At 35.8% G+C, this 227,500-nt stretch overlaps 7 protein-coding genes and 1 long non-coding RNA gene across 13 annotated transcripts in view; 5 read left to right on the top strand and 3 right to left on the bottom strand.

Annotated features, from left to right (window-relative positions):
* The window catches only part of LOC106883942 (cytoplasmic dynein 1 heavy chain 1), a 117,823-nt gene extending 65,988 nt beyond the window's left edge, over positions 1-51,835 (bottom strand). Inside the window, 42 exon segments of the mRNA XM_089348556.1 lie at positions 437-649; positions 2,169-2,352; positions 4,192-4,432; positions 4,923-5,082; positions 5,797-5,897; positions 7,425-7,707; positions 7,811-8,011; positions 8,615-8,800; positions 9,888-10,053; positions 10,257-10,430; positions 12,066-12,232; positions 12,458-12,604; positions 15,348-15,557; positions 16,004-16,114; positions 17,663-17,808; positions 17,957-18,080; positions 19,162-19,401; positions 20,766-20,885; positions 21,788-21,898; positions 22,926-22,998; positions 23,684-23,787; positions 24,904-25,041; positions 25,752-25,898; positions 27,744-27,896; positions 29,284-29,463; positions 29,595-29,678; positions 30,339-30,410; positions 31,768-31,902; positions 32,804-32,938; positions 33,698-33,853; positions 34,146-34,232; positions 34,574-34,790; positions 34,881-34,972; positions 36,601-36,754; positions 37,629-37,798; positions 37,914-37,964; positions 38,080-38,300; positions 38,889-39,075; positions 39,297-39,552; positions 40,835-41,008; positions 42,170-42,278; positions 51,357-51,835. Of these exon segments, the coding sequence (XP_089204682.1) occupies positions 437-649; positions 2,169-2,352; positions 4,192-4,432; positions 4,923-5,082; positions 5,797-5,897; positions 7,425-7,707; positions 7,811-8,011; positions 8,615-8,800; positions 9,888-10,053; positions 10,257-10,430; positions 12,066-12,232; positions 12,458-12,604; positions 15,348-15,557; positions 16,004-16,114; positions 17,663-17,808; positions 17,957-18,080; positions 19,162-19,401; positions 20,766-20,885; positions 21,788-21,898; positions 22,926-22,998; positions 23,684-23,787; positions 24,904-25,041; positions 25,752-25,898; positions 27,744-27,896; positions 29,284-29,463; positions 29,595-29,678; positions 30,339-30,410; positions 31,768-31,902; positions 32,804-32,938; positions 33,698-33,853; positions 34,146-34,232; positions 34,574-34,790; positions 34,881-34,972; positions 36,601-36,754; positions 37,629-37,798; positions 37,914-37,964; positions 38,080-38,300; positions 38,889-39,075; positions 39,297-39,552; positions 40,835-41,008; positions 42,170-42,278; positions 51,357-51,615 (6,639 nt within the window). The 5' untranslated portion in view covers positions 51,616-51,835.
* A 6,849-nt stretch (positions 51,836-58,684) lies between these two features.
* On the top strand, positions 58,685-64,513 carry LOC106883943 (serine/threonine-protein kinase TNNI3K). 3 transcript variants are annotated; one of them, XM_014935094.3, is made up of 2 exons: positions 58,685-61,796; positions 64,361-64,513. In XM_014935094.3, exons 1-2 carry the CDS (start codon positions 59,257-59,259, stop codon positions 64,386-64,388), a joined length of 2,568 nt encoding a protein of 855 aa, XP_014790580.2. In that variant the 5' UTR covers positions 58,685-59,256; the 3' UTR covers positions 64,389-64,513. The 3 variants fall into 3 exon arrangements, with proteins under 3 accessions (XP_014790580.2, XP_014790581.2, XP_052822598.2); XM_014935095.3 differs by having other exon boundaries at positions 58,735-61,796; positions 64,364-64,513; XM_052966638.2 differs by lacking the exon at positions 64,361-64,513 and adding an exon at positions 62,984-63,436 and having other exon boundaries at positions 59,007-61,796.
* A 12,768-nt stretch (positions 64,514-77,281) lies between these two features.
* On the top strand, positions 77,282-116,103 carry LOC106883944 (transcription factor E2F3). 2 transcript variants are annotated; one of them, XM_089348558.1, is made up of 9 exons: positions 77,282-77,686; positions 100,891-100,996; positions 102,139-102,230; positions 102,837-102,961; positions 104,101-104,174; positions 107,279-107,376; positions 108,244-108,360; positions 109,768-109,930; positions 111,963-116,103. In XM_089348558.1, the coding sequence occupies exons 1-9, from the start codon at positions 77,414-77,416 to the stop codon at positions 112,160-112,162; spliced, it is 1,248 nt and encodes a 415-aa protein (XP_089204684.1). In that variant the 5' UTR covers positions 77,282-77,413; the 3' UTR covers positions 112,163-116,103. The 2 variants fall into 2 exon arrangements, with proteins under 2 accessions (XP_089204684.1, XP_089204685.1); XM_089348559.1 differs by lacking the exon at positions 77,282-77,686 and adding an exon at positions 97,914-98,022.
* A 5,223-nt stretch (positions 116,104-121,326) lies between these two features.
* On the top strand, positions 121,327-139,558 carry LOC106883945 (rabenosyn-5). Its single transcript, XM_014935099.3, has 9 exons — positions 121,327-121,552; positions 130,746-130,893; positions 131,185-131,325; positions 132,502-132,645; positions 135,111-135,272; positions 135,633-135,838; positions 137,469-137,539; positions 137,662-137,748; positions 138,986-139,558. The coding sequence occupies exons 2-9, from the start codon at positions 130,758-130,760 to the stop codon at positions 139,515-139,517; spliced, it is 1,479 nt and encodes a 492-aa protein (XP_014790585.2). The 5' UTR covers positions 121,327-121,552; positions 130,746-130,757; the 3' UTR covers positions 139,518-139,558.
* A 3,969-nt stretch (positions 139,559-143,527) lies between these two features.
* LOC106883946 (armadillo repeat-containing protein 10) lies at positions 143,528-155,497 on the bottom strand. Of its 2 annotated transcripts, none has more exons than XM_014935100.3 (5): positions 155,359-155,497; positions 152,108-152,745; positions 151,637-151,801; positions 145,754-146,002; positions 143,528-144,806 (listed from the first exon to the last, which is right to left on the bottom strand). In XM_014935100.3, exons 1-5 carry the CDS (start codon positions 155,480-155,482, stop codon positions 144,519-144,521), a joined length of 1,464 nt encoding a protein of 487 aa, XP_014790586.2. In that variant the 5' UTR covers positions 155,483-155,497; the 3' UTR covers positions 143,528-144,518. The 2 variants fall into 2 exon arrangements, with proteins under 2 accessions (XP_014790586.2, XP_014790587.2); XM_014935101.3 differs by lacking the exon at positions 155,359-155,497 and adding an exon at positions 154,233-154,479.
* On the top strand, positions 154,677-168,124 carry LOC106883947 (small ribosomal subunit protein mS25). The gene is made up of 4 exons (XM_014935102.3): positions 154,677-155,876; positions 159,091-159,197; positions 160,851-160,938; positions 167,796-168,124. Exons 1-4 carry the CDS (start codon positions 155,740-155,742, stop codon positions 167,989-167,991), a joined length of 528 nt encoding a protein of 175 aa, XP_014790588.1. The 5' UTR covers positions 154,677-155,739; the 3' UTR covers positions 167,992-168,124.
* Positions 168,125-174,647: 6,523 nt separating this feature from the next.
* LOC106883949 (DNA repair protein Ku80) lies at positions 174,648-215,913 on the top strand. 2 transcript variants are annotated; one of them, XM_014935103.3, is made up of 19 exons: positions 174,648-174,942; positions 179,326-179,439; positions 180,244-180,427; positions 184,622-184,670; positions 188,334-188,459; positions 191,151-191,279; positions 191,455-191,566; positions 193,811-193,946; positions 196,950-197,050; positions 199,473-199,535; positions 201,502-201,639; positions 205,398-205,503; positions 205,806-205,854; positions 208,912-208,981; positions 209,809-209,984; positions 210,914-210,959; positions 213,268-213,331; positions 215,175-215,290; positions 215,803-215,913. In XM_014935103.3, exons 1-19 carry the CDS (start codon positions 174,928-174,930, stop codon positions 215,815-215,817), a joined length of 1,809 nt encoding a protein of 602 aa, XP_014790589.1. In that variant the 5' UTR covers positions 174,648-174,927; the 3' UTR covers positions 215,818-215,913. The 2 variants fall into 2 exon arrangements, with proteins under 2 accessions (XP_014790589.1, XP_089204687.1); XM_089348561.1 differs by lacking the exon at positions 174,648-174,942 and adding an exon at positions 176,727-176,839.
* A 6,174-nt stretch (positions 215,914-222,087) lies between these two features.
* LOC149136451 (uncharacterized) overlaps positions 222,088-227,500 on the bottom strand; it is a 102,390-nt gene continuing 96,977 nt past the window's right edge. Inside the window, exon 3 of the long non-coding RNA XR_016240975.1 lies at positions 222,088-222,223. This is a non-coding gene — a long non-coding RNA (uncharacterized LOC149136451). The remainder of the gene's footprint in view (positions 222,224-227,500) is intronic.

The raw sequence follows: 227,500 nt of genomic DNA on the forward strand, positions 1-227,500 counted from the left end.
CTTAATGATTTTGTTGGGTTTTCAGCATGCTCATTTTTAGTCATATTTACTTCAGGAATTTTGAATCAAACCTCTGTCCTCTCTTCCAGATATAAAAGGACTTTGAAATAGCTTCTAGATGTTTCATTGGGAAGCAAAATATAGAAGATCCTATTAATAAATGCGCCTTAATTCAACCATTAGAAGTTCAAGCAAAGATGAAGCTGAGGACGACACACTAGTTGTACTCTACTGAAACTAATCTTTTGTAGAAAAAAATGTATGCCTTCAAGTGAAATAAAATGAATCAACAGCAGAAGCTACCAGGTTTAAAGTATATAGCTTGAGCATAGTTTCCATACAGATTCAATACACTGCTCAATTTCTTATATTAAGCACAATACAAAGAATAAAAGAAAGGTTGTAGAGTTTTTAATTTTATGAATTATTGCTGTACCTTTTCTACCCACTGCACACCTTGCTCATCACCCTCTCCATAAGTTAGGAACATTTCTTGACAAACTTTGCGCACTTCTGCTCTTAGCGCTTTCATTTCAGCAGGAGTATAAGAAACTCCTGGGAAAACATCAGACAGTAAGCTGTAGAGCAAAGGAATATCTTCAGCAACTAATTTTGGTACCATGGTTTCCATCACACTTTGAATTAATATCTGGGGGAAAAAAAGAAAAAACATTACAAAGTATGAAACAATAATTGAATATTATGTTATTGTCATCAATTAATGTTCATATTCCATGCTGGCATGGATTGGACAATTTGACAGAATCCAGCAGGCCCAACAACCACATCATGCTCCACTGTCTACTTTGGTAGACTTTTTATGGCTGGATGCCCTTCCTAATGCCAACCATAGTGGTGCACAGCTCCTCATAATAGCACTTCAATACCACTTTGTCTTCCAAATCAATGGCAAACATGTCATCGTCATCTTGAATACACTTATCACCAATGACATCTTGGTTCCCTCTCATGCTGTCTTGCAATCCTGAACTCTCAATAATTGTGATTCTGACATTGTAGAGCATATGCAAATCTCTTCTGCCTCACTCTTAGCCATACATACCTGTCACTTAGCAGGCCTTTTAGCTATTTGATAATGCTCCCTATTATCACCTTCTTTCCAGGTTTTCCAAACCTGCCTCTTAGCTTTTACAGCCCTTATCAGCCATATCTTCCCACCGCAATTTTGGCTTGGCTACGACTGTGCCCCAGCCACATCAAATCTGTAACACTAAGCAGGTTATTTTGTAGAAATTCTCAGTTGTCATCTATGCCACAGCTAGCTAAATCTTTCTCCCTATAGTCATATGCATAAATTATAATTTTGCTTAAATCTATTCCTAATCACAGGATCCTTTAGTTTCCATATTTTCTTTCTCCATATTGTCATTCATATCTGCTTAACTGTGACTGAAGTGATTAGCCACTAATCTATGTTACATAGTGCATTCTTCAACAGGAAGGGTTTTAATATCTACAACAGCCCTTCTGCCTTGCTTCCTGGTGAGAATGTAATCAGACTTGCATATTCATCAGATCTGTAGGTGAAGAGGTGGTTGGCTGGTTTTCTAAAGTGCAGTTTGCAAACTATTAGACCAGTTGCATCACAGAGCTGAATGAGCCTTACATCATCCTGATAACTAAGAAGCCATCAATGCGTTTATCAGAATGTTGAAGTTGCCAGCCATGATGAGACCACTCTCAAATTGTCATTAAGATAGTCTACAAAAGGTTCTTCAGCTGTTCTGTTAATCCTACCTGTGTGGCATATGTGGAGATAACCATCTCTGCTGAGTTGCCTATAACTAGTCTCCTCTTAGTTATCCTATTGCACATCCTAACCACCTCAATTACTTTGACCATTTCTTACTAACAGTATGTTTACTCCACCCCAGCTGTCATTATTCCTCACCCAGAAGAGCTGTGAATATATGACAGAAAACAGAAAACGTACCCAAAATAGAGCTCAGGATTTCTTTCAACTGTAATTTGTAATATTTCATTTATCCAGTGAAAGAAGATTATTAATGATTGTAGCATTGTAAGAGATGATAAAACCAGGAACCCTTTAACGATAATATCTTTGAAAAATACATACAGAATTTGAACTATCTGTATAAAAATATTACTTGTATGGCAATATAAAATATCAATTCAAAGAACTCTACCTCTTGTTCTGGAAGATTTTCACCAATTGTTCCTTCATCAACTGCCTCTCCTCTACTCTTGAGATCATCTTTCACTTTCATGATACGTTCTCGTTTCACATTTCCTGCACTGACCAACACACTTTTCAGGGCACGTAGGCCAAAATCATAATGTGATTGTGGAGAGAGTTGTTCTTTACAAAGTCTAAAGGAAAAGCATTAGAAAATCTATGCTAAACATTTCAGACAAGGTAAATTTTAATTTATGGCTGCATATGTATAAGTCATTCAATTTTACATTAACCCAAGAAAGAGACAGCTTCACAAGTGCTGTAATCCAATTTTAGAATAGGTACATCATATTGTCATGAGTGAGATCAAAAAGGACTTTGGAGGGGTGGAGGAGGACATTACAAGAAAGGCATCTGGCCATAAAACACTGCCTCAGTAAAACCATTCAACCCATACCAGCATGGAAAAGCAGATGTAAAATACTGATGAACACTGATGCTGATTGAACTAAGAAAGAGGTGAGCTTCATAAGTGTTGCAAACTTATTCAAGACTAATAGGGTTCAAAAAAGAAAAGTTCTCTTTTTCAATTAAAGAAGCAAAAAGTCTTCTCTATGTTAGCCCTTTGATTTCCATTAAAGAGGAGAAGCCGAACGGACGATTGTTACTAAGTAACTCAATCGGCAACTTTGTATTTTTCCAAATGGGTTTCTCACTTTATATACATGCATACATATCCTGTTTGGCACAGATGTGTTTTGATATGGATGGTAATGCTAGAAATACTTGCAGGACTTTAAAAGAGTGGCAAATAGTCATCATGAATTTGATGTAAGGATAATAGGTGCTATCTTTGCAATAGCTATTATTGCACACAATAGGAAAGTTGTCAATACTGGCTTTGACAACCCTAATTTGTTAAAACTTTCAAATATTTGTCATCCACCTTTATTTAGCAATACCTACTGATGATACTGTTTGCTAGTCTCTTGAGCACTTCATTTTAGATTGTACCATGATTGTACTCTTTAGTATTAAAACCAGGGATATCAGGCCCAAGTATTCTCCCATTTTTATGTTCAAACCAGCCAGATTTGGCCTCTTACACTTACCCTAATATGCCAGGTGAAAATCACATGTGAAAACATAAAAAGATTGTCTTGTTTAACAAGCTGTGCACTGTGTGGGGAATGATATGAATACTCATTACTAATGTCCCGGTGGCCTATTTTCATGCAGAAAATAAATATGTTGAAACAAGACTCCCCTTTCTGTAATTCCTTGTTTCATGATGAGCTTCATTAAGTAAGGTTTTAAGAAATAGCAAATATATCCATTGTCATAATCGTTTTAACACCCACTTTTCCTTGCTTGCATGGGTCAGATGGAATTAGTTGAGGCAGATTTATCCCTCAGCTGTTTCCCCATGGTTGGATATGTTGTCATGGAAGATTGGAAATGAATGCCATGACAGTAACACTTATTCACAACAAAATTTTACAACTATTGCGTAACGTTAAGACAGAAACACAAATACACCCATGCACACACACATGGGCTTTTTTCAGCTACTATCAACCAAATCCACTCACAAGGCTTTGGTTGGCCCAGGGCTATAATAGAAGACTTGCCCAAGGTACCATACAATGGGACTGGTCCTGAAACCATGAGGTTGGGTAAAACAATTTGGTAATATAAATGCTTAGAAATAGCCATAATGTTGCATGAATAGTAAAGCACTAAGTTCTGATAACATGAACATGTAACTACAGAAACATGGCAGATAAGCATGAAGGAATAAGGAGTTCATTGCCAAACAAACTTTTAAATAGGCAATCCTATTTGCAGACACCAGACCTACAATCCCCTTTCTGTAATTCCTACTTTGTTAGACAAACATCAATTCACAAAAATTCAAGCTTAACACAAACTGCACTGACTTCCACAAGATAAAGAAGGCCAGCAAACACTAGGGACAACTAAATTTTTCTTTTTAATTCAATAAGACATAAGTAAAAATAAAACCAACTTACATGAAAAAGGGAACTATTTTGCTTGCCAATTTTTCTGCCATTCGGAACCCTTGGGAATAGAGCATGACCTGGGCAATGAGTTGTCTGTCAGGTTTGGTCATAGCCAAACTTCGGAAGAGCTTCTTCAAATTATCAGGTAAGTTAGATCTTCCTGCATAATCAGGATTCATAGTAATAAATATAGCCATATCAGGATTGACATGTACCTGCTTACCAATAAGCTCAACACAAAGTTGTGTGTCTGAAATAAAATTGAAAGAAGAATTGTAAGACCTTTAGTAAAGTTTAATTCTAAATATATATATCTATATTTTTTTAAATAGTGCCTGAAGCCAAGAAGCTGAGAACACAATACAAATATTCTTCATGATTGTCTTTATCAAACTAAACCACTAAGAAGAAGCTAACAACTGCCAGGACTGCCTTCATTGGCCTGCTAGTAACAGCATAAGACAAAGCTATGTCAACCTGGAGAAGCAGTAGTACATATTAATGATCATATCTAAAACAATATAAAAGAACCCTAGAATAGTTTTAAGTGAACCTTAAGAAAATTGTAATCTTTTGCTTTACATTTTTTTCTATTCATATTCAACTTCACTGAAGGTAAATAAAACATTTTAATTTGACAAAAGTTAAGTTGCCTGACAATTTTTTCCTTACAATGAATTGGAAAGCATTATCAATTAAATAAAAAGTTCTTGAGGTTCAAAAAGTTTAGGTATTCATACTTTTCCCTTTTGAGACTATAGAATGTTCCTTGAGGGCTTCTTGAATTGTTTGTATTTGTTGGGATACAGCAGACAACATTCTTTCTTCAAGACGATTGAATTCATCAAAACATCCCCAAGCACCAACTTGACACAATCCAACAAAAATACGACCCATGGCCTATTGAAAAAGAAAATTATTATTAAAAAGAATTCAAATACATTAACCTTTTAATATTAACTTCAAATTAATATACATATATATAGTAATTAGCACATCCAACTAATACCGACATGTATATATATATATAAATTAGGTTTAAGTTCACACCATGGCTTACTATCAATGAAGGAAACTTTACACTATACTAAAATACAATTCCAATTTCTATAAAAGAAAAGGTCAACCTCAGACAAACTGTTCTTGAGATAGTGTCCTCCTTTGAAATTGTAGCAGGGGGATAAAAATGATGAAATGTCGTTATAGACAAGAGTTTTGCTCCTGATAAGAATACTCAAGATCAAAAATGGGAAATTTTTAAATAGCAATATTTGAAATTTCAATTTAGCTGTCAATAAGATACAAGCGATATAAAGCAATTAAAACATGTGAACATTTTTGCTAAAATTAGCTTCAAGTTATTTTTTAAGCAAAACTCAAAGTTTACACCTTTAAAAAGTGCTCAAATACTTTTTTAAAATGTCTCACAAGCTAATTTTTTTTTATCAGTTTCCTAACTAAAATAATAGCTTAATCACAAGAAAAACTCATTTAAAAATTGCAAATTAGACTAAATTTAAAATGGAATTGTGTGAGATATTTAGATTTCTCAAAAAAAAAGAGAAAAAAAAGAGAAAAAAAATGAGAAAAAAAAATCAAATGATAGTGACTTACTTGGAAATCAAATGTTTCATCACAATTAAAGACAAGTACAAAACGTCCTAACTGGTGTCCCAAAGCTTTAACCGATTCTGTTTTACCAGTACCAGCAGGTCCTATAATGTAAAAGGCAGTATGAATTAGTTTAAGAGAGATTTGGTTGCTAGTTCTATCAAGTCAATTAACAGAGAAGAGGTTTCTTGTTTGAATTCATCCTTAACGTCAACCCACACATTTTTCTTTCCTATAGAAAACATGAATCCAAACGCCATATAACTCAACCTCACACAAAGAATAAATAGCAACTTCAGCAAAATATTTCAACATACACCAACTTATAAACAGTAAAAATGTTGACTATTTCTTGCTATTCACAAAATACTAGCAGACAAACTATTTTCCAGACCACAAAGCCTACACAGCAGAATGGCATATCTAGAATCTGTGACTTCCCAAACAGAAAATTACATTTCTAAAGTACCACAAGGATCCATCTACATCAACTACAATGCTCCTATAACCTTTTAAATCACATTTCACATTTCAGTAATTTAACATTGATGGATCAAATGCATCAGTAGTAAAACTACTGCAGGAAAGTTAACACAAAAGATAACTGGGTTTGAGACGCCATTTTGTTTGTATTAAGATATGGAGGCTTCATAATAATTACTCAACTGCTGTCTGGTTGAGAATCATAACTACTTTGCTTTCCTGGATACAAAGAAAGCCTTTTGATATCCCACCATCGTGCTCAATAAACTGGTTAACATTAAGAAAGCTAAATGTCTTACAGAACAGTTCAAACAATCTACCACAGTGAAAAATGCAGTCAGCAGCAAGAGTGCATTGCATTGAGAAGTTTAAGATACAAGTTAATGTCTTCCAAGTATTTTTCACCTTATTCCATGAGGGAAGCATTATTGTAGGGGAAAAAAGCATGACCACAAGCAGAGTAAATACTGGAAGCAGGAAAAGATAAGGCAGAAGTCTGACAATGAACCTGAACAATGGCTGTACCAATTATACAAAAATGGTACAATAAAACACCACAGACAAAAGACTAAAGAATGCATTGATGGCTCAATAGAAGAGGTACTGAAGTGTTGCTATGTTATATCAAGCAGAGCATGAAGGGAGGGAGAGAGCTGAAGATTTAAAGACAAGAGCATAAAGACTACTGATGTTGAAAGAGTCACTGTTTTTCTCTGCATTCATTCCTCTTTCATACGTTATTCATATAGCCATGAGGAATGTATGAAAGTATGATGCTGTATAGTAGTAAACTTGGTCAGTGAATGAGACATTTATTTATGATCCATTTGATAGTGTGCACTTTTTGTTATGTATTTTAAGTATCTATAGACTAAGGCATCCATCTGTGCACTGAACAAGAAATATACTGTTGGCTAGGTTTAGTATTGGAAAATTATCAATTACAATGCAACATTCAACTCTTTCAGGTCTCCTATTTTTAACATCTGTAGCATTAAGTTTGACTATTTTATGTTCTTAAAATATTTAAGCAGTAATACAATTATAAAGCCAGTTCAATTAATTATTGAAACTAGATAGAAATTTCCTTAAAGTCTAACACAAAATAAAACAAACCTACTAAAGAACAGTGTCAAAAATTCTCTTACCAAATGGAGATCCTCCAAGACGTGCTTCTAAGGCCTGAGTCATTGTTAAATAACAACGATCAGTGAGTGGAGTTTGAACAAGCTTATCTTGGACACCTAAATATTCAAAGCCATAGTTGAATTTAGCATTAGCCATTTGAATGGAAAGTTGTTGCAACACTTCGGTGTTTTTGGGGTCAAAATAGAAACGCATTTGGCATAACCAGCTAAAGCACTTTGGCCCATTGATTTGGTTTTGGATTAGGTTTCTGATGATATCACGTTGATGAACTAATTCTGTAATCTTCAAATAAAAAAATAAAAAATGTTAAATGTAAGAACAAAACTGTCTGCATTTTCTAAAATAGCAGAATGAATAACTAAGACAGAAACAGAAAAAAACTTACCAAATGTTCCAGTTTTTTTCGTCGAACAGGAGGTTGTTCCAATAATACTGAGTCAGCAAGAACATTTAATGTCGACTGCACAGTCTCCAGTACATTTTTCAAAGGACTCATGTCATTTTTCCCATTGTTGGATATAGCATGAAGTGCTGTCTCAACACTTTCAGACCAAGTAATTTGAGATGCTAAAACAACTAGCTGGGCCTGCATAAAAAAATATAAATTTTAAAAATTGCTTAGATTTAAATAACTTTTGATTGAATAGTTGTAATTTATACATTTAACAAAATTATGATTTTATTCAAGGGGGAAAAAATGATTAGTGCCCACTAACTTTTCAAGTCCTCTCTGCAACTGATTGCAGAGAAATATTTTGTGTAAACACTTAAGAAATATAAGCTTGTTTCTTAACCATATCGTTTTCGGTTCAGTCCCTTTGTAAAACATCTCAAGGAATTGTCTTTACTACAGACCTGAGCCAACCAAAGGCTTGCAAAAGGATTTGATACACAGAAACTGTGTGTGTGTGTGTGTGTGTGTGTGTGTGTGTGTGTGTGTGTGTGTGTGTGTGTGTGTGTGTGTGTGCACGTGCATGCATGCATGTGTGTATGTCTTTGTCTTAGTATCAAATGATGGTTGTAAATGAGCATCAGCATAATACAAGTGATGTCACTTGCTTCCAATCACACATGAAAAACATGTCTGGTCACAGGCAAGTATTACCTTGCTTGGTAGCAAGTGAGGATTGGCGATATGTAAGCATGGAAAAGTGGATATTATATGAAAATGATGATAAAATGATCTCACCTGATATTTATCGACCCACTCTAAGTATTTAGCAGAATCAATCTGTTCAGATCTTAAAGAATAAATGTGTTGGACAGCATTTGCTAGAAGATTAGCAAGAGTTACACGCATTTCTTTCTCAACCAAAGTGAGCCAGTCATTGATCTTGGGATGCTGAGCAATTGATACAGGATTTGAGAATATTATCTGCAAAATAAATTCATTTACTGATTAGTAATCTTGAATAATACATTTTGTAAAGAGAAAAAAAAAATCTATAGCAAAATGAGAAAACCTGGTATGATTTCAGCAAAAGAAAACGTTTATGCTCAAATAATACTCAATATATTTATATCTAAAATTTCAAATGCTCATTAAGTGGGGGGAGGGAAAAAAAAATATGGACAACCATAAAACGATACCGGAGGAAATGGAGTTGACAAAAATCTAAAGACTCAACGATTAGCAAGAGATGATTTTTAAAATGAGAATATCTGAAATAAACTCGACTGCTCTCACAAACAAGAGTACTAAAAATGAACCTGACCACTCTCAAAAATTGAATAAAACAAACTAGAAAAATAATCCATAATCCTTGTCCGGTACCTGATCGATCTCAATGGTAGTCATGGAATGTGAAGGTGGGTGTGCAGATCATGTTTGTAATGCTGCGTGTGTGTTGTCTGTAGTGGGAACAGGGACAGTTTTCTCTATGAAGGCCTTTTTTTTAGTCTATCCACTGATATAGTGTCTTTACAACCATTAAGGTCTATAGCGAAAAACTTAGCTGTGTGTGAAAGAAAACAGAAAGGACCTGCATACAGTGCTGTTCACAGAGGTTTAACAACACCGTAGCACACAAAAACATGAATCCAAGAAGTAAAGCTTTCTTCAGGCAGAGCTAGAAATGTAATTATCAAGTAAGAGGTTTTAAACAGGAGTGATATATTCATAATTGTTAAAACTAAAAATTGTCAAGGATAAATTTCCAGTACCAGATCAATCCCAAAATCTAATCAGTTCATGCCAGTCACAAGGTTAAACATCCCTGAAAGTTTCATCCAAATCCATCCAGCGGTTCTTGAGATATCTTGTCCATGGACAAACAAACAAACACTTAAATCCCCCAGAAAACTTACAAGTACCATATGCACTCTAAAGAACTGAACTTCATAATTAGCATTTCTATATACATTCCTAAATAACTTCAAAACTAAATAGAAGAATTCTTGATTCAAAAAGAAATATTAAGAAAACATGGCATTTAGAAATGAGTAAAAAAAAATAGCTTTACCTCTTCTCCTTCTTTTGAAGTAAGACCTGTTACAATTGTATTGTCATTATTGAGTATGATGCTAGCAACACCAGCAAACATTTTCTTGAAATGCTTTTGTAAGCGTGTAACATTTTTACTGTTGCCAATAATCTCCAATAAATCTTCATCTCCAACAAAATAGAAACTGAAAATTGAAATTTAAAATTTTACATTAACCCTTTCATTCCCATATTTTTAATGATGTACATGCAGTCTATTGTTTCAATTCATTTTGAAGGAATTTATGAAGAGGAAGACCAAGAATGACACGAGATGAAATCAACTTTTTACAAAATTCATGCGAGTCTTATATTTAATTTCAACAAAGAGTAAGCAAAATATAATTACCGTGGGAAAGAAGCTCTCTCTCGTTCCAGGTATTCACCTAATGCTTTCTGAATCTTTCCAAGTAAGTCGGCTAGCCTTTCTAATTGCCGTTGTACATTAGGGATATTGACAATATCCATCACCAATGGAGATTTGGTTACTTTTTTCATCAAACCAAGAAACTCTGTACTCACTCTGAAAAAATTATTTTTCTCAATTATATTTTACAAAGGAAAACAGACATTAAATAATGATGATTGTCATAGTACAAATACACAAAACAGTCTGGTTTACAAATAGTACAGCTAACACAAGCAGTAACATGATAGCAACAAGACTAAATTCTCTTTACATCCTAAATCCCATGCCAACACACACACACCTCACAACACAAACTACAATAATTCTTCCCCAGACATCACTTTCTGCTCCACACTTTCATTACAATTATTTGGTAAACAATCCTATAGCTTCCTCTGACCACCCAGCAATTTTATTACACACACACACACACACACACACACACACACACACACACACACACACACACACACACACACACACACACACACAAATGCCAATAAACAAAACAGTACAATATAGAAACAAAATTTACAAAATCTTAAAAGCTGTTTTAAAACTTAATTTCAATGGTATAACTAATATTACATTTAAGCCAATTTTGGTAATATATAAAAATTTAATTATTTCTATGAATATATTTGAAAAAAAAATCATTTTTCAAATCTAGAAAAAAAAATAATCAGAAAAAGAAAAGTAGGGAATAAGATATGGCTAACTAATAAAATTGAAAGAGCTTCACTAGTTAAAAAAAAAACATTTTTAATAGACAAAATATAGAGTTCAGTAAAATGTTTTCTAATGTTTTACATTTCCTGACGAAGTAACTTCTGATTTTGATACTGAAAAACTACTAATAATATACTTTGATTTCACCCTCTTCAACATGGACATAAGTAACAACTGTATCTTGATGCAAAATGTTGACATGAATGAATAGAACTATATTTTTTTCTACATCTACTTGTGCCTAAAGTGTAACATATGTAAGTATCTATAACTGTGTTACTTAAGACCTTGGTCGCAGACCATTCAAAAGAAACATCTCAAAATCTAGAATGGAAAATGAAAATTACAGTTAAAATTCTGTCCCCTCGTTATCTACAACTGATATAAATGTTTGGCATAAGAAAATAATGTCAACTATAGTATTGCCACGATGAACAAATAGAAAACTAATTACAAGTGATTAAAAGATATCTCTGATCAAAATGGTACTGTAACTAAATAGACATTTAAATTGCATCATTAATTTATTTACATAACTTAGCCCTTGATTATCAAATTTTATTTTTAAAAATATGTTGCTCAGCCAAACTTTCCAATAACTACATCCATACTTTCTTACTTGATGAGGACACAAATACTAATTCAGCATGACTGGAAAGGTCAGTTAAATAAATAATTGAATGATAGGATTTATTCAGCTGGTTTAAACATGAAATGATGAATCAGGATTTAAGTGCTGTATACAGACAAGCTAAAACAAAGCTGACATAATAACTCAAGTCCATTAAAACAAATATAAGAATATGTTCAAAATATTAATACATAAATTATACATGTCCAATTATATAGACTTCAAGAGTTTGTGGGTCAGCTTTTATTAATTGCTGTTTAAATCCTATGTTGCTTCATGGAACTTTAAGGTATGCACTATAGATTGGAAGATTTGAGGGTTAGGAAAATGAACATAACCTTAAATTAGATAACACAAATTACCTAAGATTATACCTAGATTATACTTACCCCTGAAATCTAGTAGTTTCCACAGGCAACAAATGTTTGATGTCAGCACTGCCAGTAAAAATACCTTCCAGATAAACCCAGCGCCTCTGGACATCAATCCATACATCAAAAAGGGCATTGATACGGTTTAGTTTATCTTCCCATGACAGTGCATCTTCTTCAAATTGCTGCATAAGTATATATATATATTTTTTTTTTAAATAAAATTTCAAGCAATAATAAAATATTTTAAAACAAAAATTAAACAAATGCAAATATCAATTTGAGTAATAAAAAATGGATTTCCCTAGATAAACCAAATAAAAAGCTGTATATAATTTCCTGAAAGATCAATGTCAAATTACTCAAGAAACATCTGAATAAAATTGAAAATTATAAGAAAGTCTACTTACTTTAAAGTAAGGGGAAAGCTTCATAGCAGTGACGCTATTAATATGCTCTTTTACTTTGGTAAACAAATCATCCCAGCCACGGATTAAGCGACATTTGTTTTGGTAGCTAATTAACTCCAGTTCATAGCTGCGCCAAATTTCACTCACCTAAAAAATAAAATTTTAATTTCAAACTTTGCTTATCACAATGTGATATTTCCATGTTTATCTAGCTCTGATAAAATAATCAACTAAATGATTATGGAGTGAAACTACAATCATGTTAGTTGACAGAGGTAAAAGAGATAGAAAACAAAAATATATGAAATACCAATAAAAACAAAATAATTAAGAAATTAAGATCTAATGGAGCAAATCTCACTTTGTGTCTAAGTAACTTTATTCTAAACTAATTCATTAATTCTGTATAATTAAAATAATTCAATGAGTGTGTGAGAGGGGCCAACTTGCACAAATCAACATGTAGGAAGTGAAAGTTGATTTTCTTTTGAAAAAAATCAAAAAAGGGAGGGAAGGAAATTACTTCACTGTTGTGAAGATATAGACTTAATAGTGTTGGGAATTGCAGGCAGAATAAAACATTTAGGGAAAAAATACAAGAGAGAGAAAAGGATGAGTAGTGGTAGAAAGGAAGAGATGTTAATTAAAAAAGAAGTTCTGGGAAGGAAAGCTAACAAAAATGTGGTAGTAGAGAGGAACAGGTTGAATGGCAATAAAAATATTTAAAATGAGAGAATGGTTGAGTAGAAGGCAAGAGTACCAAGATGAGAGGGAGGGAAAAGGAGAGGATTGTTTTCTTTTTAAATCATAATCTTAACTGGCTGTGTGCATATTACGAGTTTGTGGCTGCCTTTATCTGAGTAAGTATGCATAAGTTTTTAACAGTGTATTTATCTGAATCACTTCCCAATCACATGGATTAGAGTTCAGTCCCATTATGTAGCACCCTGAACAAGAATCTTCTATCACAGCCCTGACCCAACTAATGCTTTGTGAGTGGTTCTGGCAGACAGAAACTGAAATAATCTCATTTTATATGTATATTCAGATGTGCGTGTCTTGACATCATATGATGGTTGTAAACAAGCATCACTGTTATACAAGAAGTGTCCATTTCCAAATTTCCATGAAAACATGTTCAGTCATGGGGAAATATTACCTTGCTTGGAAACAGGTGAGGGTTGGTGACAGGAAGGACATCTAGCCTTACAAAATTTGTCTCAAGAAATTTCATCCAACCCATGTGAACATAGAAAAATAGATGTTAAAAGGAGGGGGGGGGGAATGCTTGTCATCTGTATGTAACAATTCATTTATCAGAGAATGCATGTTTTGTTGAAGTGTGCTTTCCTCAACATAATTTTATTTATACACACACTAAATACATAAGTTTACTTTTTACAACTTTTAAATCTATAGGGACAGGCATGGCTGTATGTTTGAGAAGTTTTGTTTTCTCTCTCACTACATGGTACCCAGAACAAATGTCTTCTACTATAGCTTCAGGTCAAACAATGCATTTTAGTAGAATCTGGTTAACAAATTGTATGGAAGCCCATCATGTTTATGTGTGCTTGGGTGCAGATGCACGAGTACGATTGCATGCATGCAAGTGTTCATTTATGTTAATCTTCACATATCCATAACGGTGTATGTGCTTACATCTATAAACAACTTTCTGATATTTTCTGTTTGGCTGCACCTATGGAAATTTTGAAGTTTAGTGAAAATTTTTTAATTTGGTATATTGATGTAATTTTCCATGCTGAATCTCAGGAGATATTCCTTTACTTGTTTCAGTCATTTGACTGTGGCCATGCTGGAGCACCACCTTTATTTAACTTTTTACAGAAAATTTTTAAAAAAAACGTTACAGAGATTTAAAGTTTGATAGTTTTTATCCAGTCAGAAAACAAAATTTGGAAGCTGTCATTTTGTGCATGACAGAATGTTGTCAAACAATCAAATGAAATACTGGTGGAATTCTGCTTTATGCATGCCATATTACACCTCTTAACTTTTTTAGTTTGGGGAATTTTTAGGAAACTTTTGCAAACTTGTATTCTACACATGTGAATTTATACAATTATGCAAAAACCAAAATGGAAAAAAGTTTTGGTGCATGATTTAAGGCCTATTTAGCTGTTATTTTTAGCAGATCTTACAATTAACTCATGCCTTGTGTTTTAAGCATTTAATAAGCGAAAATTGACCATGTGGGTAAGCAGTTTGGTAACAGCGATATGTCTATGGCTTTTGACTGGCTAAAATTACCCAAAATTTGCAAACTTTAAAAGCTATTGACTCTGATTTATGGCGAAAATGAATTTCATGTCAATGATTATCATACAAAACTACACCAATAGACCCAATATGAAATTAATTGGAACAAAAGTTAAAGAAACTGAAAAGTGGCAACCAAACAGAAAAGATCCCAACTTTTTCATAGCTTGATGGTTTAGCCGATTTCATGTGAAGACCGGAGAAATGAAAATACCTTTTTTCTGAAAAACAACCAAGAGCTGGCATTAAGGACAGCTGTGCATAAAATACTGCACAAATGTCTCATCCAACCTATATCAGGATGGAAAGTGAATGCAAAAACTCTTCCAAAAAGTGTCAAACTATACACAAATACAAACCATATACAATTCAAATATGATCGGTTTGTGTAAAATAACACTGAAGTAACTGCCCTTTATTCCACCAACTGTCACGACACACTAACAACCTCTATCAGGGCTTGATCTTTTCAAAAAACAAAATAATTGCTAAGCTTACACAACATTGCCAGCCCTTTCCAAGACAGAATATATTTATCAAACACTTTAACTGTGGTTTTAATGGTAATTTCTGTCTCTCAAAGACCAAAAATATATATAATACTCACTTGTTTCAAAAATTCTTCCAAAGCCATTTCACCTTGAGCTACACTAATAATATCACGTACAATAGCTTCATTTTTCATCAAATCAACATCCCAAACGTGGCCTAATGTTAGCTCAGATAACATCCAGCTGACCCCCAAACTACGTGTTAGTTGTTTCCAGTGGCGCTCTTTTAGAGCCTCAGATTTCAGTTCCACAACGAGTACGTTGACCTGAAAAAGAACAAAGATAGAAATTTTATTTGACTTTAACAATAAATTTTCAAAATATAAAAATTACTTCTAGCAAGCATAAAATGTTCCAGTGAATGTACAGTAAAGATCATTTGCTTGAAAGTGTAAGCTACAAATTGCAAACCAAGGAATCAACTACACTTCATCTTGAAATCCAGAGAGCAGAGTTAAAACTCTTGAGAATAATTTGGATTTTAGTTCCAAAAATCACCATCCTACTGTAAAGCTAAATATGTTTTAAGTGTATTTATATTTATTATGATCCCACATTATTAAACAAGAATCCATAAAGAAAGCTCCTAGTGGTAAAAAAAAAAGTCCACTTCCAATAATATTGACTATATGCAAGTGTAATTAGAATTCAAAAAAAAAAAAAAAAGTGCTTAAAAAAGAGGTTTTTAGGATAAAACAATATTCAAACTTACTTTAGCATAATTTTGCAACAATTTTTTCACATGTTCATATGATGCATAAGCCCGCAGACGTGCTGGCAGTTCTTTTAGTTGGTTTAAGAGTCCATCCAAACTTTGACGAAGCTGAAATAAAATATTTTATGAGCTTAATAGATAAAAAAAAAAAAAACATCTGTCAAAGCAAGTTACATAGATATTTTCCAATAACCATGATCATTGTGGTTTTAATCAAATTTACTTAAACTGAAGGAATAAATGCCAGAAAATAAATTCAGATGTCTTATATTTTAAATAATTATATTTAAATGTTTTTTGTGTTCAATGTGAATTCTATTCTGTGTGTAGTATACATAAATTACATATTCATTACTCCATGTGTCTAATCAACAATTTTAGTAAATGCTGCATTCTATGCTTTTAGACAACCTATCTATATTATAATAATCTGTATTTCTAAATGCTGTTTTCCATAAACATGTGATTGCCAATTCTATAAGCTTTATATTTCAAGCATTTTACCATTTATTTCAGTAATATCAATAGCTACCTTGAGTTAGAAAATTAAGGTGTCATTTGTATTTTTATTTGTGCAACATTTTGATCAACATATTTTCAACAGTGAATTGAAAGAACATACTGATCAAAATATTGTATAATTAAAAATACAAACGCTATCTTCATATTTTACCAATATATTTGTTTAATATCCATTTTCCATGACAGCCTGGGTTAAATAGGGTGTTGCTTGAAGCTGCATGTACCAACTGTTACCTGTCTAATCAAGTAAGGGGCTTTTATCCCAGAGGTTTTCCAAAGTGCAAAGCAACTGATCATAATGTCAGTAAAGAATGTAAATATCACTATTTCACTTCATCATCATCATCGTTTAACGTCCGCTTTCCATGCTAGCATGGGTTGGACGATTTGACTAAGGACTGGTGAAACCGGATGGCAACACCAGGCTCCAGTCTGATTTGGCAGAGTTTCTACAGCTGGATGCCCTTCCTAACGCCAACGACTCACTTGAACAATGATAAACATGGAATGTCAACATTCATACATAATACACTCACAATGAGGTTTCCTGCAGTTCCCATCTACCAAATCCATTCACAAACATTGGTCTACCCAAGGCTATAGAAGACACTTAAAGTGCTGCTCAGTGGGACCAAACCCAAAGCCATGTAGTCGCAAAGAGAACAACTATAGAGCCATGCACACATTTAAAATGACAATATATTAAAACATTCTGCAGTTTGTTTCTGTATTAGCAACACACTATCCTAGTATGAGGAAGATAATTTGATTGGGTTATTGAGTTTGTTATCACTGGTTTCATTTATGTATTCAAATAATGCACCCACATTCATTATTTCATTTGATAAAACGACTATTAAACCCCCCCAAAAAAACCCCCATTAAATTACGATCAAGGACATAAAATAGCATTTATAAATATAAACATCACATTTATTGCACCTGCCATCCCATCAGCAGATCCTAACTTTGGAGGAGGAGAGTAGCATTTTTCATATTCCTACCAATCTCACATCTATTTGTGACTTTCTCAAGTATTCGGCATAATTACAGTATATTAATTGCCTATATTTATATGTATATATAGGCAATTAATTGTAACAACTGAACATTAAAAATTAAAATTTCACTAACCTTCCTAGGAGCAACAGAAAGCCACGGTTTATCTTTGAGATCATCAATTTGCTCCCATATTTTTGATAGTTCTGTCCAGACACCTTTCAAATCTTGCATTTCTTCAAAAGCCACTCGCATTTTCTCATCACTCAAAGTTTCGTGGCCTTAAATTAGAAACCATTTCAATTAAAAATTCTCGTTACACTAATTTAGCATCAAATTGAATCTCAATATGCATCATTTGTTTGTATGCAATATACCAAAATAAATTCAAAATTTTAGAATGAAAAAGTATAAATTTAGATATACCACCTGGTTCTGCAAGTTCTAAGGCTTCTTTGGCACGAGAAACATTATCTCTTTCATCTTTCAAACGAGTGAATTTGCCTTCAAATATGGTGAGAGCTTTTAAGGCTTCATCTGGTCTCATATCACCCTAAAAATAATATAAAAATGACAGTCAAATTAAAATGATGCTTGCATTTACTTTTTCAAGAAAATTATGAAATACTTCAAAGTCCCAAGCTGAAAATTCGTATATTTGTTAGATGATTCCATATATAAATTTCCTATTGTTTGCTTTCATTCCCTCTCAATAGTAAAACACCCCATTCCTTGATACTGTAACAATTATCTCAGGTTAAGGTAATTGGCTCATGGTCAGTGTTCCATCTCTCACATTTCCTTTTGTCCTAAACTACATTACTTCATAATGTGGTTGCATTATATTCTGTTACTAATTGTTAATTTTGCCACCAATGAAAAACTGGCATTTCTTCACTGGAAGAGTTAACATCACCTTTTCAGACGACCTTCAAACTTATAAAAAACACAATAATTGAATTATCACACAGCACATTGTTCACTCATCTACTCACTAAGGTAAAAACTTTTGATTTATTATAATTACATATACACACAGACATTTACCAGACATTTAAATACACACATATATTTCTTATAGTTTTGCCATCTGATACCTAAAATTCTAATTGCTCTGTGAAAAGGTGAAAATGTCTAGAAATAGTGTCACTGATGTACCAGGACCCTGCCTTATATACCACATCTGATCAATCCAATGTAACAGAACCTTATTTTGGTATAGACTGGTATTCTGTGACATGCAGATTTTAGCATACCCATTACTTGCTGTACTCTTTTCTCTAAATTCATATTCAAGTTATCCATCATTCCTCATAAAAGCAACCTTATTCTCTGCTAATTAATTTGAAAGTAGTTTGCACTTTACTAGACTACTACAGCTAAATGTAAAAACATTTTCTCATACTGTTAGTAAAAATTTTTAACAGCCCACAAATATAAAGAATTATAAGCAGTAAGGTGAAAATAAGAAAACAAAGAAATCTGACCTTGTCAATCAATAGCTCCCATCTTATATGCCACACAAAACTCAAACTCATAAAAGCTAAACTAGTTGCATTGCTCAGAATTGTATTTTGTTTGAATTAATATTTTAAATGTAGCAATTCAAAAAATTACAAAGGAAAAGAACTTACTTCTACTGGCTTCTCCTTCTCCCAGTCAGTCATCAAATCAGAAGTTTTGTTTTCTACAACTTTGTCTTCTGATACAATCTTCATCTGCAGACTTGCAACTTGAGTTTGGATAGAAAAGTCTTTTCGTTTAATGATGTCAGTGAATGCACTCCATTCACCTTCAATGTTGTCACTATAAAGCCAGGCTTGAGGAAATTGGAAGCGTTGACGTTCAAGAATACGCTGTCCTTCTTTATACATCTAGTATAGAAAGAAGTTTTATTTGTGTGTGTGTATACATATATAATCTGTTACCTCTTCGTGAAACAGAAATTTTATATAAAATCTGTTTCACCAAGAGGCAATACATTGCAAAACTTGAACTCAATATATAAAAAAGTTATTTAATAAATTTTAAGTGAATGGCTCGAAAATATGTTTAAATGATAGGAAAGGGGATTCTGTAAAGATGAGAGGAATAGCTGTATCAGATTAGAAAAATGGAAATTGTAGAGGATTACATACTGGAGAAGTTGGATGATGGAGTGAAAGATGAGAGGAAAGAAATTGTTAGTGGTTATGCAGAAGAACAGAGGTGCACTCAATAGTTAAGGGTTGAAGACCGGTCCATGTCAGCAAGAAGTGGAGCATTTAGGACAGCCTCAAAATCAGTCTTGATTACAAAAGTACCAGAAATGGAGGAATTGTAGGGGATGGTTGACTTGGTTCGAGTAAAGAGAAAGTGAGGTAGGAGTAAATAGATTTGTAAAAAACAGATGCGTAAAAAATAAATGTGGATAAAAACAGATTTGTAAAAAACAGAAAATGTGTAAGATGGAGAAGTGAAATCCAAAGCAGAGTAGAAAGAGTTAATTAAAGAGAGAATGCAGGTGTGCTGCTTATAGGTAAAACAAGTTGCACCAATACAGTTGTCAATATAACAGTTTAACACTGAAGTAAGGCTAATGAAACAAGTGTCAATCTGCATTTCAAGCTAACCAACAGTGGCACAGTTGGAGTTCATCTGGCAACTCAGTAAAGTGCCTCTTCTACCTCAAAATTCCTAATAAACATGCACATTACAACCAACAACTTGTCTACTTCTGTACATCAAAACAATTCCTCCTTTTCCCCTCGCACATACACCAGCCTTATTCAAACACCACAAACCATCTACTTCCTACCCAAAATCTTAAATATAATATTGCTGGCCGCTTTATCTCTAAATACTTTAGACTCTTATCTTTGAAACCGTGCCTCTCACCCATAAACCACACCCACAACCTCTTTAACCCCTTCTTGCATACCAAGATTCCCTCAACTACTTTTTACCACCAATGTTCAATTTAAGTTGGCTTAAAACACTGACTTTACTATAATTTTGAATACATTTTTTAATTCCATTAGATTAGACTGATATAGACTCACAACTAGATTACTAAGATCTTGAATTTCATATTTTAAAATAAAACTAAAGCCATTTTTTACTCAACTTCAAATGTCAAAATATTTAAACCTTCTGACAAATCAAAATTACTATTTCATAATTACTAGAATATGAAATTATTCATTAATATTTTCATATTCTAATACCATGTATTAACAAATGATATATTAGTACTTACTGCAACTTGTTTTTCCCAAGACTTCATTTTCCTTTTCAGAGATTGTACATGAGTTATCAAACCAACAGCTTCAGAGGTATTGGCTGTATCAATGGATTGCTGTTCAAGTTCAGTTCGAGACTAAAATAATAATTCAAACAGTTTATTTATTAACAAGTCAAATCATTAAGCACACACTAAATATAAATAACAAGCATGCAACCACTTATAAAACCTGTCCAGAAATAGCTGTATTGCATGTGCATTTGAATTTACTAAGTTATATATTTAGGTTAAATTTTTCAAAGAATAAAAAAGTCAAGACTTCAACATAGAAGTTAAAATTTGTTACACGAGTCTTTATCTTCTCTTTCAACAAATGAAAATTAAATTTTGCATTAATGCTAGAAAAATATTTTTAAGAGTCAAACTTAGAATTTCTTTGTAGATGATCTGACATAAAATTCAGACTAAAAGTCAGTTCACATCTTCACAAATTGAATCAGGTGAAGAACTACTATAACTGACTTAAAGAGAAGAATGCTTTAAGCACAGAACTTTTTCAATATATTGCCAGTACATTAAATTTTTTACGAAGTTCAACGTCAGTTCTGATTCATATACAACTATGAGCAATTGTCTGAAATCATTCATCTATATTTAGTTTTCTTACTGACAAATATACAATCAAATGTGTAGCAATTAGCAACAGTATAGCTTTACTAGTTAAAAACAATACTTTCAAAATATGCAAGTAGCTATGAATGCCATCATATTCTCAGCATTTACTCCTACTTCCAATGTCTAGATCTTAAAATATTTTACTTCCTACATCTATCTAATCACAAAACACTTGAATTAACTTTTGACTCTTTCATTTTTATAACATTTAGTAATTTACATAATTTATTAGCAGTGGTTAATATTCATTCATTATGGCAGTATGGAAAACTAACATTAAATGACTATCTTCATTCTTTTGAAATATTTAGAATATACCAAAAAAGACAATTTAATAAATATGAATAAATTTATTGACTTACCTTGGATACTGAAGAATGGAAGTCCTTCATTTCATTACTGAGAAGTGTTCCAAACTTGCTAAGAACTTCTTTGTGCCAAGAATCGTATTTCAATGTCACTTTAGACTGAACCTAGAAAACAAGCAAACAATGCAAATCTTAAAATTACTAAAGGAATGTTTTTGAGAGTTTTGACAATACATTGTCATTGGCTCATAGACCATCTTTTAAATCACAGCCTGTGTTTGATAAAAGCAAGCAAGACAATATTGCACAACTATGTTTTGTACACAAATCTAGAATATGTTGTCAAAGATGCAGTTTTCTCAACTGCTTCCATCATGCATTTCCCTTCAAGTCATTGTCATTATGTAATCTATTCCTCATTCTATTTAGAGATACTTTTACTTCTAGCTAATCTTATGGTATAATAGTCTTCAACCCACTTCATTTCCTCTTTCATTCATTCAGATATCAGAGAATGTTTCTTTAATCATAATAAAGTCAACCAACTGGATTTCAGCAAAAACAAAAATGATGTTCAACGTAAAAACAACTGAAAATTTAAAGACCAGAATTGATATACTAATAGAGAGGACAAAGTAGCAGTAAAGTTTCTATTTTCTAGACATACAAATATGAATATAGCTATATTTGGTAAGTAACCCATCAGTTTTATTAACTGTTAATTTCATGAACAAATCCCTTGTAAACTTTTATATCAAAAATGACATATAAAAATATAATACTGATTATAATAAAATTAGTTTTGACAGATTTTGTTTCATTTGATTATGTATTCAATCAGTCTAATATTGGTTTTATATATATATATATATATATATATATATATATATATATCGTGGGAGGATTGGACCAATAAAGAGTTCCCTAAACCTTGTGTCATTGGAGTTAATGCCATCTTAGACAAGTTGCCAGTGTTGTAGCATACATTTCCTGTTTTAGTCATAATTCTACAGCTAGATATTCTTACCTGTCTTTCAAGTATTGAAATGGAAAAAGAAACTGTAAACATTTTATTTTTATATATTAGCACCCACATCCATCATTCTGCATCCTAATCATCAAAACAGAAAAGTTTTAAATATGACACTAAAATTTGAAACTGCCTATAAAACTGCAAAAATTGCAAACCTACCTTTCCAAATTGAACAATAATTGAGCCAATTTCTTTTTGTGTCTCAGTGGTGTCAAATGTTTTGCGAGAAGCTCTAAAAATTTTTTAAAGAAATGGTAATTTAGTTAAAAAAATTTACTTGAATATATCAAATTTATACAAATCTTTTAAGGTAAACTATTAAAAATTGAAAGAAAAAAAAAACATTGGAGGGGCAATGCATACCTTGCACACATAAACTTTTTCGCAAATTATAGTGTCTTACCCATGCTTTTTAATTGAACTGAATTTTTTTTTTTTTTGCTTGGTTTCAGTCACTAGTCATTGCCTCAGTGAGGCCTAATGTTCGAAGATCGTGCTTGTACATATTTATGTACGTATGCACACATGTTTACATGCATAGGTACCCCATGATCTATACACAGGCAGACAAGGGTCGATTCATATGAAAAAGAAAGTGAACAAAATATGACCACTTGTTTATTGGGAAATTTATAAGTTCAATTTAAAATTTTTTTTTAATTTTTTTTTTTTTTTAAAGATAATCAAACCAAATGTTCATTTCGAGCCATTCACCCAATGAGTATTTCTGCCAAATGTGATGAAAATCTGTTCAGCCATTTTCCAGTAATTTTGCAAACACACAAAGATGAATGATTACAATACTTTGCTTTCACTTACATGTGCAGGGTAATAATACAATATACGTTATATTATTATATATTATATTACGTATTATCTCAAAATAATTCAAATGAATTATTGGAAAATTAACTTACTTAATTTCTTCAAGGGTTGCCATCCATACATGAAGGTTATTTCCAAGCCGGCCATACAGTGTATCAGCATTTAGATCCCACAATGCTTGGTAACGCAACCAGACCTTATTTGAAAACAAGAATGATAAACACTTTAATCTATTCCACAAAAGATATTTAGAGCTGAATCTATATACAAACATACAACATCTATGCATGAGTAGATGGGTGGATAGACAGAGTCCTCGGTAAGACTTTAAACTGCATCTGGTAATGGGGCTTAAGGTTTTGAGGAGAGTGGAACCACCTCTTAACCACTACTGTTCCCAGGTCTACTTTGACCTGGAATAGTAGCACCTGTTAGGATCCCAGCTATGGGTTAACTAGCATGTGTACCAGCCACCTCAAACTCCGGCTACATCTGTGACCAAGTCACCTCCAATTATAATCGGCAGTAACTTGGTTAGCGAATCTTCTGCGATGGTTAACAATCAATGGCAAGATGAGCTGCTACAGATCACACTACCCCAAAAGTGTGTATGAAGGTGACCAGGAACTGCATGTGAATCTGTATTCCCACTGAAACTCGGTACATTAACTCAACACCTCAACAACAAATGACAACTATGGCATCTTGTGCTATGCAGCACAGTTGCTCTCCTAGTAGGACATTTGTCGAATTTGCAAGCTGGATTTTTGGGCTGCAGGCAGAAGCATTGCTTTGTCTGTTGGAATGTGAGGGCTGACTGTCAGAGCCAGCTTAACCCACACTGGGTGAATACTGCCCCAAGTATAAGTAGCAGACAGAGTTTCAGAACAAATGCACACAAGAAAGTAGAAAAAAAGGGAATTATCATCTTGAATGATTACATATATAAAATTTTATGGTTAAACCCATTTGATATCAAACTGTATCCAAACAAAAAGATCTGGAATTAAAAATTTACCACCAAAACGTATTGAATTTGTAGTAATATTAACCTTTATCATCTAGCAACATCTACCAAAAACAGAGCATCTTAATTGACACACTATAGAGATATCTTCACATTTCGAAGAACACTGCACTTTTAGTGGTATAAATAATACAAACAATCTACTTTTTTCTTTCTTCTCAGATATAAAGTTCTGCCTTTATTTTGATTACTGATAAAATATCTTTTGCAGGTCAAAATTAACCCAATCCCAAAATTCTTGCAATACATATTTGAACACAATATTTATAGACAATTTTAACTTACTTCCACATAGTCTTGGAATTCTTTCACTGTAACTTGTATTGCTTCATAAGCATCCTCTAATACAGATTTTCGCTGTGGCATTTTTGTCAAGAGACTACGATATGTTGTTTCTAGCTCTGATTCCACATCAAGCCCCACCTTACAAGAAAAGAAAGGTAAATTTGACACAGAATTTCAAACAAGTATAAAATTATCAATACACGTAGCATTATATGTATATGTACCTCAAATTCAAACTTCTGTTACATAATTTGTAACTTTAAATTACACTACTGGCACTCCGTCGCTTACGACGATGAGGGTTCCAGTTGATCCATCCGATCAACAGAACAGCTTGCTCATGGGATTAACATGCAAGTGGCTGAGCACTCCACAGACATGTACGTACCCCTTCACATACTTCTCAGGGAGATTCAGCATGACACAGTGTGACAAGGTTGGCCCCTTGAAATTCAGATACTATTCATTTTTGCCAGCTGAGTGGACTGGAGCAATGTGAAATAAAGTGTGTTGCTCAAGGACACGTGTCATCGGGAATTGAACTCGCAACCCTACAATCGTGAGCTGAATACCCTAACCACTAAGCCACGTGCCTTAATTACAAATACTCCAATATACTTCATATATATATATAGAAAATTATGCTTCAGCAAAACAATTCTAACAATATCACATAAGTACAAAAAATCCAGATCAACAGTTCAATGCCTAATTTCCATTTTCATAAGAAAAAACAAATATATATATATATATCTAAACTAAGAATATATCTATGATTTTCATAAAAAGTTTGTAACAATTTAATTTCTGAAATTATACATTTTTAAATAAAGAAATGAATGGCTTACCTGATACCGAGAATGTTGAATTCTAGGAAGACTTGTAACAATAGCTTCCCAAGCAAACAATTCTTGCATGATGTGATATCTGGCATCTTCTACTGGTGGGTTGACATAGATAAGTTGGTTTGTGATTCTCAATTCATGTACTAAAGCCTAAAAAAACAATTTTTTCATTTCAATATCCATTACAATGAATGAATAACTCAGAAGATCAAACTTCTTTAAATATAAATTTTCTCCTGCTAGTTATGAATTTTCTTTTTCTTTTTCATTTATAAATTATCATCATCGTCGTTTAATGTCTGCTTTCCATGCTGGCATGGGTTGGATGATTTGACTGAGGGCTGGTGAGCCAGAAGGCTGCACCAGGCTTCAATCTGATCTGGCTAAGTTTCTACAGCTGGATGCCCTTCCCAATGCCAACCACTCCGACTGTAGTAGGTGCTTTAACATGCCACCAACACGAGGGCCAGTGGTATCATCCACGTGGTGCTTTTTATGTGCCACCAGCACAAGAGCCAGTCAGGCGACACTGGCAACGACCATGCTCAAACGGTGCTCTTTACGTACCACCAGCACAGGCAACGATCACGCTCAAATAGTGCTCTTAACGTGCCACTGGCACGGGTGCCAGTCAGGCGGTACTGTCATCAGCCACAACAACGATTTCACTTGCCTCAATAGGTCTTCACAAGCGGAGATTATTGCCCAATGTTTGAAGGATACTCTTAAATGGGTTGGTTATGCAGCACTGGCATAGGCCACGGTTACGGTCTCACTTGGCTTGCCAGGTCTTCTCAAGCATAGCATATCTCCAAAGGTCTCAGTCAATAATCAGTTTTATTTATAGTCAATTCCAGTTTAGCTTTGAACAAATATATTAATAATAGCAACAACTAATGCTAGACACTAGGTCAATGAAATGATGAATAAGTTTTCAGTTAACTAAACAATGAGTTCATCAGATATTTAAAAGCGGATTAAATAGCCTTCAACTGCCAATCTTACACTGACATTTAAAATTTTTTCTACTCTAGACAAGGCCCGAAATTTTGGGGGAAAGGGCCAGCTGATTAGATCAACCCCAGTATGCAACTTGTACTTAATTTATCAACCCTGAAAGGATGAAAGGTAAAGTCGACCTCAACGGAATTTGAACTCAGAAAGTAAAGAGACAAAATAATGCTATGATCACATCTACAGACATGGACTCATGAATACTTTGTGAAGCAAGGAATAATGACTTGTAAGTGATTAACTGAATATTAATAAATACTACAGGTGCAGGAGTGGGTGTGTAGTAAGCAGCTTGCTTACCAACCACATGGTTCTGGTTCAGTCCTACTGCATAGCACCTCAGGCATGTGTTTTCTACTATCGCCTCGGAATGACCAAAACCTTGTGGGTAGATTTGGTAGACGGAAACTGAAAGAAGCCCGTCATATATATATATATGTGTGTGTGTGTGTGTGTGTGTGTGTGTTTGTTCCCCCACCATTACTTGACACCCGCTGTTGGTGTGTTTACATCTCTAACTTAGTGGTTCGTCAAAAGAGACTGATACAATAAGTACTAGGCTTACAAAGAATAAGTCCTGGGATCAATTCATTCGACTAAAGGCAGTACTCCAGCATGGCCGCAGTCAAATGACTGAAAAGAATAAAAGAAGACTTTGAAATCTGTTCCTCTTCATCCAGCTTTTTTATTGCCCATTAAATTATATTACTCATTATATACACTTATAGTAAATGTTAAAACGATATATCATTGTTTTAACACCCACTTTTCCATACTCACATGAGCTGGACAAATGTGAATTTTCTATGCTTCAGCAAGATACCTGTCTATGGTTTCCTGTCACTGAGTCTTCCACAGTATCCAATGTCTACTTCTATAATTCACTAATTTTAAGTGAATAACAAGTCTCAATATTTTTTTATGTGGAACAACTAAATTTTATTTCTTCCACTGAATATGTCAAAAGCATTTTAAACAAACCTTAATTTGTGGCTCGCCTCCAGGTTTATGACCTTGTTGTTGAGGAGCATCAGTGTCCATGGAACGATCTAGTTGATCTTCTTTCTTTCCTTTCAAACAATGAGTCCATGCTTTCAAACCAGCTTCCAAACGAGTTGCAAGACGTTTTTCAACCTATCGTAAAAACAAATTGACTTTCAATACAAAATGTCTGTTATGAATATTTTCAACAAAATTTTACTTTAAGAAAAAAAAAAAATAAAGACATATCACCAAAATTATTCAATGCTTAAAAAAAAAAAAAGTTGGACTTTATTTCATTAGTCAGTAGAGGAGGTGGATTGCATGATTTTTTTAAATGAAAGTGATGATTAATACTTGAATGCTACAATCCATCTTTGCTGAAAAAATTTAAGCAAGATAGAAATTCAAAGTTGAACAGGAAAAAAAAAAAATCAGAGAGAATCAAATGCTTATTGTGGGACCTGAGCAGGGAGACAGTATGCAAATGAAAAGTAGAAAAGACAAGTAGGGTTAAACCTAGTGGAAGTGAAGTAGTTTACAGAAGAGGCAAACAAAAGGAAAGGCACATCTGTAAGCTAGTGCTTGAAATGTGTTGCCAAGTGAATCCTTGCCAATTTAATCAAACTGTCTTTTTTTTGGATACAGTCTAAGACACTGATTCTTAAATGGTTTGCCATAGTACAATGTTCCACAAGTATTCAGATACAGCATAATTTTTTAAAAATATGATTTAAGGTGTTAGAAAATTCATAATAATAGGACATGCTACCATAATTTTGTTAAACATAAGTATGATTAATTAAACTAAGCAATAGTTTCCTAAATCCTTTTCTAAATTTTTAACTTTAAAAGTTTTTTTTTCTGTAATTTTCCATGTAAAGTGCACCAATAGTATTTTTTTTTTTCCAGTGCAATACAAAGTAAAAAAAAATTGAGAACCCTGATTGAGAGAGAATGTGTGCATAGCAGCTCCATCCATATATGTTGGCTGTACTCCAAGAGCAACATCTTATATGATCTAGCCTTTGTAATATCATTCTATGCTGTTCATGATTGCTTTCTTGATAAATGTAGCGAATGTGTCCTGTGTTGATGAATATGACAGTTTTTAAGTATCCATCAAAGAATTTTCTCAAAAATCATTGTTCATGGAAACAGTATGTGTTCTGTATAAGATATTGTGAAACAAAGACTGTGAGGAAGTTTCAGGCTGATATAGGTGATACCTGTATAGATGTTACATGCAAAAGCATATAGAATGTTAGTGTACAGACGGAAAAGTATGAGAGATGTTCCCAGAGCTGCAAACAGAGGGACCAGTTGGCACACACTACAATGCTGCAGTCTAATAGGAAGATGCTGGCTCAAGAATTCAGATAGATGTAAACCAAAGGCAAGTAACAATCGGGAGGTTCAGAGATTTTTTTTTTTTACATGAACTGGCAACATCTAAATATATTTAAATTTCCTTAACTTTCAAAATGTGCATAAACATTTATTCAAAGTTTTATTTCAAATGATGAAAGAAAATACATACTTCTTGATCAAGTTTTGCTACCCACTGAGGTAAATTGGAGTAGGAATGCAAACTCAGATTATCTACTGCTTTCTGTATTCTGCTTAAAATCTCTCTAAAAGTAGAGGTTTGATAGGCACAGGTTTCAAGAGACTTAACTTCCATTGAGATCTCCTCTTCAATAGCAAGCAAGTCATCAACCTACAAATAAGAAACATTGAGAATACTTCAAAAATTCTGAAAGACAAATAATACAACTTGTAAAGATAAGACTAAGAAATGTTGAATCAACTGGAGTAGCAATATAAATAAACTTGCTTGCATACACATACCTTTTCTTGGAAATTGAACACAGTTTCAGCAAGCTTTTGAACATAAGGATCCAATTTGTAGGATTCCCAAACTAAAGCAACTCCCTAAAATAAAAGTTAAAACATTAGATATATATATATATGCACAACTATGAATTAAAAACAAAAATAATTATTTACATAAACTTATAACCTAATTGATAGTTCCTTCCTAAGTATCATCAACTGAGTCAAAGATGTAGATGCAACTAGAGAAAAATGTGAACTGATGCAAATAAATGGCTAGGTGTTCTAATGTGGACTAATTCAAACAGTTTCTTCAAGAGATTGAAGAAAACGCCTAAACATGTTCTACAATAAGGATATAAAAAAAAAAAATCTACATTTTTTTGCTATCCATTTAATGACTCCTAGGATATTTGCGAACAATAGTGTAGTTGGTTATAACATCCAAATGGCTCAGTCAATCACTGACTCACTGTATTTCTGATGGCTAGAGGAACAAAGTGGTTTTGCAGTTACTCAACAAGGATTATATCCTTGGCTGATACACACTGGCAAAAGTTATAAGCAACATGCACATATAATACAGGATCCAAGACCAGTTTCCATGTACTGAATCCCACTTGCAATATGCATTGAATTATCAAAAAGAACTAAGACAGCTTCTACGTAATAAGTAGCAGTGTAAGAGAAGCCTTCCATTATCCAATGTTAAATTTGATGAGATTAAATGAAAATTTTATTCTAAAATTTATCACTTACCTCTGAAATCAGGTTTTGAACTTCTCTTCTCAATCCAGCTACCAACAATATGATAGAAGATCTTTCTTCAACCTATAAAGATATAACCAAGTGATGAAAACAATTTTTTTTTTTGTAACTAACTGAAAGATATAACAAAACCTAAAATACTTAATTTATCCAAAAAAAAACAACAAAAAAAAACAACATTTAATATATAATCAACTACATAAAGAAGTGCCAAGTACAATGAAGTTAGTGGAACCTGCAGAAGGAGGAAACCAAAAAAGATATGGGACAAAATAGTGAAGGCTAACTTGAAGACGCTGCATCCTATGGAGGAGAGAAAGAACCATATTGATTGATATGTAGTGCTGTAGAAGAGCTGTCCACTTAGTGATGCACATTCTAACTGAAGAGTAAGGTTCCGAAGTCGCAGTATTTTTATTCTGCCAGGCCTACACACACCTTCCACACGACCTTACATTTTTGCTTCCCCCACCCCACCCCACTACCTATTGCTCACCCCAACTTTTCATTATCTGTAACTTATCTCCTCCATCACCTATGCTGAGTACACCATCCACACTACTCTGCCCACTTGCTCTTCAGCAGACCCAGATATATATAGGACAACACGTTAGATCAACACTATCTCTAACTATATATACTAATTTCATTAGGGTGTGCTGCCAGCCTGCACTTACTCTCCCTGAACCACCTTTATTGCTACTCCTCCCCTACCCATGCCTTTATCACATCCTCTCCTCTATCTCTGTCTATTTCTGCCACTGCCAACCACTTCCCCTCCTTCAACCCAAATAGCCCGGACTCTTCCCATCATACTCTTCATCTATCATCCTTACCTTTGGCCACTTCTGTCATTAACTATCACTCTCCTCTCAACACCACCTCTACATAACCCTGCCTACTTCCCACCTCCCACTTATTCTGGTCTTTTTTCTTCTTTCACTCCAATTACTCTCGTCAGTCACCTTAGCAAATATACACACCCTCTTTTGAATACTCTACATTCGGTTAAACACTCCTATCACCCCTTTTCAAATACCCATGTCTAGCCTTTCTGTTACTCGTTTCCTCTCCAAATTTACATTTACTGTATACAAACACCACTCTCCTATACAACTGTTTACACTGTAAAGTGGGTGGCTAAAGGAGCAGAGGAATGAGGGTTATGAGGCCCTTTTCGTATAGTATCACTGAGGAATAATGTTGCCACAAGTACATAATTGGTAGGCATTAGGAAGGGCATCCCAGCTATATATAACAAGCCAAATGACATGTATGAATACCTTATCTTTAGAAATAGCTTTCTGTGAGTAGTGATGGACCATGATGACCCACCTAGTCCTCGCCAACTAGCAAAGCAGACATAAAACCTTTGATATAACCAGTATAAATTAATTTAAGAATATATTTTAGATCTTACTTTCTCAAGAGTCCTTTCGTAAGTACGAACACTTTCAATCAAAGAAATAGCAAATGGATAAAGTTGATTAGCTTGATGAGCTTTGTTCACAATAGCCAATGGTACTCTGTAACCCAGCCATCGTAAATTGCGAACCTGTAGAAGAAAAGATTTAAAAAAAAAAAAAAAAAGAAATAATTGAACAAATGTAGCACATAAAATATTCAATGAACTAGATCCACTTATTGCTTTTGATTTATGCTGAGAGAGGTTTTTTACATGACTTTAAATATAATTACTTAATAATGAGGATCTGCAATTGTTGGAGATCTATTGAATGAAGGACAATTTACTAAACAGGTTAAGTACAAATGACTTGAGAAAGTGATATGTGTAATTAAGACAATTGTGTTTACATGGACATACAAGATGCACATCATTGTATATATTCACCAAACTCACACCAGTGGTCACACAGTAAAAGTGATGCACGAGTTGGAAGTAGTTCAGACCTGCAGTAAAAGTATGACAAGAACTACATGAAGGCCTGTAATATTTCCTCAAAAAGGTTAGATCTCAACACATGATGACATAGCATAAAAATAACATATTACACAACTATCCAGATATCTTAATGGTAGCAGTGATGAAAATGATGATGATGACAATGTAACATCATGTCGAATGAGAGCACTAATTACTTAAGTGTTGCTAATCATGACAAATTGAACTTTAAAATCTAAAATATGAAAAAGGCCAAATAGAAAGCCAGAAAGAAATGGGTCAATAGCTTTATTTTTAGCAAAATAACTGACAAAATAGCTTTTAAAAAATCAGTTTTAAGTGTGTCAGCTAATTAAATAACTGCTATACTTGTAATATTTTAGAAGTAATAAAAGTAAATAATTTAAGAAACAAAAGATTTTAATAAGTATAATATTCAATTAATCAAAAGTGACATACTTTCCATAAACCTCTGACGTAAATCCATTAGAAAAGTATACTTCCATTTATTAAACTATATTGTTTATTCATGTTTCCATCAAGAATAACTTACCTCTTTGGAAAGAGTGATGATCTCTGGCTGAAAATTGACGACCAGCCTCAATACATTTCCTTTCCCCACTTGCCTTGATTTGGTACTCTGAATGCTAAAAATACGGCCAGAAACACTGAGCTGTCGTTGCTGAACCTGGAAAATTAGATATAAAAATTATAGATCAACAAAACTGCTTCAACACTCAATTCTGTGAAACAGCTTTGATACATTTTTAAAATATTATATTTTTCATTAGTTTCCTAGTAATTTAATGCTAAGTTAGATTTTTAGTCTGTAAAATTGTCCAATTAACTTTTTCATTAATTACGTGAATCACTTAACTAAATATTCTTGGGATTCCATAGTCTTAACCTTATTTCAAATTTCTGTATTAATCCAACCAATGTCCAGACCAGTTTCCTATATTGAGTCGAGTCATTCCGCCAGTTCATTAAAGTTCTTGTTTATTGAGTTAACCCAACCCTGGAACCATTTAATTGAAATTTAAAAGAAAGAGGTAGCAGATCCATAAAACATAATCTACAAGATCCTCATCCAGCTTGGAACAATGTACACATTGTCTTAAAAAACATAATATCCTGTCTGGACAAGTTAATAAGATTGCATAGAAGAAATTTTGTGTACCGATATATTCTTTTGTTTGCCAAGATAGAATTGGTACTGTGGAGTTAAGATTATTACATTTTCAGTGTATCAGAAAAGAAAACGTCACAAGTCGTATCTGAATTTGAATAATTTACAATAGATTTCAGCTGTAAATTATATTTGTTGTATTCCTATTGCGTCTCAGTTAAAACATATTTAGTAATTTATAGAGTCAAACAAAAGATAAACAAACAAATCACAATCATATCAAATCAATGAATAAAAATATTTCAAAATTATATTTACTTTTCTTCCCCATTCTTCAAACAGTTCTTGAGTATTCAACTTGGCTCTGAAGCTATCACCATCTCCCTTCAACTTTTGGCCTTCAACATGATTTTCCCATCCTTTGCCAAGAACATCTTCAACACGTCTCATATATGCACTTAACTGTCGTTCAATCTTCAAGCAGAAAGCATTTCAATCTAAATTTGCATTGTTTTATCTTAAAAAATAATCAACTTATAATTAAAAACTAAGAAATGGCTTCAAATAAATTAATGTATTTCATATTGCTTTTAAAAAATTTATTATATTCCAACCAATTGCTTTAATCTGATTGTGAATTACCAAAATTTAAATAAATCGCATCTAATTTTATAATTTAATCATATGTATATTTAAATATTTCAAATCAGGTTTGCAATTATTCAAGAAAAAAAATCTGTAAATTTTAATGAACTCAAATTTTTACCTGACGAGCCCATATGATGGATCCAGAAACAGGAGGTAAATCTCTTACTTTACTCATACGACAAGCTTTGCTTTGTGCATACTGGACCTATGTTTCAAAGATCGAGAAAGTAATTTTTATGAAATATGCCAGAATTAGATTTCACAGTAACAGTTCCAATAAATGTGAAATTAAAAGTTATTTTAGAAATGAAAGAAATCTCAAACACAGTAGAATAACTGTGAAACATTGTAAAGGAACAGGTAAAATAACCTTATAGACAGGAAAAAATGGCCAGCATGTCAACACAGAGAATCCAACTTTGTAGCTCTCAACTAAAAGTTATATCCAACATTTCAAATAAAAGATGCACGAGTTTTTTAAAATATTGAAAATAAAAAGCTTTCTTAACTGCTTCTCGCTACAGAAGAGTAAGAAAGTTTATTTACCTTGAATTTTTCATGCAATGCTTCAATGTCATCTTTAACTCTTTGAATGAGTTGTGTCTGGTATTCTCTGATGGCACCTCTGATGTGGGGCCGAATAAAAAGAGCATTGAATCTGGAGAATATGCGAAACATTTCATTCGCATTACGAGCTGTTCCCAATTGATCTCTTAATTTTGCTGTGATTCTGGTTTCAACCCGATCAATTCTTTCATCATATCTACAAATGAAAAGTTAATATTTACTGTGTATTCAATATAATTTTAGAAATCAAATAAAATCTTTTTTAAAAAAAAGAATAACCTTTTACCTTTTGATTGCAGCTTCCCAAGCATCAGTCCCATCTTTGGAAACATCAAGGCCATCAACTTCTTTCACGTTTTCATAAGCCAAGTTTACTTCCTAAAAATACATGAAACCATTTAAATCAAATACAAAAAGGAGACAAACTATCATTAGTTTTGTTTTAAATGTCTGTATGTAATGATCTCACGCTTAACACAATTCTACAGCCTTTCACAACATTAAAGCCAAATTCAAACTTAAATCACAACTATTTGAACATTGCTATGTTGGGAACATATATAACCATGTTCAAATGATTTGCAATTTTATAAAGTCTACATTTCACTCTGGGTAGCAAATACACTTAAGCAGTGAAATATCCAGTGATATAACAGTAATATAAACAAATAAATTCAGTTTGTCCAAATAAGCAGGAATAGTAAAGATAACTGAGGTGGTGAGGCAAGACCTTCGTACATTGGGCCTCACCGAGGCGATGACTACGGACCGAGACCTTTGGAAATGGGCTGTGCGTGAGAAGACCCGGCAAGCCAAGTAAGATCGTTGCCAGTGCCCCTGGACTGGTTCTTGTGCGGGTGGCACATGAGATGCACCATTTTGAGCGTGGCCGTTGCCAGTACCGCCTGACTGGCTCCTGTAGGATTTTCGAGCTAGATCGTTGCCAGTGCCCCTGGACTGGCTTGTGCGGGTGGCACATAAAAGACACCATTTCGAGCGTGGCCGTTTTCGTGCGGGTGACACGTAAAAGCACCCACTACACTCTCTGAGTGGTTGGCGTTAGGAAGGGCATCCAGCTGTAGAAACTCTGCCAAGTCGGACTGGAGCCTGGTGTTGCCATCCGGTTTCACCAGTCCTCAGTCAAATCGTCCAACCCATGCTAGCATGGAAAGCGGACGTTAAACGATGATGATGATGATGATGAACTGTATAGTAAACATTAATAGTCAAGTGGCTTCAATCAGCATTTAATAATTGCTGTTTAATTTCCACTCTGATCAAGCAGATCTCAAAGATGTTCCATTATCTTTTATCAGACATTACTAAATGCACCCTTTTCCTTTTAATTTTTTTTTTTTTTTTTTAAAGAAAATAGGATGTAATCTAAGAACATTTTCCTGTTATTTATAGTTGGTCAAGTGATCATGTAGAGTCTCCCTATTTGGCTTTTTCAGGAGTTGTTTCACTGAAAGAGTTAAAAGGTTTAACTGACACTCCGTTGATCATGACAACGATGGTTCCAGCTGATCTGATCAACAGAACAGCCGACTCATGAAATTAAAGTGCAAATGGCTGAGCACTCCAGACACATGTACCCTTTACATAGTTCTCAGAGGTTCAGTGTAACAGTGTAGCAAAGTTGGCCCTTTGAAATACAGGTGCAACTCATTTTTGCCAGCTGAGTGGACTGGAGCAATGTGAAATAAAGTGTCTTGCTCAAGGACACAACATGCTGCCAGGAATCAAACTCAACCTTATGATAATGAGCTGATTACCCTAACCACTAAGCCATGCACCTTCACTGATTAAAAGGTATGCTAAATTAATTTTCTAATGAAACTAATTTATACATAGTTCATGGTGGTAAAATAAACTACAATGAGGAGCCATCACATACTCACTGGGCAGCCCTATTCAACTTATCTAAAAATTTACTTTAAAGCTAAGACAACTTATTAAAATTACACAATTACTTCTAAAATAATTATATTGATTTTCTTTTTTACCTCAATAGCATTTGCATCAGCAGCTTCATCTACCATTGGTTCTATCTGGGGTTCAGGTTCTTCAGTTGAGGGTGTACCAGCACGAGCTTTACTGGGAGATGGCCGCAACACACGCAAAATCACTTGACGTAGTTGTTCATGTTGGCGGCGGAATCTGTAAAAATCAAAATTTGCTAGATTCAAAAACTTTAAAGAAAAAAATATAGAAATAAAAATTGATAAATCAAAAAGTTTTCCACATCAAATTAAAACTGCAATTTCTAAAATTTATCACTAGTGTACCTCATCTTAATTTAGCAATATTAAAATAAAGACATTCATTTCACAACGTCAATATCTTTACCAAAACAAAGGTTATATAATATTTAAAATGATTGTGTAAATATACTTCCTTAGCAAGATCGAAGAAGCAATTAAAGAAAAACAGTGGGATTCAGCATAGTTTGAATGTGAGATGGCTCAATACTAACAAGGAAAGGAACCATACTGCTTCATAATCATATAACTAGCATTATCTCTTGATTTATGAGGAATAGAAGATATTTTGTTTCACATCTAATTACAAAATTAAATTTTCTGTTGAGATTTTTGCAATTGAGAACATACTTAGATCTTACTTATTCATATACTAGTCCTTCAATAGTCTATCTCGGATCAAACAGTACTTTTATAAAGATATTACTATATTATAATTTCAAAATAACTACTATTACAGTAAAATTACAAAACAATTTTAAAGTTGCTCATAGGAACTATGATCAAGTCTCAGAGATTTCTAGAATACAAGCAACAATAAGCAATTGCAGGTTTGAAGTGTCTCAAAACTGTTTTTTATGCACATCATATCCATGGTAGATAAAATTTGACAATTTCTACAAAAAATTTAAATCTGCAAAACCACAACAAACTAGCTTAAATATTTCGTCCACTGCATTATCTTCTGCATTTAAAGAAATGCAATTATTTTTTTTTTATCTTAAAATCAACATTTTTCAAATTCACAAAATAAAATTAAAACCAAGTTAAACCTTCGCATCTGATCAAGACGACTTTGGAGACGTTTGTGAGCAGGATTTACTCTCCACACCATGCGAAGATGTTCTTCTCTCTTCTTTTTCACTTGGTCTCGCAGCAGACCTTGAAGTTTATCATATTCATCATCCCAAGTACTAAATACTTCAAAGCAAGCAGACATAACCTGAACAAAAAAAATATTTAAAATTTTACTTCAGTAACTCTGTTTGAAGGATTATTTCCAATTTAACAATAGCAACTGTATGTAACTCCAAATAAAAAAATTTTTAAAAACTCACCTTTTCAAAATCATCATAAGGAATATGCATGAGTCTTCGAGTTCCCAAAACCTAAAAGGGCAAATTATACAAAAATTAAGAAAAGAAAGACAAGCTACTGAAATTTTATGAGTATCACAAATACACAAAAAAAAAAAAATTGTGTAAAACAAAATCTTTCACCTACTTTCAACAACTGTGTACTGAGATCTCTTGAAATTGCTTCAACAAGTCTTAATGCTCTCTGGATTGGATATTTTGTTGGTCGAATTTTCTTTAAATGATTGAAAATAGCTTGTAAAGCAGCTCGAATTCTATCAAGCTCCGTTGCCGCCAACAAGTCATTCAATGGAAAATCTTTCATGAGTTGGTTATAGTCATTAACTGTGACCATGGCTGACCTCAAACCTAGTAAATAATTTTTAGACCATTAAAATACAATTTTAACTCGAGAAATTTAATTATTCTTAAATCAGAAATCAATTTAAATTGCACAAAAGATTTATAGAAAATTTTACAATTACAAATAATACTGCAAAGAATGTGCTGTGCGTGAGAAGACCTGGCAAGCCAACTAAGATCGTTGCCAGTGCCCCTGGACTGGCTCTTGTGCGGGTGGCACACAAGATGCACCATTTTGAGCGTGGCCGTTGCCAGTACCGCCTGACTGGCCTCCGTAGGATTTTCGAGCGAGATCGTTGCCAGTGCCCCTGGACTGGCTTGTGCGGGTGGCACATAAAAGACACCATTTCGAGCGTGGCCATTGCCAGTATCGCCTGACTGGCCTTCGTGCAGGTGACACGTAAAAGCACCCACTACACTCTGAGTGGTTGGCGTTAGGAAGGGCATCCAGCTGTAGAAACTCTGCCAAATTTAGATTGGAGCCTGGTGTTGCCATCCGGTTTCACCAGTCCTCATTCAAGCCGTCCAACACATGCTAGCATGGAAAGCGGACGTTAAACAATGATGATGATGATGATGATGTAAATAAATTACCTGTATCAGTATCAAAACTGACTGTTGCATGAAATCTCTTGCCATGTTTTAAGATTTCCAAAGTCAGGACCACTTCAACACTTTCTCTCTTTTCTTGAATACGAAGCAATGCTCTTTCAAGATTCAACCAAAAGCTAATTTCCTGTAATGCAGTTCCAGAAGCAGGATCTCGATCCAGTTTTGTCACCTATATTCCAAAGGTATCAAAAAAATAGATCAAACATGCAATAGAAATATTTCAAAAATAAATTTACAAAATTCAAATTACGACAAACATAAACAAACAAGCGAAGCTTGCTTTTAGAAGCGCTGAGATGTCTTTTTTATAGAAAGTTAAAGAAGTGATGTTTAAATTCTCAATCGCAGAATAATGCTGAGAAGGAAAAAAAGATCCTGAAATAAAATTACCTTTTGTATTTCCCTAATCCATCGGTTAACACCACTTTGCAAGGCATTGAGAAATTGAGGATCTTCAACTTTATTCCCAAAATCTTCTACTTTAGGCTTTCGGTTTTCTTCTGAACATTTTTTTATGACACTTTGAACAGCTTGGTGGACAGGAAGACTAACTTCTGGAATATCGATGTTTTGTTGCAAATGTAACAAGCCCATTTCAAGTTCAGCAATTTTTTTTTCCACAGTTGGAGCCATTTTGTCACCATCCCTTTATTGAAGTTTGAAAAATATTTTTAGGTTTAATTTTGTAGACAATTACAGCATATTGAATAAAATAAAACAAAAATTATCAACTGATATTTTATTTTGGAAATTTAGAAAGTAATAATCAATTAAACTGTGCAAAAAATTTTTAATTAGGGGCTTAAGAATATGATAGTATGATTAGTAACAACCTAGTAATAGTTTGAGATGAGAAGCAAATTTGATGTTCAATATTCATAATAGATACTTTGTCTTAAAATAAGTTCTTTAGTGTTATTTTTGTTAATGTATTATTCATTGCTACATTCTTTCGTATCATGCAAAATATTCTTTGAATACATATTAAAATATTACAAAAAGCATTTTTTATGCATGCTTTAATATTTTTGCATACATAATAAAATAGCATAGACACTCAGTCTATGAATAATTTTAACCTGTAATTTCCATGCAAGCAAATGGATCTTAAAAGTCATATACATAAATCCCATTATATAACTTACTTAACAATTAAACACTATCATTCCATAAAATTATCAGAAATTAGAAAAGTGTACATTTGTATAAGTGTAGAGACTGTGTAAATCTCATATCATAAACTTAGCAAAACAGTGAAAAGAGAGAATATTCAGGATTTAAAATGAAAATTTTAGAAGCTGAATGATTGTAATATATGACACAGGACCAGTTAAAATGCATTCACAAAACAAAAGTGCCTATCTTTAAAATAATCTTCATATTGCTGATTATTTTATTAGTTGTAGAAGCAGTGATTGAGGCTTTCATAAGCCCTCCCAGACTGATGCGGTTGGTGTTCATTCAACATGAAATTTGTTCCAGATGCTGAATGAGGTTAATGATGGCTGGATATGCCATTTAAGAAGACAAATGTTCCAGCTGATTCAATAAACAGAACAGTTTGCTCTTGAAATTAATGTGCAAGTGGAGCACTCAACTGACTCTTAATGTAGTTTTCAATTCTCAAGGACAGTGAATGTGACACACCAAATGTGACAAGGCTGACCCATTGAACTACAGGTTCATTTTTGCCAGCGGAGTGCACTGGAGCAATGTGAAATAAAATGTCTTGCTCAAGGACACAACACACAACCAAGAATCAAACTCTCAACCTTATAACCACTAAGCTATGCACCTTCAGGAAATAAGATTAACCTGGTTAGCAAAATGATAAGAAATAGAGGATATGTATCTCAGAGATAAAAATAGATTTTGTATTTTAATATGAAAAACTAGAGCTTAACCATGCAAATGTTTAACAGTTATACCTTTCAGCCTTTCCAGTTTCTTTGATGTAAGACTTGAAAAATGGTCCAACAGCATGACTGATGTATGAATGAAGAGTTTCATAAGGAGATCCTTCACTGAAGTTCATGATACGGAGCTGGGAAGGAAAACTTTTGTCCTGCTCAACAATTTGACCTCTCTTAATGAAAATAATGCTGCAATGGAAAAATTAGAAAAATATAGAACATTCCTGTTTACTTATGTTCTAAAATATGTCTAAATCAATCGATAAGCATTTATCTTTTATGTTAGAATTCTTCAAATTTATTGCTTAACCCTTTCGTTACTATATTTCTGACCAAAATACACCCCTCATGAGTTTCAATTAAATTCTAAAATAATCATGAATTTAGACTAGTCTCATTAAACACCTGTAACTTTTTTTTTTATCAACATATTAATGTGATATTTGGAACATAATTAAAGAAAGGGTCCTTAATCAATTCTATTGCATAATTTTTGTCTTAAAGTTCTCCACGTACTGGGGGGGGGGGGTGTACTGCTAGTGTCTCTCACATGTAAATATTGGTTCAGCTTCACGAATCGTACTCGTTCATAATACTGGAAATATATTCATCGCCAAAAGGTTCCTGATCGCTCCAGTAATTTGTTATTCTGGGTAACTGTCTAATACCCATAATAATATTTATGGCAAAAAATGCCCGTATTTCATCTACAGTTGCAGGAAACCACAAGCTATCTTTTTTTTCCGGTTTGTTTACTTTCTTCGTAACGGTTTGTTTCCGCAGTAATCATTTCAAACAAGCATGAAAAAGAAGTCTAAAGGTTTCGCTTCGTGAGAAAGACTATGGGTAGACCCTGTTTCCTCAGAAAAATTGTTAATAAAAATATTTTAAAAATCTTTTTCTGGTGTAAAATCATCCTCTCTATCGCCGTCGCTGCTTTCAGTTTCGGATACAGAAATGTAGCTCGCTCATTCTTTTCTTCGATATCTCCATATCTTCTGTTGAAAAACCTTCAAATTCGGAATCACTGCTTGATAGCATGAAACTCCTCTCCATCTTCAAAGTTGAAAAAAATTAACGCCGCAAAAAATGTGGAAAAAAATCTTCCAAAATTCACTGAGTTCAAATATCACGCCAAACAATATGGGAGACAATAACTCAACTGTTTGCAAAGTGAAATCAGGTGTTTTAACGAATGTACTAACGAGATTTGGGTCCAAATATACATTTAAATAACAATGGGTACGCTCGGCCGGGTTAGTCTTATGAACCAAAAAATTTTTCGGCCAGCTACGGCCGGGTTAGTAACGAAAGGGTTAATGATTTTCTTTCAATGAAAAATTAAGTTACCTGCTCATCTTTGAACTGGTATAATGCATTTCACAGGATATAAGGTAAGATACTGCTCCTTCAGGACCTTCTTCACTTTCTGATACACTTTCCACATCTTCAGAATCATCTAAAAGAAATTAATATATATATATGATATACATAGCTTAACCACAGGGTCATGCCAATGCACTCACAATCACATATTTATCCATTCTGTTTTTCCATACTAATGGAAGTTGGATAAATACTTATGGAGCCAAATGACCTTACTATTGTTAACCCTTATCAATTTTTCAAGGGATTTTCTTTTTTTTATTCCACTTGAAAAGCAGGTCTTGAAAAGCAGGTCTTGAAAAGCATGAGAGTTGATACGGAATGTCAATATGTCACCATTTATTGATTAACTTTCATACAAAAATACAGAATGTAAACATTCACACACACAAACAAAACGGGTTTTTATACAGTTTGTCAAACAAATTTACTCACAAGGTATTTGTTGGCCCATGGAGCCATGTGGTGAGATAGAACCACATTGTTTGAAATCAAAGTCCATATCCACACACCCACACCTGCACAATATACATCAAATACTAGCACAAACATGTTATTTTAAAGATTGCATATTCAGCAGTGACATGGTATTTAACAGTGAAAAATTGAATACATTTCTATTATATATGATGTATTTCTCAGTAAAATAGAGTGAATGAGAAACAAACAGATAGGTACAAAACAAGACTATATATATGTTGTGCATAGTAGTATTGTCTGCATTGGTTTTTCTTCATTTCATGCATATTTTTGTTGTGTATTCCTCCTGTGGTTTAGTTCCAGGTCATTCATTATGGAGCAAACTCATGATGAAAGTTATTCAACTCATGGGTATCCCCCATTTCAGTTGTGTACAAGGACTCTGGCAGACATTACTAAATATGTGCTCTTGATGATGGTTAGCTGTCATTTGAAGGAGATAAGGCTGCTATTTCTAGCATTTAGACATAAGATGGGCTGCAATTTGAGTTGTACTACTCTTTCTTAAAGATCTCCTAAGAGATCTAATGTATGATGCAATTGTATTTCCTAATATCAGCACAAGAGAAAATACATTAGCCTATAGAAAGGCAAACAACATTTGCAATGAGAGAGCTGATAAAGCGAAACTGGTGGTATATTTGGTGGAATTAGCAATCTAAAATATACCCTAGAATTGGTCTACCTACTATGGCACTAAAATGTCCCCAACACAATAGCTTCACACAAACATCAAAACACCATCTAAATGGAGTAGACTTTAGCGTAGTCATAAAAATACAGTGCAACACAAAAAGACAGGCAACAGGAGTGATACAATAGCATCACAACTAAACTTCCTTTGTGTTCTAATCAACACACCTCACCAAGCTAATTACAAATCCATACATGTAGCTATCACAACCAAACCTAATTATCGTAACACACATCAATGAATAAAATAAAAACAAGATTCAAATGGCTTGGTAGAATGTCTTACAGAAAAATAAAATTTAGGTTTGCAGAACTCAACAACATAAACACTGCAGTGAACACACATTCAACAAGATAATATAATGCCTAAAAAAGAAAAAAAACATAAGGCAGTATAAAAATAGACAAATCCTAATTACACTACTGAACTACTCAGCCTGATAAAAACTAACAATAGTCTAAAGCAAAGTTCAGCAACACCACAGAAAAATCAGTAATATTATTAATCAATAATCTATGGAAAAGCTGGTAACTGGCATGATCACATAGGACATCACAACAAGAACACTAAAAATGAAAGAGCACATTAATATGCAAGGGACATAATATTTTATTGCAGCTAAGTCTAAACTTCTTGCATCCCCTGCTACTACATACATCATCATCATCGTTTAACGTCCGCTTTCCATGCTAGCATGGGTTGGACGATTTGACTGAGGACTGGTGAAACCGGATGGCTACACCAGGCTCCAATCTGATTTGGCAGAGTTTCTACAGCTGGATGCCCTTCCTAACGCCAACCACTCAGAGAGTGTAGTGGGTGCTTTTACGTGTCACCCGCACGAAAACGGCCACGCTCGAAATGGTGTCTTTTATGTGCCACCCGCACAAGAGCCAGTCCTGGGGCACTGGCAACGAATACTTCAGAACAGGACATCTTAAGAATGCTGTAGCTCCTACTAAGACAAGCAAATGCACACACCCAAATAAAGTCACAACTTCAATAGCCTCATTAGACCCAAATACTCATATGCACCACACTAATGTTTAAATGCAAGGAAATGGCAACATACAGATCAAGTTCACCTTGCCCACCACCAGAGTCTAGACATGTAAAAAGATAGAGTGAAGTGAGTACAATATTCCCAGACTGCAATGCATACAATTAACTGAATTTGCTTCCAATTTCATTTATCCCTGGTTTTCAAAACATCTAGCAAACTATATAGAATGAGACTATCAAAATATTAAATGTCTTCTTCAGAGTGATTTGGTATGATACTAGGAATAACTAGAAAAGAACTTTTCTAGGTGGGAGAATAAAAACTATAGACAGCAAGGGGAAAATGCAAGTCACAAGAAGGAACGCAGAAACATTTTATTATTATAAAATTTCAAAAATGAAACATTGTCCTCAAAAAACACTTGCATAAAAAGCATCAACCCTTTTGATATCAACCCACTTGAGACTGTCCTTGGTTCTATGTTACAAACTTTAAGTGATCTAAATTTTAACCATCCATTAGAATTTCCTGTAAAAATTGTTCCTAACACCAGCTTCATTTATTTTACTAAATTCTTCATTTTAAAAATTTATTCAAACAGTGTATTTCCACAGAAATATGGTATCAAGCAACATTGGTAATTAGATTTCTGCTCATCACATCCAAAATAAGACTGATCAAGAGCAGACTTATGATCAGACACACCAGCCATAACTATCCAATCTTTTATCGTAAGAAATAGATCTAAGACTACATTACCTAATGTAGTTTATCTTATTCTAGTACAACAGGGTATCAGACGGAGACTTGACTGCTATTTATAACAGGTCATGTTACTATGTGTCATGATAACTGTTAATCAATAAAAATAAAAAAGCATAAATATTTCTAGTTAGCTTTTTAATGCTACCTGCATGAAATATGCTAACACTAATTCAAATATTTTTTTAGGCAGATGGTATCTCCGAATTATTTATTTTCTAAACATGAAAAACATGTGTTCATGGTAAAATTTATCAAGTGTTACATATAGCAATCACAATAACAATTACTTCACTATCCAACAAACTGCAACAAGTACCAACACACTGTGTCCTTTGTTTTCTGCAAATATTTAAACAATAAGCACTAAGAACACACAGGACTGAGACTCACTGAAATGGTCAGGAGGCTCTCTCGAGGTAGTAGATAGTCTGTTACCTAGGTGACCATATTAGCAATGGAGGTGGATGGTCTGAAAGTATTGTTTCTAGAATACGAATAGGATGGAGAAAGCACAGAGAGCTACTACTTCTGGACATCTGAGGATGGGGTAGTAAAAGTGAAAAAGACAAACACACTACAAATATCTATATATATATATATATATATATATATATATATATATTACAATTATTTTAGCGGAAGCAACAGAGTGATTTAAGGGTTTTGTGCACCACTGTTTCTTCTGCTACGTTAGAAAAAATAGAACTCAAAGCATGACATTTTTAATTGTTTGCATCATCAAACCTTTCTCTCTAAGCTCTCTCTCTCACACATATATATGTATATATGTATATATATATATATATAATTCTTCAGACATCGTAATAAAGTAAACTATTTCTAAGAAAGTAACTATTCTATAATGAAAGTAATTGCCAGCATCTGTCCATTTATGTTGACTGCTTATTAAAGGATAAAATACTTTTTAGTATTAACTGTAGTAAAGGCATATGTAGACTTGTTCTAATAAAGCATTAAAAAAAAAAAAGGATTAGTGCATGTGTGTGTCGGTTTGGCAAGGAAGTAATTTCGTTTTTCGCAAATAGAGTTACAATTTTTTAATGACTTAAGGTTATGATTTTTTTACATTTGATAGCCGTTACTTTTAGCTTACTTTTGAAACAAATTGCGCGTAATTTTGTTTACGGCTGTTAGTTCAGTGTCAATTTTAACATGGAGTGCAAAAACGAGCATTTGACACATTTTACTTTCTTATTTCCGTAAAGGCAAAAAAGCAGCTGAGACTCAAAAGGAGATCTGTGAAGTTTATGGCGTTGTCAGAAATGGTTTTAAAAATTCTGTTCTTGAGATTTTTTCACTTTTGTGTATTTTGAGCTGCTTCCAAGGAACCAAACAATTTGGATGTTTACCGTCAATAACTAATGCAACTCGAAGAAGCAATAAAAAAAAAAAACAGCCAGAATTGGTAAATCGTAAAGGAATCATATTCCACCATGACAACACTAGATTGCGCACGTCTGTTAACTCGCAAAAAATTACTGGAGCTTTGTTGGGAAGTGATGTCGCATCCATGTAGCCCCGACCCTGCACCATCAGATTACCATTTATCTCGAAGTTTTCAAAATTTTTTGAATGATTAAACTTTTAATAATAATGATGACCTGAAATCACACTTGCTTCAGTTTTGGGCAGATAAAGATTGGAAGTTCTATGAGCACAGAATCATGAAGTTGTCAGAAAGATGGCAAAAAGTCATTGAACAAAATGGAAAATATATAATTGATTAAAGTTCATTCTTTGTATGAAAACAAAATTCCATTTCACACTAAAAAACTGAAATTACTTTCTTACCAACCCAATATATATATACACACACACACACACACACACACGTATGTATGCATGCATGCATGCATGCATGCATGCATGAGAAATCTTTAAACTGTTTCCCTTTTGAATTGTTTCATTAAAATTCCTATGTACATGGAGGAAAATAGTAGAGTCAAGAAAGGACACTAGCAGCATTGCTTTGTACAATCATTTAGGAGGTTTTGTGTCTTTTCACCACTCCCCAATTGTCACAAGTTTTAAACTAAAAGGGAAACACCAGCCGTTTTAAAAGTAATTGAGATAATTAGTAGATAACACTGAATATTTAGTAATCTTTGTTCTGCCGATATAAAAAAAACAGAACCATTAGCTATTTATTAATCCATGGCAAAAATGAATTTTATTTTCATAATTAGCATACAAAACTAAATGTCTGGCAAAAATATCCACCACAGTGACATCTCAAAGTAGTGTCTTGCATTCCAATAACAATGATATCATCTGGTCTTTTGCCATCAAGAGAAGACAAGTTGAGAGCTTCCAGAACAAATGGAATATTTGATTGATGCAAAAGCCAGCTTAATCATCTCTTTAATCTGTATCTTAGAAATCTAAGACAGGGAAGTCCATAAACTCTCTGGAAAAACATTTGTATGGGAAACATATCTGCACCCACTCTCAATGCCACAATTATTCATAATTTCATGGCTACTTTAGTAAATTGCCTAGGTTTGCAATTACAAGGGTGTTGATCAACACAGCTACATATTTTTAGAATAAAAAAAAGCTTAGTGCAGTTCTACATCACCAATATTATTAAGCACAGAAATTTTGCATCTTTGTGAAATATTCATCGGAATGCAAAACTTTGTATAGTGGTACTCTGAGGAACAACCAGTTTTGAGATTGAAGAATTATGAATATCTACCTAATTTTTTCATCTAACCAAAAACTTCACATTTGATGTTATTCCTTCATAAATTCTTCAGCAGAGTTCGGTACCTGAACTGGATTACCGATGCCCCCAATTAAGAAGGTATCTGTTTCAGTCTGATATGAGATGGTCTTTAATATTGATGGAAAATTTGTGGAAATGGACTAAGTTAAAAGCATCTGAGATGTGAAGTTTGAAAACGAATTAAGGATTACATTCACAGTTTAGATAATGATGGACAGTGTGCACAGCTGTCTCACACCTACTTCAACTGGCAACAATTGAGCAAAGATCCTTTCCATGTGGCTTTAAATAGTCTTCAACTGAATGATGGCAACTACTGCAACAAGTAACCTTTTGATTTGACAAGATCAATTAAATTAGGTTTGAAGAAAACAGGTCTAAGATTAGGAGAAACACCTCAAGAGATAATTATGTTGATGAATGATGTAAGGACAAAAAATATCAATGCCTGCTTCATGTGCTGAAAAACAAAAATCTGATGAGACTATCAAGACCACCACCAAGCCATTAAGAAAAATTGTTTTATATTAACTAAAGAGAATGATGAAAGTTGATCAGAAAAATCTAACCATTCCATATTTGATGGCACAGAATTCTACTAGAGATTTGGTGCTTCGATTACTAACAGAAGCCTTTGAGCTACACACACACACTTTTTAGATAGTATTCATTCCTCTTCGAGATTACAGCTATTTCTATGTTAACTCAAGTGCTGCATGGTATGCTTTGCCTGCATAATGAAAGAAATTAAATCCATGGATATAAAAATTTCGAACCATTTCTTGAGGATTAGTCGAAGATCATCTCGCTTAGTAGAAAAGTTAAGTGCTGCTGTCAAACAGCGAATTTGAAGAGCAAGCACTGTGGACTCTGAATCCAGCGATCCGAGTTCGAGTCTCGGTAGAACCTGATACATATTTTGTTAATGAAATAAAGTAAGTTGGTAAGTAATCGAGCCCCTTCTGGAATTCAAAGGATTAGGCATTTGGTCTACTTCAAATATCGCTAAAAGTTGAAAAAGTTTTTCAATTACAAAGCAATTACTGATTCAGAATGGTTGGGAAGTGGTTGCTGATCTAGACAGAGAACGCAAACAAGTAAATTTTCGGAATAACTATCTTTACTTCAAAGGGAAACAAAAGGGCAAGGAATTGGGTGGGTTTATTACTATCATTTTTTTCTTTTATTCCTGTATTTCATACAGCATATGATAATGAAAGAATTTTTTGGAAAGACTTCTCCCCCCCCCTCCACCAAATTTTCTCGCAATTTGTTTTTGTTTTTTTTTTGCCAAAAAACCACTTTTCGGATACGGAGATTCCGGGAAATTGCAAAAAATCGGAATTTTGAGATTTTTTGCTTCCCCCCACACCATCACTTCATTTTTTCACATTTTTCAATTTTTTCCCTTAAAAATTTCCATGCATATTTTACTCCCAAATTCCGTGCCCTTTTCCTTCTCCAAGGGATAGTAATAGCCATTCTGAAACACCGTCCGCAAACCCATTTAAAACGTCGGCCTGCATTTTCGCAATTAGGTAGCAAGATCGAAAATTGGCATACCTAAACAAGTTCGACGTCACCACCTCCACTCGCCGACTGTTTGATCATAACTTTCAGAAAAATGGATATTTTCTACAAATACCTCTCAAGACAGTGCTGATTTATTCAAAATGTAATGTGAAAAAATATTGGCGAACGTACATACAAACTTCACAATCTTTTCCTAAGTTCAGGTTTTATTTTGTAGACACGTATGTGATGTGTCAGTATGTTATGTGCACCCGCCCATCGTTTTCCACAATAAATTCCGATATAAAAGTAATCGACACCGCTTGAAAGGTATTTGCAGAAACTTTTTCTGAAAGAGAAAACAGTCGACTCGTGTGAATTTGTGAAGCTACTGTTACCCACCCACACTCCGGAAAAAAAAAAAAAAAAAAAAAAGATTCCCATATAATCCGAATATACACAGTCTGGAACCTATTTGTAGAAAATGTCATTTGAAATTTTTTTTTCTTTTTTGAAAATTATGAGGAAAGAAAATCGGTGGGGAAGACTTGGGTACGTATGCCGAAGTCCTCATGAGCCGACTAACTGTGACTTTATTGGCTGACACTGTCACAAACTGTCGTTTTGTGCCGCTTTGTCGTCCGAATTGACTAATACTTTCAGAAATAAAATGATGATAACCAATTGGGCACAATTCGCATTCTACTGACGAAACGGCACTGATGTCATTCATTATAGCGATTCTGAAGAGCAGCAGTCATCTTTCGTTGATTGCGACAATCCTGTCATTTCAAATTACGTATTTTAAAAACACACACAAAACACAATTTTACTTTAATATTTTTCTCTCTTCATAAAACAAACAACTGGAAGCATTTTAAAAGAAATTCTTTTTGTTAAAACGTAATATTTTTTCTCTCATTTTACTTAATTTTTTGTAGAGTGGAATTAGTCATTCACACGAGCCCGCTGAGCTTTTGTCTTGTATTAAATTTTGTCTTTGTTAATATATTAACACAAAACATAACCCAACACGCCAGAAACAAACAAAAAAAAAGCATTGAATACACACAAAATAATTGCCACAAAATTAAAATATTTTACTGCACTTCTTAATAAGAAACCGTTCCCATAGCTGATTATGACAAACTTATCTGCGAATTCTCAACCCAAAAACAACTGCATGCTTTATATACATACATACATACACACATATACATGTATATATATACTCTGGTTATTATTATTTTTTGTCTACGTTTTGTTTGCAACGTCCTGTACCCAGATATGCACCTATATATACAGGTAGATGTAGGTATGCAGATATTTGTACGTATATATGCATATACTCATTTATTATTTGTTTTACATATATATATATATATATATATATATATATATATATATATATATATATATATATATATATATATATATCAGTTGCCACACTAGGTGCATATATGATTGACCCAATATATGCATATACGGTCTACTTCAATAAATACCGCATTGATAATCTAACTACGCACCTATAACTGAAGGAGTATGTCGATTTTGTTCAACTTTTTTTTTCTTTGAAAGATAGAAGATTAAACCAAAAGGTTACTTAGAATCTCCGTTTTACTGGATTTTCATGTGGAATAGATTCAATAATCTTTATTAGCACTAGATTGGAAAACTATTAGCATTCAACAATTATTGAAGTAACTGATATTTACGTTTTATTTATTTATTTTTGGGGTTGCAATGTCATATCCCTTCATTAAGTACAGAGATATTCAAAATAGTCCCATATATAAGATAAAACTTTAAATAATTTACATATTAAGAGTAAATTATAATTACTTTAGTAGGGACTAAATTATGGCTAAAAGTTACCTAAGTAGGCGTGACAAAAATTCTGCTGATTATATATAAAGAATCATTAAAAAAGCAAAACAAAACAAACCTTTTGGTGATGATCTCTGCACAAGCAAAATGGGGATTTGGGGATCTGACAAAAACTTCCGAATGCAGTCTGTATTCGTCTTATCGACCAACGCCCTTTTAAAAGCTTCGGTGATAGATGCTGTAGTATCTTCAAAAACAACAGAGACCATCCGTCCTAAAAATGCAGTAAACTCGCTTAATTCGGCCACAGCTTGAGCAGGTTGCTGATGCTGTTGACCACCTCCGCTATTCGGAGAATCATGTTCGGTGTCCGCCATCCTTCCCAAAGGGGAAAGGATACTGCGCAGACTAGTATCTCTTCAAGTTATTCAGCAATTGGACAGTCACAGGAATTTCTTCTTTTCAGAAGGAAAATGACTCTCCGACTGAATCCACTCACTGGTTCGATGGGGAGTGGCAAGTGTCTTTCTCAACAAGTAACCTGTTATCACCAGATTCGAAAGGACACCAGAAAATATTCTCTCATCATATCCGGTTAGTAAGTAGCTGAGTGCGCATGAGCGTTTTCTACAAAAGACGGTATTTCATTGGTTCAATATATGTGTCTGTGCAAACTAATTTATTCTTATACGGCGTATAAGGTAGTGAATGCAATTTGTGCATAGTACTAGTGGAGGCGCAATAGCCCAGTGGTTAGGGCAGCGGACTCGCGGTTTCGATTCCCAGACCGGGCGTTGTGACTGTTTATTTAGCGAAAACACCTAAAAGCTCCACGATGCTCCGGCAGGGGATGGTGGCGAATCCTGCTGTACTCTTTCACCACAACTTTCTCTCACTCTTTCTTCCTGTTTCTGTTGTACCTGTATTTCAAAGGGCCAGCCTTGTCACACTGTTTCACGCTGAATATCCCCGAGAACTACGTTAAGGGTACACGTGTCTGTGGAGTACTCAGCCACTTGCACGTTAATTTCACGAGCAGGCTGTTCCGTTGATCGGATCAACTGGAACCCTCGACGTCGTAAGCGACGGAGTGCCAACAACAACTATGCGCGAAGGGAAGGAAATATATAACTGAAGTTTCGAGCGGCAGGTTAAAAAAAAAAGAAAAGAAAATTAAATATATCAGATTGTCCAAAAATTCTGAGCGATTTCAGAATTTGTGTCTTTAAGCCCTTAATGCAACGATCATATAATCTTGGTATGACTTATTTCAGAATTGCTTGCAGTTCCACATTAAAAACCAGCCCTAATTGCCATTTGAAATAAATAACCCAAAATTGCATATGCGTCACATAATGCTTTTCTTCTTCTGTAAAAGGTGAAAATACTGCGAAAACGTATAAAATCGTTTGTTGAGGTTGTGTTGTAGGTGAATCAACTGTTCCAAGATGGTTTACAAAATTTAGAAGTGAGTTCAGCTTATAAGACAGTCGCTGTGGAAGACCCTAAACCATAGATGACGATATTTGAACGGTAACCATTGAAGAAAACTCGAATATTACGACTAGAGAAGTTAGAAGTTTCCAAAAGTACCGTACATGAACAATTAGTGAAAATTGGGTGTTTTTCGCTCTAATGTTTGGGTGCCTGACAAGGCAATTCCGAAAATAGTCTTCTTAACTAAAAAAAAACAAAAATTAATTCTCCTTTTGACAGTTTGAACACAGCCCTTCATAATAAACGGGGGAGGCCTCAATGTGGTCTTCCGCGTTGTAGAAATAGCAGCCAAATCTGCCTCGAATCACACCAAACCGTCTATAAAAATATAAAATGACACATTAGTTAATGTGATACTAAGATAGGCTATCGGTGGAGTGAGGAGACGGGATGTTTACGATTGGAATTTGGTCTGTCGGGTCAGAGTTGACCGAGGATAAACAATAAGAGAATAAAAGCTAGCAAAAGAAAATCTATTGCTAATAAAAAGGGCTGTTGAATTGTATATTGTCAATATTGTTTAGGCTATCATTTAACCTCTTCTACTATTCACCGCTACGTCCCACATATGTAGCAGACCTTAAAATTGTATCGATGCAGCCCTTATTCTTTACAAGCTAAAAATAAATTAAACATTGCTACATGTGTTCCACCCCACCCCCGATTTTTTTGGCTCATAACTGCCAGAAAAATTAATATTTTTTTAATGAAATTTTTTACAAATATGCTTTAGATGGTGTAGATTCTGATTGTATCGGGATATATGGCGAACAATTTTTTTCCGAGGGTGAAGGTGCAGATTTTCGGAAAATTCACACGAGTTGGCTTTGTTTACTTATAACTTTCTGAAAAATGGGTAAATCTTTTTTAAATGAATTTTTCTATAAATACCTTTCAGAATGTGTCAGGATTATATCGGAATTTAATATGAAAATAAAAAAATTGATGGGCCCTGCACACAAACTAACACACATTACATATATCAACAAAAAGAAACTTGAAATTTCGAAAAAAAATTGCGATGCTTGACAATGTGTGTTCACTATTTTTCTTTTCACACTAAATGCCGATATAGTTTGTAATGAAAGGCCTTTGTAGAAAATTTCATTAAAAAATACCCCATTTTTCTGAACGGTATGACGAAACAAAGCCAACTCGTGTGAATTTTCCGAAACTCATCTTTCCACCCAATGAAAAAGTTGGTTTTTTTGTTGTTTTTTTTTTTCTTTCTTTTCTCAATTTCCGATATATTACGTTCTAAGCTTGATTTTCCTTCTGCGAATGGTTTGCTAGCCGTGTCAGATTGTCATCCCATCCATTAATTTTTTCGAAAATTTTTTCAAATTACTGCATTTTCAACAACGAAAATTACAATTATGCCAACATAATCCCTTGTTTTAACTTTTTCCATTTTTTTCCCCTATAAGTATTAAAATATAATTACGATTGTGAAATTTTTTTTTTTTTTCAATTTTTTTGTTATTCACCTTCCCTCCCGGCTTTCTGTATACGGACATCCAACACCAACCTTCCAGAAGTTTTTGGACTCGTCCATTTCAATTGCGCATGCGTGGATGCATGCTAATCTACAACTAGCAGACGACACTTAGAGTTACCATGATAGGTCTCAGTCTCCCTCAAACCACATATCTCAAACAGTATGTATAAAGAAGAACACATTATACAATATAGTCAAAGGTGAACAAATAATACAGAAATTACGCCTCTAAAAGTTTTTTATTCCTTTCAAAATTCCAGTTTTTAATTAACTACTCCCTTGGCTTTTGGTATAATGGCACTCACCCAACAGAAATAAAGAATACCCAATACAGTTTTTATCGAACTTATAAATATCCCACCTCCTAACAAATATTAGGGAAATGTTTTTAATATCCTTCTTTATGAATGTGAAAACAAAATAGTTTGCATCCATATAATTCTTCTTCCTTCTCCATAGTGTTGGACAAGTCTGAAAAGTTTAAAACCATCTCAATTTTATTTAAAAAAGCAATTTATCAGCTCTTTTGCATCCCATCAAAAGAGGGGACTATCACTATGAGAAACACTGCATTAGCATAATAAACACTATTGCATCCATCAGCCAATTTTCCTCTCTGCCCACACACAAGCGTTCTAGTGGTTATTATGCAATTTCAACTTGTCTCTTTAAATTGAAGTGGCATAGCATTCTAATTATGTTTGGCTTTGTTTTAATTGTCTTGAACATAGGGATAGGTTATCTTTCAAGCTGTCTTCTACCACAGTTCTGCAAATAGTTTCTGGGAATAGTAACACCAAATGAAATAATAAAATAGAGAAAATTTGCCATTTGCTTCAAATGCTGTGTATTTTCTGTCAGACTCCAGCAGAAGTATTTGATGATATACTTTCTTAAGATTGAAGATTGAGAATAACAGGTGTTATTTTAGTGTGCAATCTATGACAGTATCCAAAGTTTTGCTGTGGAATGACCTGATCTGGGTTAGGATTTAGAGCTTATGCTAAGATGTAAACTGCCAGATAGACTACATGTTAAAGTGAAACCAAACAATCTGTATGCAGATAGCCTATTTATTTTATCTAAGCTAACTGTTTATTAGTAGTCCACACACAGGCGTTTCTTACATCAGTTAATCCCATCCATTATCACTACTATTTTTGCATGTCACGATGACATGCTGTTTTCAGTGGCACCTTCAGAAAATAACCTATTAGCCAAAGTGACTAAATTGTTGAGATTTTGTTGCAGTCATCATCATCATCATTGTTATTATATGTCTGTTTTCCATACTGACATGGATTAGATAAGTTGTCACAGTCTGAGTTGTCTCCTATTTGGAGCTACTGATCACAAATTCTAAGTGCTTATATGAATCATTTGGTTTGTTTTCTATGGCTAGATGCTTTCCTGATCTCGACTGCATTACAGTGTATTGAGTGCATTTTCTCATGAAACCAATGCTAGAAAGGTTAAATAACACTTACTGAGACAGAAGTAGAGGGACATCATAGCACTACACTTTCTATGCTCATTTAGCTAACTAAGTGTAAACAGTTGGGTGGGGGCTTGTAAACAGTCAATATAAATTTGGAAAGGGAACAATTACAAGAGAAAGGCTACAAATGGGTATTAGAGAGATGGACTGAAGATAAGTAAGTAGATGTAGGGATAGAGAGTACTCAATAAATAAGAACGAGATCGTTGCCAGTGCCCCTGGACTGGCTTGTGCGGGTGGCACATAAAAGACATCATTTCGAGCGTGGCCGTTTTCGTGCGGGTGACACGTAAAAGCACCTACTACACTCTCTGAGTGGTTGACGTTAGGAAGGGCATCCAGCTGTAGAAACTCTGCCAAATTAGACTGGAGCCTGGTGTTGCCATCCGGTTTCACCAGTCCTCAGTCAAATCGTCCAACCCATGCTAGCATGGAAAGCGGACGTTAAACGATGATGATGATGATGATGATGATGTACATTGCACTGGTGACCAGGCGGAGTGGGGAGTTGAAGAGAAAGAACAATGACATGAGAAGGACCAGAATGGGTAGGAGGGTGAAGAGAACAAGAATATGATGGGAAGAGGACAGGGGTATATATAGAGATGGTTGAGGAGAAAAGGAGTGATTGGCAATAAGCAAGTAGACAAAGGTAGAGGTGATATTAGAAATTTGGAAAGAGTATTAAAATTTCAGTTAGACACTGTTGCAACAGTGTAATGTCTTTGATTTTTCAATGATAAGAACTAGTGAATTATGAGTTGTTTATATAGCTTTTGAAAAGTTTACTGAGGACACCAAAATTGATAGATTAGTTATCTAAATGTCAGTGGCACAGTAACCGTTGTAATTTTAGTGTTCAGATCACACTGTACCATAAAGATCTGCATAATTAGTTGTATAGCAACAGAAAGTTTACTACCCACAGCAGCACTTTTAGATCTATCCAAACTAATACAATCATAAGCATAGATAAAACAATTGTGAATGGAGACCTCTTCTACAAAACTTTAACTTTGCAATTCTGTAACACTAATTGTACAAAAAATATGTAATAAGAAATAGAAACCGTAACCTGCCTTTTTCATAATCTTTGAATTATATTCTGGTGATCTGATACAGTTCCCTGCTACCACCAGACTTCCATGCCTATTTCTTTTCCCTAATGGCCCTGTCAACAACATTATTCCACCACCACGTTACCTTAGGTCAAGAGGGGATTTTGCACATGCCACAGATCCAGTCAGCAGCCTTCAACAGGTTGTCCCGTAGGAATCTCTAGTTGTCCACCACATTATGTGGTGCTATATCCTCCTCTTTTTCATCAAAAGCTTCAAGTAATACGTCTCTAAATCTCTGTCCATTCAGAAGATCCTTAAGCTTTCAGACCCTTCTTTTCCATGCTCGTTGTCTTCTGGGCAGCCATTTAGCCCTGATCCTAAATTCGCTAACTACTCACCTATGTTATGGAGTGCATTCTTCGCCTGAGAAAGTTTTGGCATTTATAAGTAGCCATCTTTCCCGTTTCCTGGTGAGAATGTAATCAATCTGACAAGTGTGCCCACCTGACTGGTAGGTGAACAGGTGACTGGCAGGTTTCCTGAAGTTAGTATTACAGATCATAAGATCATTTGCATCACATAACTCCAGCAGCCTGGTCCCCTCCTCATTGTGGGAACCAAATCCATTGCCACCATGTACACCATGGTAGCTCCTTGGATGTTGTCCAACATGCTCATTGAAGTCACCAACCACAAAGAGAAGGTCCCTGGATGAGGATAGCTGTGTGAAAAAGTGCCACACCCTAGCAGTTGAGGGAACCTGAGGAAGAGGTAGACCCAGGAAGACCAGGAATGAGGTGGTGAAGCACGACCTTCAAACATTAGACTTCACCAAAGCAATGACTTGTGACCGAGACCTTTGGAAATATGCTGTGCGTGAGAAGACCCAGTAAGCCAAGTGAGACCAAAATCCAAGGCCTCTGCCAGGGATGTAGCCAGCCCACTTATGTGTACCTTTCCTTCATTGGACACTAAACTCTGCTTGCGAAGACTTGTTGAGGCAAGTGAAATCTAAATTTGACGACTGGCCCCCATGCCAATGTCTCTTTCACTGGACACTAAACTCTGCTTGCGAAGACCTGTTGGGGCAAGTGAAAGCGAAATCGTGATGGCACCACCGCTTGAGCGTGATCGTTACCAGCGTCGCCTTCCTGGCACTTGTGCCGGTGGCACATGAAAAGTCATTGAGCGTGGCCGTTGCCAGTACCGCCTGACTGGCCTTCGTGCCAGTGGCACGTAAAAGCACCCACTATACTCTCGGAGTGGTTGGCGTTAGGAAGGGCATCCAGCTGTAGAAATTCTGCCAAATCAGATTGGAGCCTGGTGTAGCCATCTGGTTCACCAGTCCTTAGTCAAATCGTCCAACCCATACTAGCATGGAAAGCGGACGTTAAACGATGATGATGATATATTTATATATATATATATATATATATATATATATACGTTTCAACATTTTGGCAAGACCAAATACAATACCTCTTGAGAAACCTACATTGAGATCTCAATCCATGTCCGTCACCAAACGTAACCGCTAAGAAATTATACAGGAAGAATGCAATGAAGAATACAGTGGAATAATTTGTATTATATCAGAAGTGTCTTTCTTTTTTTTACTTTTTACTTAACTTTTACTTCAATTTCTTCATTTTACAGTGAAAGGAATGATGCAAACAAGTAATATAACTTTATAGTAGGTTGTAACACGAATAGGTTCTTGTGAAACAAAAAAATAATAACAGTATTATTTTAATAATATATAATTCTACATTCTTAATGTTTTCACAGTTGATTTAACGAATTACATAAATTAAGAACTTTGAAGCATCGAAATAGAAACTATGATATACATTTACAATATCTGTTTTTTTTTGGTTTTTTTTCATGTTGTTCTACTCAAAGTGAGGCTAAGGTAAATATTTTGATGCACTTTTAGACTTCCATACATTACTTATTATTTTTTTTTTTCACAGCAACAAATATCCGAAAGAAAATATTTATCGAAGTTGAAAGGTTTTTACTATTGATATTTGCATGCTATTCGATTTAGCACTTTCTTATTGCACTGGTGATATTTTGCGTTTGTTATACTTTGTGGCACTTTTCATTGCGACATATTCGTTTGAGGATGTTTTTAGGAAACCGTAATAATCCTTACGACCTTATTCAATGGTCTGCGAGGGCAACACATTTCATTTGATTGTTGGGCTTTGATGTTACCTAAAAGAAAAATTGTTTTAAATTCAATCAGTGGTGTACAAGAAAAGTTAATTTTATAATGTCGCTTGCTCTTATCGAGAAAATATTTACTCGCGTTAATGCCTACAAATTAATGTTTTTCCCACAGTATGTTGAAATTAGTCTATTTAAATCATCATACCATTACCTCGACTGTTATAATAAAATATTTCACTGAGCTTTAAAAGAATTCTTGAAAAACATTTTTTTTTTTTTTCTTTCTGAAATGGGTAATTATAAATCTCGGCCAACAATTTCATGTGCTGATGAACTTAAGAAAAAAATTAGTGAAAGCTATTCACTGTTTCGTTCTAAAGCTATAGAAGACCTTCGGCCTCGGGATTCCGAATGGTCAGAGTTACAGCTGGCATGCAGTCGCTCTGATGTTGCTGGAGTGAAAGAACTTTTAAATGAAGATAATGTCAATGAGAAGACTGACACTGGACATACTTTATTGCACATTTGTTGTATTAGTGGAGCAGGGACTGATTCAAAAGAACTTATAAACTATTTTTTACAACAAGGAATAAAAGCTATTTATCTCACCAAGAACCAGTTTTCGGCTCTTCATCTAGCTACTTATAAAGGTGACGTAGAAACAGTGGTCGCTTTATGTGAGGCAAACATTGATGTCAATGTAACTGGCAACAGTGGAATGACAGCTCTTCATATTACAGCTATGTGTGGGCATCTTGAAATTGCTCAGATATTACTGGAACATGGAGCTCGCATCAATTCCGGCGATGCTGTCAAATTTTCTCCTTTACATATTGCAAGTTTTTTTGGTCATGATAAAATGGTTGAAAGTCTTATTACAAATGGTGCTAACATAAATATCAGTGGAGGTGTTGGTGATCGCCCTCTTCACTTAGCTTGTGCGAAAGGTTACCTCAGAATTACACAGTTGCTCCTTCAAGGCACATCTGACCAAAAAGTAGATGTGAATGTAAAAGATGATGAAGAACATCGTCCTGTACATTTTTGCTGTAAAGCAGGAAACCTTCAGATTTTAAGTTTACTACTAGAACATAAAGCTGATACACATATCACTAATATTTATGGAGATACACCATTACATTTGGCTTGTTATTATTGTAAATTGGAAATCTGTAAGGCGTTGACGTTACACACTGGGTCTGCAAGTTTTAATATTGAGAACATCTTCAGTGAAACACCACTACATGCTGCTTGTACAACAGGAAAAAGCATAGAATTAATAAAATTTTTACTTGAACAACAAAATGTTGATATTAATTATCAAGGAAAAGATGGACATACTGCTTTACACAGTGCCTGTTACCATGGACATTTACGAGTTGTTCATTTTCTTTTAGAAAGTGGAGCTGATGTTAATTTGGTCGCATCAGTCAATGATCAAAATGGTGGTAGTGAAAAGAAAGAGGAACAAACAGCACTAATGTGGGCATATGAAAAAGGTCATGATTCAATTGTCACATTATTGAAACATCACAAACGACCTCAAGATGAATCTGCTTGTGGGGACTACACTCAACCTGGAGGTGATGGCAGTTATGTATCTGTCCCTTCACCTATAGGAAAACTCCGTAGTGTTACCAGAGAAAAAATTGATGTTCTCCAATTGAGAGCTACTCTACCACATTACTTCCATTTACAAATTACAGACCTTGAATCTCAAGAAACTATTGGAAGTGGTTCTTTTGGAAAAGTATTTAAGGGTAAGTGCCGAGGTAAAGTTGTTGCTATTAAAAGATATCGTGCAAGCTCATTTGGTTCAAAATCTGATGTAGACATGTTTTGTCGGGAAGTATCAATTTTGGCAAGATTAGATAGCCCATATGTTATACATTTTGTTGGTGCGTGTTTAGATGATCCTAGTCAATTTGCCATTGTTACACGATTTGTATCGGGTGGATCTCTTTTCAGTTTGTTACATGAACAAAAACGTCTAATAGATATGCACACTAAACTGACAATTGCAGTAGATGTTGCCAAAGGGATGGAGTATTTACATAATTTGCCACAACCCATTATCCATCGAGATCTTAATAGTCATAATATTCTCTTAGAAGAAGATTGCCATGCTGTTGTTGCTGATTTTGGAGAATCGCGTTTTTTAAGATCTGATGAAGAAGATAATATGACAAAGCAACCTGGAAATCTACGCTGGATGGCTCCTGAAATATTTACCCAGTGTACAAAGTATAGCATTAGAGCAGATATGTTTAGTTATTCTTTATGTCTCTGGGAATTATTAGCAGGTGAAATGCCATTTGCACATCTTAAACCAGCTGCCACTGCTGCCGAAATGGCATATCATCATACTAGGCCTCCTATTGCTATCACTTTTCCAAAACCTATTATTGGAATCTTACAAAAAGGATGGCATGCCAATGCCGAAGAGAGACCTGATTTCAAAAATATAGTTCCTATTTTAGAAGAATGTAGACAATCCCAAGCTGTGATGTTAATAAGTAATGGAAATACCATTACAAATGATCCTATCTCAGAATTTAATTCACTTTCTGAAGACTCTGAAAATGAAGGACGTTCAACTCCTCCACTAACTGGTCATGTAACTGCTATGAGAACTCGTTGGGAAATGGAAGCCTCAAGAAATAGTGGAGCTCAAACAGAAGAACTTCGAAGACGTTTTCCATTAACGCAAGTTGATAAAAATGGTTATGTTACTGACCCTTTGTGCACCATGAGAATGCCTATGCTGTTGCCATCAACTGATCTACTCTCCTCTGAAGATCTACCTTCTGAAAGATCTGACGTTGAATCGTAAGAACAATATTATTTATTTTCTATGTGTTTTATATACCTACATGCATATATATCATCATCATCATCATTGTGGTCTCAACATTCACTTTTCCATGCTTAGAATTTGTTGAGATGGATCTTCTACAGCCAAATGCACTTCCTGTCTCCAACCCTCACCTGAGCTATAGGAGAAAACGCTTGCCCAATGCACCATGCAGTAGGGCTGAACCTAGAACCATTGGTGATTATAGATACTCTCACTCATGCACACACACACACACACGCATATACACAATGTTATAATTGCTTGACTTTCATCTCTTCACCATTCATAGACCCTCCTCATCTCTCATCTCCCAACATCATCCACTTCACCACATTATGACACCTTCTTCCTTGCCTCAACCCACTTATAAGAGGTTGGGTTGGATTACCTTCTCACCCTCCAAGTACACTATTCTAGCTTTGCCTTGCTATACTATCAATCAACACACTCACTCGGGTCGCCTCTATTGTTGTCCTGCCAACCAACACATCCCACCCAACACCTACTCTTGCCTTTTCATATCTAGGATGCCCTCCACTCTCTCTTCCTCTCACTCCTTTTGCTGCATTCCCCCATTCTCTCACCACCATTTCTACACAGCCTTCCCATCTAGGATACTTTCTATGCATTCACATTCTGCTCTTCTCCTTACCGCTATGGTGCTCTTCAGCCTCTCTTTTCCTCATTGCTCTTGCTGCATTTGCCCACTGTTCTCCTATCTTCTGCTTTGCTTTCTCTTACTGTCCTCTTCTCACTGCTTCTCTGCCTCTTCAACATCCTTTTTCATCTCTCTCTCTCTCTGGCCTGTCTCCACATCACTCTTTCCTTCAATAACTCCTCAGATTTCCTACAATCTTCATCTATTTCTCCCTTTCATGTTCCCTTTCCTTTGTATCTTCTATCTATATTTGCCCTTATAATGTATGATAGCACTGGACCCCACCTACCAAAACATCTCATCATTTTTCCATTCTGTCTTTCCTTTTCTCACTAACCTCTGACACTAATCCCTTCTTTCCCCCTATCACTTCCATACTACACTATTACTCTCTCCACTACCACTTCTCACAACTATAAATATATTCCTCTCATGATAACATACCCTCTCTCATCATCATATCAAGAAACATTGCACCCTCTCTCTTCTGTTCCCTTTCAGTTATAAGAGCCATTTTGGGCCGTTAGTTTTGCAAATTACATGGAAACCTCACTAGTGCTGATACCACTTGAGAAAAATAGTCAGTACACACTGTAAAATGGTTGATGTCATGAAGGACATCCAGCTGTGGAAACCATGCCAAAGCAGACATTGATGCATGATGCAGTTCTCTGATTTGATGGATCCCATGAAACCATCCAGCTTCTACCAGTATGGAAGGCAAACATTAAATGATGATGATGACTTAAATACATTCTATTTTCCTCTATATCCTCAAGTATAAGATTGAAAAATAACTAACTACTTTAATATTAACATTATTTACATTATTTACATTTGTCCGGATATTTGTCCTCATCTTGTTTGTTGTTAACACAACGTTTTGGCTGATATACCCTCCAGCCTTCGTCAGGTGTCTTGGGGAAATTTCGAACCTGGGTTCTCATTCCTAACGATGTTACTATTATTATATTATTATTATTATTATTACTATTATTAATCAGGTCGCTGCCGTGAATCGAACTCAGAACCTTGGGGTTAGTAGCCCGCGCTCTTAACCACTACGCCATATGCCCAAGGTTCCGAGTTCGATTCACGGCAGCGACCTGATTAATAATAGTAATAATAATAATAATATAATAATAATAGTAACATAGTTAGGAATGAGAACCCAGGTTCGAAATTTCCCCAAGACACCTGACGAAGGCTGGAGGGTATATCAGCCAAAACGTTGTGTTAACAACAAACAAGATGAGGACAAATATCCGTCAAATGTAAATAATGTAAATAATGTTAATAATTCCTCATCTCTTAAATATAGAACTGTACTTTAATATTAGTTGATGTGTTAAGGGTGGCAGGCTGCCAGAATCGTTAGCATGCCGGGTGAAATGCTTAGCAGCATTTCATCTATCTTTACATTCTGAGTTCAAATTCTGCCAAGGTCGACTTTGCCTTTCATCCTTTAGGGGTTGATAAAATAAATACCAGTTGAGTACTGGGGTCGATGTAATCAACTTCACTCCTTCCCTGAAATTGCCACTAAGCATTTTGCATAGCCTGCTAGCAATTCTGCCAACTTGCAGCCTTAGTTGTTATTTTAATATTAAAAGTTTTTTTTTTTTAAATATTGATTTATGAAATCTGGAATAATTATTTTGTAAATAAACATTGGATTTTTGTATTTCTATGATTAAAATTTATTATTCCTGTAATTATTTGTTTAATTCATATAGATTTATCTTGAATCTTCTTTCATGCAAAAATATTTCGGTATAGTGCTAAATATTTTGATTAAGTTTGTATATTTTTGTAAATATGTTAAACTGGTAAATTTTCTGAAAAGAAAATTAATATTTATTTCATGTATCATTACAGCAGCAGTCATGTGGATCCTTTTTACTGAAGTTGAAGTAAATTTAACTTAAAACTTAACCAAATTGTGCCTTACAAACTACAGCTGTGAAACCTTTTTTCAGTGTTTGTTTCATCATCAATCAAAATAAATTTATAAATCATTCTAACTATAAACTTTTGTTTGTTAGTCTGATGTAGCAGGACAGTGCCCATAAACATTACTTACGCCCACTTCCTAGCTAAACATCTGGATCTATTTCAAAACGGGGGCACCAGTATTTTCTTAACGAAACACTTTGAAACTTGGGACACTGGTAGAATGTGTCATATAAAACATCTTTTACTCTTAGTCTTCTTAACAAAAAAACGTACATCGCAAGTTATTCCATGTTAAAGTTGTCGTATTTCTGTAATTTCAACCAATCACTGACGTCTATTCAGCTGAATAGAGTTACTGCTGGGCGGTCATAAAAATGTTATTCCCTGTGACATATTTCATCCGGTTTAATCGTAATTTATACGTATATATTGTTTATATAATAAATTACGCTGTGCGTATCTATGTGTGTAACAATTTTAGAGTTCGGATTCTAGAGTTAGGGTTAGGGTTAGGGTTAACAGTCTGGTTAGGGTTAGGGTTAGGGGATTAATACGATATACACCGTTACAGCGCTAACTGTTTTCAACTGAATAGACGTCAGTGATTAGTAGAAATTATCGAAATAAGACAATTTTTTACATGAAATAAATTCGAATACAAAAAATTTTTTCTGTTCTATAACACAAAATAGATAAGTATACAAAGTTTGAAAGTCTTTTGGTACCAAAAACACTACATAAAACATAAATGAAAACTGGTGCCCCCGTTTTGAAATAGATCCAAACATCTTGTATAACTAAATGAATTTAGTATGGTTGATGTCTGGATTGTTGCAAGCTGTTGATAAAAGAATATGAGGGTGGAAAGTGAGTTGCAGAGAAATCCATTTATAGATAAGAAAGATTGTAGAAAGTATTTAGAATGGTATCTGAGGTTTGAAATATTGGTGTGATATGAAGAGGAAAAGTGTATGCATAATCTTAAAGCAATATAGGCCCTTGAGCAAGACAATGCAACAGGGCTTCTATATACATAACTACATTATACATAGATTAACATTGAGCCTTCTGGACACAAGAAGCCCCTAGACAACCAGCCAATAAGCCCCTGCTTTAAGACAGCACTGTCTTAAGGTTTAACTGAACACATGTTCTAGTTTCAATAAAAGATAGGGGAGGATGTTGCTTGCTAGTTAACAAGTGGTTGAAAAGTATTAATGAGTATGAACTTGCCAAGTTGTATTCTAAAACAAATTTGTTTGCACATGTTCGTGCATAGCAAATTGAACCTTACAAAGGAAATTACAAAAGACTGTCATGATTATTGACATGCAGCACTAGAGAAAACCCATCTACCAGTACAAGTGTGACAAAGCAAATGTCAGATGGTGGTAGGGATGAAAGCTAGGAGAGATATGGTCTCTTCCAGATTTGTTGCTGTTGGCCTTCCGTCTGTTGCCCCTAACCTCCTTGATACCCTCTCTTTTGTCTATAATTCATATTTTCATCACTGATCTCTCTTACTATTGTTCATTCTTGTTGCACTCACCATCTCTTCTAATAATAGTATCATACTATCTATATAACAAAGGATAACAGTTGATCTCTCTTAGCCACTGTACCATTTTGCTAGTGTAAGTAGGGTTAGCACTGGACCTGTTTGACCCACCTTATAAATATACAGAAAGTAAGTATGTAGAAATTACATATGATATACCCAATGTAAAGTATGGACACATAAGAGGTGTTGTGAGCTTACTGACAGAGAAAGTAGATTTCATATGCAGCAGGTGCACCAGAGCAATAAGCAACAAGAGCACATGAGAAATAGATTTCCTAAAAGTAGCTGACAACTTTTGCCACTCAGCTGACCTAATTAACTTCAGGGATGGGTGTTCTGAAAGCATAATAACAAAAACAGGCTAGATAGATTTCAGGAAACTTAAACCTCCGCTAGCAACAAAGCTTTTCACTTAGAGTGAAGGCCAGATTGCATGGTGCTTGTGTACAAAAGTGTGCTGCTGTATGATAGTGCATCATGGGTCTTGAATTCAGAGGACTTAGAAAGATTAGAAAGAAATGAAGTGAGCATATTTCTCTAGATGTGTAATGTTAGTATATATGAAAGACAAAGTATAAATAAAATGGGAGAAAAGCTAGACATGAAAGGAATCAAATGTGAACAAAAGAGAATATTTTGCTGTTGTGAACATGTGTATGCAGAGTGACAGCCCTAGAAAGAACTACTGAGTGTTCAAAGTGTATGTAACTTTTGGAAGAGTGAGATCTAAGAAAACATGAGATGAAGTGATGAAGCCCATCCTCAGAATGCTAAGCTTCACAAAAGAATGTGAAGACTGCCTTTACATGATGATAGATAAAACCTGTCCTCCAGTGCAAGCATGGCAAATTGCACATTAAATGGTGGTAATGATGGAATCTAAGAGGTATGAGGGCTCCTGCTAAATATGTCGTTGTAAACTTTCTATCTGTTGTCTTCACCTAGCTTCTTTGGTAATATATCTTTTCTCTATAATTTATTCCCCCCATTACTCATATCTATCACTCACCCTCTCTCCTATTCATTATACTATGTTGTTCAGGTAAAAACAGATGGTACTGGATGTGTGTATATCCTACCAACTCCCTTATTACTTACCCTCTCTTCCATAAAGGTGCATGTATATGAAAAATAACTTTGGCCCTATGCATATTCTACCATCACCCACATCCATCTCTCTCTCTCTTTCTCTTACACACACATACATCAAGATGCCTGTGTATGAGGAATAGAATCAGATTTGCTGTTTAAACTCTACCACACCTTTTCTGTGCTGACATCTCTCTCTTCCATCAACATGCATATGTAAGAAGATCAGCTTTGGACTCGTGCACATTCTCCCATAACTCTTATCAGTCTATCTGTCTTACATCAAGACATTGATATATGAGGGATAGAATCTGATCTTTTGGTAACCAATACACTCAACCACACATTTTCTGTTTTGCCATGAATCACTCCCTTTCCCGCAGACTACTCATTAGTGACATCCACCATGCTTCCTTATCATCACTCTTCTCTATATTATCATCTACTGCTCAGTCTCTCGTTCTCTCAGCAGCAAATATATAGCTGCCATCATTGCCTCTCTTCCATAACTTCCTCTCACACTGTCACATTTCCATTACTCCTGTCTTTACTCTCCTTTCAACTAGATGACTGTCCCTCTCATTATTCTCTCACTCCTTTCATCCAATTGAATTGGAAATTCTAATTAATATCTGTGGCATTCAGTACATCATACTTAAAATTTATTATCCAAATACTTGCCATTGGCCCACTTGAATTATTCCCTTAGCTCATATTTCTTTTAGTTTTGCAAATTCTTTTAGCCAAAACTCATTCATATCTCTTTCTATAGTTCTTTTAGCAAGAACTATCAACTGACCTGAAAACTTGGTTTGACTTTGCTATGTTGATGAGGCCAAATATACTGAAATATGTTCACAGTTGTTCATTACCTGTAAACAAAGATTAGAGCAACCTTTTCTTAAGCTTGTAAGTTCACTGGAGAAATTAACATCGTAATAATTTCTTGAGATTATCTCTCCCTTTTCTTTGAGCATCACTGGTAAATGCAACTAGATTTTTAATATATTTCTTCAACTAAGAAGAAAATTTCAGTTAATTGTACAGCATTCAATGTATCACCCTTTTACTTAATTATTCAAATCCATGCCATTAGCCCAGTTGAGTTATTTCAAATAATCCATTAAAAATTATGTGTGTGTTTATATAATAAAATGACAGTTTATTGTGTTTCACTATTGGCTTATCATAACTTGAGATGACAGTCATTTGTTTAATAAAATAAGCGTATCTGTTCTCTCTATATCAGGTAATGTTTGAATTATGTATAATATATATAAAGAGAAAGAGTGTTACCCATCATATGATGGGTAACTTTAGAGGTATAATTTTTCCACCATGTTTCTGTGACTCTTTGTTTCTGACTGAATGCATGTGTGTAGCCTGCCACCAAGCCTAGTATGTGCACTTATCTTGCATCTCTTATGTTAATTTTCACAGTGAGTGGGGGAACTAACTTACATACGAACCAACATTTACATCAGCTATTATTAAGTAGATATATATATCATCATCATCATCATCATCGTTTAATGTCTGCTTTCCATGCTGGCATGGGTTGGATGGTTTGACTGAGGACTGGCAAGCCAAATGGCTGCACCAGGCTCCAATCTGATCTGGCAGAGTTTCTACAGCTGGATGCCTTTCCTAATGTCAACCACTCCGAGAGTGTAGTGGGTGCTTTTACATGCCACTGGCACAAGGGCCAGTCAGGCGGTACTGGCAACGGCCACACTCAAATGGTGTTTTTTACATGCTACCTGCACATGAGCCAATCCAGCAGCACTGGCAACGACCTTGCTCGAATGTTGTTTTTCACATGCCACCGGCACAAGTACCAGTAAGGCGACGTTGGCAACGATCACACTCGAATGATGCTTTTTACTTGCCACCGGCACGGGAGCCAGTCAGCAGCCCTGGCAACGATCACGCTTGGATGGTGCTCTTAGCACTTCACTAGCATGGATGCCAGTCATGTGGTGCTGTCATCGAATTTGATATCGATTTCACTTGCCTCAACAGGTCTTCGCAAGCAGAGTTTAGTGTCCAATGAAGGAAAGGTACGCATAAGTGGGCTAACACATTAAAGCATATATGATGATGAGAGCTGCTTACCAAACTTGTAGCTGGTGCAAGGTACAACCATACTGAGAGTATGAGAGTGGTGTTGTGTAGAATACTGAGGTAGACAAAACCATAAAAGCAAAGAGATATGCTTGAAAAGACTGGAAGAATGAGTCAGCAGAGAGTAATATCTAGGAACTAGAAAAAAGTTAGGTAGTAAGTATATTTAGTTAAGAGGGAAAGAGAAAATAAAAGGATCTTGCATATTCTGCAACATAGAGATCAAAGGATTGAAGTATTCTGAACTGCAAGACTGTGCAAGAGAAAATTGATTTGTATATGGAATAATAGCTGTGCATTTGCTCTTGGTGAAAAGGGAGAGGTATTGAAGTGCTACAAGAGTTTGTTAAGTGTACAGAATTCATGAGAAATATAAGGCCTACCAAGTAGATTCAATAGGGGATCCAGCTATACAAGTTGGCAGCAATACAGTTGATAAAGTAATTAAAAATGTGATGGCTGAGACATCAAGAATGGTTGCTGATATGATTAAAGCTTTTAACACATACAAATGAGTAGGACAGAGAAAAAGTTAGTCAGGTGGTATAGGAAAGATCATATCCAATGGCTAGAGTAACAATAACATCATCAACCGATACAAAACAAAGGAAATACATAAGATAGAGGAAATTACAGACATATCAAGTTGATAGATCTGGCTATGAAAATTACTGGAAGAATTAGAGCACTGCTGATTAGGTAGAAAATTATCCCGCATGATATTTCGTTCGGCTTTCTACCAGGAAAAGGTACACTGTGATGCATTTTTGTTTATGGAATAGCTGTAGGAAAAGTACTTAGTAAGCTGTTGTACTAGTATTTGTTGACCTGGAGAAGGCTTTTGACAGGATCCCCACACTGTAATCTAGTGACTGCTAAGAGTAGATGAATAGCTTGCGAGGGCTTTGCCACTCATGTATAGAGGTACAGTCAACAAGGTGAGAACAATGAGTACATTGATGAACTCAGCATGTAAGTAGAGGTTCATTAGGCTCAGCCTCTTCTATTTAGCATAATCCTCCAGGACATAACAAATGAGTTAAAACCAGCTATCCCTGGAGTTTTTTAAGCCATAATTAGGAAGACCCGAAACCAAAATCAAAAAGTGGGAGACCTTAAGGTAAACTAAGGCAAAGACTAAAGTATTAGCAGAAAAGAAAACAGGATCCTGCTATCATCAGGAAAATAACCATGCTTGATATGCAGGAAAGGAGTGAGTATAAATTCCATTTAGCATACCCAGTGTAAAAAATATGGACACTCAAAAGGTGCAATGGAATAAGAGAAGATAGACTTTATGGCAGATGCTCAGAAAGTGTAAGCACTCAAAAATGGTTTTTCTCAGATGTTTTGACAGTTCCCTAGAAGTAGTTTATCTGTTATCTAGGTGACCTGATTAGCAGTGGAGGTAGAAGCATAGCTAAAGTAAAAATGAGATGGAAGAAGTTTAAGGAGCTGGTAACAAAGTTCCATTCTCAAAGTGAAAGGCAAATTATTTGATGCCGGTGTACAAACTGTATAGTTGTGATGTATGGATACTGAATACAGATGACATATAAACACTAGAAAAAATATTGATGCATGCTTTGCTAGATGCATAATGTAAATGTGCATGAATGACTGAAAACAAAAGAGGTGAGAGAAAGGTAGTTTACAGACCTAACCTGTATTCCGAATCCTGTTAGACTCAAAGTCACCATAGAAACCAAACTAAGGGTGATTGATTTCCTTCATGTGACCTTAAACTTAGAAACTGGCATGTATAGGCCCTTTAGGAAACTGAACAAGAGGCTGACATATATTAATATGGCTTGTCATCCAGTCACAGTGTTCAAGAACCTGGTTAAGAGAGTCTTCTAGTTAAGAGATGATGCAATCCCAGACAACAACACAGCCCTGGTCACCAGCAGATTTAAGGATTGAATTAGTTACAAGAGAAAACACCACCAAAAAGTCTTTTGGTTCATACCCTGTTCTCCCAGAACATAAAGCTTGTATAGGTAAGATCTTTCTTATTTTAGTGGATAAACACTTACACCAAATACATAGGTTCATAAAAATATTTAATAGACACACTTGAATTTCCTTTAGCTGTGCACCTAGTATAAAGAAAAATTAGTAAGTTGCCTGTACTTGAAACAGACATCACATGTCCACTTAACAGCCAAATGTAGCTCAAAGACCATTGTATATGAAGCAGAAGTGATGTCAAAGGACTCCAGCAGGCAGACAGATGTGCTGAAATATGTTTGTGTTACAGAAGGTCCATTCAGGACTAGATTTAACAAACATAATATCCAGGAGAGTTGAAAAATCATAGCTCTAGCTAGGCATATATGGTTGTTGAAAGAAGACCAGATTAAAGCATGAAGTGGAGAGCACTAGAGAAGTGCAAACAGGCAGTAGGATATTCAGGCTGTACTTGGTGGAGAAAATTTTACTAAAGAACTCTCTTCACCCAGATCCCTACCTAAACAGTCAAAGCAAAATTTTCCAATCCTGCCCACATGAAAGGAAATATGTACTTGGATACTAGCAAATTGCACTATGATTATAAACATCAGGGCTTCCACCATCAGTACTTTCTACCACACTATCTGGAGGCTCAACACAAAGTTTGTCACACCCAGCTTATTACTACAAACACGTGTGTGTATGTATACATACGTATGTGCATTCAGACATACATAATTTTCAAATTAGCCACCTACCTCGTCCCCATTTTCTGTACACACATCAACACCACAGTGCAAGTAGTTACTCCTTACACCATGAAGACACTCTAGCCCTTATGCAAGGAAAATAACTCTAGATGACTTAATCCTCTGAGCTCTAATGGGTTTTCTTTCCAGTTATGCACAACACACATAAACCAGAGGTGATAGACCGCTAAGTAAGGGGAGGGGGTAAAAGTAAGGGAGTAGAGAAGTCTCTAGCTTCTATCACATGCCAGGGTGAGAAATTAGAAGTAGTTGACAGCTTCTGATACCTATGTGGCCAAGTCTTCAGTGGGAGTGGATGCTCAGAGAGCATTGCCACTAGAATAAGAATGGCCTGAGCAAAGTTCAGAAAGCTCCTACCTCTACTGGTGACAAAGGGCCTCTCACTCAGAGTGAAAGGGAGATTGTATGATGCATGTGTGCAAACTGCCATGCTACACAGCAGTGAAACATGGGCCGTGACTGCTGAAGACATGGGTAGGCTTGAAAGAAATCAAGCTAATATCATCCTCTGGATGTGTAATGTCAGTGTGCAAACACGACAGAGTGTAAGCACTCTGAGAGAAATGTTAGACATAAGAAGCATCAGATGTGGTGTGCAAGAGAGACAACTGCACTGGTATAGTCATGTGGTGTGTATGGATGAGGACAGCTGTGTGAAGAAGTATCACTTCCTAGCAGTGGAAGGAACCCGTGGAAGCAGGAAACCCAGGAAGACATGGGATGAGGTGGTGAAGCATGACCTTCGAACATTGGGCCTCATAGAGGCGATGATGAAAGACCGAGATTTCTAGACAAATGCTGTGATTGAGAAGACCCAGGAAGTAAAGTGAGATCACAGCCATAGCCTATACCAGTGTTTCATAACCAGCCCATTTAAAAAGTACTTTGAGCGACATGCCATGCTTGAGGAGCTCTATGAGTCAAGTAAAATCACAATCAAAAATCAAATTACAATCAAATGGAAATTGTAGTTGTGGCCAATGCCAGTGCTGCCTGACTGGTTCTCGTGCTGGTGGCACACGGTAAGCACCATTCATGTGTAGGTTGTTGCCAGTGCCGCCTGACTGTCTCCCCGTGCCGATGGCATGTAAAAAGCACCATCCGAACAATGTCGATAAATACAGTACATACATACATATAGTAGAATAGGAAATAGAAAGTCCTCGCTACAGTATTATATATTTGAAAAAATGAATAGAAATGGCTTTTCTGATAATTTTCTATTTGTAAACATCTAATTATTAAAGTGGAAAAATTATCAGAAAAGCTATTTCTGTTCATTTTTTCACACGCATATATAATATATAAATGCAAGTGTATGTGGTCATGTATGTATTTTTAGTCCAGAAGGGCTTTGAAATGGTGTGTCCTCAAGAAAAACGAACTTGATCTCAAAATCAAAGAACAGAAAAGTATAGTCCTCTACCACAAATAACTCAATTTTCAGATCGACAATTCTCCCACTCTCTATCTATCACCATAAATCTATCTCTCTCTGTAATTTGCCATACTCTTTGCCACTCACTTTCTTTTCGTATGTATTAACTCTCACGCATTACTTTCATTTTGTTTAAAACCTGGTCATCTCATGTTTACTTTCATTTTGTCATAGCTATCGCGTACAAAAATCCTGTTTTCTAATTGGGTAAAAAGTGATCACATGTGTGTGATCATTTCAACTTCAGGACAATCCAGAAAAGAAGGATTTGGAAGCTAAAGAACCCTTCACATGGCCAGATCAGAGATTTAGGGACATCCTCATTGAAAAATTTGATGAGAGGGTGGAAGAGCTACAAACTTCAGACATAGAGGTTAACTAGAAACTTGTTTACGTCCCCATAACATAGCGTTTCGGCTAAAGGGACCGATGGAATAAGCACCAGGCTTAAAATAAGTAGTGTGGTCGATTCGTTCGACTAAAAATCCTTCAAGGCGGTGCTCCAGTCTAATGACTGAAACAAGGCAAAAAATGTTTGTGTGCTGTGTGCGCCCCCCCCCCCGCGCGTGCGGTTGTGATGAGGCTTTCTGAATAAACCAATCATTTTCACTTTCTATTTGACTTGCCCCTATTTACTTCTTAATAAACTTTAAAATTGTTTTCTAACACACTTATTCTAAGAATATTAAAAGTAACTGTATTTGTAGGGGAAGTGATTAGAAAAATATTGTATCATTAGTTATATTGTTTAAATGCTATTTGTCTGTCCAAGGCCTACAACCAGTAAGTAATCGCTCGAAAAGTATCTAAATTTCTTTCAAATATCACCCTTCTGTCTTAGAAAAAGCGATGAAAAAGTGAGAGAGGAGTAAAGAAAAGGACAAAGGAATCGTTCAATTAGCCTTCTCTACGATTGAAAATATACAAGACTATCACATCCAGAATACTTTTGATTTTGGGACGTCTACTTGAAAAATAAGTCTTCGTTTTTCTGGTAATTGATTTTGCAATTAGAATTTGTGCTTAATAAAATAGTGTTTTGACCACAGAATGCTGTGTGAAAGCTAGAATTATGTCACATTTCATAACAAGGAAACGCTACCGTAATATAAAGAAAAATTACCAGGTGATATAATATAATACACACACACATATTTTTAGAAAACATAAATCCGGAGAAGCACACTCTAAGGAGTAGAGCAGTTAAAGTTTTTTACTGGGAGAGACCGGTTTATGCAGTTACCCTGGGTTTCCCGTCCACACACACACACATATATATATATATACATACATATATTTTATATATATGTTATGCCCCCCCCCCCCCCACCCAAATGATTCTGTAAACTACGAAACAAATGGTAGTCTGAAGGAGCAAGGTCGGGAGAATAAGGTGGACGAGGAATTTTTTCTCAACCAAGCTCTTCAATCTTCTGTAATGTGATCTTTGCAGTGTGGGGTCGTACATTGCCCTAAAGTGGGTCTTTTTTCTTCAAAGCTTGGTTCAAACGCTCTAATCGCTGACAGTAGACTTGAGCATTGATTGTTGCATTAGGTGGTAACAGTTCAAAGTGAATTACTCCTTTGCAATCCCACCAGATAGAGAGAAGAACCTTTTTCCCCATGGAGTTCCCTTCTCGGTTGTGGTTGAGCTTTTCCCTTTTACCAAACCACTGTTTACGACGTTTAACATTTCGATAGAAGATCCATTTTTCGTCACCAGCCACAAGTCTATCCAAAAAAGGGTGAAATGAGTTCGCGAGAATGGAGAGAAGAGCAGATTCAACTCGGGATTTGCAGTTGCTTTCGGATAATTCATGAAGCACCCATTTTCCAAGTTTAGGAACCATTCCAAGTTGTTGAAGATGACGATGAACATTTGTATGGTTTGAATTCAGCTGTATTGCCAATTCTTCAACAGATGATGCAGGATTTTCTTCAAGTAATGCCTCAAGGAGCTTATCATCAAACTCAACTGGATGTCCCGTTCGATCTTCATCTTCAAGGCTGGAATTTTGCAAACCATCTTCTACATTCATTCAAGCATTCTTTCCCATAAACTGAGTGTATGTTTCGAGTCGCTTCGGCTGCAGTTTCCTTTTTTGTACTCATAAAGCATTATGTGCCTCAAATGCTCTTTGGATACTTTCATGTTAGAAAGGATTTTAATCGAAAAAATTTTAATTCTATTATTCTGTAAAATAATATTTAAGTAGTTTAAATGTACACAAATGCATAAAAATAATTTAAAATTCCATTAGACATGCTAAAATACTATTAAATTTCATTTCAAAATAGGTAAAATCGGACAGAACTTATGGGATGACCTGATATATATATATATATCATTTTGCACTTATGTGCTTACTCGTGCGAGCCATATATATATGTGTGTGTGTAAGTATATATACATTGTTAGGCAATATATTATTGGTTATGGCAGTGATATAGCAGGTCAGAATGTTACCGTCGAGCAGTTGAGTTACTTTTGTGACTTTGGGCCGGTTATTTTATATACGACAATACTTTTATTCTCTTTCATAAGTTGAATCATCAGTCGAGACTAGTATTGTTCCAGTTAAAGCGAAAACTATTTTTATCGCACATCTAAATTTTAGTGATCTTGGTTTTTTAATTTTTTAATTTTATGTCCCAGTTGCTTGGCTAAAAATGAAAATAAATAGCATCAAAGTTACAACATCAAATACACATATGGAGTTAACTATAAGTATATATTATTGAGTAATCAACGATGCTAAGTAAATTTTTAAGAAACCGAATTCACATTTTGTTGTTGCTTGGATATTCCAAAATTTCAGCCTAAGTTAGCGTGGGAGACTTTCAAAGCCGTTTGACTTGCTAGAAATAGCAGTCAAACCACCCTACCGTCGTTTACAAGAAAAAAGGGATGGTGAACTCAATAAATCCTATAAAAAGTTTGTAAAAATGGGATGGTCATGACTGGAACTTCTTTGATCTTTTAGGGCTGATCTGAGGCTAAACAAGTCTTTTGTTTCCGTCCTTTGTTGTTCTTAGAACAATTATAACTTTGAATTTGTTATTTTCATGATATATAATATCCGAAAATGTTTGTAACTGTTCTGCTATGATAGTTTTCTGCTGTTATTATGAAAAGGATATGGCGGGCGAGAGGCGTCAGTTGTCTCATACAACACTTAGGGATAATGCTCCCAAATGATTAACGCATAGCAAATATGAATTAGGATGCTTGAATTTGAATAACATACAAAATTGATCTGTTAATTTCGTGTCTTTGTTGGGAACGTCAAATATACAGTAACGACAGAAAAAAAAAGACTAGGTTCAATTTGTCATTGCATATCATACATTAAAATGAGAAATAACAGTATAACTTCAGGAATAAAAAGACAATGAATAACGTTCAGAAAAAATCGAATGTGTTTTGAATGCATTTAATAAAACTTATTTTCATAAATTATATGATCCGAAATAAAATACTTTCATCAATATTCCGAAAATGACATTTCTGTACTTATTTGTTGATAATTTTTTTTAAAAAAAACAAAGAAAGACCGATTTGATTGGTAAATTTATGCAATTTCGATTTCAATTCCCAAACTTTTTGTCTGTAAACTTTCCGAATATAAACAAGCATAACAACACTCAAGATTTCCCATTGTTTCTGCTGGATATAGATATTACTTTATCCAGGTTCATAGCGTGTTCACGTGATGTCAAATCGCGGGAAATATGATTTCGCGCCATTTCAATTTATCTTTGTTGTCAGCTCTTTATTCTACTTGCTACCATTACGTTCCATTATTGACTGTGATAAGCTATCGTTAATCATCCTGTATCTAAATGCCATTTAACTGTTAAGAAATTGTTAAAATCAACAAATTATTTATTATCCCCATTAATTTGACTATATATTTTTAAATAGTACTATTTAAAAGTTTCCTAAACAACGATTCAAAAGTAATTAATTAAAGAGAGTATTTGTCCCAAATCTTCGGGAAGTTTTTTTTTAAAATTTATATATAAATATTTCTTTGAAAATGCCCCGTGGAGCGACCCTGACTAAAGGACGACAATATATAAGCAAAAGGGATCCAGTTTATATTAAGCAAGAATCACCTCAGATCATGAATTTAACCAGTATTTACAGTCAACCGAATCATACCAGCATTGGTAGCCAAAGCAATGACTTTTTTCATCAACATTTCGATCAGACTACTATACAGTTTGAGGGACACACGCCAAATAACAGTACAGCATCAACGTTCTTTACGGATTTTCAGGATGTTAAGCCAGTTTTAGGCAGACCACAGGTAACACCATTTTACGCCAAACAAATTGTCATTGTATCATTATGCAATCGCATAAGGCTAAAGCACTATTTGCATTTTCTTTCTGTTAGTAAGCTGTTTTCTTTTCCTTCTCGAGCAAACTGGATATATGAATACCTACTTGGTATTTTAATATTACATCCATGTGTGGTATGTATTGTGATATCCCTTTTTCTGAGGGTTATGAGAAAATAAAGTTGGGGGAGCACACTTATGTAGCTGTGCCATATATAGCGACATATTCATATGTATGTATGTGTGTGTATATATATATATATATATATATATATATATATATATATATGCTCTAATGTCACATAAGCAACTCTGGTCGAGAGTTTCGTGTATGACACCAAACCGGAGATCTATTTATGTTCATATCAACACAAACACATACACAGGTACACGCATACGTTGTAGAGGTCATATGCAAATGTTTCACCTACATTATGATTAATAAAAGCGAACCTTAACAGCTCCTTTATTCTAGTTTATAGTTTCCCATTGCGCTTATTGTAAACGGTGCACTGGGCTGTGTAACAACAGATATGCATAAAAAACTAAAAATGCTTGGCGTTTGCAGAAAGAACAAACGATACCCAATCGCAATCCCCTAATCCTTAAATATCACACCGAAGAATTAGGAAACATTTCAGACGCTTATGAGCTTCTTAGAATAACTTGTAGAAGTGTGACATAAAAGGTAACCATTCGTGAACTGAGACGTGTACATTCAAGATTCTCTGAAACTGAATTGATTCTTAACGACCTTTTGTTCGTGATCAGTTTCAATTTTGTATAGATCTTGAATATATCTCAATAAAAAACGATGTGTGTGTGTGTGTATGCACATAAATTCTTGCAAATATATATATGCACGTACCAGCATATGCACAAATAAGATGTGCAGGTACAATATTGTATGTTTGTATATGCATGTGTATGTATATATCTATATACTTTTTTTAATGTGCAGTAAAGTTTTGTACAGAAAATTTAGCTGCCCACAAAGTGACAAGGCTTTGTTGACTTCAAGACAGTTTCACGGATCCTTAAGAATGTGAATAAGTTTCATGAGTGGATATATGTAGATGTATGTATGAATACACGTGCAGTCTTGTGATGGGTGTACATCTCTCTCAACTAAGTTCCGCATAAGTCCATCATAATTTATATGATGCATTTGCCTACGCATTACAGCTGATCTCAAGAAAATGTGAACGCACGTACGTAATATGTATGTGTGCCTGTATGTTATAATGACCTCAAGTTCAGTAAGTGCTATCTATGCACGACACGATCAGGTTTTATAGCTTATAGCTAATAAATAAATGTGTGTGTGTGAATATATATATATATGGCGTACCTATACAACAGTCTTCTTTCGTGCGCCAAAAACCGTTGTTTGGAGGTGTGTTATAAATATCGTAGGCTACGATTACTTTAAATAGAAAAATGCAGGTCGGGAAAACATCTCTCTTTCCCGCAAATTTTCGATTTTGACTTTTTCGAAAAATTTTCACAGATTTTCACAAATTCACTTATTTGATGGAGTTTCAAAATTTTAGCTTTTCAGAAAATTTTTTTCTCCCTGCGACTTTTTTTTTTTTTTTTTCATCTTTCATTTTTACTTTTTTTGTGTTTTCAAAATTTCAAAAATATCTTAAAAATCGAAGCAAGTCGAAAATAAAAATGTTATGCATTTATGCATACTTTTTGAAAATCATAATCTCAAGTGAACATAAATCTGAGATAAACTGCGAAAAATGTCAATACCAAATTCCGGGAAATTGGGAGTGACAACCTTCCACTTCTTTCTCTATTTATTTTTTTCTTTTTTTGTGTGTGTGCATTATCGTTATTTACGTTTCTTAAAATAGACACATGCGAAGAAATCACAGTTTTTGGCGCAATAGATCATTTCTTGACTCTTCTGTAGGAATCATATATATTTGTTTCAGTCTTTCGACTGGCCAACCTGGGGCACCGATTTGAAGGGTTTAGTTGAACAAAGACACACATACGACGTGCTTCTTACAGTTTCCATCTATCACATTCACTCGCCCAAGGTACCACGCAGTAGGACTAAACCCGAGACCAAGTGGTTGGGAGGCAAGCATACCTGTACATATGTATCGGTTAATTTTTATGTGCACGAAGCCGACGTCCTGAAACAAAATCTAAACCAAAAAAAATAGACAGTACGATTCATTCTGGGTTTTGCGCATGTGTCAAACATGAGTCATGCGCGCAAATTTCAACACAGCTGTGGCTCTTCAGACGTAACCACCCTTTCTTTAGCTGCGAATCCTAATCCTGTCCAATATTAATTACGTGTCATAGATTGTACTAAATTTTGTAAAGTAGTACTGCATGCGCAAAAACAAAGATGAATCGGATTGTACAATCCAAGATTTTCATACATGTATGTGTGTGTATATCTTTTATATTTTACTTGTTTCTATCATTCGACTGCGGCCATGCAGGGGCACCGTCTTGAAAGCTCTAGACGAACAAAACGACCCCAATATTTATTTTTGAGACTAGTACTTATTGTGTGGGTTTCATTTACCGAATCGCCAATTTATGAGGACATATACCAATAAGATCCATCCATCCATCCATCCATCAATCAATCAATCATCGTTTTTACTTTTTAATGTGCTGTCACCCAATTAGTTCTTATTCGGAACAACTATCCGTCTGGACGACCAGGGACAGCACGTCTGGATCGTAGTTTAAATTTTGGCATAGTTTCTACGACTGGATGCTCTTCCTAATATCAATCACTTTACAGTGTATTTGGTGCATTTTATCGTGGCATCAGTGCTAGAGAGGTTGTCGTGTCCTCAACAGTAGGAACATAAGTACTTTTGATTTCAGTAAGAATAAAAGATATCAAAGGCCTGCTAAAAGGCAAAAGGAAACCTGTAAAAATTGTTCTAAGCCGGATACGAGCTACCATAAATAGCACTTGGCTGGTAAACTTTATGTCTAGATAGTTTTTAGTCATACTACATGGATCACCCATGGTTAGTTTTCTGAATATTTATGCGAATAAAATTTTAAAATATGGCCTGTTTCTGTGTTTTTTCACCTAAGATTTTAAAATTCTAGTTTGTTGTATGTATTTCATACTATTTTTTAAAAATAGCTTTCACTATTGCGTTACATTTTATTGAATGTAGAGCGTGGCACTATCATGCTATTAGCTGTCAGAAGTGAAAGTGCTCACTGCTAGTGAAGTATCTGTCTGTCTGCCTGCATGCCTGTTGCTGGTTTGAGTCGATTCTTTGGCTACTGACAGCTAATACCATGACTGGCCGGAGCGAGCTATATGTCTGTATGTCTGTGTCTCTCTCTATCTATCTATCTATTACTCGAAAGTTATTGGAACAAATTCGACACCTATATCCATGCGTTTGAAAACACAACACAGAGTAGAGCGTTATAAAAATATTTGGATAAAATTATTATTTATCTTGCAAGTATTTTTATTAATGAATGCGTAGCAGATTGCCTTGATAGATCGCTCACCATCTGTCTTGAACTGAATTCCTGTTTTAGTAATATTACTCTGCTTGGTAATGTTTGGCGCAACTAGTGATAGACCACCTACACAGTTCACTTACATGCTTCTTATTTAGTCACATTGTTTTCAATTCATCCTGCATTGTCTTGTAGCCTTGAGATTTAAATTATATGATTGTAAATTAAATTTTTTAGTCTAACATTGTAAGATGAGTATGAAAGTATGGATCTAGCCAGATTAAATGCTAAAGAGCTAATAGAGACATATTTCTTGTGACTCCCTGTGAAACAACTGATAGTATCAACTTTCTACATTTTTTCTCTAATAGAGACAGTTGTCCTGGCGTTCTAAATCAATAGTGTTTCATAAGATCTCTAATCTTATTTCTCTTGTATTTTCAACATGAAGAAACCAAGGTTTTCTTACACTGCTGTCTTCATCATCATATTTACCATTGCAACTATGTAAAGTTATAAAGTACAGCTATTTTTATATATTTACTTGTTATGCTCGCACAACTATTTTAAACATTCATCTTTTGCTGTGTAAATCTATCAAGCTGTTGTATTCGATAATCACTTGGTGTAATCAGTTTCAGAATGAATTAAATTGTTGAATTATGTGACAATTCTTTCTTTATTTTCCCTTTGTGGTATCTTTGGAACATATTTAACATACGAATTTTCTTCCATTTAATACAAAAATATCTTCAAGTACAAACATAAAAACAACTAATTCTGCCGTTCAGGCTTAGATGGTTTGCTATAAGAAATAAAAATCACAGGGCTTTGAGTTAAAGAATGTGTACATCTTATTTGTAATTTGTGCAACTGGAATTATATACATCCATTTCTGCAAAGGCACCAACATAGTATTAAAGTAGGCACAATCATCATCACCACTATTGTTTTAATGACCACTTTTGCCTGCTTGTTATGGGTCAAATGAAATTTCTTAAGGCAAGTTTTCTTTAGTCAGGCGCTCTTCGTGTTGCCAGCATTCATTTGTTTCCAAGCAAGGTAATATTTCTTCATGACCTGTGTTCTTGCAGAATACTGAAAGTGAATGCTACTGCTTGTATGACAGTAACAGTTATTTACAACTTTCAAGTAATTTCTAGGCAAGGAAAACACACACTCATAACAAACTTCTTTTAGTTTCCATCTACCAAATCCACTCATTAGGTTTTGGTCAGTCCAGGCTATAGTAGGAGATACTTGCCCAACCACAGCCATGCATCTGTGTGTGTGTAGATACAGATACATATTTACGTGTGTCTGTGTATAAATATATAGATATATGTATGTGTGTATAAAGATATCACTTTGCTGCATGGGACTATCAAAATCTGAACTAACTGCTACTTTTCTATTGCTTTTATGTATACGTATGATATTTATTCAGTATCGGACTTCCTTGCAATTTATGCATGGTTTTGTCAACCAGTCATTGGTTGTCTGAAACAGCTATAAAATATGATTTGATTATATCATGTATGTATATATCTGAATGAAAGTGTGTTTGAATATTTGGCTAACAATTACAACTTTCTTGCAATGGAATTGGACAGGACTACACATTTCTATGTGCACATTTTGAAGGGTTTAAAATCATATCTGGCCTATCATATTTAGTAGACATATTTGAATGAGGTTAAACATGATATAGACACAGAATGTAAGATTTGAAGTAATACTATCCAAAATAGAATAATATATATTTGTATTTACACTTCTGTGTTGAATCTTTCAAAGAATGGTTTTAAGATAATTTTTTGCTTTATACTCAATCTCCCAGGTGTAAGCCTCATATTATTTTCACATATAGGCACAGCGTGGCTGTGTAGTTATGAAGTTTGCTTTCCAACCGTGTGGTTTTGAGCTCAGTCTCACTGCATGGCACCTTGGGCAAGTGTCTTCTACTATAATCCCTGGCCAACCAAAATCTGAGTGGATTTTGTAGACAGAAACTGAAAGAAGCCCATCATTTTATATATATATATATATATATATATATATATATATATATATATATATATATATATATATATATATATATATATATATATATATATATATATATATATATATATATATAGGGGTGGGATGTATATTTGTGTCTTCTTGTCTTAACATCATGTGATGCTGTAAATGAATGTCATTAATTTCCAATATATTGCAACATGTCTGACCATGGTAGAAATATTACCTTGCTTGGGAATAAGTCTGTGTTGGTAACATGAAAGACATCCGCCTGTAGAAAATCTGCCTCAGTAAATTTTGTGTGACTCATGCAAGCATGGAAGAGTGAACAATATAAAATGACGAAGGTAATTAGCTTTAGCTGACCTTAGCCAAAGATGACAATATGCAGTTGTCAAAAATGACAGCAGGAAATCTTGGATGCTGAATGAATTATATGAATTCAATGGTTGTTCTCTGTATTGCCTTTTTTTCCTTCTGATTTTCATATCAGTCCTTCAAATAATGACATAAGTATATTTTTCTCATGATCCTCAGTCTATCTGCATATTGATGTTGTTCAGCAGTAGATTATGCCTGATTGAGCAAATCTGATTGTAGACATTCCAGTCATGATGATGTTCCATACATTTTGTTTTCCCCATTCACAGTATCTTAAATTCAATGATTACCTAATGTGAAAACAGCAGATGGTTGGATAAATGGGTTTTAGGCTATTAATGTCAATCAGAAATTTATAATCTTATAATCAATATAGTTCCTTGTCAAAAACCCAAACACTTAAATGACCCACTGTACTTCGCTGTACATTGAAGTAGAAAGAATATTAAACAAATTTCTTTGTTTAATACATTATATATCATGCATAGTTACTTACTATGTAGAAACTGTGTTGGTGATGGGAGAGAAAGTGAGAGTGAGTTTTGGAGTGACAGCTTGTCTTTTATACATAGTTATTTTTAAAACTGTTTACAGAAATTTATTTTCATTTATTTTTCATGTTACCAGGTACATATTTTGTTTTCCTAGCATCAGTTTTATTGATGTTTCCAGGTCATATAAATTGCTTAAGAGAAACGTTTTAACATTTAAAAAAATTTTTATTTGGTGTGTGTGTGTGTGTGTGCTAAAATATCAATTTATTGAATAGCAGTGGTGAATGTTTCAATGATTTTCTTTTCCAACTGATCGATATGTGCTATAATGCTGCCTCTTTGCATATCATTTTCATTTTGAAAGTTGCAGGCTGTGAAAACAGATGTTACAATAGTTAACACATGTTATCATGAGGGTTGCAGCTTGTTTAAATTAAAAGCAGTATCATGTTGACTATTTTCATTTGTTTTAGGCTTTTGTATTTGTTAATTATCATGCTGTTTCTTATAGTAGCGATTGTACCTGTGTGTGTTTATCTTTTATTTGTTTCAGTCTTTGGACTGTGGCCATGCTGGGGCACCACCTTGAAAGGTTTAATTGATCCCAGCACTTATTTGAAAGCCTGGTACTTATTCTGTTGGTCTTTTTTTTTGCTGTACCACTAAGTTACAGGCACATACAACAGGCTTCTTTCAGTTTCCCCTTAAAGTGTTGATCAGCTTGGGACTATAGTAGAAGATACTTGCCCAAGGTGCCACAATGGGACTGAACCCAAGACCACATGCTTAGGAAATAGTCTTCTTGCCATGCAACCATACCCATACATATATGTGTATATATAATTTTTACAGAGAAAACTTCAGTTACTTTGAAGTTTTAATTACATAACTTTCATTGGAATGTTACTCCACTGAAAAGTATTGAACAATCCTTCTGTGTTTCTTTTTACATATAATTATACATAAAATCAACTTCATGAATACACACACACACACAACAGAATTTAGTTCCTGTTCAGATTTCTCTTCTGCTCACATACATTTCAACACGTGTCCAAGTGAACTGATTTCATTTCCTTCCAAACTTACCACCTTCAAATATGTGTGCACACCATTTGAGATAAACACTCATAAATCAGCATACATTCTCTCTATCTATCTCTCTCTCTCTCACACACACACACATATGCATGAGTGTGTTGGAAAGTGCATATTTAGTTCTTTTATTATTTCTGATGTTGAAATATTAGTCTACAATCAAAAACATTTCATTAAACAAACCAATTTAAAAAAAAATTATCATAAAACTAAGATATCACCTTAACAGTTCAACAACCAAGAGTTACCTTGTGTTTCTGATATTTTTTTTTGTACTCTACCTTATTCAATACACATATATATAATTTATGGATTGTTTTCTTCCATTTACACATACTACTGTGTAACTTTATTGATTTAGCTATGTAAGCCACCATTATTTGATCAGTGATGCAATATTCTATTTATATAGATTGAAATAATTTTATTGCCCCCCTCTCCATATATATATATATATATATATATATATATATATATATATATATATATATATATATATATACTAGCAGAGATGCCCGGCATTATTTGAGATTAAAATGGGTTAGTTTTTTTTATTGTTTTCTTTGTTTCTGTCATGTAACTGCAGCCATGCTGGAGCACCGTTTTTAGTCGAAGAAATTGACTCCAGGACTTATTATATCGGTTTATCTTGACAAACAGCTAAGTTACGGGGACGTAAACAGCAAAATCGGTTGTCAAGCAATGGTGGGGGGGGGGGGGGTACAAACACACACACACACATTATACATATATGTGTGTGTGTGTATATATATATATATATATATGAAAGGTTGTCTGTATGATGCCATGCTGCACAGCATTGAAACACGGGCCATAACTGCTGAAGAAATGTGTAGGCTTGAAAGAAACGAAGCCGGATGTGTAACGTCAGTGTGCGTGCATGACAGAGAGAAAGTTGGAATCATCAAATGTGTTGTGCAGAAGAGACGACTGCGCTAGTATAGTCATGTGTTACGTATGAATGAAGACAGCTGTGTGAGGAAGTGCTAACCCTAACTGTGGAAGGAACTTGTGGAAGAGGTAGATCCAGGAAGACATGGGATGAGGTGGTGAAGCATGACTTTCGAACATTGATCTTCACAGAGAGAATGACAGGAGACCGAGACCTTTGGAGAGATGCTGTGAATGAGAAGACCTGGCAACTAAACTCTGAACGAACTGACAAAGCTTATAGCTTTATATATGAGCTTTGTCATTTCGTTCAGAGTTGCCCCTGTCAGGTACATCTGATCGACAAGAGTCAATAAACGATTTTTGCCAATTTGTTTGCAGATTCGTATTCTCCGTAGCCGAAAACGGGGATTTGTGTAGAAGACATAAAAAAAAAAAAGAATGAAAAAAAAGTGGTGCTGGGGGTACAAAAGGAGGTCTTGCCCTAAATCATTCAAGTCCCACAGTGGTATGTGTAAATGGAAGAAAACAATCCATTGTGCATCGAATGAGTTAGTGCACAAAAAAAACAAGAGAAGATAACTCCTGGTTGTTGAATTGTGAAGTTGATATCACAGTGTTATGATAATTAAAAAAAACTTAGTTTGTTAATGAAATGTTTTTGATTATTAACTAATATTTGAAAATCTATATAAATAGAATATTGTATCATTCAAGTTATACAGTGGTATGTGTAAATGGAACAAAACAATCCATAAATTATTCTATTTGTGCATCGAATGAGGTAGTGCACAAAAATTTTTTTTAAATATCAGAAAAACAAGAGAAGATAACTCTCGGTTGTTGAACTGTTAAGGTGATATCCTAGTTTTATGATAATTATTAAAAAGAAAAAAGGTTTGTTAATGAAATGTTCTTGGTTATTAACTAATATTTCAACATCAGAAATAGTAAAAGAACTAAATATGCACTTTCCAATGCACTCATGCGTATATATATATATATATATGTGTGTGTGTGTGTGTGTGAAGATGTATGCTGATTTATGTGTGTGTTCTATGTGTACATAAGCATGTAAAAACTAACACTTCCTTTTTCCAAGCTGAGATTCGAAAGTGAGTCTAAGGATTCTTGCTCGTCTGCACCACCACTGGCCAAACAGGTGCGAAAGAAATGACTTTGTCCTGTCAAAAAAATGATGGATGATTTTTCCCTTCAACCTACGACCTCAGCCATGTCATTTAAGGTTCAAGTAGACAGGAGGTGATCTACATAGGTACGAATTTCTCCTATGGTATGTCTGTCCTAGCTGTCACGACCATTATAAATACAACAATCTGTCAAGGGATGGCAGAGAGAGATGGCCAGCAAGTAACTTCGCCAGTTAAGCAAGCAACAGAGAATCAGATATTCAGCATGAACGACCCAACACAGTAGCTGACGCAGAACATTAACAGACACCACTGAATGACCAACGCACACACAGACACAAAACATGTCTTGTTCTACCTCATCATACCAACAGTATTTACCCTGTTAATTTTTTTCTTGGCCAGCTCAAAGTAAGTTGGTAATGTCATGTAGTGAGATTTTTGGTGTATACAACATGTAAATGCAAGTGTCATTTAAATAAATTATTTAAACTACAAGCCGATGTTTTCCCATTGTTTTACTTTGACGTCGTCCACATACCTATTTCATCTGCTACCTCAACATCTTTTGCTACACCTTTCCCACTACAAGTATATAGCATATATCTCAAATGGTGTGCACACATGCATTGAAATGCATGTGGACAGAAGAGAAATCTGAACAGGAACTAAATTCTGTTGTGTGTGTGTGTATTCATGAATTTGTTTTTATGCATAATTATATGTAAAAAGAAACACAGAAGGATTGTTCAATACTTTTCAGTGGAGTAACATTCCGATGAAAGTTATGTAATTAAAACTTCAAAGTAACTGAAGTTTTCTCTGTAAAAATTATATATACACATATATGTATGGGTATGGTTGCATGGCAAGAAGACTATTTCCTAAGCATGTGGTCTTGGGTTCAGTCCCATTGTGGCACCTTGGGCAAGTATCTTCTACTATAGTCCCAAGCTGATCAACACTTTAAGGGGAAACTGAAAGAAGCCTGTTGTATGTGCCTGTAACTTAGTGGTACAGCAAAAAAAAGACCAACAGAATAAGTACCAGGCTTTCAAATAAGTGCTGGGATCAATTAAACCTTTCAAGGTGGTGCCCCAGCATGGCCACAGTCCAAAGACTGAAACAAATAAAAGATAAACACACACAGGTACAATCGCTACTATAAGAAACAGCATGATAATTAACAAATACAAAAGCCTAAAACAAATGAAAATAGTCAACATGATACTGCTTTTAATTTAAACAAGCTGCAAACCTCATGATAACATGTGTTAACTATTGTAACATCTGTTTTCACAGCCTGCAACTTTCAAAATGAAAATGATATGCAAAGAGGCAGCATTATAGCACATATCGATCAGTTGGAAAAGAAAATCATTGAAACATTCACCACTGCTATTCAATAAATTGATATTTAACACACACACATATATATATATATACATATACATCTATATATACACACACACATATATATATACATATACATATATATACACATACATCTATATATGTATACATATAAATCTATACATATACACCTATATATATATATATATATATATATACATATATATATATATAGATGTACATACACATACATACATACATACTTACATACATACACACACACACACACATACTTTATTTAAATAAAGCATATTCTCTACTTCTGGTATTTGAGTACTCTTTTTTCCACATTGTTTCACATTTATGTGCTTACTCCGGTATATATATATGTATATATATGCATGTATATATGTCAAATAATATTGTTTCAGTATTAATAGTTTCACTGTGTATATATTATATACAAAGTGAAAGTATTAATAGTGAAACTATTAAACTGTAAGTATTATCTTACATTACAATAGCGATGTTATTGTTTCACTTTTGACATGTAATACTGAATTAGTGTAAGAGTATATTAAGAGATAAGAGTATATTAAGAGATAAGAGATTTCTCCAGGCTCGCATTAGGCAAGCAGTTCAAACTTTTTTTGGCCTATGACACTACATGGACCCTAAGTAAGGCATGTGTAAAATTTGAGTGGAATCGGTTGGGTAATTTTCAAGTTTCAGTAATACAGACTGACAGACATATTCTCAGTTCTTTATATATTGACCAGACAATCGGAGGTTGTTATGTATCACTGGTCACAATGCACTTCCTTGCAATGTTGCAGCTTTCCAACAATGCCAGCCCAGTGGATGAGTTGGCAGGCTAACATTTATTCTGAACAGGATGCTTTTTACAGCTGAGTGGACTGGAGCAACATAGAATGAAGTGCTTTGCACAAGAACACAATGCATTGCTGGTCTGGGAAGTGAAATCAAGATTGTAAGATTGTAAATGCAACAATACACACACACACCTCATTGTTGACCAAATAGTGGAGTGCAGCCAAAAAAATCAGTACAAGACTTGGTGCAAGATCACCCTGAGGTCATTCAAAATAAAACTTCAGCATAAGTATCAAGCTGAAACTTCTAAAAATCCTGGCCATCATCAAGAAACCAAAGGCATTTGAGATGGCACGCGACAAGTAAGTGCTATAGATCAGTTGGGTGGTCTGTAGAGATGAGAGCAGAATAAAGTTGGTGAGAATGGTCAGCTGGTGGAAACTGTAATATTTTGGTTATGTTATCAGATCCAGAATCTATGTGTCCACATTTTCAAGAGCAGAATGAACTAAATAAAAAGGGTGGGGTTATGGGTGACAAAGATGAAAATAGAACAATGTCATCGAGGATTGAATAAGGGTGGGAGCCCTAATGGAGCATATTCTTTTACTTTTCAGTCATTTGACTGTAGCCATGCTGGAGCATCCATCGCCTTTAGGCGAACAAATTGATCCCAGGACTTATTCTTTGTAAGCCTAGTACTTATTCTATCGGTCTCTTGCCGAACCGCTAAGTTACAGGGACCTAAACACACCAATGATGGTGTGTGGACAGGCACAGACATACAGTTTCCGTCTACCAAATCCACTTATAAAGCTTTCGTCGGTCTGAGGCTATAGTTGAAGACACTTGCCCAAGGTGCCACGCTGTGGGACTGAACCCAGAACCATGTGGTTGGGAAACAAGCTTCTTACCACACAGCCACTCCGCCTATATATAACTGTTGTTGTGGAGATGAATGGTAGTTGTGAATGCCATGAGAAATAAGTATACTCATTAGTTATATATGTCAGAAAGTTATTAATTAGAATTCTCCTTCAAGCAAAGTAGTCAAGATGGTATTTTACTTTAAAAATAGATACTTATAAAAGTAGGGATTTGTGACAAACGGTCTATCGGTTTTGCTAAGTTTGACAAGTTAGCCAAAAAGACCCAGCTGTTATGAATCACTGGTTTAATAAATAGTGTGTGGATCATCGTCAACTTTTAACGTCCGTTTTCCATGCTGGCATGGGTTGGACGGTTTGATAGGAACTGGTAAGGCCAAGGCCTGCACCAGGCTCCATAGTCTATTTTGGCTTGGTTTCGACGGTTGGGAGCCGTTCCTAACGCCAACCACTGCAGAGTGTAATGGGTACTTTATATGTGGTTTATATATAAACTTGTTATCAGTTCAGATATGTTTGAACCTTGTAAGAAATGCCATTCACTGAATTTTGTCACAGAGAAAAAATCTCACTGTACACAAAATGGCGTGAACACAGTCAGTTCAGAGCACTCTCTCTTCAGATCGAGAAATGCATGCTTTTTTAATAGTTATCTCCTCTTCAGCAGTGAACATTGGCAAGAGAGGCAACTCTGAACTGACTGAGAAACTAGATCTATTAAATTCCAGTCAAAATACATATTTGAATACTAAGCAGTGATTTATATAAATATAAACTTGTTACCAATTCTAATATGCTTCAGATATATTCGAACACTGCATTTTGTCATGGAGAAAAATTCTTGCTATAGACAAAAAGTATAAACAAACTAAGTCAGTTTAGAGCACTCTCAAACACAAAATATATATACGAATGGGTGCTTAAAAGCTCCTGGCTTTGGGTACGTGAAAATACAGGAGGATCAGTTAATCCTGATTTTATTGAACATATTCCTCTTAGATTCACAAACTTATTGCAGCAGTCCTTCAGTTTTTCTAAACTCTGTAAAAGAACTTGAAAGGTTGGGCCTCTGACTAGGCCTTTTGCAAGACCCTTAAGGCCAGAACCTTTTCAGCACCCCTCGTACATACGTGTTTGTGTGAGTTTGTATATCCCTTTGTTTCCGTTCATGTTTACTGATAGCAAACAATGGGTTCATTCTTTGGTAGATTATGGGATTATTACCTTATTTGGAAACAGGTGATGGTTTGCAACACGAAGGGCATTTAACCATTAAAAAATCAATCTCAAATTCCATCTGACACATGCAAGCATGAAAAAATAATTAAAACACACACATACACACCAACTGCTACTGGTAACCACGTTAGCAAGATTGTGTTTGCTTTGTGGGATAGCTTCTTTTCTTTTTTTCTTGTATGTGTGTATGGCATTTTGAAGGTTGAAGCCAAGGTCTTGTTCCACAAATTTATTGATGCATATTTTCCACAGTGGCCTAAGATATTATTTCCAGTTTTGTTGTCTCAATTATCTTCTCTCTTCTATTTTATCAGGAGCTGTAATGCTTTGAATGATTTCATGTTCAGTGAAAGGGATTACAGCTTTGATAGCATCTTTAGTGTGTTCCCATTCTTCTGTCAGCAACATTCAGTTTGTATATAGTGTTGACTTCCAGAGATTATTTAACAGTCTTTATTAGTTCTTGCACTGCTAATACTACACTCTGCCATAACTTTTTCCATGTTCTTAAAAGCGTTTCAGGATTGACTGCATCATATTCAGTCACAAGTAAAAAATATTGCGTCTTTGATTGCACACTGCATTGAAATTCTGTAGGGTTGAATTAATGACATTATATTTAGTGACAAGTAGCATGCAAAAACATTCAACATTTTGACAATAATTTTGTTTGTGTGAGTGGGTCCTACAGTTGTCAAGAAGTAGAAATCATTTTGTATTTGTAGGGTTCCACAATTTTCTTAAGTTCTGATGAATTAATGGGATACAAGTGTAAAATGTGCCTGTCCATTTCAAGCAGTCTTTTGGGTCATATATAAATCATAGGAGAATGTACAAACATGTTAAAAGTTTGTGGACATCAAATCTTAATTTTATGCTGATCACCAAAAGCTTAATTTTATGCTAACTAGAAGCATTAGCACATTTAAAAACAGTCTCTTTTTATTAAGCAATAAGGCTTATTGTATTTCGTTCTTGGTTTCCATTCAAAAGTTTTGAGGCACAAACTTTCTCACACCATATTTGACTTCTTTTTATTTTTTCAAGTTAGCTGACTCAGTTTTAATGATCTTTCTTCACACAAACAAGTTTATCTATTTCATGAGTCATTGTTATGTGCTTATAATAAATATATATGCTTTATATCTGTCTATCTGTCTGCCTGCCTGCCTTAAATGGAAAGAGTATGACACAGTTTGGTGACTTGTTTTTGCAATGGTTGCTGGATAGTTGCATGTTATCACTATACGGTCATGGCTCTCACAGATGTGTGTACACAAAAGCTTGCTAAATTTATAAAATTTAAGAATTTTAGGAAAGTCTGAGTTCTTAGATGATGGAATTTCTGCTACCTAAATTTTAACTCTTTTGCATTTAAACTGGTCATATCCAACCTACATGTTCTACCTGTTTTATGTTTAAACTGACCAAATCCAGCCTCTCACACTTATCTTACTATGTCATTCTAAAAGCGAATCACATCATCAAAATCTTGAAGCTACAAGATAATGTATGATTAATTCAAAACAATGTGAATAAATAAGCATTATATTTGACAGATTAATCTGAATGCTAAAGGCTTACACACACAAACTTGGTTATTCATTCTTTCTTAACCAAAGTATCTTGTAGTGCTTTTTGTAGTTTTAACTATGAATGAAACATGCTGGAGTATTATCTGAGAACTGTTGATGTCATAGAGAAAAGCAGTATCAGTAGAAACTGAAAGTATTTGAACTGAAATAGCATCTCTGATGAGATGAGGAAAATGTGTGGAATAAAACATCTCATAATGATGGATTTAATAACTTGGGATTGAATAGTTTTGACAGCTAGCTCTGTACTGGTACAGAGTTTTGGGGCATCCAAATTTCTTAGCTACACAATAAATGTTCATAGTTTCAGTTGCAGATTGTAATAGGGACAAAAGAGGGTAGAAGAGAAGTGAGATACTTGGCAGTACAGTTAACATCAACTACCGTGAATTGACACGTACCATTTGAATTAGGCTACTACTCAACAAATGATTATGATATTTTGCGGAGTTAGAATGGCATTATTCAGGAAGCCACCTATGGTTTCTATAAGTCTGTGAGATGCCTGAATAAACATTGAGTAACATGCCTGGAAATGTTTGCTGATTGATTCATCGTTTTCCTGTATTTCTACTCTGCGTCAGCTTACAGATGATCATTGCCCACTGACTAAAGTACAACTTTTGCAAATTGAGCTGCTGAGACATCTCTATAAAGTAAAACCCTCGTGTTGGTTGAAAGTGGAAGTTTTTCTCATGTATCCACACACAGGTTCCTATGAGGCATTCTCTCAACCCTTTAGCAAATGTATCTTCTTGTATGACTGCCTGAGTTTACCTGAAATCACCAAAGAGAAAGATTGTTACTCCGTCCGTAATGTCAGTATTACCTAAGATTTTATTAGCTATTACTAAGAGCCTCAAATGCATATCTAATATATTGTGCTCCCACAATATATCTACTTCTAGCTTAGTGCTTCAGAACCTCTATCCTTTGCCTATTTTTAATACACAGGACTATTATTACCTCCTCCAAGGAAGGAGGTTATGTTTTCATCAGTGTTGGTTTGTCCATCTGTGTGCAAAATAACTCAAAAAGTTGTGAACGGTATTAGTTGAAACTTGCAGGAAAAGTTTTTTTTTTTTTTCTTCAGTTTTGTTTGTGCTTCATAGAACTATTTCTTCTGTCTTGCTTGTTTTGATAATAATGATGAGAATTTGATAGTGAACTGATACAGACAGTGATAGTAAAGAAGCTCTCATTGTACTTAGAGGATGTGAGTGCAGCCTCTTCTAAGAAACTGTTCCACCTTCTTTGGCAAGATTCAAAATTATTTTTCTATCTTACTTGGTAGTTTAATCTATATATTAACTTTTGACATGACTTTTCAACATAGAATTTAAATGACAGCAGCACTCAAAATATACAATCTATCTGTCTGTCTGTGTGTCTATCTATCTATACACACACACACACACACACACACATACATGCACATCATCATCATTTAATGTCTATTTTCCATGCTGGCATGGGTTGGACTATTTTAGATTATGGTATGAGACCAGCAATTTTGGGAGAGGGGTAAGTTGAGTACATTGACCCTGAAAGGGTGAATGACAAAGTCAATGTTGGCAGAATTTGAACTTGATTTATCATATTTGTCAGTGGGAAATATTTGTGTAAGAGATTAAAGAATATTTTAGCAATTGGTGTACATATTTGCAGGTTGAACAGTGGATTGAACCTGATTGTCTTACTTTTGCAGTGTTTAGGTTTCTTTTAGTAGTATGTCTGGGATATGCTTGACTTTATTGTTGAAATTGCTTCATTATAGGTGTGGATTGTATTGATGGTGTTGACAATATGAGAGGTTCTGCAGTAGGTTCTTGATAATGTTTGTTCCATGTGTAGTTAAACAACCATTGTGTGTATATATGTGATGACAGTCTAATTGAGGCACATTTGTATGTCTTTGTTTTTTCTCTCTCTCTTCATCTATCCTTTCCATAGATGAGTGCATACTTGAAACATAAAACACATCTTCCAATTTCTCTGAGCATCAACCTCATAAATCCTGTTTGATTTTTGCTTCATCTTTTTTGTTTTTTAATGTTTATCATATGTATAATATATACAACAGATATTATAATTTTGCTTAGCCTTAATACCAATATCCAGTTGTTAAAACTTAATATACTTGTGCTTCTGAGGAAACTCTTATGAGTATTCAGCTCTGAATTAAATGCTTCTTAGAGCAGAAACAATTGTAAGCTAATGAAAGCGATTATGTGTGTATCTTTGTCTTAACATTATCTGATGATTTTTAAACAAGCATCATTGTCATACAAGCAATGTTTCTCGTTTTTACTAGTTCCAGATTGAATATTTTTAAATGAGGGCTCTTTTGATCAATCCATAATTACACCGAAAATGGAATGAAAATTAATAACATTAATGGTGAATCTTATCAGACAATACAGTTCTATATTTAAGAGATGAGGAATTATGCACATTATTTACATTCGACGGATATTTGTCCTCATCTTGTTTGTTGTTAACACAACGTTTCGGCTGATATACTCTCCAGCCTTCTTCAGGTGTCTTGGGGAAATTTCGAACCTGGGTTCTCATTCCCAAGATATTTTCGATGTTAGTGTTGTTGTTATTCAGGTCACTGCTTGGAATCGAACTCGGAATCTTGGGGTTAGTAGCCCGCGCTCTTAACCACTACGCCATATGCCCGTATTGCATATGGCGTAGTGGTTAAGAGCGCGGGCTACTAACCCCAAGATTCCGAGTTCGATTCCAAGCAGTGACCTGAATAATAACAACAACAACAATAATAATAATAACATCCAAAATTACCTTTCGAAATTTCCCAAAGACACCTGATGGAGCCTGGAGGGTATATCAGCCGAAACGTTGTGTTAACAACAAACAAGATGACAAATATCCGTCGAATGTAAATAATGTACTTAAACTTCGGAATTCGAATTGATTAAAAGTTGAATACAGTATGCTCTTTGGCATGGTGACAACTCCGGGCGTTTCAGTCTTATAAAACCTCTACAGGTTAGACATTAAAATGAGTAGTTATAGCAATTTCGAGGGAGGGCATCCACAGCAAATTTAAAACAACGACTTGGGAAAATTAACAGCTTTATAATGGTAGGCATGTGCACAGTTTTGTATGTGAATGGGGGTGGAAGACTTTAATCCAGTAGTGATCTATAGAACTTTGTACATATAGCGGGGAAGGCAAATAATCTGCAATAATCGACAGATAAAGATAAACAAATGATCGTTTATATCGGTCAAAATATCCTCATCACGAGGTAATAAAGATACTAATCTTTAATCAACTGAAGGTTTTCATAGCAGAGACGGAGGAAAATAAAATTACGAAATCGCTTTGGTATACCTCTCTCTCTTTCTTTCTTTCTTTCTCTCTTTCTTTCTCTCTCTCTCTTTCTTTCTTTCTTTCTCTCTCTCTTTCTTTCTCTTTCTTTCTTTCTTTCTTTCTTTCTTTCTCTCTCTCTTTCTTTCTCTCTCTCTCTTTCTTTCTTTCTTTCTTTCTCTCTTTCTTTCTCTCTCTCTCTTTCTTTCTTTCTTTCTTTCTCTCTCCCTCACACACACACACACAGAGTTATGCATACTGCCCTGTAGATACCCACATGATGAATGCCTTTCTTTCACTTATAATAGATGCTGTTTTTGTCTCTTTATTCGACAGATTATATGTACAAAATTCGAAAGATCGCCATTTGGGTATTCTTTAAATTAAGATTTGAATTCATTAAAATTTTTGTTGCTCATCAAATACTCCAATCGATTTGTATTCATCATAAGAAATAGGTCACTTAGTACAGTCATGGGCAACTATTTTCGAGCAACGGACACCAAACACGGGCTCATTATCAGGCGGGTTGCACTAAAAAAAATGTTCAGGTAATTTTTCCTTAGGTTTGCCATTCAGAAATTCCCATGGGCTGCTGGTTGTCCATGCCTGGCTTAGTATGTCGCTTTCAATTCAACGATTTCTAGTCAAACACATTTTGGAGAAAAGACATTTGATGATTTAATCTATTCCAGTTCTGAAATAGCTATGCATATTTTTGTCGGCCTCAATGGGATTTGTAACTCAGAATATAAAGGGACGTAACTAAAAGCTACCTTATCTTTAATCAAATATTCTGACGAAAAAATATTTTAACGTTTATTTAATTTTCATTTTATTTTATCATTTAGTAAATTATTTTTATTGTCTTCAGTCTGAATGGGTTATCGCACTTTTAGATTTCAATGTACACCTGTGCTTGTTTATGAAAACGAATTATCTACCCACACATGTTTATACAGCTCTTTCTTTTGTTTTTTCTTTTCTTCTTAACAAGCTGAGAACGTGGCTTGTAATTTATAGCTGATCTAATATAGTTTTCTTTGTATATAAATGTAAAACACTTATCAGGTAAATATGATCTGCATAGATCTGTAAGTGAAATTTGGTGACGAATCAACCCCCCCAAAATTATTGTATATTATTGCTATTAGTGAATTAATCTTTTTATATATATATTTTTTATAGTTCATAATTTTCTTTGTTATAGTGTATAAGCTTTGATATTACATTTCTCGCAGGAAACATTACTTTCTAGTCCGGTTAATGCTTAGTAATTTAATTTTTAACTTGAACACTCCAACTGTCACTAATATTTTCTAAGTGATCGCAGTTGAAAAGTTAAAAGTTTTGCATGTTGCTTAGTTTTGTGGATGAATGACAAGGGAGATAATTATTAGTGTTGATATCCAAATCTTGTTTACTGAATGAATTGACGGCATATCGGAACAAACCACCCACATGTCTGCCTAGTTCTGGCCGCGTGTCCAAGTTTTTAAAACGGATCCTTTCTTGACATGGTTGGTATTTACTTATTTTTCAAGGTGTTTTACAAAATATGATCTCAACTTTTTGAGTCTATCGTGATGGTTCTTGAATGCAAAGTCATTTTAACCAAGAAGATACCAATGGTATTTTAGTGTTTAGTACTAAAAAAAATATTTGGAATTTAATTTGGGATCTGTTAGAAATTCTAATCAATGAACCCATGTAATATCTAATTTAAAAAATTGTTCCAGGAGTCCCCAATCCTCGCTCGTATTAAATTGGCATGTTTATATGTAGATACATTTGTGTGTATGTAAACATGCGTGCATGTGTGTATAAACATCAGCATAATTTTTAACGTACTCTTCGATGCTTGCATGGGTCAGACGGAATTTATTGAAGCAGATTTTTTTTACAGCCGGATGACCTTCCTATCGCTTACCTTTATGTTTCTAAGCAAATTAATAGTTTTCCAGAGCTAAACATGTTCACGGAAGACTAGAAACGAACAACCTCGCTTATATGACGATGATGCTCATTTACAACCAACACATGTCTAGGGCAAGGATGCACACACATACGCACACAAACACACAGACACATACATACATACGACAGGCTTCTTTTAGTTTCTATGTAAAACCATACAAAGCTTTGGTTGGCCCAGGGCTATAGTATAAGACACTTGCCCGAGATGTCATGCAATGGCACTGAACCCATATGATTGGGAAGCAAGCTTCTCAACCAGACAGCTAAGTGTGTGTATGTAATATCTTCTTCATATATATCATATGCACATGTCTACACAAACATACTCACGCATGCATAGTTATGTACTTGTTGTGTGTCTACTTACATAGTACATTCATAATTACTATTCTATCCTAAATGTTCAACAGCATCATACTGTTCAAGGCTGGACAATCCTCCTGAGAAAAGCAGACTTGTGTTAATCAGATTGGATTTCGATTGGGCTACCTATACATTGACACATATACAATAGTTAATTGAATAACCAATCCTCTGTAACACTTCCTTTATATACACCTCCCTGTAACTTGAAGGTATATCCTGACACATTTTCTTCACCATTTTCTCTCCCCTTTTCCAACTGGGGTAGCTATGTATACTCTCTACAGCAAGACACTTGTTTCTGTTCCTCTGTAATACTCTAACCTCTCATCACCTTGCACAAGACCACCTCCCTCAATTCTACTCCTTACTCAACTAAGTGGTCATTGTCTTGCAAGTGAGTTTGCTGGTGCCATGTAAAAAGCACTCAGTGTACTTTGTAAAGCAGTCGGTATTCGGAAGTCAATCAAACCATAGAAAACTTGCCAAAGCAGTTAGTAGAGATTAGTGCAGTCTTTTAGCCTGTCAGTATGGAAAATAGATGATGATGATCTTTGAAATGGTTACCTATAACCTTGATCTAAAAGTTGCCTTTCATTTAGATGACTCAAGAATTTAATTTGAATTTGGCTATTGCTTGTATTCATCATCACCATTTAAAGAGCCATTCTTCTATGCTTTCATATGTTGGACAAAACTAACTGGGGCACATTTTCTATGACTAGATGCCCTTCTAGTTGCCAACTCTCAACTATTTCCAAGCAAGGTAATATTTCCCCATGGTTAGACATAGTTTTCATGAAACAAATAAAACATATATTCACAAAATATTAGAAATGAATGACACTGTTTGTATGACAGTGACACTCATTTTTGACTATCACATGATGTCAAGACAAGGAGACACATATACACCTACATTGATATATACACACACACACACATACATGCTGTCTTTCAGTTTCTACCAAATTCAACCACTAGGCAATAGTAGAAAATACTTGCCCAAGGTGCAACACAGTTGGACTGAACTTCGAACCATGTGGTTGGGAGGTAAAATTTTTAACCACATAACCACATTGGTGTCTCAGTGTAAGAAATGGTGTCTGCTAAAATTGATTCAGCTTTCCTGGTCTTTTTCATTCTGAATAATCTTGTTGCCAAAGCAGTATCTCTTTTCAATTGAGTTTGAGTAGACCTGTGATCAAAAGTATTCTGACTGTGACCATTCATCTTTTTGAATGTATTTAGAACTACTTAATTCAATGTGTCCATTTTCAAAGATACAGCTACTATTTCTAGCTGGTTGAGTGACTACATAAAGACTTGTTTTCTTTTGTCTTAATTCACATATAGAATTGAATCAGACTTTGTCTTCAAGAGGCCAGATGCACTCTCCATTATACAGCTGATGCAATGGTCTTAGTTACATTCTTACAGACTATTCCAGCAGGCATTTTTCTCCAATAGTTACAAGGAGTGGAAATACACCTTTGTGCTTGGGGATAAGTCATCTTTTAGTATGAATCATTTGTCTTTGAAGTTGAGTATCAGATTAGTATTTTGATCACACACATTGGTGTGTGTGTATATTTACGGACATATGATTATAAATTGTATAAAATATTTGACATATAAATTCAAAAAAATAGGCTTGCTATCACAAACACCATCATTATGTCCAAGTATTTTACGGCTAGATGTCCTTCCTGACAGCAACTCATAGTTATTTCTTACAACACACAAAGGATATAAATGTGGCTGTTCTAAAATCTGGTACATATATGCACTGTCAAACTTAGCTTTCAGATTGATTACAGTTGCCAAAGTATGTTTTTTTTTACTTCTTCAGAATAACTTTATTGGCAAAAACTTTATTCATTCTAATCTGGGTAATAGGTGAGATTAAAATCTGTTTTTTTCTTCTTTTTTTTCTGTCTGATGTATATTCATTCTCTGCAGTTAAATTTTGAGTATCTTTTTGGACTACTTTTAACATTTCAAATTTAACAAAAAAGATCGACTAATTCAACTTAATTTCTTTTCAGGCTAAACGGAAATTAGAGCTAGATATGAGTATTATAACTACTGAAGATCTTCGAACTCCAAAACGCGGCCGTAAAACACGTACTTTGCCAGATTGCAGTCCAAAAGGTATTGACAAAATAGCTTATTCTCTTTTGACTGTTAAACAAATAGTGTATTATCTATCTTTTATATTTTCAAATATAAATAAGGTGCCATGTAAAAAAACACTGGTACTGGTGCCACATAAAAAACACATGTCATGGTCTTAAAAATTACGCGTGTGCACACACACACACATATATATATATATATATATATATACACACACACACACATAACAGTACAGGTGCATGTGTCTAGTTCTGATAGTGTGCTTACTGACATTCAGCATAGCATCTCGGGAGATGCTATGATAGCTAAAGTTTTTAAACCTCTATTTCTGGAAATGTACAGTAGTGTACTCCATCCCTAATAAAAACAACTACTTTGACCCTGCTGATGAACCATGATTGCAAGACGAACTTCTTAATCATACAGTTCAGCATGCCTCATCATTTTAACATTCATATTTCCATTTTTCTATGACCAGACAACATCAATGTTGCCAATTCTCACCTGTTTCCTAACAAGGTTATATTTCTCCATAGACAGAATGTTTTCCCCAAATATTAGAAATGAATGACACTGCCTACAACAATCACAAGGAGACATACATTTGCACTGCAGGCTTCTTTCAGTTTCTGTCTACCAAATTCACTCACAGAGCTTTGATCAGCTCAGAGCTATAGTAGAAGACACTTGCACAAGGTGCCATGCATTGGGACTAAACTCAAACCACATATCAGAATTGTATTTACTTGGCATGTGGCTTGATCTGAAAGTATATAAGAAGTGAACCCATTGCATTGTAATAGTCCTTTTAGTCATTTGAAAACATGCAAAAGCTGTTATTTCTTAGTAGTACTGTGCCTAAGTGAGTTATTTTAGAATAGCTTCATTTTGTATTTTCTGAATTAAAGAAAGCTTTAGTCAGGTAGGTAAACAGAAAGTGGATATGAGAATGTGAGTGATTCTTTCTAAAACTGTACATGGATATGCAAAGATACATTCAGTTTTAGTTAATAAGTGGACATTGTTCATTGAAATAAGTGATTTTTAAAATTGTAGTTTTTAAAAAAAACTTTTTAACTCCATTATTTGTGTACATTATTTGTGTATGATACAATTTAGACAAATTGGTAGATTTGATTACTTGCTTTGTTTTCCAGTACGATCCCCTGGTGAAAAAACAAGATATGACACATCTTTGGGCTTATTAACGAAGAAGTTTGTTGGCTTGCTTAGAAATGCACCAGACGGCGTAAGTTCACATTTGTTGTTTACTCTTACTCTTTTACATGTCCCAGTCATTTGGCTGCGGCCATGCTGGAGCACCACCTTGAAGGATTTTAGTTAAACAAATCAACCCCAGGACATATTCTTAGTAAGCCTAGTACTTATTCTATCAGTCTCTTTTGCCAAATCTCTAAGTTACAGGGGTGTAAACACACCAACATTGGTTGTCAAATGATGATGAGGGGACAAACACAGATACAAAGACACATAAACATAAATAGATACTATATATATATATATATATATATATATATATATATATATATATATATATATATATATATGTGTGTGTGTGTATGTATATATACACACACACACACACATACAGTGGGCTTCCTTTCAGTTTCTGCCTACCAAATCCACTCACAAGGTTTTGGTTGACTTGAAGCTATAGTAGAAGATACTTGCCCATGGTGCTATGCAGTGGGACTGAACCCAGAACCATGTGGTTGGGAAGCACACTTCTTACCAAACAGCCACACCTCTGTCTAGTTTGTTTAAAATATTTTTACATTAAGTTCTCGGTGGATAAAAAGATAATATACAAAATAAAATGTGTTTTCATTTTCAGGTTGTGGATTTAAATAAAGCTGCAGAATCTTTAGAAGTTCAGAAACGAAGAATATATGATATAACAAATGTATTGGAAGGAATCAATCTTATATCAAAAAAGTCTAAAAATCATATTCAATGGAAGTAAGTCTTTGTGAAGTTTCATTTTTTTGTGTTTTTGCCACTATTCTAAATATTGACCATAAAACTTGTGTTCCTGTACCATTGGTAAGTATACTTTAAGAATGTAGTAATAAGGTGAATACTAGCACTTTATTGACGCATATCCTTATTGATCAAAGTATTCAATGTTATGCTTATTTCTTGAAATTCTTCCCATTATCACCTTTGGAATCTCTGTTCCTTTGCCTATTCTGATATCTGTGAAATTATTACAAAGAAGTATTTTAATGATTCTCACCGTTGATAAAAATATTAGAACCTAATTATAAAAAATTACTTTTGAATTTTTCAAAATTAAATGTTTTGTAATGAATTTTTCTTACTCTCCACAATACATCTCCCTAACAACCCCTCCTATTTCTGTCTACTCACTATATTCCCTCCTTTCCACCTCCCACTTACTTTCACAGTCTTGTGAACTTACCCACTCACTCACCCTATCCAATCTTTGGTCCCATTTCACTTATATACACTTCCCTGTAACTTGAGTGTACTCCCTGTCACATCCTCACCATCTTCTCTCTCCTCCTGAGGAAGCCATGTATCTCCTTTATTGCAGGACACCAATTTCTGTCCCTCTTGTCATACTCTATCCTCTCATCTGGCACAGAGCCACCTTCCTCAATCCTATTCCTTCTCCCCTTGACTGAGGGGTCTTGTCATGTAAATTATTTGGTGACTTCTGCTGCTTGACAACATGATACTGGTATCCAGTTTTTGTCCATAGTGAAACCTTTCATAAAATCGAAGTGGGAAAAAGTCTCCAAAAATTCACAATGCTCAAATATCATGTAAAATAATGTCGGACAGTTCATTCAATAACTTACATAGTGAAGCCATGTGTTTTCATGAATGTACTAATGAGATTTGCATTGAAATTCTCACTGAAATATGAATAGGTCATTATGGCCAATTTCAGCCTATTTGGTATCATTCACCATTTAAATTCTCAGGCTGGTATTGAAGAATAAAGGCAGAATTGACTGTGACAGAACATAACGAGACATTTAAATGTTGCCAGGCATTTTCTTAAATTCTCTACAGATTCTGTTTATCAATTGCTTTCAAATTTTCTAAATGATATATTTATATATTTACAGAGGTTGTATATCATCAATAGCTGCTAATCCTGTGCCACTCCAGCTTACTACGAAATTAATGGATTTACATTCAGGTACTTTTAAAACATTTACAATAATTCCTTCTTTGTTTATCAATAACTAGTATTAAACGTTAGTCGGACTGTTGAAATTGTTTTAATTACTCAATTTTAATATGTCTGAACCAAATGTTTTTCCATATAAAAGGAATTGGCTTACAATTTCACTTATTAGTATATATTACATGGAAAAATGCGAGCATGAAAAGTAATATTCTTAAGATTATAAACCTGGAAAAGTACAGGACAAGTTATTACACCTGTAAAAGTATAGGACAAGCTATTACTTCTAGTAAAGTAAAGAATAAGAAGCATTTTACTTAAAATATTGCAGTAAAGAATACCAGTTCTAATTCATCACTCTTTACAGATCTCATCTTTTAAATTTATAGTACAAAACTGTTCAGCTAATTTGTAAGTTTGTCTAATTAGTCACTTTTTTTTTGTATTTAAGGTAGTAAATTAGCCAAATTCTACTTAAATAAATATAGTGTTATTTGTAAACTATAATAAAATATTCTTTAATATTCAAATTTTAATTTTAGCTGCAATATTTTAAATAAAAAGTTTCTTATTCTTTACTTTACTAGAAGTAATAGCTTGTCCTATACTTTTACAGGTGTAATAACTTGCCCTGTACTTTTCCAGGTTTATAATCTTAAGAATATTATTTTTCATGCTTGAATTTTTCCATGTAATCCATGATTTTTCCAGGCATTGCTGTTATAAGATGATAATGTGTCAATTAATAATTTAGGATTTTACCTTATAAAATACTGGGTAGGGGGATACATTGGCTGCTATTTTTGGCATGTCAAGCGACCAGGTAGAGATTTTTTTTACACATATATGTATAATATGCATATATCATTGGCAGAAGTTAGAGAGTAAGTCAAAAGCTGAGAGTTTCATGTATTGGCACTTATCAAACACAAATTTGTCCATTGTCATTCTGTAACTTGCAACGAAATAACTTCTAAAATACAAAATTTTGTCAAAAACATTAAGAGTAAACCCTGTTGCATGTGATACATTGTACCAGTATCGGAAGTTTCAAAGTGTTTAGTTAAAAAAAAATTATTTAAATAATCTGCATGTCAAATTGAATAGATCCGAAAAGGATAAAAAGCAAAGTCGACCTTGGCGGACGCCCGGCACGCTAACGCTTCTGCCAGCTTGACACCTTAGGATGTAAACATTCCTTTTAGCAATATAGTCTTTATTATTCTTATTGCTAAGAGTTACTTCCTTACTCTATTACTTACTGACATGAAATTTCATAGCATTTCACCCCATAATTTTTCTTCTACTAATTTTTGTTTAGTGCGACTAACGACTCTGAATTCCTCATACATTTTTCTGTCATTTAAGCCTAAGTAAAGTATACTTTTATTTTAAAATTTAAAAGTTTATGTTAATTGAAGGTGAATAGGTGCCTTACTGCCCTCCTTGGGGTCGCAGATATTTTGATGTAACTTTTTTTCTACTGAACCAAATCCCAAACTATTTATGCGAAACTGTAGCTGAGGAGGTGTCCTCTTTAAAACCATTAACAGTTTGCAATTTAGTTGAGAACTGAATTAGTGGTGAATCTTGGAAGCTGCTGCGATTCATGAAATGGTGGACTTAAGAATATATTCAACCACTACCATGGTTAAATGATTTCTACTCTCCCAACCTAGCTAAAACCAAAATCCTAATAAGTAGGAAGGTAGATAAAACACAAACCCCTTCAGGTAGATGGCCCTGCTCAGTATGTAGAAAAGGAGTAGGTAGTAACTCTATAAGATGTACCCGGTGCAAGCTATGGACACATAAGAGGTGCAGCAACATCAAAGGCAGGTTAACTAGCAAGTTAGTTTTTGTTTGTGGCAGATGTTCAGGTGCAATAAAGACTGTAAACAAACAGGAAACAACTTCTATCTCATTCCAGGGTGAAAAACTAGAGGTAGTCGATAGCTTCCGCTATCTGGGCGACCAAGTTAGTAGTGGGGGTGGGTGCGCTGAAAGTGTAGCTGCTAGAATAAGAATAACCTGGGCAAAGTTTAGAGAGCTCTTACCCCTGCTGGCGACAAAGGGACTCTCACTCAGAGTAAAAGGCAGACTGTATGACGCATGCGTACGAACAGCCATGCTACATGGCAGTGAAACATGGGCTGTAACTGCTGAGGACATACGTAAGCTCGCAAGGAATGAAGCCAGTATGCTCCGTTGGATGTGTAATGTCAATATGAATACCCGTCAGAGTGTAAGTATCTTGAGAGAAAAGCTGAACATTAGAAGCATCAGTTGTGGTGTGCAAGAGAGACGATTGCGCTGGTATGGACATGTCGTGAGAATGGATGAGGATAGCTGCGTGAAAAAGTGCCACACCCTAACAGTTGAGGGAACCCGTGGAAGAGGTAGGCCCAGGAAGACCTGGGCTGAGGTGGTGAGGCAAGACCTTCATACATTGGGCCTCACCGAGGCGATGACTACTGACCGAGACCTTTGGAAATGTGCTGTGCGTGAGAAGACCCGGCAAGCCAAGTAAGATCGTTGCCAGTGCCCCTGGACTGGCTCTTGTGCGGGTGGCACATGAGATGCACCATTTTGAGCGTGGCCGTTGCCAGTACCGCTTGACTGGCTCCCGTAGGATTTTCGAGCGAGATCGTTGCCAGTGCCCCTGGACTGGCTTGTGCGGGTGGCACATAAAAGACACCATTTCGAGCGTGGTCGTTTTCGTGCGGGTGACACGTAAAAGCACCCACTACACTCTGAGTGGTTGGCGTTAGGAAGGGCATCCAGCTGTAGAAACTCTGCCAAATTAGATTGGAGCCTGGTGTTGCCATCCGGTTTCACCAGTCCTCAATCAAATCGTCCAACCCATGCTAGCATGGAAAGCGGACGTTAAACGATGATGATGATGATGATGATGATGATCCCAAATTTCCCTACAAATTATTATAGATCATCTTACTAAAAGTATTTTGGTTTTTGTCCAGGGTTTTCTTCCTTTTGACAGTAGAAACTAAATTTAAACATAATCGATGATATTAGAAACCTTTCTGCATAACTTGATATGTAATCTTCATTCTTTGTTAATTTTAAGCAAACTCTAAATATTTTATTGTTGATAGAAATGGCCATTTATGAAGCTAAAGAGAATGAAATGGATAAATTAATAGAACACTGTACAAAACAGCTGAAAATCCTTACAGAAGACCCAGAAAAATCAAAATATCCTTTTATGAATAAAAATGTTCCCTTTTGTGTATTTTACTTCAAAAAATGTCATATAGTGATTACAATAGTAGTTGTCATAATGATTAATTCATTTATACTAAATTGGTACTGAAACAACAATGGAAAAGTAGATGTTAAAATGATAATGATAATTTCTGTGGAATGTCTGTTGTCACTCAAATTTTCTTGTAGTGTTTATTCTAGATAGCTACAGTATTAGAAATCTCCGACTACTCGAAAGTGCATTGCTTATAAAATATAGTTTTAGTTGAGAAAATAGGAAGTGGGTGGAGGACCTGATGCTCATATAGATTCGCAATACAAGGGAGGTCACTATATATATACTATGATATATATACCTACATCAAATAACTGGGAGTAAAGGCAAGTAATGTTGCTATTTACTTTGTATAACTCTGAGAAGTAGACAATGTTATGTAAGTGTTTTTGTGTGTGAGTATTCTATTCAAGGTTTCATTTTGAGTGTTTGCCAAACAAGATAAACATACACTCACACGTATGCTCACACACAAATATATAACATTGTCTGTCCTTCTTAGGACTATAGTGTAAATCAGTGGTTCTCAAAAATCCTTCCTTCCTCTTTATTAATGAAAAATGAAAATAGTTTGCATCTATATGATTCTTCTTTTCTCATCATAGTGTTAAATTCAGTAGAAACAAATTTACTGAATAATATGTGTGGGATTGGAGTAAAAATGTGGGAGGGAGTTAGTATCATCATTAAATGTGTAATCAGGCCTACATAGTAATTTTGTTATTTCCTATCTATCTGTATTAATGTTTTCATAATTTTTTTTTTTCCTCTTGAATTTGATTATTTCTTTAATTCAATCTTAAATATGCATATGTAACCTATCACGATATACGAAATATAAGATCATTAGATGATCAAACAGTTATGGCTGTCAAAGCACCACCTGAAACACGATTAGAATTACCTGATATATCAAAGGTGAGGTTTAATTTCTTTGGCTTTCCTTTCTACTTTCAGTATTAGTTTTATGTTCTTTTCATCAGTAATGTTCTTGAGAAAAGCTTGACTGTGGCAACATCCAATAATAAAGGACTTATTTGCATAGTCAAAAATGAATTGGTACAGAGCTATGTAGAATCTCATGAAATTTTGTAGACTCTTTCTAGAATGTTTTTACAAGGATAACTATGAGGCACTTATAAAGCAGAATTCATAGAAACATTTTCCATTAAGAATTTTTGAACAATTTTTAGCTACCTATGATTGTTCATTTTTAGCTGTGAAACCAATTGATGTGAACTGAAACAGTTTGTGAAATCATTTGAAAACCAATGTTTAAAAAATGTATGCTGCGGGGTAAAGCGTTTTTGCTCAACAACAATGTTAAGTAATTGTGGAATACAATGCATGAAAAATGTTTGTAAGAGAATGCTATTTTAACAAGAAACAATAACTGATTATTAAGATTAAGCTCAAATGTTCAATGTTAGTATTACAAGCATCAATTATTGTAACATGAAGATGCATTGAATGTCCATGTCATTGGGATACCATGCACTTATCCAAATAACTTGCTGAAGTAACAAATTTGAAAAAAAAAAACTCATCATGCTTACAAATTACAAGTGCAAGGAAACATCTCCTTATTATAGTGATGTGTCCATTTATGATGGATGTGGATAATGATGGTAACAGAATACCAATAATATTGGTATAGGTGCTGGTATGGTTCATAGGTGTAGGCATAGCTTGCTTTCAACCATGTGGTCTTAGGTTCAGTCTTACTGCAGAGCACCTTGGGCAAATGTCTTCTACTATAACTTCAGGTTGACCAAAATCCATGTCAGTAGATTTAGTAGACAAAAACTGGAAGAAGCCTATGGTGTGTGTATATATATATGTGTGTGTATATATATATATATATATATATATATATATAGATAGATAGGTAGATATACACACACATATTATGTGTGTACCCTTACCCCAACATCACATGGTTGTAAACAAGCATCACTGTCATACAAGTGATGTCTATTTTCAATCTTCTGTGGAAAATTTGTATGGCCATGGAGAAATATTACCTTACCTGGAAACAGGTGAGCAATGGTGACAAGAAGGGCCTCCGGTCATAGAAAATCTGCTTCAACAAATTCCATCTAATCCGTGCAAGCATGAAAAAGTGGGCCTCAAATGATAATGATGAATAACTCAAACTTTTGCTTTGCATTTTAATGATACTAAGTGTAATAAGCTTTTCAAGTTATGGATATTGTAAATGACTTTTTTTATTGTAATTTTTTTATACTGTTTTACTCATTTCATTTGTTCCTTTTGTTTTCTTTTTTTAAAACAACCACTTGTATTTTGTTGAATAATATGCAGATTTGGTTAAAAAGTAACAGTCAAGCTATTGAGGTGTATTTGTGTCCCGATGATGTAAAAAAGGATGTCAAACACACACCAGCAACAGAGGGTCATAATAGTAGTAGTAGTATAAGTGAAGAACAATTATCAGAAGATTCTACATCCTGTGATAGCTTTAAAAGTAAGTATTCTTATTTTTTCCTCCCCTGTACTTTGAGGGTACGCTCTGACACATCTGCATCACTATCTTCTCTCTCCTGCTTCTCTTTTCCAGCTGGGGTAGCCATGTATCTTGTCTACAGCAAGATGCCTGTTTCTGTTCCTCTATCATACTTTAACTTCTCATCACCTGGCACAAAGCCATCTCCTTCAATAATACTACTCCTCATTCAGTTGAGGTATCTTTGTCTTGCAAATTGCTTGGTGACCTTACTTCTTATCATTTTATACATGAGGTACTATATTGCCCAATATATACTTCTTCATTTAACATGTTGGGGTTTGATTTGAATGTGTTTTGGCTGTTATTTCCAGCAAATAAGTGACCATGTAGAGCAATCATGGACTGCAGCCTGTGGAACTTTCTGAATGGCATGCCAACAAAAAATTACCTTGAATTTTTATATAGTTGTGCAGGTCACATCATGATGAGCCATGTTTTATGCAGTTTATTTTTCAAAAGAGGATGTTTTATGTAGAGGCTCTTTTATCGATTCCTTAATTTGTTTTAGTACAGATATGTGAAGGTGAAGCTTGATAATATCTGCCACTGGTTTTTACATGCAATTCAGCTTGTGATGCTTAATAAGATGTGGCCATTGTTAGCAAACTTCATTCTATTCAATTTGTACCCAATGTATTCAAATTATTATGAGAATTTCATTTGTTGCAAGAAGTCATATTGTTATGTTAATTTGTTTAGCATTTATTACAGTACATGTAAATGGTGTTGTAGTGTTCAGTTTGCTTTCAATGACTATTTTCTCTCACATTATAATAACTCAATACCTCTTATTTAAGTTTTATATCAAATGACCTTATTAAATTACTAGCAAATTGTCGTTGAGCTTAAAATATTAAACGTTAATTTATTTTTTATTAAATAAATTTTACAATGTTAAAAGATGATATTCTATTACAGTTAATTTATAATTATTACTGAAATAGGAAATTCTAATTTTAAAATCTAAAAATAGCAGCAATATATTTATTCAATTCTTAATTCAATCAGTTAATAGAAATAGATAAATTAATTAATCAGAAATAATTTAATAAAAACAATATTTCAAAGAAGTTAGTCTTAGCATAAACAATGATGATGATACCACATCATCATTTTAACATCCACTTTTCAATGCTTGCATGGATCAGATGAAGTTCATTGAGGCAGATTTTCTATGGCTGAATGCCCTTCCTGTTTTTAAGCAAGGTAACATTTCTCTATGACTGGACATGTTTTCATGGAAAATTAGAAGCAGTTGTGCTTGTATGATGGATGGTAACTCTCATAACTGTTGTGCAATGTCCAGACAAGGATACATATGATGAGTTTCTTCAAATTTCCATCTATCAAAACCATTCATAAGGTTCTAGCCAGCCTGGGGCTATAGCAAAAGACACTTGTCCAAGGTGCTATGCACTGAGGCTGAACCAGAAACCATGTTGTTGGGAAACAAATTTCTTACCCACACTGCATGGTGGGCCAACCAAATCCTTGTTAGTGAATATCATAGATAGAAAGTGAAAGAAGCTAATCATATGCATACATGGGTGTGTGTATGTTTACATTTGTGTTCTACAAAAGTCACCCACTACATGTATTATTGTTCCTTGTCAACAAATTTTCCACTCACTTCATGCTTTCAAAGACATGAAATAGATCTTTTTTGAAAAACAGGTATGGATTAGTGACAAGTAAGGTATCTGGTTGTAAAACAACACCTCGATAATATATACATCTAATTCATACTAGCATGGAGAAACAGACATAAAACAAACAAATATATGTGTTAGACTGGGAGATTATCATCTCACTTGAAAGGTATCTGACCATAGAAAATTCTAACCAGCCTCAATAAGCTCTCTCATTTGACATGTGCATACATAGAAAAATAAATGTTAAAATGAAAACAAAACAAATTTTTTATACATACATAATATATATATTCATTTTATCATACAAATATTCATGGTTATTGATTTTGTTTTAACAGCACAAGTTTCGTTGAAAAATGCACTGCTTGAAGAACAAGATATATCCCCAGATGCTAGCATAAATCTTTTACAGCAAACTGAAGACCAAAATCTTGACTCGACACTTACTCACCTTGAACCACCTATCTATATGGAAGATTATATGTTTAATTTGAATGATGGAGAAGGAATAACAGACTTTTTTGGTGGTGTTTTTTAGTCACTGATTATTCATTTTAATTATTATTTTTTGAATAATGTTATTATGAAATTATTATTCCTTTCAGTCAACATCGACATTTATTTGTCACTTCACTTTGTTGAATGTTTTGAACTTTACCGTAAAATAAGTGATGTTTAAATGCAAAAAAAATTTTTTTATATGGTGGTGATTCGGGAATTGTATTTTGTTTTATTGTAAAATAATGTATATGTATTAATTTTAAGAACTGTCTGAAGTGATAATCAGATTTACTGTAATGAAATGATAAATACAAAATTGTCCCATTTTAATTTGTTATGTAACAGATATTAAGAGAGTGTTGGTTATGTGATTTGTGATAATGATTATTTCTATGCAGTTCATACATTAGTTTCCTCCACTATTAAGTGTTATTGTCAATGAGCTATTTTTATATGAAATAATGTGACATATATTTTAAAGCTTACATTTATGAAGATATTTGCTTTGTGATATTTGTGAAAATGTCAAATTTGCAAAAAACCATTCCACCCATGCTAGTATAAAAAGCATAGATGTAAGACAATGATAAATAAATAATAAAATATGTACAATGAATTCCAGTTAAAAAAATTTATAGGTTTTACATTGAGAAAAATGTTCATAAAAGAATTCAAATTAATTTAATAATGTTATAAAACTAAGAAAGTAGTTTAATTTATATGTTTCTCTTGTAATAATTTGCTTGATATTAATATTGTTTCTTCTCTTCTTGTATTCAGTAGCTGTATCACTATATTCAACTAAATCCCATATATATATGAAATTTCTAAAAATAGGTATGCTAAGATCAAATTAATATTATTCAAATTTCAATCCAACAGTTATGTAAATAAAGTTTGTCATTTGCAAAGATATTTGGGCATATTCCCCCAACCCCTGAAAATACATTCTCCAGTTTAAAAAAAAAATGTAAAAAAGCTATAAATAATCATGCCTTTATTTTTATGTTGAATGAAAAATGTGCATTGTTGTTATTTAAGTGTCTTTGACCAAGTTATCTGCTACTCCATTTTTAGCAAGAAAAGAAAGATGTTTATAATTTTTATAATGTATGTTTGTGATTTTAGAAATGAATGTATAATAATTTGATGATGATGAAACTGTGCATCTGATGCAGAAAAAGCAAATATATTTTAGGCATAGAAAAGAATTTCACAGCTCAATAAAGATAGAAATGTGCCTTTAAAAATAAAAACGTTTAATAACTTTGCCAACGCAGTGTTCTCAATTTCACTGGGACAATGGAATTTTTATTTGGCAAATGACTTAAATATTGGTCCAATCAAAAATAGCAATTTTTTTTTTTTTTTTTTTTTACCTCAATTTTTTAAAGAGCAGTTTATGAGTGATCCATTTAAATGATTGTTGCATTCATGAAAAGTCATATTTATGTAATATTTTTTTACCTATTTCTCCCCGCCCCCTTCGAGGAAATACTGGTGCCATTAAGACAGTTATTTTCAGTTATAAACTTGTGATTTTGAGATAGGTAAAATCTATTTCAGATTTTCTGTTATTTAAGTTTGCTGCTTGAATCATTCACTTTTTTTTCACTGATGTTTATGGCAATGATCAACAAATCTATCTTCAGTGGGTTTTAACAATTGAGAAATATGAACAAAGCCATCTACAATAAAATGAAAAAGCAAATCTTTTAAATAAGAAAGATCTATGACGTATGTTTCAGTCATTAGTTTTCATCTTTGCTGACTGTTTTGGGCAAAAATTGTAAAATCCCTAAGCTCCAGGTCAGTTCTGATCAAAACCTTTGATCAAAGACATTCAAGAAGTGACTACTCTATTGTTTTAGGCATAAATCAATATCTTCTATTTTATTTTTAAATGATAATGCAATGTGATTTGAGAAAGATTTGGCTGCTGTTTCTAACATGTTAACAACCATGTAGAGGCTCTCTCATTACCTTATTCTAAGGTATTAACTAATGGCCAACTTTGTAGTATTGAACACCTTATGCGAAGCCAATTTAGCTGAAACCTTATGCCACCATATTTGTGTTGAAATACACTGCCTTTGTTTTAAACTAACTTTGTCGTTATTAAGCAGGAGCATAAATTAACATGAAATTTAGATGAAAGAGTTTAATTTAGATCGCTTTAAAACAAGACTTTTGTATCAGAACTTAGGGCAGTGTCAAAAGAGTTCAATGAAATACTTCCAATTTCAGTTACAGGAAAATGGATCAGTAAATAGGTCAGCAGCCTATGAGATTTATATTTCTATTGTATTTGCTAAATACAATGAAAACTGGGGATAAGCATCTGTTCTATGGATCCTTGTGATTCAGAAAAATGTTTTATAAAGTACCTTATGATTTACAGAAACACTCACACGCACACCATCCAAGCGATAAAAAGGGAATCTTATGGAAGCAACACAAATTAACTCTTAGTGTTAGGATCCTTCAGGCTTTCTATCAACCTTAAGATCTTTTTCCCTTCTGTTTAAGATAAGGTTTTCCACGATAACATGTAGGAGATATTTCTCTTTCTGTGTTTTTTTTTATCTTTTGAAAATTTGGAGCTCTCCCTACATGCCCTTCCACTCATCACATGAAACACGATTGATAGCAGTTACTGGGTCAACAGAACGATGCGGTTGGCTTGGATGTGGGGCTTAGTGCAACTTAGCTTCAACTCTGGATGTCTTGGTGCTTTAGAGTCCTAAGCTTGCTGTGTATTATTTATAATTATAAATAAGTAATTTATTTTAATTACAATAAGTTTCATTAATTTTTTAACAAATTGATGGAATATGTTTACATATCGACAGGTCATTTGTGAAAATAGAAGTATTGAAACTGAAACAAATCTCAATTATGTATTATTCCTGATAGAATAACTTTTTTTTTTCTTTTTTTTTTTCGCCTTATTAAAAGTACTGCTATATTTATTTGTTTGGCATATTTCCCAAAAATGTGTTTCATATGTAGCACTTTTTTTTTTAACTGAAGTCAATTGTTAGGCAATAATAAAAATTACAATAATATTACTTTGAATAAGAATGATTAAAGATTTGAAATATCTTTATTGTGATAAGTGTAGTAAGGAAAATAGAGAATTCTTAGCAAAGATATGATAGTTTGAGGAATTATGTATTAGCTAAATTTAACAAAACAACTTTCTCTTGCAAGTATGGATTGGATTGGTTTGCAATGTTTTTGTCTTAAATCCTGCATCATCCCCAGTGTGTGGAGGCTTGCATTTCTCATGCAAGACTTAGCAACTACTTCCCAAGTCTTCCTTAATAATACTTTTACCATATTCCCTGCTCCTGCACCCAGCACGTCTTCCATTTGCATATTACATATTTATACCAATGCATGCACTTTTCCCTGCATGCATTGGACAGTGCCTTTCATGCCCAGCTGCTTTCTCAACTTGTGCTGAATTCCCCCCCCCCCCCCCATAATTTAAACATTGTGCATTCTACTGACTGTACTCAGTTCATTCCTCTCCAGCCTTGCAGTTCTACTCATCGTACTAGCTTTGCATGACTAAGTGAAAAACATAGAGATAGCATCTTCCATTATCCAAATATTAAAACCAATTTATATTTTGGCAGGCCATAGTCTTAGGTTATTCATGCTAATCATTTGCGTTGACTGTGTACATATTAAGTTCTAAATGAAGTGTTAAAATATATTATTTGAAATTCATTATAAAACTCATAATTCGGGAATAACATTTAAATGTAATTGAAATTGTATTTATTGCTTTTTTTTTTTTGTGCGTGTGTGTTGACAAACTTAGTTTTGCCATGTCTCATCTGCTGTTGATTCTTTCAATCTTTTTAATGTATAGGGTTGTCATTTAAAATATTCAGCTCTGTGAGCTTTGATTTGTGTGCTTATGGAAGATTTTCCTTCTTTTTAATGATAATAAATTTTATTATATCATTCTGGGTCTTATCGTTGAATAATTTAATTTCTTAATTGAAATTTCTTGCATATACAATTACTGACGGATGAAGCTAGTAAGAAATGAATTTTTAAAAATCTTTTAAATTTATTAAATTGAATCAGAGTAGGAGAGTCACAAATGTGTTGGTGTGTTAAAAAGTTTGCTTTCTAACCATGACCACATAGTCTCAGATTCAGTTCCACTGTGTGGTGTCTTTGGCAAGTGTCTTCTACTATGGCCCCAGCCTGACCAATGCCTTGTGAGGGGATGTGATAGATGGAAACTGAAAGAAGCCTGTTATATAGTCTATGGATAAATGCTTGCATGGATACAATTCCTAAGGGTTGTTGTCCTTGGTAAGTGGTGGAAATAGGTATGTTAACAGAACAGCAGAGAGAGAAAACTAGGCTAATGATTGCAGCATGTTGGTGAATGAATCACAGCTAATTTGTTGAATGCAATCTAGGTTGTCTGTGTGGGTTTAAGTTGAGTCTTACTGATGTATGAAAATCTAGTTTAAGATTTGAGTTATTTAAATGGTGATTGTGAATTGTCACTCTGTATTTGCTACAATAAAAATGACTGATTTTTTGCAGGTATTAACAAGTGAAAGGGAGATAGTCACTTGTATATTTCAGTCATTGCAAACATCATTATATATTCTATAAAGACGTGTACCATTTTATTCCATGTTTCACTATGTTGATTTGATTCTTTTAGATTCTCCCTTATAAAGATTAAAGAGTAAAATTACCTTAATTGTTATACATACATACATATATATATATATATCATCATCATCGTTTAACATCCGCTTTCCATGCTAGCATGGGTTGGACGATTTGACTGAGGACTGGTGAAACCGGATGGCAACACCAAGCTCCAATCTATATATGTATGTGAATGCATGTATGTATTTATGTCTCTTTGTTTTGACGTGTTAGTTGTAAAATGGTTGTTACTGTTATACAAGAAGTGACATTCATTTCCAATATTCTGCAAGGACATGCTTGTCTATGAGTAAATACCAGCTACTTAGAAAGAGGTGAGGTTTGGCGACAGAAAAGACATCCGGTTGTAGAAAATCTGCCTCCTGTAAAATTTAACCCATGCAAGCATGAAAAAAATGAACGTTAAAATGATATCATCATCATCATCTTCATCATCGTTTAACATCCATTTTCCATGCTAGCATAAGTTAGACGGTTTGACTGTAACTGGTAAGCCGAGAGCTGCACCAGGTTCTGATTTGGCATGGGTTCTACGGCTGGATGCCCTTCCTAATGCCACCACTCCAAGAGTAATGGATGTTTTTTACGTGCCACCAGCATGAGTACTATTTACATGACACTGGCAATGGCCATGACTACGATTTGTAGTAAATCAATAACAAAAGTCAAAAGGCTGTTCATGGTTAATATTAGGTTGAAGCTCAAAAAAGGGGGAAAAGCTATGGATTAAAAGTATAACGTTTTGGACATGATCCTTTGTCAGATACACAAAGAAAAGTCCAGGAAAAAAGAAAATCGCTTGGATAACTCTTGTTCAGTCTCTGACTAAATGAAAGTGTGAAAGATAATTATGGTTTTCAATAACAAGCGAGTGCTTGGTGTATGTGTGAAGATCATGTATAGTGTGTATGTGTATATATATAAGGGTTACAAGCAGCATGTGTGTGTTTGTGACAGTGTTAGAGATTAAACAATGTTTATATAGGAGGTATTGTGTGTGTTTGCGTGTTAGGTTAAAAAGATCGACTGAGTGCGTGTGTACATGCACGTGCACATTTAGATACATGCATATACATAATTATATCCATGTGAAAATGTATTTAAAGATGTACGTAAGTCTTTATATAAAAGTGTAAGTAGATTAATGTCAACTTATTTGTAAATGCATTCATGTATGTGTGTGTGTGCAAATAAATCTGTATGTATGCAGAAGAAAGAAAGAATAAGACTAATTAAGAGAAATGGAATGAGGTAGAGAGAGAATTGTTCAAGAACCTGGCAGTAGATTAGTGTATAAGTTAAGACTAAATGGTGTATGAGTTTGTAGAGAAAATATGAAACGTTCCATGCAAAGTCTAGATGTGGATCCATTTTGTAAGGCCAAGTCGAATACAGTAAGATACTGTGTGGAGTAGTTTGAGCAGAAGTGACAAAACTTTTTTTTTTTTTGGAGACGTCTTGAGCCCACTAAATGGCGATCAGCTTTGTTAATGTATAAAGCCCCCGCAAAGAGGGCATTTAAAACAGTTGATGAAGGTGCAGAAGAAAGAGTTAATGTGTACTATTCCAGTATCTCTAAACTTAACATGTACACTGGGGTAAATTAATTACAGGCAAAAACAGCACTGTTATTTATCTCTTTAATATTTTATTTACAAACCAGTGAAAACTGGACATAAGTAAAAGTCCTACTATTCTAAGGCTAATTATACCAGAAATAAAAGCAATAGTGACCTAACCATCCCTGTAACCACTCAACCTGAGAGTAAAGGTATAGAAAACACTGGTTAGGTGAACCACTCCACAATCTCTTGAGGATAGGTAACACTAACTATTCACAGATTAGGGGAGGAATAATAATAATTTTACTCATACAAACCCTAACATAAAATAGAACTTTCCCCAGTTAGTGACATTCTTGATTCCACTAAAAACAATAATAGAAACAATCGCAAGAATAAAACTAGAGACATGAATAATATTTTCAAATTTTAGTACAAAGCCAGCAATTTTGTGGGAGTGATAGGTAAGTAGGTAGATTATAAATAGATATACCAGGATTCAACTGGTATTTATCGACTCCAAAAGGCAAGTCGACCTCGGCAGAATTTGAATTCAGACGGAGCAAATGCCATTAAGCATTTTTCCTGGTGTGCTAACGATTCTGACAGCTCGCCACCATAACTAGAGACATTAATATTGATTTCAAATTTTGGTGCAAGAAGTTTGGAGGAGTACCAGTTGACCCAGTGCTCAACTGGTACTCATTTTATTGACCCCGAAAGTTTGAAGTTAAAGTCGACCTCGGCGGAATACTAGAGACATTAATATAAATTTTAAGAAAAAGGGGGGAAAACAATAGAATAGTACCAGTGATAATTTGGAAAAGGAAAAATAATGGCTTAGCCCTCAGTGACTCCCTAAGATTAGCTTACCTTCATGTAACTTTAGATTAGTCTTGCAGTGTCCTCTTGTAGGTGACTTTATCAGTAACATTGTCTACAATTAGGTACCATTACCCAAAGTACCAAGTAGTATTAATTATATTAATTCCACACCAAACCCTTTTAAGAAATGCTCTAATATGCATGAATAAAAAAATTATGATGTGTCTGCGTGGTAAGAAGCTTGCTTCCTAACCACTACAGTCTCGGACTGACCAAAGTTTTGTGAGTGAATTTGATGGACAGAAATTAAATATACAATAAAAATACATCATTTGCAGAATACATTTGGAGTTTAAAGTGAAGGAATATGTATTATAGCATGAGTAACAAAAGAGAATGTAGACTTTGCACTTGAGGAGGCGTCTAGTGGATGAAGGAATTGAAATTTATTTTTAGAGAATTTTCAAAACTTAAGTCCTATAAAAATCTACAAATAAGAACTAATGTTGAAAAATAACAACAAATCATTTAAGATCTTGTTCCCAGACTCACGCGCACACGTGCGTGCTCTCACACTCTCTTAGGCTACTTACAAAGACATACTCTTATACTTGCTTCTACACACCCACCCATTCCTCCTTTCTTAGTCCCTCACCCCTTGAACAGTATTCCCATTTGGTTAATAACTTTTCACTATTTTTATAGAAATCTGTATCTCTTTCTCATGACTTCCCAGTGCCTTTCTTCTGATGAAGGACTAACAACCAATAAGTCAAGACATTTTCTCTTTCCATCTTTTATTTGTTACAGTCAGTAGACTGGCCATTCTTTCAGTTTCCGTCTACCAAATCCACTCATGTTTTAGTCGGCCCGAGGTTATAGTAAAAAGCACTTGCCCAAATATCACACGGTGGGACTGAACTATATGGTTGGGAAGCGAGCTGCTTACCACACAGCCACGCCTGCGCCTGTCAAACTTTGTTCCATTCGTGTTGTCCTTTTTATTGCTCATTATATTTACATACATTCGTGGTTTCGGATTTAGTCCAACTGCATGGGACCTCAAGCAAGTGTCTCCGTCTATAGCCCTGGGTTGACCAAAGCCTTGTGAGTGGATTTGGTAGGTAGAAACTGAAAGAAGCCTATCGTATACACGTATGTGTGTGTGAATTTGTTTCCCGTTACCACTTGATAAACGGCGTGGGAGACAAATGCCCCCTTCAACTAGCGGTTCAGCAATAGGATAAGCACGAGATTTCATGGGTGTAGTCCAGTGACTATGCAGGCACATACACAAATTTGGTAATGCAAACAGAAGAAATAGAACTCAATAGAGGTAGTCAAGGATGAAAGCGGTAGCAATTAGAACTGACAATAATGGGGAATGTACAAAAATAATTGGCTATCCTGAATGACCAAAATGAATAATTTTACATTTTTTTGCCGGGACAGACATACATCTCAAAATCATGAATTCCTCTCCCGGAAAATTTTGAATAACTAATCAAACTTTTCGAAAGTATTTTCTTTTTACATGAAAAATATGTTGTTTCCAACAATGCTAGCTTACGTTAATTAAATTATTAATGTGTTGAAATAAAAATAGAAGTTTGCACATATAATAATCTATTTAGAAGCGTTTATTCATTTGTTTCGTTAGTTCAGGATAGTAAAATTATAATGACTTCAATATTATAGACTCTAACTTAATTGACGCCGCTTTAGTCAAAGATTACCCTGAAATTCCATTATCGTGCATGTCTACACAGACATATGCACGCACACACACATAGTACTGAAGCTCTGTAAGTGAGTAAGATTTTTGTGCTAAAACACTAATCAAATGACAAGTTAGACAAGTGCTATGGAACTAAAATCTAGGCACATGAGTCACTTTACAATAATACATACGTACACATATATATATACATATTTAAATATATACATACATACATAAATATATACATACATACATATATATATATATATATAAATGGTTTAAATCAGCTGTTTTCCTAATAAATATGTAGTTAATATCAATTTTGGTTATCCATAGATATTACAATTCAGGTTTATTCATTAGCTCCGCACTGAATGTTGTAGATGAGCAGCAACCATTTAATTTTGCTAGATTGCATTATAAGCTAGCAATAAAATGGAGTACTGTTTTAGATCTATTTACCCTATAACATTTGGTTATTGTGACCTACTTTTAATCGTTTAATCCAACTTAATTGTCTTTTGAAAACGATGTGATACCATATCGGCCTGCTTTCGACTAATAAGCACAACAATATAAGGAGGGAGTTTACCACCGAGATATTCTGGTTAGTCATTATGTTCTTTTTTTTTTTCTCTTTTTGGTTCTTGAGAGCGAAAATCAAATATTTTCTATCATTTTTAAAAAAATTATTAATTCAGTTTTGTTGTATGATTTGTATTATCTATATTTCTCCTTCCTTCAGTCTGCAAGTTCTTAAATGTTTCACCAAAAACGTGATGTTTACAGAACTGTCAATATTGCTTTCAAATCCATCCATGCAGTTTTCTTTTGTTATTTCGGACAGTTGTAGAATACATACACTATCTATCTATTATATATATATATATATATATATATATATAACGCACACAATATATATATATATATATATATGTATATTTATCTGCCTCTTCCATGCTAGTATGGGTTGGACGGTTCGAAAGAAACCGACCAGTCGGAGGACTATGTCGTGTTCCAGTGTCAGCTTTAACAGGGTTTCAACGGCTGAATACCTTTCATAGCATCAGCCACTTTACAGTGTACTGGATGCTTAATTTTTTTTTTTTTTCATGACACCAGCAACGGGCTGGCTTTGCAACTTGCTAGTCAACGAACTTAATGAGGCTTCTCCAACTGAAAGAGACAAAGATGCGATGATTCTAGACGGGTGGTGTGACGGTAAAATATGAAGAGAGGAGTAAATTTATTATGAGAGGATGGTTGTGGAGAGAGTAACGAAGTAGATACTTGGGGTAGGAAATATGGAAGGGACAGGAGAAAGAGAAGAGATAGTGTCAGGGGTTAATGAGAAAGAGAGGAGCAGATTGGAAAGGTGATAAAATGGGTTGTCTAGGGAGATTTATGGCTATCGTTTTGCTATTCATTTTTTCCGTGCTTATATGAGTCAAACAGAATTCGTTGAATCAGATATTCTACAGTCAGATACATTTTGTGTCACCAACCCTCACCCGTTTCCAAGGAAGGTGATATTCCTCTAGTCTATCAAATAATAGCCTAGATATAGTTATGGGCCTTTTTGTTTACGAAGAAGCCCAGACGTACTTTCGCAGTCGACTATGACACCATCTGTTTTGATAATGAGATAGTTTTGTTTACAGTCTGCGAACACATGTAAAGCCAACGAAAAAAAAAAAAAATACAAAATCACTCACATGAAGGGTAGAGTGTATAACACTTATATGTTAGAACTGCATGGTAAGGAGATGTGGGCCTTGAACGGCAGAGCATTTTAGGTGACTATAAACAAATGAAGCATGCATATTGTGTTGGATTTGTTGTGCAAGTATGCTTGAAAGATATTGTACAAATGTGCTGAGAGAAAAACTGGTCGCAAAAGGAATCATATGTAGTCTGCAAGAAAGAAGACTGCACTGGTATGGATATGTGATGCATATGGATGGAGATAGCTATATAATGAAGTGTCGATCACTTGATGTGGGTGGAGCTTACTGAAGAGGTAGACCTAGGAAGACATGGAATGAAGTGGTGGCGGCTATCCCAGGACCATGAACTACACTGGAGGTGATGACAAAGGACTGGGATGACTGGTGATATGCGGTTCTTAAGATTTGTTCACCTCAGGGAAACTGAGCTCTGATTTAGAGCTGCGTGTGTCTGTTTGACCTCCCCCCCCCCCCATCACTTGACAACCGATGTTGGTGTGTTTACGTCCATGTAACTTAGCGGTTTGGCAAAAAGGCCAATAGAATAAGTATTAGGCTTACAAAGAATAAATCCTGGAGCCTTAAAGGGTTTTCGTCATATATATATATATATATATATATATATATATATATATATATATATATATATATATATATGACAAAATGGCTGATATTTAGCAAGGTGAGACACACATAAGAAGGAAGGAAACAAAGGACCACTGATGAGGTCACAGAAGTGTGACGAAAGAACTCTGGCCGAAATAAGATTAAGATTAATGTAATATAAAGCTGAAGCAAATTAACACCAAATATACAGTGCGTGTGTTTTTATTGGCTAAACTGGCAATATGACCATCCCCAAGTACAACAACATATATATATATATATATATATATATTATTTGTTTCAGTCATTTGTCTGTGGCCATGTTGGAGCACTGCCTTAAAGGGTTTTCGTCGAAAAAATCGGCTCCAGGATTTATTCTTTGTAAGCCTAATACTTATTCTATTGGTCTTTTTGCCAAACCGCTAAGTTACATGGACGTAAACACACCAACATCGGTTGTCAAGTGATGGGGGGGGGGGACAAACAGACACAAAGACACACACTCAAATATACACACACCTATGACAGGCTTCTTTCAGTTTCCATCTACCAAATCTACTCACAAGGTTTTGGTCAGCCCGAGGCTATAGCAGAAGACACCTAAAGTGCTACGCAGTGAGACTGAACGCAGAACCATGTGGTTGGGAAGCAAATGTTGTACCACACAACCATGCCTGCACCTATATATATATATATATATATATATATACATATATATATATATATTTGATTTGATTTGGTTTCAGCTCATGAACTGTGGCCATGCTGGGGCACTGCCATTTGGTGTTGCTACATAATTTTACTTCACTAATTCTTTTTAGAAATTGACATTTGGTGCATGAGAAAGTTTGATGCCGCTGCCCTCATCTGCACCTCCTGCTGTGAAGTTGGTTTATCTGGGACACTTGACAGTAAGAGGTCCAGCCTCATCTTGAAGACACCTACATCTACTCCATACAGGTCTCTCAGTTCCTTTGGGAGAATATGGAAGAGCTGTTGGCTCCTGAAGCCCAGGCTGTTGCAGTATCTTGTCCTATGGCAAATTTGGAGTCCTTGGTACTATGCAGTGGCACCCTGTTCTAGTATTTGTGTAACTCTGGATGCCAAAAGTTTGGAATAAGTCCCTCCAGGATTTTCCAGATGTATTTTATGGCATATCTTTCTCGTCTTTGCTCTAAGGAATAGAGTCTTAATCTCTTGAGTCTTTCCCAGTAGCTTATATGCTGCATAGAGGCTATCTTTGTGTAGCTTCATTGGATTTACTCTTTTACTTGTTTCAGTCTTTTGACTGTGGCCATGCTGGAGTACCGCATTTAGTCGAGCAAATCGACCCCAGGACTTATTCTTTGTAAGCCTAGTACTTATTCTATCGGTCTCTTTTGCCGAACCGCTAAGTTACGGGGACGTAAACACACCAACATCGGATGTCAAGCAATGTTGGGGGGGGGCAAACACATACACACATACATACATATATATATATATATATATATATATATATATATATATAAATATATATATATATATATATATATATATATATATACATATACATATATGTGATGGGCTTCTTTCAGTTTCCGTCTACCAAATCCACTCACAAGGCTTTGGTCGGCCCGAGGCTATAGTAGAAGGCACTTGCCCAAGATGCCACGCAGTGGGACTGAACCCCGAAACCATGTGGTTGGTGAGCAAGTTACTTACCACACAGCCACTCCTACGCCTCATGTTCTGCAATTAATTTGACGCTGGTTGGTGACCATAGCTGAGAGCAATCGTCAAAGTGGCTTAGGACAAGTGTCCTCCAGAAGATCTTCATGGTTTCCCAATTTCTTGTTCTAAAAGTTCTAAGAATCTATCTGGTCAGCCGTCTGCATTTCATTACCAACTTAGCAACATGCAAATGGAAGGATGCATCATTACTCATGTAAACACCCAGGTCTCGCACTGACTGTGTTTCTGGGATTGCAGTCCTTCCAGGTTCAGTGTATTTTATTTGTATTGCATTTAGTTTTGCATGCTGATAGCACAAGGCTTGAAATTTTTCAGCATTAAACTGCATGCTATTCTTTTCAGCCCACTTGTATATTTCATCCAGCTCACATTGCCTGACTGGTTTCTGTGCTGGTGGCAAGAAATAAGCACCATTCAATGCTTGGGTTGTTCCCAGTGCTGCCTGACTGGGTCCCCGTGCTGATGGCACGTAAAATGTACCCTCGAAATGTGGTTGATGCCCCCCACCCCCACCCCGACTGGCAACTGTGCCAGTAGCATGTAAAAAGCACCATCTGAACGTGGTTGATGCCAGTGCTACCTGACTGGCTCTTGTACCAGTGGCACTTAAAAAGCACCATCTAAACGTGGTCGATGTCAGCCCCCCCCCATCCCCCAGACTTGCTCCTGTGTCAGTAGCATGTAAAAAGCACCATCCAAACATGGTTGATGCCAGTGCTGCCTGACTGGCTCCCGTGCCGGTGGCATGTAAAAAGCACCCACTACGCTCTCAGAGTGGTTGGCATTAGGACGGGCATCCAGCTGTAGAAACATTGCCAGATCAGATTGGAGCCTGGTGCAGCCTCCTGGCTTGCCAGTCCCCAGTCAAACTGGTCCAACCCATGCCAGCATGGAAAACGGACGTTAAATGATGATGATCATATATATATTCCCGATCTCTCTTTCTCTCTCTCTCTTCAGCTGGGTAACCTTGTACCTCTTCTACAGCAAACCACCTGTTTCTGTCTCACTCTTTCATCATTCGATACAAGACCAGCTCCTCCAATGCCCCCTCCCCTCTCAAAAGAGTTTTTTTTTTGTCTTACAAGTACTTGGTGACCCTGTCAGTGCAGGTATCACTTAAAAGTACCCAGTCCACACTGTATAGTGGTTGGCATTTGGAAGGGCATCCAGCTGTAAAAACCTAGTCAAAACTGACCTCGCCTGTGCTTGTGCCACATAAAATGCACTAAGTCCACTTTGCTGAGTGGTTGGTGTTAGGATGGGCATTCAGCTGTAAAAATGCTGCCAAAACAGTTACAGAAGTCTGGTACAGGCTGCTGTCTGGCCAGCTCCTGTCAAACCATCCCACCCATGCCATCATAGAAGGCAGACATTGAACAATGAGGATAATGATATATATATATATATATATATATATATATATATATAGGCAATGATAGGAATATCATTAGACATGAGAACTATTATAAGCTACATCCCTCACCACCCTAAAAAAATACCCATCCTAACACCGTGGCAGATAATGAATATAATACCTGTTTAATCCTAAATAATTATAACCCTGTAAATTCCACTTTGGCACCTTTAAAAATCCTAATGCAGCTGTAGATGTCCCACCTCCTGTCTTCTCGATAATAGATGCTCCACAAAAAATATTGTATAGAAATGCACGGTATCAACTGAGAATTCCAATTATGTATAGATCAGCACCACCCTCAAGGTCAGAGTAGGTAGCCACTATTCTAGCTTCAAATCCCAAGCAATAACTAACAGCACTTCTTTATCTCAGCTAATTCATAACCTAAAACAAAACTCAATTCCATATAATTCAAAATGGTCCATAGTTACCCATACCAAACTGTATAATGGTTATAACAACAAATGTGATCTCTGCATTGCAGAAGTCTTTCCTGTTATGCAAATCTACCAATTGTCTGAATGAATAAAACCATCTAATTTTTAATTGTAAATACAGATTATGTAACACTTTCTCAAAGTACAAAAAATAGCACCTCCCGTTATTCTGTCCCCAGTCCATTTGTAGCAATGCTGTGTGGGAGTGGGACATGGTGTTTGAGAGAGAGAGAGATGGCAATTTTGAGAAGGACTGAGAGAGCAATGGTGAAAGAAATGTGTTGTTTGATAAGAGGAGGACTGAGGACTTGATGGGGATGCTAGGTTTGGAGGAATCAGTGGAATGGCTGGCAAGGGCGAATGAAGTGTGGTGGTATGGGCATGTGTTGAGGGATGAGGAGCATGTTCTGAAGAGGGTGCTAGAGTTTGAGGTGAATGGATGGCAAAAGCGAGATAGACCAAGGAAAATGTGGAGGGGACAGATGGTGGAGGAGGAGATTAGGAGGGTTGGCTTGAGAAGGGAGGATGCCCCAAACCAGGTGAGATGGTGTGAGGGCAGTTACTATGGCATTAAGGTAGATCTGGCCACCCTTGTCAACGGGGACAAAACCTGGATTCAAAATGATAGATGATGATATATAAATAATGCAAGTAAAATCTAATAAGTATTTTCTTCTGTTAACCTTTTAGCATTTAAACTAACCATATCCAACCAAAATAGTCTACCTGCCTTATTTTCAAACTAGCCAGATCCAGCCTCCCACACCTACCCTACAATGTCATTCTAAAAATAAACATTCACATCAAAATTTCAAAGCTACAAGATGGTGTATGACTAATTCAAAGCAATGTGAATAAATAAACATTAAGTTCAATAGAGTAATATGAATGCTAAAAGATTAAATGTTTCTTTTATTTAAACATTGTTTAACCTTTCTTTTACTTATTTCTCTCTTGAATATGTACCTATATTTCAGTGAAGTGAGATATTACTTTCTGTGTGTATAAAGCAACATGCACTAGTAGTTATAGTTCATATATGAAGCACACACACACCATCATCATCATCATCATCATTGTTGTTTAATGTCTGCCTTCCATGCTGGCATGGGTTGGGCAGTTTAACAGGTGCTGGCCAGACAGGAACCTGCACCAGACTTTTGTGTCTGTTCTGGCAGGGTTTCTATGACTGGATGCCCTTCTTAACACCAACCACCCAGCATATATTTATATATACATTTATGGTTGTGCTCATTTACAATCTTCTGTAGAAACATGTCTGGCCAGGCGGAAAAACACTTTGCTGGGCAGCAGGTGAGGGTTGGTGACAGGAAGGGCATCTAATTGTTGAATTTTATTTGGCCTGTACCAACATGTTATCTATTGATTTGTTTTTGTGTTTTATAATAATTTACAAGGTGTATGAATTTTAAAAAAATGTAGTGCTTTAATTAACCATTAAATCAAACTTGTTTCCTTCAAAATAATTTCCTCTGTGGTTGATAGACTCCTCTCAGTATTATATTTTCCCAAGTTTCGGAATGCAAAGTTAGTGGATTTCCAGTGGTTTTTCAAGGTGAATTAAAATTTTGGAAGCAAAAATATCGGCTGGAGCCAAATTTGGAAATTAAAGTAGCTGACGAAATTAAAGTGTTAACGATGTGTGGTGGGGTGGAGAAGGAATACTTATTACATAGTTAAAAAGTTAGATGAAGGGAAAGATAGATAGAGACTGACAGGGGACGCAGTTATATTGAGAGAGAGAGAGATAGCTGTGGTGGTGGTGTGTTGATAGTGGAAAGTATTTTTTTATTGAACTGTCAGCCTTGAATAAGGAGGGATATAAAAAGATGTAAGGCAGAATTTAAACACTATTATACTTTTGTTTAAATGCTTTCATTATTTAATTCTTTTGTTGTTTTTTTCCAAGAGAAATGTTCGTTGCCAGTGCCGCTGGACTGGCTCCTGTGCGGGTGGCACATAAAATACACCATTTTGAGCATGGCCGTTGCCAGTACCACCTGACTGACCATCGTGCTGGTGGCACGTAAAAGCACCCACTACACTCTCTGAGTGGTTGGCGTTAGGAAGGGCATCCAACTGTAGAAACTCTGCCAAATCAGATTGGAGCCTGGTGTAGCATCTGGTTTCACCAGTCCTCAGTCAAATCGTCCAACCCATGCTAGCATGGAAAGCGGACGTTAAACGATGATGATGATGATGAACTATTTTTTTTTATAGTGACCATTGCTTAAAGCATGCACATAAGTGCAATTATTTATCACCTGCTTACTTTAAAAAATTTAATTTGTTTATAAGGGATAATTTAGCCTAAACTCTGGATTCACAAGAAACATGGCTGCAAGCTGCCCAAGAAAGGATGTGCAGATACAGAGCATGGATCAGAGAGGAACAGTGAGAAGATATAAAAAGTGAAAAAAGACAACACCAATGGAAACTTCATCATCATCGTTGTTTAACGTCCGCTTTCCATGCTAGCATGGGTTGGACGATTTGACTGAGGACTGGTGAAACCAGATGGCTACACCAGGCTCCAATCTGATTTGGCAGAGTTTCTACAGCTGGATGCCCTTCCTAACACCAACCACTCAGAGAGTGTAGTGGGTGCTTTTTACGTGCCACCAGCACGAAGGCCAGTCAGGCAGTACTGGCAACGGCCATGCTCAAAATGGTGTATTTTATGTGCCACCCGCACAAGAGCCAGTCCAGGGGCACTGGCAACGATCTCGCTCGAAAGTCCTTACACATGCCGCGGGCACAAGTGCCAGAGGAAATGAATGTAATCGAATGTCAAGTATATTTAAAGAAAGCTAACTGTGAATGCTATAAAAATGCAAATCATCCTTTCTTCCTTAAATAGGTTCTCTTAATTTTTTCCATTCCATGGAATTTCCATGGATCCTGCTAGTTATAAAGAAGACACTAAATAATTTTGTTCCCTGGCACTTCACTCTCTTGCACTCTTGCTTTTTCTACTTTCTCTCTATTTCCCTTGCTCTTCCCTCTGGCTGGGTACCCATATATCTCCTCCATGGCAGCACACCTATTTCTGCCCTAATTCTTGATCACTCACTCTCACTCCTTCTCTTGCTCTTCCCTCTGGTTAAGTTACCAGGTATCTCCTTTACTACAGCACACCTGTTTCTGGCCTCTTTCTTGTTAACTCCCCTCTCTCTTTTCCTATTTCTCTCTTCCTCTCTACCTCTCTCTTCCTCTCTCTCTATCTCTCTGTCTCTCTCTCTCTCTCTGTCTCTCTCTCTCTGTCTCTCTCTCTCTGTCTCTCTCTCTCTGTCTCTCTCTCTCACCATGTACTTCCTCTACAGCAAGACACTTGTTTCTGCCTCTCTGTCACACTCTAACCTTTCATCATCTGATGCAAGATCACTTCCTCTCTCAAAGATTTCTTGGTCTTGTAAGTTACTTGGTGACCCTGTCAGTGCTGGTGCTACATAAAAAGCATTCAGTCTACACTGCAAAGTTGGCATTTGGAAGGGCATCCAGCTGTAAAACCCATGCCAAAACTGACCTTGCCAGTGCTAGTGCCACGTAAAAAGCACTCAGTCCACTCTGTGGGGTAGTTGATGTTAGGAAGGGCATCCAGCTGTAAAAACCATGCCAAAGCAGACATAGTGCTGTCTTCTGCCTGGCCGGTTCTGTCAAACCATCCAACACTTGCCAGCATGGAAGGCAAGCATTAAACGATGATGATGATGACTATTAATGGTTACAAAATAATTTAAGGCAATTCTTTTGCATATCAGATATATCTAGTTTCACACAAAATTTGATTTTAAAATTAATATTGTTTGTTCTGTCAGATTTATATGTACATATTCTTTTTTTTACTTAATTTAGATATTTTTGAAGATGACAAGCACTGATATTCGAGAAGGGTTCATTTGTCCCATCTGTTTAAAAGATTATTCTTCTGTAACACAATTGCAAACACATTTTGAAGATGCACACACAACTGAAGAGAAAGCTGTTTCGCAGCAACTCAAAGGTAAGGGACTTCATATTTGAAATAAATCTTTTACACTGTCATATATATATATTATTTGTCATATATTATCTGTCCATCTTTGGTAACTAGAAGAATCATATATAACTTCTTGGGTTTTAAATGATTAAGAATATTTGATAATTTAAAGTAAATAGGTAAGATCTTTCATCTGTGGCCCCCATCAATTGATCTTGCTATGAAATTTTGCAATGAAAATGTACTCTATTCAAGCATTAATTAAAGAATTACATTTACTTACTTTAATGCTACAATTCTTTCATTCTGTGTTAGGCTTATTTGAAAAGGCCAAAAAACGACTGTTGGGTGATATGCTTGGGGAAAAAGAAGATTCTTTTGATGACAGAGAACAATCAAGTACAAATGCGCTCATACCTGGACTTTATCCTTTTTTCTGGGAGCCTCAGGAAATTGGTGAGTTAAATTTTAAATCCTCTTTCAATCATATTTCATATTTCTTGGGAATTATTTACCATAAAGAAATTTACATTTATCTAAAGTAAATATGTTGACATATATGTATGCATAGCCACTGGAAATGATAAATTCTCATCCAGGTTGGCTGCAAGTTCATATTGAAAAGGCCAAAATGCATCTGGCATCCTCACTGGCCACTGCTGACACATTTTGTTTTGTCTCCCTTCAATATTTATTGTGTTTTTGACATAGCTTTTCCATAAGTGATATTATCTCAGGATATGTACATCAACAATGTATATACATTATGATACATAGGTGGCTATTTTAATTTAATATTGCCTTCATTGTGTATAACAGATGTATACATATATATCACTATCATCATCATCATTTCATGTCCACTTTCTGTGTTAGTATGTGAAGGCACATGACTTAGTGGTTAGGGTAATTGGCTAATGATTGTAAGGTTGTGAGTTTGACTCCTGGTGGCAAGTCGTGTCCTTGAAGCAAAACATTTTATTTCATGTTGCTCCAGTCCACTCAGCTGTCAAAAATGAGTTGTACCTGAATTCAAAGGGCCGGCCTTGTCACATTCTGTGTCAAGCTGAACCTCCTTGTGAACTGTCATTCAATGAATTGTTTGCACAGAAACTCAGAGTCCTGAATGTAAGTGTTCCATACTTGTGTCACTTAATAAATTTAGTTCTCTGTTTCTAATGATATTAAAGTCTAATTTGTTTGTTGTTACACATGGTTTGTCATTATATACACACACACGCGTGCGTGCGTGCATGTGTGTGTGTGTATTATATATAATTTTTGCTTATGCTGAGGTAAAAAAAGCTATAAAGGAGCTCAATGCAACTGTGTAGAGTCATAATATACAATTCTGTTATTATGTACATATGTATTTCTAAAATTTAATGTGAAATGAATATGCATTCATTGCTACAATTTATTTAAATGTCTCAAACCATAAATTATTGTATTATGATCAAATAAATAATTATGAAATTTGAAAAAGTATGTTAACATTTCACATTTGAAAATTTCAGCATCACTTCTAAATGGCAGTGTAGTTATGACTAAGTAAAGGAGAGACAGAAAAGAAAGAGCAAACATATTTCATGTGGTTGTTGCTAATATTTGTATAAATAAAAATACTTGTAGGAATTTCTCGAAGTCACACTGAAACTTTCAAAGCAATTCGTGATGCCCGAGTGGACAGATTTGTGATAGAAACTAACAAGTTACTTATTAGGCTTGATAAACTAATAAGTCCTGAGGCACCTACTGACCCAAATAAGCGAAAAGGTAATTTCTACTCCATTTTTCCTTTAAAGTTGTTTCAGTTTTTTTCTTGCATAGTAATAAATGTATTTCTTTTTTTGTATATTCTGTTTTACATTTTCCACATTGATGAATTAGATTTGAGGAATATTTTCTTTGATGCTAAAGCAAATATTGAGGTGGCAAAGAATCAGATTCTTACAAACTAATGTTCTTTCATAAAGAATTGTTCAGGACTATTCCACCTCATGTGAACCATATAGAAAATATTGTTTACATTTAGGCTTTGACAAGCCCAGGATCATTTAAAAGTATTCTATAGGATCAAACATTATCATAACGAAGCCTTTAACCGCTTTGATACCAACCCTGAGGCTGCCTCTGGTTCTTTGATACAAACTTTGTTTTAAAATGATCTTAATTAAAGCCTTCCATCAGAAGTACTTGTTAATTTATGTTCAAAACACTAGCTTAACATTGTTCATCATCATCATCATCATCATCGTTTAACGTCCGCTTTCCATGCTAGCATGGGTTGGACGATTTGACTGAGGACTGGTGAAACCGGATGGCAACACCAGGCTCCAGTCCGATTTGGCAGAGTTTCTACAGCTGGATGCCCTTCCTAACGCCATTGTTGTAAAAATTAATTGAAATATAGGTAGTGTATTTCAGCAAAAATATAGTAACAAATGGATTAAGCAGATGTTTGCATGTGTGCATATTACCAAAATGTCCCCAAATCACCTATGGCCATATGGTATGAAATTCTCAAAATAACTCAAATTTACTTATTCATAACTAAATAAAAATATAGAAGCTAATGGTAACATGATTTCACTGACTTTATGTATGACTAGAGTAGTTTGGAGATAAAAATTCCATTATAAACTCATGCAAAAACACCACTTTATTAAATTTATAAATTTTAAAAAAAGCTATAGTTTCAAAAAACCAATCTCAAATCCACAATTATTTTAGAATTTAAATGAAACAATATTTTTTCTCATCTGAGCATGCTTTCACAAAGACTTGTAAACAGATGACACCATTTGTATGAATGTTTTTTTTTTTGTTTGTTTACAATCAGAATTGCTAAAAAATATATATTAGTGACAGAGGCAGTATTAATAGCGAGAGGTAATATTTATTCTCACTTAAATGTGGATGTTCTATTGGAACAAACTATACTGCGATAGTTACCATGAGAGAAACCCTCATATTAGTTTTTGGTACAAAATGCTCTCTTTTTTTACATCACTTGTTGGGTGGTAAATCCCTGCTACCTCCAGCACCAAGATCACCAGATCATGAAATTTTGACCTTCCTTGGTCTTCAACAATGATGGATACTCGACTGTTAGAGGTAGCAATGATTCATCTCCCTGCTAGCAATACGTAGATATATATGGTCTTGGTGCTGGAGGTGGTGGGGATCTATCTCCCTGCTATCGATGTAAACATGAGTGCATTTTGCACCAAAAGCCAATACAAGAGTTTCTCTCATGGCATCTACTGCTGTACAGTCTGTTCTAACAGAACATCCACGTTTAAGTGGGGATAAATATTACCAATCAAAATCATATTTCAAGACAAGGGAATGCTCATGCATACACACATGCAAGTGTATGTTAGAATATAGTGGCTGAAGGGTTAAACATTGTAACCATCAATTGGACATTAAAGACTGCACAACTCTCACTATCCTACACTACTTCTGTTTTTAGGTATCATGACTAAAAGGGTGCATAGAAGAAAGTATAGACATTGGAGCAAGAGTGCTAGAGATAAAAAGCAAGAGTATGATGAACCAAATAGTGCTTGGAGGGAGATGGCAATAATGGAGGCAGAAATGCTTGTATGAATACATGTGTGTATTTGTGTATATTGTGGAGGCACAATGGCCCAGTGGTAAGAGCAGTGGACTCGCGGTCATAGGATCGCGGTTTCGATTCCCAGACTGGGCGTTGTGAGTGTTTATTGAGCAAAAACACCTAAAGCTCCACGAGGCTCCGGCAGGGGATGGTGGCGAACCCTGCTGTACGCTTTCACCACAACTTTCTCTCACTCTTACTTCCTGTTTTTGTTGTGCCTGTAATTCAAAGGGTCAGCCTTGTCACACTGTGTCACGCTGAATATCCCCGAGAACTACGTTAAGGGTACACGTGTCTGTGGAGTACTCAGCCACTTGCACGTTAATTTCACGAGCAGGCTGTTTCGTTGATCGGATCAACTGGAACCCTCGACGTCGTAAGCGACGGAGTGCCAACAATATTTGTGTGTATACAAACAGATATCCATCCAACCCATGCCAGCATGGAAAATGAACGTTAAATGATGATGGATGATGATTGTTATAAGTGTGTTGTTATCATAGATATTTTTGATATTTTGGGAACTGTTTCAATGCAAATATTTAGCTATTAGTTTTTATTAATTTACTACTTAGGTGTTAAATACTGAAATATGTAAACTCTATATTTTTTGCAGTATTTGAAAAAACTGTGGTTCCTTGGGTAAATGATGCAGATGTGCCCATGTGTCCTTCTTGTGCTAGAACATTTATTGTCACCCGCAGACGACACCATTGTCGATTATGTGGAGGAATTGTCTGTGATAGATGCTCTCATTTTATGTCATTTTCATTTGCAAGTAAGTTCTCATTTATAGTGGGTTTTTTTAGTAATATATACATACCTATGTGTATGTATAGATGCATGCACATGTAAATATTGATGTTAAATTTGTTAATGACTATTTCATTATCATAAATTTAAGATTAATTGTGTATATAATCCACAGATTCTAAGCATTTTAGAAACAATTGAAATTAGCTGCAACTTATGTCTATGAATCATTCAATTTTGTTACATTTAAGAAAAAGGATTTTAAAAGAAAAATATTTACTTTTAAATATATTTTAAAAATATTTCTTGTAATTCAAATGTGATTTTAATTGTTCAGTTTGTTTCTTTGTCTTTCATGAATATTTAAATCATTTTCACTTTTCAGAAAAATTAACAGATCCAGCTTTTAACTTCCAAAAAGAAAGTGGATTTTTAAAACGTTCCGGAAGTGATACAAGTCTCAACTCCATGTTTAGTGCTGAGGGTGAACAACATATTCGTACTTGTCTTGACTGTCGACGGCTTCTTGAACGACGTGATAGCTTGGTTGAACAAAGAAATTTAAAACCTGTCATTGTCCAGCTATATGAAGTAATATTTTATTAAAATTAACAATGTTTAAAATATTTTCATATCACTCTTAAGAATGTTTGTACAAATGTCTTCTGTAACAAATGTAATCCATCATACCAATGCCTCAATTAAATTGTCTTGCTATTTTTACTTTCCTATTAGAAACTGTATCAGAGTAAGGTAAAACATGTTTAACCATGTTTAAGTGGGGATAAATATTACCTCTAAGTATTAATACTGCCTCTGTTGCTAATATATAAAGCAAAACAATTTTTTATGCAGATAAATTCTTTTAATTATTGAAAGAAATATATCCTTATTTAAAATATAGTAGATCTGCAATACCTCCATTTAACTGAAAAAATCCTTTGAACAAAATTACATGTAATTCAATCAAAAATGCGTGCAGTTTATGCAATAAATAAAATATAGTGCCACTGGTCTGTTAGATTTTTGTTTTATAAAAAAAATTGGCTTTATTTAATTTTCATGCTTTGTTTGAAATTTAGTTTATTTTCTGAAAGATACTCTGAGGCACAGGTTACTTCATTAACGTTTTTAGATAAGAATTCTGTTATTAAAACTGGTTATAGAGGGTTGTCTTCACTTTTTGAATTTGACATTTGTTGTTTTGATAACTCTTTAAGGTTTTCATAAAAAGAAAAGAAAAAAACCTGTATAACCAACTTTTCTACCTAATACCCAGGTGTTTTTTTTTCTGCTTTTGAGATAGGTTTTAGAGGGTAAGCACTTCTAAAATAGTCCATATTTGTTAACTCGAAAAACTAGATTTAATGAACATTTAACTCTTTCTTCATTTATAATGGAAATTGTGATGTAGTCTGATGTCAATACTTGCTGATCCCCTTGTTATCCAAATGCTAGATTAGATTATCTTTTGAGCTTTTCAACTCTTCCACAAGTCAACTGATTACATAAATTTGATGCTTTCTTTCTTATTGGCTTATGAGTGGAAAGTAAACACTGTGACTTATGCATTGAAACACTTAATATATTACTCCATTTTTTTCATAATTTCACTGTGTGTTTATGCTACTTCAGAAGTATTATACTCACTTAAAGTTTGCATCTTTTGTTTTTTATTTTTAAAATTTTATTTTAAAGTTGACAATGCAGATCCCTAATGATTCTGCAACAACACTTTACTTTTCTGCTTACATATTTTTAATAATCATTAATATTTCATGATATTGCTTTGTGCTGACATGACATGACAGGATAGCAAACGTACAGAATTTTAAAAAATATGATACTTCAAGATATTACAAAAATTACACACAAGTTGTATAATGCAACATGAGCAGACACTCCAGAATGCAAAAGTAAGTCATGTGTGACCAACTGATTGCTTCATTTTGCAACAAAATAGTTCCTTATAAGGAAGTTCAAATTTAAGTAGGAAATTCATGGACAACCAGGCAATAAGAATTTTTTCTTTTGTGTGTGTTACACTTGTGCAATATTAGGCTGCATTATATTAAGGTTTTGTTCATTCTAGAAGTGTTATAATTAATATTAATGGAACCTTTTTATTTATTGAAGGGTTTTGTTGTTAATTGTTCATCTCAATTTCAGTTCATATATTTTTTTAGTGGCAATCCTTTTATCTCCTATTTTCCCATAACAGAAATTAAGAACTTGTATCGAAGAAGCAGAACAACAACTTCCCAGATTTTTACCAATGGTTGAATCTTTGAGGTAAATAGATTAGTCACTATTGTAAAATTAAAAGTTTGATGAAATGTTAACATTTTAATGATGTGCATATATAATATATATATACATATATATATATTTTGAAAATATATTTTGTTTTTCAGTAATGGTGAATCAACTTACAGTTTAAATGAAGCAAATCAGTTGCGTTGTCAACTATTAAAACTGTATGAATATATTGATATAATAAGGTAAGATAATTTTGCTTCTTTTTTTTACAGTTTGTGTATGATTACTAGTGGGCTTGTTATAGTTTCTCTGTCATGTGAGTGATGCATGTACAGTTTGTGTGTTCATTGATGATTTTGTTCTTTATCCATTACTCTGTCTAGTTTGAGTAGTCTTGTATTAGAATGTCTAGAGAGGTAGCCAATAGTGGTGTGTCACAACTGTTCCAAACTTATGAATGGTGGAAGCACACTGTTTTTTGCCTTCATACTATTATCTGGCTGCACTCAAAATAAAAAGGCTGGGTGTATAAAGAAAAAAAATTAAAGATTTTAAAATATTCTAAAAACAAAAAATGATGTAAATGGAATATGCCCTCTTTTATTACAGAAGAATAAATTAGTCAGAGAAGATAATATAATTACTGTGTCAAATGTAATGGTTATTTATTCACATTGTATTTTATGTGTAGACTTGAAATTTTTCCAGTAGGTGTAAAAATACCAATGATTCACAATTATATATTTTTCAATAAAATCAGGGTCGTGAATTAATGTTAAATTGTTTGACTGTTTTATCCTGATATTTTGCATGGCATTCTGAAGATCTTTTTCACTTTGGCTATCAAAAATACCCTTGCTCGTCAGACAATAATTCAGAAACATTTATATCTGACTCATCTAAAATCAAGTCACTGTTATTTTCAGTTTTTTCTTCAACAATTTCTAAGTCTTCAAGTGTAATTCCCCCCACATTGGAATCATTATATGCTGAAGCCATATTGGTAATTACAAAAATATCAATCACCACTTCAAATATTGAGAAAAAATACTCACGCACTGCTGAAAATTTCACAGTATTTACAATTATATTTAGACAGAAATTTTATCTTGCATTATCTTGTAGCTTTGAGATTTAAATGATGTGATTGTTTATTTTTAGAATGACATTGTAGGGCACATGTAAGAGGCCAGATCAGGTCATACACCAGATATGGTTGGTTTAAATGCTAAATGGTTAAGTTCTCATCAATAAAGATCTCTTATTATTCTTTACTTAACCAGTTGACTTGTAAAATATTGCTCTAAATGTAATTGTCTTAAATTTAGAATATTACTATGTATAAAATGATTTTCTGTTCAGAGACATACACACTTTAATTTCTTATAATTTTATATAATTGAAACCATTGTTATTGGAATTAAACTGTATAAGATTTATTGTTGAAATTACAAACTATTTTTTTTTCTATTTTTACAGTAAAAAGATTTTGACACTGGGTGTAAACAATGAAACATCTCCACCTCTAAGACAACTATACTTGCAAAGAGCAATACGTACTTTTTCTAGTAACTTTTTGAAAGAGAACTTGAGTGGAATTCAACAACTTCCATCTCAAGAAGAATATGAAAAGATGAAAAATTCTCATACTGTGGAGATGCAACAAAAATTTGCACTAGAACGAAAAGAAGCCATGTTAGCTCAAGAGCAAGAACAACAAAAGTCTTCTACTGATTCATCAACAAGCAGTTTTTCTCAACATCGACAGCATCATTCTCCATCTCAAGAGGATGCTTCCAGAACTGAAACTAATGGTAACATTGGTAAAGGCTGGAAGCCATCTGAGATTTCTTCTTATTCACAGAATACAAATGATCCCATGTTGCAGCAGATAGAAATAATTCGTGGATATATTAAACAAGCAAAACAAGCCCAAAAATTTGATGAAGTTGAAATGTTGGAGCAAAATTTACAAGAACTTCAACTTGAATATAATAAACAAAACAAATAAAATTTCAAAGGTTCATTCAATAAATGCCTCATTTAACTTCAGAATTATTTTCATTTTATTTTACATTTTTATGTTTTTTAACATCCATTCCTACTTCCCTTTCTCTCTTTATTGTTTTATTTTGAAACAGAAGTATAAGTTTTTTATAGAAAGTTAAGGAAGTGATGTTTAAATTCTCAATCGCAGAATAATGCTAATAATATAGCCTGAACAGGATAAACTATCCCTATTTTTGCAGAGAAAAGTGTAGGTGGCCAGCTGTGGACTCGAACTCACATCCCCGTCATTACATGTGATTAAGCTAAACTCACCACCACAAATTCCTCTGCAAATTAAGATATATAAATCTCGCTTTATGAGACGCACTTGCATCCATTCATCCGTTCAGTCAATCAATTTGAGAACCTTTCATATATTCATCATCAATATTTTACATCCACTTTTCTATGCTTGCATGTGTCAGATAGAATTTGTTGAGGCAAATTTCTACGGCTGGATACTTTTCCTGTTGCCAACCTTCACCTGTTTTCATGCAGGGTAATATTTCCCACGGCCAAACATTCTTATGGAAGACTGGAAATAAACAACATGCTCACTTACAACCATCAGGCTGTTTCAGATTAGGAGATTTACACACCTGGCACAGTCAAATACATTGATGATATTATGTGCAACAAGAGTATTTTCACTAAATTTCTCAAGGCTGAGTGACATAGAAGAGTTATGTCCAGTGGTTCAGGTTTTTTAAGCTGTATTGGTAGCAACTGAAAAAGTGGGAGGGAATGAAAATGTTGGAGACAGTTGTTAACAACTGTCTCCATCACCTTTGAGATGCTGGAAATAAGAGTAGAAGGATAGTTTACTAGATCAGTGATATTGTCCATCTTGAGAATGGAACCTTCAATAGGATAGAGTCCTGAAGAGGGACAGAAAGGGACATTGTTGAGGTTAGGTACTAGCTTTGAGAAGCATTATTTGAAGGTAAGAGGACACTGTCAGGGCTGGAATCTTGTTGTTCTGAAACAACTGGAATTGCTTTCACACTTGGTATGTATGTGTATGTAGTGGTGATGCTGGTTGATTGAAGAGTATTGTGTGCTGTATAGAGTTGGATGCAAATTAGGCAACAAAAGTGAAGGCTTTCTCAATGATTGAGAAGCAGAAGATTGGAGGATACAGGCAGCGAAGTTGGTAGAGACCCTTTTGGCCAGAGACCAGAAGGACCAGCTGCATGTTGTGAGATGTGAGAGCTAACAGGTTGTGCAAAGCACAAAATCATCTTTTGTGTTTTGAATGTAGTGATATGTAAAAGCCTCCCAGTTTGTAGGAGTAGGTGATTTCTTTTTCCCATGTATTGCAAGCGATATTCTTTGCCAGATACAAGTCAACTACTAGTGGGATTTGGGGTTGTATGGTTGGGATATGAAGGAACATATCTAAGATGAGAGTTTCAGTCTCCCAGTTGGTTGTTTCTGCCTTGCCTAGTTAGCATAGAACTGGCTGAGCTTTGGCTAATCTAATCAGCTGAAATGAAGTTCCAAAGTATCCAGAAGGTAGGGGCATTGTTTAGTGTGTGGATATGTGGTGGGAAGTTATAATGTGGCAGTGGCTGGATTATTCACTAAGTGCAGAGATAGTTTGGTAGCAGGTGGGTTTAGAAATGAGAAAGAGATCAAGGATGTTTAGAGCATCTGTGTCATTCAAGAATGAAATTAATTATATGAAAAGATAAAGATTGTAAAATATTTGGTTTCTGTATCATCAAAATCAGTGTGGGATGAGTGCATGAGTCAAAAAGAGTTTTGAAAAGTGGAGTCTTATCAGTGAGGAGTGGAGTGAGCATAGAGGTTCTCGATGTAGGAAGAAATATGATCAGAGTTGTTGTTTAGTTACAGGTCAATTTTTTACTGACCAGAGCTATGATCAAAGAAATTCCAGTGTGACCATCCTGTTTTTTCCCCCTACATGCTGGAAACTCAAGATCTCATTATCCATATGTCCTTTTTCAAGACAGCAGGGTGTGAATTGATGGAGATTTAGCTGTTAGTTGTAACAGGTTGAGTAACCACATAGAGGTTTCTTTGGTGACTAGTCAAAGAGTTGTTGATAGATTGAATTCAAAGAGTTGTGGAGGCATGGGAAAGGAAGAATTCAAACCAGAGTAAGTTGTAAAACCTTTTTACAGATATCTAGATGAGTGAGTGATAGGGAAAGTGAAATCTGTATAACATGGGGCAATGTAAAGAAGATATTTTTGCATAGAACAAGAAGGCAATTTTATCCGATTTTCAATATTGTAAATACTGAAGTTAAAGTAAAATATTAGTCATTCAATGCAATGATGTAACATTTATCTGGCTGCATTGTATGTCAAGTATTTTACTATGAAATGTAGAAAATGTAATGCAGAACACTACTTGAAGTTTTAGATGTTTAATCTCTTATAAACAAAGCCAACTGCTGAATGTGGGTATTGGCTGCTGTATAATAAAAGGTAAAGATACAAATTCAAACCTAAATTAAATGTAAATTAATTCAGTATTCTGACATGTTAGACTCTTCACTATGTTAAAAACTCAAAATGGGTTTTGAATACTATATAATTACTTGACCTTTCTACACTGCTATTTCAATTTAACTTGATTCACTTCAATGACTGACAGAGGAAGTTATTTGTAAAGTTGCTCTAATTTTTTTTAATGCAAGAACTGTACCATGAAGATTCAAAGGAATTTTTTAATACTAATCCTAAGAACAAATAAAGTAAAAACTACTGGGATTACAAATCCAAACCTAAGATGCTGTGAGACAGATAAAAAAAAATGCTTTACATTACAAGCTATTAATTTGAATACAATGATGGGTATCTGAAGTTACTTGAGAAATTTGTTGACCTAAAAGCCTTAAATGTTGACAAAAATTGGTCATCAGAACATTTTTAGTCATTTGACCTTTTGTTAAAGAGACAGAAGTTTAAAATATTAACATCTCTGACAAGAGAGAACATTTTGTTTTCAGGCTATCAGAATAATATCCACCATGACGATGCCATAATGTATTCTTAAAAAATAACAATAATAATAAGACAAGCATATTTAATTAGCTTTCTCAAGAGGTAGTTTGTATTGATATTAATCTTGAAGTTTATATGACATTTATTTATTGAAAGCTAAATTTATTGACATCAATGTACCATGGCTTCTTTCTAAATCAAATATCAAATTATATGTCTGTCAAAATCTATCCAACAAAATTCAGTAAATAACATCAAATTTATAAAAATGAAGTCTGATACAAATTAGAAATTTATGATAGGTACAGGCATGATTGTATGGTTAAGAAGCTTGCTTCTCAACCATATGGTGTCAGGTTCAGTCCCTCTGTATTGTATGTTGGACAAGTGTTTTCTACTTTAGCTCTGGGCCAACCAAAGCCTTGAGAGGAGATTTAACAGACAGAAACTGAAAGAAGACTCGTGTGTGTGTACAGGAAAAATTTTATCGTCACTAATTGTGACTGAGGGTGCTGGGTAGCACCTATATTGCTAGAAATAAGAGTTAAAACTTTTAGAACTGCAAGAAAGCTCATTTTCATATACTGACTGGGGAGATAACTGCCCATAAGTGAAGCTAGAATCACTGGACTAGACTAGTTTCATCTCTAACTCGGCCATAAATTTAAATGGTAAATATATATACTGACAGTCTGCTTGAAAACTGGTGCTGGTGTGTTTATGTCCCTGTGACTTAGCAGTTCGGCAAAAGAGATTGATAGAATAAGTACCAGGCTTAAAAAAAAGTACTAGGGTCAATTCATTCAACTAAAATTCTTCAAGGCGGTGCCCCAGCATGGCTGCAGTTTAATGACTGAAACAAGGTAACAATAATTGTTTCTTATATGCAGCCTAGAATTTGTATATTTGTGTGCTGGATACAGTTTTTCAACACACAATGCGGATGATGATGACAACAATGATGGTGAAGATGATTGTAATGATTTTTAATTATTCCTTTGTGTTCAAAATATTTTATTCCATTTAATTTACAATTAAAGATTTTATAACAGTCAATTGTTATTTTTAGTTTCCAAAGTTTGAGCTCTAGAGATTTTAGTACAGAAATATTTCATTGACGGATTTAAAAACAATTTTCTTTCTTAAATTAAAAGATAAAACCTTTTCAATTAGTTACACTTATTTCATGTTTAAACAGTTGGCAAATATCATTAGCTGTATAAAAAGAAAGCAATGATTATCATATATATATGTGTGTGTGTTTATGTGCTTAAATGTATGTGTATATGTGTGTATATATGTATATATAATCTAAACACTAATTAAAAATTCTTTTATGGTAATTGACAAACTCAGCCAAAATTTCAGGAGAAGAAATAGTTCCTCCTTATGAGCTAAAAAATATATAATGTTTCAACTATTGCTAACTATTTACAAGGCACACATATATTTCACAATGCCACTTTTTTAGCTCTTTTTGAATTTACTGGATCTATGCTAACAACTGTAACACACATGGTGTTCTTTATATTGCTGTCTTTAATCTCACTGTGTATCACTACCATGATTCCATTCTTTCAAGCTCTTGAGAATTATTTTCTTTGCTTGAAAACATTTAATACATTATGGGACAAGGAAATAAACATAAAAATAATATATCTCTAATATTCATTGTCAGTAAATACATATTGTTGCTTTTGAAACTGAATTATGTTTTCTTTTTCACAAGTAATGCTATATACCAAAAAAATCATGATTCTTTTAGTTTAAACACTTTAAACAAATTTTTATAGCACTGTTAAACTAGAACTGTGTTAAACATTTGATTTACTTCCATTAACATTTTTAGTTTCAACAAAAGTAATATTTAAATATATGCTTTCATTAAAAAACATAAGATTTGCAGGCCACAGCACGTCTTTAAAACACTTTAGTCAAGAGATTTTAAAAATTTCTGTTGCAGTAACATAATTTTCTGCATAATGATATTATTTAAGTAATCCACTGTATATGCGTGCAGCTTGATAACGTATGTCTTCATTCTTGTGTTTACTTAACAAGAAAACTTTGCTTTTAAGATCTCTTATCATATGGACACCATACAAAGCTGTATACATTGTTTCAGGAGAAGCTGCTTTGTCTGTGTAAGGTAGAGACGATTGTGTTATTTTGTGCTCTTTAACTGTGTGAACGATATTAGCAAGTAAAGTTGTCCATCGTAGCACAAGTGCCTCTTCAACATCTCGATGTAATAGAGCCAGTGTAGATTGTGGGGCCTAAAAATATATCATTAAATGAAAGTTAAAAACAATATTGTTATGTTTTGTGTTAACTGAAATGCATATGCTTTAATTGAATCAGGTAAAATATAAACATACAAGGCCAATAAATCATATAAAAACTACAAATGTTTTGTCTGATAAATTTGTGACATCTTCCAGAAACTATAAAGAAGAGAGAAACATGAATAGTATAAGTGAGAGAATTTAGATGCTAAAAAACGATTCTGTAAAGATACTAGGAGATATTTATTTAGAAAGAAATAGATTAAACTTTGTTTTCATAATCAAGATAACAGTAAAGGGTAAAAGCCTATTTTTATATTTAAAAAACTTTGGATTCTTAGATGTCTGCTAAACTGATTCTATTCCAAATCATTCAAATTCTAGTTTTTGTTTGTTTCTCAACCTTTCCTATGAAGAATAGCTCTGCCAATTTTATGTTGGTAACTCTCAGTTGGAAATGTGCTTTGCTTGTGACTCGTTACTGATATCATTGCTTAACTGTTATTGTGGTTGGTATGACAAATTTGAAAAATTGCAGTCAGATACATCAACAGATATTTAATCTTAACTGAATAAGGTCAATTGATGTAAAATAACATACCTTAATTAAATGAAAACCTGAAGGGAAAACTAACAATAAGATAATTTTTTTGCTTTCTTTCAATCTAAAGAATGTTAGTTAAAACAAATTTAATACAAACAGTTTCATGTATCAAAAAAAAATTTGGTTTCAGAATCAATTCCTCTACAAATTTTGCATTTTTTCAGTTTCATAACACATGGGGAAAACTTACCTACCTCCACTAATTGGACAGTGTCAACCTGTTACTGCAATTCCTGAAAATCATCATCCAAAAAAAAAACAGAAGATGCTGTTGTGCATCTTTTACTTTTCAGCAAATTTAGAATTTAGAGATAAATCTATTTTGTATACATACCTTAGCTGCCAGTAAATGACGAACCATTTCAGAGCTACAGGAAAGATTCACTAGTACTTTCAATGCTTGCAGTTTGATAGATATATTGTCACCATCTATTAATTGATAGAGATTTTCAACTAATTGTGTATAGTGACCATGATGTTTCTCTGTAGTAGATAAGTTGGTAAGGGCTCTTAATGTAGCTAGCAATGCACTTTCTTTGATATGGTCACCAAGTATGAGATCTACCAATAAAGGCACCGAATCCTGTAAATTGCAATATTTTTATTAGAAATATATAAATATAAATGTTTAAAATAAAATCCTAAAACTGCAGAAGTTTATAACTTAGCATAAAATTTTCATATAGTTGTATAATATTAAAATAAAAATTTCACACAGCTAAGAAAAGAAAAAATGTACTAAAGTATCAATGTTGCTATTTTAGCAAAACTTTTACAAGATTACATTTAAATTAGCAGCTTCTGATTTCTTTTAGTAAATATTTGATTCCTCATTTCTGAGTCATTTGGGATCATTGTAATGAATACATCTGAGGCAGCTAAGGAAGTCTCTACAAGCAGTTACATCACAAGTAGAAGATGCAGTTACTTTATAAAATGTATGTACATAAGTCATAGCCCACCAGACATCAGAGCTCTAGCACAAATCTTTCTCCTTTATTACAGAATCTACTATTGTCATGTATAGCAAAACTTAGAGATAGATTAAAAGTATTTGCATCCTTTCATTGGGAATTAGAACACTGTTTCTGAACTGTGGTTGGAATGAACGTCTCTCACAAGAAAATCTAGATATTTAGGAAAGAGGATCAGAAATGTATAATTTCACTTGTTGCCTGTAAGTGACAATGAACCATAGGTTGGTATATTGGGTTTCTCTTTCTGGTCAAATATCTGATCTACTCCTAGACTGTTTGAACCTCTGCAGGTTGCTGCTTGGGAAAGAAAACATTTAATTCATAAAGCATTTCAAAAGGTTGAAGCTGTATGGCAAAAGAATTTTTAGTACAAGAGGTAAGGTGGATCTGAGAGTGAACAATAAGGATGATGAGAGGAGAAGCAGACACATTGAATGGGTTCTGAGGATAAAAAAAATCTATTGTCATGGCAACCGAAGAAACATAGAAAGATACAATGTAACAATGCGAGAGTGACTGTAGTGAATTGTTGAGCAAAGTGTTGCATATCAGTTGGGTGACTTTTATTTAAATGCAATTCAGAATGTCATTGTATGAGTACTTCTTATATATCTAGAACAGTGTAGCTGTTGTAGAATATATCAGCAATACTCTAATCTGGTGAACAGGAACAAACAAATTCACACTGCATAACATTAAACAATACCAATATACTACTGACTAAAAAGCAAATTCCAGGCTATAACATACAGCAAAAATAACATATCTCTCTGTGCTAGCAGGAGTTTATTGGGTCTTCCAAATAGCATATTGGTTTTTTGTTATTTCATCCATAGGCATCACCATCCTGAAATCTGAGTGCACTACTTTTTTTCCATCTCCTCCTTCCATGACTGATGTTAGTTATCTTTCCTACAGATGCAGAACGATACTTTTAATGCTAAGTCACTCTCTCAACTAACTTGTGTTCAACTTTTTTATGCAGGTTAACATTATACATGCAACAGATCAAGCTCATTCATTTATTTCTCTAGTCTCAAGAAGTTCCCTATATTCAATGCTTACTTCACACAACTCTGTAGCAAGCACATTTTGTGCACATGCATCATACAGTTTGTCTTCTGTATGAAAAGAGAAACAAATCTCTGAAGTTCTTCAATAGTTGACTGTCGATTCATAGTGACTAATTACATTTCAGTAATTACATCACTTGCAATTTCATTACCTGCTACTTTCATTGCAAGATAATTATACTGAATGCTAATGTCTGTAAATTTGTTGTCATATCAAATACAACATTGGTAAATTCCTCCTCATACTTTTTATCTGCAGAATAAAGATATCACCAAGTATTATTTAAAGCCTTTAATCACATAGTAAATACATCGCATTTCATTATGAAAGAGCAAAGAAATTAAGAAAAATAAGAATCCTTCTGATGTTCTGAAAATCTTACCAATACAGCAGATGCAAATTTCATTATTTTCATTATTTCCATCGCTGAAATTTCACATCTCTCTCTCTCTCTCATAGACACACACTCACACACAAAGAAAGAAAAAGTGTAGCAAGAATTCAATGTATTAAAGAATACTAAAACATGAAATATTGGATGATTCAAGAGGCACAAATCAAAATGTTTCTCTCTTTATCCAATTTAAAATAGCATGATTATATTTTTAGAAGTCATTCTATGCTCCGTTGGATGTGTAATGTCAATGTGAATACCCGTCAGAGTGTAAGTATCTTGAGAGAAAAGCTGAACATTAGAAGCATCAGTTGTGGTGTGCAAGAGAGACGATTGCGCTGGTATGGACATGTGGTGAGAATGGATGAAGATAGCTGCGTGAAAAAGTGCCACACCCTAACTGTTGAAGGAACCCGTGGAAGAGGTAGGCCCAGGAAGACCTGGGCTGAGGTGGTGAGGCAAGACCTTCGTACATTGGGCCTCACCGAGGCGATGACTACTGACCGAGACCTTTGGAAATGTGCTGTGCGTGAGAAGACCCGGCAAGCCAAGTAAGATCGTTGCCAGTGCCCCTGGACTGGCTCTTGTGCGGGTGGCACATAAGATGCACCATTTTGAGCGTGGCTGTTGCCAGTACCGCCTGACTGGCCTCCGTAGGATTTTCGAGCGAGATCGTTGCCAGTGCCCCTGGACTGGCTTGTGCGGGTGGCACATAAAAGACACCATTTCGAGCGTGGCCGTTACCAGTATCGCCTGACTGGCCTTCGTGCAGGTGACACGTAAAAGCACCTACTACACTCTCTGAGTGGTTGGCGTTAGGAAGGGCATCCAGCTGTAGAAACTCTGCCAAATTTAGATTGGAGCCTGGTGTTGCCATCCGGTTTCACCAGTCCTCAGTCAAGTCGTCCAACCCATGCTAGCATGGAAAGCGGACGTTAAACGATGCTGATGATGATGATGATGATGATGATTCTGATTCAGTTCTTTTTAATGTACATTTTGAGTAAATTTGAAATTAATATCAAATTTTGGGGCCTTAGAATATCATTTTCATTGGTAATGAAATGTGACACATATTCTCTGAGAATAAAAATGTTAATAATGATTAGCAATATATTTTCTCTGCAGATAAAAATCATGATGGTAAATTTACTGATAATGTATTGGTTTGTGATGTAATTACCTTGCAATAAAATTACAGGTGATGTATTTATCATGAGGTAATTACTTGCAAAATCTCCAATAATGAATTTACTGGACATATTTCAATATGTTTACTCTAGTTCTGATGACTAGTTCTGTAGTTCGCCAACAGAAGGCAGCACAAGGTTGCATGCACAGTGAGAGCTAGCAGTGACCTTCATGGGGCAGTGTACCAAGTGACATCACTGTGTTTACTTCACAAATTGTGAAATTTGTGTTTTTGGAATCATGTGAATGCTATAGTCTGCGATTTTTGTCATGGACAGGAAGTTGGAACAAAGAGCCATAAAATTTTGTGTTAAACTTGGTAAGTCTGCTACAGAGACATCGAGCATGCTTCAGCAAGCCTACAGCGATGAGGCAATGTGTTGCACACAATATTTCAAGTGGTTATGGGTGCTTCAAAACTTGAAGAACATCCCTAGAAGATGATGAGCGATCTGAAAGATCTACCACGAACATCACCCCCAGAAAAGTGGAGAAAATGCATCAGCTTGTGCATGAGGATCATTGGAGGACAATCAATGACATTAATGATGTTGGTGTATCATGTGGGTCTGTGCAGATAATCCTAACGTTTGAATTGAACATGCTGTGTCTGCCAAGTTTGTCCCCCAACTGCTGACCACTGAGTAGAAAGAACATTGTATTGAAGTCTGTTTAAGATATCTGTCAGTGTGCCATTGCTGATCCATCCTTCATGTTGAGGATTATTACAGGTGATGAGAGTTGGGTCTACAGGTCTGACCCTGAAACAAAGCAGTAGTCGTCACAATGGAAGAGGCCTTCATCTCCACAACTGAAGAAGGCATGACAGAGCTGCAGCTCAATCAAGAGTGTGCTCATAGTTTTTACGACATTCACGGTATAGTGCATCAAGAATTAGCACCTGTGGATTTCCATCTCTTCCCCAAGATGAAAATACAGCTCAAGGGTCACCGTTTTAACACCGTTGTCGAGATCCAGAGTGAATCGCTTACAGAAAATTACTTCCAGGCCAGATCCCAAAAGTGGCAAGAAAATTGGGACCAGTGTATTGCTGTGCAAGACGACTATTTTGAAGATGATGTTAAAACTTACATAAATAAGTTATTTTTTATTAAACATAACCAGTCTAGGAATTTTTTGATACCACCTTGTACTGCTAGAGTAACTAAACTACATTATTTTAAAAACCGTCTCCTATCTGAAAGAAAATCACATAAAACATATTTCTGTATTGAAATAGCTGAAATATTCTAGGTTAAAAATTTGTGTTAGGGTGTTAATATTTTTTTTTGTATCCAAATATGCTGAAACTACAACACACTGAGTGAGTTCACTTGCCTGCCTCTGTCGTGGGTACCACCAAGCCTTCACTTATACAATAATAGATTAGATGGAAAAACAGTCATACTGTATCTTTGTTGCCACATTACAGTTATTTCCTCAAAGCATGAAACCTAAAGAAAAGAAGGGCTAAACATTGTCACACATAAATAAATACATCACCATGATCAATGCCATTGTAGTCATCATTGCTGCAGCTCTCATCACCATAATTTTTAACACCTCTTTTCACATTTAGCATGTGTTAGACAAATTTGTAACTCTGTATCTTTTCATGTACTGTTTGATTACTTCTTTGGCTGTCAGTAGATTCCATCATCAACAATGGCACTTTTTTTTACCTAGCATGTAACATCCATTTCCTTATGCCCATCTTATCCTGGTTGGCTTTCCTGCACAAACCGAAAAATATTTTTGATAGCTAGTCATTTTCTCAAATTGTTCTTTCTAGTAATTTTACATAGCTTATCTTATGAACCTTACTCAACAGTCCAACCATTGCATTTAATTCACATATTTTACCTCTATAATCTAATCTCATACTATCTGAAGCAGGGAAATATAAAGTTGTAGTTTTTACGACGATTTTTTTTCAAGGACATTAGTGAAGTGAAAGGGTTCCAGATAAAGACTGGGTTAAAACTGCATTGCCAAGTTGATTCCCTAGAAATTTACTTCATGCTTTATGATGCTCACTACTGCTTTAACGGTATTCGGCTATAGTGCATCACATTAGTCTGCTTTGAATTTTATTATAATTCCATTCACATCAAGGATGTTCTTATAGGAACATTAAACCAACTCTTGTACTTATACCAATTTAAGTTATTGACCCCTGGAATGATGAAAGGCAATTTTCATCTCTGAGATTTGAAGTCAGAATGTAAAGGGCAGTAACTAGATTCTGCATTCATTTTTCTCTTAAATGTTCAAAAGATTCTGCTAATACCACTGATGATATTAAATCTGAAATGTATATTTTACAGCATTCTTAATATTTTTTTTTAGAAGTACAGGAGTACATTTTTAAAAGAATATTCATCCGTTTCCAAGGTTATATGCATTTAATACAAAATAAATTTAACTAAAAAATTATTGTGCAGAAAAAATATAAATTAAATTTTTGTTAATTTAAGTTAAAGATAATTCTTGAGAAATGTGAACAATAATGTCTTTCAATTGTTATTGTGCTAAAACAATAGAAAGAGATTTTGCATATTCAAAAAACGACTTTACATACCTTTAACATAATTTGATTGTTTTCATTGACAGACATATTTGAAATTGCATTAGCAACTGATGCAATAAAAACTGGTGAAATATTTTGTCCAACTTTTAAAGATGTGACACAGGAACTTAGCAAAACATTAAGCTTTTCTATACAACCCAACTCACGTAGTGAATTCTGGTAAAAAGAAAAAAAAAGGAAAATATTCAATAAAGTGAATTTCCAGTACCTTCATAAAATTATTATTTCTATTAAAGAATGTTTATTTGCAAGTATTTGCACTTATTTTCCACATATACTTTTTCATGTTAGCATGAGAGGGATAGAGTTCACATCATTAGTTGCAGCTCTAAGCTGAAACTATAAAAAAAATAATTAAAAAAAAAAAATTTTTTTTAAATTAAAGAAATTTTTGTTACTATAGGATTCATTTCAAACAACTAACTATTCAATTAGCTATCAGGAAATTTTTGTGCATCTTACCTGATGATCTGTAAATGCAGCACATTTAACAATCCCAATTATCGCTGCTTCTTGAATTTCAACATTTTTTGAAAGTAAAAGTGAAACTAGAATTTTCAGTTCATCGGTTCCTATGGTATCAGTATTATTGATTGCTGAATCCAAAGCATTTGTAATATCTTCTTGTGAAGAAACATGTGTACTTTCTTCTTCATTTTCAGATACATTTGAAATATGATTAATTTTATCTGATTTTTCACTTCTCTTTATCCTATTTAAATTTTCAGCTGGATGAACAAATTCAAATGTTGGTTTGAAATCATTGGGACTAGTAGCTAAATCAAAGAAATCAAATGATGAATCAGAATTGATATCATGTTCCACAGTTTTAAGAGTTTCTTCGGTGTCATCATACTGACAACTGACTACTGAATTTTCAACATCTTGTGACTGCTGACTGAAGGTACAGCTTGGAGCAGAAGTTTCAAATTCGTTTGCAGCAGCAGATTGTAATGTTACTGATGTTTCTTTGATATTTATGGCTTCTAGCAGTTGCTTTTCAGAATTTGCATCTCCTAGACTATTTGAGTCTAGACCTTCCCTTAATCCTTCTTTTTGTATTTTGCATTCTTTTTCAGTTGTTTCCTTTTCTTCATTAGCTTCCAAAGAAAAAAAAAAAAAGGGTGGAGAAAAAAGACAATAATTGGGAGATGAATATCATAAAGAAACAATCAATTAAATATGTAAAAGGTATACAATAAAAGTAGAAGTAACAATCCAAAATACGGGTAGAGTAATACAAAATAATTGTTGCTTAAGTATAAATATTCAACTGAAATCAATATAAATAACACACAGGCTTAGACAACAAAATCTTAATGTTTTGCATTGAAGAAATGGTTGAGGGCCACTTGTTGCTAGCTAGTTCCCTTTCTACTCTGTTGTGTTGTCTATGTCTACCTGATATATGCTTCTCCGATTTTTCATTTTAATTAAACTCTCCATTTGTTGTTGATAGCTCTCATCAGTTCCCACCTAATCAGTATGTTAATCTGATCCTTGAAATCTTTCAGTGCTGGGAAGGATGTGTTCATCTTCCAGTAACCTACATCTTTTCTAAGTTGACTGTAAATGTTACAAATTTGTGGTCTGAATAGCCAGCTATCTGAAACTATGTGCACCTTATTACTATGCCTGTCTGCTAACCTGATAATGACCCAACCTAATTATGACTTGAATGCCACTGTGTGACCACGTCCATATTGTGCATTGGGGAAAATGAAGCAAAAAGCTGTCAGACCATTGGAAATGCCTGAGAAAGTTTATGAGACTTTTGCCCTCCTACTCTCCAATCAGATACTCCCATGTAATCTTTGGATGCATCCAAGATCCTATTTCAACTGTCCATGCACATTAATGAGTAAGATGTTTCCAGGAAAGTCTCTGAATGTCTAAAGAAATCCAGCGGTCCAGCTCCTGTCAGAGGATAGACAGCCACTGTCTGAAGACTATTGTTGCTTTCATTGTTGTTCATGTGTAAGACCACCAACTTACTGATTGGATCTAGGAAAATTGTACTCATTTTACACCCAGACCTCTCAGAAACAGCACTACCAGGCCATGTGATCCAGGCCAACTAAAGGAGCATAAACCTTGTAGCCACTTAGAAGGGGAGCAAACAATTGTGTTTTAGAAATTCTAGTCTTGATAATGGCTACTGCATTCAGATGTAGTGACCTGGGATTGTTGAGTAGGTGTCCCTGCTTTCATGTTACCCCAGGCCATGAGCATTTATGCAACACCCTATTCTTTGTATTGCCATTCCAAGAGGAAGAGGAGAAATAAAAAATTTTAAAAAAAGGCGGTCACTTGGCTTGGTCTTTTTCCATGGCCTTTGTATGAACTTTCTAACATCCTTCTGCCTAATAAGCTTTTAAATTCTTCTGTATCATGTGATAAATGTTTTCTCAAAATACAGTACATCGTTGGAGTAGTTCTAACAAGAACCCTTCCTTGTTGAGTCTTGGAAATGGTGAGTGCGTCAAGTCCCTTGTGCATTATTAAACTTATGTCGATTTTAGAGTCTATAAAATTCATCAATTCCATTTTTGCTTCCTTCAGAGAATTGTGTAGTTAAGTGGCTCACCCATGCGTGGTTACTGTATTTGTTCCAGCAAGCATGGTTGTTATTTCGTCTTGGTTGCTTTCGTTTGTTTTTTTCTCCTTTTGCAGCTGAATTTGATGTATCTTTTGCTGCTGCAAAGAATGCTGTTGCTTTTGCTCTTGATGCAATTCTTGACCTGTTGCCCGGGTTAAGTGACTGGCCGCACCATTTTCTGAATTGTTAAGCTTGATGCTCACAAACTTTTGAGATTTGGGAGTCAAGTCAGTATGTTTATCAGCACACCCTCTTTTTCTTTCTTTTTGTTTCTGAGGGTCGCTCGACTATCACCCATTCGAGGGCTTTTGTGTCATCTGTGGCCACACCCATATACGACTGTTCGAATAATAACTTATTATTATTGAAGGAAAGTGCAACGGTATGCAAAATCAGTAGAGCATTGATATTTAAATCCCACCGGAAGTGAATTTGCCTTTCATCTTTTCGGTGACGATAACACATGTACCAGTCAAATTCTAAGGTAGAATTAATAGACTACATCGCCCCATCCAATTTAGAAATTATCTAAGAAATTATCATTATTGTTGAAGGGAGAAATGGCAAAAGTACAGAGCGAGACTTAATAATTTGCTTTATTTAGTTAAGGTTATTTAGAATACGTTCAAATTCTGATGAGGTCGACTTTGTTTTTTTATCCTTCAGAAGGGTAGATAAAATAATCGCTAGTCAAATATTAAAATCGATCCAGTCATCCCCAACCCCAAATTTTTTGCCTGGCGTCAGTGTTAGAAATCCTAACGATAATTTAAGTTGGTGGGACGACAGACTAATTTTGTGAGTCTAGACTGTAAGCTAAAATCCCCACATGTTTCGACTTCGTGTTACATCCTCGTTGAATCAATGGAAAACAAGTACCAGGCATGTACTGTGTCTATTTAGTTAAAGAAAGTGTGGTCTTATACCAACATGAGAAATTATTGTAATTCAGATACGCTGAAAATTCAAATTTTCGTTATTAATTGATGATTGCCAATCCAGTAATTAAAATAAATAAAATTAGGAAATAGTTTGATGTAATGTAAACTTTTCGTTAACATTTTTACAGTAAGCGAGTAAAAGAGTTTAACATATATGTATTAAAATTACTTACCTAATTTAGTTTTGTTTTTGAAATATTTTTTACTGAAAATAAATCCGAGAAAAAATAAACCCCCAGCCAGTGCTGCAATCAGCACTATTCGACCTTGATGTGACAGCGGTGCCGCAGTCGCCATTCTTTCGTCTGCTTTGTATGAATCTATTATTTTACGACATTCGCCGTAATTTAAAATTAAAGTGATTAAAAAAAAGATATAACTTCAAGTATAATTTGTGGTTTTATAAATTCATATAACACTTTTTTTTGATTATTTATTATTCTATCATTTAATAAGTCCTTTCAAATTTTGCAACAGTTACCTATTTTTGATAACATGTAGTTTCAAGTAAATTCGGAGATATTTCCTCGCGTCAGAAATAACATCTTAGAAACATGCCTTTTATGAAAGGTCGTGCTCCTATTCGTAGGACTTTACAATATCTTAAAAATGGGTCACTTGTTTTTAAGAAAAATGTTCAAGTAATGATAATCAACTATAACACTGGACATCTAGCAAGTAAAGGAGCTTAGTAAGTGTTTTGTTGTTGCGTTTAAATCAATGACAACTAATTTCTTTTTTATTGAAACCATTTATTTTCGCACAATCTCTACTCCATACACTTGTATTTATGACCATCTTTCGATTCTAGTAAAATTATTGGCTTAGCTTTAATGTATCTTTTTTTTTTCTTCTGAGAAAGGTAGATCTTTGAGTTTGTTAAAAAACAATTTAGTTGATATACCACGAGGAAAATATCTAAGAGGTCACAGGGTTAAACTCAGTGGAACATCGAAGCTTAGAGATGTAACAAAAGTAATAAATTCTTAATATTAGACGAAAATATTTTTGAAGATAAATTCTGGTATAAGTTTACATTTAATGACCCCGATCTTGTTCCATACACACAAGATTGACTAAGTATTGAAAAACACAAAACGAAACATTTTTATTCCGAAAACGTACAACTCTTGTAAGTGTGCAGATAGTACCTGTCAGTCGGTCATGTTCTGCGTTTATTATCAGGTCTGGAAAGTGCTCTCGGTTTGAGTTTTAAGGACCTTCAATTTCTCCGTTTTGAATGTACCGTAAAATCGCCCTTTTTGATTTATCACCAAAAGATTTCTAAAGAATATCTTCAGCTTTGTTGTATATTGAGACGTTCATTACGCCAATAAAAAAAAAAAAACACCTACACTGGTTCAATTTTACCTCTTTGTTGTTAGTTAATTGATTAGTTATCTAATTAAACAATTAATTAATCTGCTTTCAGGTCTGCTTCAAATCTCTAAGATCTGGAGGAGAGGACACGTTATTGATTTGAACTTTGACAAACAACTGGTTGATTGTATAACCAATAGATTAAACAAACTATTGATTAGTTGGTTGGTTAGATAATTAACCTTCTGGCTAACCAAAAAGAAGTGAAATTGACTAGTGCATGTGTTTGTTATTGTTGGCATAATGACCCTCACAAGATACATCAAGATTTGTTTTAACACACGAGTTCACATCATGAATCTTGCAAACGAAATTTTGAACTTTCATGTTGGTAATACTCTGATTCCAGACATATTTATTCCACGATGTTTAGTGACAGTATACCCCCCACCGGCTTACACATTATCTTTACTTCATCATCATTGGGATTTATGTGGAGGATATGGTTGAACACTCTTTGCTGGGTGGAAAAATTGTGGGAATGGATTCAGCTGTTGAATCAGTATTATTATATGACAGTGAAACACAGACACTGACAAAAAAATTATCGAACAGGTTAGATGGCTGCTACACAAGGATGCTACAAACGGCCCTAAATGTGAAATGGTAGTAACATATGAGAAACAAATGCCTTTATGGAAACCTGCCAAAAGTTCAAGAAGATCAGGCCAAAACAGCTGCGACTAGCTGGTCAGTGTGTGTGCTACCCCGGACTGCAAACATTTGAATTAGTCTTGTGGAATGTACTTCATGGTGATGTAAGAAGAGAAAAACCTTGTCACACTTACATTGATAACTTGATTGCAGACACTAGCTTGGAATGTATCCAGGACCTCAAAGCAATGATATTGGACCAAGAGGTGTGACAAGTGGACTTGGGTTGGAACTCAGCCATAAGAAGATGAAGGTTATAACACAAAGTGCAACTGAAAAACCTCCCATATTTTATGTGGCCATTGGTGTGGCACCAGTGCAGTTTGGCAGGGACTAATGGTATTTTTAGGTAGCAAATGTTTTACTTTTATTTTTTCTTAGTTACCATCATGGTTTGGACCAGTGCACAATGTGCCTTTGGCTGTGCGTGAGAAGACCCGGCAAGCCAAGTAAGATCGTTGCCAGTGCCCCTGGACTGGCTCTTGTGCGGGTGGCACATAAGATGCACCATTTTGAGCGTGGCTGTTGCCAGTACCGCCTGACTGGCCTCCGTAGGATTTTCGAGCGAGATCGTTGCCAGTGCCCCTGGACTGGCTTGTGCGGGTGGCACATAAAAGACACCATTTCGAGCGTGGCCGTTGCCAGTATTGCCTGACTGGCCTTCATGCAGGTGACACGTAAAAGCACCTACTACACTCTCTGAGTGGTTGGCGTTAGGAAGGGCATCCAGCTGTAGAAACTCTGCCAAATTTAGATTGGAGCTTGGTGTTGCCATCCGGTTTCACCAGTCCTCAGTCAAGTCGTCCAACCCATGCTAGCATGGAAAGCGGACGTTAAACGATGATGATGATGATGAAACAGATTTTTTTCCGTTGTACCCTGTAAATGGACATAACTTTGAAGATGCAAAGCTTTGTATGAACTTTGGATAGTTGCCTGGAAATGCTTTATTGTTAGTACTGGTGTCAGTATTAAATGTAGAAATTTCAATACTTGTTTTGTTTAGGATTTGTAGCTCTTAGAATTTTGTAGTAGGGCTTGTCAGCATACATGTTTACACAATATAATGTTGTATGAATTTGACATACTAATATAGGTGGTGGTTATCACATTAACAACTAGATGAATGGAAAGCTGGATAGATGGATGAGAGAAGTCATTGTTTTCAAGTAATGCTTATTGTTAGATGTTGTACTGGGCAGGACATCTGATGAGGAACTATTGAGGTGAAAGAAAGTTCTTTTTTAGGCAAGAGTGTGGTTGACAGTTTCTATAGTTAGGTGTAGAAGAAAGAGAGAATTCTTAAGCTAGTAGAATGTGGATCATTTGTGTTACTACAGACTCTTCATATTTGGTGGGTCTAGCTGTCGACATCTGACACTGAGTGGAGCTCAACATGACATGAATGCATGGCTGCATTCTGTTTTTTGTTCTGTCTACCTGACTGACCTTTCTGTCCTGATCCTAGATTTAGTCTGACTCTTAACTGGTTTGAAAGCAACAATTTTGATTTGTTAGTTTTCTGGGGGTTTTTTAAATTATTTTTTATTTTTTATGTTGATGTCATTCAGTGAGTTTGCTGTATAGTTGTTGTGTGTGCTATTGGTCAGGCTTTTTTTTTTTCATGATGTCATCACTCAGTTTGAAAGATCTGGCTTTTGGTTATGAAAATTTCCCTAATTGGAAAAAAAAAGTCTCAGTTCAAATTGACACAAAGACCAACTACACACACATATATAAGTATTATAGATAATTTTGTTAACATATATTGTTAAATGTCAAATATATAGAAAACTATAATGAAATCCCTAATGATCTTTCTTATTAAATAGTTTTTAATGACTTTATTAATTTTTCCTTTTTATTCAAAGCAACTTTCAATTTTGGCACATTCCACAAATACAGTATAAAAATCCTAACCTACAAGTACTCACTATGAAGAATATGACACCAACACCTTTTATACAGTTCATTTTAGGTAAGATATATTCTATATTTGGCTCATTTCATAAAAAAGATTTGTGATTTTTTTTTTTTAGACACTGGATGCTTAAACTGATGCTTAAACTGATGTAAGTTGATAGCTTATGGAAGGATATGAAGAGAAAAGGAGTTCTAAATGCTGACATTGTGGGGAGGAAGGATTGGGTGTAGAGATTTGTGCACGGCTGGATGGTGGGGTGGATGCTGGACACAATACAGGTGATGAGTGGGGGAGAAATTGAACAGAGGTGGCATGAAACCAGTCAGCTCCTAAGGGCATAGGTCATTTGAATTGCAGTAGAAAAGGAAAGGGAGGAGAAAGTATTCTTGTGGACTAGAGACTGTAGTGTGTCTGTGACTTTATACCAATCACTCAATTAGCCTGCTTCTTGGTTGTGTTCTAAGATATCTGTTCGTCTACAGCATTCAAGATCTAAGAGCAATACTCTTGTGGGCTTTGTAGTGTGTTAGTGGGAGTTGAACCCTGAAGAGAAGAGCCAAGGCAACTAATAATATAGTTTTTATTTATATAGATTCTACTCTATGACTCACATAAATCACTCACTTTAAAAAAGGTTGTCACATAAAACGAAATATATGCAGCCTTTGTGACCCAACTTACTTTCCAGTACATGGTGTATTAAACTGATTATATGAATCTAAATTTTCTTCATTAGCCATACCATAACCACTTAAGTGAGCTGTAGAAAACTCTCTCAAATATTGAACTTAAGTTTCTCCGTAGGAATGTCATCTCTTTCTCTTCAAATTTTGTTAATCACCATTAAATTAATTAGTATTGTGCAGCTTACATATTCCTCTACTGCACAAAATGCTTTCTAAAATGTATTTCTAACATGACCTAAATATTTAATAGCACTTATAGCAAAAAATCTTTAGCCTCTGAGCAGTTAACTCTCTAAAAGATTCAAATATGCTTAACATTCCATCTCTACTATGACAGTTTCATACTCTTCGAACTTCATAGAAATTAAATGTCAAATCACTAATTACCCCAACTTCTTTGCTTCTTGCAACCCCATATTTATCATTCTCTAAACTTTACACCAAGAATTAAATATATTTCTTCATCTGAATACCACCTTGTGGAACTTCTTTCTCTTTCTGTGTATCCTGAAACTTCCAGTATATTGTATTACTTACCCAATTTTAAAATTTCTTACACACCATCTATTCACATCACCTCCCAGCTTTGAGCAGTGCTGGGAGGTAAATAGCAAGTTCTGCATCTACTTCATAGTAGCAGGAGGTTATCTAACTGTAAAAACAGTTGCTCCAGCAGAAGTCATTCTGATCAGGTTTGCATGGAATAAGTTATTGTAAATCAGCCAGAAAACAGTTTTTTTGATCATACTAAACTTAAGGGAAAATTCAAGTGAATATATATTCCTATTAGATGGCCTAATTAATGGCTTATTAATAGCCTAACATCCAAGAATTGTATATATTTTCACAGCAATAGCTCTGGATAGATTATTTTGGGGATCAGACATCTTGATTTAAAAGGTGAGCAATACATCTGGCAATATCTTCAAAGTTAGTATAGAACTTTTTTTTTCCCCAAAGATCACAATATATTCATTCTATTCTAATTGTTTCTACTTAGCAATTCTTTTACTTTTTACAGATTCTGGTGAAAGAGTTATTGTGGATGTTTACAACAAAGAACAAGAAGAAATTCACGAGCACATTAAGAAAGTCTTTTGTAAAACCCCGTATGTTTTAATACTTCTTTTATTTAAAAGATTAAGGTTTATTTTTGCTTTTGAAGATTAGTCTAGGTTGAACATTAAATAATTTTTAATCTTTGTAGAAATTAAAGTGTATATTTGTATCACAACTTAGCCAAAGACCACATATCAGTCAAATGGAATGAGTGAATACAGTGCAGAACTTTGGGCAAATGTTTTCTACTATAGCCATGAGTTGACTGAAGCCTTGTAAATGGAGTTGATTGAGGAAAACTGAAATAAGCCTGTCATGTATAGATATGGTTGATCTATTTTATTATTGATCTACAGTTTTTCTGAGACAGTAACTTAACCACTTATGCTGTTCCAGAAGAAAGTTCCTAGCTCCAAGTACACTTACCTCTTCGCCATTCATGGACATGCCATCAAGGGGAGACAAGTCAATATGTTTGCAACATTTATAGAGCTGCCGGGGACGCCAGATGCTGATTAACCATATTGGCAGATATATAGCCATATAGTCAGGTCCGCCTGACTGGCTCCCGTGCTGGTAGCACATAAAAAGCACCATCCAAATGTGGCCGATGCCAGTACCCAATGACTGGCTCCCATGCCGGTGGCACATAAAAAGCACCATCTGAACGTGGCCAATGCCAGTACCCCCTGACTGGCCCCTGTTCCGGTGGCACATAAAAAGCACTATCTGAACATGATCGATGCCAGGCCTGCCTGACTGGCTCCTGTGCTGGTGGTATGTAAAAAGCACCCTCTATGCTCTCGGAGTGGTTGCTGTTAAGAAGGGTATCCAGCTGTAGAAACATTGCTAGATCAGATTGGAGCCTGGTGCAGCCATTGGCTCTCCAGACCTCAGTCAAACCGTCCAACCCATGCCAGCATGGAAAACGAACATTAAACGATGATGATGATGACTTATATCCAGGGCTGTGGAGTTGAAACAAAAGATTTCGACTTCAACTTCTCTACTATTGGCACCTCTGACTCCTTTTTATGTAATTAAGTGATTGTGGTCTACATATCCCATAAAGCATATGCATACGCTTGTACTTTGAGTAGGCCTACATGTTATAACTGGTTTATATTAAAAAATAAATGAGTCAGAATCCGTGTCGGTATACTTTTACTGACTCCAACTCCAGCTACCCTTTAATTGTTTCTGACTCCAACTCCATGACTCCGACTCCACAGCCTTGTATATATCTGCCTTAGGAGTCTTCCTTCAGGATTTTCTGTTGGGGCTTTCTCTCTCAGTCTTTTTTAAATTCTCAATAAATTACCCCACAAGACAACAGGGGTGCTAGTCCCTTCCCTCTTACCTTTCAAATTTGTATTGGTCTGGTGCAACAAATGCCACGAGAACAGTAGTTATCAGGATGCCGGAATTGGATGGAGTTACCTTCTCTTAGATGAATAGCTAAAGAACAGACTAGCCTCATTTGCCCTGGTCCTTTAGGGTGTCTGTGAATGACCTTCCAGAGGTAATTTTGGGACATGCTAAGAACCTGACAGGTGCTATATTTTGGATCAGAGTAAACCTGGGAAACAATAGTGGTTAAGAATTGGGCTCACACTCAAATCCCTGGAACCCCCAAACAAGGCCTGCGCTACTGGAAGCAGTTTAAAGTCTTACACAGGACTATATATATATATATATATATATATATATATATATATATATGTATATATATATATATATGTATATATATATATATATATATATATATATATGTATATATATATATATATATGTATATATATATATATATATATGTATATGTATGTATATATATATATATATATGTATTTATTTATTTATTTATTTATGTGTTTCAGCCAAGTGGCTGCGGTTATGCTGGTGCACCACCGTGATTTTCACATTCCTTGCATGGCTCTTCTCCCCCACCTGACATGGTCCAATCAAGAGTTTTGATGGCACATCTGGTGTATAAGAGAATTTGACACAGCTGCCCTAAACTGCGTCTCATTACGAGCCATTGGTTCGTCTGGTATCGTGGAGAGGAAAGCGTCAAGTTTTGTCTAGAAGACCTCCGCATCCATGTCTTGCATGTCTCTCAAATGTTTTGGCAGGGCATTGAAGAGCTGAGGTCCTCTGAAACCGAGGCTGCTGCAGTATCTCGTTCTTATGTGAGATGCAGTGGACGGTACCTTTGGCACCATGCAGTGGCGACCCGTGCGGGCATTCCTATAGTACTTGATACCAAAGTTTGGCACCAGTCCTTCCAGTATTTTCCATATGTATATTATTACATACCTCTCCCGCCTGCGCTCCAGGGAGTAGAGACCTAGTGCCTTCAGTCGCTCCCTGTAGTTCATCTGTTGGACTGTGGCGATCTTTTTTGTATAGTGCCGCTGAATTGCCTCGAGTTCTGCTGTCCGCTTAACACTGTGTGGTGACCACAACTGAGAGCAATAGTCTAGGCGGCTCAGAACAAATGTCTTCCATAGAATCAACATGACTTTTTGATCCCTTGTACGGAAAGTCCTCAGTATCCACCCCGCCAGTTGTCTGCACCTTGCTGTCAACTTGACAATGTGCATGTGAAATGATGCATCACTACACATGTTGATGCCCAGATCTCTCACTGTTTGTGGTTCTGGGATTGCAGTACCTCCAGGCCCTGTGTATGCCAGTTGGGAGGTACTTGTGGTCTTGTAGCGCAGTACTTGAAATTTTTTTGCATTGAACTGCATATTATTTTGCTCTGCCCACTCATATATTGCATTTAGGTCATTCTGCAGGCTTACAATATCATCAGGATTCTTTATTGCCTGAGATATCTTTGTGTCATCAGCATAGCTAGTGACAGTGGCTCTCCGAGTGACCGTGGGCATGTCCAGAAGGGCCACTATGAACAGTAGTGGCCCCAGAACAGTTCCCTGTGGAACACCGCTCAATATTTGTGTTTCCCTAGATAGTTCTCCATTGGCTGCAACTGTCTGACTTCTACCATTCAGGAAGTCATGCAGCCACTCTCCTAATTTACCAGCTATGCCAAGGTTTCGCAGCTTGTGACATATCAAGCCATGATCAACTTTGTCAAAGGCTTTTGCAAAGTCGAGATATATCACATCAACATTTGAATGGTCAAGTAGCTGCTTCAGGACCCAGTCATAATGCTGCAAGAGCTGCGTGAGGCAGCTTCTACCTGGACGGAAACCATGCTGGGTCTCATTCAGCAAGTCATTTTCTTCTAGGAACGCAATCAATCTCCTTCTGACAATTCGTTCCATGACTTTGCTAATATGTGAAGTCAGAGAGATGGGCCTGTAGTTTCCAGCCTCTGCTCTGCTTCCACCTTTATGGATAGGACATATGGTGCCTTCCTTCAGCTTTTTGGGAAGTTTACCATTTGCAAGGAAACTCTGGAAGAGTATCCGGAGTGGTCCTGCTAATTCTTGTTTACACGACTTTAAGAGGACAGCTGGGAAACCATCGGGGCCAGTTGCCGAATTTGAGCTCATTTCATTTATGGCAGCTATCACATCTTCCTCTTCGATGTCGATGTAGGTAATGGATGCAGTCCCCTTCTGCTGAGTGCTATTGTCAAAGAAATCAGCTGGGTTCTTTATCTGCATGTGACTCAGAGGAGAGGTGAAGACACTCTTGAATTGTGTACTGAGCACTTCACTTATCCATGTGGGATCTGCAGTCAGTCAGCCATTAGGCAGGAACAGGGGTCCTATCTTATACTGCACCGTAGCAGTCTCCTTTGCAAATCTATAGAAAGCCTTGGAGTTTGTTTTTATGCTTTCTACTGCTCTCTTTTCCTTCTCTGCTCTCTCCTTTTCATGGGAGAGTTTAATTTTGTTTTCTATTTCTAACAGTGTTAGTTTTAATTTAGCCCTTTTCCTATCCTCCAGTTCTCTATTTAACTGGTTTGAGACCTTTGTTCTGTGTCTCATAAGGATTTTCCTGTCTCTAGGAATTCTATTGGCATGTTTGCTGTTCTTTCTATATGGCACGTATTTGGTGCATATGTCTTGTATGGTTGACATAAAATGACTTAGTTTGAGGTCATTGTCTTGTATAGAAAGGCTGTCATGCCAGTTTTGATTTCGGATCTCTCTGCGAATTGACTTCCAGTCCGCCCCGTGGAAATTCAGGTTGGATATTGCTTGAGTCCTCCTGATGGAGTGGGTGTCAGTGGATTGTCTAGGACCATACATAGTTAATTCTATAATGTTATGATCTGAGAGAGATGTGGGCGTTATTTTCACATTATGGATTAGGCTCACATTGTTTGTGAAGCAGAGATCCAAAATATTGCTTCCCCTGGTTGGTTGGAGTATCACTTGTTCCATGAACAGCATGTTGGATAGTTCTAGCAATGATTTTGCCTGGCTTTGTTCATGCAGTGACATCCCAGAGAGGATGTGACCTTCAGGCCATTTAACATTTGGGAGGTTAAAGTCGCCTAGGAAAAGTATATTGATGTGTTGGTCCAGATTTGTCAGGACCTCTTCTATGCGTCTGAGGCTGTCCTCAAATTTACCTTCCTGCTTTGCGGTATTTGGTGGACGGTATGTTGAGCATACAACTACATCAATTTGTTTTATGTGTACTATTAAAGTATCACATACAGAGTTTGAGTGTGATAGTAGTAGTAGGGGTGTGACATCTTCTCGGATGTACATTGCAACTCCCCCATGACTTCTATCCCTTCTGTCTGTTCGGAGTACGGCATACTCTGGTATATTTATCTCCGCATCTGCTATATTAGGTGTTAGATGCGTTTCGGTAAGCACCATGCATATTGCTTGATTGCATGTTACTAGGTCTTTCAAGTATAGGAACTTGTCTTTGCCGCCTGTTCGTAATAGGCCCCGGATATTCAGTAGGAATATGGGCGTGATATCTGTGCAGGGGTTCCTGGTGTTAGCGGTGGCCATCCCTGATCCATCATCTGTGGTGGTCTTGGACAATGGTTCGTGTGGCGTTGACTCTGTACCCTCTGCATCCACGTTAACTGTTGTACCATTTTCTGGGCCACGCTTAAAAAAGCTTGCTGCTCAGCTACTGCAGTTCGTACAGCCTCTGCATACAGCCTTTTTTGGGGAGCAGAAGGAATATACGGGCTTCTCTCTTTGTGAGTCCTGTTGGTATTCGGTGGATTATGTGTACGTATATTTAAGCTTTCTGATCTCCCTTTTCTGCGCTCCCGCTTATTTTCTTGTAAGTGGTTATCTACCTTGTTTAGCTGGTGGTGTTTGGGATGGGCAAATTTGCAGTTTCGTCCCTTTTCCCCATGCCAGCAGGTACCATTTAGGTAGAATTTACATATATATATATATAGAATTTATATATATATATATATATATATATATGTATATATATATGTATATATATGTATATATATATGTATATATATGTATATATATATATGTATATATATATGTATATATATATGTATATATATATATGTATATATGTATATATATATGTATATATATATATATATATATATGTATATATATATGTATATATATATGTATATATATATGTATATATATATGTATATATATATGTATATATATATGTATATATATATGTATATATATATGTATATATATATATATATGTATATATATATATATATATATATATGTATATGTATATATGTATATGTATATATGTATATGTATATATGTATATGTATATATGTATATGTATATATATATATGTATATATATATATGTATATATATATACATATATATATACATATATATACATATATATATACATATATATACATATATATACATATATATATACATATATATATATATGAATGAAGCAGTGATGGAAAATATACAAACTTAAGACTATTTCAAATATTTTTGAGAGATATTTGAACATGTAAATGTTTTCCACTGCAGGTTGTCATGGAGAAAAAATTCTCCCTATAGACAAAAAGTTGTTAATAATCTTTACTGATTTACAGTAAAAGAAGCTTTTCTTCCTGGTCACCTCAGAGTTGCCTCAAGTGAGAATGTTTTTTTCTCTGTGACAAACTGCAGTGAAAATCCTATACAAGTTCAAATACCTCTCAAATATATTTGAACTAGTTCTAAGTTTGTATACTTTCCATCACTGCTTTGTGCATCTTTTCACATCATCATTATCATCATCGTTTAATGTCCACTTTCCATGCTAGCATGGGTTGGACGGTTTGACTGAGGACTGGCGAACCAGATGGCTGCACCAGTCTCCAATCTGATCTGGCAGAGTTTTTACAGCTGGATACCCTTTCTAATGCCAAACACTCCGAGAGTGTAGTGGGTGCTTTATCCAAACTCTTAAGAATCCCTCTCAACACCTGACTATGATGCTCCCCAACTACTTCTGTTCATGATCAGAGATGCACATATTGTCAGCCACTAAGGGACATGCTCAACTGGTTAAGGTCAAACAACTGACAAGCAAACCTGAGATACTGAGCAGAATATTTGCTGTAGCTCATCTTTTATACCAAGACAAAAAAAATGTACATGATAACACTTCCAATGAGTTAAGATCAGAAGCCATGAGAGCCAATGCCTGCTACTGCATCAGGGCATTATTATTATTGTTGTTGTTATCATTATTGTTATTAAGGCAGCGAGCTAGCAGAATCGCCAGCACGCCGGACAAAATACTCAGCGGCATTTTGCTTATCACCACGTTCTGAGTTCAAATTCCGCCGAGGCTGACCCTACCCGCCATCCCTTCAGGGGTCGACAAATCAAGCACCAGCCGCACACCGGGGCCGATCGATTTCAACCGGCTCCCTCCCCCATAGAGTTACATATTCATTGATTTATATAGAAGTCTTCATTTATTTCATTTTTTTTTTTTTATAGAAATCCCCTGTCTACAGCTGCCACAACCAAAGAAGCTAACGTACATCCTGCAAATTTTGGTCATGGTTGTTCTCGTTGGTGTATATGTGAAGTTCCTGGTCAAGTTCCTTGTTCTGGTTTTGTTACAACTCGTCCTGAAGTAATGGGTAAAAATACATGGCAAGTTCTTAAACAGAAAGAAAAAGAGGAAATGTAGAAAATTTGTTGTATGTTTTGAATATTTATATTTGCAAATATTTACCAGTTTTATAGATTTTTCTGAAAGATGAACTTCCAAATCCTGAGGGATTTTAATTTTAAAATCCTAAATAAAGTTTTGACACCAATCATTACTTCATTTATATTATTTTTGAAGAGTTTTGTTTACTTAATAAAAATTGTGTTCCATTATATTTTAAGAATAAGAGTAATGTTTTTGCAACAAAATAACTATATAGTATCCTATGCCAGATAGGTTATAGAGTCTTCAGTTATTTTGAAGGTGACTTATTTGGAAGTCAAAATCAAAGTAACACATAACAATGTTGTTTTCAATGATTGGCCTAATTTATTTCAGAATAAATTGTTTGTGAACCAACATACAATGATGCTGCCATGTTATACTCACAATATGGTGTGGTAGTCCATTTATAGTAGAACACTAGAGAGTTAAAACGACCCCTATTCCATCAAGAGATGAAGGTGGGCGAGAAGAAAAAGTTTTAATTGACTGGTTGCAAGTCACATGAGTGGTAAACATCAATTCATAGTCCCCATTTTGACAAAGAACAAAGACAACCCAATGAATTATTTTCTCTTTTTTACACAAATATCTATGAATTTTGATCCAACCCACTGCAGACCATGTATCTTCTCTGAGACATATCTGTCATTCATGATCTCTAACTCGGCTCTACTGTTTAAGATTGTATTTAAGTTTTTTACTGAAAAGTGGTGTTATGACTTTTAGTGTGGGTTGGTTTGTGATGGTGACTGGTTGAGTTGATAAATGAAAATATGTTTCTTATTTCTTTATTGCCCACAAGGGGCTAAACATAGAGGGGACAAACAAGGAAAGACAAAGGGATTAAGTCGATTAGATCGACCCCAGTGCGTAACTGGTACTTAATTTATATCGACTCCAAAAGGATGAAAGGCAAAGTCGACCTCGGCGGAATTTGAACTCAGAACGCAGTGGCAGACGAAATGCTGCTGAGCATTTTGCCCGGCGTGCTAACGTTTCTGTCAGCTCACCGCCTTTTTTGAAAATATGTTTCTTGGATTGCATGTAGAAGTAACTGAACAAGATCCATAAATATTTAACAAAACTTTATCACCCATAAAGACAAACTACATTGCCCTTTTACAGCAATAATTGCATACTGAGAGAGAGATACTGCCTGGAGTTTATGGCAAGCTTCTAATACGGCAACATGTTGCTTGCCAAACATAACTGGAAACAATTGTGCTATATTTGTGGTGATGGAGGTTTCTGTCATCTTTCTGTGTCATCTGACTGGTGAAAATGTGTGCTGCACAGTTTTATAGGAGACCAGAAGTCAAATTCTAGAATGTTCAAGAAAACTTGTCCACACCGTCACTTCATGTTGATTGGTTGGTTAATAGACTGATCATGTGAAACCATGGTGGTTTGCTTGTGATGAGAGTTTGTGTATTCAGGGAGTTGGTTTTGAATCACCACTACAGCAGTCCTTCCTAGCCCTTTACATCATCATCATCGTTTAACGTCCGCTTTCCATGCTAGCATGGGTTGGACGATTTGACTGAGGACTGGTGCAACCGGATGGCTACACCAGGCTCCAATCTAATTTGGCAGAGTTTCTACAGCTGGATGCCCTTCCTAACGCCAACCAATGTCAAAAAAGGCAAAATAGTAAAAAGTGCATTTACATAAAAAGTGAGAGAGAGAGAGAGAGACCAACACAAGTACAAAGAGGCAAAAAAAAAAGAAATACATGCATTAAATACTGAAAAATCGTTGAAAAAAATGTCCATGCAACAATGAAAACATCCTAGAAAATGCAAAGTTCTGTAGGAACTATAAAATGAAAACATTTTTTTTTTTTCGTGTTAATAAAAATATTTGTGAGTGTACCTAGCTAGCCAATGTACTTTTCTTCCACTTTTGGTTACTCTGTCAGTCTGAAGTGCACTATTGTTGGATAATGCATTTTTATGTGTGGATTGTTTGGGTACAGCAATACAGGAGTGTTGTAGTAGGGGAGTAGATTTGATGAAAGTCTGCTTAAGTTGATTGACATTGACCCCCTGACTGTTGAAAACCATATACTTTGGTTTATCTTTGAAAACACTGCGGGGGCCAGAATAAACTATCTGCTAGGGATGCTTAACTGCATCAGTGCATACAAATATGTGAGTTCAGGTATTGATATTGGATGCAACAAAAGTTATAATTGACTGTGGTTTTGTTATTAACAGAGGTAAGTCTGCCATGTAACTGCACAGCTGATGAACATAGTTGGTAGGTTCATGTTGAGTAGCTGTAGCTAATATCAATTGACCAGGCAGTGTAAGTGCAAACCCAACAGTAATTCTGCCAGTGAGTAACCTAGGTCTTCCTTACAGCAGTATGTAAAGCTAATAACACAATCAGTAGGGCTTCTAATCATCTATCTGAATTAGAATGTGCTTGTAAAGCTATTTTAAGCTGTTGATGGAAACATTCTACCATTCCATTAGACATGGTGGGGGACAAGCTGTAGTATGAATTTGACATACCTAGCAGGTAACCTTAACCCTAGCCCTAACGTTAATTAGCAAAAAGACTGAATTTGAACTGATGACTCCTGTCAGACATTGTTGTCATAGGTGTTCCAAATGAAATCCATTCAGCCATTAGGGCCTTTGCAACTGTAAAGGATGAAATATCTTTAATTGGTATGGCTTCAGGCCATTGAGAAAAAAACCAACTATACAGGTCAAAATATCCATTTTGTCCTGAAATTGTAGAAACGGACCAACAATATCTAAGTGGATATGCTTGAAACAAGTGTTAGGAGTAGCAAAAGTGTCTAATGGTATTTTGCTGTAGCACTTAACCTTGGTTCTTTGGCAGGATGTACAATGGCATACATAATTTTGAGTATCTTTCTACATACTTGGCCAAACAAAGCAATTCGAAATTAATTTCAAATACCTGGATGCAATAAATTATGGAGAGCAAAGATGGTTTGCTTATGATTCTCTGGGATGTACAGTCTAGACGATCCAGTAGAAACATCACACCATAAGTCAATAGTATTGGTAAGCTACTAAACATTGACATTGACATGGGATAAAGGGGCTGCAGCAGAATTATCAACACCCTTGATATAACAAATATCCACAGTAAACTGTGAAATATAAACAATGACTGGTGTAGCAGCATCATAGTCAACTGCTACAAAGGTAAAGGTGACACATTAGCTATGAATAATTACAGCGGTATCAAATTGTTGGATCAGGTGATGAAGTCACAGAGAGGGTCATAGCCTAACTAATTAGGGAGAGTTTAGATGAGATGTGGTTTGGGTTTGTGCCAGAGAAAAGTACCACTGGTGCTATATTTCTTGTAAGACAGCTGCTGGAGAAATACCTAGCTAAAGATAAACCTCTGTACTTGGCTTTTGTTTACATGGAGAAAGCCTTTGACAGGGTCTCCCGATCCCTTATCTGGTGGTTAATGCAGAAAGTAGGGATAGATGAGTGGTTAGTGAGAGCTGTACAAGCCCTGTACAGGGATGCTGTCAGTAAGGTGAGGGTTGGCAATGAGTACAGTGAAGAATTCCGGGTAGAGTTAGGGGTCCACCAAGGATCAGTCCTCAGCCCCCTCTTATTAATCATAGTCCTCCAGACAATAACAGAGGAATTCAAGACAGGTTGCCCTATGCTGATGACCTTGCTCTAATAGCTGAGTCACTATCAGAAATAGAGGAGAAGTTTTATGTGTGGAAGCAAAGTCTAGAACCAAAGGGTCTTAGAGTCAATCTAGCAAAAACCAAAGTCTTAGTAAGTAGAAAAGCAGACAAATCACAAATCCTTTCAGGTAGACGGCTCTGTTTGATCTGTAGAAAAGGCATAGGTAGACACTCCATAAGATGTACCTTGTGTAAGCTATGGACACAAAGAGTGCAGCAATATCAAAGGAAGACTAACTGGGAAGATAGTTTTTGTGTGTGGCAGATGCACGGGCAATAAACACTGAAAATGTGCAGCAAACAGTTTGTCACATGCCAGGGGGAAAAGCTAGAATTAGTTGATAGCTTGTCACATGCCAGGGGGAAAAACTAGAATTAGTTGATAGCTTCCGTTACCTAGGTGACCAAGTCAGTAGTGGGGGTGGATGCTCTGAGAGTGTAGCTGTTAGAATAAGAATAGCTTGGGCAAAGTTCAGAGAGCTCCTACCTCTGCTGGTAACAAAGGGCTTCTCACTCAGAGTGAAAGGTAGACTGTATGATGCATGTGTGCAAACTGTCATGCTACATGGCAGTGAAACATGGGCAGTGACTGCTGAGGACATGCATAAGCTTGCAAGAAATGAAGCTAGTATGTTCTGCTGGATGTGTAATGTCAGTGTGCATACACGACAGAGTGTAAGCACCCTGAGAGAAAAGTTGGACATAAGAGGCATCAGGTGTGGTGTGCAAGAGAGACAATTGCACTGGTATGGTCATGTGTTGCGTATGGATGAGGACAACTGTGTGAAAAAGTGTCACACCCTAACAGTGGAGGGAACCTGTGGAAGAGGTAGACCCAAGAAGACTTGGGATGAGTGGTGAAGCATGACCTCTGGACATTGGGCCTCATGGAGGCAATGACAAGTGACCAAAACTTTTGGAGATATGCTGTGCTTGAGAAGACTCGGCAAGCCAAGTGCAACTATAACCGTGGCTTATGACAGTGTCACATAACTGGCCCATTTAAGAGTACCCTTCAATCATTGGGCAATATATTGTGTTTGAGAAGACCTGTTGAGTCAAGTGAAATCATTATTGTGGCTGATGCCAGTACTCCCTGACTGGCACATAAAAGACACCATTCAAGCATGGTCAATGCTAGTCCCACTGGACTGGATCCCGTGCTGGTGGCATGTAAAAAGTACCATACAAACGTGGTCGATGCCAGTGCCGCCTGACTGGACCTGTGCCAGTGGCATGTAAAAAGCACCATTTGAGTATGGTCGTTGCCAGTACCACCTGATTGGCCCCCATGCCGGTGGCATGTAAAAAGCACCCACTACACTCTTGGATTGGTTGGCATTAGGAAGGCCAGATCAGATTGGAGCTTGATGCAGCCTCCTGGCTTGCCAGTCCTCAGTCGCCAGCATGGAAAGCATACGTTAAATAATGATGATGATGCCTGATGTTTCTAGGAGAGCATTTATCAGTCTCAGATTGCAATGCATACATCAACAGCTTATGATCAGTATACTTGATGAAGGTTTGTCCTTCTAAGAAACGGTGAAAATGCTTTACCAGATACTTTCAAAAGTATCGTACCTAATTTTGCTGGTTTGAAATGCTTGGCAAAAAAGGGAAAGGGTTGCCAAGCATCTTGAACAAACTTGTAGTACCCCGTCCATTTTTTTTCTTGTCATGATGGTAATTGCGATGAGTTGATGTTCATGCATTAAATGAGTTGGATTTATTTGAACGATTTTTGTTGGTTATTTTGGAATTGAATATCACCAAATGTCAAGGAGATGAAATTCAGTTGTCATTGATTGTCAGAATGCTGTTTGGCAGTGCCAAAGTCGAGTTGCTATTGTAGTCATTCATGTCAAGGGTCACCAATGTCGTAGCCTATGGTTGCTAGTTAAATTGAAAGAAAATATGTTTCTTGGGCTGTTTGTAGAAGTAACTGAACAAAATCTGTGAACATTTAACAGAAGTTTATATTATCACACATAAATACAATCTGCAGATAACGACAGCAATAAATACATACTGGGAGAGAGATACTGCTTGGAGTTTATAGCAAGCTTCTAATACGGCAACATGCGGCTTGCCCAACCTAACAAAAAACAATTGCACTTTATTCATGGTGACAGAGGCTCAAATTCTAGAATGTTTGAGTAAACGTGTCCAGCTCATGATGTTTGACTGTGTATCCAAGGATTTAGCTTTGAATCACTGCTACAGTGGTATTGTGCTTACATAAAATCCATTCTCTACCTTTTGCCTAAATTTTATTAACAAAGACTTTGCTACAATGGCTCAAAGTTGCTCTTCCAGTCACTTGGCCTGGAAGTTGTTTTCTGTAAGCAAATCGAGGACCTTCTGTGCTTCACTGTAGATCTTCACAATGGTGACCTTTGAGCTGCATTTTCATCTTGCGGCAAAACTTCCGCCCGTCTCCCCCAAACCAGCCTTAAAATTTTTTTTTTTTTTCGACACAAACCCCCCTTTTTGGCTACAAGGAATACGAATCTGCAAAAAAATACGGACATCATGATTCGGACAAATATTTCAAAACATTTCTATACTTACTGTTATGGTTTTAGGGTTAGGGTTAGGGTTTTAGGGTTTTAGAGTTACGGTTAGGGTTTTAGGGTTAGTGTTGGGGGGAAAAAGTCAAAATTGGACAAGTTGGGGGGAGGGGAGGGGGGAAAAATTTCACAATGTCGATTTTTGGCAATTTTCCGGAACCTCCGTATCCGAAAACGGGGATTTTTGGCAAAAAAAAAAGTTGGGGGGGGGGGGAGTCTTTCCATCTCCGTATTCGAAATTGGGGGATAAAAAAAATAACGAAAGTCCACGTTCGCCAAAATACTCTGCAGACTGCGATTAAAAATTCATTCTTTCTGTTCAGCCCGGTAGCAAGTGATATACGGCCCGGTAGTCGGGTACCCTTGCACTACAGGACCTCATAGTGAACGGTCCTAGCATATGTAAAGCTGGTCCTGTACATTGAGTGACACCAGGATTATGATGTGTACATCATCGATATATTAAATTATCTTGGATTGTGATGTTTACATTGCATCATCGGTATATTAAACCATCTTCCTATATTAATTGTTGCGTGTACAAGTTCCGACACGTTCATTGCTTCGAGATTGTCACTCAACCGCACATCGTGAATTTTACGAAACCGGAAACAAGTTTAGGACTTAGTTTATATATTTGTCAGAATGGCGTACAACAAGGTATGTATTAAATAAGTACCATCTTATAAATTGTGATTTTATTCCCTTGTAGGTCCCTATGCTTAAAAAATAACAACTATGTGCGAAGTAAAGAATATATTCTTTTATTTTAGGAAACCTGGCTTAAAGAAAGTAATTTTTAACGAGTAAATGGATTTTTTTTAGGACAGTCTATTCTTTTATTCAAGGCTAAACATTTGAATTGAATGACTTATAATTTTATAAGCTAAATATATTTTCGCGTAAGTGTGTGTGTCTATGAAGTAAAAAGTACTTAAATTAATCAGTACTAATTCGTTTCTGAATATATCAGTTCGAATTTTAGTTTTTATATTTGCTTCATGAAAGTATGTTTGGTGATAATTGTTTTCTTCATGCCATGAAAGTGTTTTTTATGCTAGTTGTGTTGTTTAACTCATTTCAATCCCTAGGAACACGGAAGCTTTCCACTCTGTCTACTGTTATTGTTATGCAACCACATCCTCTCTCTTATTATAACGATAAGTTGCCACTTGTAATATTAATTCATCCTTTCAAATCTACGTTGGCACCAATTGTTTGTTATTATTTATGACCAAAGTGGATCAGTTGTTAGTGTTTTAATTTTAGTTCCAATAGAGTAAATAATAATTTTGAAGAAAAAATACAAATATTTAAATGAATGGGAATAAATTTTGTTACACTGGAATTCTGCTTTAAGCATCCGATGGCATAACTACAGAGTTGTACCCCACACCCCGACTTTGGAAGGTAACCTCTAATAACTTTTTTTATTTTTGGGAATTTTCAGAAAAGTTTTGCAAATTTGTGTTCTTCACACGGGAATTCATACGATTATGAAAAAAAAAATTTGTTTTTTAATTTTCGGACAGTCGGAATGTTTTAGCTTAAATCCCAGCATAGGCCCATTAGATGTGTTTGTTTATCGGGGAGAAAATAGTGAAAAACATCAATACATGTCAGAGTGACAAAGAAACGAAGACGGTATCAGATGGTTGTGAGATGTGCTAAAAATAACAGCTAAACTTTTGTTTTGTTTTTGTACAGTCGTATGAATTCCTGTCTGTAGAACACAAATTCGTAAACATTTTCTGAAAATTCCTTAAAATAAAAAAAAAGCTATATGGAGTGTTGAAATCGTAATTCCACCCATTATCCTAAGTACTTCTTTTGGGCATTCCTTTAGAGTAGGGCCAGAAATTACCTAGTGTGCCAAAAATCGTGATTTCTTCGGAACTGTATGTTTTAAGTACTGTTAAAAGAGAGTTGTTTGTTGGAAATGCCTGTATAATTTTAAAGAATCGTAATCAGGTAATTTACCTCCTAATCTTAGATGTTTAGAACATAAAACCAGAAAAAAAGAATTGTAAGCGTCAAAAACTGAAAAACACGACAAAGCGTACGGCGCGGGAGACAAAAATTCCTTCCTCCCTTATTTTTGTTGTTGTTTGATTCGTATTCTACGTAGAGATTCGAAGAAACAATTTTTGGCGCGCTAGATAATTTCCCCCTTCTATGTATGACCTATTGTATGACAAGGCAAGCGTTTCCCTTCCCGTTAAATAATTCTCTCTTTCTCTCACTCCGTATTGTCGATTTCGCGCTCTCACCGTACAAAATATACTCCACAGATTAAAGTTTCTTTAAATAAAGAGTTTAAATTTTCATTTATCTGTCATCAAAGGTCCCATCACGTTTTTTTTAATGTCAGGGACTATATTGTCCAATGTACCATTTATTAAAAATAGGTTGTGATTCTTTCTTTATTATTTATTATTAGTTTATTAAACTAACAATGAGACTTTACAAATCCCAAACCGAAGAAAACACAAACGTGAGCGAAGAAAGAAAGAAAAAAGGATGGAAGGAAAAGAGGAAAAAAAAAAGAATTGGGAAAGTTGGCTGTTATTTCTAAACTGTTCAACCACTTTGTTTCCTTGTTGGCTCATGTTATCATTGTGTTATGTGAGGCACATTTATTATTGTTTAGCCCCCAAGTCAGCCATGAGCATGCAAATCTAGAATCAAAGACATTCCAACGATGGGCATCCTGCCCTAATTGGAAAATAAATTTTGCATAATCGGCAGATTTTCAGGAATGTATTACTTCCGTAAAGCAAGTGATTCCTGTATATTATAATCCTCAAGCCTCTTGACCACATGACAGTATATTGCAGGCATGGCTGTGTAATAAGAACTTTGTTTCCCAACCACATGGTTCTGGATTCAGTCCCTCTGTAGCACCTTGGCCAAGTTTCTTCTGTTATAGTCTTTGGCTGGCCAAAGTCTTGTGAGAGGATTTTGGTAGACAGAAACAGAAAGAAGCCTATTGTTTATATATATGTGTGTTTCTACTGGTATTGGTTTGTTTATGTCCCTATAACTGAGTGGTTTGGCTAAAGAGACTGATATAATAAGAAAAAAAAAGGACTGAGGTTTATTTGTTCAACTAAACTCTTCTAGGCAGTGCTCCAGTATGGATGCAGTCCAATGACTGAAACAAGTAAAAGATGATGTGTGTATTTATGCATGCATGTGTGTTTGTGTTAGTCTTCTTGTTTGGACACTACATGATAGTTTTAAATGAGGATCACTTTCATGCAAGTAGTATTCTTTGTTTCCAGTCTCCCATGAAAGCATATCTAGTCAAGAGGTAATATTTCCATCCTTGGAGACAGGAGAGGATTGGCAACAGGAAGGGTATGTGGCTGTATAAAATCCATCTCAACAAATTCTGTCCGACCTATGCAAACATGGAAAAATGGATGTTAAAATGATGATGATGATATATATATATATATATATATATATATATATATATATATACAATCAGTAGTAGTTTATTGGCTGCTTCTTCTTGCAGGTCTCTTGGCAAGCTAGAGGAATTGTTTTCCACCTGTGCCATAGTGTACTTGTGTGCCACATATGGTTCATACGTATATTGTTAGTTTTTAACTCTTCAGTGTTCATATTACTCAGTCAAATGTAAAGCTTATTCATTACTGCTTTCAATTAATCAAGCCATCTCACGTAGCTTTGTAATTTCAATGACGTAATTGTTTATTTTTAGAGTAAGGTTGTAGGGTGGGTGTGAGAAGCAGGATCTGGTTGGTTTGAACATAAAGCAGGTAGAATATTTAGGCTGGATATGGCTAAAGAGTTAAGGCAAGCTGGAAATGTTAAGATAATCTTTTCTACTCTAGGTACAAGGCCCAAAATTTTGGGGGAGGGAGCCCATTGATTAGATCGACCCCAGTAAGGAACTGGTACTTAATTTATTGACCCTGAAAGGATGAAAGGCAAAGTCGACCTCGGCAGAATTTGAACTCAGAACATAAAGACAGACGAAATACCTCTGCTTGTATAATTTCTTGCTTCCTGAGGGTTTTGTTCTGGCAACCATTGCTCCTATCTTTACCTTTCTGCCAGATACTCCCTCCCATTCTTATATAAATGCAGGGTATCTTCTCCATAGCAAGACCCCCCACCTCTTGTCCCTTGCCTAAAATTTCTTCTCTACCCTTTCAAATACTCCCCCACTTAGGCTTTTCTCTTTCTCCCCTTTCCCTTTTCCTTCCTGTCTTGTAAGTTACTTAGCAACCCCATTAGGAAGGGCATCCAACATTAGAAACCATGCCAAAGCTAACATGAAGCATGATGCAGCCCTCTTGTTCATCATCTAACTCATGCCAGCATGGAAAACCTATCAAATGATGATGATGATGATATATTGCATGTTTGTTCTTTCCAGGCAAAGTGCAATGTGTGTTCCTCATTTATCTTTTCAAACAATTTTAATTTTGGTACCTGCATATATTTGTTGTTGGCACTCCGTCGCTTATGACGTCGAGGGTTCCAGTTTATCCGATCAACGGAAGAGCCTGCTCGTGAAATTAATGTGCAAGTGGCTGAGCACTCCACAGACACGTGTACCCTTAACGTAGTTCTTGGGGATATTCAGCGTGAAACAGTGTGACAAGGCTGACCCTTTGAAATACAGGTACAACAGAAACAGGAAGAAAGAGTGAGAGAAAGTTGTGGTGAAAGAGTACGACAGAGTTCGCCACCATCCCCTGCCGGAGCCTCGTGGAGCTTTAGGTGTTTTCGCTCAATAAACACTCACAATGCCCGGTCTGGGAATCGAAACCGCGAGTCCGCTGCCCTAACCACTGGGCCATTGCGCCTCCCCCTGCATATAATAAAATATTTAAAAGGCTGGTGTAACATTACAGTTTTAATGACTTGCAGAGTGTGCCATGGATTGAAAATAGTTGAAAATTGCTATTGTGGAGACTCCATTGTTTGCTGTGTGTATTACACTATAATTGGTATATATTTATGTTTGGATACATGTTGTACAATTTCATACACTTTTTATTGCAGACGGCCATTGTTATTATTTTGGATGTTAGTCCATCTATGTGCGCTAAAGACCTAGCTCAAGATTCATATCTGAGCCAAGCTTTGCAGATCATCAAGCAAATTGTGTATCGTAAAGTATGTTGCTATTGTTTTATATCTCTTATATTAATTACTTTTAGAATTTATTTTGATATTTAAAACCTGATAAAATTTTAATAATGAGTTACAGATAAAACATTTACAAATGCTTATGATTTTACTGAAATAATTAAGTTAAAGAAGTGATGTTTAAATTCTCAATCGCAGAATAATGCTAATAATATACCCTGAACAGGATAAACATCCCTATTTTGCAGAGAAAAGTGTAGGTGACTAGCTGTGGAAATAATTAAAAATTTTTTTTTAATTGCATAAGTAGGATGGTGTATTTATTAGAGCAATTGCTTTTATATTTGAAAGCTGTTCCTATGGTGTTTGTTCAGCCAGGTTGATTAGAGCAAATCCGGGGACTGTTTGTTAAATGTAAAGAAGCTTGGTTTAAGTGATGAATGGGAAAAGCTAATATTTTGGGCCCTGCAGAGTTAGATGCTTTATTCAGAGAATAAAATATATCACAATAGCATGATTAATAATTTAGCACCTTAAATCCATAAGCAATGTAAAATGGTTGTTGAAATTCTGCAGTGAATCTAAATGTCTATCTTGATATTTTCAATATTAACAAAATGCAGACATATTAAGTACTAGCTTAAAGGCTGCATTCTGTGCAGAACAGAAAAATAGGCAAAATACCATCAAGCATTTTGCCTGGCAATCTAATGATTCTGCCAGCTCATAAATATTAAAAACTTTTCTAACGTGGTCTCTGTATAAATACACAAATATCAGTATTTTGTTTGATGTTGTATCATTGCTGAGTAAATCTTGTTTATGTTATAGGTATTTTCTGAGAGTAAAGATGAAATAGCTGTTATTTTGTTTGGAACATCTAAAACTTCTAACCCTTTGGCCGATGAAGGTGACTACCAAAATATATGTGTTGAGAGATCTCTATCTGTTCCTGATTTTAATCTCTTGGAGTGGCTGGTTAATTTCCATCCTACTGATACAACTGAAGCAGACTGTATCCTTTGTATTTCATTCTAATGTTCTTTTAGAACAGAAAGCATTTCATAATAAATTTTCTTGTGCATACCTATTTAGCTAAGATATATAAATACATTTATATAAATATAAATGTGAAGGCACATGGCTCAGTGGTTGGAGTGTTGGGCTTATAATTATGAGGTAGTGAGTTTAATTCCTGGACCAAGCTGTGTGTTATGTTCTTGAGCAAGACACTCTATTTCACATTGCTCCAGTTCACTCAGCTTCAGAAATGAGTTGCAATATCACTGATGCCAAGCTGTATTGGCCTTTGCCTTTTCCGTGTGTAACATTGGTGGCGTGGAGAGGGGAGGCTGGTATGCATGAGTGACTACTGGTCTTCCTTAAACAACTCTGCCCACACTTGTGCCTCAGAAGGGAACTTTCTAGGTGCAATCCCATGGTCATTCATGACTGAAGGGGGTCTTTATTCTTTATAAATACACACACATATTTTGGATCAGGTAATGAAAGTTGCAGAGAGGGTCATAGCCCAACTAATTAGGGAGAGAGTCAGCCTAGATGAGATGCAGTTTGGTTTTGTGCCAGGGAGAAGCACCACTGATGCTATATTTCTGGTAAGACAGCTGCAGGCGAAATACATAATCAAAGACAAATCTCTGTACTTGGGCTTTTGTTGACTTGGAGAAAGCTATTCACAGGCTCCCCCAATCCCTTATCTGATAGTCAATGCAGAAATTAGGGATAGACAAGTGGTTGGTGAGAGCTGTACAAGCCATGTACAAGGACGCTACCAGTAAGGTGAGGGTTGGTAATGAGTACAGTGAAGAATTCAGGATACAAGTAGGTGTTCACCAGGGTTCAGTCCTCAGCCTCCTCTTGTTCATCATAGTCCTCTAGGCAATAACAGAGGAATTTAAGACAAGCGCCCCTGGGAGCTCTTCTATGCTGATGACCTTGTTCATATAGCTCAACCGCTACCAGAAATAGAAAAGTTTCAGGTATGGAAGCAAGGTCTAGAATTGAAGGGCTTAGAGTTAACCTAACAAAAACCAAAATCTTAGTAAGTAGGAAGGCAGACAAATCACAAATCCCTTCAGGTAGATGGCCCTGCTCGATCTGTAGAAAAGATGTAGGCAGAAATTCCATAAGATGTACCCAGTGTAAGTTATGGACATATAAGAGGTGCAGCAATATTAGAGGATGGTTAACAGGGAAAATAGTTTTTGTTTGTGGAAGATGCACAGGTACATTAAACACCAAAAATGTATTGCAAATAGACTCCATCAACTGCCAGGAGAAGTAAGCTAGAGATAGTAGATAACTTCTGTTATCTAGGTGATCAAGTTAGTAGTGACAGTGGATGCTCTGAGAACGTAACTGTGAGAATAAGAATAGGCTGGGCAAAGTTCTGAGAGCCCCTGCCTCTGTTTGCAACAAAGGGCCTCTCCTTCAGAGTGAAAGGCAAATTCTATGATGCTTGTGAACAGCTATGCTACACAGCAGTGAAACATGGGCTGTGACAGCTGAGGACATGCGTAGGCTTGAAAAAAATGAAGCCAGTATTCTTCACTGGATGTGCAATGTCAGTGTGCATGTTTGACAGTGTAAGCAGCTTGAGAGAAAAGTTGGGCATAAGAAGCATCAGATGTGGTGTGCAAGGGAGACAACTACGTTGTTATGGTCATCTGATGCGTATGGATGAGGACAACTCTGTAAAGTGCTGATCTCTAACTGTAGAGGGAACCTGTGATAGAGGTAAACCCAGGAAGACATGGGACAAGATAGTGAAGCATGATCTTCAAACTTTGTGCCTCACAGAGGCAATGACTAGTAACTGAGACCTTTGGCCATATGCTGTGCTTGAGAAGGCCCATCAAGCCAAGTGAAATTGTAGTCATGGCTGATACTGGTGTCATGTAACTGGCACCCATGCCAGTGGCACATGAAAAGCGCCTTTCAAGTGTCGATCCTCACAAGGCAAAGTGGCTGATGCCGGTGGCATGTCAAAAGCTCCTTTTGAGTGTCGGGCCTTATGGAGGCAATGATGATGGAGACCTTTAGCATTATGTTGTACAAGAAGAAAACCCATCAAGCCAAGTAAAATCGCAGTCATTGCAGATACTGGTGTCACACAAATGGCACCCATTTCAGTGGCATATAAAAGTACCCATTACACTCAGAGTGGTTGATGTTAGGAAGGGCATCCGGTTGTAGAAACCTTGCCAAATCAGATTGGAGTCTGGTGTAGCGTGCCAGCCTGGTCAAATTGTCCAACGCATGCCAGTATGGACAACAAACGTTAAATGATGATGATGATGATGATGATATGTGTGTGTATATATGTGTATGAATGTATATATGTTTGTGTGTCTATGTATATATGTGTGTGTATATGTATGTTTGTATATATAATGTATATGTGTGTGTGCATGGGTGTAGATCATATTATGGGTAGGTGTGTGTGTGTGTATATATATATATATATATATATATATATAGGGGTTGAATAAAATAATGGAAACACCTAGCATCATTGCATCATAATTTTGAAATATTTATAAAATCATGAAAAGCTTGTTTATGTTTTTTGATTTATTATTAGTGTTGTTTAATATGTTATGTTAAAATCGCTGTTTCTTTTGAGATATCATCAGAAAAAGATAATTAAAATTTATTAAAATGACAGATCTATTGGACTTTCAAAGAGGTCAAATTGTTGGTGCTCGTATGGCAGGCGTTAGCATAATGAAAACAGCTGAAATGTTTGGTATATCAAGAAATACTGTCTCAAAAGTAATGACGGCCTTTGAGAAAGAGGGAAAAGCCTCCTCATCGAAGTAAAACTCCAGAAGAAAGCCAAAACTTTCAGATAGGGACTATCAGACTCTTATGTGAATTGTTAGAAAGGATCACAAAAGTACGGATCCAAAAATTACTGCAGAGCTTAATGACCACCTGAGAACCTAGTTTCCACAAAAACTGTCTGCAGGGAGCTGCACAAAGCCGGATTTCATGGGAGAGCTGCAATCAGAAAACCACTACTTTCAAAAACAAACGTTGCAAAGCATTTAGAGTGGAGTAAAAACCTACAGAATTGGTACCTAGAGCAGTGGAAGAATGTTATTTTCTCAGACAATTCACCCTTTACCTATTTCCAACCAGCAGCCGAGTATGCATGTGGAGACAGCCAAAAGAAGCATTTGACTCAGACTGCCTTCTTTCAACTGTTAAACATGGAGGAGGATCTGTGATGATCTAGGGGGCTATATCTTGGAAATCTGCTGGCTTAATAGTTTTCCTTCATGGCAGAATTAATAGTCAAGACTATTTAAGAATTTTATCTGATCAAATTCATCCTATGGTTGCGGAACTGTTTCCGGAGGGAAACGCAATCTTTCAGGATGATAATGCACCAATTCACACAGCTAAAGTTGTTACTGAATGGCATGAGGAACATTCTAGTGAAGTCGAACATCTTATCTGGCTACCACAGTCCCCAGATCTCAATATTATTGAACATTCATGGTGCATTTTAGAAAAACAAGTAAGGAGTCGATATCCTCCACCGTCGTCACTACAAGAACTGGAGACTGTTTTAGCTGAAGAATGGACAAAAATTCCTTTGGAAACAATTCAAACTTTGTATGAGTCTATACCTCATAGAATTCAATACTGCCAAAGGCGGTTCTACCCCATATTAAAATAAATTTGTTTGAAATTTTAAGGTGTTTCCATTATTTTGTCCAACCCCTGTATATATATATATATTATAATAGAATCTCCCATTGAAGACAACGTATGAGTGTTCAGTTTTTGATGAACAACCTACACAAACGGTGCTCACTCTCCATCAAATTGACTTTGCCTGAACAGGTGCACCACACGTCAGGTGTCAAAGTGGTTGCTGAGTAACGTGAGATGAAGTGTTTTACTCAAGCTTACTTTCCAACATTGTGGTCTTGGGTTCATTCCTTCTGTGTGGCACCTTAGGCAGATGTCTTTTACTATAGCTCTGGGTAGATCAAAACCTACAAATTAAATGTTAATATTATTAAAATAATGGTCTTTTGTATAAATATGCAGGTGCACTTTGCACATTGAGGATAACTAAATTAAAATCTTAAAACAAATTCATTCAAATGATTATAAACAATTTTAATTCAAGTTACACTTTTTAATAGTTTACATGATCCTTGACTGATATTAGTCGTTGATGCATTGATTGTGGCCATGGACCATCTTCAGACAAATTTAGAGTAAGTACCAATTTTTTTCAGCATTATTTCATAGTTTTCTCATTAAAATGTTTGTATATTTGAAAACAGAAAATGCAGCTGAAATAAATTACAATGTACACTGGAAGAATGAAAATAGTATCAGACTATAATTTTCTTACAACAGATAGGCACAGGCATGGTTGTGTGGTAAAAAGCTTGCTTCCCAACCAGGTTCAGTCCCACTGTGTGGCACCTTGGGCAAGTGTCTTCTACTTATAGCCTTGGGCCGACCAAAGCTTTATTAGTGGATTTGGCAGATGGAAACCGAAAGAAACCTGACACAGACACACACATGCGTGCGCGCACTTGGAAGGATTAGAAGAACGGTGGTAGCAGGGAATTGTATCAGACTGCCAGAAGGAAAGCTAGGAGACAGGTTTATTTAGCCAGAGGGGAAGCAGATAAGAAAAAAATTTGCCAATGTTCTGTGCCGTGAGGACCAAAGACTTGAGGTATTTCGTGTTGCAAGACAGTGTGTGTGAGAGAGAATTGTGATGTCATAGGAGAGAAATGTGTCCGCATGGATGATGGTTCACTTGCACTAAATGAGGCTGCAAAGAGAGAGGTTTGGTGAGGCCACTATGAAAGGTTGCTCAATAAAAAGAATGAATGGGAGAAAGAGAGTCTGCTGAATGTCGACCCAACAGAGGGAGCAGCTATCCGAATTGACAGTACCTTGGTAGATAAAGCAATTAAGAGTGTGGAGACAGGGAAAGCTCTGGCCCATCAGGAATCACTGCAGAGATGCTCAAAGTATCTGGCAGTGTCAGCTATAGTCTAGTCACCCGTATAGTTAACCAGGTGATACACGAAGGAATTACACCTAATGACTGGTGTAGCAGCACCATAGTCAACTGCTACAAAAGTAAAGGTGATGCTTTAGATACAAATAATTACAGAGGTATCAAGTTGTTGGATCAGGTAATGAAGATCATGGAGAGGGTCATAGCCCAACTAATTAGGGAGAGAGTTAGTTTAGATGAGATGCAGTTTGGGTTCGTGCCAGGGAAAAGCACCATTGATGCTATATTTCTGGTGAGACAGCTGCAGGAGAAATACCTAGCCAAAGATAAACCTCTGTACCTGGGTTTTTGCTGACATGGAGAAAGACTTTGACATGGTCTCACAATCCCTTATCTGGTGGTCAATGAAGAAACTAGGGATAGATGAGTGGTTAGTGAGATCTGTGCAAGGCATGTATAGGGACACTGTCAGAAAGGTGAGGGTTGGCAACGAATACAGTGAAGATTTCTAGGTAGAGGTTGGGGTCCACCAAAATTCATTCCTCAGCCCCCTTCTATTTATCATAGTCCTCCACCCAATAACAGATGAATTCAAGACAGGATGCCCCTGGCAGCTTCTCTATGCTGACGACCTTGCTCTACTTGCTGAGTCACTATCAGAACTAGAGGAGAAGCTTCAGGTGTGGAAACAAGGATTAGAATCGAAGAGCCTTAGAGTCAGCCTAGCTGAAACCAAAGTCCTAATAATAGCAAACAAACCACAAATCCCTTCAGGTAGATGGCCCTGCTCGATTTGTAGAAAAGGCGTAGGTAGAAACTCTATAAGATGTACCCAGTGTAAGCTATGGACACATAAGAGGTGCAGCAATATCAAAGGAAGGCTAACTGGGAAGATAGTTTTTGTTTGTGGCAGATGCTCAGGAGCAATAAACACTGAAATTGTGCAGAGAACAACTTCCACCAGATTCCAGGGCGAAACACTAGAAGTAGTTGATAGCTTCTGTTACATAGGTGACCGAGTCAGTAGTGGGGGTCGGTGCACTGAAAGTGTAGCTGCTAGAATAAGAATAGCCTGGGCAAAGTTCAGAGAGCTCTTACCTCTGCTGGTGACAAAGGGCCTCTCGCTCAGAGTAAAAAGTAGACTGTATGACGCATGTGCACAAACAGCCAAGTTACATGGCAATGAAACACGGGCTGTGAGTGCCGAGTACATGCCTAAGCTCGCAAGAAATGAAGCCAGTATGCTCCGCTATATGTGTAATGTCAGTTTGCATACTTGACAGTGTAAGTACCCTGAGAGAAAAGTTGGACCTAAGAATCATCAGATGTGTGCAAGAGAGACGATTGTGCTGGTATGATCATGTGGTGCGAATGGATGAGGATAGCTGTGTGAAAAAGTGCCACACCCTAGCGGTTGAGGGAACTTGTGGAAGAGGTAGACCCAGGAAAACCTGGGATGAAGTGGTGAAGCACGACCTTCGAACATTAGGCCTCAGCAAGGCAATGACTAGTGACCGAGACCTTTGGAAATATGCTGTGCTTGAGAAGACCTCGCAAGCCAAGTGAAACCATAACCTGTGGCCTATGTCAGGGGTGTAACCAGCACACTTATGCATACCTTTCCTTCATTGGACACTAAACTCTGCTTGCGAAGATCTGTTGAGGCAAGTGAAATCAAAATCAAATTCGATGACTGGCACCCGTGCCAGTGGAGCACTGAGAGCACCATCCGAGCGTGATCGTTGCCAGAGCAGCTGACTGGCTTCTGTGCTGGTGGCACATAAAAAGCACCATTTGAGTGTTACCAGTGTTGCCTTACTGGCACTTATGCTGGTGGCACGTGAAAAAATATTCAAGCGAGGTCGTTGCCAGTGCTGCAGGACTGGCTCCTGTGCAGGTGGCATGTAAAAAACACCATTTCAGCATGGCCGTTGCCAGTACCGCCTGACTGGCCTTCGTGCCGGTGGCATGTAAAAGCACCCACTACACTCTCGGAGCGGTTGGCGTTAGGAAGGGCATCCAGCTGTAGAAACTTTGCCAGATCAGATTGGAACCTGGTGCAGCCATCTGGTTCGCCAGTCCTCAGTCAAATCGTCCAACCCATGCTAGCATGGAAAATGGACGTTAAACGATGATGATGATGTACATGACTTTGTGTCTGTATTTCCCCCCCCCCCACTTGACAACTGCTATTGGTGTGTTTATGTCCCTGTAACTTTGTGGTTTGGCAAAAGAGACCGATAGAATAAGTACTAGGCTGAAAAAAGTCCTTCATTGATTTGTTTGACTAGAACCCTTCAAGGCAGTGCCCCAGCATGGTTGCAGTCAACTGACTGAAACAGGATATAGAAAGATAAAAAAGATATTGTAGTTTGTTCTAGAATAAACCATTTAACTTTATTTATTTAACACTTTAGACTTATTTATGATTGTCCCATGATTTTTTTTTTGTACAATTGAATGAAAATTTCATTTAAAAGCAAGAGCACTCAGAGAGTGCAAACCTCTACCAAGGCAACACCAATGTCCTCTCAACAATTAGCCAGAGATGATGTTTAAAATGAGAGTATCTGAAATAAACTTGACTGCTCTCACAAATGAGAATACTGAAAATGAACCTGACCACTCTCAAAAATTAAGTAAAAAAACAAGAAAAATAATCCAGAATCCTTGTCCAGAACCAAATCTAATCAGTTTGTGCTAGTCATGAGGCCAAACATCCCTGAAAGTTTCATCAAAATCCATCCAGTGGTCCTTGAGATATCTTGTCTACGGACAAACAATCAAACACAACTGAAAACAATACCTCTGCCTTCGCTAAGGCGGAGGTAATAATAAATTTAATTTATTGCAATATTTTTTAATCTAATAATATTTCCTAATTTTTATCTTGTTTCAGAACAAAGAAAGGACTTAAACATCGCCAGATTATTTTGCTATCTAATTTGATGAGTTCGTTTGTTGATGATCAAATTGGCAACATTATGATCAGTATGAAGCAGCAGGAAATTACATTAAATGTCATGTATGTTATTTATACTTTCTATTTATTAAATTAATTTGCTTAAATTTGTGAAAATTGTGACTACATCTTGAGTTTGTTTTTTAGTTTAAGATGGAGAAAAACCAAAGTTCCAATCTGGGTCTTCTTGTATTAGAAGGATGGGATGATTATGTGATGTTGGTATTGTTAATGTCAAATTTGTTAAAATTTCTGAATTTTGATGGTTTGCAGCAGTGGTTCCCAAACTTTTTTCGGGCTGTTGCCCCCTTGACACCCAGGCCACATTCCTAGCGCCCCCACCCAACTGAAGCAAATTCAAAGCAACTGTATTTCACAAATAAAACCATTATTTTGTTGTTTTTACATGAATTGCCACCCCATTATTGCTCCACTTTAACGCCCCCTTGGAACTTTCCACCATCCTGGGGTGGGGCAATACTGCCCACTTTGGGAACCAATGGTTTACAGCTATAGTTTTAATGCTGATGATAAGAAATGTGTTTCGTTTGGGTAATATACAGCAATTAATTTCAGAAAAGCCGTAACATTTGTAGTTGTAGTGTTGTTGTTGTTGGCACTCTGTTGCTTACGACGATGAGGGTTTCAGTTGATCCGATCAACGGAACAGCCTGCTCGTCAAATTAACTTGCAAGTGGCTGAGCACTCCACAGACACGTGTACCCTTAACGTAGTTCTTGGGGATATTCAGAGTGACACAGTGTGACAAGGCTGACCCTTTGAATTACAGGTACAACAGAAACAGGAAGAAAGAGTGAGAGAAAGTTGTGGTGAAAGAGTACAGCAGGGTTCACCACCATCCCCTGCCGGAGCCTTGTGGAGCTTTAGGTATTTTTGCTCAATAAACACTCACAACGCCCGGTCTGGGAATCGAAACCACGATCCTATGACCGCGAGTCTGCTACCCTAGCCACTGGGCCATCGCATCTCTACTTTTTCTTTTTAAGTCGATTACATCGACCCCAGTGTGCAACTGGTACTTAATTTATCGACCCCGAAAGGATGAAAGGCAAAGTCGACCTCGGCGGAATTTGAACTCAGAACGTAACAGCAGACGAAATGCCGCTAAGCATTTCGCCCGGCGTGCTAACGTTTCTGCCAGCTCGCCGCCTTTTTGTAGTTGTAGTAATAGTAGACAAAGTGAAGGCAGTAATTTGCTGGTGGGTACATTTTTCTTGTTGAAGTAGGCAAAATGATCTTGATATGAGGCATAGTTGTTCATAGTTGGATTTTGTAAAAGATTAGTAACAGCTCCAGATAAAGAATTTTTTTGTGATTTTAACTAAGTAGTCTAAAAATATTGATTCATGAATGTGTGAAAAATTTGATAATTTTTATAATTGTAGCTTGTTTCTGAGAAGAAGGATGATGTATTAGTTTTGTTTTCTTAGAAAGAAGTAATGTTTTGGTTTCAGTTGCTAGATATTTTTCATTTTCTCCATGTGACTTACTGAATTTGTTGAAATCTTTGTTGTGAGCAAATACAGATATATAGACAGTTTTTGTTGTTGAAAGCGATGTCTATGGTATATAAGGTCATTGGAAGTGATACAAGTTGGTGTAGAGGAGATATAGGAATTAAAAGATGAGCACATTCATGGAAGAGACTTGATTGAATTTGCTCAAAGTTATAAAAGTAGAGAAACTATTATTCTAAATGTTTAAGTAAGTCCATAAGTTGTAAGTTTAGTTTGAAGAATGTCATGTCAAACTCAATCCAATACATTTGTATAGGACAAAATCCCAAATTCTCCAATGGTGTGTATAGAGATAGCAGTTTATTGATAGTTGGCTTTTACTGAATTGGTTTAGTCACTGAGGAGGTGTTCAGGTTGTTGGATATTGTTATTTATGTTTACTATATTAATCCTTGTTACCATATTTCTGTTGAAATTGCATTTGTCTCACTTAATTTTGAAAATAACGAATTTAGTAAAATAACTTTGTCATTATTAAGCTGGTGTCTGGAACATAAATTAACATGAAATTTTGATGGAAGATTTTAATTTAGCTCATTTTAAACAGGAGGTTTGTGTCTTAGAACAGGTTTAAACATATTTGAGCTTTGAGTGATAAGTTGATGAATCAAAAAGGTTTTGCTTCTTGGGATGGAACCCATAAATATTTTAGAGTAGATATATTTGTAGATAGTGTGGTTGTATTGTTTTTAAAGATGCACCGTCTGAAAATAGTAAAGCAATATTATCTGGACTATTAGCTATTTGCTAGAAACAGACATTTTTATAACTTTGGATTGACATAAATTTTTTCAACAAAGTGTAAGCATTGGGAAAGATTATATATATACAGAAACTAGTTAGGGTCACAATATCCAAGATAGACTATCACATATCAGTAAGATAAGAAGCTATTAAAAACATCTGGGAAATCTTATTTTAATTTCTATATCTAATTTTCAAATTCCCTACTACTTTCTTTTTATTTTTCTACTCTTTCCAAGCATATCACATACATATCTCTTCCAGCTTCATCTATGTTATAATTGTATAACTGTGTTACTTAACTACATGATGAAACATTTGCTTCTAGTTGTTCTCTATAAGTGTTCCTGATCTTTTTCATTTAATTCATATATTAACAATATTTATAAAATATATCATTTCCTTGTGAGCTAGACTTGCTTTACCAGTTTTCATGCATATATAATGCTTTTTTTTCTTTTGAATATTAAAGAAGTTCAAAATCTACAGGTGATAGCAATCAAGTCAGTGATGAAGCATCTCAATTTGAACAACAGAAAGAAGCAGAAACTATTATTGAGCAAATGTATTCAATGGTCAAAGGACATAATTACTCTTTTCAGTGAGTAAAAATACATTTGTCTTGCATCTAAGATGTATATCAGTTTTTCTCTCAGTGCTTATCTTCATTTATACATATATCACTGGTATCATCATATACTGCTGATTTTTAACATGTATGTTTTTTAACATTTTCTTTTTAACACAATCTTATATATTTGTTTTATTTGTTGCAGTGAAGCATTGTCTAGACCAAATATCTTTACAAAACACCACAGTTCTTCAGCATGGAAATGTAATCTGGAAATTGGTAGCAATCTTTCAATTCCAATTTGTGGTTATATTAAGGTAATAATCCAATTTGGGTATGTAATATTGCTTTCATTTTCTCATTTACTGCTGGATTTGTTTGGTGTGTCCAGCTTCCTAGATGGGCTGTCTTCGGTATGGGTGAGGAGTTATGATTCACATGATGTAAATCAAAAAAGCTCCTAGTACACTCTGTAAAGTGGTTGGTGTTAGGCAGGGCATCCAACCATAGAAACCAAGCCAAAACAGACTATGGAATCTGGTGCAGCCCCTGGCCTTACCAGTTCCTGTCAAGCCGCCCAACCTATGCCAGCATGGAAAATGGACTTTAAATGTTGATGATAATGAAAATATTTATAACACCTACATCAATTCTTTGCTGGTTTACAAACCCATATTAATATATTTTTACCATTTATAGACATCTTAAACTAACCTAGAATGCAAAGAACTGGATAATATACACTTTACTTCACATAAGCAATCATTGTATAATGTAGCGTACAATTTTCTCCCAGAACCAGACTGAAATTTGGCATTTCACTGTATCGCATTAAAAATGTTGCATTTGTAAGTAAAGAGTCATATCAGTTACATTTGAGTGACAGGTTTATTAGCCCTTTCGATACCAAACCAGCTGAAACTGCCTCTGGCTCTGTAGTACAAACATCTTTTCATAAGTTCTGAATTAAAATCTTCCACTAAACCTTAGTCCCAATTTATGTTCTTAACTCTAGCTTAATGATAACTAAGTTATTTTACTAAATTCTTTATTATATTTAAAATTAATTGAAAGAAACCAGAGCATCTCAAAAGAAACATAGTAATGAAGGGGTTAAACATAGCTGATTAGCACTTCAAAATAATGAAAAAAAATTTCAAGCCATTATCGAGATTTATATTCTTGGTGAGCAGGAAACTTTCACTGGGGTTAATACTCCATTTATTTGGAACCCAATGTGTATAGTCTATTTTTATGGATAAAGCAGATCGCTGATGTGGCTGATGACAGTACCGCCGATTGGCACTCGTGCCACTGGAGCGTTAAATGTACATCCGAGCGTGATCATTGCCAGGGCCATGGATTGGCTTCCGTGCTGGTGGCATGTAAAAAGCACTATTCGAGCGTGATCGTTACCAGTGTTGCCTTACTGGACTTATGCTGGTGGCACGTGAAAAAATATTCAAGCGTGGTCATTGCCAGTGCTGCCGGACTGGCTCCTGTGCAGGTAGCATGTAAAAAACACCTTTTGAGCATGGTCGTTGCCAGAACCGCCTGACTGGCCCTCATGCTGGTGTCACATAAAAAGCACCCACTATACTCTCAGAGTGGTTGGTGTTAGGAAGGGCATCCTGCTGTAGAAGCTTTGGCAGATCAGATTGAGCCTGGTGCAGCCTCTGGTTCACTAGTCCTCAGTCAAACCATCCAACCCATGCCAGCATGGAAAGCGGACGTTAAACGATGGTAATGATTAGATTTAGACCTCGAGTATTTGATATACATTTTAAAATATTTGTTCACATTAGCATAAGAAAATAAGTCACTTGAAATTAGAGCCAACCCCAAGCTCTTCTGTAACTCTAGGTGCCATTGTGGTGATAAATTGATACTCAGTAAAATAAGGCTTGTTTGATCAAACCTGAAGAAATAAAGTAGACCTTAGTAGGATTTGAACTCATTACTATATGACAACAGACTAGGATGGTGTAGAGTATTTACTTTGCTGTTCATATTTTGTCATTAATTTACCAGTTATTTTTAGCTCTCCTCATCATCATCATCAACGTTTAACGTCCGCTTTCCATGCTAGCATGGGTTGGACGATTTGACTGAGGACTGGCAAGCCAGAAGGCTGCACCAGACTCCAATCTGATCTGGCAGAGTTTCTACAGCTGGATGCCCTTCCTAATGCCAACCACTCTGAGAGTGTAGTGGGTGCTTTTACGTGCCACCGGCACGAGGGCCAGTCACACAGTACTGGCAACGGCCACGCTCAAAAGGTGTTTTTTACGTGCCACCTGCACCGGAGCCAGTCCAGCGGCACTGGCAATGACCTCGCTCGAATGATTTTCTAGCGTGCCACCAGCACAAGTGCTGGAAGGCAACACTGGTAGCGATTACGTTCTAATGGTGCTATTTACAGGCCACTAGCATGGAAGTCAGACAGCTCCTCTGAGTTACTGTAATTGAATTTAGATGATTTATTGACTGAACTGTATTAACAATTATTCCAATTATTTGAACGAAATTCAACTTTATGTTTATTCTGTTGTTTCATTTAGTTGAAAAGTTACAAGCCTGCTCAAAGCTGGAAGAAAGTTTTTGCTAATGATCAAGATGCTGCACTCAAAGAAGCAAGAACTTTGCATTTGAATGATGAAAATGAAACAGAAATTGAGCATGAGGACACTATTCCTGGTAATTTTGCTATTTTGGTTTTATTTTTAAGTTTACATGCAAGTAATTTTATCATAAAGACCACCACCACTACCATCATCATTGTTTTAATGCCCGATTTTTCTTGTTTGCATGGGTCAGATGGAATTCATTGATGCAGATTTACTATAGCAGGATGCCCTTCTTGTCACCAATCTTTATTTGTTTCCAAGCAAGCTGATATTTCTTATACACAACAAATTGTGATATAATTGTAATCTACACTATCTGAAATGTGTTTGTAGGAAATTTCATTGCAAAATATACATTTTTCAGAAAGTTATAAGGAAACAAATCTGGTGATAGTGGGGCACCTTCTATAGTTATGCCTCACAACAATAAGTATATTAAAACTACTTTCTTTATCTAGCTTCCTATTTCTTCAACAACACCCAACAAATATGAAAGCATACTGGAATCAACATAATTTGGCTGATGCTGGATTAAACTTATAATTTCTAGAAATAGCATTGCAAATATTTTAGCATTAGATATTAAAAAAACACTGTGTCATAGTGAATAAAAATTAGTTTTGAAATCCTTAATAATAAAACATATTCAGAAACCACATTTTGATAAAAATATATTAAAATTGAAATTTATAAAAATTGTCTAGATAACATAGACTTTAATAATTGCTTACTGTTAATAAAAATTACATAAACCAAACTAATAGTAAGCAGCTTTCTTTATTATAGTATAAATGTAATTAATATTATGTAAATTTGTATTTTAAATTATATTCATTGCTGGTCAACCAGGGATTAAAAGGTAAAACCCCTTTGCTTTTTGGCATATATTAACAATTCTGTATAAATGTAGAAATTTTGAATTGTACAGTACATTCTAAAGCCATATCATTTTGATTACAACTCATTGGTTTAGAAATAATGATGGCATTGAGCTATTGGGGCATAAAGTGAACTTTTAATTCACTGCCTTCATGCCATAGAGACCAGCATGAGCAAAGTGATAAGGTCTATCAGAGTTTTAGAATATAATAATCAATGTTAGTACTGCCTGACTGGCCTCCGTAGGATTTTCAAGCGAGATCGTTGCCAGTGCCCCTGGACTGGCTTGTGTGGGTGGCACATAAAAGACACCATTTCGAGTGTGGCCGTTGCCAGTATCGCCTGACTGACCTTCATGCAGGTGACACGTAAAAGCACCCACTACACTCTCTGAGTGGTTGGCGTAAGGAAGGGCATCCAGCTGTAGAAACTCTGCCAAATTAGATTGGAGCCTGGTGTTGCCATCCGGTTTCACCAGTCCTCAGTCAAATCGTCCAACCCATGCTAGCATGGAAGGCGGACGTTAAACGATGATGATGATGATGATGATGATGATGATGATTGTTTTTGGTATTGTACATTAAATTCTAAAGATTGTATTCAAAATAGATTTAAAATATATAAAATGAGTACCGACCAGAGATTTCATTACCTTCATGTGCTCAGGACAGCAGATCCGTTTCAAGAAGAAGAAACTTCCTCTGAGCAATGAAAAGTGGAACGGCTATTGGGAAGTGGCTGCAGATTCACCAGGGTGCCAGGGACTCCTTCCCATCCTAGTTATGACAAAAAAGGGACATTTTAATGTGGTGTGAAAGAAAGAAAGTGGTGAATCTAGTCTAGTTAATGGTTCCTCATGAAGATAACATGGATGCCGCTTGGGCTTGAAAGACTGACCGTTATGTAAACCTCTTTGAGGAATGTGAAGATGCAGGCTGGAAAGTAGAGCATTTTCCAATCGAAGTTGGATGTAGAGAATTTGTTGGGACACAGTGTTAGGTGACTGTTGTTATCATTAGGCCTAATTCATAGTAAAGTAAATACTGCCATGACCGATATCCAAACTGCAGTGGAAAAGGCTTGCCATGGGATTTGGTTAAAAAGAGATGAGCGATGGCTAGAAGAATATTGAGCTTTATTTGATAACCAGTTGATCTAGCAAGTGAAGTCACATATCAATGAGGTGGGGCCAGTGCGCAATGATGCTGTCAAGAAGTAGGCCCTGAAATGGCACGCATTCTCTCCTGGTGACCCCATACACTTGTTGGCTTCCAGTATGCAGAGCTTTCGACTGGTAGTATTTGCATGTGCAAGTTGTTTGCAAAACATGGAGTATAAGAGCTGAAAGTAATTGATCATTAAAAGTATTACTTGATATATGCAAGGGGTAGCTGTGATGATATGTAATGGAGTGGTGTTGTAGAATTGGTGTGCCTTGGTTGTAGAGAGTGCACACAATGTAGCAGAAAAAGACTTAAAATGAAAAAGATCACTTGGGCTGTTTTATGTACATACTCTTTTACTCTTTCACTTGTTTCAGTCATTTGACTGTGGCCATCCTAGAGCACCGCCTTTAGTTGAGCAAATTGACTCCAGGACTTATTCTTTGTAAGCCTAGTACTTATTCTATCGGTCACTTTTGCCAAACTGCTAAGTTATGGGGACGTAAACACACCAGCATCGGTTGTCAAGCGGTGTTGTGGGGACAAACACAGACACACAAACATATACGCACATACATATATATATATATATATATATATATATATACATATATACGACGGGCTTCTTTCAGTTTCCGTCTACCAAATCCACTCACAAGGCTTTGGTCGGCATGAGGCTGTAGTAGATGTCACTTGCCCAAGGTGCCACGCAGTGGGACTGAACCCGGAACCGTGTGGTTCGTAAGCAAGCTACTTACCACACAGTCACTCCTACGCCTATATGTCTTTGTCATTTCAACTTGGAGAAAGATATTAAAAGTACAACAAAGAAGAGGGTTACTATACAACAACCCTTTTCTTTGTTTTAAAAATTTAAATTCAGTATTTTTCTAAAAAAATATATATTTTCTTTTCAGGAAAGATTTAAGGTATAAACTCATTTTACAATCTTAATGTATGAATATTTTATTGTGCTGTGTAATATTTTGTTCTATTGTGTCATAAAATGACATATTTTAATTTTTTCTTAGGTTTTTACTATGGCTCTACTCTTGTTCCTCTCTCTGAAGAGAGTGAAAAATATAAAAGCACAAAATGTTTTACAGTACTTGGGTTTACATCCAAGGAAAATGTAAGTAAAACTGTTAGTAACTTACTCTTATCAGATGTAAGCTTTGCTGCAGTAGTTTACTCTGAGTTTTACTTTCAAATACAAAGTCTTGGTTTTATGTAGGCTTTATCACAGGGATGTGTCATCTGGGTTGACAAGGTGAGCACTAATGCTTACCCACACTAAAACAACGAATATTATCAAATATAGTTTTATTATAAAAATGCTAATTTACTGCATTCTTCTTCTCCTCCTCCTCAGCAACCACGCAGGGGCTCCTTTGTGGCTCAATTGCCTTACAATAAAAGTTGTATCATCTGTTCATCTTCCTGTCATAAATTCAAACTGCATTTCATTATTCTTCACTTTATCTTCTGCTCTAATACTCTAACATTCCTTTTTTATACCTTCATTATACACTGAACTGCAAAAGAAATGCGAAACATGACTGTGAAATATGTTTTAGTTTCATTAGTCAGAGATAAATTTTGATAAATCTGATAAAGTCAATTTCTTGGATGCACCTTGACCACAGTCTATGGTTTGTTGTCATGTATTATGGTAGTGGGTGGATCCAGCACATTGAGATTGTAGGGCATGATATGTTCAAAACTGTGTATACACTCACTTGGTGTTCAAAACGGCCATACACCGTTGGTACATGGAGTACATGAAGCAGTTCACAAAAGCCATTGGCACCTATGCCCACACCCTGAGGAAAGCTGCCTGCAGTTCCACATTAGTTGTCAGCCTTGGGACCACTAGGTTCAGCCGTCTCTGGATTTCATCCCACAAGTGTTCAGTTGGGTACAAATCCAGGCTGAGAGCTGGCTACGTCTTGGTTCTGATGTTGTGGCAACGCAGGAAGTGCATGGTGACCCGGGCCATGTGGGAGGGAGTATTGTCCTGCTGGAACACGTGGCTATGTTGATGTGTGAAGAAAGGTATAATGTGAGATCTTTGGAGTTGTGGTGCCATTCCCTCTGTCTGCACCAACATTTTGGAACACATGGGGCCCAATTCTCTGATTCAGGCCTATAATACCCCAAATCATGATGCTTTGGCCACCCTACATGTTTCTCTCCATGATACATGTGTCTCTGTAGCATTCACCCTTCCTACTCCACACCCTCACTCTACCATCCGAGGTGGCAACGCAGTACCAACGCTCATCAGGAAGACTATCAACCTCCATTGTTGATGCCGCCAATGTTCGTGATCCAACAGTTGTGCCTTTTCATGGAGTGTCATAACCTTTTTCTGGTGCTTAGGTTCACTGCCAGAAGTCTTAGAAGGTGAGGGGAATTTGGGTGGCATCTTAGAGCTTTAATAACATGTTGCAAAAAACACAGCGCTCAACAAAATACTAGAGATAGCTACTGGACACAGTTTTTCCAAAGAAAAAAAACCTACAAAAAAATCTTTATTGCATCTGATATGCGCATACCACCAATGGGAGGTTGAGCAGAGATTATAGATAATCATGGTTTTGAAAAATTTAGTTTGTATTACCACTTGATACAAACTAAATTTTTTTTTGGAAAAACTGCGTCCAATAGCTATCTCTAGTATTTTGTTGAGTGCTGTGTTTTTTGCAGCATATTATTAAAGCCCTAAGATGCCACCCAAACGCCCTACACCTTCTAAGACTTCTGGCAGTGAACCTAAGCGCCAGAAAAAGGTCATGATGCTCCACGAGAAGGCACAACTGCTGGATATGTTCTGGGAAGGTAAAAGTTACGCTGCAGTAGGTTGCTATTATGTTGTCAATGAAAGCACCATATGCTACATACTATATAATCTATACTATAATAATGAGAGAGAGAGGGACCAGCAAGTAACCTAATTTCAATGAGGCTACATTGGCTCATGACCTTAAAAATTATCCTGTTGAAATAAACATTGTGCATGATCAAATGTAGCGATAATTTTAAAAAATGCACTGGTAGTCGCTATACTAATTAGCAAGCTTTGATTGAAAGGAAGAATAAGAGATACAAGATACTGTGTACTTGTATTTGAAAAAAAAAAAATTAAGCGACATGATGCACGGCTATTCTAATTAGAGGGATCTTCAGCTGTCAACGGATGTCCGGTAAACTGGCAAATACAGTATATTATTATTAATAATTTAGCCTTAAAATGTGTGGAAAAGTATATATTGCCAGAAAAAATGCCATAAAAAATTGCGGACGATGTTTACAATTCTGTGAATATGCAGTTGTTTCCACGAACAATTACCAGTTCCGAGAATAACCGGGACCATGAATGCCAAACCATGAATAAGCGGGACTATACTGTAAATACTGAGGTTGATTTGTTTGACTAAAGTTCTTTAGCATGGCTTCAGTCTGGCTGAAATAAGTAAAAAATAAAATATATGATGTTAAGAGAATCAATAAAAAGTAAAATTATTTGCATTATTTTTTTTTTGTTGCTGCAGGTTCCAGCTTATAGTTACATGGGAGATAATACTATGTATGTAATAGCAGAACCAAATGATCAAGTATGTTATTTAATATTTTTGTAATTATTGCCATTAAAATAAAGACGTTTTCATTTGTAAATGAAAAAAGTGCTTTGCACAGCATTTAAATGCATCTGTTGGGATAATTGAAAAAAATGAATATTTTTCTTTTCATAATAAAGTAATTTGCTTCTGAAGATTCAGATTATAATTCAAAATTCGTCATCATTGTTGTCACTATTGTTGCCATGGTCACTGCCACCATTGTCATTTTATGTTTGCTTTCCTTGCTGGCATGTTTCAGATTGTAGTAACGCCTTAATAGCAGAAGACATTTCCGGTAAGCTTATCCATGCATGCGCAGGGACTAGTTCCGGAAGGAACACGGGAAGAGTCTCGTGCGCATGCGTGGTCATTCGAGATCCAAGTTTCGCGCCCTTATTCATTCTCTTTCTCGGCCGGCCGGCAATGAGCTCAGACGTACAAGCAGCCTGTCTCCAACATTCCAACTCTGGAGACAGCTCTTTCCAACTCTGGAGACAGCTCTTTCCAACTCTGGAGACAGCTCTTTCCAACTCTGGAGACAGCTCTTTCCAACATTCCAACTCTGGAGCTAGACAAATAACCACCAACATCAATGACGGCGTCTCAGCAACCAAAGGGCAAAGTGCTGCCTATTTCCTCTGTAAATAAATATTGTTGTGTTGATGGTTCAGAATCTGCATTCCGTTGTTTCTTCTAGAAATTTAATGTACGGAAGCGGTGTACACCTAATGGTGTATAACCACTTTCCTACAAGATAATTCAACAGGATTCAGTGGTCAAAGGTTTCTATAGCTGGATAACATCAGCTACTTTACAGAGTGTACTGGACACATTTTCTTGTAATATCAGCACTACAGAGATTGCCTTGCCTTTAGCAAAACAAAAGAGCCATCTTCGGCTCTGAGTTGTCACTGTTTGAATTGATTACCAAACAGAGTGTAGTAGGTGCTTGTTGTAGCACCAGCAGTTGGGGGTCACCATGTAGCTTGTGAAATGAAAGGGAGGATGGTAGAAAGGAATAAATTTGTGAGAGGATGGTAATGACCAGGAACATTCTCTGTGGGACAAGCCCATTGTAGTTCAGGCTTCCGCTGTTAGAAGCCTCTTGATGCGACCCTCAGGCATCAGTCTGCTGACCAGTGTCATTGGGTGGAGTCGTGCTGCCATGTGGTGTGTCTTTGTTTTGCAGTGCTTCTCCTCTGTTCATCGATTTTTGCAATGACTGAAATGAAGGAACAAAATGTGCTTCTGTGAAATTCTGTTTTCTGCTGTGGAAAACGGCGGCCAAAGCAGTTGTCAAGCTTCAAACAACTTACAAGGATGCTGCCATGTGCAAAATACAGGTTTACAAGTGGTGTTCACGCTTTAATATTAAGTGACTAAAATGATATTGTGAAACTCCTGTTTCTCTTTGGTACTCCCTTGTCAGAGTGTTGGGGTGGGAATAGGAGACGTGAAGAGGATAAGTAATGTTAAAGGTTAGTGTGAAAAAGAGAGGGAGTGGACAAAGTGGAAATGGTAACGAGGTGGGTTGAGTAGGTGGATCCAGTAATGGAATGGATCAGTTCATCTGCCATGTCAGCATGGGTTGGATGGTTCATTAAGGTTCAAGACAGATTTTATTGGGGTTACACAGGTTTATTGTTGAGAGAAAGTAGGGACATTGTTAGGGAAGTGTGTAATAGATGGGAAGTGAAAAGTAACATCAGGGTTTTAGTGAGAGTTAGAGATTGATAAGCCAGTGAGGAGGGTTGAGTAATAAAAAAAAAGATATAATGTTAATTATAAGTTGTGGGTGTATTTTCTTGAAGATCTATATGTATACGTCAATCTATAGTCACTTAGTTTCTCTTCATTGATGTTAATTTTGTTTTTTCTTATTCTTTTTAAAAAATTTTTAAAATCTCAAATGACGTTTTTCTTATACTAAATATAAATGTTATTTTTTTTCTTCCTAAAGGTAATATCTGTTGCGTTCTCAGCTTTGGTTAATGCATTATTTGAAACTAATATGCTTGCTATTGTAAGAAGAGTTTATGATGCACGTTCAGGACCTCGAATTGGTTGTCTTAAACCACATATCAAAAATGATTATGAGGTAAGGGAGATTTATTCTTTATTATAATGATTGGCTGTCATCATCAGTAGGTCTGTTTCTCTATAGAGGAAGCGTCTGTAATGTAGATTTTTTTTCTGAAGACATGATTCTTATGTCATTTCATATGTAAGACCTTTTAAATCCCAGTTTATTTCATTTAGCTTACCTTTTATATTCAATTTGAAATACCTTTGTACCAAACATGTTACCCATTTTCACATCATTGAATACATAGGCTAATGTCTTGCATATTTTTTAATTACAGTAATCCCTCGACTATCACAGGTGTTACATTCCAAAACCTCCCACAGAAATAATTAAAATCTAAAAAAATCTAAATTATTATTGACTGCAGAAACCCATGATATACTGAGGATTCTGCGATATAAATTTACATGTTCTTTTTTACTTTTACTTGTTTCAATCATTTGACTGTGGGGCACCACCTTTAGTCGAGTAAATCAACCCCAGGACTTATTCTTTGTAAGCCTAGTACTTATTCCATCAGTCTCTTTTGCTGAACCACTAAGTTACGGGAATATAAACACACCAGCATCAGTTGTCAAGCGATGTTGGGGGAGACAAACACAGACACACAAACATATACATGCACATACATACATATATATACGACGGGCTTCTTTCAGTTTCCGTCTACCAAATCCACTCACAAGGTTCTGGTTGGCCTGAGGCTATAGTAGAAGATACTTTCCCAAAGTGCCACACAGTGGGACTGAACCTGGAACCATGCGGTTGGTAAGCAAGCTAGTTACCACACAGCCACTCCTGTGCCTATATATTAGCCAGAACAATCTGTGATGTACTGAGTACGTGATAGGTGAACCACAATACGGCGAAGGATTACTGCATTCCATTTGTTGTCAGTTTAGATAACTACCATCAACAGATCTCATTTTGATCTCATCACTTTTATATGGTGTTAAGCTTCTGATACATGTAATCAAATAATCTAGCCATTATAAAGAAAGCATCATGACCCTAAAATTCTTCCTATCTTGTACATGTTATATTATCAGTTCCAACACTAGAATTAAATTGCCAAACCGTCAGAGTGTAAGTATCTTGAGAGAAAAGCTGAACATTAGAAGCATCAGTTGTGGTGTGCAAGAGAGATGATTGCGCTGGTATGGACATGTGGTGAGAATGGATGAGGATAGCTGCGTGAAAAAGTGCCACACCCTAACAGTTGAGGGAACCCGTGGAAGAGGTAGGCCCAGGAAGACCTGGGCTGAGGTGGTGAGGCAAGACCTTCGTACATTGGGCCTCACCGAGGCGATGACTACTGACCGAGACCTTTGGAAATGTGCTGTGCGTGAGAAGACCCGGCAAGCCAAGTAAGATTGTTGCCAGTGCCCCTGGACTGGCTCTTGTGCGGGTGGCACATAAGATGCACCATTTCGAGCGTGGCCGTTGCCAGTATCGCTTGACTGGCCTTCGTGCGGGTGACACGTAAAAGCACCTCCTACACTCTCTGACTGGTTGGCGTTAGGAAGGGCATCCAGCTGTAGAAACTCTGCCAAATTTAGATTGGAGCCTGGTGTTGCCATCCGGTTTCACCAGTCCTCAGTCAAGTCGTCCAACCCATGCTAACATGGAAAGCGGACGTTAAACGATGATGATGATGATGATGATGATGATATCCAGCAAAGTAAACAAATATTCACTGCTCTTACTCTGACTACTTACAAAGCATATAGTAAACTTAAACTGTAAGTGTTTAAATTTGTACAGTCTGTATATCTGTATATCCATTGATATACATTGACTTCCAATTTGTTTCCTTTTGGGCTTTGTACACTTTTACTGATAGAATCTTAGTCTTGTTTATGTTCATCTTCAGACTCATTCTTTTACACTTTTAAGTTATTTTATAATGATTACATTGAGAATCTGGTCATAAGTGTAACATTCAATTTGACAAATTACATTCATCATCATCATCATCATCATCATCATCATCATCATCATCATCGTTTAACGTCTGCTTTCCATGCTAGCATGGGTTGGACAATTTGACTGAGGACTGGTGGACCAGGAGGCGACACCAGGCTCCAATCTGATTTGGCAGAGTTTCTACAGCTGGATGCCTTTCCTAACGCCAACCACTCCGAGAGTGTAGTGGGTGTTTTACTTGCCACCGGCACGAGGGCCAGTCAGGCGGTACTGGCGACGGCCACGATGGAAATGGTGTATTTTACGTGCCATCTGCAGAGGAGCTAGTCCAGCGGCACTGGCAACAATCTCGCTCGAATGTCTTTTCACGTGCCACTGGTACAAGTGCCAGGGAGGCGACGTTGTTAATGATCAACGGCCATGAATGAATTAAAAAAGCAAAATGGTTCTAATGACCTACAGTTTTATTTTTCGTTATGGCTGTGGTGCATTGCAAGTAATAGCAAATGTACTGTCAGCCTGTGTTGAAAATGAATGACAGTGTAGTAACGCCTTACTAGCAGATGACCTTTCCGGTAAGCTTATCCACGCATGCGCAGAGATTAGTTCCGGAAGGAACACGGGAAGAGTCTCGTGGGCATTAGAGATCCAAGTTTCGCGCCCTTATTCATTCTCTTTCTCGGCCGGCCGGCAATGAACCTGGACGTGTCAAGCAGTCTCTCCAACATTCCAACTCTGGAGACAGCTCTTTCCAACATTCCTACTCTGGAGCTAGACAAATAACCACTCAACATCATTGACGGCGTCTCAGTAACCAAAGGGCGAAGTGCTGCCTATTTTCTCTGTAAATAAATATTGTTGTGTTGATGGATCAGAATCTGCGTTCCGTTGTTTCTTCTAGAATTTAATGTATGGAAGCGGGTATACACCTAATGGTGTATAACCACTTTCCTATAACACCATTATAAGATTGATTACAGCAAAAGCATGACTATAACAGCAAAGCATTTATTTTCAGTATGAAAATATTTATTTTCGACTATGATAACTATTATTATTCTACAAGTTTTCTACATGAGAGTATTAATACGAGTGATTTAGTATCGAGTTAGGAAAGTATGCTGTGAGTATCAGGAATGTTCTAAAATTCTTGTTACCATTGAAATGTTGATACAATCTCAGACAGGTTCATCTGGTAGTGACTCACTGGTACCACGTGGATGACAAATGGATGGCAAATAAACATGAGAATTTATTAAATGAAAGACATGTAGACAGGCAGACTGGAAGGAAGGCACACATGTATTATTGGGGGTAAACTTAATGTAAGTCTAAAGTAATATGAATAAGTTTTGCTGTATGGCAATATATCACTAACAGATTGAAGAAGACAGTCAATGTTCTTTTTATACTTGTGGTTTCTCAATGACTGAGAATGTTTCTAGGTACCTGGTTTATCCATCTCTTCAACACAAATGGCATATACTGCAGTAAATGCTAAATGCTGAGTTGTGCTTTAATATTTCTAGTTTTCTTTTTAATGTTTATTTATTATCATTGTTTCTGTCAATCTGTTTTTCTATTCTCTGATTTTTCTCTGATATTTTCTATGTCATTGTTCCCATGTTTGAATTTGTTATTACAACCTATCAGTTTTTGTACCCGTATAACAATCATTTCTACTCAATGCACCTTGTCTGTTTTGCTCTATTACAGCTTTTCTTTTATCCACTAGGTATTCTCCCTGTGTTTTTTCTTGCAAACAACACTTCCATAGTTTATTTAATTTATATTTCTATTGTGGTTTACATGTAATTTGATTTCTTTTTCTTTCAATTCTTCAGTGTATGATATATTACGAATTACCATTTTATGAAGATATACTTAATTGTGAATTTGACCCACTACCAGTGGATAGCTGTGACACTCCGAAGAAGTTCAAACCATCAAGTAAGTTTGGAATCCTTTAGTGTTGTTTAGTCATTGATCAGCCCTGTATGAACAGACCTAAGCTCAAAGGAGTTCCGGCTATGTCTTTCTTGTATGTATCCAGGACTATGCCTTCCCTTTTTTAAAGATGGTGAGGGTGTGATTTGAGAGAAATTTGACTGCTATTTTTAGCTGGTTAAACAGCTACTTAGAAGCTCACTTAATGTAGTTTTTGATAATGTTAGCTGATATTTTTTGAATTAATGTAAATATTTAATGAAGTGTTAAATGGTATAATTATTTACATTTAAATCTTTTTACAGATGCACAGCTGAAGGCTATGGATAACTTGATTGACACTATGACATTTTCGTGAGTTTATTATACTTTGTCATTTAATCTTATCAAAATTAAGGTTTAAATAGTTCTTGCTACTTAAGCCTTGGTAGTCCTGATTGAGGAGATCTATGATCAAAGAATTTCCAAGCATGATCTTTTTATATACTGTATTTTCTGGTATACAACTTGATGTAGAAGATAGTGCAAACATGTAGTCCAAACATTCAAATGTTGTCACTATCTTTCCAAATCCTGCTGCATTTCACATGAAAGTTGTCGTCCTTCAAAATTGTCGTGGTGTATAAATTGATCCACCTTTTTTTGGCTGTAAATTTTGGTCTGAAAAATTTGACTTGTATGCCAGAAAATGTGTTATCTAGGATTATATTGACCAATATGTTCATTTTTTTTAAGACTTCAGGGTGTGGTTTAACCCTTTAGCATTTAAACAGGTCATATCTGGCCCAAATATTTTACCTGTTTTATATGTAAACCGGCCTGATGCACCCACTCACACAAACGCTACAATATCATTGTAAAAGTAAACAATGGTATCATCAACGTCTCAAAGTTATGAGATAATGCATCATTAATTCAAACAATGTGAATATATAAACATTACATTTGACAGAGCAATCAGAATGCTGAAGGGTTAAGGAAGGTTTTGGCTGCTATTGCTTGCAAGTTCAGCAATTATATAGAGGCCTCTCTTATTAATGTTATTATGTAGTCCTGATATGTAAACAATATTAACATATGACATGCTTATTTATCAAGAAAGGAGGTAGATGGTATTCTGTATTGTAAAATTGTTGGTGTACGAATTGGGATATAATTAAGTAGAAATAGGTTTGGAATGGCACCAGTACCTTTGCATTTGGTGACAATGCAAAGTAAGAGAAATAAAGATGTCACTTTTTGAGGTTGTCATAGGAAGTGAGTCTCTTTCTCACCTTTTCATCCCACGTCTTCCTGGGTATACCCCTTCCTCATGTTCCCTCTACAATTAGAGATCATCACCTCTTGATGCAACTTTTCATTCATATGCATTACATGGCCATAAAGCACAGTCTTCTCTCTTGCAGGCTATATCTGATGCCTCGTATACCCAGCTTTTTTTCTCAAATCATACTCTGTTGTATATGCACACTGACATTACCCATCCAGCAGAGCATACTGGTTTCATTTCTTTCAAATCTTCATATATCCTCAGTAGTCGTAGTCCATGTCTCACTGTAGCTTAGCTATTTGTTACAGGCATCATACAATCTGCCTTTCACTTTGAAGGAGAGGCCCTTTGTTACTAACAGAGGTAGTAGTTCTCTGAACTTTGCCCAGCCTATTCTTATTCTAGCAGCTATGCTTTTTGGAACAACCTCTCCCGCTACTAACTTGGTCACCTAAGTAGCAGAAACTGTCTACTACTTCTAAGGATCCATCCCTGACATTTGAAGGAATCTATTTTTTGAACATTTCTGGTGTTTAATGAACCTGCACATCTGTCACACGTAAAGACTATTTTCTCTGTTAGTTTTCCAGTGATAATGCTGCACTTCTTATGTGTCCATAACTTACACTGAGTACACTTTATGGAGTTTCTCCTGGCACCTTTTCTACATATCAAGCAGGGCCATCTCCCTGAAGAGATCTGTGATTTGTCTGTTTTCCTACTTATCAACACTTTGATCTTTGCTAAATTAACTCTAAGGCCCTTTGATTCCAATCCATGCTTCCATACCTAAAATTTCTTCTCTTGTTCTTGTAGTGATTCAGCAATAAGAACAAGGTCATCAGCATAGAGAACCTTCCAAGTGCAGCCAGTCTTAAATTCCTCAGTTATAGCTTGGCAGACCATGATAAATAAAAGGGGGCTAAGAACTGAACCCTGGTTGACTTCTACTTGTATATTAAACTCTTTGATATACTCATCGGCAACTCATAACTTATTAACAGCATCCGTGTACATGGCTTATACAGCTCTCACTAACCACTCATCTATCCCTAGCTTCCACATTGCTCACCAGATAAGGTAGTTGGGGACCCTGTCAAAGGCTTTCTCCATGTCAACAATGTTTATTTTTGGCCAAATATTTCTCCTGCAGTTGCCTCATCAGGAAGATAGCATTGGTGATGCTTCTCTTGACACAAATCCAAACTGCATCGCATCTATGTTAACTCTCTTTTTAATTAATTGAGCTATCACCCTTTTTGCAACTTTCATCACCTGGTCCAGCGATTTGATGCCTCTGTAATTATTTCTGTCTAGGGTATTACCTTTGCAGCAGTTGACTATAATGCTGCTACATCAATCATTGGGTATGACTTCTTTGTGGACAACCTGATTAATTATACGGGGTGATCAGGTCATACCCCACTCCACCAAATACTTTAAGCATCTCAGCAGTGATTCCTGATGGGCTGGAGGCTTCCCCTATCTTCATATCTTTAATCGCTTTATCTACTAAGCTACTGTCAATTTGAATAACCAGCCCCTTTGTTGGGTCCACATTAGGCAGGCTGTCCTTCTCTCCTGCATTCTCTACATTTAGTAACTTTTCATAGTGGCACTTCCAAGCCCCCTTCTTTGCAGAATTACTAACTACAAGGGAGCCATCAGCCATGCAAATGCATTTCTCTCCTACCACATCCCGATTTTCTCTGATACACTTGCCTTGCAATCCGGAACACCTCAAGCCTCTGGTCCTCACATTGGTAAACTTCCTCTTTTCTGCGTCTCCCTTGGCTAAGTATACCTATCTTCTAGCCTCCCTCCTGATATAGTTCTCTGCTACAACCATTCTTCCAGCCCTTCTAGGCCTGTTTCTTCACTCTAATAGTCTTGTCTACAACATCATTCCACGTTACCCTAGGTCTGGTTGGGATCACCACGTCACCCTATGTCTGGTTGGGGCTTTGCACCAGCCATGGATTTGGTCTGTGGCACTCAACAAGTTATGTAAAGAAATATATTTTAATTGTATAAATAAGATATCTTTGTATCTTCACTGTCTGAAACTGATTTATTCTCAGAAATTGTTGACTTGTTATAATATTTTGATATAATAAATCAAATATTTTATTTTTATTTAGTAATGAAGGAAAACACAAATTTTTAAATACAAAATACGTATCTACACCATCTTTGCAGAAATTTTATCAGGTATGAATTATTGATTGTTTATTACTTCATTCTTAAATTTTAGCAACATTTTATCTATCCTAATGCTCGGCGTTCATATTCTGTCTTTTGGGGGTCGATAAAACAAGTGCCAGTTGAGCACTGGGATTGAAATAATCAACTAACCCCCTACCCTGAAATTGCTGGCCTTGTGCCAAAATTTGAAATCACTATTAATTGATGTGATATTAATGTGATCTACAACAAGATTTGCTTTTAGTCAGTATTTTTGCAGTAGAAAATGAAAGAAATGAGTGGAGTAAATGTATAATTGTTTAATAAAGTAAATTAAAAAAAAAAAATTGATGTTAATATTGTTTTGGTCACAGGTGGTGAGCTGGCAGAATTGTCACTACACCAACTTTATATTCTGAGTTCAAATGCTGCCAGGGCCCACTTTGCCTTTTATCTTTTTGAGGTTGATAAAATAAGTACCAGTTGAACATTGGGGTTGATGTAATTGACTTACCCCACTCCTATGAAATTGCTGGCCTTGTGCCAACATTTGAAACCATTGTCTTGGTCTCTTAACTATTTAATGAACTGCTGCTAATGTTGTCTTGTTCTTCTTAAGTGAAAAATTATTTTATCAGCTAAACATTACATTATGCAGATGTTCTTAATATTAACATTGATATGCACATTTGAAAGAAACTGCACATAGTTCAGAAGATTAGTCAGATAAGATACTTTTTATTTTTTTTTATTATTGTTTAAAAAGTAATGTATTTTCTTAATATTATTCTTAATATTATTGATTCATTAAAATAATTTCTAATTTGAATTTGTTTTTGGTTATTTTGGCTCAGTGTTTTGAACAAAGAGTACTGGAATCTACAAAACCAATTCCTGAGTTGCCAACTAAACATGGAGCATCTTTTTTTGAAAATAAAGAAGCTGTGGAGAAAATCAAAGAAAATTTCACACTTGAAAATTTGAAGCCCAATAAAACAGAAAAGACCGGTGAAAAGCTGTTTGGCATTAAGTAAGTTTAATACTGATATTCTAAAAATATTTCTTTTCGGTTCCTCCAAAACATACTCATGCATCCACCCTTCTTCTCTTCCCATTATCCCTGGGAGGGTTTTGAGAGTAGAGACCTCAAGTATCTCCTTTGTAGGGTCTTATCAGAAGCAACCATTATTAAACTTACTGGCTGGATTCCCAAGTGTGACCAACTGAGACTATAGATATCTAACTGTTTTGTTCTTTGTCTATCTCTAGGTTCTTTGTCTATCTCTGTTAGATGGTTGACTCTGAAAGGACAAAAGGCAAAGTCGACTTGGGTGGCATTTGAACTCAGAACACAGAACTTATTGTATACAGTGTTTAGATGCACTACAACTCAGAGAAATTTACATTCATGCCTATTGCCTTGCAATATCCACTGTATATTTTATGGCTATCAAATTAGATAGCAACCCTGACAGAGTTATACATAAGCTTAACTGTGAACCCATTTAAAGTTAAAATTCACCAACTTAATTATACTTTTGGGAATAATCAGAGAAAATTCAATGCTACATAAATAACACAGGGATTAAAAAAAATTATTTCATAACATTTCATGTACCTTTTAGGGTTTGAGTAACCTTAATCAACTACCAAACATTCTTTGTATTGAAAAGATTGTTATACTGATGTACACAGAGATGATCTTAAATAAGCTCTACAATTTTTTGTGAATTATATAAAGGCTGTATTGTCATATGATAAATTGCAGAATTTGTAAATTCATTTTCCTGGTCTTTCTCAAACTATCCCCAGCCCAAATTCATCTTTGGATTGTCCTGTAGATAATTTATATTTCTTATTCTAAATTTTAGAATACTGCATTCCAGTAATATCAGTGCATGTTAACTATTTTAATAAAAATGTTATTTAATGTTAATGAATATACTACTTTTATTTTAGCTTAGATATGGATTCGTCTCAAATGAAAGCTTTGACTTCTGAGGAGGTAAAGAAATGCACACTATTTCTGATTTATTGCTCTCTATTAAATAGGAATAGAAAGAATTTTAAATGTATTTCTTACATCTATATTTTTTTATTGAAGAATATAAATTTTTATATCTGATTAACTGGACTAGTATTTTATTAAGAATATCAAGAATTACTAAAATATTTTCTGTGATATTTTTTATTTTTACATTGAAAATCACATAGTCTTTACTGTAAATATTTTGAACAATCCTCTAGTTATAACATGTCACTTTAATAATACGTGAGAGTATTCAAATTTAATTAGTGAGTAAAAAAATTGATGTAAAATGCTTTAAAATATCATATATATATTTGTTCTTAATCATGGTCTTGTAAAATGTGAAATACTGGTAATAGATAAGTTACAGTTGTATTTTTTGTGTGTATTAGAATAATAATTTTCACGAAGAAAGTGCTTTAACATTTTTAAATATTAACTTAAAATATATGTGTAGAGAAGTTACAGAAATGCAATGTATTTAATATATAGGTTATACACAGAAATTGATGCAGGAGTAGGATGGGTGAATGCATTATGTAGTTTTGGTACTGTTTCAATGTAATATATGTGTCATGAATGTGGTGGATGCACTGTTCTCAATATATATATGTATATATAAACAATTCTTATATAGAATATGTTATGCTTTAGAAAGAGTTAACAGTTGCTTACTTAAGAAGAAATATAACTTTTGTAATACAGCTTTGGAAATGGGAAAAATGGAGACTCTTCATTAAGATTTTACCTGATATTGCTAAGTCTGTTTGGGATGTTTATTATTCATAAATAGATGAAATGAGGTTTTTTTACTTGTTCCCTTCAGATATATAGACCTGTATTTTAGTATATTTGAAAGTGAATAAATGGTCAAATCTCCAATGCAAGATGTTTCTTTACAAGGAAGTTATACTGACTGAGTAGAAGGTTTTGAAGTTAGAGGCTCATAAAGCCTGTGTACAGAATTTGAATGTGGTGTGTTGACAGTTATAGAAGTAAATGTCATTGGATATGATTGTAAGCAGGATATGACAGCAATATAAAAATGTTAAAAGAGAAAAACTCAAGAACATATTTATTCAGAGTGATGGCTGGAATACCATCTAGTGCAGTTGTCTAGTTGGACAACAATGACCAGTTTGGTGGTTTTGGCAATAGTTGTGAACAAAGAAGAAAATCTTGGCGAAGATCTTTGTGTGTGCATCTGCATTAAGAATGGAACTCGAAAGTAAAGTTAGCTGTAAATATGACCGTTGTTTCTGATGGAGTATTCCTATTTTTTCACTACAAGGACACCAGTTGAAAATCAAGTATATTTGGCTGACAACCTTTATATAAAAGCCCATAATGAAAGAGACTGTATATCACACAAAGATTCTTCTTGGTGACGATCAGTTGATGTTGGAGAATGATTGTAGGCACTGTGATTTTTTTATTGCCAGCACATCATCATCGTTTAACATCTGTTTTTCATGATGATATGGGTTGGAAGGTTTGACAAGAGCTGGTCAGTCAGAGAGCTGTCCAGGCTCCAACTGTCTGTTTTGGCATAGTTTCTATGATTGGATGCCCTTCCTAACACCAACCACTTTACAGAGTGTGCTTTTTATGTGCCACTGGTATGGGTGTGTTCACATAGCACCTTATTTGGCATCGGCATGAGTGCATTTTACTTGGCACTAGCACCTGCAAGACAAAGACCTCTCGCCTGGGAGAGGGAGTGAGTCGTGGCCATAAAGGAATGCCTCTATGTATGGATGGACTGATTTTACTTAGCTTGACCTGTCTTGTCAAGTACAGCAAATCTCCGCAAGTCCCAGTCCCTTTTGTAAATTGTTTGGGCCTTTTAGTGATTGTAAAGTCAGTATGAAGAGATGAACATACAACAGGATTTACTTACCAAAATGCAAAGAGAATATTTTTGTTTTTTTACCTATCATTGATGTAACCATTGATAACTTTTCTGATATCACATAGCAGGTATAAAACTCCCTAGTTAGAAATATTCACAAAGTGCCACAACCTGAGAAATTTATGAACTTGATTTTTACTGATTTTGAAATTGTTATAGAATGACCTATGTTGCGTGGCCTAAGTGAGATTAAGACCAACTTTTCATATCCAAATGTAATTACCTAAATTGTTTAAATCTAATTAATTTTTCAAGGATTTGTAAATTTTCATATATTACTAAATTTTTTTAGAAACAATATTGAGCAAATTATTTTCTCTATATATACTACTAAGATTTCTTTGAATGTTTGTTATTTAACAATGCTTTCAGGCTCCCAATGATGCACCAAAGGGAGATTTCAAACAACTTCTTCTTGCTGGAAAATATTTTAAAGGTGAAAAAAAATTTCTGTTGTCTTGTATTTCATTTTATTGATCTTAAAAAAGTATATTATCCTTGCTTAATTAAAACTGGACAAATGATCTTGAAATTAGAACATGTCACAGGCAGGTTGACATAAGGAAATGAGGTTAACTGTGAAAACACCTTTGCCAAAAATTAACGCAAATTTATTCCAGTACATTCTAACATTGGAAATAAATGCAAAATTGTTTAAGAATGCTATCGTATAGTTGCTAATGTGAAAGCTTGTTGCAAACAAATGATTTTCTTTAGAGTATTTAAGCTAGAACATATAAGTTTAAAAAAAAATCTGATGTAAAAAGCAATTGTCCATTCTCTTATTTGGTTATTAATTGCATGTACTCAAGAAGACCCATACTCTGAAGCAGAAGTGTTTAGACCAGTCCTTCTGGTGGTGGGAAGCACTTGTGACAGTGCCATGTAAAAGCACCCATGCAATGCCACATAAAAGCACCCATGCAGTGCCTTGTAAAAACACCCATGTGGTGCCATGTAAAAGCATCCAGCACACTGTAAAGTAGTTGGCATTAGGAAGGTTATCCAGCCATAGAAACTATGCCAAATCAGACTGGAGTCTGGCGCAGCTCCTCAGCGTTCCAGCTCTGGTCAAACCGTCCAGCCCATGTGAGCATAGACAATTGATGTTAAATAATGATGATGATATTTACTTGCCTGTCTTTTCAAGTTGAAGATTCTCTTTGAATATTATATCCATTATCTCTTTTTTTTTTATTTAACAATATTTAACACACATGTGTACTTCTAGGAAAAGTATAAGTATAATTTTCTTGAATAAGATTAGACATGGTTGTGTGATGAAGAAGTTGGCTTTGCAGCCATTTGGTGTTGGGTTCAATTCCATTGTTTGGCATCTTAGGAGAATAACCATGGTATGACGAATGTTTTGTAATTGAAATTTGGTCGTCAAAACCATGTGGAAGCCCTTTTTAAATGTGTGTGTGTGTGTATGTATATATATATATATATATATACATACACACACATTATTATGATTGACCGTTGACTGAACACTATTCAATTTTTTTTCTCCGTGTTTTTCTCCTTGTCTCCGTATTCTTTCTGTTGAAGAGCGTAGCTCGAAACGTCAAAGACTTTCCGTATTCCCGAGCGTCATACTAATATATACTTTTGTTATTTACACCACCTGTCCTCGTCTGTTGTTATTTTTTGTATATTCTCCCATATATATATATATATATACACACACACACACACACACACACACACACACACACACACACACACACACATTTATATATATATATATATATATATACACACACATATGTGTGTGTGTGTTTTCACAGCACTGCTTTAGCATTAGTGATATTTGTTTGTGTCTGTCATAAACAATATGTCTTGCAGATCAGCAGTTTGATCTAATAAATCACTTCCATACACTTTTTTTAATTGTTAACAAATATTTCTTTTCCTCTAAACTTTTCTCTATGTCATGTTTCTTCTTAGTATTAAGAGAACTATCAATAATATTCCAATAACAAAACATAATCTCTTAAACAATACAACATTAATTCAAGTTGCATTAACGCTAAGTATACATTACAGTTTGTAATATTCACAAATTGTAAGTGGTGACAAGTTAAACACTTAGTTCAGTTGTTATAGTATGACAACTTCCAAGCCTCAGATCCTCACCAATTGAGTTTCATGTGTGTTGATTTTTCACATTTTTAATTTCTTACAGTCAGAAAGTTTTGTTTGAATAGGAAATTGATTGTCATTAATAGGAAGAAATATTCTGATTCTTGATATTATTCTTTTCTCGGGCAAAGATGATTCACATGATACTAAAAAATCTGAAGAGAATGCAGGACAAGACAAATCTGGTAGCCAGAGCCAAGAGTCTTCAAAACCAGATCAGCCTATGGAGGGCTCTGCAGATGATTTGGTGAGTTGTAAAGCCTACACAGAACTCTGAAATTGCATTTTAAGAAAGATTATTTATTGTATGGGCTTATGTGTTTGGAGTAGATAATTTATAGTTTTTAAGAACTAAATAGTCTATTATGAAGTGGAACTGAATCAAATTTCTCACTAGACCTCTTAAGACAAATATAATAACATTGTTTTCTACTCTAGGCACAAAGCCCAAAATTTTGGGGGAGGGGGCCAGTAGATTAGATCGACCCTAGTATACAACTGGTACTTAATTTATTGATCCTGAAAGGATGAAAGGCAAAGTTGATCTCAGCAGAATTTGAACTTCGAATGTAATGACAGACGAAATATTGCTAAGCATTTTGCCTGGCATGCTAACGATTCTGCCATTTCGCTGCCTTAATATAATAACATATTAGTGTATGTTATAGTCCAATAATAGAAAAGTGTATTAATTTTTGTAAAAAAACAATTATTTTAAGACTAATATTTATTTATAATGCATGTTTTGTTTAATTGCAGTTGGATGAAATGTGATGGCCTGTCAAACAGTTTATATTGAAGAATATAGAATTCTATTAAATTTACTTTTCCTTACATTGAAATAAAATATTATTGTTGTCAAAACCAAAATATAGTGTCTACATTATACACTGTATAATCTATACTTATGTAATTTCCTGTATGATATGTGATAAAAAATTGAAGATGTATCAAATATATTGTTTGCTTTAACTAGGAAAAGAATCTTTATAATTAAGAAGTGGGTCAAATGATAATTGGTGAGGTTTTTCTCCTTTCTCTAAACATTAGCAATGCCTTGCAGTGAAATAGCTTCAGCCAGGTATCAACACACATGAACTCACCTTGTCAAGAACTTATTCTATAGTGCTTTCCATCCCAATACGTAACACATTTCATTCAATTAATGAATTATATCAGTTGGGCAAGGTGAATGATCATCCATTTGAACTAAATTTGTAGAGGTTTGCATATTTATATAAGTTTGCTGTGAGAAGATGAGTGTTGAAGTTTTGTGCAAAGGACGTCAATGAAGCGACAAAAAGATTTCTTTTAAAAAGATTCACTTCAAGAAATAAAATGTATGTTAATTAGTCACAATTTTATTGATATGTACTTTTAGTTAAGAATACTTAAATTTATTAATTAAAAATACTAGTTCAAGATTGGTTTTTCTAAAATCAGTGCTAAGAGCACCGTCCGAGCATGATCATTGCCAGAGCAGCTGTCTGGCTTCCGTGCCAGTGGCACGTAAATAGCACCATTTGAGCGTGATTGGTACCAGCATCGCCTTACTGGCACTTGTGCCGGTGGCACGTGAAAAAACATTCAAGCGAGGTCGTTGCCAGTGTCGCTCCTGTGCAGGTGGCACATAAGATACACCATTTTGAGTGTGGCCGTTGCTAGTACTGCCTGACTGGCCTTCGTGCTGGTGGCACGTAAAAGCACCCACTACACTCTTGGAGTGGTTGGCATTAGGAAGGGCATCCAGCTGTAGAAACTCTGCCAAATCAGACTGGAGCCTGGTGTAGCCATCTGGTTCGCTGGTCCTCAGTCAAATCATCCAACCCATGCTAGCATGGAAGGCAGACATTAAACGATGATGATGATGGTGATGATGAATATAATTCATTTTGATATACTTCACAGCAACAAATATCAGTTTCATCTTAAACACTTAATATTTGAAGAATTCAAAATTGGTTGGTATCCAGTGTTAGTGTAATGAAATTACTAAGTTAAAAATGAGCAGTTACACTGGAAACTGTGATGATTTGTTCACTAGTCTAATCAATAAAGCTCATAATATATATGCCATTAAGGAGATGACAGAAAAGAAAATGTTCATAAAACATTAATGAGAATTAGCATTCTCTATATCTTACTTAACATGGTTACAATGTTGAAAGCATCTCGTATTGGCATATAGTGCTAAAGAGCACCTAAGTATATCAGTAGCAGGCAAAGAAGTACCTAGTGGTGGTGGTGTAATTGCTAAATTTAGATTTCTGCTTCTTTGAGTGTCAACAGTAGCAAGTAATCACTAGCAACCTCATGCTGAGACAAATTTAGCCTCAACTAATATAGAAAAATAGCGATTAACAAAAAAAAAAAAAAAAATAAAATCACTGATGTTGCATATAGCTAGTAGGCTGGGTAGAATTTGTTACAGAAGCAGTATTGGTTGAGAATAGCATTCTGTATATCTTCCTTAACGTGGATATACTGTAGAAGGCTAGAGAATGCTGATTTCAGTTAATACTGCTTCTGTAATAAATTATTGAGAATGTTTTCCAAATTTAGAATTAAGAATACTAGAATTTTCTGCATAACTAACTAGGAGGTTAATATATATTTCATAACAAAAAAGTAATTGTAACACTATGTACACACTATAAAATATTCAGTCTTTTTCAGTAAATTTTAAAAAATAGTGATTTGAATACTACATATATATATTTCTTGAATGTAAAGATTATGTTTATTGTATAGCCAGCAAAGATGGCTATATAATGTATATAATCTTTACATATATAATCTTTCGTATATTGTAACGGCGGTGCATCAGCATGGCTACAGCTCTGAGCTGAAACTACACCAGAAAAAAACAGTTCATAGAATGTAAGAATGAAATCTTGTTAATTCAAAAGTTGTGAGACCAAATATATCTAGGAATATTGGTCTGAAATTTTGGTACAATGCTAGCAATTTTGTGGGAGAAGATAAAACAATTACGTCGACACCACTGCTCAACTGGTACTTATTTTATCGACCCTGAAAGGATAGAAGGCAAAAGCTGACCTCAGCAGAATTTGAACTCAGAACATAAAGCTGGATGAAATTCTGCAAAGCATTTTGCCTGGCATGCTAATGAATCTGCCAACTCACTGCTCTAATCTGTAAGAATTTTAACAAAAATGTGTATTAGTTTGAAATTCTGAAAGGTTGAGGAATCCTGTTGATTTCATTTTCGATACTGGTCAGTGTTCAACAAATATCCGTTTACATTTGGCAGCAAGTGTGATAATGTTCAGTAATCTGATTGAAAATAATTACATGCTGTGCTTCTGAAAATGTTATCTACAAACAAGTGCTTTCTTAAAGGCACCAAAGTTAAGTTGTGTGATAATCGAGTGGTAGGGTCACATGACAAACGTTCATCAAAATAAAGACCTATGATAATAACTGACCTCGACAGTGGGTCCATTGTGTGCACGTGTGTACTGCAGGTTATAGTTATTTACTCCAGATGAGCAGTCCAAACAAGACTAGCAAATAACAGCTTGGAGGTATGTGCGAATGCACAATATGTTTTGATTTTATAGGAAAGTGGTTATACACCATTAGGTGTACACCGCTTCTGTACATTAAATTCTAGAAGAAACAATGGAACGCAGATTCTGAACCATCAACACAACAATATTTATTTACAGAGGAAATAGGCAGCACTTCGCCCTTTGGTTGCTGAGACGCCGTCAGTGATGTTGGTGGTTATCTGTCTAGCTCCAGAGTTGGAATGTTGGAAAGAGCTGTCTCCAGAGTTGGAATGTTGGAGAGAGACAGCTTGAAGACGTCCAGGCTCATGGTCAGCCGGCCGAGAAAGAGAATGAATAAGGGCGCAAAACTTGGATGTCCAATGACCACGCATGCGCATGAGACTGCCCGTGTTCCTTCGGGAACTAGTCCTTGCGCATGCGTGGATAAGCTTACCGGAAATGTCGTCTGCTATAAAGGCGTTACTACAATTTTGTTTTAAAAATTTTCAACTAACGATTTGTAAGCTTTTGGTTCTATATATTTCAGACCTAGTTTTAACTACAGCCCCCCCCCCCAAAAAAAAACAAAGCTAACGAAACAAACACTGATAATAGGGACAAGTGGTAGTTTTGAATTGGATTGATGAAATATTGAGTACAATGTTTTCACAGCGTCGTGAAGAATTAGGTGTGTAGGAAAATGAATGGAATGATAGGGTGAAACTGGCGAAATGTTTCAATCTAATCGTTTCAATAACCTATTTGCTTGCTTCACTCAATTTACTTTTCTTATTTTCTGTGTACATCAATAACGAAGTACTTTGGAGTTATTTGAAACACTTTAAATAGAAGGGAATAGGGCAGCTGAATGGCTTTTGAATCGCATAGTCATGGATGAAGACGTGACCATTGTTAAATATTGGTCAGTATATGGGCTACAATTGTGAATGAAGAGCAACATGGTTTACTGGACATTTGGAATCAATGTACACAATGTGTCAGATATAGAACACCGAACAAAAGGAAGTTATTCTATCTTGTTACTATTATCAATACATACTTTGAGAGTGTATTTCAATAGCTAATGGAATCGCTCAATCATACTTTTAGTCCCAGGGTGGTAAGTGAGACAACCCCTGTTGTCTCGGCATAAAACATTCTTTTACTTGTTTCAATCATTTGACTGTGGCCAACCTCTGATAAGCAGATTCTGTGTGACGTATCGACAGAGTCACCTCGTCTCCTCGTTCTAGACGAGCTGCGTTTGAAGTCCTACATAATCTATCGCATCCTGGAGCCTCGGCCTCTGTGAAGCTCATTACGGTTAGATTCTGGCCGAACATGAGGCGTGACATCACTGACTAGTCTCGATCTTGTCTCCACTGCCAAAGGTCGAAGGTGCATAGACACATTTGCGTATCCCTCGACACCTCCAGTACACCAGACGCACGTTTCCACTATATCCACATTGATCTTGTTGGACCTTGGCCCATCAGTCAAGGATATACTTACATCCTTACTTGTATTGATCGTTTCACCCGCTGGCCTGAAGCCATGCCTCTAACAGATGTTTCTGCTTACTCTTTAGCGCGATCCCTGGTAGGTACGTATGTACGTACGTACGTACGTACGTACGTACGTACGTATGTATGTATGTATGCATGTATGTATGTGTGTGTGTATGTATGCATGTATGTATGTATGCATAATTACATAGTATATACAGGGTGTTCGGGCTGAATTTGACGGTTTGCATAAAAGGAAAAGAAAATAGTATTCCATCCAAGACCAAAAGTATTTTAAAATATCAAAAAATATCAATTAGGTTATAGCTGGGAGATAACAGTTTACTCAAAGTAGCCACCCTCAGCTTCCATCATGATCTCAAGACAGCTACGGAACCTGGTGTATGCATTTCTCACTGTGTCCCTGTGAAGATCTTCGAACGCTTTCTTGATCTTGGCCACCAGTTCGGCCTTGGTGTTGTAGGCAGAGCGGTTGGTGTCTCTTTAAACACGTCCCACACAGATTAATCAATGGGATAACAATCGGGGAAATTAGGAGGCCAGAAATTGGGCTGGTAAAGTCATAGAAATTCTTCTGCAGCCACTCCTGACTCTTTCCGCAGGCATGGCAAAAAAACGGAATCCTGCTGCTACACGTATGGCCTTTCAGCAGCAGCCCTTTCTAGTAGGATTTGACTGCAGTCTCCAGCAGCTTCACATAGCCATCTGAATAAGGCCATGTTCATCAGTTGTTGCACGAATTCCAATGTGTGGACGCAGTCAGAACGCCGTGCTGGCCACTGTTTCGTAGTCATCGTTGCAGTTGTCCGTGTCACTTCTTACAGCCTTTACAGTGTTCACAGAGTATTGAGAAGTAATCACGAAGTCGGCATTTTGACATTCGGCGCGAATCATCCTGATACAGGTAACTCTTTTCCTATATCAAGATGGTTTTCAGTCGTCCATGTCAGCTGACTACAACTTTGATCTTTATGCTCCCCAACGCAGTTGACTATTCCCCTATACATCAAGCTGTTCCTGCTGCAAAAAGGAGACATAAAGAATGGTCAAATTTAGCCTGAATACCCTGTATGTATGTATGTATGTATGTGGTGAAGGCGTATCTGGCTCACAATCGTTAGGTCGTGAGTTCGATACTCGGCAGCGCATTGTGTCCTTGACCAAGAAATTCTACTTCCACTCAGCCGGCAAAAATGAGTTGTACCTGTATTTCAAAGAGCCAGCCTTGTCATATTCTGTGTCAAATTGAATGTTTCTCAGAACTTGGTTAAGGGTACGCGTGTCTGTGGAGTGCTCAGTCACTTGCACGTTAATTTTACGAGTAGGCTGTTCTGTTTTTCATGAGTTGGCTGTTTGGATTAGCTGGGACACTTGTCGTAACCGACGGAGTGCCAGTAAATGTATGTATGTATGTATGTATGTATGTATGTACGTATGTATGTATGTACGTACGTGTGTGTGTATACATACATACGCATATGTACAGAATATATATACCGTATACATATTCTATTAACATATCCCTTTCCACTTGCTGTAGCATGTTACATTCAGTTTTGTTTAGCATGTGGAACTTTAAAAATGAACATCCTGTTTCGTGGAGGTATGTGTCTGTGGAGAGAGAGAGAGAGAGATAGATAGATAGATAGATAGATAGAGAGAGAGAGAGAGAGAGAGAGAGAAAGAGAGAGAGAGAGAAAGAGAAAGAAACGGAGAGGGAGATAGAGGGTCGAATATAGTATTCAACCTTCAAACGACATGTCTTTATGTACTTATATTTAGGTACCTGGTTATAACTTCAATGGAAAACATGGAAAAGTCAAAGCATATTATACTAAAATGTGGTCTTAATTAAAAACGGGGACCTTTAATATTTCTCTACCTTGACCTAGCATACATGTTAATGATCGTACATCACTGAAGAGGTTGAATAAAATCAAAACACATCCGGGATTAACATACTGCTTATTTCCAATTTTTATTTGTACGATCTGGTAAATTAACTCATTTAAAAAGTATAGTTATATATTTCTTTATTTTGGGATGTCGCACTTGACTTCGTTTTACTCACTGTTCAACAATGTTTACATCTCCATACAACTCTATGCCCAGTTTTTCACTTCAATATTCATGTTCAACCTGAAAAGTATGTCAACATTTCATTATGTGTTATAAACTGTCTGCATCAATTAAAGCGACGGTTATATTTCAAAATATTACTTTGTCCTAATTATAATATAAATGTTTTTGAACAATATCTAAAACACATATGTCAAACCTGTTTAAACTGAAGCTTCTTGATAAAATGAACAAGAGTATATGAGAATTTTAGTTGATCTACAAATTGCATATTCAAGATACAAGGTGAACGATAAGTCGGGTACACATACACATATATAACGTTATATATGTGTATGTATGTATGTATGTATGGATGGATGTATGTATGTATGTATGTATGTATATATATATATATATATATATATATATATATATATATATATATATATAATATAGTATAAATAAAATATAAATATATAGGCATACATACACACACATATATGTACATACTTAATCGCCTCAATATACCACGACGTCTAAAAAACTTTCGAACTTTTGAACTTTTCCACTTTTGTAAACCTCTTTTATTACCCTTATCATCTTTATTTTTTCCTTTACTTTCCTTCACCTACCGTCTCTTCGTACTCTGGATGTTCCTAATCTGTTTTCTCTAATCTGCACCTATTACTTTATATTCTTCTCCCTCCATTTCTTTTCTCCTCTCGTTTCTTCTCTCCCTGTCACCCCATTTTCTCCCTATTGTCCCATCTTCCTTTTTGCTTTGTTTTTTTTCTCCCACCTCGCTTATATTTTCTTCTCACAACGCCTTTTTCGTTTTTCTCCTCATGCCTTCATTTTTTTTCCCCCACGCCTGTAAAAATTTTTTTTTCCCACGTCCAATTTTCTCATCACGCTTGTTTTTTTTCCACTACACCTTTTGTAATTCTCCTTCCCACGTCTAATTTTCTTTTCTCTCTCGTTCCATCATGCCTGACTACAAATCTTTCCAACTCACTCTCCACAACCGCCTAAAACTATACCTCCGCACACTTCCCGCTCAATACTTTCAACCTACTATACGACTCTCCTTATTCATATTCAAGAAGACTGGTTTCTCTAGTCATATTACGTTTCTCAGTCGCTGCTTACATCACCGCCTCATCCCTAAGGGTTTCCGCTTCCATTTCCACACCACTCTCCACTCTTCTACCACCATTCTACCCGTACTCCGCACCACATCCTACCGCCTTATGCGGGCCACCATTCGCTCCAATCTCTCTAAAATCCACACTATCGACCGCCTTCTTCCTCCAGCCTTTTCCATATTTTTCTCCTCTCTGTCACCCTCCCATGCTCACAATACATTGCGCTTTATCATTCAACTTAATCATCTCTTTCATGCATTTCTTACCGACACTAAGCTCCGCAAACTTCACTCACTCCTCCATTCCTCCATACCCGATGCCACTACCCCAACCATTCCACCACCCTTCTCCCTCCCTGATATGCTTCCCCCACCCCCACCCAACCACCCTGTCTCTCCCACACACACTCCACCCCTCCCTCCCAGCCCTCCGCCATCCCGACCGCCCCTCCTAACCCTACTTCATCCCCTCCTACTTCTATTCCATCCACCCCTTCTCCACTTCAGTCTGTCGTTACCATTCCCCCAGATCTTCCTCTCTCTGAGGCGGAGCGCTCCATCCTCAATAGGGGTCTGCGCTTCATCCCACTCACTCCATCCTGCAAGGAATTTCAAACCCGTGCCGATGTCCACAGCTTTGTGCGCCGCGTTAGGTTGGGTGCGCTTTTCCATAACACACCACCCGCACCCAACGAGGACTGCTTCACTGACCTGGGCCGACGACCATCCCAGTGGACGCCTGCTCCTGGCCAGTTCCAAGCAGTTGATCTTTTCGCGGGCGCCTGCCAACGCGCTGTGGACCTGTTTAACTTTTTCAGGCGTCCCTCTCGACTCAACATCTCCCCAGCCGAACTCTTGGCCCTTCGATCCCTCCGACGCCGCACGGACATCATCATAAAACCGGCTGATAAGGGTGGAGCCGTGGTAGTATGGCGCGCGGACCTCTACAAGGCCGAAGCTCTCCGCCAACTTCGAGATACCTCATTCTACCGCCCTCTGCCCTCCGACCCCACGCCCAGCTACCAACAGACTGTGTCCTCCACTATCCATGACCTCATCCTCTCCTCCCGTCTCCTCGCCACCGCCTCCAACCTTATTTTTCGCACCCCACGCACCCCCACCATTTACTTCCTCCCCAAGATCCATAAACCGAACAACCCTGGCCGCCCCATCGTCTCCGCCTGCAACTGCCCCACCGAGCTTATCTCAAAATACCTAGACCGTGTCCTCGCCCCCCTAGTGACTTCTCTCCCTTCCCACATTCATGACACTAACCACGCGCTTCGTCTTTTCAACTCTTTCTCTTTCCCTCCTGGCCCTTCTAAGCTTCACTTGTCCTATCTCTCAACTGCTTCTCGTTCGCGGGAGATATCTACCAGCAGGTCTCGGGAGTGACCATGGGGACGAGAATGGGCCCCAACTACGCGAACCTGTTCGTTGGTTATGTTGAGGCCCAAATATTCTCCAGTTTCACTGGTCCTACTCCCGAACTATACGGTCGGTATATCGACGACTGTATCGGTGCCACCTCACTCTCCCGCGAACATCTTGACTCGTTCCTCTCATTCGTTCAATCTTTCCATCCTGCCCTCCACTTCTCCTGTACTATCTCTGACACCTCTGTCCCCTTTCTCGACATTTCGGTCAGTATCCTTCACTCCGCCCTTAGCACTTCCATCCACTACAAACACACAGACTCACACTTATATCTCAACTTCTCCTCCTCCCACCCTAAGCACACAAAACTTTCCATCCCCTATTCCCAATTCCTCCGTCTACGCAGACTTTGTAGCGACAGCCATGACTTTGAGACTCAGTCTCAACTCATGGCTCGCCACTTTAGCCTGCGTGGATATCCACCCACCACCATCCACACCGCCCTTGCCAGAGCACGTTCTGTGGACCGTGCATCTGCTCTCTCCTCCGAACCCGCCCTGCCGTTTCCCGCCTCCCTTTTCCCCTCACCTACCATCCCACCACCCTACCCCTCCAACGCTCCATTCTCCGAGCTTTCCGGCGCCTCCAGTCCGACCCCTCCACCTCCCACATCTTCCCTAATCGACCCCTCCCCTCCTTCAAACGAGCCCATAACCTACGAGACCTCTTGGTCCACAGCTTCTTCCCCAACCCAACCTCCCAACCTGGCTCGTTCCCTTGCTCCCGCCCACGCTGCCGCACTTGCCCTTACCTCTCCAACACCACCCTCCTCACCAGCACCCATCACCGACCCTATCGCATCACCGACTCCTTCACCTGCACTTATACCAACATCATCTATTGTATCTCCTGCTCTCTCTGCCATTCTCTGTACATCGGACAAACGGGGCGCCGCCTAGCCGACCGATTCGCGGAACACCTCCGAGACATCAACGTTGGCAATGACACCCCGGTGTCACGCCACTTCCGTTCTGCCGGTCACTCCTTGCAGCAACACCTGTCCGTGTTTGGATTGTCCATGCACAGGGGCCATCCGGACTCCCGTTTGCGCCGTGAACAGGGATTAATCTTCTCTCTTCGCTCCTTTGCGCCACATGGGCTCAACTCCCCTCCCCTCTTCATCTAACCCCTCCCCCTCCCTCCTACCACCCATCTCTCCTCCCCACCTGCTCCGACTCCTACTGCTCTGTACGTCTCTTCACCTTTCTTCACTCCTACTTCTCTTCACTCCTACCTCTCTTCACTCCTACTTCTCTTCCTACTTCTCTTCATTCCTACTTCTCTTCACTCCTACTTCTCTTCACTCTTACTTCTCTTCACTCCTACTTCTCTTCCTACTTCTCTTCACTCCCACTTCTCTTCACCCCTACTCTTTCTCTCCTCTCTCTTACTCTCTCTCACTCTCTTCTCTCTTACTCTCCCCTCTCTCACTCTTACTCTCTACACTCTTACTCTCTTACCCTCTCACCCTTACTCTCTCTCACTCTCTTCTCTCTTTCCCTCTCTCTCACTCTCTTCTCTCTCACTCTCTTTTCTCTCACTCTCTTTCTCTTCCTCTCTTTCTCCCCCCTCCCATACCCACCTTCCCCCTCTCTTACATCCACCTTCCCCTTCCCCCTTCATCGTCAACCCCCCTCATAAGCTCATCCCACCACACCTCAACACACTCCTACTCTACCTTCCCACTCCACCCCATCCAATTCCTTACACCCACCACCCACCCCTACCTACATACTCTTACCTCTACCCCACCCTCAGCCTAACCCACACTCCACCCATGCCTTCCCCACCTCCCAACACCTCCACATCACGTCACACCAACACCCTCACATCACACCATGCACACACTACAACTGACCAACTCCTTTCTCCCCTCCCCATTTTCACACATACATACGTCAAGATCACCAGCATTCTATCTCTCACACACACAGCCCCTCGTTCTTCGATCACCGTTCTTTCTCCCCCTTTGTTATCTCCCCCTTTTCTTAGCTCCCCTGTGTAAAATTTCTAACTTCCGGTCAGCCATTACTATGATTGACCGTTGACTGAACACTATTCAATTTTTTTTATCGTGTTTTTCTCCTTGTCTCCGTATTCTTTCTGTTGAAGAGCGTAGCTCGAAACGTTAAAGACTTTCCGTATTCCCGAGCGTCATACTAATACATCCTTTTGTTGTTTACACCACCTGTCCTCGTCTGTTGTTGTTTTTTCGTACATTCTCCCCCTATATATATATATATATATATATATATATATATATATATATATATATATATGCATATATGGGTACAGGACGTCGCAAAACGTAAACAATACGTAATACGAAAATACCAAGAAATACGAAAACAACATGAAACACGAAGACAAACTTTTTTATGCGAACAACGAGAAAAATAAAATGGAAAACAAGACAAGTAACATAAAGAAAGACCCTTCACCAGTTGTCGGCTGTTTATCTACTCCACATTTCGAGCATTTCACAACAATATGTGCCTTTGAGAAACAGTTGCTCTCTCGAACCAAAATAAAATTTGGGATTTTCGGAGGGTCAAAGTTGGTAACAAAAACAAGACAGTGAAAACAGTGAGGGCCGCTAAGCCAGACGAGGTAAGGTGGCGAACGTTGGAGGAACATTCTTTGACAAGAGAAAAGATAGGAGAGGAGACAGATAAAAATGCGTCTGGTCTGTGTGACAGACCAAAAGAAAAGAAAGATGATCACGTGAGGGAAAGAAAGATGGACGATGGTCACGTGTGAGCAACGAGAGAGTA

This window comes from Octopus bimaculoides, chromosome 3 (genome assembly GCF_046866305.1).
Source record: "Octopus bimaculoides isolate indiv1 chromosome 3, ASM4686630v1, whole genome shotgun sequence".
Classification (NCBI taxonomy): Eukaryota; Metazoa; Mollusca; class Cephalopoda; order Octopoda; family Octopodidae; genus Octopus; species Octopus bimaculoides.

What these genes read in the sequence shown, in the direction of transcription:
- LOC106883943 (XM_052966638.2), top strand. Translation starts at nt 59,257, where the DNA reads ATGGGTAATTATAAATCTCGGCCAACAATTTCATGTGCTGATGAACTT. An exon ending in GAAAGATCTGACGTTGAATC is followed by an intron (nt 61,797 to 62,983) that starts GTAAGAACAATA and finishes GTTCCCTTTCAG; the next exon opens with TTATAAGAGCCATTTTGGGC.
- LOC106883944 (XM_089348558.1), top strand. Translation starts at nt 77,414, where the DNA reads ATGCCCCGTGGAGCGACCCTGACTAAAGGACGACAATATATAAGCAAA. An exon ending in AAAAATCATATTCAATGGAA is followed by an intron (nt 102,962 to 104,100) that starts GTAAGTCTTTGT and finishes ATATATTTACAG; the next exon opens with AGGTTGTATATCATCAATAG. An exon ending in ATCCTGTGATAGCTTTAAAA is followed by an intron (nt 109,931 to 111,962) that starts GTAAGTATTCTT and finishes TTGTTTTAACAG; the next exon opens with CACAAGTTTCGTTGAAAAAT.
- LOC106883945 (XM_014935099.3), top strand. Translation starts at nt 130,758, where the DNA reads ATGACAAGCACTGATATTCGAGAAGGGTTCATTTGTCCCATCTGTTTA. An exon ending in TGACCCAAATAAGCGAAAAG is followed by an intron (nt 132,646 to 135,110) that starts GTAATTTCTACT and finishes TATTTTTTGCAG; the next exon opens with TATTTGAAAAAACTGTGGTT. An exon ending in CCAATGGTTGAATCTTTGAG is followed by an intron (nt 137,540 to 137,661) that starts GTAAATAGATTA and finishes TTTGTTTTTCAG; the next exon opens with TAATGGTGAATCAACTTACA.
- LOC106883946 (XM_014935100.3), bottom strand. Translation starts at nt 155,482, where the DNA reads ATGGCGACTGCGGCACCGCTGTCACATCAAGGTCGAATAGTGCTGATT. An exon ending in CTGCATTTACAGATCATCAG is followed by an intron (nt 151,802 to 152,107) that starts GTAAGATGCACA and finishes TCTTTTTACCAG; the next exon opens with AATTCACTACGTGAGTTGGG. An exon ending in GTCATTTACTGGCAGCTAAG is followed by an intron (nt 144,807 to 145,753) that starts GTATGTATACAA and finishes ATATATTTTTAG; the next exon opens with GCCCCACAATCTACACTGGC.
- LOC106883947 (XM_014935102.3), top strand. Translation starts at nt 155,740, where the DNA reads ATGCCTTTTATGAAAGGTCGTGCTCCTATTCGTAGGACTTTACAATAT. An exon ending in CTAGCAAGTAAAGGAGCTTA is followed by an intron (nt 155,877 to 159,090) that starts GTAAGTGTTTTG and finishes TTTTATTCAAAG; the next exon opens with CAACTTTCAATTTTGGCACA. An exon ending in AAAGTCTTTTGTAAAACCCC is followed by an intron (nt 160,939 to 167,795) that starts GTATGTTTTAAT and finishes TTTTTTTTATAG; the next exon opens with AAATCCCCTGTCTACAGCTG.
- LOC106883949 (XM_089348561.1), top strand. Translation starts at nt 176,738, where the DNA reads ATGAGACTTTACAAATCCCAAACCGAAGAAAACACAAACGTGAGCGAA. An exon ending in GGACATAATTACTCTTTTCA is followed by an intron (nt 191,280 to 191,454) that starts GTGAGTAAAAAT and finishes TATTTGTTGCAG; the next exon opens with TGAAGCATTGTCTAGACCAA. An exon ending in GGTTTACATCCAAGGAAAAT is followed by an intron (nt 197,051 to 199,472) that starts GTAAGTAAAACT and finishes TTGTTGCTGCAG; the next exon opens with GTTCCAGCTTATAGTTACAT.